Source organism: Denticeps clupeoides, chromosome 15 (assembly GCF_900700375.1).
Source record: "Denticeps clupeoides chromosome 15, fDenClu1.1, whole genome shotgun sequence".
NCBI classification, from domain to species: domain Eukaryota; kingdom Metazoa; phylum Chordata; class Actinopteri; order Clupeiformes; family Denticipitidae; genus Denticeps; species Denticeps clupeoides.
The window spans coordinates 2,047,641-2,303,614 of NC_041721.1; the positions used below are offsets into that span (position 1 = coordinate 2,047,641).

At 48.8% G+C, this 255,974-nt stretch overlaps 9 protein-coding genes, 2 long non-coding RNA genes and 3 gene segments (V, D, J or C); 7 read left to right on the top strand and 7 right to left on the bottom strand.

The window, feature by feature from the left end:
* Window positions 1-1,343: 1,343 nt before the first annotated feature.
* Window positions 1,344-7,205, bottom strand: wif1 (wnt inhibitory factor 1). The gene is made up of 10 exons (XM_028955248.1): window positions 6,954-7,205; window positions 6,645-6,784; window positions 5,339-5,447; window positions 5,121-5,261; window positions 4,519-4,614; window positions 4,072-4,167; window positions 3,896-3,991; window positions 2,414-2,509; window positions 2,142-2,237; window positions 1,344-1,850 (listed from the first exon to the last, which is right to left on the bottom strand). The coding sequence occupies exons 1-10, from the start codon at window positions 7,192-7,194 to the stop codon at window positions 1,723-1,725; spliced, it is 1,239 nt and encodes a 412-aa protein (XP_028811081.1). The 5' UTR covers window positions 7,195-7,205; the 3' UTR covers window positions 1,344-1,722.
* A 634-nt stretch (window positions 7,206-7,839) lies between these two features.
* Window positions 7,840-16,090, top strand: lemd3 (LEM domain containing 3). Its single transcript, XM_028955247.1, has 13 exons — window positions 7,840-8,898; window positions 10,311-10,351; window positions 10,458-10,527; window positions 10,603-10,679; window positions 10,778-10,857; window positions 11,771-11,916; window positions 12,093-12,194; window positions 12,327-12,429; window positions 13,374-13,552; window positions 13,655-13,736; window positions 13,846-13,951; window positions 15,072-15,150; window positions 15,229-16,090. Exons 1-13 carry the CDS (start codon window positions 7,863-7,865, stop codon window positions 15,558-15,560), a joined length of 2,433 nt encoding a protein of 810 aa, XP_028811080.1. The 5' UTR covers window positions 7,840-7,862; the 3' UTR covers window positions 15,561-16,090.
* Window positions 16,091-17,640: 1,550 nt separating this feature from the next.
* On the top strand, window positions 17,641-32,369 carry msrb3 (methionine sulfoxide reductase B3). 4 transcript variants are annotated; one of them, XM_028955354.1, is made up of 8 exons: window positions 17,645-18,131; window positions 19,875-19,993; window positions 20,511-20,650; window positions 21,950-22,058; window positions 23,997-24,074; window positions 26,939-26,967; window positions 31,073-31,170; window positions 31,781-32,369. In XM_028955354.1, exons 3-8 carry the CDS (start codon window positions 20,575-20,577, stop codon window positions 31,946-31,948), a joined length of 558 nt encoding a protein of 185 aa, XP_028811187.1. In that variant the 5' UTR covers window positions 17,645-18,131; window positions 19,875-19,993; window positions 20,511-20,574; the 3' UTR covers window positions 31,949-32,369. The 4 variants fall into 4 exon arrangements, with proteins under 4 accessions (XP_028811189.1, XP_028811188.1, XP_028811187.1 ...); XM_028955356.1 differs by lacking the exon at window positions 20,511-20,650 and having other exon boundaries at window positions 17,641-18,142; XM_028955355.1 differs by lacking the exon at window positions 20,511-20,650 and having other exon boundaries at window positions 17,641-18,131.
* A 13,169-nt stretch (window positions 32,370-45,538) lies between these two features.
* Window positions 45,539-65,687, top strand: hmga2 (high mobility group AT-hook 2). The gene is made up of 5 exons (XM_028954904.1): window positions 45,539-45,850; window positions 46,156-46,242; window positions 50,236-50,286; window positions 61,203-61,235; window positions 62,580-65,687. The coding sequence occupies exons 1-5, from the start codon at window positions 45,743-45,745 to the stop codon at window positions 62,619-62,621; spliced, it is 321 nt and encodes a 106-aa protein (XP_028810737.1). The 5' UTR covers window positions 45,539-45,742; the 3' UTR covers window positions 62,622-65,687.
* A 5,563-nt stretch (window positions 65,688-71,250) lies between these two features.
* On the top strand, window positions 71,251-77,837 carry dera (deoxyribose-phosphate aldolase (putative)). The gene is made up of 9 exons (XM_028954897.1): window positions 71,251-71,380; window positions 72,173-72,270; window positions 73,030-73,177; window positions 73,263-73,358; window positions 73,444-73,578; window positions 75,185-75,313; window positions 76,784-76,896; window positions 77,026-77,175; window positions 77,388-77,837. Exons 1-9 carry the CDS (start codon window positions 71,350-71,352, stop codon window positions 77,442-77,444), a joined length of 957 nt encoding a protein of 318 aa, XP_028810730.1. The 5' UTR covers window positions 71,251-71,349; the 3' UTR covers window positions 77,445-77,837.
* A 13,239-nt stretch (window positions 77,838-91,076) lies between these two features.
* mgst1.2 (microsomal glutathione S-transferase 1.2) lies at window positions 91,077-92,304 on the top strand. 2 transcript variants are annotated; one of them, XM_028954979.1, is made up of 4 exons: window positions 91,077-91,237; window positions 91,466-91,584; window positions 91,677-91,771; window positions 91,840-92,086. In XM_028954979.1, the coding sequence occupies exons 2-4, from the start codon at window positions 91,468-91,470 to the stop codon at window positions 92,084-92,086; spliced, it is 459 nt and encodes a 152-aa protein (XP_028810812.1). In that variant the 5' UTR covers window positions 91,077-91,237; window positions 91,466-91,467. The 2 variants fall into 2 exon arrangements, with proteins under 2 accessions (XP_028810812.1, XP_028810811.1); XM_028954978.1 differs by having other exon boundaries at window positions 91,080-91,237; window positions 91,463-91,584; window positions 91,840-92,304.
* Window positions 92,305-103,201: 10,897 nt separating this feature from the next.
* Window positions 103,202-125,810, bottom strand: lmo3 (LIM domain only 3). Of its 4 annotated transcripts, none has more exons than XM_028955315.1 (4): window positions 125,431-125,810; window positions 123,341-123,554; window positions 107,799-107,924; window positions 103,202-104,281 (listed from the first exon to the last, which is right to left on the bottom strand). In XM_028955315.1, the coding sequence occupies exons 2-4, from the start codon at window positions 123,544-123,546 to the stop codon at window positions 104,176-104,178; spliced, it is 438 nt and encodes a 145-aa protein (XP_028811148.1). In that variant the 5' UTR covers window positions 123,547-123,554; window positions 125,431-125,810; the 3' UTR covers window positions 103,202-104,175. The 4 variants fall into 4 exon arrangements, with proteins under 4 accessions (XP_028811148.1, XP_028811146.1, XP_028811147.1 ...); XM_028955313.1 differs by lacking the exon at window positions 125,431-125,810 and adding an exon at window positions 125,059-125,285; XM_028955314.1 differs by lacking the exon at window positions 125,431-125,810 and adding an exon at window positions 124,596-124,916.
* Window positions 111,280-200,872, top strand: arhgef39 (Rho guanine nucleotide exchange factor (GEF) 39). Of its 3 annotated transcripts, XM_028955312.1 has the most exons (13): window positions 111,280-111,332; window positions 152,002-152,090; window positions 180,218-180,379; window positions 181,780-181,874; window positions 185,627-185,747; window positions 187,120-187,238; window positions 191,996-192,066; window positions 194,020-194,151; window positions 196,685-196,914; window positions 198,859-198,947; window positions 199,791-199,929; window positions 200,006-200,115; window positions 200,330-200,872. In XM_028955312.1, exons 3-13 carry the CDS (start codon window positions 180,230-180,232, stop codon window positions 200,367-200,369), a joined length of 1,296 nt encoding a protein of 431 aa, XP_028811145.1. In that variant the 5' UTR covers window positions 111,280-111,332; window positions 152,002-152,090; window positions 180,218-180,229; the 3' UTR covers window positions 200,370-200,872. The 3 variants fall into 3 exon arrangements, with proteins under 3 accessions (XP_028811145.1, XP_028811143.1, XP_028811144.1); XM_028955310.1 differs by lacking the exons at window positions 111,280-111,332; window positions 152,002-152,090 and adding an exon at window positions 178,909-178,954 and having other exon boundaries at window positions 200,330-200,871; XM_028955311.1 differs by lacking the exons at window positions 111,280-111,332; window positions 152,002-152,090 and adding an exon at window positions 180,019-180,103 and having other exon boundaries at window positions 200,330-200,871.
* Window positions 200,873-202,781: 1,909 nt separating this feature from the next.
* LOC114765169 (Ig lambda chain C region-like) lies at window positions 202,782-204,849 on the bottom strand. The segment is given in 4 exon segments: window positions 202,782-203,181; window positions 203,605-203,698; window positions 204,605-204,669; window positions 204,801-204,849. Coding segments are annotated over 4 exon segments (519 nt in total).
* Window positions 204,850-207,765: 2,916 nt separating this feature from the next.
* LOC114765300 (immunoglobulin kappa light chain-like) lies at window positions 207,766-219,025 on the bottom strand. Of its 2 annotated transcripts, none has more exons than XM_028955447.1 (5): window positions 218,966-219,025; window positions 218,134-218,373; window positions 217,710-218,004; window positions 216,984-217,021; window positions 207,766-208,154 (listed from the first exon to the last, which is right to left on the bottom strand). In XM_028955447.1, the coding sequence occupies exons 2-5, from the start codon at window positions 218,255-218,257 to the stop codon at window positions 207,850-207,852; spliced, it is 762 nt and encodes a 253-aa protein (XP_028811280.1). In that variant the 5' UTR covers window positions 218,258-218,373; window positions 218,966-219,025; the 3' UTR covers window positions 207,766-207,849. The 2 variants fall into 2 exon arrangements, with proteins under 2 accessions (XP_028811280.1, XP_028811279.1); XM_028955446.1 differs by lacking the exon at window positions 207,766-208,154 and adding an exon at window positions 215,973-216,372.
* A 5,532-nt stretch (window positions 219,026-224,557) lies between these two features.
* Window positions 224,558-231,387, bottom strand: LOC114765301 (Ig kappa chain V region Mem5-like). The segment is given in 4 exon segments: window positions 224,558-224,952; window positions 225,573-225,608; window positions 230,875-231,171; window positions 231,302-231,387. Coding segments are annotated over 4 exon segments (693 nt in total).
* Window positions 225,817-226,515, bottom strand: LOC114765302 (immunoglobulin kappa variable 3-20-like). The segment is given in 2 exon segments: window positions 225,817-226,295; window positions 226,430-226,515. Coding segments are annotated over 2 exon segments (360 nt in total).
* A 5,535-nt stretch (window positions 231,388-236,922) lies between the features above and the next one.
* On the bottom strand, window positions 236,923-238,455 carry LOC114765303 (uncharacterized). Its single transcript, XR_003742594.1, has 3 exons — window positions 238,356-238,455; window positions 237,868-237,978; window positions 236,923-237,283 (listed from the first exon to the last, which is right to left on the bottom strand). It is a non-coding gene; the product is annotated as an uncharacterized LOC114765303 (long non-coding RNA).
* A 6,492-nt stretch (window positions 238,456-244,947) lies between these two features.
* LOC114765370 (uncharacterized) lies at window positions 244,948-251,439 on the top strand. Its single transcript, XR_003742606.1, has 2 exons — window positions 244,948-245,815; window positions 249,487-251,439. It is a non-coding gene; the product is annotated as an uncharacterized LOC114765370 (long non-coding RNA).
* Window positions 251,440-255,974: the final 4,535 nt, after the last annotated feature.

Sequence of the window (255,974 nt, forward strand, 5' to 3'; positions counted from 1 at the left end):
GACTTCTTTTACTACATGAGAAGTGTGATTAGTGTAAGGATGGCGCAGTAAATGGTTTGGTTTCCTTCCTGGTTCTGGTTTTTAACGACCGCAGTCGTCGGTGGACGCAGTGAAAGGTTCAACTGAACCTGATGAAGTCGGCTCGAACAGACCTGCTCTGCTGTGGGTGAAATTTGAAGCTTGACTCATTAGTAACAGGTTCTGCTGGCACTGATGCTGGTGTTTGCCGTATTTTTACACCCACAAAGACGTGTTGAATTATGTCCGTGTGTAACGTTGTTTAAATGTTACATGTAGCAGTAGGTTCCGGTGAAACGTTTTCCGTTTCAATATGTACCGTCTAACACGTATGTAGCTGAAAAAATGACAATGAAACTCAGCATGACTTGATCTCACTTGAGATTACTTGATTACAGAATACTAACTATTCTAAAAAGTTAGATGGCTCCTTGGGCCAGTGGTGGCCTATCGGTTGAGGAAGCGGCCCCGTAATCAGAAGGTTGCTGGTTCGAGGTGCCACTGAGCAAAGCACCGTCCCCACACACTGCTCCACAGGCGCCCGTCATGGCCGCCCACTGCTCACCAATGGTGATGGTTAAAAGCAGAGGACACGTTTCGTTGTGTGCACGTGTGCTGTGTTGCAGTGTATTACAATGACTATCACTTCAGTTAAAGTAAGAGTATACATAATAAACTAAACTGTAAGCCAGAAGGGAAGAAACCTCACTTCTAATTAATAAATGATTGATTTGAAGATTGCCACTTGAATACTTTCAAGAAATGAACTTTTGTTACTTTGTTACATTTGAAACTGGTTACTTACTCTAATTGTACAGTAATAAAAAGGCTTGGTGTATGGGTTGGTGTTTCTGCGGTTTTAGTCATTTTGTGACTCTTTTCCGACATTTGTGTGCCAAACCAGTGAGTGGACATCTGGTGATGTTGCCCTTCGTGGTTACATGTGGACAATTTGCTTTTCGCCCGATTTGGCTCCACCGGCGAGAGGACTGGGCCAACGTCACTTTTGGCATTGCCACTCCCCATGCATGGTGGGGTTTCACGGTCTAATGCAGACCCGAAGCCCCACTCTGAATACATAATAATGTTCTGTACACACATTTTACTGTTATTAAAGGATTCGTAATAAATGACACCATCTGAGCCGAAGAAATCTTATAACGCTCTAATTATGCTAGAGCCTCGCTGTATGATTAAAATGGGAAAAAGACTCCCAGACACACACACACACAAGCGCAGAATTTACATTTCATTTCCTGCTGTACGTTGCCACATTGATGTAAAACCACTGACATTATCAGGGAAATCACAGAGAGCCGGTTTCGTCACGTACAACCTTTTATTATTTCATAAGTTCCATCACTGAACTTGGACAATGGAGGTCGCTAATCTACTCAAGACTATGAAAGCCACTCAACTTTACATAAATGCTACGCTACGCGATAAATATTCGTAATGAGAAGCGGCGGAGGGACGGGTCCGTAAACGGTTAATCAGACTGCACCGTGTGTGAATGCCGTCTTTCGGCGACGCCCTGTTTTTAATAACGCACAATTATTCTGTCATTTCTAGTTCCATGTAATCGAGCAAAGTTGGAGGGAGGAGCAACGGCAACCCCTTTTACCGAGCGCGTCTCTACTGTAACATGCGGCGCGAAGCTGAGAGTGACGTCACTTCCTGCCGCGGACTGGAACGGTCACATGATCACGCCACATAATTGGTGTCATCCGGCTGCTGGTTGGTTTCGCCTGTGTCCTCGGACTCCTTCACCGGCGCCGCATGCGGCTTGTTCTTGGGGGCCGGCGGCCGACTCGCCACACCACCACGGTGCTCTGGAACAGAGGAAAAACGCTCGGACCCATTTACATTTTACAGCATTTACCAGACGCCCTTATCCAGAGCGACTTACAATCAGTATTTACAGGGACAGTCCCCCCCCTGGTGCAATTTAGGATTAAGTGTCTTGCTCAGGGACACGATGGTAGTAAGTGGGATTTGAACCCGGATCTTCTGGTTTATAGGCGAGTGTGTTACCCACTAGGCTACTACCACCCGAGTGGCATGCTGGGATACATCATAATACGTGTGGGGCACAAATTGACTGGGGACGGGCTGCCACTCACTCTTGTTGCAGTGGCGTCCGTGCCAGCCGTCCCGGCACTGGCACCTGTTGGGCTCCACGCAGGTCCCATGTGTTCCACAGCTGGGCTCGCAGGCGGCTGCTCACACGCGCGCAGACAAGACATACACAAAAGACACAGTGTTTAGTCTCAGGAAGTCACGTGCGGCTCGAAATCCACAGGTCACCAGGCGACCGCGCCGGGGCCTCGAGTCGGAGGGGCGACCGGCAAACTCCGACGCAGGAACACGGACGTGGTTGGAAACGCTGCCTTACCCTTGGAGCACAGGTCACCGTGGAAACCTTTGCTGCACTTGCACTTGTTTCGCCCCACACACCTGCCTCCGTTTCTGCAGGGCTGCCGGCATTTACCTGCACAGAGGACACGTGCGGTTCATCGTCCTTCCTCGTAACTGCGCGAAAAGTGTCATTTTCTCGTTGCTCCCCTTGGTGCAGAATTACGGCCACTTTGATCCGGTCCCTCAATGAGATTTCCCAGGACGCCGAGCTTCACCGTCTGTAGCTTTAAATGCTAATGAGGAGGAGAGCGGCCAATAGGCGCAGACAGGAAGTCGTGTCGGCATTTTTCAAGAAATAAAATTATTCCCCTTATGACGTCATAAGGGGACAAATTCCAGATCCTACCGTCTGAGCTGCCGCTCTCTGAACGTTGAAGCAGAACGACCAAAGCCGTCTTACATTTACATTTACAGCATTTATCAGACGCCCTTATCCAGAGCGACGTACAATCAGTAGTTACAGGGACGGTCCCCCCCTGGAGCAATTTAGGGTTAAGTGTCTTGTTCAGGGACACAATGGTAAGTGGGATTTGAACCCGGGTCTTCTGGTTCATAGGCGAGTGTGTTACCCACTAGGCTACTACCACCCTTAGTGTTAGCATCTTTACACCTATCTCCATTTCTAGACACAGCAGGACCATAGACAGGCTCGGGGAACTCGTATTAATGTTAAATCATCTGACAAAGTCCCATTTTCATGTCAGGGGACGTTTAAACCTTTCATCTAACGGCCAGTGTGAAGCGGGACGGGAGGAGGTGGGGGTTTGGGGCTTTTTTAAAAGCCCAAGGACTCCGTTACCCTGATGGACCGTGAGAAAGTGGAAGCCCCGCGGTGTTCTGTGGCTTGTCCCTGAAATCCATATCTGTGGAAAGGGACGGCGGGGGACGGCGCTGGGCTCTGGCAGGAACGGAACGCGATACCGGCGGGCTGTTACCGTTAGAGCTGCGGATTTTCCCCCATCCCTGACTTCAGAGACGTCCCGGGGGCTTTTTGAAGAGCAAAGTGGTGCGGGCGGGGAAATATTGACACCCACGCGTCAAAACCACTCACGCTGCGAGGAGACCAGATCCCTTCTCACACAACTGCAACGTTTGCCCTCATATCGCGGGCCTCACACGGCAGATGGTTTTTAATCAGGCCTTAGGTAGCGTCTGCACGCATTTTAATTTAAACGTCTGCGGCCGCCGCGGCCCGTAAAACCCTGACGTAGTGTGACATCACCACGGGCCAAGGCGTTTATTGTGTGGAGACTTTATACGGCATTTACATTTACATTCATGTCATTTACCAGACGCCCTTATCCAGAGCGCCTTACAGTCAGTAGTGACAGGGACAGTCCCCCCCTGGAGACGCTCAGGGACACGATGGCAGTAAGTGGGGTTTGAACCTGGGTCTTCTGGTTAATAGGCGAGTGTGTTACCCGCTAGGCTACCTCAGTATAGAAGCAGAGCAACTCACTGGTCTGACAGCGTTCCCCCTCGTGCCCCGCGGGACAAAGGCACTTCCCGGGGTGGAAGCAGGTGCCTCCGTTCAGACAGGTGGCGCTGCAGTTCACTACAGGACCAGAAGCAGAAAGAGCATTCAGACAGTGGGAGCATACCCTGCGGACGTTTCGAAATGGCAGTAAGGAGCACCTCGGTCACAGCTGACGCCGGAGTAGCCTGGGGGACAGATGCAGACGCCTGGACTGACGCAAAGCCCCCCGTTCAGACACCCCGGGGAGCACAGGGCTGTGAGGACGAGACGGAAGCCACGTTCACATTTCACAGAATTTCCCAGACGCCTTTACCCAGAGCAGTACAGTCAGTGAAATGAAAATGAAATAGTGATGGGGACAGTCCCCCTGGGGACACTCGGGGTTAAGCGTCCTGCTCAGGGGCACCGTGGTAGTAAGTCGGGTTTGAACCCGGGACTTTGTGCTCCTCTGGTTCGTAGGCGAGCGTCTCACCCACAAGGCCACCACCAGCCCTGTCCTCTTAATGCTTTTCGAGGGGACATTTTCACCTCAGAGCGGACACTTTTCTTTCAGCCTACATGTAAAAGGTAAAGAGCACGTCTTGCCGTAGCGGCGTAGCGGTCACCTTTCTCGCAGTGAGGCCCGTAGAACCCGTCCTGGCACTCGCACACCTGCCTCTCGTTGCAGAAGCCGCCGTTGCGGCAGCCGCCGGGACACTTCGCTGCGGACGGAGGAGGCGGAGAGTTCACTTTTTAAACAAAAAAAAGCTTCAGTCTCGCGCCGAAAACACGAGGCCTGGCAACAAAGAAGCATATTTACATTTACATTATTTACCAGACGTCCTTATCCAGAGCGACTTACAATCAGCAGTTACAGGGACAGTCCCCCCCTGGAGCAAGTGTCTTGCTCAGGGACACAATGGTAGTAAGCGGGATTTGAACCTGGGTCTCCTGGTTCATAGGCGAGTGTCTTACCCGCTAGGCTACTACCACCCTACCATATCTCTAAAATACTTCATGGTGGATGATTTACATTTTCATTTGCAGCATTCAGCAGACGCCCTTATCCAGAGCGACTTACAGTCAGTAGTGACAGGGACAGTCCCCCCCTGGAGACACTCAGGGTTAAGTGTCTTTCTCAGGGACACGATGGTAGTAAGTGGGACTTGAACCTGGGTCTTCTGGTTCTGGTACACCGCTGCCAGACTGAGCCCCACCCCTCACTCACCTCTCTGGCAGGTCTTGAAGAAGATGGCGTTGTGTGGGGTCCTCAGGATCACGTTGCCGCCGGCGTCCATCACCAGGACGGTCACCTCGAAGGCCGCCACCCCGTCCTGCTCCCCGCGGCACGGGAATCCGACCTGGACAACTGACCGCAGACCAGAGTCAATTCCCGCGCGGCCGTCGTTACCTACGGCCAAGTCACGCGCAGGACGTCCGGCAGACCTGAGGCCTTGAGCGGCACGGAGCCCAGCAGCGGCACGCTGACCGTGGGGTCGTCCATGATGTGCTTGTCCAGGGAGCGCAGGGTCTGGAACTCGTAGAAGTACTCCGCCTGGAACACAGCCCGCGGGGGGAGATGAAAGCGTGCGGCGGGTCCTCCTCACGCAGGCGGCGGCGAGAGACGCGCTAATCCCGCAGCTGAATGGTAATAACCAGCACGGGTAACTGCCGGCCGGCCTTTCATGCCCGGGCCCTTTGTTCGTACGCCCCGGCGCCGGGGTAATGGAGCGGGGCCCCCCCTCTCTCACATGTCGCCTGAGGATTACACATCACTCAATGTGTGTCACTGTCCCCCCGCAGGCCAGAAAAAGCACCGCCAGTGGACGTTCCGTACCAGCGACTTAATTGTCCGTGCCGCAGTGTTACATTTACATTTACGGCATTTGGCAGACGTCCTTATCCAGAGCGACTTAAAACGTGCTTCCATGTCACCATGGATGAAGTGACCAGTTCTGGTTCACCAGGACCCCCCAACTATGAATACAATCTTTTTATTCACTCTGTTCTAGTTTCTATACAGAAGTCAGACAAGAAGAAGGTCACAAGTTCATCTAAATATTCTCTAAAGAGGAAGGCTGTGGATGGTAGTAGCCTAGCAGGTAACACACTCGCCTATGAACCAGAAGACCCAGGTTCAAACCCCACTTACTACCATCGTGTCCCTGAACAAGACACTTAACCCTGAGTGTGGTCTGGTAAATGCTCTAAATGTAAAATGTAAGTGCCAGTGTTGCCAAACTACCTGCTAACCAGTCGCCCAGAAATCTGCACACAGAGCTGCCAAAAAGTACCCTACTTTCCCAACCTGGCAACCTTCATCCATGTTCTTACTGTAATTATTTCTATAGCCTATAAATATAAAAAGATATACATGCAACAAAAAATGAAGAATAAAAACGTGCAAAAACAACTTGCCAAAACTACCGTAAAAGTATTTAGCTTACGCAACTATTTTGCACCATAGGCATTCTGAGCAGTCAAAGTTCCGAATTTCCCAATCTGGCAACCCCTGTCCACGTTCCTCGCTGGGTGTACATGAAAATATATTAATCCCTCATTAATTCCTCTAATGAATGCGACAGGATCTGGGGATCATCCCACTCCGCAGATGTGCCAGATGTTTGGCACCGGCCCGCGGAGGCCGGACTTCTCGGCGGCTTCCCGCTTTGATCCTCGTGGCATCTCCAGCGGCCACGCCGGGACGTCAAATCGCGATGTTAAAAAACCGATCTGCCGCCGCCGCCGCTACCTGTTCGGTGGTCCGCCAGGTGAAGTTGACGCGCTGCACGCCGACCGGGATGGCGGGGATCCGCCGCTGCGCGCTCCTGAAGTCCTGCGTGAACGGGGCCATCTGCGCCTCGGACACGATGAAGATGTCCTCCTCGAACCCTGGACACGGTTGCCATTCTTAAAACGCGACTTGCAGGGAACAAGAGTTTATTCGCACCGCGCAGCCCACGCTCTCAGGCCGACTGCGATAAACGATAACGAAGGTAATTTGAGCGTAATTAATGGTAATAAAGGGTATATATATATATATATATATATTTTTTTTTACCTATGAGCACCCTGGCCTGGTTGGCATCGATCCACAGGTTGAGACCCCCGCGCGCGACGCAGCAGCCCAGCATCATCATCATCATCCTGATCGTCATCATCATCATCCTCCTCCTCTGCGCGCCGCCGGCCGGACTGAAGCCGCGCGCGCGGCGCGAGCCTGTATGTAGCGGGCGCGCGCTCGTCCGCGCGGTGGCGCTGCGGGTTCGAGGCGCGCGCGCTGGTGCCAAGATCCTCCCCATGAACCCCAGACCCAAACGCGACCACAACTCGGCAACAGCTTTTATTATTTATCCGGCTTGTGTGGGGTCTTCTGCGTGGGTCGCCCCCCCCCACCCCCCACCCCCACGGAGCCGTCCTCTTTAAGGTCTCGGATTAGAATTTATGTCGGTTTTACAAATCGCCGCTTTCAGGTCGGTATTTTTATCGGCGTCAAATGGCAAATGAAATGCGCAGAAAATGAGTAAATCAGCAAAAAAAAAAAATAAAACACAAAAAGGAATTCACTCAATATTTCTCATCTTTGTTTTAATCACGTATACTTTTCTAGAATTAACCAAAGCAGTATCAGTGCAAAAAGAAAAAATATAGTATAGTATAAGTATAAATGTGTGTGTGATTTTTTTTTTTCGTTTTCTCTTATGGCACTTATCCTGCCTATTAAATACAAATGAATACATATAAATAAAATATACCCTTTAATATACAGATTAGTATGGAATTTACTGGAAGTAGTGGAATATGAAACATTTGTTTTTTTTATTTGGTCGCGTGTTAGACAGACGGCGACCTCCTCCTCCTCCTCCTCGTCCTAAATCCACTCAACTTTTTCTTTTCTTTTTTTTTTTTTGGTCCGTCTGCTTCTTTACGTCACTTCCGCTCCAGCTTTCCGTGTGAGTCCGGAGCGAAGATGGCGTCCGCGCAGTTAACGGACGAGGAGCTGTTCTCGGAGCTGCGGCGCCTGGGCTTCTCGCCGGGCCCGGTGACGGAGAACACGCGGCCCGTCTACCTGAAGAAGCTGAAGAAGCTGCGCGACGAGCAGCAGCGGCGCGGCGCCGGCGGCGGCGGCGTCAACAACGGCGGCGGCGCGCCGCGGGTCCGCGCAGCCAGCGCTGACGTCACGCCGCTCGGCGCCAGCCGCGGCCCGGGCGGAGGAGGGAAGCTCCTGCTGGGCTTCAGCTCGGACGAGTCGGACGCCGAGGTCCCGTCGAAGAAGGGCGGCGGCGGCGGCGGGGCCAGGAGAGACCGAGGCTCCGGCGCCCGCAGGAGTCCGCCCGCCGCGCCCGGCAACAGCGGCTCGCCTCACGGCCGCCTGGACGGCTCTCCGTGGTGGGCCGGCCGGGAGAAGGAGCGGGACGAGGCCGACGAGCCGGAGAGGAGCGGCCGGGCCGTGAACGGGAGCCGGGTGCGCAGCAGGGACTACTCGGACTCTGAGGAGGAGGACAGCGGGCCCGCGGTGTCCAGGCGGAGCCTCCCCAGAGTCCCGTCCTCTCCCTACAGGAGCGCCAGGGGGGCGGACGCGGGCCAGGAAGCCCTGGCGGCGGCGGCGGCGGCGGAGGAGGAGGACGACGACGAGGAGGAGGAGGAGAGCGGCGACGAAGCGCGGGGCTCCGGCGTGACGGTCCGGCCCAACTGCAGGAGACCCGGGGCCGCCGCCGTCTTCACCAAGAACCACGTCGGCGTCCTCCACACCCCCTACCGGCCCAACCACTCCAACCACGCCGGCCCCAACCACGCCTACAGCCGCCCCCTCCTCCACAAGCCGCCGGGCCCCGAGGACGAGCTGCTCCAGCAGTTCCGGCGCGACGAGGCCTCCACGCCCGGCGGCTTCAGCGCCCACTACCTGTCCATGTTCCTGCTGGTGGCCGCCTGCCTCTTCTTCCTCCTGCTGGGGCTCGTGTACCTGCGGATGCGGGGCTCCGGCCACGGGCCGGTGGAGGGAGCCAGTAAGTCCCCCACCAGTGGGTTGTCGTCACCGACTTCAGTCGGAAACGGGGCGGCCTGTGAAGCCCGAGGGCTTTTCGGGGTCGCGTCTGTGGTCCTGACGGCGGGTGTCGGGGTTCCGTTCTATAAAACCCAGGAAGTGGAAGTGTCTGTCTTCCCCGACCCTCCAACGTACTGGACGCCGTTTTGTGAGTTTTTGTGCACCGGTGCTTTTGGAACGTTGATGGTCGAGGCCGTGCCCGACCTCGCTGTGGACGTTAACCTGGACCCCGCCGGTGGAGAGGACGTTATCGGGGTGTAGCGTTTTTTTGGCTCCGTGGGACCCCGTGGCGTGGCTGATTGGTGTTTGACGTGACGTGGGCGGGTGCGGGTTGCCAGGTCGGGCGGGGGCCCGGCGGAGGCGTTGCGTGGCAGACATCTAGGTCACAGACGAGCTAAAGCGGCCTAATTGTCCGGGTCACTGGGGACGCGAGCGGCTGCTCGGGCACACACACACACACACACACACACCCCGGCTGTTCCATGCAATGATGTAGTACACCATGTTATGTATGGTTTTAAACTTCCCCTTCTTCCCTGGTCGGTGGCGTCATGGCCGACTTACTCGGCGACCTGTAAATTCAGCAGACTCGTCCCTTTTGGGCGGAGTTTTTGGAAACGGTTCGCTACTCGCCGCGGCGAGTCTCGCCGCTGCCGGTGACCCGGAGTCTTCGCGTCGGCGCGCTAATCCTGGATGACCTCCACCTTCAGACGTGTGGTGATGTTCGGGCTTTGCCAGCGCAGGACGTCGCCCTGCGTGACGCTTTTCCTCGGGCGCCGAGCAGCCGCACCGCTACAGTCGTTCCTGGCGGCTTTAGTCCGGTTTAGTTTTTGGTCAAGTCTTTGCGTCCAGCTGTCTTTATTAGTCTTTATTAGTCCAGACTCGTTGTATTCTAGTCTAGAAGTCTGAGCATTTTAGTCGTATTTTAGTCAGAATTGTCCATGAATATTTTAGTCTAATTTTAGTCGATGAAAATTAGATTTTTTTTTTTATTTAACCCAGTCGATATAGTAAAACAGACAGAAACAACGTTTTATTTTAGTCAAACCTATTTCATAATTAAAAGAATGTTTTAATCTTATTATTATATTACTGTTACTTATTACGACATCATTTCCGGACACTTTATGAAATCACAGGAAACAGAAACCGCGTCATATTAACGTGATTAAACGCGAGGAAATAAGACGTCGCCTCGTCTTGTTTTTGTAAACAGGAACAGACATTTTATTGTAGTTTTTATTTCACAAACCAGATTTAGTCGACAATATTACATGATATGTTTTGCTATCGTCACATGACCAGCATTTATGAAAAGAACACTAAGCTCCAGCCAGTGTTTTTATTCTTTGTTTTTTTCTTTTTTCTATCTAGTCAGGAACCACCCGTTTGGAACCAACTTTGATTCGTCTTACGTAAGTGCGTCTTTTTCGGCGCGATTTCCTTTGCGCTCGTCGTTCATCGCTTGTCATTTTTTTTTTTCAATTTATTTTATCTTCTTCCCCGATTCGTGATATCCAGGACGACTCGGAAAAGGACGCCATCCTCAACCTGCTGCTGAGCCTGCACGACCACCTGGCCACCATCGCAGGTACGCCGCCGCTCCCACCTCGCGGTTGCCGTGCTAGAGGCGCGGTGCTGACCGGCCGGTGTTCCGTATTTGCAGGTGAACATGACTGCAGAGACCAGCCCGACCCGAGGAACCGAAGCCTCTCTCTGTCCGAAGCCTCCGAATATTTGAAGGTGTGACGCCAGATAATAGACGAGCACAAGATCTCCCTTTCAGTTCTGTTACTGGTTACTCACGCGGCCAAAAAAAACGGATCTCCCGCTCTTTTTAGGACCAGAACCGGTTGTATGGGGACTTTGTGGCCACTGCCCTGGAGTGGATCATCCGGACGGGACAAGATGTCGGAATACGGTAAGCTTTCCTCTACCGCACTCTAGTCTACGAGTTTCAACATAAAAAGCGGCCCCTTATTGGAATCCCATGCCGCCGGGGTGCCACTGAGCAAAGCGCCGTCCCCACACGCTGCTCCCCAGGCGCCTGTCATGGCCGCCCACTGCTCACCAAGGGCGATGGTCTACCTCTACTCTACCTCTACTAGCTGGTCTACCACTATGCACCATCCGACCTCTACAACTCATACAAAATGCAGCAGCACGACTGATCTTCAACCTTCCCAAGTTCTCCACACCACCCCTCTGCTACGTTCCCTCCACTGGCTCCCAGTAGCTGCACGCATCAGGTTCAAAATACTGATGCTGGCCTACAAAGCCAAACATGGAGTAGCACCATCCTACCTCACAGCCCTTATTACACCTCGCACTGCACCTCGTATACTCCGAGCCTCCAGTACTGCTCGCCTGGTCCCTCCATCTCTGAAGGTAAAAGGAAGACGCTCATCTAGACTCTTCTCCGTCTTGGCCCCTCGGTGGTGGAATGAACTTCCAGCTCAGTCACTGAGCACCTTCACACAGCAGCTCAAGACCTTCATTTAGATGAACTTGTGACCTTCTTCTTGTCTGACTTCTGTATAGAAACTAGAACAGAGTGAATAAAATCACTGTATTCATAGTTGGGGGTCCTGGTGAACCAGAACTGATCACTTCATAGATGTTGAAGTGATGGAAGCACGTTGTAAGTCGCTCTGGATGAGGACGTCTGCCAAATGGCGTAAATGTAAAAGCAGAGGACACGTTTCACCGCGTCACCGTGTGCTTTCGCTAATTTATCTCATCCTTCAGAGTGATTGGGTTTCTTGCGGAGAAGCGGCCGCATTTCTGTACGATATCAGAGTGAACAGGTTGTCCGCGCTGTAACCTGTGCCCAGGCTGATCGGCGAGGCGGGCGGCGCACCGGTGACCGACGTGTCCGAGATCCTGCGCCTGGAGTCCACCCACCCCAGGATGTCCTTCCTGTGCCGCTTCAGAAGGGCCTTCTTCACCGTGATTTACCGGGTGCTCCTCTTCGTCGCAGGTAATCTTCGTGAGAAGCGATAAAAACTCTCAGCTTGTTCGCTTTCTGCTTGTTCTGCGCACTCAGGGCGACGGGTTAAATGCAGCGGACAAATTTCACTGTGTGCGCCGTGTGCGGTGCCGCTGTGTGTCAGATGTGACAATCACTTCGCTTTTTTTCTGTGTTTGGGTTTTAAGGTCTGGGAGCGGTCTGGGGTCTCCTGTACTACATGAAATATCGCTGGAGGCGGGAGGAGGAGGAGACCAGGCTGATGTATGACATGGTGGAGAGAATCCTCGGTACCGCCACACTTTTCCTTTTTTTTTTTTTTTTTTTTTTTTTTTTCATCTGTGGGAGGGGCATGGTGCATTGTGGGTGGTCTCTGTTAATTTATTTTAATTTTTTTTGTGTGTGTGTGTGTGTGCGCGCAGACGTCCTGCGGAGCCACAGCGAGGCGTGTCAGGAGAACCGGGAGCTGCAGCCCTACCTGCCCATCCCACACGTCCGAGACTCCCTGGTCCTGCCGCAGGACAGGTGAGGCTTTAAACCCGAACTGAGCTGAAACACTCGCCTACGAACCGGGTTCCAACCCCACGTACTACCATCGTGTCCCTGAGCAGGAAGAGTCTGGCCGTTTTTTGGCTGGTATGGCCGTAAGCAAACTTTGCTTGAGAATGTTTAACTTAAAAAGAAATAAAAACGAATCAAAGAGAGAAAATACCTCCTAATTTACTTCAGAACAAAACTAACGTAGACGTAGAAAACTTCAACTTAATACGTTTTTCAGTAGTTAAAGCTTTACAGCACCTGGTATTCCCAGTTAGACTCCCAAGGCCCAACCCCCCCTTCGCTTCCGAGATCGGACGAGATCCGGCGTTCTTCGGCTGGTGTGGCCGCAAGCGAACTTTGCTTTTTCACTTTTTTTCACGAGAAAATGAATCAAAGAGTGAAAATATCTTCTAACAAATTAATGTAAAAAAAATAAAAAATTGTCTCCGGCGGGGGGGACTGTCCCTCTAACTACTTACTGTAGGATTCAATTCGATTATAATTATCGACGAGTCACGTTATTCTACTTCGCGTTACGTTTTCAACCAGGCGCTTTCCCGCCGTTCGTGGAGGCAGGTCTTCTGCTCGTTGGATCAAATCGGAGCATCCGGTGAGGCGGAACGGCAATCGAGCGCACCTATAAAGTGGAGCAAACATGCGTGTGCAGTTCAGAGGGCGTCCGTGCGGGCGAGGCCGGCCCGCCCGCCACAGTCGCCGCCGGCACTACTTTTTAATGAGGCGGTGTCGTTATTGCGTAATCGATCATGAGATTCGTTTCGTTTCGTAGTCGTCGGTCCGGAATGTTGTGAAGACGGTGGTCTGCTTGTCGGATTACGGTCGCGTGTAGCGGCACGGGAATGCGGGTCGGAGGTAACTGGGACGAACGTCCCGCCAGACGCGGTGACCTGGAGGCCGTTTCTCCGCCGCAGGAAGAAGATGGTGAAAGTGTGGGAGAGGGCGGTGACGTTCGTCGCGGCCAACGAGTCCCGCATCCGGACGGAGACGCAGCGGATCGGCGGCGCCGACTTCATGGTCTGGAGGTGGCTGCAGCCGTCGCTGTCCTGTGAGAAGGCCTCCAGCTTGCCGTCGAAGATGTGGCAGGGAAAAGGTGCTGGTTGCTACAACAACTCGGAATAACCGTATCCGGCACTTCTTCCAAATGCAGGGACGCACAGATCCCATAATGTTGCATTTGCTTTACTTTTCCCAGCGTTCCCTCTGGACAGGAGGAACTCTCCACCCAACAGCTTAACGCCGTGCCTGAAGATCCGCAACATGTTTGACCCCGTGATGTGAGGACCGCGTTCTTCATTCATTATTTTTATTATTATTATTTATTATTATTTATTATTATTATAATCGTTCTTCACGTTTGTTCTCGCTCCTCGCTGGTCTGTGCAGGGAGGTGGGGGAGAACTGGGACCTGGCCATTCACGAGGCCATCCTGGAGAAGTGCAGCGACAACGACGGAATCGTGCACATCACCGTCGACAAGAACTCGCGCGAGGTGCGTGTCTTATGTGCCCGATCGTATTCGGTCACCTCGACTCGTTCTGCCAGATTCTTTTACTCAGAGTCAGAGGGGCGGGGCGACGTTCCCAGCCACGCGCCCTTAAAGGAACAGCTGGGGATTCGAACTGGCCACCTTCCGATTGTGCCAGGCCACCACTGCCCCTTAATCTGTGTGTCACAATATTAATCAGATCACTGTTATTGTACAGCCGTCCATCTTCAGCTGAGATGTGGTAGTAGCCTAGCGGGTAACACTCGCCTGTGAACCAGAAGACCCAGGTTCAAACCCCACTTACTACCATCGTGTCCCTGAGCAAGACACTTAACCCTGAGCGTGTCCAGGGGGGGACTGTCCCTGTAACTACTGATTGTAAGTCGCTCTGGATAAGGGCGTCTGGTAAATACTGTAAATGTAAGATGTGACTATATCATTTTTCTTCCTGTTGAACAGAGCCATACAATAGGTCATACGAATTAATAATATAGGGTGGTAGTAGCCTAGTGGGTAACACACTCGCCTATGAACCAGAAGACCCAGGTTCAAATCCCACGTACTACCATTGTGTCCCTGAGCAAGACACTTAACCCTAAGTTGCTCCAGGGGGACTGTCCCTGTAACTACTGATTGTAAGTCGCTCTGGATAAGGGCGTCTGATAAATGCTGTAAATGTAAATGTTAATAGTAGTAAAAGAAAGTATTCCCTGTCACAATTAAACATTAAACAGATTATGATCATCTATTATGTTATGTTGACCCGGCCTTCTACAAGACTCCATGCAGGTAGTTTTACAGGTGAGTTGAAGTGTATGGACAGGGCGGTGGTGGCCTAGCGGTTAAGGAAGCGGCCCCGTAATCAGAAGGTTGCCGGTTCGAATCCCGATCTGCCAAGGTGCCACTGAGGTGCCACTGAGCAAAGCACCGTCCCCACACACTGCTCCCCGGGCACCTGTCATGGCTGCCCACTGCTCACTCAGGGTGATGGGTTAAATGCAGAGGACAAATTTCATTGTGTGCACCGTGTGCTGTGCTGCTGTGTATCACAAGTGACAATCACTTCTCTTTCTTCTTTCTTTCTTTCTTCATTTCAAATTGAATTAATAAACTGTGTTTACAGGGCTGCGTTTATGTGAAGTGTCTCTCAGCTGAGCATTCTGGGAAGGCCTTCAAAGCGCTGCACGGCTCATGGTTTGATGGTAAGCTGCCGTTTCTGTGGGTTTAGAAGTGATTTTTCTCATAGCCGCTTGAGGTGTTTGCTGCTCGTGCTCCTGCAGGTAAGCTGGTGACCGTGAAGTACCTGCGACTGGACCGGTACCACCAGCGCTTCCCGCAGGCCCCTGAACTGCAACGCGCCCCTGAAGGCCACCAGCCAGCAGCTGAGCACCACGGCCGGCCTCCGGCACCGCGGCTCCAGAGGCAGCTCGCTGGGCTTTTCCTGAGGGGCGTCGCCCCCGGCCAGGCCGCGCCCCCTCTCCTCTGTCGCCACCCCCTCCTTCCTTCCGCAGGGACCCTCGGCTCCGCCCGCTTTCGGCGGGAAGCGCGGACGCGCGGTGCGGCCCGTTGCCGGCGCCGCTCCGGCGTGGCCAGGAGTTCGGATGCAGACTAGAGACTTTTTTTTTTTTTACAAGAGGGGAGGAAGCGGCGCGCTTCAGCTCTCGCTCTGGTGCCGTGGCGCGATGTCTATCTTTCTTTTCTTTTTATTTTTTTTTTCGTAAAATGAACTCTCTTTGTGGATCTAAGGAGGAAAACGTGGCTTCCGGTCCTGATGCTCCTATTTAAAACAGAAAAAAATAAAAAGTGTGTTCGGGAGAGGACCCTCTTCTGAACTGCTCCTCCCCTCCTGGAGCCAACCAGGTGACACATAGCTGCATGTTCTGGTTAAAGTATGCCGATATTTAAGCTTTGAATTGTAAGATATAATGTGGATGTTTATTTTCTACAGACATTTTTTATTTTTTTTTGGTGTTGTAATCCGTTTCTTTCCGTTTCGTTTTATAGTTGGTCCGTGTGGAAGGCATGCACAGTTATTTTTCCCGTGGGGCGGCGCGGCGCACTGTAAATATACGAACTGATGTATGAACGGTGGAGGCTGCAATTGTACAGAATGCAAAAAAAAAAATTGTGGGGGGGGGGGGGGGGAGAGCTCCTGTCACACTGTCCGCGTCCATGCTCCAAGATTGGCTGCCAGCCAAACTATATTCCAGTGTATTCCATGGTTATTTCGAGTTTTGCATTATAATAATTTTTTTTTTTTTTTTAGCAGCCGTGTTAATCCCTTTATACTTATCGACCTCTGTTCGTCCGGGTGGGACTTTTTTTTTTTTTTTTTTTTTTCTTACTTTTCAGAAACAAGGACTCTTGCCCTCAAATTCTCCCCGGGACGCAACCTGCCCGCCTGGACGATTTGCAGCAGAGAACCATATTGTGCCTTATCTTCGTGCGTTTGAATTGGTTGGCGCTGCGTTTGTGGGGACGTGCGTTGGTAGATTACGGCCCGGTGCTGCCGTAGGGGTTTGGCTGGATCAGCTGGTTTTTATTTCAAAATTTTGGGGGCACAGATACCATTGAAATACATATTATATATATTTTTTAATATAAATGCCGTGTCTGTATCCAGCCAAACGCCTGCCGGAACACACAGATCTGGATCAGATGGTCCGATTATGCATAAGTATGTTTATCAAAGTCTTTAAAATGTTGGACCTTAGATTCGTTTTAAACTATTGTACTGGCTGCTCAGAGCTGATGTTATGTACAAAAGCATAAATAAAAAAAAGAAAAAAAAAGAATAGAAAACAGAATTTTATTGGTTTTATTTTTATTTTTTTTCCCCAGGGCGGCTGAGCTGCATTGATCATCCTTTTTTTTTTTATTTTTTTTTTTTATTATTTTATGTATATGTTGTGTGTGTGTGTATATATATTACAAGCCTGTAGTGTGTGTTTTATGCAGCATCAATTCACTGTTCTTTTTCCCCTTCTGTTGACCAACACCCTCGACCTGCTCTGCACTGGGCAGCTTGTATCCGTATGAGTTATAATCCATTATGGTTTCACACATTTTAATGTATTTTACTTGTCTTGTTGGTAATTCTCAAATTAAAGTGGTTTATTAGGGTTGGTTTATTATATGGAATTGATCCTGTCTTCCTTACGATGGGATTGGTTGGGTGGTGAAGAGCTACAGGCTCTAGAAACTCTGGAAATCAGCAAATTAAAAGCTTTCTAGAAATAAGTTATCTGAAGTTTTAACCTGATGGATTACATGAACGATTAGTCAGCATATTTAAAAAATGTTGCTAAATTATCAGATTTTTCTTTATTCATTTGTTTTTTTATTTTATTTTATGGAAGATTGACTGAATACTAAATTCCATAAATGAAGAAATGTACACGAAATGGAAAAACCATTGATTATTGGGCCACGACATGGATGGAAGCACGTGGGCATAGTTTGTTGGATGTCCCGCCCCCTCATACGTCATCTCCCGTCCTTCGCTCTCATTGGCTGTAAGTCGTCGGCGACGGACAAGTTACCGACTGCGAGTAAATGTGAAGTTTGTTCGTTATGGAGACCGCTCGGAACTGTGAGTGGAAAAGAAAACAAGTGAAATTCGGGTCGGTCGGGGTTTGTCTTGGGTACTGAGCAGGTGGGGGGCGGGGTTGGCAGGCCGGGGCCGCCCCTTTCCGTGACGTCACCGAGTCACGTTGACGTGCGAGGAGCAGTATTTCTGCCGGCACGTTTACTTTCAGTTCAGAAATAGAAGTTTGAAAATAGAATCGACCCAACACTGATACCAACATGGTATCGATAGTATCGATAATCCGGGTCGATCCGCGCTATTGTTAGATGATCGCTGGGCGACGCTATGCTCATATTTGGACATCGCCGGGACCGGCCGCAGGAATTTCCCACAATGCACCCGGGTGGTGTCGCGGTCTGCGTGGTCCTGCCCGCCGCCACGTATGTTGTCGGTGTCGCGGCTCGGACGTGGCACCTGTGGAGCGTCCGGTAATCCCGGCGGCCTGCTGAATATTTCAGCGGCGCGACGCTCCCGTCGCCACGGTCACCGTGACAAGTCACGTGACGCTCCGCCCATTTTAACCGGCGACTGCGGGGGACCGACGCGACAGCGGGGACGACTGGACGACAAGTAAACACGGGAACGGGAAGGCAGGTCGGTACAAGGTGAAAACAGCGTGAAAAGTTCCACTAATGAAAGCCGTTACGACCGGATCGGGCGCGGACCGAGACCCCAAAACACGCGGCTGGTTGTGAACAAAGTCGAGGGCACAAGTGTTTTCTGCGTCGCTGGTCCTCCACTAAATGGATGGAACTCTCCGGGCCTGTCGCCTCGCTTTGGTGGCCGGTGCAGGCTCGTTAGACGGCTGACCGGGCCTTATAAGGTCATGTCAGGATGTGGGTTCGAATGTAGGGGGTCCCGGGTACGAGTGTAGTGTTACCTGGACGACCTGTTGAAATCCATCCTTCAGGACACGGTCGTGGGTCGTGGGGCCACAGCCGGCGTCCCGATGGATGGATTTCAACAGAACTGCTGGGTAACACTACACTCGAACCCGGGACCCCCCTACATTATACTCGAACCTACTTTTATACTCGAACCCGGGACCCCCTAGATTATAAGGTCATGTCAGGATGTGGGTTCGAATGTAGGTGGTCCCGGGTTCGAGTGTAGTTTTACTCAGCCGTCCTGTAGAAATCCATCCATCGGGGTGCGGGCCATGGGTTGTCGGGTCACAGCCCAGTTCGTTAGACGGTTCACCGGCCCTTATAAGGTCATGTCAAGAAGTGGGTTCGAATGTAGTGTTACCCAAAACCTAGATATTGCATTATGTAATAATGTATAATGTTGTCCACTTACAATTTCTGTAGAAAATGTCATTTGTGTTTCTAATACATAAATAAACGTAATACATGAATAAAATGTAATTTTTAATGCAAATTTAAAACATAATTATTAACCGCGTAATTTAACAGTTTTTTAGGTTGATTTATACTTGTACAGTACAGGCCAAAGGTTCGGTTATCATTCAGTTATCATTCGACGGGTTTTCTTTATGTTCATCACCATTTACGTTGGTAGATTCTCACTGAAGGCATCTATGAAACTATGAATGAACACATGTGGAGTTATGTACTTAACAAAAAGTGGAGACCTGACCTCCACAGTCACCGGACCTGAACCCAATCCAGATGGTTTGGGGTGAGCTGGACCAACAAGTGCTAAACACCTCTGGGAACTCCTTCAAGACTGTTGGAGAAGCATTTCAGGTGACGACCTCTTGAAGCTCATTGAGAGAATGCCAAGAGTGTTCAAAGCAGTAATCAGAGCAAAGAAACTAGAATATAAAACATGTTTTCACTTATTTCACCTTTTTTTGTTAAGTACAGAACTCCACATGTGTTCATTCATAGTTTTGATGCCTTCAGTGAGAATCTACCAACGTAAATGCTCCTGAAAATAAAGAAAATGCATTGAATGAGAAGGCGTGTCCAGACTTTTGGCCTGTACTGTGTGTGAATATTATTATCTTTTTTTTTTTATGCTTTTGTCTTGAAATTGAATTCACTTTGAAACCGTCATCCATTACAACAGAGGCATATCCGCAGCTCTCAGTCTGCTCGAGTGTCGAGTTCTGGAGAGTTCTCACTGGTCCAAAACTCCAGTGTGGTTAGATGAACAGGTCGAGAATGGAGAGCTGCTGCTGTTTCCTGACATCTGCTGGAGATCCGGGGTTCTGCATGACATGGGCCATATTTTAAACCCAATTTAATCAACGTTAGACATGCAATAATTAAATGTTTTTTTTTTTTTTTTTGTGAAATATGGTACCTCTATAAACAGAAAAATCCTCCGCCGTGTGTAAAATAAACTCCATGTGTCCTGTCCTGCCACTAGGTGGTCGTCGTTGCGCCATAAACACGCCGGCTAGTGACCCCACCCAGGCCAGATGGCAGCCCTGCTCCTCAGACGCCTGGCCCCGCCGGCCCTGAGGCTCGGTCGGATCTCCGCGCTAGGTACGGCACGCCACGCCGCTAGAACGCCCGCCAGCCGAACTCCAGTAATGTTTGGTAACGTTCTATGTTAGATGCTTTTGGGTCTTCATTCCTTAATAACGTAGATATTAAGGAATGAAGAGTCATGGGGTTTGGCTGGGTCGGCCGTCCCAGGGAAACGGGTCCATGTCATCACTCGGGCTGCAGCTACCGATGGTCGTGATCGCCATTTTTAACAAAAACTCCCATCTCACAGGCCTCGTCATCAAAGCCGCTAAAATCCATTTGCGGCGCCAGCATTGGCCACTTAAACCAGTTCCAGCAATTATTATAAATGATCCTCTGTCTGTGTTAATGTTTGATCCCCCCCAGGTACCCTAGTAAATTACCAGGTCGCCTGTATGGAGCGGCGAGAGGCTCCGCCCCCTGCACGACTGCTCCTGTGGGCGGGGCCTCTCCGTTCCATTTACCGCTGTGTTGACCTGTTGTTGTTGTTTTCCCCTCCTTCCTCTGCCCGCCCTGTTTTCTGTGTTTTTAGCGTGAGAGGCGTAGCCCCTCCTTGTTGTGGGTGTGGCTCTAGGCCCCGCCCCTCTGCAGCCGCGATGTCGGGATTCAATCTCCTGCACCTGGTGACCAAGAGCCAGCCTGTTGCTCTGAAAGCCTGCGGGCTTCCCTCAGGTCCACTGCATGTGTGTGTGTGTGTGTGTGTGTGTTCTGCCTTGTTTCATAAAATTTGATAATTTAGCAACTTGCAGAAAAACACGTTGACCGCTTTGTTGCCAGGTTGGAGTGTTTTGGCTGCAGTGTGCATAAGATGCATAAATCCACCTTTCCCAGGCAATCTTTTACCGGCCATTTTGCCGAAACACGGCCGGATGGCGCGAGTCCCGGCGTGTTGGGTTTTTCTGCAGCTGTCCACGCATTCCTGCTTCGCTCAGACCTTTATTAACACCTTCTTATTTCAGCGTTTCTGCCCCCTGTGCATGCACTCTCCTTTTTTATTGTAACGGGCGCAGACGTGTCAGTGTAATGTGTTTGGCTGGTGTTTAAATGGAGATTTCTGTGCCCCCGCGCCATCGAGGTGGTACAAGTGTGTGAAAAAATTATTTACCTGTTTATGAAGCTGAGTGCTGAATTTTCTCAGCCCCCCGTGGGTTTTATCAGTGGGGGTTTTATAAATGTAAATTAACGGCTGTGTGACGCGAGAAACATCTGAGTACGTGGACTTGCACTCATCCAGAGAGGAGAGGGGTGCAGCTGGTGGCCTAGCGGTTAAGGAAGCGGCCCCCGTAATCGGAAGGTTGCCGGTTCGAGTCCCGATCCGCCAAGGTGCCACTGAGCAAAGCACCGTCCCCACACACATTTATATTACATTTACAGCATTTATCAGACGCCCTTATCCAGAGAGACTTACAATCAGTAGTTACAGGGACAGTCCCCCCCTGGAGACACTCAGGGTTAAGTGTCCTGCTCACAATGGTAGTAGGTGGGATTCGAACCCGGGTCTTTTGGTTCATAGGCGAGTGTGTTACCCGCTAGGCTACTACCACCTGCTCCCCGGGCGCCTGTCATGGCTGCCCACTGCTCACTCAGGGTGATGGGTTAAATGCAGAGGACCCATTTCACTGTGTGCACCGTGTGCTGTGCTGCTGTGTATCACAATGACAGTTTTCTTATCACTTTTTTTTTTTTTAATTAGATTGCAAAAATGGCCGCCGTCTTCTGCGCTTTGGCCATCAGAGGTCAGCGTTGTAACAGCAGAGCAGCGTGGGCCGCATTAACCCCCCCCCGCACAGCCGCATGGTCGGGTTTCCCCAGACAGGAGTCGGTATCGCCACATTCCTGGTTTATCCTGTCATGCAAGCATGCCTGTCGTGCAACGCGACTGCAGAACACGATACCGACCCGTGTCCGGGGGCCGTGCGGACGCCGCCGCCTTGACGCTCACGGCCTGTCCCGCCTCTCCCCCCTGTCCAGGGACGCGTCGGAAGAAGAAGACGTGGCCGCGGACGTTCCCGCCGGAGGAGCTGAGGACGCGGCTGACGCCCGCGCAGTACCACGTCACCCAGGAGAGAGGCACCGAGAGGTCCGGACGCCTCGCTCGCTATCAGATCGGCCGAGCCGTGAACGCCGCTCCCGTAATAGTAACGGAACGTCTGGACGGAAATGTGCCCCACAGGTCAAAAGTCTGGACACGCCTACTCTGCGGGGGCCGAATTTGAACCGATTTTATTTTACCACGGCTCTCCTTTACGATGTAGCCGCACGTTATTTCACGCTTTTTACGTTAGAACAATGAGCGGCCGTGAATGAGTAGGTGCGCAGGAGCCTTTGACTAGTTGTACTTTTGATGAACTCGCAAATACGGTGGCGTTTTCAGGGCCGTCAGCACGAAGTCGTCTTCACGTTGTGTTCTGCTCGCCGTACGAACACTGCGAGGGTGGGCGTGTCTGCCTCACCTAACCTGCAATCGACCCGGCTGATTGGCCAACACGTTCCGAGGGATTCCGAGCGTTTCGGCCGGCGCAGTCCGAGTGAACGAGCGCGAGGTCGCGGCCGGAGACTCGTACTCACGCTTAAAAAACCAACCAGTCCAAAAAATGAAGAATCAACTGCGGTTCGAGCACGAATCAAGTCCCAGAAAGCTGAACGATCCTGTGTGCGTGTGTACGTGTGTGCGTGTGTGTGCGCTCACTGCGTTACTTCTGATTCTCAGTGAACCTCTTTTTAAACCTGCCACACACACGCATGCATACACACACTCACACATTCACACATGCATACACACATTCACACACGCATACACACATTCACACACGCATACACACACTCACACACGCATACATACATACATACATGCACACACACGCATACACGCACACACACACACATGCACACACACACATACATACATACATGCACACACACGCATACTCACACGCATACACACTTACACACGCATACACACATACACACACTCACACACACATACACACACGCATACATACAGGCGCACACACTCATACGCATACGCACACACTCACACACGCATACACACACGCACACACGCATACACACACTCACACACGCATACATACATACATACATGCACACACACGCATACACGCACACACACACATGCACACACACACATACATACATACATGCACACACACGCATACTCACACGCATACACACTTACACACGCATACACACATACACACACTCACACACGCATACACACATACACACACGCATACATACAGGCGCACACACTCATACGCATACGCACACACTCACACACGCATACACACATGCACACACACGCATTCACACATACACACACTCACACACGCATACATACATGCACACACACGCATACATACATGCATACACACACACACACGCATACTCACACGCATACACACTTACACACGCATACACACATACACACACTCACACACGCATACACACATACACACACGCATACATACAGGCGCACACACTCATACGCATACGCACACACTCACACACGCATACACACACGCACACACACGCATTCACACATACACACACTCACACACGCATACATACATGCACACACACGCATACATACATGCATACACACACACACACACACGTGGGGAAGGCATTTGTCGGCTCATTGGCAGGAGGAATGTCAGAAATGGCTGGTGGGACGCCCGGGGCTTCGCCCAGGAGACCGGAGGAGAAACTTTTTCGCATGATTTGGCTCGCTTTTTTTATTTTTATTTTTTCAGGATTCTGCCTTCCATGGTGGTCACTCGGTGTCTGGATGCCCCCGTGACCCCAAATCCTGCCAGCTGTGGCCATGTTGTATCTATAATAACAAACTCAACAACGCGTAGACTTGCGTAACTAGAAAAATGCTGTTTTATTGTTCCTGATTATTATTAAAAGATTCCAGCCCATCGTGTTGTAATCCGGCCCTCACGCCGGACCAGTTTACGGGGTTGTAATTTTGCTCTCTCACGTCTGTTGCCAGTGCCTTCACGGGGGAGTACCATGACTGCCACGCCGACGGGACGTACACCTGCGTCGTGTGCTCCGCCCCGCTGTTCAGGTAGGCTGCATTCACCGCCGGAGGTCAGCAGGGGCACTCCAACCTGGCAACATTTACAGTGGCGGCCTAGCGGCAAAGCACCGTCCCCACTCGCTGCTCCCCGGGCGCCTGTCATGGCCGCCCACTGCTCACCGAGGGTGATGGTTAAATACAGAGGACACGTTTCACCGTGTGCTGTGCTGCAATGTTTCACGATGACAATCATGTCACTTTTTACATATTTAATTTACATATTTACATTTATGGCTTTTATCAGACGCCCTTATCCAGAGCGACTTACAATCAGTAGTTACAGGGACAGTCCCCCTGGAGACACTCAGGGTTAAGTGTCTTGCTCAGGGACACGATGGTAGTAGGTGGGGTTCGAACCTGGGACTTCTGGTTCGTAGGCGAGTGTGCTACCCGCTAGGCTACTACCACCCCAATTTCATTTACATTTACATTTATACCATTTATCAGACGCCCTTATCCAGAGCGACTTACAATCAGTAGTTACAGGGACAGTCCCCCCCTGGAGACTCAGGGTTAAGTGTCTCGCTCAGGGACACGATGGTATTAAGTGGGATTTGAACCTGGGTCTTCTGGTTCATAGGCGAGTGTGTTACCCACTAGGCTACTACCACTTCACTTATGAACCGTATATCACCCATCCCGCTGTCCTCCTACCAGCGCCCACGACCCCCTAATTGGTTCAAGAGAATGCGGCGGCGCGCGTGGGCGGGGGGGGTTCGGTCACTAACTCCACCTGACAGCCCGTCAGGCCCGTCTCACGTCTGATTACCGGGCAACGCCGTTCCCACAATTCACTGCAGCACTTCAAAGGGGGGCCTGGATTTAAAAGCGGCGGCCCCGGCGGAGCGCTCGCTGAAAACTGCCTGCTACGCGCCGAATTCTGTAGCGGCGAGTGTGGCTTCTGATCAATCACTTTTTCAAAAGTTGACGCGAATCCCTGGAAATTCGCCCAGGGCCAATATTTCAACATTTTAAATATTTATGTAGAGATAAAACCTGGAGCGTTGCAGGACCGTCCTCCGTGACATGACGTGTGTGTGTGTATGTGTGTGTGTGTGTGTGTGTGTGTGTGTGTATATATATATATATATATATATATATATATATATATATAGAGAGAGAGAGAGAGAGAGAGAGAGTATTTTACATTTAAAAAGCTGATTTTTTTTTTTTTTTTTTTGGTAAACGACTGGATGACTTGTTCATTTTGAAGATGAGCATATCGATTAGGTCTCACCAAAAGTGATTTTCATTTTTACACAATACATGCATTTATCAATAATAATATACAACCCCAAATCAGAAAAAGTTGGGACCGGGTGGGGAAATGTGAATAAAAAAAAAATAAAGCAGTAATTCACAAATTTCCCTTAACTTTTATTTCATTGCAGACAGTATGAACACAAGATAATTCATGTTTTTCTTTTCCAAAAAGGTTGGGATGGGGGCGATTCAGGGGTCGTAATGCGGTGTAATAACTGAATAATGATGTGGTTTGAAACTGGTGATGTTAACAGGTGATTGCAACCACGATTCGGTACGAAAGCAGCATCGTGGAACGGCCTACTCCTTTAGCAGCAAAGATGGGCAGAGGATCGCCAGTTTGTCTTTGAAGTCTTTGAAACGATGAGGAAAAATGTTTTTCAAAGAAAGGTGGGAAGGGATTTGGGCATTCCCCCCTCCACAGCGCATTACATAGTGAAATATATCTGGGAATCTGGCATAAATCTGAGAAATTGCCGAAGGCCAAGGGCGCAAACCTAAACTGAACGGCCGTGATCTCCGAGGCCTCGGACGGCGCTGCATTAAAAACCGCCGTTCACCAATAAGTGACATAACCGCGTGGGCTCAGGACGACTTCAGGAAGTCACTCTCCAGCACTGCAGTACGTCGTTACGTTAGGAAACGGCAGCAGAAACTGCACTGTGCCAAAAGGAAGTAGTGTCCAGAAGAAGCGCCGTTGACTTCTCTGGGCTCGGAGGCGTCTGGGACGGTCCATTGTGCTGTAGAAACGGCGGTTTTTCACGTCTTCGTCGGAAGAAGAGGAAAAGGACTATCCAGACTGTTACAAGTCCAACAGCCAGGGTCTGTCACGGTAGGGGGTGGTGTCAATGCCTTCGGCAAAGGTAACTTGCACTTCTGCGATGGCACCATCACCAGGTTCAAACCCCACTTACTACCATCGTGTCCCTGAGCAAGACACTTAACCCTGAGTGTCTCCAGGGGGGACTGTCCCTGTAACTACTGATTGTAAGTCGCTCTGGATAAGGGCGTCTGGTAAATGCTGTAAAGGTAAACCACATAAGGCGTGGCTGCGTAAGAAGTGGACGCTTGACAGGCCTGATTTGTCCCCTATAGAGAAACGGGTCACCGAAGACCCCGCACTGTTGCGCGCCTTAAACACTGTTCGCAGGAACAACGGGACAAACGGACACCTGCAAGTGTTATTAAAAGACAAGTGTTATTAAAAGTGTTATTAAAAGACAGGGGAACTGTACAAAGTGGTAGATGCTGTACTCTCCCGGCTTTTTTTTTGGAACGTGTCGCAAGCCCGGCGGTCAAGAATGGATGTTTATTTACAAATCAAATGTTGTTGACGAGAAAAAAAAACGTATCATTTGTGTTCATGCTGTCTGCAGTGAAATACAATTTGAGGAAAATGTATTACTTGCTTTTAAAAAAAAAAAAATATTCACATTTTCCGCCCTGTCCCAACTTTTTCTGATTTGGGGTTGTAGTTTTGTAATAATCGAGAGCTACATGTACCGACCTTGTTTTTAGCACAGTAAATCTTCATAAATATATAAACAGTGATATGAAGATACAAACGTGAGTCTCCGTTTCCTTTGCAGGTCAGATAAGAAATTCGACTCTGGATCAGGTCTGTAACTCCCTTCCCTTCTTCCTCACCACATTCTACTCTTATCATCAGTTTTTGCTCGGTACAAAAAACCGATGGGACTCACCTGTGCCTGATGCTAAATGATTATAATTGATGATTATTAATAATCTGAAGACATGATTTTGCACATTGCCGTTTTAACATCGGAAGACGATTGCATGACCATGTGGTTAAGACCCGTACAGACAGACAGACAGCTTGAGCCCGCCGACCTCTCCCTGTCTGCCTGTCTGCTACGACCCTGAGGGCGATTTAAGATGATCTTGTCGGTAACGAATCATGAATCATTATTTTAATGAGCGCTATCTGAATTTATTGTCCTCCCGAAATTCCTGCGCCTCTAATGGCTTCTTCCGTTTTTCAGGATCGGGATTTTCGTCTCGCTCGGCTATTAGGGAGTCGCTGTGCAGAGCCGTGTGGGTCGTGAATAAGGGGAGCGTGTGAGCGTCCAGCCTCGGGTCTGCAGGCCCCGCCGTAAACACCGGCTGCTTTTAGTGGGAGCCCCGGCCTGGCTGGTGTAAATAGAGGGATCAGGCGTTTTACGCCGGCGATATCCGCCTTAAGGGGCGCGGCCTTCGTTGTTTGGAAAATCGGCCTGGCTGGAGGCTCCGTTTTTGTCTGTGGTTGGGCACCCCGACGTGGTAGAGATGAAACGAAACGAGACGTAAAATTCCCTCTTCACGTGATCTCCGATCCCAATCGACTCGGTTCTCCTTTGTTGTCCCCGGCTGGTGGGACAACTTGTCCTGGTCCATTCGACTAGCCGAGACCACCACCACCTTTAAGAAGCATCTGAAAACCCACTTGTTCAAAAAAGTATTTCAGACGAGTCCAACATTTACACACACTCACAAAACAAAACAAAAAATCTCTACCACTTTTTTTTTTTTTTTCTACCAGCATTTACCAGACGCCCTTATCCAGAGCGACTTACAATCAGTAGTTACAGGGACAGTCCCCCCCTGGAGACACTGTCTTGCTCAGGGACACAATGGTAGTAAGTGGGGTTTGAACCCGGGTCTTCTGGTTCATAGGCGAGTGTGTAACACGCTAGACTACTACCACCCCCTTTACAATTCCCCATCATGTTCTATTCCTGACAAGTTCCTCCTTATCACGGCTCTTAGTTTTGTAACTTACAATCTATAGAAGCCAAATGAGAATTGCTCTTGTAAGTCGCTTTGGATAAAAGCGTCTGTAAAATAAAGTAGAGATGTCAGTAAAATCAGCAGAACGTAAAAATCTTCCAAACTGAGATCAGAGATGATGGATAATTTGCATTGTTGTCTCTCCATTTCACTCCACTGGATTTACGTGAGAATTGTGGAAGTAAAAGAAACCGAAGCAGAAGTCAGAATTCCCAAAATTCCCAGTCCGAGCTCCTTCCTAACAAAGTGCTGCTCCCCTGTAGACCTGAACTGAGGTGTGAACCTTCACCGCTCCTGCGATTTGATTCGGATTATTAATGCATCGATCGTGTCGATGCATCGTGATGCATCCCGTCAATTTCCTAAACTACTTCTCATGATGATTTTAAGGTCTCGCCCACCCGTGTGGACACTTTGATTTGCTACAAGGAGCAGAAAAGCTCCGGCATTCGGAAAAACCCCAGTCCCAGACGTCCTTGCCGTCAGTTTGCACCTCTTAAAAAGAACAGCGAGTTGAGCTCGACCAACCGCGCTCGGCGTGGGGCCCGGCACGACAAATCTGCGTGGTTTTCCGTGTAGACGACATTCATTTACATTTACAGCATTTACCAGACGCCCTTATCCAGAGCGACTTACAATCAGTAGTTACAGGGACAGTCCCCCCCTGGACACACTCAGGGTTAAGTGTCTTGCTCAGGGACATGATGGTAGTAAGTGGGATTCGAACCCGGGTCTTCTGGTTCATAGGCGAGTGTGTTACCCACTAGGCTACTACCACCCAAACATTCAGTGGGGGCAGTGGTGACCTAGCGGTTAAGGAAGCGGCCCCGTAATCAGAAGGGAGCCGGTTCGAATCCTGATCCTGCCACTGAGCAAAGCACCGTCCCCACACACTGCTCCCCGGGCGCCTGTCATGGCCGCCCACTGCTCACCAAGGGTGACGGGTTAAATGCAGAGGACACATTTCACTGTGTGCACCGTGTGCTGTGCTGCTGTGTATCACAAGTGACAATCGCTTCTCTTTATAAATGTATAATTTGGCAAGGTTATGAGACGATCGATTACGTTCTGCGTTGCATCGACGCCGAATGGTCCACGTCGGTTCTCAGATTAATCTCGAACCCCTAATCAGAAGCGGGGGGGACTCCCGCAGACCCAGACTGTGTTTGGACTTTTGCACGGCGTACGTTAAAAGTGTATTTGGAGCCGGGGGATCGGCCCACATGTTTCCGATGTCGAGAAGTCCATCATTGGACGGGGCCCGGCGCGGAGCGAGCACATACAGACTCAATTTCCTGTTTGGCCGCGAGCGCGGCTACACTGGCCCATTCACGGGGCCGCGCGTCCCGGCGCGGCAACTTCCACCGGGATTCTCCTGCACTGACGCGCAGGATTCTTCTGCTCCCGGGAGAGGTTCCTGCGCCGGAGTGGAATCTCGGGGCTTTGTAGTCGTGGCCAAAACTCCCCCTCCCGAAGCGGGGGAGCCGAGGGGGGCGCCGGGGGAACGACTGCACTCCTCTTTTTTCCTGAAAGGATGGTGGTTGGGAGGATAAAATGTGTGTGTGGGTGAAGGTGGGCCTCCGTTTTTTTTTTTTTTTTACCGCCCCGTCGGCCCGCGGTTTTGCTCTTGGCCACAGTTCTCCAACTCTCCACCCACGTTTGGGGGGGCAGCGGTGGTGGCCTAGCGGTTAAGGAAGCGGCCCCGTAATCAGAAGGTTGCCGGTTCCAATCCCGATCTGCCAAGGTGCCACTGATCAAAGCACCGTCCCCACACACTGCTCCCCGGCGCCTGTCATGGTGCCCGCTGCTCACCAAGGGTGATGGTTAAATGCAGAGGACACGTTTCACCATGTGCACCGTGTGCTATGTATCACAGTGACAATCACTTCACTTTATTATTATTATTATTATTATTATTATCCTTCGGCTTCTCCTGTTAGGGGTCGCCACAGCGGATTGGCCGGTCTGGTTTTCTGCTAAATCGACCATGTTAACGTTTTGGTTCGGCACGGTGAAAAGCTAGTTATGGTATTTTTTTTTTTTTTTTTTTTTTGACGAGGCAATAACTCGCTCGCACCTTTAGTCTTTCACCCATCTGCCATCTTCTGATGACGTGAGGAAATTATGGCTCCGGCTGCTTCTCTGTCTCGCTCCAGGTACAATCCTGGCCGCAACGGTGGAACCGGCGCTGTGTGTGTGCTTTATTACTATGGAGAATCTGTCTGTAATTCTGGCGGGCGGACGACAGGGGGCGCCGTCCCCGCCGCGCGTTGAATAAAGTCTTTGGTTGTGGGGGGGACGGGGGTCTCCGCCTGGGCTTGGAATGAGCCGCGAAAATAAACAAGTCGGCCGGGGGCCGGGCGGCGCCGATAAAGGGGAACCTCGGCGGCTGAACGAGTCCGAGGGAGAAGCCAAGAGGTCGGGGGGGGGGAAATCCCTTCCACTGTGTGTCCACATTCCACACTACCAGAGACACACACACACACTCTCACACACTCGCGCACCCATAAAACTGAGACTCTGGTCATTTTTGTCATTTAATTAAAAAAAAAAATGAAGATACTTTTCAGAACATTAAAGGCATTTCTGTGTTGTGAATCCGAACTCCTAACTTCTTATTATTAAGAAATAATTAACAGTAAATAACGGGAACCACACGGCCGCAAATGATCCGTCATTGTTTTCGCACAAAACTCACGAACTCTTTACCACTTTTACCTACAGAGCAGCAGCAGCTTTTTGCAAATGCAAATTTTGATATATATATAAAATGTGTAGATTTTGTCTCCAACGTGTAGTATTTGTTTTCCACATTTGCCTGCAAATGTCTACAAATGAAATCAAGGATTCTGATTCTAAAAAAATAATGATCCTTTGTAATGAGGCGTGTTTACAGCATTTTATAGTGGAGGATTTCTGCATTCTGGTTGCTGCAGGCTGGCCGTCCTTCTGCGATCTGATCAAAGACGAGTCCGTAGCGCTGAGTGATGACTTCTCATACGGGATGCACCGCGTAGAGACCAGCTGCAGCCAGGTAGGGGAAAAACTGCAGCCGATTGGCTGGGGGCGGAGCCCATCGTAGCTCATTAGCACACAGCTGCCCGGACCTCAGCTTGGACTCTCACCTCCCAGGATGCACTGCCAAGAGGCTCGTTCCCACGCGAACGACTTCCAGTTGCTGCCCACTGCTCACCAAGGGCGATGGTTAAATACAGAGGACACGCTTCACTGTGTGCACCGTGCGCTGCTGTCTATCACAATGACAATCACCATGTTTGGCAGTGCAGGTCCCCTGTGGTGAGGGTTCGAGCCAAGTGCTTGGTGGCTCTGAGGTGGCTGAAATAGCCTGTGCCTGAGTGAAGTTTTAATTTTCATTTCTGTAAATATTAAATTTTTTCATGGATTGCCTCTACTTCCTCATTCAATCAACCTTCTCTCCCATTTAACCACCCCGTAATGTATGTTCTAGTTATGTAGGTATATTTATGTGATCATTTTCTACTGTCGTGCCACCTCTCTGATAAGCAGATCATTTACAGATAATAATCGCTGCTCATTATTGAAAGAAGGAATTTTGGATGCGGTGGTTCTGACGGCTGAAATGTCTGTGATTTAAATTTCTTATTTTTTCTTTTTTCCTCTAGTGTGGCGCTCACCTGGGCCACCTCTTCGACGACGGGCCCAAGCCGACGGGGAAGCGCTACTGCATAAACTCCGCCTCCCTGGGGTTCCAGCCGAAAGAGCAGCCCCCCCGCGGTGACGGGGGCCAGGCCGCGGGGACGTCTCCTCCGGCCGCGGCGACCGAGCTGTGACGGCGGCCGCGGCTTGCCGTGGTTAGTTTGCTGTGACCTCCAGCGCCGGCTCTGCTGCCGACAGGGCTTTACTTGGGCCTTTAAAGACCGCGATTAGTGTAGAGATCTGCAGCGCTCCCGACGTCCGTTTTACCGGCGGTGTTGATGCAAGCTCTGCGTTGAAATGAATTATGTATGTGTGCCGTGTTATTTTTGAAAGTGATATTTGATACCGAGAGGTTGGCGGTTCGGTGCTCCTGTGAGCGGTAATGTAAGCATCGGGCGGGGAACAAAGCATTCTTTCAAATAAAACGGAACAGATGACGAATGTTTAGTCTGAACACAAGTGTGGACGGGCTTTTAACGGGGTCTCCTGGTGCCGCCGACCTGGAAATGTGTTCTGTCGTGTTGTGACATCATTAAACAGACGTTACTGAGTGCATCTTTAAGTGTGAATTACTTGGTGGTTCCTCGGCTGAGGTACATTTGAGTGTCCCCCGGGAGAAATTAGACATGCAAAGAAAAGTCACTTTTTTCACATTTGTAATACTAATTTGATTACTCTTTATTACATTTTCACCACACAGTTTTCTCACTGTTACACAGAAGTATATCAACACAATATTTGAATCTTGGCCACGCCAAGGTTTATGTTTGGAGTTTTTTTTTTTAAATGGCGCTCCTCAACCATGATAGCTATAATAACCATGACTATTACTAATCATATACGTGGATGTTGTAAAGAACCATCAGAATGTCCGGCCCAATTAGTGATGTTTTCTGATATCTCTGATCAATTCTTGTGTGAAAATGAGAAAAATCAATATATAAACAGCTGCAGGTGCAGCCATTTATTTAGTTTATTACTCAGAATATATATATATATGTGTGGTGTGTGTTTTTTCAGTTATTATTGTACGCATTCAAACCAAACTTTATCATTTGATTATCAGTGCTGTTTCATAAAGTAATGCAGTGCTTTGTGGGAATCGGAGTCTTTGCTGCAATCACTGGGTCCGGCAAAAACACATCAGTAGCAGAACACAACTTAAACGTTTTCATTATTTCTTAGCCTATCAGCTGGTGCCATGGTGTGACAAAGAAATTTTCTGACTCATATTTTTGAACGCCCTGATTTAGAAATTAGATATTCACCAGCATTCTTTATATTGAACATATACATATATATACAATTTTATATACATATATATGTTATATGTGTGAGTGGGTATATATACACACACACACACACACACACACACACACACACGACCTGGATCTTCATAATAGCAGCAAAATTGCAGCGGAGAAAGTCCAGATGATGCAGTGGTGATGATTTCCACCCGCTCATAAAAGTTAATGTGCACGTTTAAAGCGAAGTTCACACTGGGGTCAGCAGACAGGGTCATTCACGTGGGCGTGGCGTCACCTTGGATTGTCACGTCTGTCGATGCTGCTGTGTACTGGTCACCACACACATATCTGTCAAGATCAGCGGTTAATCAGTTACCAGAAGTTCACCCATTAACCAAACGCCCGCCGATGTCCTGTGTCTGAAGCCAATGAAGCTACACAACGTCTGCATTTTCTGACCAGAAGTCAACTTTTCTCCACAAATGTCCTTCCATAAAAAGAAATCCATTTTTTCCTGAAACTGGGATTTAGATTTTTGTAGAAAAACTGTTTAAATGCGTGCTGTGATGTGCCTGTTTGGAGGACGCAGAGTAGCTTTATGCCATATTGAACCTCTACAAACATTTAAGCACAATCCACAATCCATGTGTGTTTGTAGAGAATGAAAGTCCGGGGGTCGGCAACCCCGCGTTCTGGAGCCGCATGCGGCTCTTTCATCCTTACACTGCTGCTTCCTGTGGCTTTTGGAAAAGAAAAAAAGAATCATTTTTAAAATTATTCATTTTATTTTTTATACGCCGTCTTTTATTGTAGTTCAGATTTTGAGGATTATTGTGATCTTGTAGCTTCTTGTCGCTCAAATATGCAACACAAATGCCGACCCCTGGACTTTAAGCAATGTCCTTTGGGATTAATTCATTTTCTGGTTGGGATTCATTTGTTTACTTTGTTTGTTCAATTACAGTCGCGTCTCAAAATCTGACACATCTTGGGGTGCGTAAACAGTGGTTTGTGATATTTAATGATTTGCATACGGCCAGGCTTCTAGACCTGCCTGGGTGACTAAAGGCTTACATTTACAGCATTTACCACACCTCCTTATCCAGAGCGACTTACAATCAGTACTTACAGGGACAGTTCCCCCCTGGAGACACTCAGGGTTAAGTGTCTTGCTCAGGGACACGATGGTAGTAAGTGGGATTTGAACCTGGGTCTTCTGGTTCACAGGTGAGTGTGTCACCCGCCAGGCCACTTCCACCCTTAAACACTTGTCATGTCATTAGATTCTACACGCATATTCATGCCGGTAATAAAACGGCGTCCTGGCAGCGTTCACACCCCTGCAACCATTTAAATTTCACTTGCAACAAGCTAGCCTGGATCTTTTATACATGGCATAAACGTAAAAATGATATACTGTATGCGGCGTTATCTTCATTTTACATTTTGCCGCTCCCGGTGCTTTCTCTTCTGTGGAAACCGGGTCCGAACGGCTCCGACCCCTGATCAGCTCGTATCCGTGAGCGCTGGCCATCGGAAAGTCCTTTCAAACGAGCTGGAATTTACAAGCTGTAACCTCGGGCCTGCGTTACGCGTGTCTCCGCCGGGGAGGGACGGGGGGAGTCTCCGGGGAAACCGGCCCGGAAGGGCACATTGTCCGTCCGCCAGTTCATTTGGCTTGACGGGTCGCTGTCATGTAGCCCACGGAGCCAAAACGTGACCTGAGATGTTTGCGAGGGTGTGAACCGGCTTAATATAATGCAGCGCGGCGTCGGTGAGATTCGGTGGTTCGTGTTCTGGAGATGTTGGATGTGGGTCGGTGCACCAGATGTGGTCCGGCCCAACGCTGCGTTGGCCGATAGGTGCACGGCCGCGGGGAGGTGGGCACTCAGTGGGTGGCTGGAAGGAAGTGCTCTAAGCCCTGGAAGGGTGACGTCACCCCCAAACTGACACTCTCCACGAGGCCGATGTTTGGAGAAGTGGTGCCGGGCCCGGCTCTGGGAGTGTGGGAAAGTCCAGGCACGGGCGCGGCCCTGAAAGCGTTTATGTTATGGATGCAATAAAGAATATTTACAAGTCAGGTGTGTTTAGACTGTGGGATGATGGCGGGGAGCGCTGGAAAGGCACGGGGGCCTTTGAGACTGAAAGGGTCTCGGGGGGCAGCTGGAGTTTTTCAACCCCGTTTTCAGTCTCCTCGCTGCGGAAGTCACTTATATACACATACACAGGCATTTGTTGAACAAAGATGGGCAAAGAGGCACTTCAAACACACACACACACACACACCTACACAAAGTGCACCTCAATTTCACGGCCTTAAAGCACGAATACGCTCTTACAAAGACCCCTGGAACAGCTAACATCTGCTCTCATCTCCACGATGCGGGTGGCGTCCACTTTTTGCCATAATACAGTTGTGTGTGAGTCTGTTTGTGTTACATGGTTGCTGTTCCCTTTGTTTGCCACACAGAACTTCTTCACAGAGCGACCACCTTCTCCCCAAACGTGCCTAAATATTTAAATATTGATAAAGAGTCTGTTGGTCACATGACCTGTTGCTTATATAAAACTATTTGGTTACAATCTCAGCCTTAAAAATCAGAAAAATGTGTTCATTTTAAATCTGTTTTTCGTCATTTTCATATATATATATATATATATATATATATATATATATATATATACACACACACACACACACACACACACACACACATTATTAGAACTATTGGGTTATTAAAAATATTCCTGGCCAACAGACTGAATAGTAAAATTAGAAATCACATCGTAAACACTGGACTTCCTGGACTTACCACGCACTACAGACTTTGTTCTAAAAGAACAGATATTACAGATGTGATCTGTCTGATGTCCAGAAACCACTTCAGGTCAGAGCTTCATGGACTTTGCTGTCCTCAGAACCTGGAATCTCATCTATTTCAGATGTCAGGTCCAAACTAAAGGGTTCCACCACTAGTTTACAACTGTGGCCTTCTGTACCAGTGGCATAAGTCAGAGCAAGATACGGGACCAAGCTGGTGTTTCTAAACTGTGGAACCCCTCACAGCTTCACCGGGCCACCAGACCTGTTCTCAACACTATCCAGATGACAGCCGGACAAAGTGCACTCTTCAAACACTTCATCAGTCAAGGACTTCACGATCAAGAATCAGATTGCTGGCATCAAGGTGAACGTATACGCCACATGCCTTTCCAGGGTTGGGTCCAGTTCGTAAAAACGCTGTGAGAACATGTTGAACCTTGGACCTGCGTGAAGTTCCACACGTGCTAAAGGTCTAAGCTGGTCCACCGTGCAGACGATTCTGGAGAATCTGCTCTCGGGTGTTTGCAGCGAACGCTGTTATGATAAACCCCATGGCCGTGTCTGCGAACGGGGGCTGGGCCCGAAGGGGACCGGTTTGTCACAGCGGATCACGCGTGTCACACCTGTAGTATGGTGACAGTAACTGACCGGTTACAGAAGTCATCGGTCACCCTGTGCATTATTCATATCTGCACAACTGTCCCATTATGCATGTGCTGTGACCACAAAAGGGTGTTTCAGCCTAAAATGATCCAAAACATGACTAATCGGTCATTTGAATCAGACCTGACAAAGATATTTGTTGTGCTTGTGTATAAGGAGTTGATCCCAGGAATTTAAAATGATTTTTTATTCCTTTTCTGAAGCCACGCATGTTTCTTGCTGGTTAAACGTCTATAAATGTGGTAGCAGATCACAAAGTCCCAGGTTCAAACCCCACCTATTGCCATCGTGTCCCTGAGCAAGACACTTGAGTGAAAGTGAAGTGAGTGTAAGACACTGCAGCACAGCACACGGAGAAACAACGAAATGTGTCCTCTGCATTTAACCTATCACCCTTGGTGAGCAGTGGGCAGCCATGAAAGGGGCTCGGGGAGCAGTGTGTGGTGTTCATCAGGCACCCTTCTGAATACAGGGCCGCTTCCTAAAATGCTAGGCCACCACTGCCCCCCAAAACCCTGAGTCGGTCCAGGTGGACTGTCCCTGTAGGTTGGTAAACGGATACATACAAGCACTTTAATTTGAATAATATTCATTTTGCTGCATATGATATCCACTGTGCAGTGTACAGTGATGCTCAGCTCCGTGGTGGATCTCATCAGCAAGAATGATGAGTCAGTGTACAGAGAGGAGGTGCAACGACTGATGGACTGCTGTAAGGTCAACAATCTGTTTCTGAATGTGGACGAAACGAAAGAGATGATTCTGTTGACGGCGAACGGTGGGACCACCCTCCACTGTGTGGAGAGTTTCAAGAAGAGAACCTCTCCTGGACCCTCAACACCAGCTCAATGGCCAAGAAAGCCCAGCAGCGTTGGTACTTCCTGCAGAGGCTGAGGAAAGCCCGTCTCCCACCACCCATCCTCACCACCTTCTATTGATTAGATTAGATTAGATTAGATTCAACTTTATTGTTATTACACATGTACAAGTACAGGGCAACAAAATGTAGTAAAATAGTATAGTATAGTATAGTATAGTATAGTATAGTATAGTATAGTATAGATGGACCATTCAGGGCATTCTGACCCGCTGCATCACTGTCTGGTTTGGGAACCGTATCGGACTACAAGACCTTCAGCGATTTTATTGCACTGTTCCATTCTGCACAGCGGTCTTTGAACATTTTTTTACATTTTATTTTACTTTGCACATTTTTTATTAATTTCACCAGTTTAGCGTCGTTGTCTCATTGTTGTGTACATGTTTTTGACACATTTCGTTATGTCACCGTGTGCTGCGCTTCAGTGTTTCACAATCACTTCACTTTCGCTTAAATGTTACATGCAGCATCCGGTTCTGAAGGAACGTTGTTTCATTTCACTATATACTGTCTAACACGTATGTAGCTGAAAATGCAATAAAGCTCAACTCAAACTTGAACTTCAATCCCTAGTTGGTACCAGAGCAGAAGGTTCTGAGTGGAAACAGATTTTTTTTTCTTTTTTACATAAGGGAAAAGTGAGAAGCAATTTCTTCTAATGAAAAGGATGCATGGAGCACGTGACCCTGTCCTGCCCCTGCTGATTAATGAAGGAGTCTGGTGGGGGGCGTCTGGGAGCTGCACGGATTCTGGCACCAATTTTGGGGCCGGGTGTACGGGGGACGTGTTTCGGTGCCAGGCCGCTTGTTTATGTGCCGAGAATCGGCGATTGAATGACAATTAGTTTTTATAAGCGTGGTTTGGAGGCCGCTGGCGCCTTTGTAGTTGCAGCGCCGCACTGAAGCCACATCTGGAGGAAAGCGGTAGATCGGGGTTACGAGTCGAGCCTCCCTCGCCGCCGCCGGGAGGAAAGGCAATCTTGCCCGGTGCCCGGGTTAAATATAGCTCGGGTGCCGGAGCCAAGTCGCGGCATTTGCATACCTGTTCACATCCGGCCTGGAAAAATGGGGCTCTGTGTGGAGCCGGTTGGCCGTCTGGTCTCGCTGCTCCTTTGTTCTTCGAACTGAAATTCCTGCTTCCCTGAGACCCCGGCACTAGACTATTTCCCTGTTTTGCCGGGCCCCAAGGCAAACAGCCTGTCTTGGAGGGAATGTGTTGGGAATTACGGTTCGAGTCGGCCAGAAGCAGGTTCCAGGCGCAAGCAGGGCCAGGCGCAAACTCTCCTTCCACAAACCCCGTACAGACACCGATCAGACAGCATTCTTTGGTGGGAAACACCAACTCAGTGGTGCTGCTGTTGGGTGCAGCAGAAGACCCGGGACTGGATGGTGGGTGCTCGGGACTGGGGTGAGAGGTTTGCACGTTGTCACAACTGGACCGGCATTGCACGACAAAAGTCAGAGTGAACTATCTTGTCATCTCACCAAATACATGTAAGTACACAGAGAAATATTGATATTGTGAAGCTTCGGGGATTCACAGTGTGCAAAAAGACACAAAAACATGACAGATGACATACATGCACCGACCCACAAAATACTGCAAAAGTACCAGCAATATATATCGTAATATATCAGTGTATGGGTATATTTAGTATGTATAGTATAAAATATGATCATAATATTAGTAGTAATAGCAGTAAGACATGATAGAATGATAATGATAAATCGGTTATAATGATATAATGATAATAGTGATGAATAATGATAATGATAATATGGATAATACGCACACGGTGAGTAGCCTAGTGGGTAACACACTCGCCTATGAACCAGAAGACCCAGTTTCAAACCCCACTTACTACCATTGTGTCCCTGAGCAAGACACTTAACCCTGAGACTGTCCCTGTCACTACTGATTGTAAGTCGCTCTGGATAAGGACGTCTGATAAATGCCATAAATGTAAATGTAAATGATAACTTAGCAGCACAGTGTGAGGTGGTGAGAGATGTATCAAAGTGCAGTGTGCATTACAGGAAATATTGGATTCATCAGACAAAATCCGAGACTTTCGTTACCGTAATGATGCACACACACACACACACACACACACACACACACACATATTCCAGCTTCGATGCACTGTGCTTACATTTGAGTGAAATATAGAACAAAAGGCTAATTATGTTTGGCATCCTCTGCGGCTGACCCCAGATCAGCGTTTTATAAAACATGCCAGACCAAGAGTAAGCTGCAGCTGAAATATTGCACAACTCAGGCCATTAAAGACGTGCGTTGGGAGGCGGGATGTGGCCAGATCCTATAGTTGCTATGGAGTGGCGAGTAAACAGATATCAACTTTGGGGGAAAAAAAACACACTTTTTTGGGGCTTTTTTTGTCTTCTGCATGTGGCTATAGTGGTCTGTGTCTCCCTGGGTGGTAGGGAGCGCTGAATGGTTACCAGGATGTTCCTGCAGCTCCATTCGCCGGCAGACATTCCCCTGGCCTCCGTTCAAAGCCATCGTCGGGGCCCGCAGACGGAGAATTCCCGCTGCTTCCCCTCGCCGTGTATGGCCAGACACACGCCATGCACCGCCGTCCACTTACATCACCCACGGGGGAAACACCCAACCTGCGCGTCAGATGGGGCGCCGAGCAAGCCGACATCCAGCGGTCTGGGAACATGAAAAGTTACGACATCTGGAGGAAAAGGGGCAGACAGAAGGGAGGAAAAGGTGGAAGTGAAAGATTCATCGGATGCAGAGCAGATATGGACAAAAAAGCCACACAAAACATTTTCAAATCAATCAAAATCTATAAGTAACACAAGAAATGTCAAATCATTTGTAGGTTCGTGCAACAAAGCAACTCTCGTAACAGTTAAACCAGTCAAATACGTAATTTGTCATCATTCTGTCGCGGTTTTAATGCAGACACCAAACATACGAGGAGGACGATCAGAATCGAGCCAAGAAGCCGGTCACCTGGTCCGTTTCGGGCCCCCCCCAGAAGAACAGGAACGAGGATTATCAGCTTTCCAAACAAGCGAGGGCGCCGACTCCATTAGAGGCCCGACCTGCACAAACAGTCGAGCTGGGATCAAAAGGTTACTGATTTCTCGGGGTTCAGGCCCACGCCTGAGCGAGAGATTAACCTTCCTCGGCTGCTCGTATCTCCCAGAATTCTTTACTACTGTGCATCTCAGCCTTGAGTCTTCGATAACCGATATGAGGATCAAACGTTTCTATCGAATTCGTGCGCGCGTTTTTTATCGAAATGGTAAAAAATAGTTTGTGGTAGCCCCTCCCACAGTATTCCAGCTTCTTGTTTTGGTCCCTCCGACTACGTCCTACGCTTGGAGACCAGGACTATTTTTAAGTCTTTTGTCGGCACTTGTTTTGTAGTATTTTGAAAGTGGAAATGGAGAAAAGTCAGGAACACCACAACCCCACCGCGCTCGTCCGTGAAAAGCGTTGACCGAACGTTCCTGGTGGGGAACCGGCCGGCTTCCTGTGAGCTGCTCACACGCCGCATGTTTTGGGTGGTCAGGAATGTGCAGCAGTCTCCTCGCTTTTCTCCTCGAGACTTCCCGTCTGGGAGCTGGGGCTTCCATAAATTACCCAATGGGAGCAGGTCTGTTAATTGACGCCGGGCCGGGGCTCCGAAAAACGGTCCCTGGAAGGAAGATGTCTGCTTGACGGTGAGACAGTCTCGGGCCCGAGGCCGGCCGCTTTTGTCCTGTTGATAATCTTTACATGTGCCTCCTCTCCACAAGTAAAAACAGATGACGGGAGGAAGCGAGCAGCGAACCCACATCATTTCATTCCCAGTCCGCGTGTAAATGTGCCACTTCGTTCCATAAAAAAACGCGACATGCACGACGGGTAACAATAAGACAACAATGATATTAAAATGTTATATTGGACTGTAATACAGAATGAACGTAACAGTTAAACAAACGGATGTGAAATGTGAGCGGAGTTGTTAACAAGATGCCGGACGTGATGATAAATGTTCTTTTATATGCGATTTTTTGCTCGTTGTATTCGTTCTCAGTAAACACGGCACCGTTTTCTTTTTTTTTTAAAAGATTGATCTCCTCCGCGAAATGCTCATGTGGGGAAGTGGGCTTTTAAGGAAGAAACGTTTCTGAGCGATGGCCCTGACCCCGCCGCGCTCATCGCGGATAAGCGCAAGTTTAAACATCCGCCGGCGGAGCCGGACTCACGTGAGGGAGGGACACCTCGTCTGCGGCCTTTGAAGTCGCCCCTCCGAGTAAGTAAACCTCCCCGGCGCACACGCGGCGCTCCACACCAGGCCGAGAGAGGAGGAATGCGGAGGTGCTCCTTCCCAGCGTCCCTCAAGACGTCCCTCTGATGTCGACTTCCCACAGAACCAATTTTGGGGGAGAAATGGGAATTCCAGGTGCTTCTCATTTACTGGGTGATAAATTCTACAGCCAGGGGAAGCAGAAAAACAAGAAGACACGCACACACACACACACACACACACACACACACACACACAGAAACTACTGTTCTGGTGGAACCTCTGCTGAAGACCTGCTGGCCCACCTGCCTCTCCTCTGTGCCACCAGATGGAGCCTTTGTCCTGCCCGCTGGGGCTCCGTGGGTTGGCACCGTTGCCCTCCAGCCCCAGACATGGGCGGTGCGAGGTTCCACCATCTGCCCTCCGTCTAGATCACTTCCTGCCGTATGATCATCACTTCCTGCCAGATCCTGGATCCAGGTCCATAAGGGCAGAGCGATGGCAAGTGTGCCTCGTGAAACAGCCACTTCCACCACCTTCAGTGACCTTTGACCCAAAGGGGCGTGGCAGTCCAATTCTAGCCCTGGGCTTTCTGCAGAAATAGGTCAAATGTCAGCTTTTCAATGCACTGCTTGGTTCCTGAATTCCTCAGCCAGGGCAAGTAAACATGCTGCGATAAGACAGCGAGACCAAAGCCTCACGTCCCACATAAAAACCATGAAAAATGACAAATAAATGTGAGTATGAGGCAGACAGAGAGGTGATTATTTGGGATTATTTGGGTTTGGGCAGTGGTGGCCTAGTGGTTAAGGAAGCGGCCTCGTAATCAGAAGGTTGCCGGTTCGAATCCCGATCCGCCAAGGTGCCACTGAGGTGCCACTGAGCAAAGCACCGTCCCCACACACTGCTCCCCGGGCGCCTGTCATGGTGCCCACTGCTCACTCAGGGTGATGGGTTAAATGCAGAGGACAAATTTCACTGTGTGCACCGTGTGCTGTGCTGCTGTGTATCACATGTAACAATCACTTCACTTTGTTGTTGTTTGTTTGTTGTTGTTGATTATACAATTATTATTATACTTTACTATATATGATGTATTATTCTGTGGATTTTTTCCCCCTTAAGTCAGTGTTTTGTGTTTATATATTTCATACGTAAATACATACATAGAAAAGTAATTCACTGCATGAGACTGCATGAAAAAAGCAGCATTTGAACACGGGACGTCAGCTGGGTACAAACACCATTGTGTGTGTGTGTAAGATAAAGAAAGATTAATATAGTCACCTTCACCTGGTCAGATCACACATCATTTCAAGTGACGTGGAATGGCAGGGTTGGGAGAGGTGACCTTTGACCTCCCAGCTTGTGTCCCCTGAGTGACGGTGTCCGGGGTGGTCAGACAGTTTGTCGTGTGTGGCTGACAGAGGTGGGTCCACATCTGGATGCGTTTCCTCCACAGCGTCTCGATTTCATCCATTCATTCTGTTGCTCCCGATGAAGACGCGCAGCGGCGGGGTCGTGACGGGGTCATGACGGGGGCTGCGGTTGGTCGTGAGGGCTTCCACCATCCGCCCCCTCCACACACAGAGAAAAGACGGGAGAATCTGCTTTCAGCCAAAGAATGCCTTCAGAGGGGCTTACGATGGAGCCACTTTCCCTCCAAAACTCCCCAGCAAATGCACAAGAATGAAAAACTAGAACAACAACAGTTACAATAAAGTTTGTGTGTGTGCGTACATTTACATTTTACGTCATTTAGCAGACGCTGTAGTCCAGAGGGACGTACATCAGTGCTTTGTGTAGTTGGGGATACTTGCAGTTCTAATGTGTGTGTAATTGAGTGTAATTGTTTAGTAGTGCTCAGATGGTGAGGACACACTCACACAAGTGGTGAAAAACTCCCCAAATGTATGTTTACCACAGAGTGGAGGTCACATGCAGATGTACTATTATAATATTTTCAGTGTTGTGTGTGTATGAGTGGTTGTAAATGTGTGTGTGTGTGTTTGTGTCAGAATCAGAATCGCATTGATTGCTCAAGTATGTGAAAAATCATTTGTTACACATATAAGGAAGTTATAAAATGGTATAAAATGTATTTTAAAAAATAATTGGAAAAAATTCAAAAAGTTTCATTTGAAATGGATTCAGATGAATGACATGAGTCCTTGAGTTGTGTATATGTGTGTAGTTGAATGTATTGTGTTTGTATGTGTGTGTAATGAGTGTATTGTGTGTATATGTGTGTAGTTGAGTGTATTGTGTTTGTATATGTGTGTAAATGAGTGTATTGTATGTATATTTGTGTGTAGTTGAGTGTATTGTGTTTGAATATTTGTGTGTAGTTGAGTGTATTGTGTGTATATGTGTGCGTAGTTGAGTGTATTGTGTTTATATGTATGTAGTTGAGTGTATTGTGTTTGTATATGTGTGTAAATGAGTGTATATGTGTGTAGTTGAGTGTATTGTGTTTATATGTATGTAGTTGAGTGTATTGTGTGTATATGTGTGCGTAGTTGAGTGTATTGTGTTTATATGTATGTAGTTGAGTGTATTGTGTGTATATGTATGTAGTTGAGTGTATTATGTTGCGTATATGTGTGTAGTTGAGTGTATATGTGTGTAGTTGGGTGTATTGTGTTTATATGTGTGTATTGAGTTTGTGTGTATGTGTGTGTAATTGTTGTTCTGGTGTATTTTGTCTGTTTTTGTGCGTCCCGACGCCGCTCTGTCTGGGGGCGGGGCCTCCCGTGCGCGCCGCCGTGGCCCCGCCTCCTCCTCCTCTGGGGGTCTGGCTGCTGTTGTGTTTTTATGAATGAACCGAACACCAGCGACAAATCCGGTGGGAAGCGCGGACCCCGCGTCACGGGCCGAGTTTAGAAGCCGCGTGGACAGGCGCGGCTCTGGAGGGGCTGGGACGGGGGGTCGGGGGTCCCTGTCGTCAGATCGTGGGAAAGGGGTGTATGTTCTGTGTGAATGGGGTGTAGATTCTGTGTCGCCGTTGTTCTGCTGTAATTGATCTGAGCGCGCGCCCGTGGGCGGAAAACTTCAAAAGGGGCCGCGAGCACGCGCTTCACCCGTTAATTATTATTATTATTATTATTATTATTACGATGATAATTATTTAAAATATGTTACACTATGGACACACTGCATGTTGATCACTGATTGTCCAACCAGGATCAATATGTATTCAATTTATATCTCAAGTTTACTATATGAAACGTATTTGAAGTTGGGCAGAAAAAAGTAAAGTACGTCCTACTTTCTACTGATTTAATGTTTACGTATCAAACAGTAGAACAGTAATTCGACGGCCAATTATTATTGATAGTAGTAATATTGGTATTTAGTACCGTTCTTGCTTTGTAATATAAGACCAGTTTTATTTTTATTGCCATTTACAAATCCGTTTGCGTGAACGCGCAGCGCGCTCCTCCTTTCTTTCTTTTTTTGTTAGGTGCCCCCCCCCCCCCACACACACACACCAGCAGTCCCGAGTTACTCACCCACAGTACAGAGGGTTTCTCTCTCTCTCCCTCCCTTCCTCTCCCTCTCTCCCCTCCCTCCCTCCTCCTCTCCTTCTCTCTCTCTCTATCCCTCCCTCCTCCTCTAACTCTCCCTCTCTCTCTCCCCCTCCCTCCCTCCTCCCTCTCTCTCTCACTCTCCCTCTCTCTCTCCCCTCCCTCCCTCCTCCCTCTCTCTCTCCTCTCCCTCTCTCTATCCCTCCCTCTCTCTCTCTCTCTCCCCCTCCCTCCCTCCCTCTCTCTCCCTCCCTCCCTCTCTCCTGCTCTCTCTCCGGTCCGGCCGCCACAGTCGCGCTCGGTTTAAAATGCCGGGCGCCCGTCTTCCAGACCCCCCCGCTGGACGCTTGCGGCCGGGCGGCGCTTGGATCTGAGCGCCCGGTCCCCGGTGCTCGGCTGTCCGGATCCCTCTCCGGTCCTCCCGCCTCCAGGGGTGTCCCCCCCCCCCCCCCCACCTCCGGCTCTTATATTCTAACTCCGAGAATAAAGTGGGGTTTGTTGCGCCGCGGCGGCCGCCATGAGCGCCCGCGGAGAGGAGCCCGGCGAGGCGTCGGGGTCGCAGCCGCCGCCGCAGCCCGCCGAGCCGCCGAGGAGAGGACCGGGCAGACCGAGGAAGCAGCAGCAGGTTCGGTCCGGACGTTTATTAAACTTCGGGAACGTAAAATTACGCGCCGGTTCCACCGGGAATCACGTGGTCGCGCTTCTGGTATTTCCGACGTGGAGGACGGAGCTGGATTTATGTTGTTATATGTGCACAGTTGCAGTGCAGGTAGCGTCGTACCACACACACACACACACACACACACACACACACACCTTTGTGGATTCTGAGATCAGTGTGTGAAGTGGAGTGTGTGTGTGTGTGTGTGTGTGCGCCTAAACGCGGAAGTGGGGCCGGTGCTTCCTGCTCTCACCCCCTCTCTTCCTCAGGAACCCGCGGGCGAGCCGGTCCCCAAGCGGCCCAGGGGCCGTCCCAAAGGAAGCAAGAACAAGGGCCCCTCCAAAGCTGCTCAGAAGGTGAGGACACACACACACACTCACACAACACTTACAACCACACTCACACACACACAACACTTACAACCACACACACCACACACACACTCACACAACACTTACAACCACACTCACACACACACACTTACAACCACACACACACAACACTTACAACCACACACACACACACACACTCACACAACACTTACAACCACACTCACACACACACAACACTTACAACCACACACACACTCACACAACACTTACAACCACACTCACACACACACACACACAACACTTACAACCACACACACACTCACACAACACTTACAACCACACTCACACACACACACACTCACACAACACTTACAACCACACACACACTCACACAACACTTACAACCACACTCACACACAACACTCAAACAGCACTTACAACCACACACACACACACACACACACAACACTTACAACCACACTCACACACAACACTCAAACAGCACTTACAACCACACACACACACACACACTCACACAACACTTACAACCACACACACACACACACACACACAACACTTACAACCACACTCACACACACACACACACACACACACACACACACAACACTTACAACCACACACACTCACACAACACTTACAACCACACTCACACACACACTCACACAGCACTTACAACCACACACATCACTTACAACTAAACTCACACACACACACACACACACACACAGACACACACACACATACAACACTTACAACCACATTCATACACACTTACATACACACACACACATCACTTATAACCACACACACACACTTACAACCACACTCACGCAGCACTTATACCACACTCACACACACAAACATCACTTACAGCCACACTCACACTCACACAACCCCCCCCACACACACACAACACTTACAACCACACTCACACACATACACACATCACTTACAACCACACTCACACACACACACACACACTGACAACCACACGAACACAACACTTATAACCACACTCCCAAACACACACTTACAACCACATACACACACACACACACACACACACACACACACACACACCACTGAAAATATTATAACAGAACATGTGCGTGTGACGTCCGCTTGGTGGTAAATGTACGTGTTTTGGGGAGTTTTTTTTTCTGCGCTTGTGTGTGTAAGTGTGTGTGTGTGTGTGGTCTCTACTACAAGCCCTGCGCTCATTAATTAAGTCGCAAGTCGTCTTCTTCAAATTCCGGATCACCTCACCTCCCCAGGGACAGAAGTGACCGTCCCGAACCCCTCCGCGGCGGCGGCGGTCCCTGTTCTCCGAATGTGGTGACGTGTGTGGTCACGTAAGGCCACCAAAAGAGCGACACATCGAGGGAACGGCTGCTGACGAGCGACGACGAACAGGCTCGTTTTCCCCCCTCACTGCTTATCTAGCAGTAAAGCGGCACAGGTGTTATATCACTTCGTCCTACTCATCGAATCGTCCTACCAAAGGCAACTGCGCATGCGCACGCCCACGAACGCACGCTGCCATCGCTCGGTTTTCAAAGTTTAGTTGAAGTAGTTAAAGGAAAAGACGGTTCGTGCAGCACCAAATACTTGTGTTTCTGAGCCATCAGAACATACTACTCGTGGTTTATGGACAGTATAATGGTACAGGAACAGGGGCTATAAAAATATGCTGCGGTAGGAAATTCTGACAAGGCAGGACAATCCGACAGAACACCTGTTTAATCCTGTTTAATCCCGCTCAGCATTTTTTGTAAATAAAAAAAATGATAAATGATACTTCAAAAAGTAAAGTTTCTGAACGAAACTGGTTTAGTATAGGGCTGGGCGATTACACGGTGATCAGCCTGTTGATCAGCATCTTTTCCGTGTGTTTTTTCCCCCCCGAGTCTCCTGGAAGTCCCCAGTTTGAAATTTTGGCGCTTCCATTTTCGGTAAACTTCGGTGAAATTTTAGAGGTGAAATATTAAAAAAATATTTTCATTTTGGCATTGAAGCGGTGTTTGAAATTTAATGGCTGCTGTAATGTAATTTCTTAATGTGATGGAAAGAGAGGTTTGGGTAACGGTCCTATTTGGATGGGGGGGGGGGGGGGGGGGTCATATGTGTCTTCAGGATCAGAAATAAATGTGATACAGACCGAATTTGTATCGTTTAAGATGGAAAGTACACCATGGCCAGTTATTTTGCCATATCGCCCAGCCCTGCCTTTAGTGTATTAGAAATGTGTATTGAAATAACGGTATTCGATTTTGAGAGGATTTTTATACTGCAAACATAACGAAACGTCCAGGAGTGCGTATTGCGAATTAAAGTAGGTAAATCCACGTAAAATGTGGGGAGCAGTGTGTGGGGACGGTGCTTTGCTCAGTGGCACCTTGGTGGATCGGGATTCGAACCGGCAACCTTCTGACTATGGGGCCGCCACCACCCCAGTTTGAGAGTGGTGAATTTTCGCATGTGCTTAGTATGTGAAGAACATTGTTGGGTTTGTTGGTTTAGCGTCCAGACCCATTCTACAAATCTACAGGGTGGGCCATTTATATGGATACACCTTAATAAAATGGGAATGGTGTTGGTGACATTGAACACATTTTATAAGTGGTCAGGCACTTGTAAATAACTCATGAAAGAATAAAGTTACGTTAAAACCACCATTGTTTTTCTTGTGAAATTACCAATAAATTTGATGTGTCACATGACCCTCTTCCTATTGAAAAAACAAAAGTTGGATCCAAGATGGCCGACTTCAAAATGGCCACTATGGTCACCACCCATCTTGAAAATTTGCCCCCTCACAAAATCTAATGTGCCACAAACAGGACGTTAATGTCACCAACCATTCCCGTTTTATTAAGGTGGATCCATATAAATAGCCCACCCTGTAGTAAGGAATGCACAGATCGGGTACCGACCGTCTTTCACAGCTCCGCTGAAAAACCACCTTTAACGTTCCATGAAAATTGTAACTTAATTTCGTCTACAGCTGAGTTCATGTGACTCAGCGGAAGTGAAGTGACCGTCGTTGTGAAACGCTGCAGCACAGCACGTGGCGACACGGCGAGACGTGTCCTCTGCTCTTCACCATCACCCTCGGTGAGCGGTGTGTGGGGACGGTACCTTCATCAAGGGGACCTTAGTTGCACGGTCACGTTCACCTGCTGTCACAGTTGTTTTTGGTGCAGGACCGACAGGCCGAGTGCCGCTTTTAAACCCGCTGGCGGGATGGGCTCCGGCGGTGCCACAGGGCCCTGGTGAGCCGCGGCGGAGCGGCCATGATTAATTGACGAGGGTGTCGGCTTGCGGACCATTAATCCCCTGATTAAAAATGCAGCGTCGGACTTCAGAGCTACAGAGATTGGGGCTTCGCCCGGCGACCCACCCGCTCAGCCCTTTAATTTAAACTCTTAACCGGCGCCGGGCCACCCCGACAGGCCGGAGGTGCAAAGGCCGCCGAGACGTGATGCGACGCATGCCGCCTCGGCGAGGGCCGAACGCGAGGCCCGTGAATGAGGTGAAGGCCCCAACGCCGCCGAATGTATGAATGGCGTCCCCGCTCGCGAAACGGTGGCGGTGCCTTTCCGGCGTGATTTGCAAAATTCATCGGGCTCCGGCCCGGCCGGATCGGGTTCCGCCGGGTCCGCGCCTGACAAAAGGCCGGGGCCAGAGGAGCACTTTACATCCGATGAATTATTGAGGCCCGTCTTGTCTCGTTAATCGCCTTCGACTTGCGGAGGAGCGTCTCCGCCAGCTGTCGCGGCCTCCGTTTTCATTTCGGTGTCGGATGCATGCCGCGGCGAGGTGTAGAATATCATATCGCGCCAACGGGTGCAGCGAACCCACAGCTGCCACCGCGGGCCCTCATCAGGTCCGCCCATTTGCGCTCGAATGGCATGAAATTCCTGCGGTGAAACGTTACTCTCCACTCGGAGCAGAGCGCCGCGGCCTGATCAGTGTCGACTTGTCCTTCGTTCGCAGAAAGCCGAGGCTACCGGAGAGAAGAGGCCCAGAGGACGACCCAGGAAGTGGGTGAGTGAGCGTGTCGCACAACCAGTCAACTTACACAAGGTCCTTCATGTCCAGATCAAAACCCACAAACGTTCGTCTGGGAAATACGGTGATCTCGTTGACTCCGCTGTTAGGGTGGTGAACTAGAACCAACTACAACCAGGTTCAAATCCCACTTACTACCATTGTTAAAGTTAAAGTGAAGTGATTGTCACTTGTGATACACAACAGCACAGCACACTGCGACGCGGTGAAACGTGTCCTCTGTATTTAACCATGACAGCCTCCCGGGGAGCAGTGTGTGGGGACGGTGCTTTGCTCAGTGGTATCGGCAACCTTCTGATTACGGGGACTTCCCTGACGCGGGGGGGGGGGCGTGTCCCTGAGCAAGACGCGTAACCCTGAGTGTCTCCTGGGGGGGGACTGTCCCTGTCACTACTGATCGCTCTGGATAAGGGCGTCTGGTAAATGCCGTAAATCTTTTTTTGCAAGATGTGAAGGGGACCGTAGATGTCCACGCGTCCCACTCTCCTGAACAGGGTCGGTCCACGGGGGGGGCTCCGCCTCCGTACGTGGCAGCAGTTTCGAGACTGCAGTCCAAGCGTGGACGTGTCTGAGGGTCCCGCACACGCGTCATCTGAGGAGGAAACGCCCGCATGTTTCTCCGGGAGAAGGTGTTTTAGACTTTGAGGATGATGATGCACCACCCTTACCAAGCGATGTAGAAGATCCAGGAGACGTTTGGGGCTTGACTGACGAGTCTCTGTTGAGGCCTGGACGTCATCGTGGTTCCGTCGGCACGTTTGGCAGATGGAGCTTGCGCGGAACCCGATTCACTTCCTGTGGATGGTGAGTGAGACGGCGAGTCTGGAGGTCCTCCGCGGCATTCCCGAGCGACGAGCGATCGTGGCGCTGCGATCCGGATTTACCGTGCCGTAGGCCGGACCCACACGTGGCTGGTTTGCCCGCGGGCACGAGGCCAACATGGCCGCCGTCGGCGCGCCGCACCGACCCTGGTACCTTGCTACCCGGTGTCCGCCACGCGCCGCCGCACCGGGTGAAGAGCCTCGGTCGACCTTCGACTCTCGGGAACGACCCACAGCTTGCTCGACGTTGAGTTGACCCTGTTGATGGCGGCGGGAACTTTCCAAGGCGTCGCGCGCTTCAAGCTGAAATTCGGCGAATGGAATGAAGCCGAATTTTTCCAGCAAAAAAAAAAAAGAAAAAAAAAGAAATTGCCTCAGAAAATGGGAAACAGCAGCCAGATTAACATAATTCCTATAATTCTAATTAGTACAGTAAAGAACAGTAAAGTACTTAAAGGACTATTAGTACTATTAAAAGTACTATTAGTACCGTACGGTAACTAGTAAAGTATTTTTAATGCAATCATGGTGTGTCATGAAATATAACGTAATTAAATTTGTTGACATTTTTCAATTTGTCACAGCTGTTAGTAAAATGATTAGTTCGTCCAAATATGTCCACTATTTACCAAGAAGGCCCCTGTAGTTCTCTGCTGGAGAACCTCCCACAATGCACCGGGGTGATGACGCGCCCGGGAATCGCCCACCGGCTCGCTTCTTTATTTTTCCTTTTTTTTTTTTATGAATGGACTGCGGGGGCGCGTGTCTTTCCGGGCCCTTCCTCGTCTATGGGCCACTTTGTTGCGCCGCTGAAAGCCGGGCCTGCAGCCTGGCGAGCCCGGGCGGGCGCGCCGACACAGAGTGGACTTGTCGGGGACCTGGGCGTTCCGTCCCCGGATAAACAAGTCGGCTTTCTTCATTCAGCTACCGCCGGCCCTCCTGGAACTAATTATAGTCGATCCTTTTCGGCTACGAGGGGGCCGCTGGAATGTTTTCCTTGCCCCCCCCCCCCCCCCCCCAAATGGTTAATAGAAGAAGGTGGCTCTGGCCACCAGGAAGGAAAGAACGGCGCGTTTCAGCGCCTCTCGGTGCAGGCCGAGGTGTCGGGAGTTTTTTTTTTTTTTTTTTTTTACAAAACAGGCCTGTTGTCACGGCCACCCGATTGTCCTCCGATTCTGCAGGGACGTCGGGGACGGTGGCAGTTCAGTTATTAGATATAATAAAAAACGCCCCCGGCCCCGCTCCTCAGGCGGTTTGGTCCGACCCCGCGGTCCAGGGCTCCGTTTCTTTCTCTGGACCGGTACCAGGCCGCTTGCCTCGGTGCCAACCCTGGCCACCCTCCGGACCGCCCACTTGGCACCTGACCCTGCCCTCTTCAGAGCGGGTAAAAGGACGAGCGGGGTCGGTGCAGTTGGCAGGTGGCGCAGTGGGGGGCGGGCGTGAGGCAAGGGCCCTCGCACGCCAAACGTTGACCTTGGCAGCCCAGGGTCCAGCTGACGGGGTTCCTGTTGTGGCCCGAGAGGCAGGCGGCCGGACGAGACCGCGAGGCGACAAATTTCAAACAATCTTCAGTCCCGACCAAGTATTATCGGCACAGACCAAGAATTATTCCCAGAAATTTACAGAACTACGAAAAAACACATGACATTTTTCACCATATTCCAATTTTTTTATATTTTTTTACTGGTGCAACAGTATAGAATTATTGAATTGTGCGAAACGCCGCTTGACTATTTAATACGTCTTCTGGTGCTTTTTAAAGGGCGCAGGTAACCCAGTTCGTTTAAAAACAGCCCCGGCTTCGGAATCCCAGAATTCCTTTTTTTTTCCAAGGGAATAGAGGCGGCGTTGAGGTCCAGGTCGCCGCTTCCAGGGTTTATTTTGTGGCTCGGAGCTGTGAGGGTGGTGGGAGGAGGGGGGGTGGGTGGCTGGACAGGCCGCCTTCATTCTCTACATTCTCAGCCCCCCCCCTCGTCTCTCTCGCTCCATTTCTCCCCCCTCCGCTCCGCCCCCGTCCGCCGTTGGCCCGGGACTCGGAATTCCTGCCAACAGGGGCGTGTGTGCGCGGCCCGGGACTCCACACAAACCAGGAGTCGGGAGCCGGGACCACCTCAACGGATTTCCACTAGTGACCTCGGCCCCCCCCAACACCACCGTTCCCCACATACCGACCCCCACCCCCCACCCCCTTTCCTGCTGCAGCCTCTGGAAGCGCTTTAATCATTTAACTCCGAGCCGTGCAGCCGGGGAGAGGGTGAGAACGATGGGAAGAGAAGAACGGAGCGAAGGGGCGTGTGTGTGTGTGTGTGTGTGTGTGTGTGTGTGTGGGGGGTTCTTTTCCTTCTCGCCGCAAGCAGGAGAGCGGTGGACTCAGACGCTGGAGTGATGGGGCTCAAGTTATTCGACTGGCCCCTGTGATGAGAGAGAGAGAGAGAGAGAGAGCGGGATGGATGGATATGGGGAGGCGGGGTGTTTGTAGAAGCACTGAAAGGTATGTGACACGTGTTATTGATGGTCAGGGCCTCCATACAACCCAAGGTCTTCTCGGCGCGGCACTTCCTGCGGAGCAGAGACAGAAACACCACGTCGACGCCACATTACTTCAAACAGCGCAAAATGTTCACTGTTGCAAAAAAAATCTGGATTTTATTCATTTAAAATTTGTCAAGTGTGACATCATGATTTCTACTTTGGGCCAGAATGTGAAAATCATGATTTGTGCACGTTTCTCCACTGCAGTTAATGCTGATGGACAATTCAGTTCCGGGCTTGGATTCTGAGGCCCGGTTAATGGCGGGAACGAGTGCGCCGGCGGGCTCTAAATATCCGATGGGTCGCGGAGATAACAGGATCTTTATAAAAAAAGACGGGGGCAGCGGGCGCAGTGAGAAACGGAGGAAAAAGCGGAATTATTGCACCGCCTCTCCTCCTCCTCCTCCGAGCTCCTCTTTCTCCCGCTCTCGCCCCTTTGAGAAACTCTGGGAACTGATTTCACTTCAAACAGCAGAGCCTCCCGAACGGGGCAGATCCAATTTGTCTGCGCCTTTCTTTCCTTCCAGAACACCCCCCGAAAACCTCCGAACAAAAGGCCGCCTGTCCTGCCCGGAATGTTCCTCATTCCACTGTGTGGCGGACATTTTTCTCCGCTACAAAGGGCCCTTGGGCAAATTCCCCCTAATCGCAGGGTTTAGCCGGGCTCTGATAGGTGCCATTCATGGAACTGGGAGGGGGGGTGGTTGCGCTCGAAGACAGAAACGTATGTTAAGTGCACATAGGGCGCACGCTACCATGCACAGAACACATGTGAGCGTGCATAAAGAAAGATATGCACGTATGCTGCAGATGCATATGCAAATATGTTCAATATGGCTGCATTTTTAGAGGGTCTCGAATGCATGGAGTACAGTGCGCTCAAAGACAGAAACGTATGTTACGTGCTCGTAGGGCGCTCGCGACCATGCACAGTACACATGTGAGCGTGCATAGAGAAAGATATGCACGTATGCTGCAGATGCATATGCAAACGCGCTCAATATGGCTGCACTATTGGGGGGCCTAGAATGCATGGAGCACAGCGGGGCAGTGGATGAAGAAAGCGGACCACTAATCGGAAGGTCGCCAGTCGCCGCTGAGGTGCCACCGAGCAAAGCACCGTCCCCACACACGCTGCTCCGCCGAGGGTGACGGTTAAATGCAGAGGACACATTTCACCGCGTCTCACGATGACAATCACTTCACGGATTTACCAAATCAGTTCGATTCTTGATTATTTACACAATAATTTACTAATATGGCAATTTTTACATTCTAAGTTACAAATCAAAATGAACATTTTCAATTTTGTTTATTGCTCTTAAGGTCACAAAATATATATTAGAGTGAAATAAGTGGAAAATAATGTCAGACGTCACAAAGGCATGTGATTTTATTTAACAACTGATCTGATCAACCATTTTGCCAATATTTTTTTGCGATTATCTGGAAATACCACTCCGCCCACGTTAAAGCTTCCTCTTATAACCTATTACAGTATTGCAAATAACGTGTAAATTACAGTATAGTTTCTTTGCCGAAAGATCATGTTTCTTGCACTGTTGAGCACTGGCGGGCAACGCTATTGCCAAATGCAGTGACGGTGACGCGTAGCAGTATAGGCGGTACGCCAGCATGCACAGAGAGTATTTTAGCACCAATAAAGAGAATTCATAGACGTTAACTGTGTGTATCTAGAATATAGAATGCATGTGTGGGTGCATACAGGGTATATAAACATGCATTAATTGGCTGTGAACGTGTATAGAGAATGTCGGTCAGGATGTATTACAGAGTATGTGTGTGTATTTAATGTATATAGAGCACATCATATCATGCATATTGAATATGTTGGTGTTTATAATGCATGCAAGTGTGTATACAGTATGCTAGCATGGATAGAAAGTATTTGAGCAGTTTGTAGCTAAGTGAGAATGAGAAATATGAGAGTGTCGACAGAGAGTATGTGAGTGTGAATAATGACAACACAGTACAGGCCAAAAGTCTGGACACCTTCTCATTCAATGTGTTTTCTTTATTTTCATGACCATTTACGTTGGTAGATTCTCACTGAAGGCATCAAAACTATGAATGAACACATGTGGAGTTATGTACTTAACAAAAAGTGGAGACCTGACCTCCACAGTGACCGGACCTGAACCCAGTCCAGATGGTTTAGTATGAGCTGGACCAACAAGTGCTAAACACCTCTGGGAACTCCTTCAAGACTGTTGGAGAAGCACTTCAGGTGACGACCTCTTGAAGTTCATCGAGAGAATGCCAAGAGTGTGCAAAGCAGTAATCAGAGCAAAGAAACTAGAATATAAAACATGTTTTCACTTATTTCACCTTTTTTTGTTAAGTACAGAACTCCACATGTGTTCATTCATAGTTTTGATGCCTTCAGTGAGAATCTACCAACGTAAATGGTCCTGAAAATAAAGAACGTTGAATGTGAAGGTGTGTCCAGACTTTTGGCCTGTACTGTATATGTGTATATGTTTGAGTGTATAGAATGCATGTGAATGCGAGGGTGTAAAAGAGTATATGTGTGTGCATATAATGCACATCAGGGTGTGTATAGATGCATTTCCCTTGCATACGTGTGTGTTAGGTGCTACCAAGGGCCTGAACCCAGGAGGTCTGCTGCTGGGGGGGGGGCTGGGGGTTCCTGGGTGGTGAACTGTGGGGAGTCCTTGGGTGGGTTTTGTCAGAATCAGTGAGGCTGTTTTTCATTTTCCCTCCCTGTTTTTTTTTTTTACATTTTTCCTCAACAGCAGTGAGAAAGAATGCGCTGGAGAAAAAAAAAAAACTGAAAATGCAGACCATGTGTTGGAGTTTACGGTGGAAGTCTGTGTTTTGTATTTTGGGATCTTTTCTGTGAACTGGTTCTGTGATTAATTTTCCCAAAAGTAAGTGAAAAGGGAGAGAAATGCGTGTCATGTTCGGACATGCAGGGAGCCACGGTCACACAGCGGCAAAAAAAAAAAAAAAAAAACACCCCGCGATGCAATTCCCAACGCGGCATTCCGGGGAACGGCGGCGGCTCCGGAGGTGTCGTCTCATTCCAGATCATGTTCAATCATCCCCTCATCCGCTCGCGACGGGAAGCCGCCTGCGGGGTCAAGTTCGGGGATGTCTGGGGTCACGGGCGAGGTCACGCCCCGCCAGAACCGGCCTGCGGCCCTCGGGCTGATTTATTTCCCTCTCGCTTCCACAAAATTGGGCCTCGCGAGAAACATTTTTAAAAAAAAAAGACTCGGAACGAGAGCAGGAACTTTTTACACTTCCCCCTGCGGGCCTGAGTGGGAGGTTTGCAGTGAAGGTATGGAATTAAGGAGGATGTGTGTGTGTGTGTGTGTGTGTGAATCGAAAGCCCCACTTAATTTCCATTAAAATCCCGACCGTACTTGTACGAATGTACGAAGAAGATGTCATTTTATGTCATTTTAAAGTGGCTCCCGGACTTGAAACGAGCCAGATCTGGCTGCCTGACTGTGCCTCGGCACGTCCCCGGCGGCCGTGTCCGCGACTTGTAGCTGCCTGTGGGCCACGCCGGTGCCCGGGCGGCCCGTGCCGAGTCCTGCCCGTGGAAAGATCCACAAGAGACACAACCTGCAGACGTCACCACGGCACGTGGGCTACCGAGAGAGTTCAAAATGTCTTCTTTTGCTGGACACCTAAAAAAGACCTAAAACGAATACAAATTCATATTCTGGGTCCATAAGAGCTACGCAGGAAACGCGCCGTAGTCTTTGTCCTGAATTATTGAGAAGTGCAGGAAAAGTGTACATTATTGAAACCGCCCCTGACCAGTTTAACCCCCGTCCACCTCGCTTTGTTGTTGTTGTTTTTTTTTTTTTACATCCGATCGGTTGCGGCGTAACACGAACCCCGAGGCTGCAATAAGACTCCCGCCGGGGATGGTCCTGCAGGCCGGGCTGACCGGAGGGCCTACAAGTCCCGAGGCCCTTCCTGGACCTTCTAAAGCCCAGGGTGTCTTCACCGGCTCGAGGGACGCGGCCTCCTGTACCGTACGCGCGCTCCTCGTCGCTGTTAATCGGTGGAGGAAAGATGCCCTTTCCTGGCTGATGCGGCCCATTTTTTACCGTGGGGTGAACGTCTCTCTCCCGCCAGTCGGAGGTGAGCGTTGCGGTCGGCGTTCTATTTCTGAGAAGGCGCCCCGGTTCGGCGCTGTTGACCTCACGCGAATGAAACGCCCGCCTGCCGAAGGCCCTCGATCGGGCAGAGTTGTTAAAGTTTAATGGTGTAAATGCTACGGCAGAGACGTCGTTGTAATCAGAAACATGCGTGACGCGCGCCGTAGCGGGGCCCACCGCCCTCCACAAATTATACAGCTCAAGGAGGGAACAAAAAAGCAGATTCGATGGGTGAGAGGCCGACTTTCAGCCAAAATTGTGACGTAAGTATCCAACGAAAGCTCTTGATCAGTGTTTCGTACTGGTAAAGGGATATGGACAAATTCTTATTGATTTTACAGTAATCAATCAAAAGCCAACTGACTACAGTGGCTGTTTTTTTCATTTAAACGTTGTTCACTACGTATACCGTCATCCATGTATTTTTTTTTTAATATGACGTTTTAATACGGTAAATGCTTGAAAGGAGGTAAATGTGCAGGGTCCATGGGTGAAAGGTCATTGCAGTAATTATCTTTTTTTTTTTTTTTTTTTTTTAACCGTTAACTAACCGAGTAAACAGACGGTAATTGGCACTCGTCTCATGCTCGCCGTACTCGCTCTGATCACAGAGCGCGACTTCCTCCGTTAAAACTTAAACCCCATTAACAGGGCGCGGGGAGGCGGGGTGTGCCGTTAAATTCTGCACTTTGGGATTTCCGCTTCTGGGTGAGGAGCCTTGGTGTGAACCAAAAGCAGCAGAGGAATGTGATTCGGGCTCATCTCTCTGTAGGACCTGCACGTCCCATGGAGTCCTAAATATATAAAGTCCATTCCCAGGGCTGTAGGATTTACTGTTATGATTTGTGAAATGGGATTTATTTCTTCATGAGAGGAGAGTTAAGTGTTAAAACATCCATATTTTTAGACGTGGAATCAGTAGGGCTGTGAAATGTGTTAATGATTAAGTTTAAATATGTAACGTGAACATATAGAAACGTTCACGTGTCATGGCTTGAGTGTGGGCGTGTCTGCTGTGCAGGGAGCACAGGATTGGCAACCAATCGCTGTTTTCCCCGCACAACAACATAGCCACTTAACCTCTGTAAACCTGTCCAAGGCCCCGTCTAACACGAGAAGCCGGGATCTCGGCTCCTAAAAAACCTGCGTCCACGCGTTTTTTTTCGAGAAAACGTTCACGTGTGGAAGGGGCATAATTTACCGATGCGATCACCCTTATTCAGAGCGACTTACAATCAGTAGTTACAGAGACAGTCCCCCCCTGGAGACACTCAGGGTTCAGTGTCTTGCTCAGGGACACGATGGTAGTAAGTGGGGTTTGAACCTGGGTCTTCTGGTTCACAGGCGAGTGTGTTACCCGCTAGGCTACCACCACCCCTTTTGCATTTGCATTCATTATTATCGTACGAATGGTTTTGATCGGCCGCCACTCACTCTGTGCCGTTAAAGGTGGCCGATCCACAATTCAGTTCCGCCTGATTCCTAGTGGAAGGGAAGCTCTTCCATCGACGAGCCTCCTTCTGAAGAATTCATTGTCATGGACTGATCTGATCAGGTGGCATCTGGGTCATTAGTGGGCGTGGACGCCTTCCAGGCGACGCCCTGATGACTCAGACATCGGAACTCGGACTGCACATGAATGTTAATCCCAGGCCGGATCCGATCCGGCTTTCGTGCCCGAAAAGGTTGATCTTGATTTATTAATTGGGCGGTTAGAGGTGTTCCGGGCGAGCGAGTTTAAATCGCAGTGGCGTGCATCGTGCACGGCTCGCCACAAACGGCGGATCGTGTTGTTTGCACGGTGCTTTGTGCGCAGCGTTATGCCGCCTACGCAAAGTCGAGACGGTCGTGCTCTGAGCATGTTCCCCGAAGAGAAAAGGTGGATTAGCGTACGCCATTAACGGCTGCCTGGAACCGCAGAACCTGCGGAACCTGGCCGCTGAATGGAAGCGTTCAGCAGGACGCCATCTTCCCAACTTCCCTCCGACGCCGCCTGCATTCCTCCTGCCGGATCCTCGCGCCGTCGAAAGTGCCAGCTGTTCCCGGCAATCCGGGTGGGCGGCGGGGGTGCGAACTGCTCAGCTGTCAAGCATCACCACTTCCTGTGGGCCGCGGCGGCACCGCTCGGCATTCGTGATGCCACGGCGGGCGGGGGCACAATGCGCGCCTTGTCTCTCCAGGCCTCCCGCCCGCGCTTCCTGGGCCAAGGCAGCGCCGCTCGGAGCTTAGAAGGCACTTCGGTGTCACCGGCCCGGAATACGGTCACCTCCAGAGCGACCGTCAACGATAGTCAAACTGCAAACGGTAGAACTATTTAATCCGATTAATTGCAGTGTTGCGGTGGATTAATCGAGATCATTCGATTAAATCGTATTTGTTTTAATCGAATTTGATTCTGCATGAGCAAACAGACTCAAGAAAAAGGGAATATTTATAAAACTATGTGGTATTTTCTGCGATGAACAGATTATTATTGCCGGAATTAAATTAATCCCGCTCCCCAGCCTGCTCCTGGCCAGGCTATATGTCATATTTTTACAGATTATGCAAGAATGCCTGCCGGATAATGTAGTCGTGTTAACCGGGACTCAAGTTCATGCACAGCATCTGATTTCCAGAGCTGCAAAATCATTCTCGTAGCAATTATCATCCCTTGCATGATAGGGTGCTGCACCGAGAGGCTTTGGGGGTTATCTCCCAATCGTAAACATCCAGAGACCAGACCTGCACCGACCACGCAATGGGGAAATGGACAGAAAAACTGCCTTCGACTGATGCCAAGCATTAATGGAAGAGGAACTAACTGTGATAACGCTCTCCTCCCAGATGGCACCTTCAACCTGAACCCCTAACTCCTCCCCCATGCGTTCTGCAAAGAGCGTGTGGATCCCTAACTCATCTAGACGATGAGAGTATTCCTGCAGAATGTGCGTTAATGTGCGTTTTAAAGATTCAGATTTTTCTTAATTTAAGGTTCCAGTGGGGACAGTCCCCCCCTGGAGACACTCAGGGTTAAGTGTCTTGCTCAGGGACACGATGGTAGTAAGTGGGGTTTGAACCTGGGTCTTCTGGTTCATAGGCGAGTGTGTTACCCGCTAGGCTACTACCACCCTACTCCCACTACTACCACACAGATTGAGGTGCAAAGGCAAAGACTTCATCAATGTATTGATTCTGGGGTGGTAGTAGCCTAGTAGTAGTAGCCTTGTTGAAAGACCCAGATTCAAACCACGCCTACTACCATCGTGACACCATCCCTGAACAGGGGTACTAGAATCATAAACCGTCTGTTGGGAAATGCACGTGGCTCGGGGCTTTCGTATAATCGGCCTTCAGGAACTGAGTTTGCAGTAACACGTCTGTCTTTCTCTCCTTTCAGCCACAGCAAGTGGTCCAGAAAAAGCCTGCTCAGGTGAGAACCTCCCGCTTCCTACGTCCTGCCTCGAACCGCTTGTCAGTCAGCGTGCGTCAGATCGCGGAGGCGAGTGGCTCCTCGGGAGCTCCCGAATGCCTCCCGACCCAAAAATGAAGGCCTGCCGGGAGTCCTGGGAGTTGGTGTGTGAAGGTCTGCTGCGGCGTGGAGGGGAATTGTGGGTTAAGGGCGGCCCGGAGCGGCCCTCGAGGTCCCACCTGACCCGGCCTGGGGAGGACAGGGGTCCAGGACAATGTAAATCTCCCCGCGCTATGCCGGGAATCCGGGACGGCCGCTCGGATGGACGCGCGATTTGGCAGAAAGGATTGGATTTGAAGGGCGGGATTCCTTTGTGGAGGCGAACAATGGACGGGGAGCGGCGTCTCTGGAGCGCCGCTTTCATCTCCGGCTTTGGCCGTTCGTTACGTGTCACCCTCACTGTGTTCAGCAAGTCAGAAGAAATGGGTTCTGCACGCCTGGAGACGGAAAACGTGGCCGCAACGCCAACACTTACGTTCCCACGCGCACACGCTGGTCTCCTTCTGATGGTCCTTTAGTCAGGATTAGAGCCGTAATCGGGCTTGTAGAACACGTTTACCGCCAGTCATGCGGTGAGGATAGGTACTACAGGCCGGTGAGCGATCAGGTACCAGATCTGGCGATTAAAGCCAGTTGATGTGAAAATGAATCGGCGCTCTGGATTTAATGGCGTACGTGTACATCGTAAGTCGAGGCCTTCGGAAGGAAAGCCACTTGTTGCATGATTTTTTCGTGTTGGTGTAGTGGGACAGACACACACACACACACACACACACGCCAGGGATCTGCATATCGCTGCGTGCTCGCTGGTGTGAACTGCTCTTCAGTGTGAATGCATAACCGATGCCGATTGGCTGCAGTGTGAGAACAGAAAACACACACACACACACGCTTGTGTTGTAAAGCTGCTCTGGACCGTATGGAAGGTCATAGTGGGCGGGTCTCCGCTCAGACCCCGCCTCAGACTCAGGTAGACGCCGTCGCGCTGCTTCACAGCCGAGGAGTCCGCCTGGGAAAGGAACGCCGGCGATCCTCCATGTGGAAAATCCGCCGCCGGTCACCCGCCTGGACGGAAATACACCCGTCCTGCTCTCGTGGGCGTCCGTGGCGTTAAAAACGGGAGAACAAACCTATTGACAGACATCGCCACAGCGAAGGAAACGAACTATTGTTATTATTATTATTATATTGAATTCTGATTGTGGGTCAGATAATAGTGACAATGTGACTAATCTATTTTATAGATGTTGGAGTGTGTGTGTGTGTGTGTGTGTGTTGACCCGGACGCTTCTCTCTGTGTTCCAGGAAGAGGAGGAGGAGGAGGCGGAGTCTGCAGAGGAAGACTAAACAACCACAGGATTTTACCTCTACCTCAATCAGCTGTCAGGTCTTTGGAAGGGAAAAGACGGCCTTGACCACTTATTGTTGACTTTCCACTCATATTTTCACTTTTTGGGTTTCTTTTTGCCGTGTTGGGGGTTTGTTTTCCTCGTTGTCGTTGTATTTGTAGTTTCTGTCCGAGACGAACACACGCCACACCTCACCACACCAACCGCAAAGAAATAATGCAGAGGTGGGCGGGGCCTCTACCGTTCCACCTCCCCATACAAACTGCTGTAAGCATGAAGGTGCAGGGGTCTCACACATTCACACACACACACACACACCTGACTGTTTCTCCAGGCCTCGTTGGCTGTAAGAAACCCAGTCTGTTTTTGTCCTTCAGAAATGATCAGAAACACACACACACACACACACACACACTCTCTCACTCAGGAGACCGGAGCAGCACCTCGCCCCCTCTGGTCACTGCAGGACGCCTCTCTGTGTTTAAATGAGCCGGAGAAGGATTTCTCATTCAGGTGACACACACACACACACACACACAACCTCTAGTGTCAGACCACCAAAAGACAGGAGGAAGATTTATTCTCATGTCCAGTCCAGGCGTTGTTATGTGTGGATCAGGTGACCTCAGGTGATCTGAACTGACCTCTGAATTTAGACGAGAAGAGTAAACTCCAATTTTTTTCGTATGAGATAGCTAAGAAATATATTTTTTAGCCCTAAAATATCTTATGTAACCAATCGATTTTATTGAATGCGCTCATCTAATGCGCTACTTTGCCTTATTACCAAAATGAAGCTAGAATTGTCGGTTTAATTATGCTTGTATGAATAACATATGAATAGTGTATGATTACTAGATTCAACTTTCTAAAATTATTTTGGTTGGGGGGGGGGGGGCTTTATACACTACAGCTGAAAACTTGGATAAAAAAACTGACTGCTCTTACATTATATCATATTAGAAAAAACACTGTAAGTGTTGAAGTGGAATTGAAAGGATGTGGTAAAAATCACCTGCCTTTATTGCCACACATTTTTGGAAAAAAACTGCTTTTATCCAGAAGTCAGCAGCCAATAGTTTCAGCCTTTGTATTTCTAGAGACTTGTATTTCCAAACCCGTCACTTCCCGTTTGTTTTATACAATTCCAATGATTGATTTTGATGAAATGTGGTGAAGCGGCGCATCATATATTTTAAAATCCTGAGGCTGGGCCCAGATTGTCCTCCCTGTCTTTGGTGGTCCGCCATCGTAGACGAGCTCGAGTTGGAACATTGTAGTCGGAACGGGCCGCTCTCGCCGCTTTTCCGAGGTTTCTTCGCGTATGACAGCTTTAAGCCGCTTGGTTGAAAAGGGAAACGCAGCAGCGCAAGAACGAGAGATGGAAATAAATCAGAAACCAGAAGAACAAAGCACACGTTACCTCACGTCCTGGCGCGTTCCCCAGGGGCCTGCACTGATGGCCGCTGATGCAGTACCTCCTCGACCGGGAATAAAACACACACACACACACACACACACACACACAGGAAACTACCTCCGATTTCCGCAGCCACCAACACACACACACACGAGACAGCAACGCGTGCCGACACACTTACACACTTGCTCACGTCTGAGGTCTTGGGGGGGTTTTCTATGTAGAAATCATAAGCAGCTACGGGGGAAAAAATAAAAGTACTGTTTGTTTTTTTTGTAATTTTCCATTTTTCCCCCTTCATTTAGCCTTTATCTAACATTTGTAACGAGACACTTCTCTTCTCTCTGCGTTTGGGAGCTCTCTTATCCATACTGTTAACTTGAATATATATTTTGTACTGGTTTTACTCAATGGTTTCTAATGGAATTGAGAGTTGGGATGACACTAAATGATGTTATTACGAATGTTTTTTTTGTTTTTTTTCTCAGAACTATGTACTATTCAAATATGTACCTCAAGCAAACTGATAAAAAAAATGGACTAATAATCAATTGACAAACGCCTACCTCCAGTCTTGAAAAGGAATGATTTTTTTTTTGCCTGGTTTGATAATGTATAATAAATCTGTTAGGACTGCAAAAGTTCCCATTTTTAAGTATTTTATAACCATTAACCTCTGAACCTAGAGCAGAACTTTCATTTCGCCGGGGAGGAAAGAGCCTTCAGAAAACTTGAAGTTTTTGCAGGTTTGGGTAAAAATTATGTTTTTTTTTTTTTTTTTTTGTATATTCATGTTTTGGGAAATTGGTAGATTTTGTGTTATACTTCATTAGTGATTTTTGTGTACTTTACACAATGTGATTTATTTTCTCTTTTTTCTGTCCTCTTCTTCTTTTAAACGGATGTATTTCTCAATCTCGTCACCATGGCGACCTTTGGCATTCTGACCTTGGCCCGAGGGAGAGCTGCAGAGTGCTAGTGAACGCGTCGGTTGCGCCGGTTCACGGCTGGAATCTAGAGCCACGCCCCTTCGCACCCGCCCCAAAAACCAGCTTTTCAAACAATAATGAGCCGTTACTGGTGATTCGTCCAGATTGTGAAATTTTGTGTCGTTTGGACACCTGGCCAGCAGGGGGCAGTGAACCGGCGTGACCTGGCACGCTGGGATTCCGAATCGACGCCTGCCGTATGGGAAAGGTCACCAAAAGTCATGCAGACTCCATATACAGAACGCATCCTCATGGGCCATCATCTCAGAACCTTGAGCAGATGCTCCTCACGTGAAGTTTGGAACTGCATGGTTTTTACGGGCCGTTTCCACCACTTCAACACTCCCGGAGGTGAAGGCCGGCACGTCTGCCTCTGGCTCTTCTATTTTACCTCCAGCATGTATCTGCAGAAGGCGACGTTCATGTGCCTTGAGCTCTGGGAGTCTTAACGAAGTTGAATATCATGTACAATCGAATACACAGTGCTACCTCCAGAAGGCCTGCTGTTACCTCACTGTTCGACCTCATATCCCTGGTGGCGGAGAGCCTCCCAGGTCCGTACGTTATCTTCATTATGCAACTTCCGTGGGTCCAGAAGCTTCTCGCCTCGGCCGTTCTTCACCCAGCGTCGCTTGCCTTCTCTGTGTAGATCCTCACCGCCTTGTTCAGCACAATAAAAGTTATGGTGCTCGTGACCTGTGGCGTCTGTTGTGGTTTTTATGGGAATCTGAGCATCATGATGTTTAATTAACCGCTGATTGTGAAATCATCATATTTCTACGTTGAAATTATAGTATTTCTCAATCAGTTTAATTGGTAGATGAGAAGAAGATGACGTGACGACACATTTTATGCACGACGTGTGTATTATTTTAGTTCTGAGCAGGTCAGTGGTGGCCTAGCGAGTAAGGACACGGTCTCGTAATCAGAAGGTTGCGGGTTCGAATCCCGAACCGCCAAGGTGCCACCGAGGTCCCCTTGATGAAGGTACGGTCCCCATACACTGGTCCACTGCTTGAAGCTCCTGTTCAGAAAGTTCCGGGTGGTGACCAGGTGGCGAGGAAGAGGCTGGAGACTCCTCACATTTTCCTGTCCTCCTGCTCCGTCTTCCACATCGCCACATCCACGACGTTCACGCCCCGACGCTTCCGGGCGGCGAATGTCTTCTCCTCCCACCTACGCTGGTTAACAACACACACTGATGGAGCAACATCCCAGCCGCACTGGAGATGGAGTGATTGGGTAAGAAGTTAAAGTGGGCGGAGCTTCAACACCAAACATGATAATTGTAGCTTTTATGTTCAGTCATCTTCATATTAAAACTAATGATATTCAGAGATCATTCATCAGTTAATGGATGAAGTAAAGTAGCTTGTCCTGAAGAATACATGAATGATGCACCACGTAGAGGTCTCAATCCCACCAAAGCTGAACTAATATTCATTCCTGCAGATTCTTCAATGCACCATCCGACCTCTACAACTCATACAAAATGCAGCAGCACGACTGATCTTCAACCTTCCCAAGTTCTCTACAACGCCCCTCTACTACGTTCCCTCCACTGGCTCCCAGTAGCTGCACGCATCAGGTTCAAAATACTGATGCTGGCCTACAAAGCCAAACATGGAGTAGCACCATCCTACCTCACAGCCCTTATTACACCTCGCACTGCACCTCGTATACTCCGAGCCTCCAGTACTGCTCGCCTGGTCCCTCCATCTCTGAAGGTAAAAGGAAGACGCTCATCTAGACTCTTCACCGTCTTGGCCCCTCGGTGGTGGAATGAACTTCCAGCTCAGTCACTGAGCACCTTCACACGGCAGCTCAAGACCTTCCTCTTTAGAGAAGATTTAGATGAACTTCTGTATAGAAACTAGAACAGAGTGAATAAAAAGATTGTATTCATAGTTGGGGGGTCCTAGTGAACCAGAACTGACCACTTCATCCATGGTAACATGGACGCACGTTGTAAGTGGCTCTGGATACGAGCGTCTGGTAAACGGTGTAAATGTAGACGGTTGATTATCTGTAGTGAAGTCGTGTAAAAACGCAGGTTTCCGTAAAACCCGGGCCTGCAGGCGGAGGAGCCGCGGATTTCCGGGAAAATCCCCGTCTGGCACCCGGCGGCCCCTCTTCTGCAGGAGCCTCGCCCACGTTCTGCGCGGCCCCCGGTGACGAGGTGACAAGTCGGTGGGTCAGAACGGCTCCTTAGAACCGGATCCGGGGTTCTGTTTACTGGGCTGTGAGACGGGCGACATGAAAGCGGCCGCCACGCCGGCACGTGGGCGGCGGGAAGCGGCTCCCGTTTCCTGCCGTGGTGTCGGATGGCCGCAGCGCCGTCTGAGGGGAAGGAGTGTGAATGTGTTGCTGTGTGTGTATGTGTGTGTGTGTGAGTAAATGAAGACGCACTGAGGGGGTGTTTGAGTCAGGATGTGTGTGTTTGTGTGTGTTTGCATGTCTGAGAGGTGTGTGGGCGTGTAAACTTGATCCTGAACCTGTGAATGCTGTGATCTGTGTGTGTGTGTGTGTGTGTGTGTGTGATTCACTGGTGACTGAGTGCTCACAACGTCCTGGACTGTGTGCATGAATGAAGATATGAGTCACTGTAATAATGAATTAGTGTGTGTGTGTGTGTGTGTGTGTGTTATGAATGACACACTGTAATGAGTGTGTGTGTTTGTAACCGTGGAACAGTTGAGGAGTGTGTGTGTGTGTGTGATTCACTGTAATGAGTGTGTGTGTGTGTGATTCATTTCTAGAATATGTTATGAATGGAGAGAAGCAAGCCTTGTGAATGAGTGTGTCTGGGTGGGTGTGGCCAGTGGCTCCGCCCCCGTCTGTTTACTGTGTGGCTGCGGCGGCGGTGACTCACCACACTGTAACCACGGCGACATCCCGGCCGCACGACACTCATCCAGGAGTCACTTACCTCCGTCCCTGGGTCCCTCCATCTCACTGTCCCTCCGTCCCTCTGTCCCTCCATCTCTCTGTCCCTCCGTCCCTCCATCCCTCTGTCTCTCTGTCCTTCCGTCCCTCCATTACTCTGTCCCTCCATCCCTCTGTCTCTCCGTCCCTCCATCACTCTGTCCCTCCGTCCCTCTGTCCCTGCGTCAGTCTGTCCCTCTGTCCCTCCGTCCCTCCTTCTCTGTCCCTCCGTCAGTCTGTCCCTCTGTCCCTCCGTCCCTCCTTCTTTGTCCCTCCGTCTCTCTGTCCCTCCATCCCTCTATCCCTCTGTCTGTCTGACCCTCCGTCACTCTGTCACTCTGTCCCTCCGTCCCTCTGTCAGTCTGTCCCTCTGTCCCTCTGTCCCTCCTTCTCTGTCCCTCCGTCTCTCTGTCCCTCCATCCCTCCGTCTCTCTGTCCCTCCGTCCCTCCATCACTCTGTCCCTCTGTCCCTGCGTCAGTCTGTCCCTCTGTCCCTCCTTCTTTGTCCCTCCGTCTCTCTGTCCCTCCATCCCTCTGTCCCTCCGTCTGTCTGACCCTCCGTCACTCTGTCTCTCTGTGACTCTGTCCCTCCGTCACTCTGTCTCTCTGTCCCTCTGTCTCTCTCTGTCCGTGTCCTTCTGTCTGAATCATTTTCTATGACTTCTCCTCCGTCCTTGAGCCCCGTCCCTCTCTCTGTATGAGCTCATTTATAATGAGCTGCAGACGTTGGTCAGATGAAGCCGAGCTGCTCAGACGGGACCATTTTTTTTCTTCTTCAACGCTGTTTACAGCCAGAAGAAACGAGAGTCAAACTTCACACTTTTCATTATGAAAGTGATCATTTTTGTCATTGTGATGCACAGCACACGGTGAAACGTGTCCTCTGTATTTAACCATCATCTAGCGTGTTTCTGGCCTGCCAGCTCCAGTAATGTCGCCCAATGGTGATGCAGAATAATAGTCGTAATGAAAGCCATGACAATTAATCTGAACTCGTCCCAGTAAGACACCAGCAGACCCAACGACAGTGAGGTGACCTCCGACCTGCTGGTACGGAATGGAAATGGGTGACTTAACATCAGCTGCACAAAGTTAACAGCAGTTTACCCCCCGAAAACACTTTTTACAGATACAAAAAAAACCCCAACCCCAACCCCAAAACGTTCCTTTCCAGTAGAACCCTGAACCATCTTCTAAATTAATTAATCATCCGAGCAGCACAAACTACGATTCACACACACACACACACACACACACACACACACACACACACACAGAGACCAGCTGCTGTGGTCCTGGTGACAGAAGCGAAGAGCGAAATTCCATCTTCAGAATCTTCAGAGCCGGCAGGACATTTTCAAATGTCAGATCCATCAGTTTGACTTAAACTCCTGAAATTCACTTTGGTTAAATGCAAACTTTTCCAAGAGAGAAACATCGTTGTCTGGGACGAGAGCGCCACCGTGTGGATTTAAGCCGGTAAAGCTTGTGCCGTTCAACAATATGCAGAAAACTAAAAAAGAAAACACTTTAAATACTGAAAAGTTCTTGTTTCTCAATCAGTAATATGATATAAAAGTTCAGCGGGACGTTAAAATGCGTTATTACAACATGGTTGTCAGACTTTTTGGTAGTAAAAAGTTAAAAAGGCCACATTCCATGCACACAGATCTGCCCGTCCGCCACATTTTGACCATTATCTTCATGTCCTTGTAGTGTTGAATGGTGAAATGAGATGAGGAGGCCTGAGGGCCTGAAGGCATCAAAACTATGAATGAACACATGTGGAGTTCTGTACTTAACAAAAAAAGGTGAAATAAGTGAAAACATGTTTTATATTCTAGTTTCTTTGCTCTGATTACTGCTTTGCACACTCTTGGCATTCTCTCGATGAGCTTCAAGAGGTCGTCACCTGAAATGCTTCTCCAACAGTCTTGAAGGAGTTCCCAGAGGTGTTTAGCACTTGTTGGTCCAGCTCACCCCAAACCATCTCGACTGGGTTCAGGTCCGGTGACTGTGGAGGTCAGGTCTCCACTTTTTGTTAAGTACAGAACTCCACGTGTGTTCATTCATAGTTTTGATGCCTTCAGTGAGAATCTACCAACGTAAATGGTCATGAAAATAATGAGATGAGTGTGAATGAGAAGGTGTGTCCAAACATTACACATGAATTTACCAAAAATACCCATAAAACAACAAAACATAAATACCCATAAAACAACTAAAAAAAACCTTTTGTGCACGAAACAATGAGAAAATCATATAAGATGCTTGTAAGTAGCTGCGCTCTAGTACAGCGGACTGGTTTAAGGATCTGGGATCTTTCAGTCAAGACGGGACACACGCGTGCAAAATGTAAATTTTGCGAAAAGAGCAGGTTTATAACGAAATGCCAGGAGGCCGGAGGTTCGGCGGTGAGCTGAGAGTTTCTGGCAGTTACTGTTCTGATGCTGCCAGGCCGAAGCAGGGAGAACAGGGCATGTGGGGGCTGGTGAGGGTCCTTCACGGCAGATAAGATGTTTTTCGTAGAGCTGAGAGATGGGTGCAAGTGGAGCCCCGACGAAATAAAAGAAATAGAATGAAATTATGGAAGAAAATAAGTCTGAAATGAAAAACTGCTTTGATGAGCAGATTTTCTGAATACAAATATCTGCATTTAAAGTTTTATCTAATCCCTCAAATCCAAAACTGCACATACTGGTGTAATAATGAATTTTTGGTTGGACGACTCAGTTGATGGTGGACTGGAACTAAATCTTTTCCTTTCAAGGAATTTTTACTGCAGTTCAAAATGAAATTTCGGGCGTATTGGCTCCACTGCGTCATGCAAACTGCTTATCAGAATCAGAATCGCGTTAATTCAGAATCAGAGTTTATTCAGAATTGTGAGTGAAAATGTAATGGATCCAAAAACTGTGCACATGAAGCGAGCAGCAAATTCTGGACTCAAGCCGAGAAATGTGTGCACATTTTGACACTTAACACTTAATATAAAATAAATTCTGATTTGGGCAGGTTGTGTTGGCGTCAAAGGAAAACTCATTGCGAACCTGTGCTTAATCAAAATTACTATTGAATTTGCACAAAATTTTAATCTACAACAACAACAAAAATACAATTATCCGTTCCTGTTATTTCAGAACCGTGATGGAAATAATTTGCCTTTAGTGTGATCGTTTGAAGTCCAAGCCCTGTGAAATTGCGTGCGCGTCAGTTCCTCTTCAGGCCACAGGGCGGCGCTCCGCGGCGGCTGTTCTCCAGGCCACAGGGGGGCGCTGCTGCCCCGAGGGCCGAGCGGAGACCCGTCTGGCCACAAGAAGCAGGAACTCGTGACTTTGAGGTGCGACGGATCGGGATTTATCAGCGTTTTAAATTTTATATTTTATATTATCATGTCTGCGAGAAATCCAGGGACTGAACTCGGTAAGATCAGACGGTAAAAATCGTTTCTGCGCTACTTCAACACTCTGGTGTTTTCGTACCAGCCGCGGTCGTTTAATCTCCGCCATCCGACTGCATACCGCCTCGTTATTATAATTATTATAAAATGGTCACAAAGCGGCCAGTGAAAAGTGCTGATTATTATTATTATTATAATCCTGAGGATTTAACACGTGACCACGCAGCCAGTCCAGGTCCAGGGCGGACGCCTCGATCCAGGACGGGTTTTCACGAAATACATTTACATTTACGGTATTTACCAGAGGCCCCTATCCAGAGCGACTTACAATCAGTAGTTACAGGGACAGTCCCCCCTGGAGACACTCAGGGTTAAGTGTCCTTCTCAGGGACACGATGGTAGTAAGTGGGGTTTGAACCTGGATCTTCTGGTTCATAGGCGGGTGTGTTACCCAACTAGGCCACCACCACCCTGTCAAAGTTAACGGTGCTGTCACCTCAACTCACACAAGTACACAGAGAAACAGACAAATAACACACAACAAAGGACATCATGCACCGACTCGTCCCTGAAAGGTTGTAGGTTCGTATCCCGAGCAGCCACGGTGCCACCAAGGTACCGTCCCCACCCACCGCTCCCCAGGCGCGTGTCACCGTGTGCTGTGCTGTAGTATTCCCACCATGACAATCTCTCACTTCACTAGTCCCGCACTGAGGTTCTTTAAGGTTCTAGCGGTTAAGAGTTCCAGGAGAGTGGTATGTAAAACCCGACACAGAGCTGGAGCGTGTTTTTTGTTTTTTTTTCTCTCCCCGCAGACCTCGAGTGGGTGTCCAGAGTCCGGGTGAACACCCAGGCGGTGCTGAAACGAGCCCAGCAGGTCCAGGGGAGGAAGGTGGTGAAAAAGCAGTGGCAGGTGGGCGGGTCGTTGTGACAACTAGCTCCGCCCCCACAACTCCTTTTTAAGTCACTGCACTCTTGCGGCCACAGTATAACGTTGGGGGTTAGAGGTCAGGGATCAAAACTAACCACAATAGTTGTAACAATTTTAATTTTTAGTCTTAGTCACGTCCAGACTCGTTTTATTCTAGTTCAGATTCAGTCGATTGAAAGTCTAAGCATTGTATTCAGAATTATCCATGACAATTTTTGTCTAGTTTTAGTCAACAAAAGCTGTATTTTATTTTTTTTTTTTATTTTTTTTTTTTTAGTAATATAGTTCTTTTTTACAAAGTCAACATAGTACAAGTACAGAGTAGAACAGACAAAAACAACATTTTATTTTAGTCAAACTAATTTCATAATTAAAACAAGGTTATCCTATTATTATGTTACTGTTACCATATAGACTCAAGAATACTCGACATCCACTCCAGAAACAGAAGACACTGTAAAAGAAAGTGTCCAATAGTCACTTCGTCTTTTTCTCTCTCATAACCCGCCACCATATATCTATATAACCCACCACCATATATCTATATATCCCCTCAACCATATAGCTATAAATCCCACAACCATATAGCTATAACTCACCACCATATATCTATATATAGATATATATCAGGCTCCTGGACTCTACATTCTGTCTCCATTCCAAGTGGAAGTGTCAGGTAGCGAGGTTCCAGGCTGGAGGCCGGGTCTCGGCTGTTGGTCAGACAGATTCTCTGTCTTCCAGGCTGCCTGGCTGCTCAGGGCGGTCACATGCATCGACCTGACGACCCTCGCTGGGGACGACACGCCGTCCAACGTCCACCGACTGTGCATGAAAGCCCTTCAGCCCGTCCGCCATGACCTGCTGAAGAGCATGGACATGCACGAGAAAGGTTCTCCACATGCCAGTTTGCCCTCATTTTGAAACACTGGCATCACATATATTTTTAAAACGTGGAAAGTGTGTGTGTTTTCCAGGCATCACCACCGCTGCTGTGTGTGTGTACCCGTCTCGTGTGGCCGATGCTGTGAAGTCTATGAAGGTGGCCAACTCCAGCCTTCCAGTTGCCTCAGGTTACAGTCCCACAGTGTCCAGCCTGCAGATGTCCCCAGACTGGTGCTGTGGGTGGGTGACGGGTTGTGCTCTGTCCCCCTCCAGTGGCCACTGGCTTCCCTGCGGGTCAGACGCATCTGAAGACGCGTCTGGAGGAAGTACGTCTTGCCGTAGCCGACGGTGCCACCGAGATCGACATCGTGATCAACCGAACTCTGGCCCTTACTGGACAGTGGCAAGGTGATCAGTACAGAAATTAACAATGCCGTACTTTAATTCCAGTAAACGTGACCACGCCCACTATTAGTGCAGGTTATCAGGCACTTTAATTCCACTGAACGTGACCACGCCCACTACCAACACCAACATGCAGGTTATCAGGCGCTTTAATTCCAGTGAACGTGACCACGCCCACTACCAACACCAACATGCAGGTTATCAGGTTCTTTAATTCCAGTGAACGTGACCACGCCCACTACCAACACCAACATGCAGGTTATCAGGCGCTTTAATTCCAGTCAACGTGACCACGCCCACTACCAACACCAACATGCAGGTTATCAGGTTCTTTAATTCCAGTGAACGTGACCACGCCCACTACCAACACCAACATGCAGGTTATCAGGTTCTTTAATTCCAGTCGACGTGACCACGCCCACTACCAACACCAACATGCAGGTTATCAGGTGCATTAATTCCAGTGAACGCAACCACGCCCACTACCAACACCAACATCAACATGCAGGTTATCAGGGGCTTTAATTCTAGTCAACGTGACCACACCCACTACCAACACCTACATGCAGGTTATCAGGTTCTTTAATTCCAGTGAACGTGACCACGCCCACTACCAACACCAACATGCAGGTTATCAGGTTCTTTAATTCCAGTGAACGTGACCACGCCCACTACCAACACCAACATGCAGGTTATCAGGCGCTTTAATTCCAGTCGACGTGACCACGCCCACTACCAACACCAACATGCAGGTTATCAGGTGCATTAATTCCAGTGAACGCGACCACGCCCACAACCTACACCAACATGCAGGTCATCAGGCGCTTTAATTCCAGTCGACGTGATCACACCCACAACCTACACCAACATGCAGGTTATCAGGCGCTTTAATTCCAGTGAACGCGACCCCGCCCACTACCAACACCAACATGCAGGTTATCAGGGGCTTTAATTCTAGTCAACGTGACCACACCCACTACCGACACCAACATGCAGGTTATCAGGCGCTTTAATTCCAGTCGATGTGACCACGCCCACTACCGACACCAACATGCAGGTCATCAGGCGCTTTAATTCCAGTGAACGCGACCACGCCCACTACCAACACCAACATGCAGGTCATCAGGCGCTTTAATTCCAGTCGACGTGACCACACCCACAACCTACACCAACATGCAGGTTATCAGGCGCTTTAATTCCAGTGAACGCGACCCCGCCCACTACCAACACCAACATGCAGGTTATCAGGGGCTTTAATTCTAGTCAACGTGACCACACCCACTACCGACACCAACATGCAGGTTATCAGGCGCTTTAATTCCAGTCGATGTGACCACGCCCACTACCGACACCAACATGCAGGTCATCAGGCGCTTCATGTTATTCATGTTATTAAATGACAATATTAAAACAAGTCACATTGAACTGAGAATAAAAGGAAAGTTTCACCACCTGATTTAATATAAAATGATGAGTTATGCTGTAGTTCCTGTATTTCGGGCTATTATAGGTTAAATATCTATCAGACATGCAGATGTGTTGATTGAAATAATGTGGCTATTTAGATGATCAGAAACATTTTGTCTGTCTGTCGTCTGTCTATGTCCAGCTCTGTACGACGAGATCCGGCAGTTTCGAGAGGCCTGTGGCGACGCCCACATGAAGACCATCCTGGCTGTGGGGGAGCTGGCCTCCTTCACCAACGTCTACAAGGCCAGCCTGGTGTCCATGATGGCCGGTGGGTGGAGCAGGCAGGCCACCATGTGGCGCTGTTGGCCGGGAGTCTTGCAGCAGATTACTGAAGGGAGCTGTCGTTAATAAAACGCAGCGCTTTTCGCTCTTTAATCTCCTCTTGTTCCTATGAATTGCGCATGAGATTTCTGAAATTGAATGATAATTTCGCCCATAAATCTCTGACTTGGGGGGCTATTTTACTCCAACTCCCCCCACACACACACACAGACACACACACACACACGGCCAAGCAAATGAATAGAGCTTCATTACCGCCGCCCTTATCCATTATGGCGTAATTAAGACTCCCCATAACGAATGTGTGGGATCATGGCGTCCGGAGCGGGACAGGAAAACACGCGGGGCTCTAATGACCTGGAAAGCGTTCATCTTGCTCTGCGGCCTAATGAACAGTCATTACACACCGGGACGGACGGCAGGGAGCGTGGCGGTGGCGGCGGCGGGGCTTTTTTTAAACCGGAGCGCGGTTCGCGGCTCATCCATTTGCGGCGTCGCTCTGTCTTCTATTTTTACATGAGCGCCGATTGGTTCTGAACGGGGCGGCGAGGAGAAGTCGGCGCCTTTATTGATGCGCCGCGGCATCTGGGAGGGGCGGGGCTTTTTGGGCCAAAGTTCCTGTTCCGCCGATGACTCTCTTTCTAATTTTGCTTTTAATATCGCTCATTAACATCACACTGTCTGCTGTCTGCATTACAAGCACTATAAACACTTTTTTTTATTAATGTACATACATTTTTTTATAATTTTTTACATAAATTTTATAAATGTTTTACATTATACTTTACATTTACAGCTTTTACCAGACGTCCTTATCCAGAGTGCCTTAGAATCAGTAGACAGGGACAGTCCCCGACTGGGCACACTCAGGGCTACTAACACACTTTATTATATGTTTATTGTATTTTCATAATTAACATGTCTCATAAATTTTTGAAATATTTATTATAACACCGTTTTTTGATAACTTTGTGTGACAGAACTGTCACAAACTCCCAACAGACCTATGAACTGTGAAATTATTTAAAAACCTTAAATATCATTATAGACATAATAAGCTGCCTCTGATGAAACTTCTTTAAAAAAACATATTGTTTTTTCCCCCATTCAGCTTTATCACATAACCTCAGGTAATACACTTCTAAAGACTTGTTAATTGCCTATAGAATGCGTTGCATTTAGTCCCTGAGTTTGTCCAATATAACAGCATCACTATTCTGTGAAATAAAACAGATGATTATTAAAATAAGTGAAATCTATTCTATACAAATTTCTTTGCTGGTTCTGACTTTTGAATGAATACACGCCTGAAACACGCCTCGTTCTTCTAGTGTTCAGCATGTTTCATGTGCTCAATTTAGATCGACTTCATTCATTTTAAAAGGTAAACGAACTTGAACTTGACCACCATGTTTCCATCACGTTTCGCTTTTTATGCAACATGTTCAACCGACAGGGTCGGACTTCATCAAAACATCAACCGGCAAAGAGTCGGTTAATGCCACCTATCCGGTCGCCATAGTGATGGTGAGGGCCATACGTGACTACTACCTACAGACTGGACACAAGGTACAGAGCTCATCAGATTGCACTTTTCACGAATCTCCATGTCATTTACTTTACTTTTCTTTACTTCTGCACGGTTTAAACTGCACGGTTCCATGCTGATCTGCCGTTTGACTCATGTGACCCGGGCAGGTGGGGTTCAAGCCTGCTGGTGGAATCCGGACGGCGCAGGAGTCGCTGGTGTGGCTGGCCCTGATGAAGCAGGAGCTGGGAGACGAGTGGCTGAGGCCTCAGCTCTTCCGCCTGGGCGCCAGCAGCCTGCTGGCCGACATCGAGAGGCAGGTGGGTGTGGATCGGACACTTCCTTCTCCTGGAGCTCCGCTTGTTGAACAAAATGTCCAGTAGATGTCTGCAGCTCCTCCACCTTTTTAATTCTTGCCATGTGTTCCTTCTCTCGGCTTTCAATTCTCGGACCCTGCGTCTGCTGCCCCCTACTGACCGGAGTGAACGACTGTCTTACAATATTTTATTCTTCTTCTGTTCTCCTGCCACAGATCTATCACTACGTGACTGGACGTTACGCAGCTTATCATGAGTTGCCTATGGCCTGAAACCACAGGCTCAGTGTCTCAGCGCCACTTCCCTATGCCAATCAAAATGAAGGTGTCTGGATATCAAGAACAAAACGCGGTCATCACTGGATCTGCGTGCCTCGTTCAGCAGACCTCCGTAGCCTGGTGTTAAAAGTATTCATAATTTTAAGAAGTAATTGCTTTGTCCAAAATATCACATTTTTGGGAATGATGAAAATAGTTTTGGGAATGAAGAAAAAGTATTATAGAAACTAATCAAAAATGCAGATTTTTTTTTGTAATTTCTATAACTGGGCCAAAGTTGTACTAAAAAAGTATTCATGTTAATATTAAGTGAGAATGTATTATCAGTGTGTTTAGATCATTTGTTCATGATGCAAAAGCATTTGAATTGTGACCACAATTCTGATTTTTTTTTTTTTTTTTTAAAGTCGATGATTTCTTTTTCACAGTGATTATTAAATTACAAAAAATGTATAACCTTACATGCTGCAAGTCTGCTCAGTTCTTTTTTCTTCATATCCATTTCTTTTGACCACAGGCTTGCATCACTCTCGACAATCTCAGATGCTCTGAAAATTTTACCTAGATGTAGGTCGCCAGCGCCTGCAGATGCACTAATTTTATTAACTAGGAGCATCAGGAGGATTGTGGGATTAATTAACGGGGGTTAAGTGAGTTTAAATGATCTGATTGAGCTGCTCTCCAAATCTGGCTTTGAAGACGGAGGAACTTTCTCCCTTCTCCCCTTTTCTTTCTTTAATTAAGATATCGGGGGCCGTGCCCTTGACTGGAACAGAGGATAAATGAGAGAATTAATTGTAGAATTGTAAATGAGCTTAGAGAGGCTGTAGTGAGAAGGAGCAAAGTTGGGGAAATGAATTCTCGGAGCAAAACTAAGTTTGGAAAAAAGGGCTTGAGAGAGGAACAATGAATACTCCCGCGGGATTTATTTTACCCGTCACAGCTACCTTCATAACGCTGCACTGACAGGATTCAGGTGCCCTGTACAAATATGGGCATGCTCGACCTGTGGGTGTGTCATTTGAGGTGCATCTGTAGCCATATGGTAGACATGTAGCCATGTTTAATAAAAGCGAGATTGAATCTGGTGGAGATATAGATGCGTTTGGTAGTGATGGTGTATTTGGTAAGAGAGGGTGAGTGTGGTAAAGATGTAGCTGTATTTGGTATGCGAGAGGGTGAGTTTGGTAGAGATGTAGCTGTATTTGGTATAAGGGGGGTGAATTTGGTAAAGATATAGCTGTATTTGGTATAAGGGGGGTGAGTTTGGTAAAGATGTAGCTGTATTTGGTTTGCGAGAGGGTGAGTTTGGTAGAGATGTAGCTGTATTTGGTATAAGAGGGGGTGAGTTTGGTAGAGATGTAGCTGTATTTGGTATGCGAGAGGGTGAGTTTGGTAGAGATGTAGCTGTATTTGGTATAAGGGGGTGAATTTGGTAAAGATATAGCTGTATTTGGTATAAGGGGGGTGAGTTTGGTAAAGATGTAGCTGTATTTAGTATAAGAGGGGGTGAGTTCGGTAGAGATGTAGCTGTATTTGTTATGAGAAGGGGTAAGTTTGGTAGAGATGTAGCTGTATTTGGTATAAGAGGGGGTAAGTTTGGTAGAGATGTAGCTGTATTTGGTATAAGAGGGGGTGAGTTTGGTAGAGATGTAGCTGTATTTGGTATAAGAGGGGGTGAGTTTGGTAGAGATGTAGCTGTATTTGGTATGAGAAGGGGTAAGTTTGGTAGAGATGTAGCTGTATTTGGTATAAGAGGGGGTGAGTTTGGTAGAGATGTAGCTGTATTTGGTATGAGAAGGGGTAAGTTTGGTAGAGATGTAGCTGTATTTGGTATAAGAGGGGGTGAGTTTGGTAGAGATGTAGCTGTATTTGGTATGAGAAGGGGTAAGTTTGGTAGAGATGTAGCTGTATTTGGTATGAGAAGGGGTAAGTTTGGTAGAGATGTAGCTGTATTTGGTATAAGAGGGGGTGAGTTTGGTAGAGATGTAGCTGTATTTGGTATGAGAAGGGGTAAGTTTGGTAGAGATGTAGCTGTATTTGTTATGAGAAGGGGTAAGTTTGGTAGAGATGTAGCTGTATTTGGTATGAGAAGGAGTAAGTTTGGTAGAGATGTAGCTGTATTTGGTATAAGAGGGGGTGAGTTTGGTAGAGATGTAGCTGTATTTGGTATTAGAAGGGGTAAGTTTGGTAGAGATTTAGCTGTATTTGGTATGAGAAGGGGTGAGTTTGGTAGAGATGTAGCTGTATTTGGTATAAGAGGGGGTGAGTTTGGTAAAGATGTAGCTGTATTTGGTATGAGAAGGGGTGAGTTTGGTAGAGATGTAGCTGTATTTGGTATGAGAAGGGGTGAGTTTGGTAGAGATGTAGCTGTATTTGGTATAAGAGGGGGTGAGTTTGGTAGAGATGTAGCTGTATGGGTGAATGTTTCTCAGACCTGGTTGTATTTAACAGCGGTGCTCAGAATAAGAACGATGACTGGACCTGTAGTGGCAGAGCTCCAGACCTCACGCAGCACATGACTGATTAGCTCCACTTACATAAAGGCATGTAGATCATCAGAAATGTGGACAGCAGCCAGCCAGATAACACTGAGAAATCGACTCGGCCGGAGATTGATTTTCCTTCCTTGCTTTCTGTTCCTGTTGCGCACACAGAAACACAGCTTCATCTGTTTTCCCAGGCCTGCAATAAGTAAGGATAGAACTCCAATGGCTCAACTCAAACAAAATAAATACAAATATTAGTTATTTAGAACACTACAATGTACAATACATGAGCAAAGCACCGTCCCCACACATCGCTCCCCAGGCGCCTGTCGTGGTGCCCACTGCTCACCAAGGGTGATGGTTAAATACAGAGGACACATTTCACCGTGACACTGTGCAGAGCTTGCTGTGTATCACAATGACATTCACAAGTGGCATCTTAACTAACAAATCTATTTAAAATCATTTACATTTAAACTGATGATAAATGATAAAACCATATTATTATTACTGGCCAATGGACTTGAGTGAGGGGATTTGTAAGGATCAGGTCAAACATTGCACTGTGAATAAGAACACTGATACCATCAGCATGGATGTGAATAAGTAAGGATAGAACTCCAATGTTAATATTAGCAAGACTTTACCTCGCCGTCCTAATTAGAAGAAAAGTCCCCAGCCCACCTGGACGTACCAGCGGTGTAAAACAAAGTTCAAAGCACTGCAGTTCACGCCGGCTAGAACAATTACTCAAACCGTGCCCTGTGTGGCGCCGGCGCGGCCCCAATTCAAGGTTAGGACAGGTGAAACCGGCGGAGGGAGTAATTGGCTCCTCCAGCCGGAGGCGTATTAATGATGCAATTAGAGCGGCCTTTGGGTTTCCGTGGCGGGAACGTGTGGTGACGGGTGCTGCCCGGGGGACCCGGCCGGTGTCAGGGCTCTCCCTCTGATTCCGTTCCCGAGCCTTCCCATGATGCTCTCTGTCTCTCCAGCGCCGACCTTGGCGACAGGGAGACGAGATGGAATTCATGTGCGGCAGATCAAAAGGCGGCCGGCGCCTCACCTGCCTCTGAAGTGAGCCGAGTGGGGGCGTGTGGACAAACTGCGCCGATGAAATTACCCATTTAAGATAATGGACTCTGATTCGTCCATCGGCCACTATGAAAATGTTACACGAGACCAGTTAAAAGTGTGGCCACTCCTACTGTGAAGGAAAAAAAACATATTCATCAAGCTTTCTCCTCATACAACAAACATGAAAAACGTTATTTCTATTAGATTCTGCAAACGCCTCCATCTTAGTCTTCATGGCCACCTGGGAGTTGGGGCGTCCAGACTTCTAACTGGACCTGTATGTGAAAAAATTACTAGATGGCGTTCCGTTGGCAGTACGGGATTACTGGACTTCTTGTCTCTCACTCGCTCACCTTCTCGTCCCTCTAAATATTTCAGAATTGTCCCGTTTTTTTTTTGGGGGGGGGGGGGGGGGGCAGAGCAATTAATTCCCTGTTTTAAACGAACTGGGAACGTAAGACGCGGGAATGTAAATCGTTCCCCAACATGGCGGCTGTAAATCTACAAAGGCTCTTGGGGCAGCGGTGGCCTAGCGGTTAAGGAAGCGGCCCCGTAATCAGGAGGTTGCCGGTTCGATCCGCCAGGGCACCACTGAGCAAAGCACCGTCCCCGCACGCTGCTTCCCGGGCGCCTGTCATGGCCGCCCACTGCTCACCAAGGGTGATGGTTAAATGCAGAGGACAAATTTCACTGTGTGCACCGTGCGCTGTGCATCACCGTGCGCTGTGCATCACAAGTGACAATCACTTCACTTTCACTTTACTTTACAAAAGTAAAAAGCTGTGAAATGGGAGTGAAAGAACGGGTGACATTAATCTTCATTTCCATCTTTTTTTTTACGGATTTCAGTGTGCCGAAAAACAACGTTCCGCCCTTCTCGTTTGCAGGAGAAGTTCGGTGGAAGTTATCCGACTCCCACCTGCAACGTGCAGCCACTTTAAATCCCCACGCGTGTGTGTGAGGGTTGTGTTTGTACACCCCACATGTGAGGGCCCCTCCTCTGAGGCCGAGTCCATACGGCGGTGAGGAGCACCTTCATCCATATTGGATGATGGAGCTCGGGCAGCGGCCCCTCGCGTGAAGAGGAGGGAGGAACGCCGGGGCGAGTGTCCGCCAGACGCCGCGGTGATGCCGCCTCCGTTGCAACTGATTCTGGACCAGATCTTCGGGGGGAGGGGGAGAAGGTCCCGTGGTGGAGCAGGCCCAGGCTCTGGAGGCGGAGCCTTCCATTCCAGCTAATGGCCTCTGAAGGATCCACCGGCGCGCCGGGGTGGAAGAGCTGTTTGGAAAGGGGAGTCTCGGCGGAGCGCCGCGCTTGTTCGCGGCCGTTTGATGTGTTTTCTGACTTCGGGAGGATCTCGGGGGGGGCGGAGGAAGGGATGAAAAGTGAAGCAAGTTCACTTCAGAACTTCTAAGCGGCGTGTTTATTTTGAACCCGGGGAAATGAGCGGACGTGGTGGTCTGGTTTCACCTGGATCGTGCCTCAGCTTCCTGTATCCAAAGTGCATGCGTGATGTTTCGTCAGAACTTGGACCTCCTAATGTCTCCCTAATCAGCCAGGGGTTCTTCTGAAACAGGTTTTTACTGTGTCCTGGATTATGTGTGAATGAAAACAGCACACGGTGCACACAGTGAAATGTGTCCTCTGCATTTAACCATCACCCTTGGTGATCCGTGGGCAGCAGCGTGTGGGGACGGGGCCTCGGCGGATCGGGATTCGAACCGGCAACCTTCTGGGCCACCACCGCCCTCCTGTGAGCGTGTGTAGACTGTGCGCACCGCGTTAGAAGGTGTATGAAGTGAAAAACCGGGCCGAAGTCAGAGAAGAGAACGGGGAGTTGAACAAAAAAATAAAACAAACAGCAGAAAGTTGCGTGCAGAACTTTCCTCGGGTTCCTTCATGTCGACCTCTGGAACGCGGTGGAAGGAGGACGACCCACAAGACAAGCCGGATGAGAGCGGCAGGGAAAAATAACACTCGTTTCTCTCGTCCTGACACACATCAGGAGAGCAGAAACGGGAAGCGATTAAACGGAATCCGGGCCCTGCGGGGACCGCGTCGGTTTCATTGTCAGAATTGTCACAGGCCCGTTTGAAGTCAGCCGGCGGAGGCGACGAGGGACCCGACGACGGGTAAATAAAACATGGCACTCATGTCCCCGCCCGCTGATCAAAGGAGCATTCGGGGCCGACTGATTCATCGGTGTCCCCATCGATGGCTGCGGTGGAGGTCAGGCGCCTGTCATCTCAAAACCCGAAACATTCCTTCACAGGTTATAGATTTTAAACGTCAGAATGATGGCGCCGAGAAAAAGGATTTTCTGGGCAATGCCGGGAGAATTGATTGTGTTTTGCATTTTAGAGCTCACTGCCGATGTAAAAAAAAGCCGCTACGGTCTTTGCAGGCCGCTACGAAACCCTGATTTTCATTCAAATAGGCGTGGCATGCAGCCATGGGCGTGTACAGTGGAGAAAGACCAACGGAAATGGCTTCAAGTGAACGTGTAGTGTAGCTCTGAACTGAAAAATGTGGGGTCTGGGGACTCATCCAAGATCTTGTCCTTACGTCAGAATTGTCACCCACTACGCTGAATCACATTCACGTCACCTTACTGGCAGTGGGGCGTTACGGGGATATCACAGGGACATTACGGGGAGGTCACGGGGACGTCAGAACTGTCACCCCCCACGCTGCACCACATTCATGTCACCTTACTGGCAGTGGGGCGTTACGGGGACATCACAGGGACATTACGGGGACGTTACAGGGAGGTCACGGGGACGTCAGAACTGTCACCCACCACGCTGAATCACATTCACATCACCTTACTGGCAGTGGGGTGTTACGGGGACGTTACAGGGACGTTACAGGGAGGTCACGGGGACGTCAGAACTGTCACCCCCCACGCTGCACCACATTCATGTCACCTTACTGGCAGTGGGACGTTATGGGGACGTCACTGGGACGTTACGGGGAAGTTACAGGGATGTCACGGGGGCGTGCACCACATTCACGTCACCCTACTGGCAGTGGGACGTTATGGGGACGTTACGGGGAAGTTACAGGGAGGTCACGGGGGCGTGCACCACATTCACGTCACCTTACTGGCAGTGGGACGTTATATGGACGTCACGGGGAAGTTACAGGGATGTCACGGGGGCATGCACCACATTCACGTCACCTTACTGGCAGTGGGACGTTATGGGGACGTTACGGGGGAAGTTACAGGGAGGTCACGGGGGCGTGCACCACATTCACGTCACCTTACTGGCAGTGGGACGTTATATGGACGTCACGGGGACGTCACGGGGAAGTTACAGGGATGTCACGGGGGCATGCACCACATTCACGTCACCTTACTGGCAGTGGGACGTTATGGGGACGTTACGGGGAAGTTACAGGGAGGTCACGGGGGCGTGCACCACATTCACGTCACCTTACTGGCAGTGGGACGTTATGGGGACGTTACGGGGAAGTTACAGGGAGGTCACGGGGGCGTGCACCACATTCACGTCACCTTACTGGCAGTGGGACGTTATGGGGACGTCACGGGGACGTTACGGGGACGTCACGGGGAACTGTCAGAACTGTCACCCCCCACTTACAGCGTGTATAAATCTAGGCGACTTTTTCAGGTTTAAGATTTGGGGTCAGGTGACCCCAGCCTGTGACCTCCAGTGGGCAGGCCGGCTTTGGCGCCTTTTTCGCATGCAGATCGGGCTGCTTGGAGACGGGAGCGGAAGTAAAGTTTGTCTCGGAAGTTGTTCGCGGTGCGGAGAGACCCGAGGACGCATCTGCTCTAATTCTGTCACCGTGTGACATCACAAGCGATCGTTTGCGCGCCTTTGTTGAATGACACGGCGCCACGCGAGGTCCCAGTTCCTCCTGGTTCGGTTTAAAATATAATAATAATCGTAATAAAAGAAAGACGGGAACGAAGCGCGGAGACATCGCTTCCTTAAAGGGGTGGAAGGGCTGCTTTTTCTGTGCTGCTTATGCTAAATATTGTAACGATCCTGTCGCAGCGACACTTTCATCTCCCCGAACCCACAGGAGGGCGACACCTCCGCCGCGACACCTCCCAAATAATTCAAGTAGCCTCTCTGAAACGCCGCGGCGGCGGCACATCAAAGGCCGCATGTTGACGCGTCGCTTTGCGCGCTGTGATCAAGCGCCGCGTTTCTGTTAAAAGCCTGTCCTGCGTCTCCCTGTACACACAGCGGTGTGTTATTAGGGCCCTGTCTATAAGGTGTGTGTGTGTTATTAGGGGCCTGTTTTCTATAAGGTGTGTGTGTGTTATTAGGGGACTTATTTCTGTAAGGTGTTTGTGCGTTATTAGGGCCCTGTTTTCTGTAAGGTGTTTGTGTGTTATTAGGGCCCTGTTTTCTGTAAGGTGTTTGTGTGTTATTAGGGCCCTGTTTTCTGTAAGGTGTGTGTCAGAGTTCAGCCAGGTCAGCCAGAGTTCTAACCAGAACCAGGAAATTTGACCACATCACCCCAGTCTTACAATCACTGCACTGGTTACCCATCAAATTTAGGATTGACTACAAAATCCTACTTTTGACCCATAAAGCTCTAAATGGTCTCGCCCCACAGTACCTGAGTGAACTTTTGGTTCTTTATGAACCGCCACGCCCCCTTCGATCAATGGGTGCGGGGTCACTACTGGTACCAAAGGTGCAGAAGGTCACAGCTGGGAGCAGATCCTTCTCCTATAGAGCTCCGCAGTTGTGGAACAGCTTGCCTGTCAGTGTCCGGGACTCAGACACAGTCTCAGTGTTTAAATCCAATCTCAAAACCTATCTGTTTTCTCTGGCTTTTTGCTAAAGTCGTAGACCCTCATTTCAATTATAAAGTCCAGTTTATCACAGAGTCCCCCTGTTAGACACAGACAAAGTTAAATTCACCCTAGTTAGGCTGTCCTAGTTAGGGTACCGGGCCACTGTAGCACCAATATACCACTATTACCACATATTTCAGTATCGGTCGTACAGTGCAACCGTCTGCCGCTGCTTCTGTTTGTTTTTCTCCGAGACACGGAATCAAGCGTCCAGACTACTGGCAGACCCCAGTGATCAGACCAGCAAATAAATCCTGGTTCCTGACAACTGCTTAACAAGGACATACCATGAAACAAACCAGAGGGTCACCACAGCCACCACCACCGTTACAACTACAGCTATAGGGATCTTCAAGTGGACCAGTAACATCATTATGGACATGTAATCTAGACCATGACACTGACTACATCCTGGACTTCTCCAACCCTACAACTGTAGGACTTATTATTATATCATCCCCAACCCTGCACTGACACCATTTGCAGGCTCACTCTACCCTGGAAGGGGGTCCCTCTCTCTATCACTCCTTCCCAAGGTTTCTTCCATTCTTTTTTTCTCTCTCCTAGAGTTTTTTTGTGTGGAGTTTTTCCTTGTGTGCAGAAGGGTCAAGTGTGGGGGGTGTCAACTGTAGGGCCTGTCAAAGCCCATTGAGACATACTGTATGTGATTTTGGGCTATATAAGAAATAAATGTTGTTGTTGTTGTATGTGTGTGTGTGTTATTAGGGCCCTGTTCTCTGTAAGGTGTGTGTGTGTGTGTTATTAGGGCCCTGTTTTCTGTAAGGTGTGTGTGTGTGTTATTAGGGCCCTGTTTTCTGTAAGGTGTTTGTGTGTTATTAGGGCCCTGTTTTCTGTAAGGTGTGTGTGTGTTATTAGGGCCCTGTTTTCTGTAAGGTGTGTGTGTGTTATTAGGGCCCTGTTTTCTGTAAGGTGTGTGTGTGTGTGTGTGTGTGTTATTAGGGCCCTGTTTTCTGTAAGGTGTGTGTGTGTTATTAGGGCCCTGTTTTCTGTAAGGTGTGTGTGTGTTATTAGGGCCATGTTTTCTGTAAGGTGTGTGTGTGTGTGTGTGTTATTAGGGCCCTGTTTTCTGTAAGGTGTGTGTGTGTTATTAGGGCCATGTTTTCTGTAAGGTGTGTGTGTGTTATTAGGGCCCTGTTTTCTGTAAGGTGTGTGTGTGTGTGTTATTAGGGCCCTGTTTTCTGTAAGGTGTTTGTGTGTTATTAGGGCCCTGTTTTCTGTAAGATGTGTGTGTGTGTGTGTGTGTGTTATTAGGGCCCTGTTTTCTGTAAGATGTGTGTGTGTGTGTTATTAGGGCCCTGTTTTCTGTAAGATGTGTGTGTGTGTGTGTGTGTGTTATTAGGGCCCTGTTTTCTGTAAGGTGTGTGTGTGTGTTATTAGGGCCCTGTTTTCTGTAAGATGTGTGTGTGTGTGTGTGTGTGTGTGTGTGTGTTATTAGGGCCCTGTTTTCTGTAAGGTGTTTGTGTGTTATTAGGGCCCTGTTTTCTGTAAGATGTGTGTGTGTGTGTGTGTGTGTGTGTGTGTGTGTGTGTGTTATTAGGGCCCTGTTTTCTGTAAGGTGTTTGTGTGTTATTAGGGCCCTGTTTTCTGTAAGGTGTGTGTGTGTTATTAGGGCCCTGTTTTCTGAGAAACTACTCTGTTTGCTTTACTTTGCCCTAAGCTACAGGCAAACATGAGTCACCCAGCACCAAGACCATCCTTCACAACGATAAACCTGCCACACATTCACACACATCTTACAAAAACAGGGCCTAATAACACACACATCTTACAGAAAACAGGGCCCTAATAACACACACACACACACACACACACACACACACACACACACACACACACATCTTACAGAAAACAGGGCCCTAATAACACACACACACACACACACACACACACACACACACACACACACACACATCTTACAGAAAACAGGGCCCTAATAACACACACACACCTTACAGATTTAGTTTTTATATGTGTCTTGAAAGGAGTGTCAATGCTGAATCTTTTCTCCCAGGTTACATGTGACCCCCCTGTTAACATGAACATGCATGGGGTCATGACCTTCAGTTTGAAAACCTCCACTCTGTATGTTTATGTGACAAAAAGTTGAATTATTGTGCTATTCTGATTAAAACTGGACTGAAATCATGCTAATACGACATGTAACACCGTCCCATGTGGGGTCACGACCCCCCGCCCAACACATACACACACACACACACACACACACCAAAACTTACACTTATCAATAGGTCAGGCCACAGGAAACTTTTTAAACTCTAAGTTTATTTCTTCTCTCCTTCCTTTCATCTTGCTCCCCTGCTAAATCCCACCAACATCAACTTCTCTCTAATTTCATCAGCCCTCCTGACTGACAAGCATCGTTACGGTTAAAATTATCCCGCTAATTACCCTGCCGAGAGGAGATTTATCTCTCTTTGTGCGGCGTGCGCGTGAGTCCGGGGCCAGGTTCAGCGTGAGGTGCTCCTCCTCGGAGGTGCTCATCCTTACAATATTCCCCCTAATGAGGTGTGGCCCCCCGCCGCGCAGAGCGAGGCGCCGCGCGCTGAGGCCTGCCGCCAGGACGCCGCCTTGTTCCGCGCCGCTTTAATACCGGCGTGGATATGCGTGTAGAAGTCCAAGTCAAATCATGCCGGCCATGTTCAGAGAAAAGTGAAGTGATTGTCACTTGTGATACTCGGCAGCACAGCACACGGTGCACACAGTGAAATGTGTCCTCTGCATTTAACCATCACCCTTGGTGAGCAGTGGGCGGCCATGACAGGCGCCTGGGGAGCAGGGTGTGGGGACGGTGGTACCTCGGTGGTACCTCAGTGGCACCTTGGCGCATCGGGATTTGAACCGGCAACCTCATGATTACGGGGTCGCTTCCTTATCTGCTATCACCACTCAGCGATCCTTAGATTACTCACCCCAAGAAACGTGACTCTTAATTGAACCGACTAATTGACAGCTCTGGTGGGGGTGGCCACGCCCCCGCTCCATACTCTGTCTGGCCATCGCTCCACGTCCCCACTCAGGCGGCCACTGAGCCCGTGTTCCAAATTCGATGACGGGGGACACATTTCTGCTACAGATCTGAGACTGATGAGCAGGTGGGTCTCCGGCGTGACAGACGTCCTCTTGTGGCCTGGTCACCAATCTGGGTTTTTCATCAGAGTGCCGGGCCCCTGTCACCGGCCCTTGGCTGAGGTGGGACCTACTCATTGTGGAGACGTGATGACTTCATTATCACTGATAACGGCTGAGGACGGGGGATGAGGAGGCGTGAGGTCGGATCACGACCTGCAGCTTAATAAGTCGAGAGCCGGAGATCTTCTCCTCCCAGCAGTTCTTATCACGGCGTGTCCCTCAACGAACGCTTCAATTACCGCCCGACAGACGCCGCCACCGTCCCCTCGCCGTGTTTGTCCACCCATCGTGTCTTCCAGGCAGTCAGCGTCTCCTGCGGTTCATTATCAAATGGACAGCAGGCTTATCGCCCCAAAACCGTCACCGCCGCGAGGACCGGCCGACATCAGGGCACTTACATAAATTAATGTTTGGCTGTATCTGCTGTGTACTTTACGGATTTACGGCACATTTGAATAATGCTGCGCGTCGTTTCCACGTTTTGCCATGTTTAACTCATTAATCCAACATGATGGTTGAAGAACTTCAGAAATCAGCTTCACTGATTATTAGAACATTGTTAAAAAAAGAAAAAAGTCCAGAATGGTCCAGTCATGATTTTTATTTGATGCACCATCTGTTTGCATCTCAATGGAGGAGCAATGCCGAGCCCCCATTCCACATTCTCATGCCTCATAAAGATCTACAACGTCTGGTGTCCGGTCAGGTCTCTGGCCAGGACATGTCTCAGACCCCAGTTGGTGGTGGATTATGGGCTGATGGTGGATGAAGGTCTAACGACCATCTGTTTTGACCTCATTATGTCCGATCCTTAATGAGCATCGCCATTCATGGGCTGTGGAGAAGGTCCTCTGGGCAATAATCAGTAAAGCGCTGTCGGCCTCCGTTCCGCGGCAGGATCTGGGTCCTTCGGCTGCTTCTGGTCACCGGGCGATCACAGCTGAACTGCCGCTGGGTTTTCTCCACCTTTGTGGCTGTGGTTCTCTTGAAGACAATCGGAGAAGAACAGGGCAGCAGATCCCACCGCTGAGACCCATTCGGTCCTGCGGGCAGGACACCTCCGTTCAGAAGGACCGCTCCACTTTTAATAAATATTTTAAGGCCAAGTGGAAGTTTTGCCCCCCTCCCAAAAAAAAATAACAATAAAGGATGAGAAGGGTGGCCACACAAAACAATTTACATTTATGGCATTTACCAGACGCCCTTATCCAGAGCGACTTACAATCAGTAGTTACAGGGACATTCCCCCCCTGGAGACACTCAGGGTTAAGTGTCCTGCTCAGGGACACGATGGTAGTAAGTGGGATTTGAACCCGGGTCTTACAAATCCGATCAGCCATAACATTATAACATTCAGAAGGTCGAGGCCTTCAGCAGCAGAGCCTCTGTGGACGGGGTTCATGGAGGACCTTCCTGGACACTCGCGGTGGGGACTGTGGTGGCGGTGGCACATCCCGCAGCATCGATGAGAAGTGATAAAGCGGAGGGGGTGGTGATGAAGGGGAAGGATGAGGGGAGTAAGGTGCAAAATAAAGAAAAAGAAGAAAATTACGAATGTGGAGCAAATGCATGAATATTTACAGCTGTCAATCTTCAAAATAAAACCTTGGAAATGTGGGAGATGCAGTTATATTAATATTAAAGATGAAGCGCGCATAAACAACCCTGAACGTCTGGGCGAGTGACTCAGCAAAACTCAGAGAGAGGAAGCAAAGTTCACCCTCCCGCCTTTACTCAGGATCGTCCAACGTCCCGTGACGAAAGGAAACTACAACCGCGTCCTCGGTGCTAAAGACTCTACGAGGACATATTTTTGTTAACGGAAGCGTGTTCTGGGGAGTTTGTGATCGTTTTGTTAGATAAATCAGGACAGATGACGTCGTGACATTTCTCGGCCAGAAAGGGGGCGGGGCCGGGGCACATAAAAAAAATATTAAAAGCGTGCAGGAATGTTTTTTTCCTGCTGACTACTCCACCAAAAAAAAAAAAAAAAGTGCACGACTAAATGAAATCAACACGCAAGGAGACGGCGAGCTGTCCCTTTAAGTCCCTCTGGTCTTAAAAAGAGGGGCTGAGAAGTAAATCTACTGCAACGCCGCCAGGTTACATAATGACCCTGGGGGCGCGTTGCGCAACTTCCCGTCCCTCCTGTTCCTATTTATCTGTGGATCTCTGCAAGAAGTCGTGCGCCACAAGACAACATCTGCACGAGGTAAGGAGATCTCCTCCACCGCCGCCACCGCCTCTAACCGTGTTCTGCTGAGCTTGGTGAGGGCCCTCTACAGCTCCAGCTGTGAGGAGAACCCGGATGGTGTCGCCTGTCCTAGCTTCTACACGGGTTAATCATTCCGGAGGACCGTCTGCCGCGGAACCGCGAACAACAGCGGATTTGTACGAAACCCCATAAATGTAGATATTTCTTTCATCCCTGGCACAGCAGACATGGGAGACCTGGCTGACAGTGAGGTGTTTTCTGCCTTCGCCACTTACGCCACCATCGTCATCTTGAAGGTGATGTTCATGGCACCTTTGACCGCGTATTTCCGCATGACCAGGAAGGTGCAGAACAGTTTTTTTTTTTAAATCCTCACAGTGCAGCCGAGTTCTCAGCTCCGTCTTGACTTGACAAAATTTTTTATGTTTTGTGAAAGGCCTTCTCCAACATCGAGGACACGTGGCACGGGAAGACCCCGGAGGAGAAGAAGCGGATGCTCCAAGTGAATCCCGACGTGGAGCGAGTGCGCAGGTAGGCGGAGCAGAACCGGCTGACGGGGGAGCGGACGAATGTGGGATAACCGTGTCTCGCTCCTGCAGGTGTCACCTGAACGACCTGGAGAACGTCATCCCCTTCGTGCTGGTCGGGCTGCTCTACGCCCTGACCGGACCCGACCTCCCCGCGGCCCTGCTGCACTTCCGGGTCTTCGTGGCGTCCCGGTTCTGCCACACGGTGGCGTACATAGCGGCGCTGCCACAGCCCAGCAGGGCCCTGTCCTTCTTCGTGGGCCTGGGCGCCACCCTCTCCATGGCCTACAGGGTCCTCAGCACCTCGCTGGTCCTCTAACTGCTCACACGTTACTGCAGGCGTGGCTCCGTTCCTCGCACGGGTCCAGATAACGTAAAGCTGCAGAACCAGTTGCTGTGACTCAGCATTTATGTGACAATACATTTACATTCAAGGCCCTTATCCACAGCGACTTATGTTATGTTATGTGCTTTCATGTTACCATCAATAAAGCATTATTAAGAACATGTATTATTAAAACGCAACGAGGAGCGCTATTCTGGCGGCGGTCTGCTCTTTTATTTCCAAGACGAGCGCAGGAGCTTTTATACTTAAAAAAAGCCACGAGACACGCCCACTTTACCGAATGACACGCCCACCCCAATGCATGACACGCCCCTTGAGGTAAATTCCTGGATTAGAATGATAATTTGCAGGCGCTAATGATCACTTTGTGTGTCATTAATATAACATACAAGTAAAAGTAGAATTTTTCAAGATGCATTATTGGTGCCATATATTTTCAAAGGTTGAAAGGTTTTGTGTTGCCATGGAACCGTGATGTGTAGTGGCCGTGGCCCGCTGTACCATGGCGTCCTGTGTCACATGCTCCTGTCTTACGTTACCTTGCGGGAGGTAGGGAGTCACAAACCGATTAATAACAGGAACGGAAGCGCATGCATAAAAATGTGCTGCGTGTGGTTTGCACGCGGTGACAGAATTGATAAATGCAGTCACTCCGGGTGTCGTCTTAACGAACCCGCCCCGCCTCACCTCAGCAGAGGAACAGCATGGCGGAGGTGGTGCGCATGATAAACAGCGAGGCCTTCCAGGCCTGCTCCACCTACGCCACCACCGTTGCGGAAGGAGGACAGGAAGATGGTGCGAGTCGACCCCGGTACACAGGCGAGGAGATGATAACGTTTTCGATCCTGCTCCTCTGATGCTTCGGTTCTGGAGCAGTTAGAAGTGAAGTGGAGAATGTGGTACCTACTGTTGAAACCTGACCCCAGGGATTGTGCGGTAATGTTCTAAAAAGTTCTGGAGGTTTGCTCGGCTTTAACATGCCTCCACGAACAGAATTGTCTGTGATAACTTGGAGAACTTCAGAGATGGAAAGGAACGTGATAAGCTGGGCTGTGATTGAGCAAAATAAACTGAAATAATCACCATCAGAACGACCTGGAGAAGGTCATTCCCTTCGTGCCGGTCGGGCTGCTCTGCGCCCTGACCCGACCCGACCTCTCCACAGCCGTGTCCCACTTTCTGGTCCTTGCAGCGTCCCGGTTCTGCCACTCGGTGGTGTATTTGATGCCGATACCATCGGCCGCCAGGGCTCTGTCCTTCATCAAATACAGCTACATTATATTTGTCCAGTTGGAGAGTGAGGACAGGCTCTCTCATCTTCAGTGCCTGATACGGTCATCATTCCACTGGGGACCTGCCTTGATTTGGCACAATGCTAACCAACGAGTAGGGATGTGCGGATCAACCCTAAATATCAATATTATCGATACCACAGTGGTATCAGTATTGGATCGATATTTGGTTCTATTTCTGTACCACGTTCCAACTGAAAGTAAAGGGGCAGGCCCAGCCTGTTTGGTGCCCAGAAATCTGAGAGTCAGCATGGAATCATGCTGCAGAAAACATGATGAATTGAACTTAATCCACTCATTGGGTGTGGATTTCCATGAAGAGTTGCAAATGTGAAGAAAACTTCATTTTCTGCAACTGTTCAGCCGTGTGCCAGCCTGTTCGTCGCATCCCACACTCTCCCGTTTCTCCAGTAGAGGGAGGCATTTTAAAACATCAGCGTCCGGAGATAAAATTCTCTGGAGAAATTCATCTCAACCATGCCCCAGTACATTTATTAATGCACAAGATGCATCGGCGGGCCTTTATTGTGTAAATCAGACTAACGTTCATTATGTAGGTCAAACAAACCTCAAAAATGTCCAACTCATGTCTAGCGGGTGTGATGAGCACCTCTTCAGCTCCTTATATCAGCATGCGCACACGATGAAGGTTTTTGGGTTGATTTATTGTGGAAGTTCCATGATATCTTCTATGTAAAGTTCTAATCTCGCCCAATAATATTTGTTTTGCACGACAACGTGAACTCATTTTTTAAAGATGAGGATTTGTGGATGGATGGATGACTGCAGCATTGTGCAAGGCCGCACTTCTTTTGTCTCGGCGCCGTTCTTGATATCATACATCCTCAGATCCGGCCGCCGCCACCGCCGCCTTATTGCAGCGCTCGTTAACTATACAGGGGCTTAATTAGGCAGAACTTCAAAGTCCCACTCGCAGCCGGGCCGAGGTGCGGCGGAGATTTATACCGCACAATGGCACCCGGCTCCCTGAAAAATTAATGAGCGCTTAGCCGAGATCCGACTCCCGGCGCCCGGCGCGGCAGACGATAAATCAGCTGCAGTTGGAGTCGGCGTGCGCGCGGCAGGACGTTTCAGGGCGGTGCGTTGCCAGGACCCACGATGCCTGTTGGGCCGCCAGGCCCGAGCTCGTGCAACCGGCACCAACGTCGATGCCTTTCGGCAGAATAATCCACTTTTCAAAGTGCCATCGGGGTGAGGAACGGTCACCTGACACGTCTCTGGCTGATCCTGTAAATCCAGGTGCCATTTTGCACCAGCCTGTCTTTCGTCCGGGACTCAGAGACCTCATAGACGCCACCTGCACCGTAGCCCGGTCATTTTACCAGGGCTGACATTTCTGTTGGTGTCAGGATTTTGGCTCAGTGGCTCTTCAGCTCACTCTTTGGTCGGGGGGCGGGGGGGCTCGGGACACTCGGCTGGGGTCAGCAGATTGTTTATGCTGATCCCGGTGATTGCAGCGCCATGATTACCATAAGCAATTTAAATGCTATTGATTTAACCTCCTGGGTGCTGTAACCGAGCACCCGGCACCTCGCAAGCGCCACCGTCGCTCTCATTTCCCCCCTTCCTCCGCCCCCCTTCCCTGAGCGGGGGTCGTGTTTTTCCACCCAAAGAGTGCGGACGGCCAGGCCAGGGGAGGCCAAGGCGGCCCGATCGATAGGCAGTTTGTCACGGTAACAATGGAACTGTTCAATTAACAGGCAGCTCCGGTTAATTTAGCCGCTCACCGCTGTGGCCTTTCCACAATATACCCCCTCGTCGCAGGCGTAGCCGTGGGACAGCCGCCCCCAGCTGGGATATAAAGTCAATGCAGCTCATCTCCGTCCAGAATAATAGAAGGAAAGATAACGGCTGCCATGCGACAACACTTAAAGCCAATCAGCTCCTTTTAAGCGAAATGGTTGATTTTACCGCATAATTATAAACCGAGGTAACCGAGCAGCTTTATTTGGCAACGGGACAAAGCGCGCTCATACATTCCGTGCATATCCGTCTCGTCACGTCTTTCTCGTTTGCACAATTACTCTGGAGCACGTTCGTCGCTCGGGTCGATTAATAACAGGGTGGCTCCACCTTGGGAGGCACGCTCAGGCCTTCTCCATTTTTCACCGACCTCCGCCTTCTCCTCCTCCGAGTGCGCAATTTCTTATTTTAATATTTTAGCGCCCTAACTTAAGCTCCCGTGTTCTCGCCAGGTAGCGCACTAGATCATCCTGACATTTCAAAGTAGTGAAACCTTTGGAATAAAGTGTTTTTTATTCCCGTCTATTAGCATAATTCATGCTTGTCAGTGCCGCCACCTTTATTGCAGATGGGTGGGTGGGGGGGGGGGGGGGGGGGGGGGGGGGCAGCCATATTTCATCCTGCCGGTCACGTGACCCCGGTTTCAGTTATTTGGTCACCGCCACATCGCAGTCGGAGGCAGAGCGGCTTTTTTTTGGCGCTGCGGCTTTCGTCGCTCAGCGTAGGTTGGCGGTTAGCGTTAGCACCCTCGCTGTTTACAGACCGCGGCCTGATAAGAGCGGAGGTGCGAGGGTCTCGTTGCTCGAGTCAATAACGGGTGAGATAGCAGGTCAGCCGCTCCCGATACCACCTTTAACGATGCGAGCGGTGAAGCGGATTAAAATTAAAAACGCCACGCCGTTCCCGGGGAGCCGGTCGAAGTGCACGCATCCTCCGCGGCGAAGGCCTCCTCGCCCCGTCGGCACCTCCCCCTCTCCAGAGCAATTAAACCAGACGCTGCCCTGAATTAATGTTACTGCAACGCTGCGCTCGATAACCCAGCCGACAAAACAACATGACCCGCGTGTTCGGCAAAGCTAATAGCCCGAAATGAGGGCCGTTACCTTGGCAATGTCAGTGTAAGGTTAGGAAAGATGAAAGAGGGCCTGGCACCTCGAGGGCCCCGTGATTTAGTTGGCAATCTCGGCATATTGATTGGACGGGGGTCTTTTTTCAACACCTGTTCTGTTGCCGCAAAAACCCAAACGACCGAGCGGGCCGGCGGCATTTTTCTGCCCCAGCTGGGTGCGTATGCATGGTTGAACGCCACGTCCTCTCATTTTTTTTTAACTTCTACTGAGGAAGTAGGGCGCGTGACGACTGTCAGCCTACAGGTTCCTTCACGTCCTCTCCAACGTCCAGACAACTAGCAAGCAGTCACTTCCTGTTTCTAACCATTTACATTTACAGCATTTGTCAGATGCCCTTATCCTTACAATCAGTAGTTACAGGGACAGTCCCCCCCTGGAGACACTCAGGGTTAAGTGTCCTGCTCAGGGACACGATGGTAGTAAGTGGGATTTGAACCTGGGTCATAGGCAAGTGTGTTACCTGCTAGGCTACTACCACCCTACCAACCATACATTTCTGTAAATTAAAAAGACGTAAACAACTGACGCTAACAACAGTCACCAAAGAGTCGGAGGCGCTAATGGCGGTTGTCTCGGTGTCTATCCTCGCACCCAAAATTCCCAATCCCAGGCCAACTCCTCCATTTTCTTCTTAACGAGGCAATTTTCCCTTCTAGCAAACAGGCGCGATGCTAACGGTGCTCAGACGGCCGGGCGCGCGGTTCCCGTGTCTGCTGAAGGAAAATCGATAACCTGGAGGCAAGCTAATTAACTGCAAATCATTTAACCCCGTCTCAGCAATACGTGCGGGAAAAAAAAAAAACCCGCCCGTATGAGCGGCGGAGTTAATAATGGATAAATCTGCCCGCTTTTATTAGCGAAATAAAAGCTGGCATCGCTGCGAGGTTGCGGCCTCTTCGCCGAGCGGGTAAAGCACGTTTTAGGTTTGGAAAAAACAGATTATTATTAATTCAGGTTTGTTCGCGTCTAATGATCCCCGGGTCTGGAGCGCTTTTTCCACTGGTCGGAGCTCGTGTGTTCGTTTCAGACGGGGGGGTGAAGGCCGAGACGCTGGTTCTCGGACGGGCCTGTTTGTTTTGGGGCCTTTAATCCACAAGGGGTCCGATGTGCCCAGACCGCAGAGGTTACGGAACAAGCCGAGCGGCCCAAACAGAGATTTATTTGGTCTCCGCCTCGTCCGCTTTCCCTCACCCTGTTGGCGCTCCCCAATCAATAATTGACCAGACCAAGGATAATAGCCTCCACACACCCTGCACGGCGCCGCGCCGCTCAGGAGCAACACAAAACTCATTTGGAGGCGAAACGAATCGGCACTCGGATCCCAGAGGCTGACAACCACTCAGGCCTGGACGGATCAGAGTGAACCGGCGTACGCAACAGCTTATGTGTACGCCGTTTAAGCCTGTTCCCCTGCCGAAACGCACGCCTCAAAACACGGATCTTCGTAAGTGACCCCAGGAACCGTGGCGCAGCAGAGGTCTGCGTTGGAGGAAAGCGGCTGGTGGTGTGATGTAAATGAGACGTGTGTGTCGTTTCTGCCGATTTGAATAACATCGCCCTCCGCACACCTTCTTGCGACCGGGAGCTCTCTCTGCACTCGTGCGGTGAAGTTTAGGCAGTGGTGGCCTAATCAGAAGGTTGCCGGTTCGAATCCCGATCCGCCAAGGTGCGGAGCAAAAGCACCGTCCCCACACACTGCTCCCCGGGCGCCTGTCATGGCTGCCCACTGCTCACTCAGGGTGATGGGTTAAATGCAGAGGACAAATTTCACTGTGTGCACCGTGTGCTGTGCTGCTGTGTATCACAATGACAATCACGTCACTTTAAATCACTTACAAATCGAAACGAGACCATTAACATGCCAGCTAATAAAGGCTCAAGCGTCCAGCTGGTTTGGAAACTAGTGACACCGTTGTAGGGTTCTGGACGCTCATTCACACAAACTGTTCTTTTAACTCGAATCTAAGCGTGCTTTCGCACCCACAGCCTTCGGTGCGCTTGAATTAAACTCAACTTAGTTTCCCCTCTCGGTCCGGTCCGGTTCGTTTCAGCCGGTGTGCTGTAATCGAACTCAAGCGTGGATAAAGAAAAAAAAAATTAAAATCAAACCGCAAACTCTACTGGTAAAACGAAAAAAGGTCAAATTTACTTCAATCGCATCCCTCCAATTTCTCGCAACGTGGTCTAAAGTGGCGTATCTGCTTCACGTTATTTACTTTCGTCGTTGCGATTCATCTGACCGGGAGAGAAGGTTCTCGCGTTATTTGAAGCAATGCCTGTGTGAAAGGGAACCGAACCAAGAGGAAAATGGCGCAATGTTCAAAACTCATCGACTGATTCTGACCAACGCAGACAAACTAAGGTGTGAAAGCGCCTTAAGAAACACCAAATATTTGCTAAACTATAAACTATAATACTTAATTACTATGTTCGTTTGGTGTTTACATTTTGACCAAGATATACTTGCATATAAATCAATTGATGATGATCCAATGAACGCCAACTGCAGCCATTCTCTGTTCTCTGAAAGATCTCACCTCTATAAAAATCTCCGGTTGTACAGTGAAAGTGAAGCGATTGTCGTTGTGAAACACTGCCGCACACGGTGCACACAGCGAAATGTGTCCTCTGCATTTAACCGTCACACTTGGTGAGCAGTGGGCGGCCATGACAGGCGCCCGGGGCACTGCGAGTCCCCTTCCTCAACCCCTACTGCCCCAAAAGTCCAGGAATCCTGCAGGATTTAGGCGTAGCTGTGGGCTTTAGACTCTTTGAGGAGGGTCTTCCTCCTGCATGACCTTAAAAACCATAGATTTTGGTCCAGATCATCGTCTCGTCCCACGTGTGACGGGATGAACCTTAAATCCCGTTTTAGCGAATGAAGGATTGGCCCAAATGCGTCTTAATTTGCAGCTTATCCTGCGCTTGGCTTTTAAGCGTCGTTAAATCACACCTTTCAGCCGGTTAAGTTTCACCCCCGCCTCGACTCCCCGTGTGTACGCCGGCGCTTTGCATTTCCGCCCGCCCTCGCAATAAAGAGAGAGACGCCCACGGGGTGATGAGAGGCGCCTCGCGCTCCCCCGCCGCCCCTCTTTCATGGTTTAAGGTGGTCCTATGAAATGCTGATGTGGACCCCCCCCCCCCAACCCCCGCCGCTCCCATCCCTCAGGTTCGTCTTCGTCTTCTCTTCCCCGTGGCAATAGATCAGGGCCCCTCCGGGGAAATCATTACTCGGCATCATTACCATTTCCAACACTTCTACCCGGCGCTCCCGTTTCCTCCCCTCGCTGCCTGATTAAGTTTTGGGGAGGAGGAGGAGGAGGAGGAGGAGGAGGAGGAGAGGAAACTTAACTGATGACCCTAATGAATAGTTGTTGAAGGGGGCGGCGTGCGACTGGACGTTTTTGGGGTACAGGTGGAACGGCGCCGGCGCGCAGATGGCCTCGTTCCCTCGTCCTTATTGTCCGAGGTACTGAACGCCGGCAGCCGCTGACTGTGCAGAACTCATTCATCCCCGCTAGTACCGAGGACAGAGAGTCGGGGGTTTTACGGCGCTGCAGGGGGGTTCAGCAGCCCCTCGTCTGGAAGAACGGGGGCCAATTAGTGAAGGGAGGCGGCGAATTAACCGCCCCAAAACGGTACTCGCCCTCCTGCGGAAAGAAGCCGCTGTCCCCGCACTTGGCGAGGGACAAACGCTTGTTTCCGGCTGAGGCGGAGACCCGGACATCTCAATGCACACAAGGGGGCGGGCGTATTTAGCAGCATCGTCAGGCGCCGTGGACGTCGCGGCAGGGCCTGTTCGGCCATTAGGACCCCGACTCCGCACTGGTGGGGTTACGTTGAGGTCAGCACCGTGGGTAAATATTTAGCCGCCAGGTCCTCCGTGACCCAGTCACGAACGCGTGTTCATGCACTGTCGCAATTCAGGGGGTAACGGAGGCCTTGGATCTGGGGGATGTTCAGCAGCGACGCCCCCGAATCCCCGTCTCGTCGGTTCGATTACCTCCATGCTGCTCCCAGAGGAGGCGCGGAGCGGCAGGCCTCCTTCTCGGCCCCAGAATGATACGTCTGGCGAGGAAAAACGGGAGGAAATTGCCTCAAATAATCGAGTGTTCCCCCTCCACAAGCACACACACACAAAAAAAAAAAGATTTTGTGAAGGTGATTGCTGGGAATAATGTGGTTCCTGCACCCCCTGCAGATGACAATAATCTTTCCAATTTTCCAGGGATTAGGTCACCGTGGCAGTAAACACCGCAGGAAGCAAATGAGGGCTCTTTAAACCAGTCAACGGACATGCAATCAATGTATAAAATGATCGCAACAGTTGCACGGGATGCACGCGCCGTAGGAGCTCCGGTGCATGTGGTAGAGGTTAGTCGCCACATCAAACGGCGGACTTCAGAGGCCGCGTGACCGCAGTGCCTCCGCCCGATCCCATCTCCTCGACTCATTGGCCTCGTGCTATGCCGTCCACAGCAGATTACCGACAATGGCCGACGGCGATAATGCGCAGCGCGCCGCATTCCTCAAACAACCGACCTCCCCCTCCTCAGCGGCGCTTGTGTTATTTACGTGACGTGAAAGGAGATATGACTATGGATACCTGAGGCCTTGCCACGGTTGCACCATTACGATCATCGGTATTTATGGACGATACCAGCCGACGATCTCCAGGTTGCGAGACCGCGGACGTCCCTCTGGGGCGTTATCCCACTGGGCAGAGCACGCTCGAACAGAACCGAAAATACGAAAAGTCCATTATCAACCGCAATAAAGAGCAAATGACCCGACAACAGAAATGTATTTGCCAGGGCGCCCATCTTCTGGAAAGGGCTGAAGGATAAGGAGTCATTAAAGCGGCGTTATCTGGTCCAGATAGCATTGGCATGTCTGCGAAGATCATTATTTTAGCCCCTGGAGCCGTTTGCCAGGCCCGAGCGCCGGGCGGCAGCGGCGGGAACCCCGCGCTAACTCCGGGGCCGCTAACGATACGCGGCCTGGCAGCTAATGCCTTTTCTAAATGCTCCTAATGGCTGTTTTGTGTGCGAACTCGGGTGATTTTTTCCCCCTTTTTTTGTGCTTCGTCAGCTCGCTGTTGCTGTGGGGGATGCGGATGAGACGCTTTCTCCTTGTTTTCTTCCCCCCAACCTCTATTTTTTTTTTCTCTTAAATTCTTTATTTTCGCTATGCAGCGATCCTTGACAAACGCTCCTGTGAGCAATGAGCGCCGGTGGTGTGTTGAAAAAAATCCGAGTGTTAAATAAAAGCCTGAAACGGCCTCCCTCCGGAGCCTCTTTAGCAGAGAGTCGGCAGAAGATCTGGTTCGCCGAGGGACCCGGATATTAACAATCATGGATGTATATATCAACACACTCTTACACCTTAAACTGCCTCTTCATCCTCCATAAACGAAGCCCAAAATGACCAAATGCCAACAAAAAGAAATATATGAGCTCAGTTGTACCATCAGGATGTCATTAATTCAATTTCCTGATGTATACATATATATTTTCGTGCAGTATCAGGAATATACTTGTAATTATGATGTGTAATCAGTAGCTTTTGTAAACCAGAAGAGCACAAAGTCCCATGTTCGAGCCCCACTGAGTCCAGGGGGACTGTCCCTGTCACTACTGATTGTAAGGCGCTCTGGATAAGGGCCGTAAATGTTACGGGTGACCTGGTGGCGGCTCGGCTGCTGTGGTTTAGTGCAGGTGAGTTGTCCACTGCAGGAGGCTGAAATGATGAACGGTGCGCCGCAGGGTGCGGTAATAATTCGTGTGTACGGGGCGGCGTGGGAGAACTGAACCCTGCGCCTCTACGCGACCAATCAAACTCGTTCCCCCTCCGTGTTCCAGGCTAAAGGAATTCAATTAATGAATTGTTCTGCTTATTGCAGCCTGTAACGTAATGTAATGTAATGCGTCTGCTGGAGATGTTAAACCGCGGCGCTAATTAGCAGCAGAACTTTCATCCGGCGCGGATCTATTCTGGGATCTGTGGCCTCAGCGGATCTAAAGGAACTTTAGTAGACACGTGGCTTTTATTTTCGCTCGTTCAACCCGCACAGAAAAACTCAAAGCATATTACTTCACGTCATAGTATAAAAAGTAAAAAAAAAAATATTTTTTTTTTTCTTCATTTGGGTCAAATGATGGAGCCGGTTAGCATGTTAGCATCGTGTAAGACAGGGCAGCTACAAACTATTTTTTAGTATTAAAATGATTGGTTTGGTGAAAAGTAACACGATTACTTTTACAATAAATGTTTTTTTTGTTCATTTAAAAGGAAGGACACTCTCATCTTCTCTCCACCACCTTAAGTTGGACAACCGGGGACGATTTCCAACGGTCCTGAGGCAGCCACGAAGGTAAAAAAAAGAAAAGGAAATAACAGATTTAACACAACATACTTCACTTTCTCCTCATACAGCAGATACTAAATATAATTCTTCTATTGGGTTCTTTAAAATGGCTCCATCTTGGAGTAGGGGCGTCCAGACTTTTGCCTGGTAGCGGAATCCAGGAATATCGACATCAGGAATTCAATCAAAACATCATGCATTAATTACTGTGGCCAAAAGGGTTCATTCTTTGCACCTTTTTTGCTTGTAACGGCGTCTCGGACACCTGCATCCAGAAAAAAAAAGAAAGAAGAGGAATTCATGATAAATCATATTGCAGGAGTGCAGCAGCGGTCTAGTGGTCGGGTGTAATGGACTGGTGAGCGGCGGCGGGCCCGCTTCCTCGCCGCCGCTTTTGCACGTACTTCAGCGCCCTTGAGGGAAGCGCTTGAGCCGAACGGCATCAGTAAACACCGAGCCTCAAAATGGCCGCCGCCATGTTGGACATTTCCGTGCCGACGCGTGGCGGAATAAAGGCAGAAACAGGCAACGCACGTGGGAATAACACAATAAAACTGTATTACATTTTTGTGCTTAAAATGAGTACAATACAGTATGTACAAGCGCTGTCCTAAAAATAAACATCTCATGCTGAGTGACACTTAAGAAATCATTTTACAATAGCAGGCAAAAGCAATAATGTCGTTTTTTTTATTTTTTTTTATTTTATTTTGTTTTTCTTCTATTTACAACCACGACTTACAAATCAATTCGTTCTGATAAGATTTCCACTTTGAGTGCTTTCTGCTTTTTAGGCTTCAGCTGTTGTCCGGCATCCCGCAAGAAAGGCGACGCCCTCGGCCAAGAGATTCCATGTGACGTTCGAGCCCCGGTGAACGTGTGACATCCGGCTGCGCCGAAAAGCGGGATTCAACTTAAAAAACTGCCGTGACGAAATGAAGGGAGTCGGGAGGGACGACGCTGAAGGGGTTCAAGTAGAAGCACGAGACGGTGGGACAACAAGGCGTGACCGAAAGCATTTAAAATAAATACAGCGTACAAGGACGAGTGGCCGAGACCCGCCCCCCTCCCCAGCCGAGAGTTCCCACGGAGGAATGGAACGTGGACGAGACCCGTCCAACCTGAGATCTTCCTGTCTGACCCATGGATGCCTTGGTGGCTGAGGGAGATAAAATGGTGATGGCGTTGTGATGCTGGGGACAGGGGACGGGGGACAGGGGGTGGGTTCGCTGTCTCCGTAAGGCCTGTGTTGGTATTTGGGGCTGGAGGCAACGTCTGTAGAAAAGGGGACCGTGGCGCAGCTCGCTCTTACGGGTGCGACGTGCCCCTTCAGTCTCTACGGCGAATCTGTACAGTGGAGCCCCCTGCTGGACACCAGTGGTTATGTACACGAAGACGGGCGAGGGCTTTTAATGTCCGACTGCAGGTTGTCAGCTAGTTTTTTTGTTTTCGTTTTTTCGTACGGACAGATAAAAGTCCCTCCATGGCCTCCTCCGGCGTGGGCGGGCGTCAGCGGACCTGGGGAGCGTAGCCCTCCTTCATCAGACCTTCCTCGTAGTCCGTCTGACACAGGATCATGTTGTTCTTCAGGAAGAACTTGTCCCCCACGCAAAACCTGGAGCGGGAAAAGCGAGAAGGTAAGAACGGCGCAAAAGAGGGAACCGCGAGCCGACCCTCTCCACCCATAACTGTGGGACCACAGAGTCCCGCCCCGCCTATTAGCTGGACTCAACCTAAAGGTACGCCCAGGTCCACCACAAATAAATCTCCGGAATCTTTCCCGCGCTGAGCAGGCCAACGTCGCATTTGACCTTTTGGTGTAGAGATAATGTTGGAGGGAGGACGTACTGGAGTCCCGAGGGACGCTTATCTCCCCGCAGCGAGCGCCGGACAAGGTCGGTGTTTACTCGCTGTCCGCCTGAGACTCCCATGTGACATTAAAATGCCGGGGGCGTCCGCGATGAGGCAACAGAACGTACCCCCATGCAGAAACCGCTTAACGTAATGGCGTCGTGCCGCTGGAACGACGCGCTGGCCTGCCACCGTGACCAGCCCCGACCCTCCGGCCCCTGCCCACAGCCAACAGGGACCGCGCCCGCTGCATTTATGCATTTGCCCCCCCCCCAGTCCAGCCCCCACGTTGTTTTTGCGGCACCAAATTGTTTCTGCTCAGTGAAATGTCAGCATCACGGGCGACATCTGCGCACCAATTATGACGAGGACGTTATGCCCGGGCCGTCGGAGGTAACGGGAACCGATGATGCCCTTGTCTCGCCCTCAGCCTGCGTCGCTTATGCTAATGATGCAATGCACCCCCCCCCCCCCCCCCACTCATTCATAACTAATAACACAGATTACATATTTTGCACACATCTGTCACTAGATCACATGGATCTAGTCTGCATCTCATGTTTCTGCGACACGCTTCCATGTGTATACACAACCTAGCGGTTAAGGAAGCGGCCCCGCAAATCAGAAGGTCGCCGGTTCGAATCCCGCTCCGCCAAGGTGCCACTGAGCAAACCACCGTCCCCACACACTGCTCCCCGGGCGCCTGTCATGGCCGCCCACTGCTCACCAGGGGTGGTGGGTTGAATGCAGAGGAAACACATCACTGTGTGCACCGTGTGCTGTGCTGCTGTGTATCACGTGTGACAATCAGTTCACTTTATTTATTTATTTTATTAGTGCATGTGGAGAACAATTACTGCACATTTGTTATAACTTTACTTTACTTGGCAGACTTACAAGACGACGCCAGCAATTCTCATTCGGTTTCTATAGATTTTGAGTTACAAAAGTAAGAGCCGCGATAAGGCCCAACTTGTCAGGAATAGAAGATGATGGGGAATTGTTAAGTGCTAGACAAGTTTTTTTTTGGTTTTGTGAGTGTGTCTGTGTGTGTTAGTGTTGGACTCGTCTGAAATATTTTTTAAACAAGTGGCTTTCCAGCTGCTTCTTAATGGTGGTGGTAGTCTGGTAATATAATATAACGTAAATGGTTTTAGTCAGGAAGCCCCACGACTGAGCCTGCGGACTGTCTGTCCCCTCATCGGGACTGACCCTCCTCGCCCCGTCACCCAGCCAGCACCCGGCTGCCCCCGGGCATCTCCAGGGCGGCGGCCGCCCGGCTCATCGGGAGGAACTGGGCTGGACGAGGCTGGATGATGAGGCCCCATCGATTAGCTGTCCCCGCGGGGCTGATCTGTGGCCGGCTGGGACCCCCCCCCCCCCCCCGCAAACTCCAGACGATCAAAGGGATTTACAACCGTCCACATCCCGGGCGCAGATGCATAAATAAAACACCGAGCGTATTCAAATGGACGCTTTCCGGCCTCATAGCGGAAACGATTCATCTGAAGCACGCATGCGGCCTGCGGCGCGACGTCACACTGCAACAGCTGCGGTAACAGCGGCGTTTACAGCCAGCGCCACCGCCGCCGAACTTATTTATGGACCCATCAGACGTAATCAGGAGAACCTGACGCCGGATCAGATTCTGAGTGCTGGGAGTGTGTGGATGGAATCGGGGTGACCAGTAAGGTGATTGCCGTTGTGATACACAGCAGCACAGCACACGGTGCACGCGGTGAAACGTGTCCTCTGCATTTAACCCATCACCCTGAGTGAGCAGCGGGCAGCCCTTATCCAGAGCGACTTATAATCAGTAGTTACAGGGACAGTCCCCCCCTGGAGACACTTAGGGTTAAGTGTCTTGTTCAGGGACACGATGGTAGTAAGTGGGATTTGAACCTGGGTCTCCTGGTTCATAGGCGAGTGTGTTACCCGCTAGGCTACTACCACCCTGAGTTGCGCCCCTTTGTAGCTACGCGCAGCAGCGCGGGTCGGTAAGTCGCGCTTTGAGCCGGCCGCCTGGGCGCTGTCGCCAGATCCTGGTGAGCGTAAGAACGTTCTGGAGCTCTCGCTGCTTTATCCGGTGCAGGTTCCAAGCAGCGTCTCCAGACGGCTCCGGCAGCCTTCACCGGCGCTCCGAAGAGGAAAGTCGGAGAGCCGACAGGCGCAACACTGACAGACCAGGCGCAGCGCGCAGCCTTTATTCTCGGAGCGGGACGCCTGTTAGGATCTACGCAAAACAGCCGTCAGAACAACAAAACGGGCCCGACAAGCGGGGTGGCGGCGCGTCTGCAGAGATAAAGTCCCGTCACTTTGGTGACGAATGAATTCCCCCTCGGACAGACGGGGGGAAGCGGCGGATTTGCATATCGCGCGGTCGACGCCGAGCGCTTCTGTTGTTCTGACGGCGGAGCCCACCGCGGGGCTGGCAGACATCATAAATCCTCCCCGCTGGGGCTCCGCCGCGCCCCGGTTCTAAAGATCATTTCGGGCCCTTCTATCGCTCAAGATATAACGGGTTTACTGTTCTGTACGTTTAATTCAGCTTTATTAGAGAATTAGAATAAGAATGACTTATTCGTGATCTTTTTACATTTACATTTAAAGCATTTATCAGACGCCCTTATCCAGAGTGACTTACAATCAGTAGTTACAGGGACAGTCCCCCCCTGGAGCAATTTAGGGTTAAGTGTCTTGCTCAGGGACACAATGGTAGTAAGTGGGATTCGAACCCGGGTCTTCTGGTTCATAGGCGAGTGTGTTACCCACTAGGCTACTACCACCCCTTGTGTGTAAGACCTGGGGGTCTCCTGAGGACACACAGGAGCGAAGAACGGTGCCGGCCGGGTGAGGGACACGTCAAGGCGGCGATCTCGGTTTTATTAAACACCTCGCCGCTGGCGCTAATGTAAAAAGGAAGATTTGTGGCCGGCGCGCTAAATGGCTTTTAAATGCGGACGAGTTGGGCTGGAGCGCCCGGGAGGAATAGATGAAGGTTCGCGTCTCGGAGCTCAGACGCCGTCCACGTGCTAATGAAGTGACAGCACACGGTGCACACAGTGAAATTTGTCCTCTGCTTTTAACCCATCACCCTTGGTGAGCAGTGGGCGGTCATGACAGGCGCCCGGGGAGCAGCGTGTGGGGACGGTGCTTTGATCAGTGGCTCCCTGGTTCGGATCGGGATTCGAACCGGCGACCTTCTGATTACGGGGCCGCTTCCTTAACCGCTAGGCCGGCTGAAGAAAGGGGCGCGTAACTCGCGGCCCAACCGAACTCACCTCTGGTTACAGAGCTGGCAGGCGAAGCAGTCCAGGTGGTAGACGTTCTCCTTGGCCCTCATCACCATCTCGAAGGCCGGGATGAGCTTGCTGCAGGCGGCACAGTTGCCCGTGACCCCGAATAACCTGCAACCAAAATAAATAAATAAATAAATAAATGTAACCACGGGGGGACACGATTGGCTGGAGGGACACTTGTGTGTGATGGCCACCACTGTCACCGTGGCCTACTGTTCCGTCAGCACTGGCAGGAGTGTTACTGTACTGCGGTCCAGGCCGAGGATAATGGACGAAAAAATATATATCCGATAAGAAAATCATACAACAAAATAACCCGTTAGTCCGTCTTCTTCGGGCACTTTTGCCCGCTGTTGTTAAAATGATAAAACTGCGTGCCACTCTCCGAGTCGGCGAGAGGACGGCATCTGATGGACGATCACCGCGTCCCCGGGTACGCCGCCTTGTTTATTAACCTTCAGAAAGTCTCGTTTCCCGCGGACGCGCGGCGACCCTCCAGAATCCCCCCGGGACCAAGGGGCCGCTGCCAGCGCACCTTGAGACAATAAAGGACGTCCCGCGCAGCGCTGCAGGTACGAGGGGAGGACGTGTGCCGATTTAATTAAAGGAATTATGCCTTCCACTTTGAAGAGTCTAAATATAGAGACGTCGCTGTTGTCTCCCGTCCTCGCCGTCTCACAATGCACGCAGCCTCCGGGCTTCCACGTGGGGCGGCAGGAATAATAAGAATTCCTTTCGTGGCTTCCGATTGATCAAAGACATAAAGAAAAGATGTCTGTGTTTTCCCAGAGATATATGAGCCATGTTGAGTCGAGTCACAGAATCTACAGGAAATAAACTGATGAAAACAGGAAGTCTCTGTGTGTTGTAGAAACCAAAGACCTCTTCGTTCCTGACGTCCAGAAGAGGACCTTACGCTCAAAAAGAGGGGAGGAGCCTGTGTGCGTGAATGACAGCTGTCACACCCCCTACTTCCCGATTCTGGACACGCCCAGGCGTGGCGCGGCTCCTGCCGTCCTCCTCCGTTCTCTACACTGACCTATACTAACGTGGCCACGCCCACTACCAAGAACGGCAAGAAGCGGCTCCGCACTGTAAAAGCTGAGATGAAACGTTTAAAGGAGAAAGCGACGCGTTTACAGCGGACGTATTACGTATTTATGACCTCCGCGTTCCAGAAGCAGTAATTCTCACGCGTCTTCAGCAGGTTTACCACCCAGATGGAGAGGCCCCGGAGTTCCAGCAGCACAAACTCCCAACCCTCCTCCACTCGCCATCCGGCGCTCTGCATTAAAACGTAAAACGCCGGCGCCGTGTCCCTCAAACCCAACGTCCGAACGCGTCGGGGCAGTTCGGGAGATTCCTCGTTCCTGGACGACCCTGCGGCGGGCGGGGCTGAGACGGAGATGGATGGAGCCCTACCTGCCACCCGCCTCTGCCCGCTCCGCTGGTCCGATGCCGCAGATGCTGATGGTGCTCGAGGGAGGTGGCAAATTAAGCGCGGTCGGCCTTGCAACGCATTCAAAGGCAGACCTCAGACACGCCATCAAGCAGCGGAGGGTCCTGGCCACGCCCTGGAGCAGCCACGGGTAAAATGGCCATTGAAACGTATGGCCTGGCGGCTAAGGAAGCGGCCCCGTAATCGGAAGTTTGCCGGTTCGAATCCCGATCCGCCACTGAGGTGCCACTGAGCAAAGCGCCGTCCCCACACACTGCTCCCCGGGCACCTGTCATGGCTGCCCACTGCTCACCAAGGGTGACGGTTAAATACAGAGGACACTTTTCACTGTGTGCACCGTGTGCTGTGCTGCTGTGTATCACAAGTGACAATCAAGTGACTTTTCAAGCAGAAAGCCCGGCTCAGCTAAAGCAAATTCCAACACTGCCGACTAAAAAAAAAAAAAAAAAAAAAGCAACACACATTTAAAGAGTCACAGGGTGCAGCGTGGAATTCGAATTCACATCTGACAGAACGTGGAATCGGCCGGGTTTTATTGGAGACAATACCGCCGGAAGGAGTGAGCAGTACGTGGCCTGATGTGCTAAGATCAGACGGCAATTAAATTATTCCAAATGGCTGAAGTTCAACAACAAAAAAAATTCTCTCTCTCTCTCTCTCTCTCTCTATATATATATATATATATATATATATATAAAATTATATTTTTAATGGCTTCAGAACAAACTGTCACCTGTTATTACATTTCTTTTAGTAAAAAAAAAGGCCGATATAATGGTATAAGGAAGTAATCGCTACTTCGGGTGCAGATGAAGGGGGTAAAAAAAAAGAAAAAGAAAGAAAAGGAAGAATGATAACGCTCCCAACCTCTGGAGCCATTTGGAATTCTGACAGCGGCTCCCATGCCTTCAATTGCCTCGGCCCCGGCGCGCATTCATCAGCTGCCGAATTAGAATTTGTTTCCTCACAAACCATTGATCATCGGCCTATTACCAGGCAAATGACAGTTAATTACCCACTACATTAACCACCGGGACCCGGGGACCGGCCCGCCGCGCCATCAGTCAACATGATGAATGTGGCAAGTTCGGTAATGCGCGGCCGTTGCCGCGCCCGTCTGCCGCGCTCACGGCAACCCCTGGATCTCACTTGGGGGAAAAATCCATGGCAATCTGCATAATTACAGGCTCGGGGTTAATAACAGACAAATGATTTGTTGCATCTCAAACAGGGGCCGGTGCCGCCGGTGCCGCCGGAACCCGGGTTCCGTGTCGTTCCGAGCGGAGGTGTTGTTGGGGGGGGGAGGGCAGGCTTGGCAGGTGTAATCGGACGGTTCGCGGCGATTTCTCCGAGATTAAGCAACTCTCAGGGCCGAAATTATTTCAATTACGGCGGGCGCGACCCGGGAATTTGTCGGCGGGATAAGATTTTCCTCCTTGAGCGCCCCGACTTGCCTGGCCGCCGCCGCCATCAGTTCTAATCTGCGCCCGGACGCTGATGTCCTAATGATGAATTATGGCCCCGCTCGGCGAGGGCCGCTCGGCGGACGGAGGGACGTTCCGGAGAGAAGTGTCGGATATCTGGGCTAATTAAATCAGTCCCCCCGTTTCTCTCCCCACTCCCGTGCTTTACCGATGGGCAGACACTTCCTGTCCAAATCCGTAAATCCCGAAGACACGCGATCCATGTGCTGCGTCCGACTTCCAGGAATAGTTCAAGCTTGTAAACTACATACATTTACATTTACAGCATTTACCAGACGGCCTTATCCAGAGCGACTTACAATCAGTAGTTACAGGGACAGTCCCCCCCTGGAGACACTCAGGGTTAAGTGTCTTGCTCAGGGACACGATGGTAGTAAGTGGGATTTGAACCTGGGTCTTCTGGTTCATAGGCGAGTGTGTTACCCGCTAGGCTACTACCAGCACCCTAAACTAACTTGAGATCCCTGAAGACGGAAAGAGCTGCGCTCGGAAGTGAAGCCCCGATGTCTCCTGTCGGTCTGAGGACAGACGGACGCCTTCACAAGCTCCTCAATTCCAGTCCTGATCGGACTTGTGAGTTTTTTTTCCGATCTCATGTTGTGTGCGTGTGTTGATTCCTCGAGGAAACGATTTAAACGCGTTAATGCGGCCGGGATGAGGGATTAATAACGCGTTCCGGTAGCGCGACGCCGTTTCTGTAAATGCAAACGCCCCCTCGCTTATCACCGACGGGCGCAGATCCTCGAGAGTCAACGAACACAGGCGGAGCGACAAAGGCTATAGTGAAGTGATTAACATTGTGATAGACTGCAGCACAGCACATGGTGCACACAGTGAAATGTGTCCTCTGTATTTAACCCATCACCCTTGGTGAGCAGTGGGCGGCCATGACAGGCGCCCGGTGAGCAGTGTGTGGGGACCTCGGTGGCACCTTGGCGGATCGGGATTCGAACCGGCAACCTTCTGATTACGGGGCCGCTTCCGTAACCGCTAGGCCACCACTGGCCCAAGGCGCGGCTGAAAGGCGGCGAAATGGAAATAATTTGGCCCCCCCGACAGAAGGGGCTTTCGGGGTGGGGGGGTGGGGTTGCCAGGCACGCGGAGGGGTTCGGAGGGCGTTTTTTTTTGGGAGAGGGCGTGACGAACGTCTCCGACCCCCCCGCAGGGGCCAGATGTGCGCTCCGATAGGCACTCCGCCGCGCCAACCCACCTGCAGCCCCCGAGCCGGGCGCCAGGGCATGCCGCGGCGGCGCCGCAATTATCTGCGGCGAGCGCGCCGCCAGCCAGCGCTCTTCACAGCTAATTAAGCCGATCTCCACTGGAGGGGACCGTCCAAAAACATCATGTGTCCGGGCGACCGAGCTCGAAGCCATTTAGCGCTCCGCACATGGAGCCATAATGGCGGCGGGGGTGGGGGGCTTGCGGCGAGCATCGTCCACGGGACGCCGCAGCTGCAGCCCCGGTTCCGTCGGAACACGGAGAACGCCGCACCTGGTGACATTTCTAGGGATTCCATTTACAAGCCATTTGGCAGACGCCCTTATCCAGAGTTACTTTCAACGTGCTTCCATGTCACCATGGATGAAGTGATCAGTTCTGGTTCACTAGGACCCCAACTATGAATACAATCTTTTTATTCACTCTGTTCTAGTTTCTATACAGAAGTCAGACAAGAAGAAGGTTACAAGTTCATCTAAATCTTCTCTAAAGAGGAAGGTCTTGAGCTGCCGTGTGAAGGAGGGGCCAAGACGGAGAAGAGTCTATACGAGCGTCTTCCTTGTACCTTCAGAGATGGAGGGACCAGGCGAGCAGTACTGGAGGCTCGGAGTATACGAGGTGCAGTGCGAGGTGTAATAAGGGCTGTGAGGTAGGATGGTGCTACTCCATGTTTGTCTTTGTAGGCCAGCGTCAGTATTTAGAACCTGATGCGTGCAGCTACTGGGAGCCAGTGGAGGGAACGTAGCAGAGGGGCGGTGTGGAGAACTTGGGAAGGTTGAAGATCAGTCGTGCTGCTGCATTTTGTATGAGTTGTAGAGGTCGGATGGTGCATAGTGGTAGACCAGCTAGAAGATAGTTGCAGTAATCCAGTCGTGAGATTAGTAAGGACTGGACCAGGATCTGGGTGGCCTGTGTTGACAGATAAGGACGGATTCGTCTGATATTGTAGAGAAGGAATCCATTCAGGAAACTGAAATCAGTGACAGGAACGAACGTTCTAATTCTGAGGGGGGGGGGGTGATATTCCGCCATCGTGCGTCCCTCGCCCTTGACGCCACTGCGGGAACCGTGACCCTTCCATCGGCGGAGGAATGAAGTGTTTACGGCCCTACTCCGGATCCAACCGCCGCCGGTTACAGGTGGCCACGTTGACCCCCCGGCGCGCTCGCAGGTTACGTGTGAAAAGCCCAATTTAATTACAGGAAGTCAAGAACGCGCGCATTTTGCGAAGACCGGGCATTATTGGCAAGGTAATTGCTCGGCGCGCGAAGTGAATTACGGTGCGGGGAGGTTAATGGTGGCCAAGCTTCTTTTTTTCCCCCTCCAAGCACAACATGGCAATTACGGCGTGCCTTCGGAGCTTTTAACATCCCCGCGCCATGTCATTACGCCGGGGGGAAAAAAACACAGCGGCGGCGAGGGGACTTCGCCTTTCTTTGTTTTGAGGAGTTATTTGAGGCTCACGTTTCGGTCAAAAAGACCGGAGAGGCTTTTACCGGCCGTTTCTGATGCACTTTTAACGACTTCCTGTCCAGCGTCCCTCACGTGGACTTCCACACGTGCTCGTCTCAGCAGGTGCTGATGCGGTTGATGTCATCGTCGTTGTCACACGTCTATCGAGACCACATCGCGGGGTGAGAGCCATGTGGATGGAAAAGTGCGAGTGCACAGCACACGGTGAAATGTGTCCTCTCCATTTAACCATCACCCTGAGTGAGCAGTGGGCACCTTGGCGGATCGGGATTGGAACCGGCAACCTTCTGATTACGGGGCCGCTTCCTTAACCCGCTAGGACACCACTGCCCCAATGTCACCTGGAGATGACATTGTGGCCGAAATTGGGACGCTTTACCCGTTTACTCGTGTGTTGTTAAGCAGAAAAGTGACTAAACACTGGACACACACAAGCAGTTGATGTCAAGATTTTAAAATTACTTTTTTTCTCCAACACGTGTTTAAAAGAAGTCTTTTTTAAATAATAGCACACTTACGCCCACCTCTCTCACCTATTGATACCATATTTAAAATTCCATAATATTTCTACAGATCTTTTTATTTAACACTTACAGACTGTGGCAGCGGGTGGTAGTAGCCTAGTGGGTAACACACTCGCCTATGAACCAGAAGACCCGGGTTCGAATCCCACTTACTACCATCATGTCCCTGAGCAAGACACTTAACCCTAAATTGCTCCAGGGGGGGACTGTCCCTGTAATACTGATTGTAAGTCGCTCTGGATAAGGGCGTCTGATAAATGATGTAAAAAATGCTCCTTGTCTTTAAAACATCTCATGTGCAACATGTCCAGGTGTCTTATCAACATAACCCAACAGGTCCCCTGACATGAAAATGTGACTTTGTGAGATGATTTAACATTAATACGAGTTCCCCCGGCCTGTCTATGATCCTGCTGTGGCTAGAAATGGCGATGGGTGTAAAGAGTGTTTTGGTCGTTCTGCTTTTTTTTTTTTAGTTCCGTCACGCGAGACTCACACACGACTTCCTGTCTGCGCCAAACATTGTTGTTGGTGAATTTGGTGTTGATGACGTCATTTTGGCGAATGCCCGCACAACTTCTATTGGCCGCTCTCCTCCTCGCCCCGCCTCTCTCCTCCTCATTAGCATTTAAAGCTACAGACGGTGAAAGTCGGCGTCATTGTGGGACTGGATCAAAGTGGCTGTAATTCTGCACCACGGCTGAATTTTGGAACGAGACTTCAGATACAGAATTAGGGGACCAACAAGACCGATATAAAATCAAAAACAAAAAAAAAAATGTTCCATAATAGGGGACCTTTAAATTAAATTGAAATAATAAAGTGACAAAAGCACACATCCCATCTGTAAAAGGGCCTTCAGAAGCCGACTCCATTAATTCCTGCCCAGTAAGAGAATTAAGAACCGTTAATGTGGGACTTTAATTAGGCGCCATTGGTAACGGGAGCCCCATTCAGCCACAGGGCTGTTTTTGGGGCCATAATGATTGAAATGTTTTATTCGCTGATAGAATACAGGCGGAGGTTTCTCAAAAACGAGAGAGAATTCCCTCCGGCGCCGCCGCGAAAATCCGCCTTGATAATATTCAGAGCAAAAGTAATTAGCAGGACGAAGATAAAGCCAAATGAACTCTTGATCAATATGTCCGCCCCCCCCCCCCTTTTGAAAATCAGATTAATTATACGCACACGTTCCCTATCAGAGGCCTTCGCCGCTCTGTGTGCGGTGCATGTGGGCACCAGAGGAATGCATCGTGGGTAGGAACACGTACACGTCCTGGGCCTTAATGAGCCTTTATGGTTCAGGAGGGTGGTCAGCAGAAGGATCTCACTATCCGAGGCCGACAATGCGGGCGTCTCTAATGAACCGGCCGCGAGCAGCCAATTATTTTAACGAGGTCCCAGACCCCCCAAAAAAATCTCATCTCGAGGCCTGAATCTTACCAAATCTCACCCTGGATATTTACTTCGCGAAGCACAGAAAGAGAACAAAACAGGAGCAAGTTTTATTAATTTAATCACTCCAAAATGTTTTTTTTGCATTCTACGTTTCCCCAAGAATAAATAAAAAAACATATTTTAAGTTTATGAACCGAGTAGATACATAAATTGCTTATAAGCTATGCGTAATAAAAGATTTACTGATGAATTAAACTAGTCGATGAATGAAATAATCACTTTTCGTATCACATATTCATTTGTTGAGGGTTCAGGATCCACTTTGACAATAATAATAATAATAATTATGACAGTAACGAATCGGCCAACCTAGTGAGGACCCACGCCGTGGCGGTGGTGGCGACGGGGTCGGGTCGCGCGATCGATGGCCTCCTTCAACGCGGAGGAGGCGGCGGCGTGAGAACCGCGTCCAGATGGCAGAAGCCGGCCGATGTCTCTGATTGCCTCTTTAGCATTTCAGAGATTAGAAAGGGTTCGGAAAAAGAGTGGAGATTCGGCGCAATCAATGCGCGCGCACACACACACACACACACAGAGGCCCGTTTGCTGCTGTTGATGTATGTATGTAATGAAGGGGCCAGGCGTGACTTTGGCTGCATTGATTACTGCGGACCCCCGTCTCTCCTTTCACTCACTCTGAATTATAGATTGATGGCAGCTGAAAAATGGGCCTTTCACCGGATCCGCCGCCTGCGCCGTGTGTGTGTGTGTGTGTGTGTGTGTGCGAGGCGCACCGACGTCCCGCTTCCACAGCAGCGGCGGAATCAATAACGCGCGGAGAGAAATAGTTTTAACTGGTATTTATACATTCGCGGGTCGCCGGTTTTTAATAAACTTGTTAATTTCTCCGGCGCATTCTGACCGGGCCAAGGGCGAACCCGGAGCGCCTCGTTAGCATTCTCCCGTTTCCCCGGGCCTCCTCATGAATAAACCAGGGCGTCGGAAAAGCGGCCGCATTTACATCTCATTTTACACCGACGCCGCAGAAGGGCCTCCGTTACGCAACGCCTCGCGGAGGGAACCGGAAAGGGACGACCCTGCTCAGAGTCGGAGGGGTTCCGGCGAGGGCGGGCGTCTGGCGGTTCCGCCGGGCTGCACACTAATTGAGGAGTCGCTCAGGGACCGTGAGCCGCACCCTGTCGCCGATCCAAACCGGGCGCCCCTGAGCGAGGCCGACATCGACCAATCGGCGTCCTCCCTCGACCCCATTCATCTCCTCCAGGCCTCGCGCGACTGCACCGCAGGCTAAACTGGCGAGCGGCGGCCACGCCCCCCCAAACGGCAAAACGCGAATGTTACCGTGGCGACCGATGCTGACGCGGGAGGAAAAAAGTGTCAAAAATGTTAACATGTCCAGCACGCAAATTAGTGTTAGCGGCTAAAACTACAACGTCAGAAAATCTCGTTGTCTTCGTATGCGTTACGAACGACGAACGTTAAAATATACCTTAGTTGCGTTACTTTTTAATAGTTTTGATCATCTTTACATCCTAATTCTTAATACCCACAGTAGAAACTAAGATATTAAAACATATTTATTTTGAACAATGATAACTGATACAGAAAATGGTATTGCGTATCAGACATTTTCTTGAATTTCAAAGTCCTTGCTCAGTTGCTGTATATCACAAAGCACGTCTACATCCAGAACATTCCTTCACTCGCTCGACTCGTCCTCCTCTGTGGACTCCACCGATCCTGTTCCCACGTTTTGACCCGCATTCAGAATAAAAAAGCTGGTAACGGGGGGACTTTTCCCTATAAAGTGGCCGACCGTTTACTCTCTGTCTCCGGGCCGCGCCCTGAATCGTGTACGGCCACATCTGATCCGGACACGATGCATCAGTTTTCCCTTCTTCCATTATGAAGCGGCGGGGCGAGAACGCTCAGTTTGCTGGAACAGGTGCAGGGGAGGGGGGATCTGTTGGAAGGCTGCACTGGGTTTTGGACGGGGGGGGGGGCGGTTATGTGCTGGGAGGTTTCTGGAAGGCTAGCCTGCGGTTTCCGATTGCATTCGTCCGCTTCCAACTCCGCTGCTCCAGAAAACAAAACGGGCTGCTGTGTGCCAGCACTGGAGGGTGGCGGCATATCGCCTGGTGTCAAGCAGCAGGCTGGTTATCGCACTCGTGCATGCCTGCAGACGCCACACAGCTGCCAAGAATACAGGAGAACCTCCACCTCCACCACATCGAATACACTCCGACATTCTCAAACATTCAATTAGCACAAAAACACCAAAGTACAATAGCAGATTATTTATATTGATAACCTGCATGTTGATAATGGGCGTGGTCACGTCGACTGGAATTAAAGCGCCTGATAACCTGCATGTTGGTGTCGGTAGTGGGTGTGGTCACGTTCACTAGGAATTAAAGCGCCTGATAACCTGCATGTTGGTGTTGGTAGTGGGCGTGGTCACGTTCAATAGGAATTAAAGCGCCTGATAACCTGCATGTTGGTGTTGGTAGTGGGCGTGGTCACGTTCACTGGAATTAAAGCGCCTGATAACCTGCATGTTGGTGTTGGTAGTGGGCGTGGTCACGTTCACTGGAATTAAAGCGCCTGATAAACTGCATGTTGGTGTTAGTAGTGGGCGTGGTCACGTTGACTGGAATTAAAGCGCCTGATAACCTGCATGTTGGTGTTGGTAGTGGGTGTGGTCACGTTCACTGGAATTAAAGCGCCTGATAACCTGCATGTTGGTGTTGGTAGTGGGTGTGGTCACGTTCACTGGTATTAAAGCGTCTGATACCCTGCATGTTGGTAGTGGGTGTGGGTGTGGTCACGTTCACTAGGTATTAAAGCGCCTTATAACCTGCATGTTGGTGTTGGTAGTGGGCGTGGTCACGTTCACTGGTATTAAAGCTCCTGATAACCTGCATGTTGGTGTTGGTAGTGGGCGTGGTCACGTTATCTGGAATTAAAGCGCCTGATAACCTGCATGTCGGTGTTGGTAGTGGGCGTGGTCACGTTCACTAGGAATTAAAGCGCCTGATAACCTGCATGTTGGTGTTGGTAGTGGGTGTGGTCACGTTCACTGGAATGAAAGCGCCTGATAACCTGCATGTTGGTGTCGGTAGTGGGCGTGGTCACGTTCACTGGAATTAAAGCGCCTGATAACCTGCATGTTGGTGTTGGTAGTGGGTGTGGTCACGTTCACTGGAATTAAAGCGCCTGATAACCTGCATGTTGTTGTCGGTAGTGGGCGTGGTCACGTTCACTGGAATTAAAGCGCCTGATAACCTAAATGTTGGTGTTGGTAGTGGGCGTGGTCACGTTCGCTGGAATTAAAGCTCCTGATAACCTGCATGTTGGTGTCACTTCCTGTTTAACAGTCTGTAAATTCCCGTAAAACCTGAGCATGAAAACGTGACCCACGCACTACACCTACTGTTAAATAATAATACATTTTCTTGCTGTACCATAAAAATGGTAATACAATGTGCACGATACTGGGTGTAAATGAATTATTTCCATATTAATCAGAAGAAGAAACACCGGTGTACGGTTTTACTGAATATTGTGACGGCGGCGACGGCCAGTCCTATCTGAACGTATAAAAAACCGCGGGTGGCCCGGCGGCACAGGCAGCGGGAAGGTGGAGAGGCGGAACGGCGTAATGTATGCATGGAAATGACCCGCGCCTCTCCCCACAAAGGGCCGGATGGGAAAGGTCAGTGCTCCTCCTGAACGGCCTCCTCCGCTTTAATTAAAAAGACTAAGAGACGTGCGATTTCCATACGGCCGCGCCCGATTAGCGCTCCTGCGGTCGGGGAGCCGGCCCGGACTCTCGGCAGGGCCCCGGGACCCGTTCCCAGAAGGCCTTGCGCCACCTCGCCCATTCCTTTGATGTCGATATATAGACCGTTTATTAAAGGGCATGAAGGTTAATCTCCGCGGTGAAGAGGGAAATTCGGTCCGAAGGAGCGCAGGTGCCGCATTTAATTCCGCCATTGCGTCCGCTACAGTTTTCGGGGGCGGGAAATGAAGTGAAAATTGTGCGCCGGGGACCCCGGGGGCCTTAAAAACGCGTTAAGGAGCCTGGAGGGAATGACATAACTCTGCAGATTAACACGCCTGTCGAGTGATGGCGGCGATCCGGGGGTCCGTACGTACACCTGAAAGGCCCAAATCCACGTACGGAAATAAGACGAGCATTGTGGCTTTTAATCGGACCTCCAGACGAAGGCGGTGTCCGGCGGGCGCGGCAGGTCGCGGCTGGGAAAGGTACGGGGGGGATTAGGGGCCTCTCATTTTCGGATTAGACAGAAATCGCTGCGCCGGGCGACTCGCCGACCTCTGACCCCACCATAACGTGGAGGGAATTAAAGCGGCTTTTCTGAAGGCCGTGGCGGAACGTGAACATCGGTAATAACGTTTATTTAACTGTTGGGAATAATGGGGTCCTTATGGGGTCCCATCTCCCCCCTGATGGACGCGCACGTGCAATCGGGTTCTACTTACGCGGAACCTTCCCTTCGCTTCACTTTAGGCCCCATCGTGCGGCGTTTTTTTTTCCGCCCAGGGCTTCTCTCCCTTCCCACAATTCCCTGCTCTGATTGTGTCACTTGTGTGAGGGTCGGGGCGCCGGACGTGGACGCGGAGCGGGGCCCGGCGGTGACATCTCCATTTTTCACGGCCACGGGCCGCCCATGCATTACTCCTGCCCGGCGCGCCCGTCCTCCGGGGGGTTCCACTTTCACGGGGCGTCCAGCTGCGGCCTACTTGCCTCGCCCCGGGTTTCTTTTCGGGGAGCTGCGCCGGGTGACCCCGCCCCCAATCCGGCTGACAGTTATTAATAACAGCGCCGCGCGGCGGGAAAGGTGGTTCACCTTGCGGCGGCGCGGGTCCCCGGGGACGCAATCGCGCCGCGGGGACGAGAGGACGCGTTCTTCTGGAGGCTCCTTCGGAGAACTACCAACTTAACATCCTAATCTGACCCCCCCTCTTCCAGGAGGAGCGTGTCCCTGGGGCGACACCCCTCCGCTTGTAAACAAGGACGAATCTGAAGGCCGCAGGCGACCTGCGACCTCGGGGAGGCGCCACAGATGGAGAGACTCCTCCCGCCCCGACAGGGCTAGTCGGGTTTTAACGTGATTCCAACGTGCCGGAGCCAAAACCCTGTTATCCGCAGAAATAAAAATGAATAAATCCGCCGCGCTCGCGGGGGACAAGGACAGAGTCACCTTCGTAGCCACAGCACGTCACCTCACCCTGGACATTAATACGGGGGGTTCGCACAAGTTCACGTGAGAAAATATAATAAAAGTTTGCGATTAGTCATTTTATTCTTTTAATGAGTGTCTATGAGAAGGAGCTGTGGGGGGTGGGGCTGCCCGCTATGGCATTAAATTCATATTGCGATATGAATGGAACCACAGACGGTATATATATATTGCCATATATAATTTGATCTGTAAATGTAAACTGGTTTCCGTAGGAGAGGCTCTGCAGCCGGAAGCTGTTTAATATCAACTTTTTACACGTTTTGAATATTTATTGTGCAAATCTGTGCAAATATGGAGAAATAAGGTGGGTGGCGGCCTAGTGTGTAACACACTCTCCTGTGAACCAGAAGACCCAGGTTCAAATCCTACTTTCTACCATCGTGTCCCTGAGCAAGACACTTAACCCTAATCCAGGGGGGGGACTGTTCCTGTAACTACTGACTGTAAGTCGCTCTGGATAAGGGCGTCTGGTAAATGCCGTAAATGTAAATGTAAACCTCTCAGCAAAGTTAGGGATTTTCTCTATCTCATTAAACAAAAATGTCCACTTTCGCGACGGCAGGTACGTCCGTGAACTTGCACGCGCGCCGTTTCGGTTCTTTCTACTGCTGCAGCCGATAAATCGCGGAAACACCAACGGTCAAAGTAACAGTCCCGGACCCAACCCTGAACTGACCCTGTTATCTACGGCTCTCACAAGTGAACGCGCCACGTGTGCCCCGAGGCGCCATATTAACGTACGTTAAATCACTCCCCGTCATTCCATTTCCTGGGCGGTGGTAGCCTAGTGGGTAACACACTCGCCTACCATCCAGAAGACCCGGGTTCGAACCCCACTTACTACCATCGTGTCCCTGAGCAAAACACTTAACCCTGAGTGTCTCCAGGGGGGGACTGTCCCTGTAACTACTGACTGTAAGTCACTCTGGATAAGGCTGTCTGGGAAATAACGTAAATGTACCGTCAACGCCATATTAAAAAATGTGGACATTTGTAGGTAACGCAGAGGTCTAGTCGGCTTCGAATAGCTCATTCACCGAGATCCTGTTGATGGAAAAAACACCACACACACACACACACACACACACACACACACACCACGGAGGTTCCCTCACGTGACCCCACACGCCAGAGTCGGAAGAGAAAACTCGGCCTTTCGACGGGAACCAAGGTTTGGTTCCAGAAACAGGGTCCTGGGGCGCAGGAGAGAGAGTCAAACCCCAACTTCCTACATTCTGACGAATAGAACGTAACCAGGATTTGTTTTTTTATCTCCTCCTATTTACCCCCCAAGCCCCGCCCCTCCCACCTGGGGACGCCGGCGCCTTAAAACGTCAATTTCCCGTCTGATTCGTGCCGCAATCGGTGACACAGACGTTAAATAAAAGCCACAGCCAATAATCTCCGTCCCCCCAGAGTTCCCGCGATAGGGCGACTTCACAGCGACGGATGCAAATGCGGAGAGAAAGAGAGTGTGTGTGTGTGTGTGTGTGTGTGTGTGGAAATGAAAGATACATTTTTCACGGTTCATTTCCACGAGTTTGCACGGCCCACAAACGGCACGTCTGCGCGGGGGGGGGGGGGGGTGGGGGGGGGGGGTTTGTGCAAAAAAAAAAAAAAAAAAAGAAGAGAGGAAGTTATTACCACCGAACCTCGCTTTACATGTTGGTTATCTCTCGCTGATAGGCAGCCCTCCGCCGCGGCAATAAATTCCGCCCGCGTCCACAATCTGAGTAAAACCAGCGTAGAGGAAAATTGAAGTCGGATTAAAAAAAAAAAAAAAAAAAAACTGAATAGATAAATAAATAAAAAAAATAAATAAGCGCCGTCTTTAAAAAAAAAAAAAAAGAAAAAAAAAAAACTGAATAGATAAAAAAAAAAAAAAAAGGCGTCTTTTAAAAATAAAAAAAATAAAAAACATTTAAGGTTTTTTTCCATTAACCGACGCCCGGCAGCCCTCGCCGGCTGGCCGCGACGCGTCGCCCTCCTTTTGGCCACGCCCGCCGCGCCGGTTATTAGCCTATCGGGTGGGATCGCGCCCGGCGCGAGATAAAAAGCGCGTATATCGATAATTACTTTCTCAGATAAAAAGAATACAAATTGCCCGGTTGCCCCCCCCCCCCCCCCCCCCATCATCCATCACCATAAACCCCCCCCTGCCTCCGTCGCTCCCGTCTTCTGTACTTAATTTGGCGCAGCGCGTGCCACGCCGGGGGTTATTATTCGGGGCCGCGCTTCCGGGCCGCCGGGAGAATCCTATTAACCCCGGTTTTCGTCGGGCCTAATAACGTGCCGCGGTGCTAAGCATGCTGGGATGGACTCGGCGGAGCCATAGACTCGGTTCAGCTCTGAAGACGGTTCACACACACACACCCACACACCTGAGGCCAAGACGTCTGGCCTTGTTCATGGTTCTCTGGCCCCCAAAAGGTTGGAGAACGGAGAACCTCGGGGTCCCCGCCGCTGCAACGAGCGCCGGGAGAACTTCTGGTCTACAACGACTTATTACAACGACCGACTTAATGTCCTAAAGAGCCAAGTTTTATCGTTTGGTAAAACGTGTGAAGCAGTGAAGATTCGGTAAGAATCGCCGGCCCCGCCCCTAGTCCGAGGGCCAAGGGGGGCCCGGTCGTGTCACATTTACGGCATTGGAGGACGGGCTGGAACCCGCGGCACTCACCGCAGGTAGTCCCGCCGGCACAGGATGAGGTTGGCCTTGGTGTAGAGGGTGGAGCCCACCTCGCCCAGCCGGCAGTCGCAGCAGGCGCACTTCAGGCAGTCCTCGTGCCAGTACTTGTCCAGGGCCTTCAGCAGGTAGCGGTCCTTTATCTTCCGGCTGCAGCCGGCACAGCCCTTTGGCTTGGTGTCCGGCTGGACGGAGAGCATTTGTATACCTGCGGGGGACAGAGCAGAGCGCGCGGTGAGGATCCCCCCTCGGACGGGCCCCCCGCTCCCGGGGCGGCGGCCATTGTGCGGACCCGACGCCGGCCGTGAAAGGGTTTTGTTAGGCAACAAGGGGAACAATGGCGGCTCATGCAGCAGGCGGTAATTAGTATTCTACCCCCGTACAAAACCCGAGGGAACCCCCCCCGCCCGGCCACGCTTTTGTCCTCGCAGAAAGTTCCCGGCGCTGGGGGTCTTCACAACTTCTCTTGAACGCACCACGCGACGCGCCTGGAAACAGGAACGCCGGACGCGACCTCACGTGACCCCGACAATTTGGCCGTCAGACGTCAGACGAGCTTCTTCTCCACCTCCCTCCATCCCTCCATACTTCTCCACCATCCATCCCTCCATCCTTCTCCACCTCCCTCCGTTCCTTCTTCACCTCCCTTCGTCCCTCCATACCTCCATCCTTCTCCACCTCCCTCCATCCCTCCATACTTCTCCACCATCCATCCCTCCATCCTTCTCCACCTCCCTCCGTTCCTTCTTCACCTCCCTTCGTCCCTCCATACCTCTATCCTTCTTCACTTCCCTCCATCCTTCTCCTCCCTCCTCCACCTCACCTCTCATCAGGTTAATTACTGTTGCCATGGCAGCGGACAGGCCAATGACATGCGCATTCACACACACACACACACACACACACACACACACACACACACACACACACACACACACCCACACTTACACGCATACACACACACACACACACACACACACACGTAAGGGAGAAAGCAGGAGATTTCCAGCAGAATTCCGGCGGCCAGCGAGCGCTCCGAGCGCCGCGGAGCCGGAACCGCGTACCGGCACGGCGAGGGGAGGCAGCGGCGTGTTGCTCCAGTGGAGCTCATCAGGCTCTACTTACAGATGTTCTCTGACGGAGGCGCGTAGCCGCGTCGCGTCGCCGCTTCACCCCCCGGAACCGCGCCACCTCCCCCTCCCCGTCACCACCCCCCGGGACCGGAACCCCCGCGCCGCGCCGCGCTTACCGAAACTTTTCTCCCGTTTCTGCATTTGTTGGTCCAGGAGCGGCGGCGGCGGCTGGAGGACGACGTGGAAGATGATGATGAGGAGGAGGAGGAGGAGGAGGAAGATGAGGAGGAGGAGCGGGGATCCGGCGCGCGCGCCCGCCCGCCCGCTCGCGCGCTTTTGTTAAAAGTAACAATCCGGCGCGCGACCCGCAGGACGCGGCGACCAACCAGCGCGAGGCGCGTAAATTAATAATCACGACGACGCGCGACGAACCACCGACGCGACACGAGTGTCGCGCTGTCGAGCGGCGGGCGACAAAAGGCAGACGCGCCGCAGAACCCCCACACCAGCCCTTATATACCCCCCCCCCCTAATCCCATAATCCCCCGCCGCGCCGCCTGCGCCGCCTGCGCACACCACAGCCCCGGTCCCGGGACCAAACTTCCGGCCCGGACCGAGCCACAGGTGTCCCGGACCCACCTGGAGCGGAACCGGGCCGCTCCGCGTCCATCGCGCCGATCCTCAGGTGGACGCGCGTCTCTCCGCGCGAACTTCGGGCGTCCGCTCCGCGTTAAACGTGGCGTAAAGTCATAAAGGCTGAATTACTCCGCGACGCGCCAGCGACGCCACGCGTGGTCGGGACTCGGAGGGGACAAACAAACAAGCGAACGAATAAATAAATCCACGAGCCCTCCGTCCCCGATTTGGACTTTTTTTTTCTTTTCGCCGCTCCTCCATCCCCGCTTCTGCGCCTGCGCGTCCAAAAAAAAAAAAAAAAAAAAAAAAGGGAAGGGAAGGATGGATGGATGGGCGGATGGAAGAAGATGTGAAAATGTGCCCGAGTTACTGTACCGAGGTGGAGCTGCCGCAGTTTTCACCCTCCGTGGTCCTCCTCCGCGCAGCGTCTCTCCTGCTCTCCTCTCTGGCGGGGACGCATGCAGCCCTGCGCTATTTAAGCCCCTGCAGCAGCATCAGCATCATCAGCATCAGCAGCAGCAGCAGCAGCAGCAGCAGCAGGTCCCTGGTTAGAGCCGGCGCTCCGGCTCCTGACAGCACCGCGAGGGGAGGCAGCGGCGTGTTGCTCTAATGGAGCTCATTAAGCTCTACTTACAGATGTTCTCTTAACATAATTGATCTGCAGCGGGTTGAGAGGACGGCAACCTATTCCCCAGCCCCCAATTATGGCCCCGGTAATTAGATCCCCAACCTCCAGTCCTCCACACTCGCCCTTCTAACATTCCGAAATATCAAAGTATCTCTTTCTCTCAAAGCCGCCGCCCCCCCCCCCTCCCTCCACCTAACCTCCGCCCACCCCCCCTCCCGGAGACGCCGCTCCTCTGACAGTATTGACAGTCAGATCTGCTAACCTTTGTAGTGCAGCCAGACTCAGCAGTGCCCTCACTCCGACTGACAGAGCTCAGTCCTTCCCTCCCTCCATCCCTCCATCCATCCCCTCCGACGGCCTGGGAAAGGAGGGCCGGCCGCGGCAATGTCTGTTCTGGGGGGGGGGGGGGGGTCCGGTTACGCGGCGTCTAGCAGGTCTCAGGGCCCGGTATTAACACAACAGACAGACTTTTTACTTTACTTTTACAGCGTTTACCAGACGCCCTTATCCAGAGCGGCTTACAACCAGTAGTTACAGGGACGGTCCCCCCCTGGAGACACTCAGGGTTAAGTGTCCTGCTCAGGGACACGATGGTAGAAAGTTGGGTTTGAACCCGGGTCTTCTGGTTCGTAGGCGAGTGTGTTACCCGCTAGGCTACTACCACCCACACGGTCGTGTGCTTTCTGCTTTCATTCCCTGACTTCTACAATTAAATTTGAGAACTTTGACCGACAAATTCATATTTACCAAACCAGGGGCAGTGGTGTCCTAACGGTTAAGGAAGCGGCCCCGTAATCAGGCGACCAAATTCATATTTATTTATTTATTAATTCATATTTACCAAACCAGGGGCAGTGGTGTCCTAACGGTTAAGGAAGCGGCCCCGGTTCGAATCCCGATCCGCCAAGGTGCCACTGAGCAAAGCACCGTCCCCACAGCCTGCTGCTCACTCAGGGTGATGGTTAAATGCAGAGGACAAATTTCACGTGTGCTGTGCTGCTGTGTATCACATGTGACAATCACTTCACTTTATCACAGGTGTGGGGGCCACGTGTTGGACCGGCCTGTCCGTCGGACCACGTGTCACACACCCCTGGGGACGGAGGGACGCATGTGGCCGCGCTAACGACCACAGAGGCCCTCTTAAAGGCGCTCCGTCCAGGCGACCCCCCCCAGCGAGGTCAAGGGCCGCGCGGCTCTAACGACGTCCTCCCTCCGCCCCGGCGTCTCCGTCTCTGCCCCGCGGGGCGATTTTAGCGCTTGGCAGAGGGATGAGTGTCTGGGACGAGTGTCGTCGCTCCACCAAGAGCAGGTCGTCTGATCCAATTCAACAATTACCGGGTCGAAGTTGTTTCGGTTTTAAAAATGTTAATGTGCCACCAAGTGCTGCGACGAGCCTCTGACTGCAAAAATGCAGCCGAAACAAACGTCCCATTCACCGAACTTCCGCGGCTGGCGCTTCGCGTCAGAAGGCATCTGGGCCAAATTCCAGAGACGTTCTCGGCACGCACACCTCAGAGTGTCTACGGTATAAATCATTTCCTTTGCTGCTGAAAAAAATGAAAATTTTAGGATCCATCGACCCGAATCAGGCCCTACAAACAAACCGGGCTTTTCTCCCCCGATGGACTGTCATAAAAAAAGAGGAAATAGTAACGTGGTGTTAGTAGCCTGGAGGGAGGTGAAGAACCCCACTTGGGGTTCCCTGAGCAAGACACTTAACCCTGAGTGTCTCCAGGGGGGGACTGTCCCTGTAACTACTGATTGTAAGTCGCTCTGGATAAGGGCGTCTGATAAATGCTGTAAATGTAAAAAAAAAAAAAAATATATATATATATATATATGAATGATAATGTGAAGTGATTGTCATTGTGATGCACAGCACACGGTGCACACAGTGAAATTTGTCCTCTGTATTTAACCGTCACCCTTGGTGAGCAGTGGGCGGCCATGACAGGCGCCCGGGGAGCAGTGTGTGGAGACGGCGCTTTGCCCAGTGGCACCTTGGCGGATCGAGATTCGAACCGGCAACCTTCTGATTACGGGGCCGCTTCCTTAACCGCTAGGCCACCGCTGCCCCATGTTGCCCCATGAATGCTTCGCTGGCCCATCATCGGATCTTCTTCCTCCGCTCGGTGGCCAACGACACAACACACACAACCGAAGCGTTCGTTCCAAAGCGCTGGGCGAACGTTTGAATAACATTCCTCCGGGCCTTCAACGATAACCTTGAGCGACGCAATACTCGCAGCGGCTACATAATATCCATCGATTCCGCCCGCCGCCTGCTCGAGTGCCGCGGCAGAAATGACCCGCGTGTCGGGACTCAAGGCGTCTCAAACAGCGCCGCCGCGATCAATCAGCCTTAATCCAAAACCAATTTGCTCCGGCCGAAGAGGAAAATATCTTTTAATCTCCCCCGGACGATCCCTGACGGCCGCGCCCAGTAAAATGGCGCCGCTCGGTACGGCGGCCCGAACCGAAGGCCCGGCGACGATGTGTTCGGGCGGACTGGCGCTTGAAGGGGGGGGGGGCTCAAAAACCCTCGATATGAAAAAGAGATCCCTTAAAAACTCGCCCCCCCCCCCCCCCCTTCCACCGAGCCATCTGCTCGGCACAAAGGGCCTTTTGTGCGAGAGCCGCGCGTCCGCGGCGGGGCCCGCGATATCGCCGCGGATCAGACGCTCTCGTGCCGCGCAGCCTTACAGTCGATTATCCGGCGTCGCGAGGAGGCGCGTGCCGGGCCCGGCATTCCCTCCGACCGCTCCCGTTTCGCTCGGAGCGGCTTGACAGACGATCAATGAAGCTGCAGACCAGAAACGGGGGGGTTCTGGTGATAATCCACATCGGACGCGGGCCGGGCGGCGTTTCGTGGCGAAAACAAGGAAATAAAAAAAACACTTTTTTGGTTCTAAACTCCGGCCGTTTGGAATTAGCAGCGATGGTCATTTCATTTTGAGGCCAAACCTTCACAATTGGCTTTGAACTCGTTTCCTCCGGATACCCTACAAACACTGGGGAAACTGGGGTCTGAAGTGACACCACTTGCAGGCTCACTCTACCCAGGAAGGGGGTCCCTCTCTGTATCAGAAGTGAAGTGATCGTCACTTGTGATACACAGCAGCACAGCACACGGTGCACACAGTGAAATTTGTGCTCTGTATTTAACCCATCATCCCTCAGTGGCACCTCCGTGGCACCTTGGCGGATCGGGATTCGAACCGGCAACCTTCGGATTACGGAACCGCTAGGCCACTTGAACTTTTCTTACCGACGTTCCACTTCCGAAACCTGTATGTCTTACCTGACCACCGGCACCCAACGAATCGGCCCATCGGTACGATGTGCATCACACCTGCATGACCTGCTGTTACGGGAACTGGTCCTTCCTTACTGTAAATACTGCGCCGTGCCGTATTTATATGGTCCGTATGCTGGACTCAGCAGGCATGTTGTGCTCATGGTCCTGTTTGGAACATTTCCCACGACGCCGACCGCGATGGCGTCCTACCGCTCCCCTCCAACGCCATCATTCCGGGGTCGGCACTGTTCACGTCACTCAAATTGATTCATGCGCCCCACAATGGCCCCATTACTGCCTGGTACGGGACAATCGCCCCAGAACGTGTTAAAGGACAGGCCTCATCGGAGAGGAGGGGAAAATAGATTCTTAAGTCATGGCACTGGACCGCTCACCGGTTTAACGGCTGCACAGCGCATCGGTACAATGGACATATTCAACATACGGGATCTCTGGGTGGCATCCAGGCAACGATCGACCTCCCGGGAACAACGTCCCATCATGCAGAGAAGGCCGGCGCGGTGAACGACAGCTAATTAAGATGGCTAATCGGCGCATTTCACCCAGGCCTGAGCAACCGTCACTCTCGTCCTGATGCCGTCATTCAGCGGTGACGAGCCGGATGGGTCGGCGTCGTGGTTACGAAGGATGAAGATGGGGAGTACGCGGCACCCTAAAGTGCTAATGACGGAACGTCCCTGGCTTCTTCAGGGCCTCGTCCGACAGCAACAAAAGTTTTTTCAAGAGCTTGTCAAAGATCCCGCTTACCACCTCCAACCCCTGGAAACGTTCCGGCATAAACCAGGAAGTGGTTTTTGGATGAAAAAATAACGCTAGGGAATCTGTAACATGTAACGTGAGTTTACACTGCTGCTGTACGTTTGTGAATTGAAAACTCTACTCGTGCTTCGCTACGTGCTACGACTTTTGAACTTTTTAAACCGTTTACATGCAACATTTTTGCCAGACAGACGCCACCAGACCGTGACTGCGTTGCGCCATTCAGACGCAGCAACTCTAATCACTCTAATGATGCTGTTTCGCCAATCGGATGTAGCCATGCAGTCACATGACCACACAAACCCCACACATGGCGGTACAAACTTTTCACACAGCTCAGACACGGAATGAAAAATGAAAGCTGTGGCTAAAAGCTGCGGCTTTGTTAAAACCAAAGCTTACAGAAAGAATAAAGAGTCCATCTTTCATATTGACCATTTTAGCGTCTATAATCATTTTACTAAATGGTGCCATATGCCAAGTAGACCACTAAACATTTTCTGTCGAGGAAGGAAGTAGCGTTATCTGTTTTATTCATTATATCAATGCAAAGACATATAATTAGCATATAAAGATAGTTAGTACACTCAGATTTAGTCCATTAATTGCTAAAAATAATATTTTATCCAGTTATTCATATAATTAATAGGAAATACCAGAATGAGCCTGATTAGGAACGAGCAGTTATGAGAGAGTCTGTATTTTAAAGCACCCTCCTGCCTCAGATCTCTCAGGCCACTCCTGGATCTCTCTCAAGATGCTAGGAAAGCCTTCATCTAGACTCTCCTTTCTCTTGGAATGTGGAATGAACTCCACTAGATGTTTGACCAGCTGAGCCATAAAGATCTTCAAATACAAGATAAAAACCATCCTTTTTACAAAAGGGCCTCTTATTTAAAAAAAAAAATTGGATTCTGAGTTATTAAATGAATGTAATTTACAAATTCAGTCCTGGTGAACCAAATGATGGATATTTAAAAGAATGTACAGTACAGGTCAAAAGTTTGGACACCTTCTCATTCAACGTGTTTTCTTTATTTTCATGACCATTTACGTTGGTAGATTCTCACTGAAGTCATCAAAATTATGAATGAACACATATGGAGTTATGTACTTCACAAAAAGTGGAGACCTGACCTCCACAGTCACCGGACCTGAACCCAATCCAGATGGTTTGGGGTGAGCTGGACCAACAAGTGCTAAACACCTCTGGGAACTCCTTCAAGACTGTTGGAGAACCATTTCAGGTGACGACCTCTTGAAGCTCATCGAAAGAATGTCAAGAGTGTGCAAAGCAGTAATCAGAGCAAAGAAACTAGAATATAAACATGTTTTCACTTATTTCACCTTTTTTTGTTAAGTACGTAACACATGTGTTCATTCATAGTTTTGATGCCTTCAGTGAGAATCTACCAACGTAAATGGTCATGAAAATAAAGAAAATGCATTGAATGAGAAGGTGTGTCCAGACTTTTGGCCTGTACTGTATATAAGTCGCTCTGGATAAGAGTGTAAATGTAAATGTTCTACTGACTTGGCAGGAATCTAAAAGTTCTCGTGTCCCACTAGTCATCTGACGTAAACCCGTAACCCACCATTGCAACAGTAGCCTCCTCCACAAAGAGCTCATCTACGAGACGTGTGTCCTTATTGACTCAGAATACAAGTTGGGCATCGCTCAGCGGTATGGTGGCATGGCCGGGCGGGACAGTCTCCTCCGAGGGTCCCGCCAACAGACTCCTGTAGGCCCACAATGCCGCTGTCACTCCATAACATCTCGTGTCACAACCCGTGCAGGCTTGACGCGAATCCGTTCTGGCGTAAAACTGCAAATTAGACGCGCACTTCCTGCAGTTTTGGGGTTCAAAGGCAGCCAGAACGGAGGCTGTTTCACGGCCTCAGATGGAGCGCGGCGCGGGAAAGGGGCTTGATGTACAGTACAAGCAGGCGAAGATCTTTACATCTGGCTGCCTCCGCCGAGCGCGAGGGCCCGTCTTCATGCTTTAATTGGCTGCTCTCTTAGTGAGTCGGGGGGGACCCGGTGGAACGGTGAGCTAATCCCCCTGTGATCACGACAGATCGCGTTCTCCGAGGGACGGGGCGCGCGGAGCGAGCGTCTCTCAGATCAGCCGCCACTGTAGTCGTGACGGTTTCCTCGCAAGCAGACCTCACAACCGCCGCTGTGTCTCTCAATCGCTCCCAGGGACGTGGCGGTGATGCCGGAACGTCAGTTAGGTGCTTCGTTTAGTCTGCCGGTCATATTTTGTTGATCCCAGAGTGCACCGGGGCCGAGGTGTTATGCAGACACCACAAAGGTCGCAAGGTGCATCGTTGTCCTCCGCAACCCTACGTGACACACGAGAAATTAAGCAGAGGCGAGGCAGACAGGGCGGGGCCTGCACCCCGCTAAACAGCTGCCAGTGCCTATCCCCGGATTCACCCGGGTCAGGGTGCCAGCCGCACCATCCATTACACCCACACACACACACACACACACACTCACATCTACAGAGTTGCATGTCTAGTACGCCCACGCCTTTGTATGATGGGAAGAGCCCGGAGGAACAGCACATAGACTCCGCCCAGAAAAGGTCAGAGTCGGGATTCAAACTCATGACCTTTCATTCTGTAATGGAAAGGCCCTCAAAGCTGAAGTCTGGGCACCCAACGTGGGGTTTTTTTGGTTCTTGATTAGGGGCTTTTTGCCCATTCACCCTCAAAAAGCTTCTAAATCTACGAGACCCTTGCACGCACTGTTCTTTGGAGATCTGATTAGACCAGGAGACAGGCAACACCCGTCAGCTAGGTATCTCTTTGGCTCCCAAAATGTCCATATTATGTTTGGTTCAAATCATGAAATGCTCCCTGTTCCAGTGGCTGCAACATGGATCCGTGTGATCCGGGCTACTCCGGGTCCGGAGTTCGGACCGGAGTTTCATGTTCGTTATGTGTTATTATGTTTCCTGATTGTTATCAACTGTATATGAGTGTATAAAGCTGCCCTGTTCGTGTCTGTTCGCCGTCGGGTCGTTGTTTGTCCTGTCTCCCACGTATTAAAGCCCTGTCTCGTGGCGTCGTGCGTATAGCATCCTTCTTCCTCGCCATGTCCAGCCAGCATGACAACTTCCCAATCTACACCCATGCTCAATAGCTGGAACGGTACATTTTTTAGCAAAAACATCTAAACACATTTGGCCAAAGCATTCTTTTTTTTGCCTTCAGTTACCAAAACGCATCAGATTCGGTCTGCATCATCTTCGTTTTCTAATCTTTTTCCTAATCGAGAACCCTGGCAGTATATAAGTTCCTTTGCTTTTTTTCACGCTACATTTGAAAAACACAAACAGTCACGCAATGCTGAAAAGGAACGTCTTTAACTGAATGCCCATTTTCAGCAAAGGTGCACAAACTTTTGCGTCCCACACACACACACACACACACACATATATATAGAATTTGAAAAATTTTTTGGTAAGCAATTTGCCAATCTACTGTGCAGGGATAAACGGAGTGCAGCTAAAGCCACGGCAAGTGCTTATGAAAGGAAAGTGTTTGGGAATGATTTCCCATCTGGATTCGGCTGGGATAAGCAGTTTTAAATTGCAGCAGGACTTACGCCATTGACTGTGTTAGCGGGGCCCGTCAGGCCGCGATATTATATCACTCTTTCACGGTCTGATCTGGGAGCGGCGCCGCGGCGGAGGTTAAAAAATAAATAAAGCCGCGGCGTGTTCGTCTTAAACCCCGCAAAGTAGGCTACGCCGGCACCGTTACACAAACCCGGCTCCAGATTAGCGGGAGTCGCTCCGCGGCCGGCGGATTCATTTGGGAAGTAATGGAGAGGGGATGAAAGGCCCAAATCTGGCGTTGTCTATATTTGAGGGATTGACACTCGGTGAACGGAGGGAACGGAGGGAGCGGAGAGAGCATGAAAGACGAGACGGAGAGGATTGGGGCTCCTTTGCGCAACGGGCCTGTCATCCGCAGCAGCCATTTTGATACATCCCTTCTTCTCTCTCCCCGTCTGAGCTTTATTTTTTTCCTCTTTCAGCCCAGTTGAGCGCCCGTCTCAAACGCAGCCCAATCTACTACGCCGAGATGAAAAGCGAGTCGGGAGCGGCGAGGGATGTGAGCCGCGCGCACTTTCTTACTTCTGGAGAACTTTTTGTTGAGAGTTGCCGGAGACAAGCGCGTCTGTGTGCAAAACCCACCTATGTGTACAGTCCTAACACTCCCAATTTATCAATCTATGTAAAAATTTATATTTTCTTTTTTAAGAAAAGAAACATTCACTATTTTATTATTTATCTGCTTATTTGTGCGTTGAACATTTATATTATACAGTCGACATAGTGTCTGTGTTTACAATGTCAATTGTGGGACTAATAAAGCATCAATATTATTGCATCTGAAACGTTGCAGGTGCAGAACTGTGAGAAATTCTGACATTTATGATGAAGGTCGGTGTTTCATGACATGGACCAGCCACTGCATTAAGACCGGGCGAAAGCTGGTACCGGTGATTATCTGGCGTGGGCGGGGCTTATCATATGAGGCAGCAGGTGAACAGATTGTCATTTGAAGCATAAGAGGTTGCGACTGTCTCATGCAGGGTGTTTATGAAGCATCTAAAGCATTGCATTTACCGGACGCCCTTATCCAAGGCGACTTACAATCAGCAGCGGCAGGGGACACTCTGTGTCTCGCTCAGGGACACGATGGTAGTAAGTGGGGATCGAACCTGCGTCTCCCGGTTCATTACCCGCTAGGCTACTATCACGCTATGGCCCAAGGAAGGAAAGTAGCATCAGAACTGGACTACGGGTCAGTAAGAGTAGGTGAAGGTCTGAATCGACTCCTCATTTATTTTAGCCATTTTACGAGAGATCCCACTGACGTCAGTTCACGTTTTGTTTCCCTCTCAGTAAAACGGACTCCGTTTTCCGAACCACATCCGAATCCCTGGTACATGAAAGAGCCGTTTAATGGTCCATCTGGGAGCTTTTGTAAGGATATCGTGGCGGGTCTACCTCGGACAAATCCTATCTCAGTCGTCCATTCATCCGCTTCACTTGACCACTGCTCCTCACCGTTTTAATGCGCAGAGAAAACCTTTATGATGTCCTTATCTTTAATATGCAGCACAGAATCTGCACCACTCGTGTTTGAAGTGTGCTAAATGCATTTGATGTGCCGCTCGTTGCTGCAGAACTAAAGCGCTCCTCGGCGGTGACAGCGGGTGAAGGTTGAAAACAGACAGGAAAAGGCAGAATTTCACAGAATAACCGGAGACAATCGTGACCGTGTAAGCATAGGAGGGTTTTTAAAAAATATGTTGTTACTCCTCAGGGTCTCCGTCCAATCAAAGTGTCCCCCCGGCCCCAGGTGTGTGAGTTATGGCCTTTGGGCGTGTCCCTCCGCCACCACAACACATAACCAATCAGCATCCGGAGCAGATCTAAATATCCTGGGGCCTAAATTGCTTCCCGAGGGCAGGGCAGGGCAGGCTCTTCATCTTCTTCATCACCACCGGCTCCCCGGCGGCTGAGAGCAGATTAATCAGGACCCAAAATATTTCATCAGGCGCCGGCCCGACGTGGCCCAGTGGAATGGGGCCGCGTGTGGCGGTCCAAATTAAAAAAAAAAAATTATTTCATAATCGAACGAGAAGAAGAACCATAAGGTGGGTGTGTGTGTGTGTGTGTGTGTAAATGTACATGCGCGTGTGCGGTAACGATTTTGCGAATTTCCCAGGGTGTTGTTAGAGGAGCAGCAGGAGGCGGTGCAGGCAGAGTCCTCAGTTTCGATTATGTATACTCTTTTATTCAATCATCACATCGCGCCGGGCCTGACATTTGGTCAATAGTGCAATCTTCTGGCGCTCGGAAAGGGGGAAGAAAAAACCGGCGGCCCGGCCCGCCCCGCCGCGGTGAATTCCATTAGATTTCGCTCTCACAGGATGCGCCTGCACAAGACGCCCTGGCCCAGAGTGCCACTCCGTCTGAACTGGGCCGCAGCCGCGGCGTCGCCATCATAGCCATCAGCCATCGGTGCTAATCCCCTGTCCCAGAATTCAACACGCCACCCAGGATAAACGAGGCCTCGTTGCCAGATCGTGACCGGGAGCTGGTCGTAAAAGACGGTCTGATTTTAGCTCCGCGGTCTCGTTTTAGCGCCGGCGCCTGAATCATCGGGCCGAAAACGGCCTGCCAAGGCGGCCTTCATTAGCCCCCCCCACCCCGCTCCAAATATAGAGCTGGCCCGTGAGCGTTTTTCTTTCCCAAGCGGCGCGACATCAAATGATTCTTCGGCCCGGAAAAGGTCAAGGATTTATAAACGCGTGTTTGGTTCCTTCTGGAAACGCCACGGTTATCCCAGTCACCTGGCAACAGCTGAGGGAATAATCGTCGCTGTTAAACGCCGAAAAGGCGCAGCGTTTTATGTGAAAAGAGAGCGGAGGAGGGCGGAAGGCGTTCGGGCGACTCAAAGTCGGTCGCCATTCGTCCGTCGGCCTGTAACCTTGGGATTCGAATGAAGAACGGGGCAACGTGAGGGCGGGAAAAACAGGGGGATGTTAGCGAAGGTCAGCGGGGTTTTTATCACTTCCTGGCCCTCGACCTGTGACCTTTCCTATCCCACTCCGGTTGGATTTGAGCGCTAATGAAACTGTTTTTTTTTCGCGTTTTGAGCGATTACGTCCCCTGCTGTGTGAATATTTAAAGGAAACCGGCGTACAATATTCAACTCTTCGTTCTTTATTTCCTTTCACTTTAAATTAGAAACATTTAATCTGTTATAAAAAAAAAAAAAAAAACGCTGACTCCGGTCCTGGTTTTCTTTTTTCCTCTTTATGAAAACATCACAAACACTCAAGTCGCAGATATCGAGTGGGCCGCTTGTTATACCGCTGTTATTAAACCCGCAGCCGCTCCCGTAATAAACCGCCAACCTGCCCGCAGCCGTCAGCGTTTCCCCGATAAGGAAGTTTACACTTTTGTTGCCGCCATCCGACGTTTAAACCGGGCTTTAGTGCCGACGCCTGTAAACCTCTCGCCCGGCCCTGTCTGCCGGAGATGATGAATTGCAGGCGCGCCGGTGGCCGGACCGCCCAGCAGCCCGGCGTGGCGGGGAAGGCCGCATTGGTGGCATCACAAAGGCCGGCGCGCTTGTCCGGAATAATTCTGTAACAGATGAGTGAACATGGGTCCCCGCAAGGTCCCATTGTGTGTGGAGTCCCAGAGAAAAAGTGCTGATTCAGACCAGCGTCTCTGCACCTCCAGGGGTCAAAGCTGCTTAAAGCCTCTTTTTTTTAATGGGATTTGCCTCATGTTGATATTTGTCATCAAACGGGGAAAATATATCTACATACATTAAACCCCTTACGATTCGCGGCGGCACGCAAAAGTTGCTTAAAGTTCCTGGATAAACGGTGGCTTGCTAATCTGCCGCATGTCCACATGGCATCCCGAGCACATGTGGAGTTCTGTACTTAACAAAAAAAGGTGAAATAAGTGAAAACATGTTTTATATTCTAGTTTCTTTGCTCTGATTACTGCTTTGCACACTCTTGGCATTCTCTCGATGAGCTTCAAGAGGTCGTCACCTGAAATGCTTCTCCAACAGTCTTGAAGGAGTTCCCAGAGGTGTTTAGCACTTGTTGGTCCAGCTCACCCCAAACCATCTGGACTGGGTTCAGGTCCGGTGACTATGGAGACGAGGTCTCCACTTTTTGTTAAGTACAGAACTCCACATACATAAGTACATAACCCTTCAGTGAGAATCTACCAACGTAAATGGTCATGAAGATAAAGAAAACACGTCAAATGAGAAGGTGTCCAAACTTTTGGCCTGTACTGTGTGTACCTATATTGACAACAAAGTAGATCAAATATTAAACACGAATGGTAATACTTTATTAAGGGTTTAAGTTTTACTGCATGAAATGATGCGGCAACCCAGTTGTGACACAAGAAAATCCGGTCGAAGCTGGACACCAAGACAACACACCGAAGCAGGCCCCGCATTATCATTCATATTAAACAGCAACCCAGAGGCATTTATTTTCCCGGAGCGACGTTATTGGTCAATCAATAATGCATCCGGCCTTCGCGCTGAAATTGCCACTCTTCGCGCAGTTAATATCGCGCTGCGGGCCGAACTCCACGCAGGAATTACCTAAAGAAATAATCAGGGGCCGCTCAGCAGGCCGCCCGCTACTCCGCCGATACACATCTGAGCCCAGATGGCTTAATATCGGCCGGGACGTTAATAGAAGACGAAAGGTAAGCAAACACTTGCTGAGATAGGACGACCGCTATCAGGACACTAAACGATTTTTGAACAGCGCATGTCAATAACTGCGGGCCTGCAAAAGTTCTGCTTTATTGTCGATTTACATAGAAATTGCCTTATTTTAGACTTTTTTTTTTCTCATGCACGCATCTGTCTCGCTATCTAATGGCTGTAGGGGGGGATCCGGTTTCAGATCTAAAGCGCTCTGGGATGATCTCAAGGTGGACGGACACACCAGCGCAGAATCTTCCTTAATATTTAGTCCCGGTAATTACCGTATGACGGACACCTACGCAAGACGCAGGAACGTTCATGATGGATTCTGCTCTGTCCACGTGCTCAAGTGTTTGCGCCGCAATGATAACTATTATTTCAGGGGAACAAAATATCACCCCTTGGGCCGCAATTATTTTCATGCATTGGCTCCTGCCGGCTTTGTTGTTTCCCGTCCTTTTCCTCATCCTCATTCCGTCAGTCGGATCTCGTGGAATGATGTCACCTTCAGAGCCTGGTCAGCATTCGCAGGTCGTAACATTTGATGGAGCAGAAGTTCAGTCGTTTTAATATGTAATGCAAGCCCGATCTCGCACTGCACCTACGTGGGGTTAGAAACCAGCCAGTTTATGGCCCATTTTACTCACTTTACTACTTTTCTACTGTTAACTACACATTTAAGTGTAATAATTAAATCTCTTTTCCTAACCTGCCACTGTTGCTGTTGTAAATGACTGACACGTGTGATGTGTGACGTATTGATAGGACTGATTTGTAAGTAGGTTGTGTGAGAGCTGTCAATCATGCGTATAGGCTCCTCCCCCTTTTAAGCTTTGTTCATAAAAACATCAAGAAATGTCATCTTCTTCATGTCAGAAATAATTACACACCAACAAAAAGGGGCTGGGCTGGTTGTTAGCTCCTCCCCTACAAGCAGACACGTCCTGTTTCTTCACGAGCACAAATCTGTAAAGAAACTCAATGCAAAACAAGGATTCATAATAGAAGCCCCTTTAAAAAAGGCAATCATGGTTCTGTATGATCTTCAGACTGTAGGGTCTTAAGGTTAGGGTTAAGCTATTGGGTCAAAATTCCGAGGCCAAAAGCACCAGCTAATTGGCAGCAGCAGAAAAAGGGCAATTGCGAAATGACAACGACTAGCACACACACCCCCCCACTCCCCAAAATTTGTGGGAATGTTTTCTTTCATAAAGAGGGAAACAAAGCGCTGACTTGTTAATGATGGAAGCGCTCTCCCGGTCCCCTGTTGATTGACGATCACTGAGATGTATGACACCTCTCAACTTGTCATCCAGGAGTTATTTGTACTCGGCTGCAATCCGTTCTGTGAGGAGAGACCAGATGTCCCGTCTTAATTAGGCCTGCAGTGATGTTTTTAATGACTTCTAGCCCCATTACGGGCGGAGAGGAGAGAAAAATCTTTCTGGCTGTCACTCCTGGGCTTCTGCCGCACTCCTGCGCCTTCGCTCTGATTTCCAACGTGCCTCATGTCCCAGCAGCCCGAGGAACAGGGAAGAACAGTGTTTTTTCCCCCCTTTTCCCTGCAAATGTTGTCATTTTCCATGGTCAAGACTGGGTCTTCACTTTTACGTAAATCCCACTCAGCAGAAATACGTCTCCAAGACACCAGGAGACGTCTTATTTTGTTATATACATTTAGTTTTATGGCATTTACCAGATGCCCTTATGCAGAGCGACTTACAATCAGTAGTGACAGGGACAGTCCCCCCCTGGAGACACTCAGGGTTAAGTGTCCTGCTCAGGGACGCGATGGTAGTAAGTGGGGTTTGAACCCGGGACTTTGTGGTCTTCTGGTTCAGAAGCGAGTGTCTAACCCACCAGGCTACATGGCTACATCTCAGTCCATTTGGCACCGTCGCACACAAAGGCGGAGCTGATATTCGACCTCTCGACCCTGGATGTGGAGGAGATATATCTAGATAAAATTGGCATGTTCAGAATATCTTCTCGCAGATGTTTATCATGCATTCAAACGTACATTTTCTGGGTTGGGTGGAACCCAACTTGTTTTAAATTAAAGACCGACGTCAGTGGCTGAAAATTGGCGAGATCTGCTTCGTAATGCGCAGATCAGACACGAATATGGTGTTTTTTTTCCGTATTAAATCCTGCTCTCTAATGTTCCGTGTGTCGAGGCGAGCTGCAGGTGAGCCGCCGCCTCGGCCGCCTCGGGTCCAATGCAGGTGCAGAGCGAATCACCTCGAGGTGCGGATCGAAGCGAGCCGCTGAACAAATGCTATTGCCTGCCATAATGAGGGTATAAAATGTTATTAATATTTCAGAACAAGCCCTATTTTTCATTTCTGAAACCCACCGTGGGGCTCCTTTTCAAAGGGCTCCAGTCAAAACCCAATGGGAGTCTCAATTGACTTTAATCTCGCATTCGTTTGAAAATTTGAGCCCATTAGTTAACTTTGCCTTTTTCTGCACAGTTTTCATTGCATTTCAATGAAGCCGCTTTCCTGTGGTGATAAAACACTAATAGTTGCTTCAAATAGTAAATGAGGAAGCGATAAAGGAAGAGGGGGCAGCTGGGAAGGATGACCTGAAATATTTATATGAAACATCTGCGTTTTCGTATATAAAGGAGTCCTGTGCGCAGACGAACGGGAGCACGGTGTTTATGCGCTGGAGCGGGATATTCGGTATTCCGCGCCGCCTCGGCCGCCCTGACAAACTTATCAATGGCGTCCGGGCGCCCGGGCTAACTGGCGCAGCGCATTGTGTCTACGGGCGGGCGGAGGTCAGGGGTGGGGGGACGTGAATAATTCTCTCTGAAGTCCCGGACTCGCCCATGCTCGGACCCGGGGAGCGGGCACCCACATCTCCCCGCCGCTTTTCACCGAGGCTTTTCATTTGGGTCACGGAGAAACGAGGCTTTTTGGGCCTATTTTGTGTCTTTGCGCTGTGCTTAACCAGAGGAAAGGAAACGATGCAGGTTTTATATCATTTTTATCAGGCTCACGACACTTGCGAGACTTGTCCATATTGATTACGTTATTGCACAAAAGCACGGCGTATACACGCATATCGTTTTTTTTCCAGTGCCGTCCGCTTAATAAAACGCAGAGCAGCTGATCGATGGAGTGCTGCCGGCGGGGGAAACCACTGCTGGGCGTGGCGGCAGACCGGCCGTCCTCACTCACGACGTCATTACGTTTTCCCATCAACCCATAAACATCTCCCTTTTTCCACGCTCAAAAATCCCCGCTAATGAGAAGTAGGTCAAGAGCGCCGCTCCGTCATCCGGCGAAGAGGAAAAGGGAGGAAAACGATTCCAGGGCGGCCGTTCATCGCCGCAACACTGCGGCTGAACGCACGCTCACATCAAACGATGCAGTCAAAACTGGTTACTTAGACACGGCCTGGGCACCGGCGGAAAAATCCGGCCCTGGAAGTAGATCCTGATTACGCCTCGCGCCCATTTTTTTTTTTACAGCGTCGGCCCCGGTGTTTGCGCACAAATAAAAGGAAATATGAATTGAATTAGTTCATGTTTAAATAGCGTATTTTTCTCCCCTGGTGAATTGGCACCGCGACGCGTTCAGAGTGGTGTGTGCTCGCACCGCAGTCCCTTTGGAATGAAGCCCCATCTGCAGATCCGAACAGCCAAATGAGCGGGACGAAGGCGGATTAGCGGGGATAAGGACAGTGACGGGCCAGGAACGAGACGCCCGTCCAAAACGGGAAGACCCTGAAACATGTCATGTGACCAGGCCGGGGGTAAGACACAGTAAAGCAGAAAATCTTGGTCCCAGTAAGTCATTTTGGTGGAGTGGGTTTGTAAAAGGTTTTTTTTTTTTTTTGCGTGCTGTAATCTAGTTTTATTAAATGGTAATTAAAAAAAAAACGAAATGTTAATTTGATTTGCAAATCAAGTGTGGCGTTTTAATTATCGATGCGAGACGGAGATGCAAGAATGGATGCTGAGGAGGTGAAACGGAGGCTTGCGTTTTAAATCCGCTCATTTCCCGCATATTTCCTTTCCCTCCTAGTCTAGCGCTCGTGGCTTTAAAAAGGATCAGAAACAGTAACAAGTACAACGAAATTAGTCCCTGAGCCAGAGAGGCATCTTAAATACTGTGTGTGGAACGTAGTACCACATATACTAATACAAAAGATAATACAAAATATGATACAAAATACACAATTTAAATTAAAGGGTGAGGTAGAAACCTTATTGCACATGAAAAAGGAATTAAGTCGGAGGTGGAAAGATGGATGAAATGTCATTTAGTGCCCTGATGGGCTGTTGTAGAAGCTGTTGTTTAGTCTGTTTGTCCTGGTTTTAATGCTCCTGTATCTCTTGCCCGATGGCAGCAGTTGGAACAGGTCATGATCGGGATGTGAGGGGCTCTTCATGATATTATGTGCTGGACTTGTTGGGTCAGATATTTTGTGCTGGACTTGCTGCACCACCTCAAAATGTGCTGGAAGCAGAAAATAATGGACAAGGACCAATGTATGATGGCTGGGCCATAGCATCTCCAAATCTCCAAAAAGCGGTATTCCCCGGTGCACCCTGCCGCACCTCCAAGAATTGATCCAGAATGGTCTGAGGAACATGACAATGAGTTTGAGGTGTTAACATGGCCGCCAAATTCTTCAGATCTTCAATCCTATCGAGCATCTGTGGGATGGGATGGGAAAACAAGTCCGATCCAAGGAGGCGCCACCTGCTGACAGCGTGGTACCAGATACCACAGCAGATACCTTCAGAAGCCTAGTGGGCGAGAGTCAATACCTCAGTGGGTCAGGGCTGTTTATGCAGCACAGGCGAAACGTACTAAATATTATGGCTGATGGGAATATGGACGTTCCTTGTAATAGAGTCCACTGACCACTGACACTGGGGTTTCTCCAGCTGTCCATCAAAGCGGAGCTCACCGTCTGAATGATATTGTACTGCAGTGTGTGTGTGTGTGTGTGTGTGTGTGTGTGTTCGTATTTTCATGCTTACGGCCTACACAGCCTCACACAGTCTCAATCTGCGGTCCCGGAGGGGAGGAAAATGAGGGAGCATAAGGGAAAAGTTGCCGCGTGGGGTCCGTATCGAACCCCAGCCATCTACCCGCTATCCCCGCCTGCATCCAATTTCAGCGTGAACACTTCCTGTTAAACCCCCATCAAACAGACACGGCGCGGCACAAAGCGAAACCTCATCTCCACGGGAAACTAATCCTCCGGTGCGCGCTGTAAGGCTGTCAGGTTTTTTTTTTTTTTTTTATTGAAAGAAGTCATCACTCATTTCGCCAAAGATTAAAAGTGTGTTTAAATTGAGAAAATCCGCTTAGGAATTCTGAATTTAAATTCGGAGGGACGGCGAGGGGAGATGCCGAGGCTCGCAGCGAAGCACAGTCAGGTATGGGAGGCCAGATAAAATTAAAAATATACATATTTGTTTCTGCCATTTGATTATTTTTTCGGACACAGCGGCCCGCCCCGGTTCTGCGTCTGGCAACGCAGATGAATAGCAGGCCCTAAAAAAAAAAAAAAGAAAAATGTTGACTCTGTCGGGGTCGCAGCGATTGGAGGCTCGTCCGCCCATTTAATCGCAACGCCACCGGCAACCGGGTGTTTCGGTGCGAGGACTGACGACCGCTTACCAGCAGCGACATGGCGGCTGGGTCAATACGTTGCTTTGTGACGATGAAGGAGCCATTTTTTTCCGGCACATGAATAAATAAATAAGGCCCTAATGCGACCTCTGACCTCTACTTATCGCTTGTGTAACGCAGAGCTGTTCAAAATTATGCGTACGGCATGAAAACGTCCCTCACCATTGTTGCCACGCTTCTTAGCTGCTAATTAAGTCGACCGGAGTCTAAATGATTTATTATTTATTTCGTCTGACGGCAGCCTGAGAGACGGCTGCCCCTGGAGTGGTCATTAATCTGCTATCTGGCCGGGCCGGGCCGGGCGTGGCTCCTATGATCCCGGCCCAATCTCAGATCCTAATCCAAGGAGGAAGGGGCCTGCAGGCCAGGATTTGGGACGCCTGGCTATCTCTCTCTCTATAATTGATGGGTTTTTAGGCGATTATACGCCTCGCGTGATTAAGATCTATAACGACGTATCGATTCGACTGTACCGGGTGAGAGTCCCGGGCCCCGCCCCCATCGCCTCTTCCAGCCGCTTGACATTTTGATGTCTGACATTAGACGAAAGCGTGTTTATTTCAACCATTAGAGAAAAAGTTGAGATGAAAGGGCCGCGTGTTGTTCAGGTTTGTAGGAACACAGACGCGCCGGCTGCTCACCCACACATACAGTAGGAGGCTGCGAGCCGAGCGGAAGCGCGTTTCCGAGGTGAGACTGATGGCGTGGACGTGTGATCGGTAATTATTTCAGACAGATTTCCACGTCTGAGCCCGGCGGAGATGTCGGCAAAATCGGTTGTTTTGCTCGTTGCAATCAGGGAAAAAAGCACCCCCCCCCCCCAACTGAAGGAATATCGGGTTCTCCCCACTTTGGACGGAAAGCAGACGGTGAAAAATGTTGACAGAGCAGCCATATGGTGGCTGAGCAAATGTGTAATTTTATTTTCATGAAAATTATCGCGTTATCCATGTAAACCTCGCAGAGATTTCCGTCCAGTCCTTCAACACTTGATTTATAGCAGCAAAGCTAAATTATAATGTTCTGTATCCTGTAAATTCCTCATTACTTGGATGGATTCAACTTTTTTCCTGGATTCATTCCAGGATACCAATGTGACGTGACATTATAATGTTAAATCATATAATGCACCTTCCTTGCCTCTAGCACAACAATTCCACAAATAAACGATCAGAAATCATGTGTTACTGTGGAGCATCAAATTTGCTTGTTACTGTTTCTGATCCTTTTTAAAGCCACGAGCGCTAGACTAGGAGGGAAAGGAAATACGCGGGAAATGAGCGGATTTAAAACGCAGTCGGCAGAGGCAAGTCTCCGTTTCACCTCCTCAGCATCCATTCTTCCATCTCTGTCTCGCATCGATAATTAAACTGCCACACCTGATTTGCAAATCAAATTAACGTTTAAATTACCATTTAATAAAACTAATTTACAGCACGCAAAAAAAAAAAACCTTTTACAAACCACCGACAGAATTTTACAAACAAGTGTTTGTAAAATGTTTGTATTGTTTACTTTTGATCTATTTTTAATGTAAGGCTGGGCATGTATTATAGTTACTGATGATCGGTGAGATCTATATGAAACTGAATTATACTGCACATATTTATAATAGGCCTTTCCACTGTACAATGTACTAAACATTGTTATCCATGTGTTTAAAGAAATGTGCTTTAAAGTGCAAAACTCGAAGTTTTTGCTCACCCGTAAAGTCTGCGGGGTCAAGGTCCCCGATATGGTCTGTTGGGGAGGTGCAGATGTTCCTCTGGTCGGCTGGAGAGGGTCAAAGTGAAGTGATTGTCACATATGATACACAGCAGCACAGCACATGGTGCACACAGTGAAATTTGTCCTCTGCTTTTAACCCGTCATCCTGAGTGAGCAGTGGGCGCCATGACAGGCGCCCGGGGAGCAGTGTGTGGGGACGGTGCTTTGCTCAGTGGCACCTCAGTGGCACCTTGGCGGATCGGGATTCGAACCGGCAACCTTCGGATTAAAGGGCCGCTTCCTTAACCTCTGCTCTTGGGTGAGGTTGGTGAGGTTACAGGTCAACAGTCCAAACCCAGAGGAGCCGATCAGAGCAGCGTGTTACAGACCAAGCGACCGCAGGACCGTCACGGCAGTACCGGAGAAAGAACGAGGGAATTGAAGAGCAGCAGACGGAGGCACTTCAAGCTCATTCCTGCATTATTACGGGCGCGTTCCCATTTTTTCACCTTAATCTCCGGCGAATGGCTGTCATCGCCCTGCGGCAGTAATTAGGTACGGACTCTGGACAACAACAGACGAGCCGGCCGAGCTCGTCTCCAGCAGCAAATTACCTTTAGCTTATGGTAAGCAATATTCCGTGCCAGGCAACTTTTACTGCTGATTAGCAATTAGCCCAAACTACCAGCAGCCAAAGCATCTAATGTTTCATTTGCTCCTCTAATGATATACGGCGTTCTGGCGCGTGCAGACCAGGACGTATGGATTTCTCCTTAATTCCCCCGCGTTTACAGCCTGACCGGCCCTCAGGCAGATCAGTGATGGCCGCTCCTCAGATTCTGGTCCCCGACGCTTCATCGCGTCAGGCGTTAAAGCGCGCCAAGGTGTCGCACAAATATGAATACGGTTGAGTTTTGCCGTTTGTTTCTTATACGGGCCAAAATCACGTACGTACCCAAAACCAGTGGGCTTTTACGGCGAAGACATTTCCTAGCCGCAGACGTATTTACTGAAATTATCACGCTGACTAGTTAGCAGCAGCCTGGGTGAAGTGAAGTGATTGTCACATGTGATACACAGCAGCACAGCACACGGTGTCCTCTGCTTTTAACCGTCGCCCTTGGTGAGCAGTGGGCGGCCATGACAGGCGCCCGGGGAGCAGCGTGTGGGGACGGCGCTTTAGTCAGTGGCACCATGGCAGATCGGGATCCGAACCGGCAACCGTCTGATTACGGGGCCGCTTCCTTAACCGCTAGGCCACCACCGCACCGTACCCGTCAAGGTGTACGGGGCGCGTTGTCTGAAACTACGGTCGTCTTCAGTAATTGTGAATTTGTGAATGGGCTTTGTAGTACCTGCTGTGTACCGTGAGGCGATATTGAGTCATTTCTTCAATTATTGTGCATTTTCACACATTGCACCTTTAAATGATTTAGTACAGCTAGTACGTCACCTAACCAGTCTATTTAAAAGTTACCGGTTTTAAGATAGATGTATCGGATTTTGTGGTTTGTGTTTAAGACGTGAGCATGCTGTGTTTAATTCGTTGACCACACACCTAATGTGTCTTGTTCAATAGCCAACAAATAAACCAATCACTGGCTGCTGCATATACTTAATTAATGTATTATCATTTCTGAATATATGGCAACCTGTAAAATAGGATTTTTTTTTTGTCTACGTGGGATTTTTGCAGTTCGTCCCTGTGATCTTGCACGCATTTAGCCGGAATTGGTTACCATAAAAAATACATTCGCGATTACTGAAGACGACCGTAGCTTCAGACGACGCACCATCGATGGCTGCCGATGCCCCTCAGTAAAGACACTCGGCCTTGTTTGCAAACAGACTTGTGGCCACTCCCCACCGGCCGGCTAATCTGAGGCGGGGGGGGGGGGCCTGTTTTCGGCTGATGGGCCTCGCCGGCGCTCTCCTGGGGCTTCGTGCGGATCTCGGCCTTGTTAAGGAAGCGCAATGGGCGCCGCGGGAGCAGGCCGCCTCCCCCCGGGGGGGACGGGGAGCCCTCGGCGCTAATGAAGGTGGAGGACCGGCCTCGTTACGCCTCCTCGCCGGCAGACGCCTCGAGGAGCGCGGCGCGTTTACGAGAGCCCCTCGACGGGCAGGTAAAATAACGCCGCTCTAATCCACTAATAAGGAGCCAGGGAATCGGCGCTAAGCAGGATTTGTAAATCCTGTCCGCACCGTCCGGCACGGTATACAGGTGTGTGTGTGTGTGTGTGTGTGTGTGTGATGTTTTCTCACCCAGGCTTCTCCAGACCACGTGGAGACATAGGCAAGGTGTGCTTTCGCTGTTTGGAAAGTTCAAAAGCGCGGGATGTTTTCCCTTTTCCTTTTCAAAGTCCACAAACCCAACTTTTTCAAACGGGCGCTGCTGGTTTGCCCAGACTCTGGGGAGCAGCAGCGGCTCAGAGAGCGCAGGAACATGGAGCTCGCGCTCTCACTCATCTCCACACACAAAAACACAAAAGACTGACAGGCTCCCGGTTCAAAGCCGCCTCTCCTCACTGCCGTCCTCTGGTGTGGAATTTCAATGCTCTGTTTCATTTTTTATGGGTGGGGTGGCTGGGTGTGTGTGTGTGTGTGTGTGGTGGGGTTATCCTCTCAATGGTTCTCCGTCAGTCCCTTAGCGGCCTCCCCTTTTGCACCAATGAATTTCAGGTATCAGGGCAGGACATTTCCATGAATAAACAAGAAGTTGGCGATAATGAACTCAATTAGAATTGAACGATATGCCTTAAAACTACACCGTGACGTCCACCACAGCAGTAATTCTGCAGTAAACAGGTGGACGAGTTTAATCACAGTCCACTTTACACCTTGAGCGAGTAAAACTGGACACACCCTTAATGTCTGGAGTAGTAATGTCTAAGCAGGTTGTTATATGCATAGGTAGGCGTGAGAAATTTTGTGGTGTTGTGTGGGGACATTTACCCAGGACCCTAACAGATTTGAATGAATGAGTTTTATTACAAGCAAACAAAGGGAGAAGGAGGCGGAAGGCAGGAGGGAGGACTCTGTGTTGCCAGATTGGGCTGTTTTAAATTAGCAATTTTGGGGCAAAAAATGACTACTGAGGATTACTTGGTTTTAAGCATGTTCGGTAGGTGCAGGAGGTAAGTGCTTAGTTTCGGTGCACCATTAGACAATTGAAATAATGTACATAACAGGATCCTTTAGTGTTGCATTGTCACTGTAAAAACGATGAAAGTTCTAGAGAGTGTGAGACGCTGACACCTGACCTTATCAGCATGGAAGGCGTTTGAAGTGATGTTCCAGAGCTGAGAGTCCCATGAAATTCCCAGAGGCCTCCTGCGGCGCGTCGTGGAGGTGAGCGGCGAACGAGAGGAGGTCAGACCTCCGGGGCCCGGCTGCTATCTCCCCCCCTCCCGAGGAGACGTGTCGCGGCGTTCCCCGCCCTCTACAGCGGCGAGATAAGGAAAGGTCAAAGCGCTGCGGTGGCTCGCCGGCCTCGGGTCTCAGATCGCCAGGCCATTCTTCCAGGGTGTCTTTGACTTTCCTCGTCTGTCTTCTTCAGGAGGACTTCCCACTTTCCCAATTACTGAATCCAACCACACACACACACACACACACACACCCACAGACATTTTCAGCCTACCCCCACCCCACTCTGTTATTCCTGATTAGCAGTAAACGGGCAAATATTTTCCCAGTCCTCGCCAGGTTAGATCCCCGTTTAATTAAACTGGCTCATTATGTCGCTTTCTGATTAGTGGAAGGGAATCAATTATTCAATCCGCAAACACGGGCCACGGGAGCTGGAGGTGCACGCCGCCGCGCCCCCCATTCCGAGGACACTAATTAGCTCCTCTCTCCCGGTCGCAGGTACCGGGACGGTGGGAAAGGACGGGCCCGGGTCAATACGCCGCCAGTTATCGGGGCCGGGGGCCGGCCGGGCAGCCGGGAGAGCGCCCCGGGGACTTCCGGTCTCCGGCCCCACTACTTTTGTTTTTCCGCCGAATCAAACGGCGCGGCAATTATCCGAATTATTGACAGCAGATTTCTCGTTTCAGCTGCAAATTAAGGCTATCAATAAAGCTTTCTGATGCAAAAGTGACTAATTAACCGAGAGAGCGGAGCGGCGAAGCCTTGATACGAGAAAAAAAAAAAAACCTCCAGTCGGCGGCACATCGTGGAAACACAGGGGAACTAATTAGTTTAATTATCAAAACAGCTAATTAAAATTACACAGTTGCCTAATTAGTGCGCTTCTCTCCGTCTCCTTCCCCTCCTCTATTTTTCCTTCCTTGCCCTCTCGCTCTTTAATTGACAGGTTGAAGTTAAATATTAAAAAAAAAAAAGTGGGGGGGGGGGGGGGGGGGGGGGGTTGTCTGGAATTCTGAATGCGGCATAAATGAATCCGCCCTCGGCGTGGCCAGCTGGTGAGGTTCGTGGCGGGACGGTGACAAACGAGGGGGCCCTCGCGGCCCTTCAACCGTTTACTTTCGGATCAAATAAATAATAAAAAAAAAAAGAGGCGCGGCGGTGATGAATGCACACGAAAACGGGCCACGAGAGGAAACGCTACAGGACAACATGGCGGACTTTTTTTTTTTAAGCAAATGTTGAAAGTGCCGCACTGCGCTTAAGCCTCCTATTGATACAGCGATGAATTTAATATCAAAACTCCTCCAGAAGTTATAATGAAAACTGGAATCCTCTTTTGTTTAAATGTCAAGACCCTTGTGATCGCTGCAGACCGCTAACAAATGGCGATTATCGCTTCGGCTTAACAATAAAGTCTCCGGCTCCGTCTGGGACGTATCGGACCCTACTTCACAACCAGCGAACAAGTTAGAAAAGGAGGCGTGCATGCTCTCGCCCGCCATGTGTTCACTGCTGATTTCGATGAATTTCCATAATTCCGTGCAGCAGGTCATGCAGAAGAATAAATTGCGTCTGCTTTGTAGCTGTACGTTTGTTGCTCTTGGTAAACTGAGCGCCAAGTCTCGCTTTGTGAGCCTACAACGCACAGTAAGCCGGTCGGGGGCCCATGTGACTGCAGCCGCACAAACACTCGTCTCGCTTTTGAAACCATCTAATAATCTCACGCCGAAACCATTAATTAACGCCGCGGCGCAGATCTCAGGCGTCCCCACGTCCCCGCCATGGTCCTCATTTCAGGCAACCTCGGAACCTTGTTAGCAGATCAGGCTGGTCGTGATGCATGGGGCGTCTGGGTGTAAAAGCAGGTTAGAAAATGTATAGCGTGTGCATGTATACAGACCATATGTTGTGACAAAATATGCTTTCTTCTCCAGGTCAAATTTAGAAGCGAAGAAAATAAATTTATATGACTAGTTAAAATAACATTTTCAGTTGTTTAAATTTTTTTTGAATAGGACATGTTTTGTCCCAATTCTGTTAGCTGTCAACTCCATCATCAAGAAGCCACCACTATCATAGATTATTACATAGATTATTACTACCACTATACATAGATAGATTACTTTTTGTTAAACTTATTCTGTCATTATGTGTGTTCATAATGGCTTATAAATGGATTTATTCCATAAAGTGTACACATAATGGGTGTCCTTTTCATGATCCATTATTGTCACGATGGCTGGACATGGCGAGGAAGGAGGACGCATACGCACGACGTCACGGGACGGGTTTAATGCATAACTGACAAGACAAGGGAACATCACCAGACAATGACCTGACGGCGAACAGACACGAACAAGGTAGTTTTATACAATGATACACAGGTGATAACAATCAGGGAACATTACACAGGACGAATTACTCATTACTCCGGTCCGAACTCTGCCAAAACCCCTGCCGAACTGGATCATGACAATTATATTATGGCTGGACATGGCGAGGAAGAAGGACGCATATGCACAACGTCACGAAACGGGGGTTTAATACCCGGTAGACAGGACAAGGGGAACATCACCAAACAACGACCCGACGGCAAACAGACACAAACAGGGCAGCTTTATACACTCATACACAGGTGAACACGATCAGGAAGCAAAATAACACAAGACTAACATGAATCTTCGGTCCGAACTCTGGACCCGGAATGGACCCTGCCGGACCGGATCATGACAATTACAATAAGTAAAGTCATTTTTTAAAATTTTTATCATCTTCAATCTAATACAACAGAATAAATCAAACACTTCCTCCAAATTCTTCAGGTCTCAGTCCAATCGAGCATCTGGCAAAAAGGAAGTGTGACTCATAATCGGAAGGTTATGGGTTCAAACCATGAACCGCCAAGGTCCCGCTGAGGTCCCCTTGATCAACGTATCGTCCCCACACTCTGCTCCCCAAGTGCCTTTTCAACTGATCAACTGGGGACATTTCGTTGTGTCACCGTGTGCTGCAGTGTTTCACAATGACAATCGCTTCACTTTCACTATTACTTAATCCGTGGATATGATGTGTGCGTAGATGTACATATGAATATGCAATGTGTAATGTGTCAGGGTGAGGAGACCAAGGTCCACTGATAAGACCCTGGTGAGCAGCACCTGGGCCTGCAGATGGACCACGGCCACGCTGGGCCAATCACGGAACTTATTATTTCACAGGTTCACAGCAAATGTGAAGCTCCCTGCTGACACGACTTAAAGATTCATGAGGCCAAGGCGACCAGGGAGCCCGTCTGATTGTGCTGGAGGTGAGAGGTTACCGATATATCTACAGCAGAGCTGCTTACTGTCGTCCATTTTAAAATGAGATTGTTTCCTGGACGTTGCCACTGACCCAGCGTAACGCAGATGGTCCACTGGTGAAGGTGATGATCGGCCCATACTGGTTCTTAATCTTCATTTGCCATCTAAGTTTAGCAAACTGGACGCAGTCGGGCCGAAAATGAGATTACATCGATTATTCCATGAGACATTTATATTGTTGTCTCACAGTTTTAAACGGGGCACTTGTAACCTACGCGAGGTGGCTAGGCGGGGACTCCCGCACAGGACGCTTTGTATATAAAATGCAATCTGGGCCCCGCTGCCGGGCAGAGGGACGCATGTAGATTGCGGGGCGAATTGCCTGCAAAGCGGCGTCCCATTTGAATTGTCAATGCGGCCGCTTCCATTTGACTCACACCGGGGCCACTTTGGCTCAGACAGAGCGAAGACAGATTCCATCAGGTCCTTATCTGTTACAACCTGCATCGCTCGCAATTGGATTCAATAGCTTCCAATAATGGTGTTATTTTTTAAACATTAGGCCAGCCGGCTTTCTGCACCGGTCAGCAGCGGGGCGTACGTCTGTGGGCCGCAGTCGTTCCTGCCGTCCGACGCCATGAATAGTGTATTATTCCGATCATTTTTCTGACTTCCTCGGGGTGGGCTGGGGGGAGTAATTTTATCTTGTAAAAGGTGTTTTTTTTTTCCCGGAGTGAGGTGCATTGTGGCTGTATTGATACGGCGCCGGGGGGCCAAATGCAATCGTCGTCCGAGAAAAGTCCCCAGGGAGCAGTTCACAGGCAGAAACAGAACAGCGGCAGGAAAACCGTGTGGGCGAAAAAAGAACTATTAATAATAATAGTAATAATAAACAGCATGAGATTATCGAAGAACGATCACCATCCACGATGGCCACGCCAGCCTGAATATTTCCGTCCCGTCTCTGTAATCAATAATGCGAGTTGCAGGCGCCTGAGTGATCATCACATTATTCCAGCGGTGGCACATCTGTGCTCCAAGAACGTCATTCATTTTCCTGGCGCGAATACTCCTGCTCAGTGGGAAGGCTTCAACTTTCTTGTGCTTTCTGTGCTGCCTATTTTATTCCAAATGTAATATTTCATTTTATACCTCATTTCATTTCTAATTTTCTGTTTTTCTCATTTGTGAATAAACTTCTAAAGTTAATAAATTACCTTTTGGACCGCGCTGTAGATCAGAGCAGCCAGGCACGGTTTAGAATTTTGTCTTTTTTTAATGGCCTGGGTGCCTGGACTGCGTCAGGCCGGATTCCCTGCTCTGATGGGCCAGGGAAAGAGATCCTTTCCCTCATCCTTCCCTCATGTCTGTTCCAGAGAGGGCCCCGTCTCCCTGACCGGGAGCCGAGCACCGATAATGAGGCGCGGTTCCGGAGCCGGTGCGGCAATTACGCGCGATGCGCGTCGTTTGATATCTCAGGGAGCTTTGGGGAGGTAATGGCGGGAGTTTAGGAGACGCGCGTGTGCGCATGCGCAGGCCCCGCCCCCGCTTAATGAAGTCTTCCGGGGTTCCGAGTGGCGCGTCTCGCACCCCTGTTTCCTGTAGGGTTTTACAGAGACCCCCGCACCCCCTGCTCACAATTACCGCCAGTTAATCTTATCTGGGCGGGGGAAAAAAAATCAATTACTTTTTATCAAGGCTATTGCGGCCCTGCGCGCACCTCATTCCCGCCGCCATTGTGCGGCCCGCCACTGTTTTTCGCCGAAATAATGGGGCCCGGCGACAACGCAGCGCCCGGCGACTCTGTGACCGCGACACCGCCCGCCAAATTCCTGCCACCGGCACCACGAAGGCTATTTAAATGGCCGCAAAGTAGTGAGATTAAAATCGAATGTGTGCAGGCACCCCCCCCACCCCAACACTCCACCCCGCGCCAATTACCCCTGGATGGATTTTTTTTGGGCGCGAAGCGGCATAATTGTGTAATTATCTGGGCGAAATGGGAAGTCTAATGTGTTAAAGTGGGATTTTCCTTTTTTTTTTTTTTTTTAAGCCTCGGCGAGAAACCCGGAGCTTTTTTAAATAAACACGTTCATGCATATATGTGTATCGTGTGTGTGTGTGTCTGTGTGTGTGTGTGTGTTTAAACAGGCCTAGAATAAAACGATTAAAATAAAGTTTTATTTTTTTTTTTTTGTGATTTTAGCCAGGTCTGTATTAGTTCATCAAACTGTTCCTGTAATTAAAAGAATTAAATGTGCAATAAATAAATGCATGACTGTAGGTTCTGGGTCCCAGTTTGTAAACCTGTAATAAGACTGAAGCAGGACGTCATTCTGGGATGAAAAACTCTTATTTTCGTGGACGCGGGAGGGTAAAAGGAGCCGAGAAATGACCAAAATCTATTACCTTGAAAATAATACATGATTACATTGACCCTAATGTGAATCCACTCGGCAGCCAGGCAATTCCTCAATGCCAGTCTTCAGAAAAAGGGCCCGGCTGAGAGCAGGTGGTAAATAGTGAGAAATATAAAATGAAAATTCCGGGGGAAGGAGAACATGAGATATGTTGTCTGCTTTCACTGGCTGTTAGAAAATAAATTGCTTTTGAAAGTAGAAATGTTTACCTCGGTTGAGGAGCGTTTTATGCCCTTGACAGGAAATTATTTCGTAGCCTCTCTTGCGGATGCTCTTTCCAATAGTTGTGTTTTCTTAACCTCACAAAATAACTTGGCCTCCACATTCAGCCGGAGCATAAACACCTATTCTGCGCTCGGAGGCCGGCCTCAGCGCCACCTCCGCTAATTCCTTTTTTTTTTCACCACCACCACCACGGAAGAGCTGCAGACAGAACGGAGGCTGAAAAAAAAAATAAGCTGTTATTCCGTCAACTTCCAATATTTGGCCTTTTGTGGGCAGCGCGGGGCGAGGGAGGGCAAATAAATCATATGTAGAGCGCTTGTGATAATGGAAAATAATCAGGGGCGGAGAGTGGCGGCGGCGGTGGAGGTCGGAACCGGCGAACATGTACAGTTTCGCATGCAGATGGTCCATCGATCTCTCGTCTGAAATTGCACAGCTGCTGCAGCCACTGCGTGTTGTGTTGTTGTGTGAGTTTCCGTCTACGTGTGTGTGAGTTTTATCATAAAGATGAATCGGAGAATAAGATTAACATGATCTTGGGTTAAAATTAGGATTATATGAGGTATTTATATTAAACATTTATTACCTCTGGTTCTCATAAGTAGTGTGTGTGTGTGTACTAGTATGTACAAAGATGTTCTTTAGGTTCCTGATGTTGAAATGAGATTATTGCGCACAGGTACTTATATTTTTTAATGCACATGAACACGGCTGGTTGGACGCTTGTCACCAATCTCCCAGCAGCCCCTGGGTGTCCGGCCGGACCGATGACCGCAGCCTGAGGTCCCGAGGGGATGTCAGGGGAAAGTTTACCTGCACGCAGCGTGTCCCCACTGTCCGTTGGGCAGCGAGGACGGCCAATCACACGCCGCCGTTCTAATGCAGCTCAGACACGACTTGTGGGACAACGCTGCTCATGCGAAGCTGGACAGGAAGAAGTACTCTAACCACAGCATCACACATTTCAACCAATCAGGTCAGAGTGAAGAAAACATGAAGCACGTGAGGCACTCGACGCTGAAAGCCTCGGCCGTCCGCACCTTTGGAGAAGATGAGCCCCGTCGAGCACCTCTCAATCAAACACACACGCGTAAACAAAAACACGGCGAGCGGCGACCCCAACCAGGCGCCCAAATGAAAGCACAACTGCCAATTAGCCTGGATGGTGCTCAGCCAACGGCCGTCGCAGCAGCCGAGCTGCCATTTGCATAAAAGCTGCTGCCTGGCGTGGAGGCCTGGAGTGGCGGGTGGGCAGCGTCCCTGCATTCCAAACCACTTCCCTTTCCAGCTGTCTTTTTAAGCAGCACCGCCATCGCTGTCGTTCGGTCTGGATACGTAACCAGACCCCGTTTTATTTTTTTTTTACGCTCATGCTGAAGGTACGAAATCTGAATTCAGGGTGGCAGTAGAACCAGAAGACCCGGGTTCAAATCCCACTTACTACCATCGTGTCCCTGGGCAGGACACTTAACCCTGAGTGTCTCCAGGGGGTGGCTGTCTGGTAAAAATGCCGTAAATGTAAAAGTAAATGAGTTTGTTGGTTAAAACACGTCAAGCGCCAGCCAGTCAGATCCAGGGCCGGGCTATATAGGCAAATGCAAAGGGTGCCATCCATCCAGGGGGCGCCACAAACACAGTTCCACTTTTCTTAAAATTAGTTGGTATTACATGGTCTTATATGAAAAGATCAAATCCACATGAATTTACCTGCTTATGAAAGCCTGAGTACATCCAAATCTGTCAGGGCCGGCCAGTCAGATCAGTTTATTTTCTTGCGAATCTGTTGGCCAATCAGCCACATTTATGCAAATTGCCAATTTATGCCAAATAGCCAATCAGTCGGGTTTATCATGGGTTAAGGTTATACGGACACACCCAAACTCACGAATACGTCTAAATTTGTACTATCACAAGCAACCTTAAGAGGTGACACTGAGACTGAATACGTGTTCGAACCTGCCGAACATTCCGATCAGATCCAGACACAGCAGAGCCTACTTTACAAAGGGCAATATGTCAAGCGATAACTAAAAGTGATTCTAATTCTTTTGAATTATTCCCTGTCATGGAAACATTGATTATGTGCAATACATATGAAAAATAAAAAAATGTTTTAATTTCACTCAACGACGGCGGCGGTGCCTGTAATTTCGACTGCGCGTGATCACTGTCACAAAAGACACGCTTGTCTGATCAAGTTGCTTAGTTCAAACTAATGACAACAACGCCAAAAAGGAACCGACGATTGCTAATTAGTAAAAGCCATAATGTTCCCCTCCCATTCTGAGTCTCCCTCGAGGCTGTTTGGAATCGTTATGCAAATGATGTTGTCAAATGTCAATTAACATGCGGAGAAAGTCCCATGATTTATTTTGAAGAGTACTTCCTTCTGCAGGAGGAAAACTTTCCTCCCCTGTGGTAATCAGAAGTGTGTGTGTGTGTGTGTGCGTGTCCTTCCCATACGTTGAGCAGTGCAAAAGCTTCAAGTGATGAAATGTGATCAATTATTAAAAGAGATGAAAGTCCCGTTTTAGATTAAATACACCGGTACGACCGAAATGCTACTAGCGCTGATATTTCACTACAGTTTCTGACAACGCCGCGGTTTTGATAGCGCAACAAAAGCACCGTGAGGAAAAAATACACAGTTCTCCCTCAGATCTTGTGGCGAAATCCTCATTTTTTTTAACATGACAAGAACGAAGCACCGATCTCCGCCTCTTCTTTTAAGTGGCAGCACAATTACCCAATAAATCAGCCAATAAAGGACAACGGCGCTTGTCAATTAGGCCGGGTAATTGAATAATTACTGGCCGGGGCGAAGTGATTGTGGGTGCAGTTTTCGGAATGTCAAAAAAGCAATCGAAATGAATTATACAGCTCCGAAATAACTCCTGCGGTTACGCGGCAATAAAGCGACGCCGTGCTCGGCGTGCCTAGTGAGCGGCTCCTGTCTGGTTTCTACCCACCCTCCCCTTCATCACCTCAACGCCCAGAGCTCCTCCGGGGGCTACAAAGGGAATGGGCCACACACCCTCACCTGGACACGACTGGACCGAGGGAATTTAGCTGCAAAGACCATCTACTCTTTGTGGTAGAGCTGTAACCGGAGATGAAAACCCGACCCGACAAGTACGGCTTTTTAAAAACCCATCCTTCTTCGCACGCTACGAGCGCGAGGCTAAGAGGGAAAGGAAACAAGGCCGGGTGGTAGCATAGTGGGTAACACACTCGCCTATGAACCAGAAGACCCGGGTTCGAACTCCACTTGCTACCATCGTGTCCCTGAGCAAGACACTTAACCCTGATAAGTCACTTTGGATAAATTATGTAAATGTACAAAAAAAAAATGGAAATGGAAACGTGCGGCTTTAAATCATTTGCCAGAGGCGAGCCTCCGTTTCAGCTCCTCAGCATCCATTTTCACATCTCTCTCGCGATAATTAAAGCGCGTCACCTGACGACGGTGGCCGAGAAATGCGAATCAAATGAACATTTCATTTAAAAAAACCAACAACATGCAAAGCACTTTTACCAACCAGCTTAATCGTTTACAAGCAGCGGATCATGAACGGATAGGTACTACAGGCCAGAAGTCCGGGTTTGCTGACTGATTATTTACCGCACAAGCTCAACCAAAAAGAATAGAAATGGAGCCCGAACTCGACCCGGGACCATGATTGGCTTGGATCACCACTTACAGTTCTGTTGCCTGGATTGAATAGACAGCTGGTTCTGACCCGTGACCCACTACAATGGGCACAGTGTAAGTGGGAGAGGAAGTGTTGGTCTGATGGTTTTCTGTTGGTTTTCTTTTACATCGTGCTACTCTCTTACATGGACAAGACACGACACAAGGATGTGATGCTTCAGGAAGTTAGAGGTCTCAGGAAGTCGGAGGTGGGGTGAGCTGGACTGAGTGCCGCCTCACAACTCTCACAGCATTATTCAGGGTTTTTTTTTTTACGTCGGTGGCTCATCGGGGTAGTTTTTCAGCAGAAAGTGGAATGACTGTGCTGGAATCGGCCTCGCCATAACCCAATTAAGGATCACATCCGAGTTCTGAGGTGAATGGTTTATTCATCATCCAGAGGTACAATTATCGGGCCAAACTCATTAAGAGGCTCATTACCAAACTTGGCAAACAGATCAGTGCTGTCCTGCCGTTTTTGATCTTGCAGAGGAGAAGGGAAAAAAAAGCAACAGTGCGCCAGATCTGGGTCGCGATTAAACATTTGGGGACGGTCTTTTAAAGAGCAGCCCAGGGTCCACCAGCCACGTCTACCAATCAGTGCGCTCGGATCGGTGTTTCTGAAGCCAGGAGCCCCTCTACAGCCTGAAAAAGGCTCTGGATGCGAGGACTTTGATTGGCAGCCGCACTCGTAGGCGCCGTATCGAGGTCATTGTTAATAAGATCTTGTTGATTAATGTTTGTCATGGATCCACTGGGTCCGCTGCGATGGCGTCCCAAGGTGCAGCCTGCTCCCGTTTTTTCCGGCAACGTACGAGAGGGGCCATGAATAAAACAATGAGTGTTAGTCGGAGAACAATCTTCATGCGTAATTTAGATATTTTCTTTCTTTTTCATTTCCCTAATATGCATATGATATGCATAACAAATGTCACTTTGATACGATGGCCCTTGTGAAGGGAAACTTGCGGAAAGTCTTATTAAAAAGTTATTAAAAAAGTGGGTTATGATTGTAATAATCACTTCACTTTTTTTTTTTCGCTGAGCCGCATGCAGGATAAAAGGAGACCATGAGAGTAAAAACGGTTTACGATCCTGCGAAATGTTCACGGCCAAGTTGCATTCACGCCCTCATTTACGCCTTATTCTTTCGGGAGGATTTTGATCGTTTATCTGCTCCTGGGTAAAACACTATGAATATGGGAGATGGCCGGTCTACAGAATTGGTTTGTCGCTTATTGTGTGGTTTCCTTGATTTGGCTGGAAACGCGCTTCAAGTAAAGAAACATGGAGTGGGAAAAGATCCCAGCGATCCCGTGGTCTTTCATCCCCTCCTTTGGAGAAATTGCGCTCAATCGTTTCTCCCCTAAGCACACAAAATTAGCTGCTTAGCCGCTGATCTCGGTACATGATCCGCGCAAAATCCTCTCGGCGTGTCCGAGTCTCGGCCCACTCGGCCTAATTAAAGCGCTCTCGGAGACAACGGGGACGAGGCCTGCTCCTCTCGCCGTGTCCCTGGACGCCGGACGCTAAGCCGCAGCTTTTTACCTTGCTGGGCTCGAGAAATGGAGCCGTCATTAATCTGTTTCAGTCCCGCGCAAGTTGGCGATGTGCAAAATGAAATAAACCAAAAAAAGGAGGGGATCACGGTTGTGCCGCGAACGTTGTGCTAACGTTTGGTAAATTCCGGAGAAGCTCCGTGCACAATATACACAACGCAACAGACCGCTTGCGCTCGGCCGCGGCGTCGGGCCGCGCCCTGCCTGCTAATGCGGCTGTGTGTGAGCCGGAGAGCGGCGGCTGCTCTCGTTAGCCGCGCTGGCGTGCTATCGATTGCGGCGGGCCACCGGGGGCTCCCTACCTGCAGTTGACTTTGTACTTCTGCTGGAGTTGTAAGGCTTGCGCCGAACAACAGGGACCACGCACATCTCAAACAAGGTCTATGAAAAGCCTATCAATTAGGCTTTGAAGGTCAAGCAAACTCTCCCCCTCTCTCTCGCCTTCCCGGGCTCTCCGAGACTCCCACTTCTCGAGCCGGCGGTATCTTCTACCCCCCCCCCCCCCTCGTTTTCGCTCGGCTCTCCAAAATACATCTGAAGACTCCATTCAATTAAATATCTCTCGGCTGCAGATGCTCCCTAAGTGAAAGGTCAACTAAGTCCAGGAGGCTAAAAGAGAAAGGCTCAGCTCCTCCAGAGTAGCCTCCCCCCTCCAAACACCACCGCCCCCGCCTGCCCCCTCACCCAACAAAGCCTCCCCCAAGCCTGTGTGCTCTCCTAATGATAGCCACTGGTCAATCCCTAACTAGCGGTGACAGTTCCCCCAAGACGCACCACGGCGGACGAGAGCCAATCGATCAGGTGGAGCGAGGGAGGGAGGGAGGGAGGGAGGGGGGAAAAAAAACACGTATAATGATAACCCGCAGACATAATGTCAAGCCCCGGCACTGTCCCGATTGGTTGGCATTCAGGTGGGCAGAGGGGAGAGCGAGCGGGCCGCACATCAAACGCGAGGTGCGGCGCGGCGCTCCCCCCGACCCCACGGAGGTCGCCGACCCGTCTCGCGCGGACTCTAATTATCCGCACCGTGGCCCTGGAGGTGGGGGTGCGGGACTTCGAGTGACCCGCCCCCCCACTCCATAGCTATCAACGCAAACATGTTATAATTGAGGCCCGTTACCGCGTTACTTGCCGGATGAAAAGGGCCCGGCGAACAAGGCGCGAAAACGGTGCGCCGCAAACGTCTTCCCTTTCACCCTTGAACCGAACGTCGGGCCCTTTCACACTCGAACGTGGGAGACAAACGACTCCGCGGGGAGCCGGGGCGCGCGCGGGCTCGTCTTACTCCTCGCTGCTTTGCCGATCTATTTCTCCCTTTAATTGCGAGCAGACAAGTGGAACCATACATCTGCACCGCAGCGCTCGGGCCCGATACGTGAGCGCCATCGATCAGGCCGCCTTAAAGACCGGTGCCACTTTCCAATCCCTCACCGAGGGGGGCAGGACAGATATGATACCCTGGGCTCGGGCTTCGCCGCCACCGCCCCCCGGCCCAGATTAAATTCAGGGCGTCTCATTCTGGGGGAGAAGGCGGACAGACGGCCTGACTCCAGCGTTAGATGAGAAAGTGCTGGGCTGGGCGTTCCCCTCCATCCCTGTCTCATCAATAGCGCCGGGAGGAGCTGCCAAAAGGCTGCGGCGCGGGATGCAGGAGCCGGTGGCCCTAAAACGCAGCCGGCGTCCCCTTCTCCTCCCAGCGGCAGAGGAGACTTCAGGCCGATTGGATTTCTCCACTTATCAATAAAATCTCCTCTCTGGCCTCTGCCGGTTTGACTGGTCCATGGGTCTGTACCCTTGTGGTGGCTCGGTGTTGACTCAATCGGTGTCCCCGATCACAACGCCACACACTCATTTTATTCTGTCTCTGTTGCTTTAATTCTGTACATTTAAATGGAATGTGTTTCACTTCTGGATCAAAATAAACCAGAAATGGCTGCTTGCTGGTTTTCTGTATGTGGGAGAGGAAACAGCTTTTAAAAAGGGGAGGAGCCTGTGTGCATGATTGACAGCTGCCACACACCCTACTTCCTCTTTCTGGACGATTTAAACTCTGTCCTGTTAATATGTCACATGCACAGGCGTAGTGCGGCGTCCATCTCCTCCCTTTCTCCTCCGTTTCCCTCTATTCTCTACACTCCTAATACCCCACCCACTACCATGACCACGCCCACTACCAAATCCAACATGCAAGTAATCATGAATCATGTAACCGGAAGGTTGCCAGTTCGAAGTACCGTCCCAAGAAACCTTTCATGGCTGCCCACTGCTCACCAAGGTGGCCAGGATTGCCTTTCGCTTCATCGGCGCTTTTCTAGCAACCTTAATGAACAGGCCCCACATGCTCTCACTGATACAGCACCGGGAAAATCAGTCTGAGTGCTTGTGGCACAGGGAGACACCGCTGGAACCAATGCCGATGGGTATTTAAGTTGTGGTTAAGTGAGTACTTGACACAGTGTTGGTGAATTATAGATTTTTTTTTTTTTCAGCTTAGAGATGGACGCAAGGCTGTCCTATCGTGATGCATCTGGTGAGGTAGTATAAGCCCCTAAATTATAAAAATGCAAAACATGTAGTTCAATTTCAGTCTTGTTCGATATATGGAAACATTAAGCTAAAAATAGCTCGGACGACTGGAAAAAACAACGTATAAAGTTATTTCACTCGTTTGTAGTTCCCAGCGTCAGATCAAACATTATAAAAGTTCCCGCATCCAATAGAAAATGATGCGCATGGATTTATCTTTGAGGTCATTTCCTGCTGTACCCTCGCTCCGTCTCTTGCTGTTCCTCTGCTGTATGATTTCTCACAACGTCTCTGTCTCCAGCAGTCCCGAGACACGCCCACTGATCAATACGCCCTGCTCCCTATGAATGGTCTCAGTGATGATTAGGAATCGACCCCCCGCTTCTTATGGGAATGTTTTATGTGACAGAGGGGCCAGTCACATTTTCCAGTATCATGCCGGCATATCATTTCAGTAAACAGCAAATCCATAACTGGACTTGGGTTTCCCGCGCGAGGGGGGCAAAACCGTGGATGATGGTCGGCGAGAGTATCTGTAGCCGCCGTTCCCGCTCGCAAACGGCCTGGACTCGCGCAGAGCGTCGATCCCAAAGTTCCGCGGCGGCGTCCCACTTTCTGGAAATGTAAACTGACGCATGTGCTGGTGTCCACTTCACTAACGTGGCCTCATTCGTCTCACGACACGGGACCATCAGGTTCTTGTTCCGATTCCGAACGCTCTTCAAGAAGTTAGTAAGTATACGTAAACACCTTCGGTGTCCGAAATGTTTGCGTGAACAACTGCAATTACCACCATGACACTTTAAAATCACTGCAATGAAGGGTCAAAACACCACCAGCTACCACCATGAAGGCAGACAATTGTCACCTAACAAATTACCTAGGAAATCCACCAAATCTTTATGATTTTAATCAGCGACTGACACAAGCAGAAAGAGCGCTGTGTGTGTAAGTGAAAATCAATTTTCATATTTGACTTAGGGAATTACATCTTTACATGGCTTACACACTGCATTACACGGGTCTCTAAATTACATTTCCGGCATTTACCAGAGCGCCTTATGAGCAGTAGTTGAAGTGAAGTGATCGTCATTGTGAAGCCATGTGTCCCCTGTATTTGGCCATCGCCCTTGGTGAGCAGTGGGCAGCCATGACAGGTGCCCGGGGAGCAGTGTGTGGGGACGGTGCTTTGCTCAGTGACACCTTGGTGGACCGGGATTCGAACCGGCAACCTTCTGATTACGGGGCCACTTCCTTAACCGCTAGACCACCACTGTCCCAGTTCAAGGGACAGTCCCCCTGAAGACACTCAGGGTCAAGTGTCTTGCTCAGGGTAGATGGTAGAAAGTGGGGTCTTCTGGTTCATTAGCGGGTGTGTTACCCGCTAGGCTACTATCAGCCCGGTTCCACTAGTTTTACTTACTGGCCAGTCTGTGGGGCAGCGGTGGCCTAGTGGTTAAGGAAGCGGCCCAGAAGGTTGCCGGTTTGAATCCCGGTCCGCCAAGGTGCCACTGAGGTGCCACTGAGCAAAGCACCGTCCCCACACACTGCTCCCCGGGCGCCTGTCATGGCCGCCCACTGCTCACTCAGGGTGATGGGTTAAATACAGAGGACACTTTTCACCGTGTCGCCGCGTGCTGTGCTGCAGTGTTTCTCAATGACAATCACTTCACTTTACCGACGTGTATACACTTGCACAAGTAAAAAGACAATAAGGAAATATTGTTTAAAAGAGTGTGAACCATTGCCGAAGATGTTCAGCTGTGGACCCGGCTATTTTAAAAATGTCAAGAAATTTAAGTTGTGATAACGACTTTTGTTTTGTCGCAATCGCACGAAAATTAAGTCGTGAGCTCGAGATAACAAGACAAAAAAAGGTGAAATCGCAGGTTCTCTGTGGACTTCCGTACTTAATAAATAATCACATTAATGGAGACATTTCTTGTGCACATTCAGTTTGCATTAAGGATACCACGACACTTGGATATAGACAGTGGAACAAAGGCGAAATAAAGCGACGGTAACGTTTGTACAAGGTGGTAGTGTCCTAGTGGGTAACACACTCGCCTATGAACCAGAAGACCCAGGTTCAAACCCCACTTACTACCATTGTGTCCCTGAGCAAGACACTTAACCCTGAGCGTGTCCAGGGGGGGACTGTCCCTGTAACTACTGATTGTAAGTCGCTCTGTATAAGGGCGTCTGGTAAACGCTGTAAATGTAAATGTACCAGTTTTCTGGGTTCGTGCTGAAAAGTTGGATTTTGCCGTGCTCTGCGCGGCGCCGCTGATGGGCATTGGGCGCTGCCTGCCGCTGTAATTATGAGGGATATTTGGTGTGCGTAATTAACTGTGCACTTCCCCGCCGCTCCTGCCGGATTCGGAGCCACCCACTGTGACCGAGCTCCTCTCGCCGGAATCTCCCTCTACCTGGCTTGGTTTTTTTCCCGTCCCGCCGTCGCCGCCTTTCATGTCCTCGGGCCCCTCGCTCGCCTGATTGTGCGAGAGTCCCACTTGCTCTCTGTGATTGAACTCAATGGGATTACAACGGAGTTAATCGCTTCTGGGTTTGTCCACTTATTACCATGTGAACTCCCCTCAGCACCCTATTGTTTTTCCGCCCTTCCGCAAAGATTACCTGCTCGCGCCGGCACAATCGGCCCCATTGTCTCGGGCCGAGCGTGGGCGCCTAATGAAAGCCGAGTGGCGGGCGGCACAATGGAAGCGGCTGCGGCGGCGCGTTCATTAACGAAAGTGCAGGGACCCGCCTTTTAAAAATAGAAGCGCCGGTGCCTGGGATTGAGCCATTAGGCCGAGCGATTGTGTGTGAAGTTCCCCTCCCGGGTCCCTGGCGGCGGGTAACGGAGAAAATTGTGCACGGGGCACAACTGCAAAGGTGCGTGGTGCACTGTGTGTGTGCGTAAGTGTGTGTGTGTGTGTGTGTGTGTGTGAGCAACTGGAAAGGAGCACTTTAGATATCTGAGCAAAACAACATGCACAGTTTGACGCATAATGAGGTTAGAATTCGGCACTTCATGCTGAGAAGCCGTTGGTGGCACCGGGAAGAGAGCGGTGGAATGACGGCGAAGTCTGTGGCAGCAAATGTCACACTGACACATAGAACTGGACCAACGGGGTCTCCAGGCAATTCTCTTCATTTACATGGTCAAATGTAAATGTATATTTGGCATAAATATTGGGCACGTTTCGATTGGGGCAGATGGCTGATGGCTGAATTCTGGCCACTAATAAGGTAGATAATGTAGATAAACGATGAGGCAGGTGATCGGAGATGATTACGAGATGACGAGGAAGAAGGACGCATTCGCACGACGTCACAAGACAGGGATTTAATCGGTAATGAACAGGACAGGGGAGACATCCGGCAACTGATGATCATGTGACACTTAACAGAGACCCGACGATGAACAGACACAAACAGGGCAGCTTTATACAATTAAACACAGGTCAACACGATTAGGGAACATTACACAGGACAAACGTGAAACTCTGGTCCGGATCCCGGACCGGAGCAACCCCTTCCGGACAATATATCAGTTTTTTTATAACTGCTGTAACACAGTCAGGATAATCACTGTTAATATTAATCACTGAATATTACAAATTAAAACCGTCAAATTTCATAAACAAATTCTCACTCTTTCAGCTTCAGTAGTGTGTCCTGTGTCTTAGGAGTAACTATGGGCTTCTGGTGCCTTTTGGTTTTATCGGTGAGCTCCTCTCTAAAGGTCTAGCCAACTCCGACATACCAGGCGTTTGGAGAGGGTGAAGACATCAGACGTTCCGCATCACGTTAATGAGCTGATGGCTATCATGCGCTAAACAAACAGCACAAGGCCCCGGTGAAGGTCACGCACTTGTTTTTGGTAATTATCCCCGGCGCGTCCTTCAAAAAAAGAGCTGACAAATAAGGCCTCCGCTTTAATTCGGCCTGGGAGCGGGGCGCACCGCCGGCCGAGTCGTTTTTCGGCCCGCCCCTGCCCCTCAGCCGTCACCGTAAGCGCCGCCGGAGAAGGTCAGGTGTCCTCCCCACTAAAGCCTTTAGCGGACTTTTTGCCTCGCCGCCGCCAGGGTCGTTCGCTGAGGGACTGTCAAAGACGGAGAGGAGGAGCAGGAGGCAACCTTTGGCCGCCCGGCTTTGAGGAGATCTGCCCGTGCCGCGTTAACGCTGCTTTAAAGGCCACGCGTGCTGCTTACGGTTCCGGTTACCCTTTTGGTCGTCTCTCCGGGGTCCTGCGGGCTTCTCTGACCTGCATATCTATGACCGGCGCGCCGCTGACCCTCCTTTGGAGTGATAAATAAGAGACGAGCGCAGTTGTGTTCGACTCCGGCTGGCTGGCCTGTATGCACTTTTCATAAGCGAATGAAAAATTAAAAGCCAAACATGATGGCAAATTCATTTAGAGCCCTTGGAAATTGACGAACCGCCATGTGCACATGCCCGCTGGCCACTTTATTAAGGACGCGTGGCCTGTGCGCGGCCAACCGACATTCACCACCATGTCCCAGCACGAACCCCATAAAAGCAACGATACAGGCCCGGGTGTCTCTAATAAAGTGGCCGCTCTCCACCACGAACCAGAGAGAACAGGAATGTGGGCGGTAGTAATGGAGGTGAAGCCTGCGGTGAGTTTCACGGATCGGAGGCCATCCATCACCTTCGCCCAGCCGGGCCGGTGGGTCACTGGACCAATCAGCTCCGCGCGTCGTTCCCTGTCGGGCCGGTATCGACGTTAGTAACGGGCCTGCCATCAGCTCGGCCATTTGCAGTCGAAAGGAAACTGGCGGTGACGGCGCTGCAGGGGACCTTCTAATTAGAAGTGTTTTGCACGGTTTAGTCGCACGTTGGAAAAGTAAAATATCCACGAGGTATTAATTAATCAACGGCTTTCTCTCGCGCTGCCGTGCCCGGCACTCCGTCAAAGCGATGCCCCCCCCCCCCCCCCCCCTCGCCATGAAACATGGATGAGCGGCCTGGGTGGCGGCCGCTTCTAACAATGCCCCGAGCCGGTGCCGTGGGCGAAACGCTGCTCCGGCCCGCTCCCGTACAACATCCCTGCAGCCAGGATCGCGTTTCGGGTGCGCTACACAAAGCGGAAATGTCGAACGCGGCGAGGAAGCGGCCTGCGCGCGACGAGCGCCGAGAATCAAAGAACCGCCGGCGCCAGGAGAGCGCCGCACACGCACCTTAATCAAGACAAGCAAGCATATTTTATGAAGCCGTTATTTATTATTGAGCATATATTAGCCATGAATTATTAAGCAAGTGTTGCCTGCTTCTTTCTTCATCCCAAGGTTGGTCTCGGAGTGGAATGTTATTTTTCACCACTATATCGTAATTTCCACAAGACTAGATGATTCGTGTTGTCACCCATGCCTCTGAGCACTAATATAGGTATAAAATGTGAATAATATAGAAACAGCATCTGTCGGGCGTGCATGTTATTAGCGGTGACAGAGCGTTTTAACCCCACTTAGATGCCCCCGGAGATGCAGATAAGTTGCAGGGTGGTCGGGTCTAAGCGCTTGGCATTCTGAGAACCGGGTCCATTCACATTCGTCTGCAATTCGGCTGTTTGAGAGACGTTTTAATTAAAACTGTGACATTGTTTCATTAAAAAAAAAAAAAAAGAAATCCAATCGTGATGGAATAAGTATAATGTAATTATCAGCCAGGTTATAAATAGCTTTAATTTCATGCTTTGCAGAAAATGAAATGGGAACAGCGCTGGGGTGTTTACCAAGCCTGCCACCACACTCAGCCTGTGCCAGGAGACCCAAGCCAAATCCAATTTCCACTCTCCGATCACACGTCTTTCCATTCATCCTTCCGTCAAGACTCTTCTCTATCTGCCCTTGTGATTGCTGTCATAACTGCACTTCATCTAAGGTGCCTCAGAGGTAATCCGCAATGATAAAATAGGCACTTAGTAGTCCGGACACCACCGGAGAGGAGAAAACACACACACTTACTCTTCCCGTCGTGCAGAGGAGCAGATGGCGGAATTCTCACGTCTACCCAGCCAATAATAGGGTGAGAATGTAGATAAACGATGAGGAAGCATACATCCAATCAGACCAAATCACAATACATCAGTTTTCTGTGACTGCTGTAACACACCGTCAGGATGATCACTGTTGCCCGAGGAACACAGAGATCAGGAATCAGGGATGATGGCCCTTTGCTCAGTAAATTGAAATCAGGGTGTGCTGTTAACCTCTGTCGCATTTTTGACTTTGTGAAGTTACCCAGCACTAGTGTGTTCAGATCTAATTAGCCCAAAAGGTCTGAAATCTGAAAGTGAAGTGATTGTAACATGTGATACACAGCAGCACAGCACACGGTGCACACAGTGAAATTTGTCCTCTGCATTTAACTCATCGCCCTGAGTGAGCAGTGGGCAGCCATGACAGGCGCCCGCGGAGCAATGTGTGGGGACCTCACTGGCACCTTGGCGGATTGGGATTCGAACCGGCAACCTTCTGATTATGGGGGCCGCTTCCTTAACCGCTAGGACCACTATCTACTACTATCTTGTGCTGATAAACCACTCTCTTGTGCTGACATTGCGATATCTGTCTAGATGTTTGTCATCAGCCCTTTTTCATTTGCATCAGATTCTTTCTCTATATTGTGACGTGTTACAGTTTTTATTCTGTAGTTGTGAAGAAGCTGTCAATATGCAGAAATGTCAGGGTGGGAATGATGAGGAATCCATTATGAGGAGCAGGCATAAGCATTCGGTAGGAGGCCATGAACAGATCCCTGGGGAACGCCAAGGAGGAAAAAAAGGCGTTGAGATGAGGTCACATAGTGACACTACCAATGTACAGCAATATCAATACGAGAAATAATTTCTCCGAAGTACTCCAAGAACTAGTTTGGCTTCATGGCCAATGCCTTCTTTTTTTTTATAGAAAAACTCAGGCCTAATCAACATCTTTTCTGGACAATTTGCTGTTCTACAATTTCATTTTGCTTTTACATGAGGTAATGAAGGGGAAGGAAATTTAAGTGTGGACCTTAAGCACCATTGTCAGTGTTTAATGCAATTGACTGCCATTAACGAGAGGAACGGGCAGAGTGATTAGAGATGATAATATTGGGTTCCTTCACCTTTGGAGGCTTAATGAGGCCAAATGGAAGGCAAGTTTTAATTATGTCTACAAGAGAGCACAAACCTGAAGAACCCTGGGAATGAGCTCAGTGTATTGATGTGCACATTTGCGTGATGGAAGCAGAAGGGCTTTGCGCAGGGAAATTCGAACCCGGAGGTCCTCGGACCATTAAATCGAGCAATTTTATTACAAATTAGTCTCTGGTGCAATAAAGCCACAGATGACTGTGTTGCTTCTAAAAATGTTAATTTCCACTTTATGTTTATTGCGGCGTGAGCCCTTAAGTCTTATTTACTTTTTATTTTGCATTTCTGCTGCCATTTGCTTTGCTTTGCTTTGCATTGTGCCGTCGCATTAATTTCCCCCGCAGTGACATTCTGATAGGAGCAGAACAGATGGAAATACAGGATTGTCCCGGCAAAATTCGTCATGAAAAATGCATCCGACACCTGTGTAATTTGCCTAATCATCTTTTCCTAATAAGCTCCCGCCATTAATTATGCACGACTTCCACAATGCAATCAAGATAAAAGTAAATCTGATGACTTAATACCCTTCAAAATAATTGGTTCGCCCCCTCCACCACCTCCGCACAGTCCCTGGGACAGCCTCCCTCCTTTTGATGCCTCCTCCCGGACTTGAACCGGGATTAGAGAATATAAAATGCATGGTATGGCGCGCCGAGTGGGCCTGATTAGTGCTGGGCCCACTTGGCGGCGGCGGCGGCGGATAGGATGTGTCCCCGCTGGTTTTCTGCTTGGGCTAAAAAAGCAAGGCCGTAAGCCGCCTTAAAGAGGGCCTCCTCCTCCTCTCCCGCTGACTCTCTCGGTGGTTAGCAGATGCAGGTGCAGATGAGCGAGCGGCAGCTGTAAGTGCCTGTCGGAGGGGCTTTCGCCGGGCCTAATGAGAGTCAACCTTTCGCGGCTTCGCTGTCTTGCCGCGCGTCCCACCTGTCACATTGTTACAGGCTGTGTGTGCCTTGAATTAACTCGGCTAAATGAGCGGCTGCGCGGTGGAGGGGGGGGGCGGGGGCTTCACGCTGTCTCCTCCTTAAGCCAGACGTTGCCACGGCACAAAAAAAAAAAAAAAAAACGGGTGCCAGGTTCCAGTTTTGGTCGTGGTTCCTACAGAACCTTCCGGTTTCCTTAAATAGCCTCCAGTTCCCTCTTTGTAAATGATGTCACATATTGTAGGATGTAACCAATCAGGAGCCACAATGGACAATAAATGCGACCTTGAAGGCAATAACACAGGTCTCTGCTGGAAGTTCTCGAAACACAGGATTGCCCCGTGTCCCTTAAAGGTCCCCTGACACTTTCTTTTATATCGGCCTTAGTGTCCCCCTACTGTATCTGAAGTCCCTTCCCGAAATTCAGGCGTGGTGCAGAATTAAATCCACTGTGATCCAGTCCCACAATGAGGTGTCCCGGGACGCGCCGTTTCGGTGTCTGTAGCTTTAAATGCTAATGAGGAGGAGAGAGGCGGGACGAGGAGGAGAGCGGCCAATAGAAGTTGAGGGGACATTTCACGGAAATTACGTCATCAACATCATCCACCAACCGAAGTTTTTTTTTGTGCTCATTCTTACACCCAATCACCGAAACCTGGAATGCGTTGCACGTTTGGAAGCCATGATGGTCGGTGGAGATAATGTTTTAGGGGAGGAGTGGGAAATTCGTCATAAGGGGACAAATTCCAGATCCGACCATCTGAACTCGTATTAATGTTAAATAATCTCACAACGTGAACTAATAGCCAGCTCTCCGGGCCCATGAAGCCCTTACAACGGCCTTCAAAGGTTCGCCGTTATCGGGATGCCTTCCGTTGTGAATCACATTACAACGCACACGTATAAAAAAGGTAAGTGTCGCCAGGCCTTTCTTCGGATCGTGTTCGGCCCCCGGTCAGCCTTTGAAATCACAGATTAACCTCGCAGCGGTGGACAGGTTTACAATAGTCTGACATGGGAAACACTGAAGGTCCTGATTAAGGGCAGTAATTAAACGGAGCCACAGATCTCCTGCACGCTCTGATGAGCCAGATTCGCTCTGGAGGGAAGAAGGTGGGTGGGTAGTCAAATTAAAGGTTCGCTTTTTGATGTTGGCGTCGGAAATGTCAGGGGGTTCGACGCCTCTCCCCCGCCTGCAGTCCCCCATTTTCGGGCCTGTTTACGGGGCTTTTACTTTGTTAATCTACCGGCGGCTGAAGTTTGCACTGATGCTGTTGCCGAGGCAACGGAACAAACAGCGAGCGGCGAGTCCTCTGTTAATCGCGCTTTATTGTTTCGGACAAGGGTTCAGTTTTTCCGCGCCACCTTTCTATAAAATGCCGGCTCTTCAGCATTTTCACATATCGCATTCACTTTAATTTAAAAAGCACAATTGTGCCCGGGACAATGGCGTCCTGCCATCATTTTTCCTCGGGGCACAGGGCAATTCTTTTGTGCCCTTATTTTCTCGCCCTGGAAAGAAGAAAAAAAAGCAGCATTCACTTCCCAGGAGCACGAAAAATGCTAACAAGCTTTTTAAAAAGTAGAAGTTCGAAAAAAAAAAAAAAAATCAATAGAAAGTTTTAATGGGTTTTATGTGGGTAATGATAGAGCGGGTTAAGGGGCGAGGCCACGGGTTAATGGCACTATCAGGACATAGAGCAAGTTAAGTGCAAAGGAAAGGTCTACCACCAGAGGTTAATTAACCTTTTTAAACCCCAAGGTGTCGGAACACACATACATATTGAATGGAAGCTGCCAGAGGAAGCCTGTAGGTCACGACTAATACATTCTGTGAGTTACAATTAAAACATCATCAGAGCACTCAAGATCCCGATTTAAGAGCCATTTATGAGCTGGAAATTCAGAAGGCAATTTATTACAGTCAAAAGCTATCTGGGCAGGGGCCACTCGGGTTACGAGATCTATAATTTGAGTCAGCGGCATAGCAAATAAAGGGACGGCAAAGGCCGGTAATGCAAACACAAAAGAAGTCGTGCTTTTATATTCCATCCAAAACCACTTCCGCGGACCGGGGTGGCAGGAACCCTGTTTGTAAAGACATCCCTAACTATTTTATTTTTCTGATTTACCTATATATGACCTAATCCTCACACGACATTATTACAAATACACCCCAATGACTCTGGGCTGAAGGTGAAGAGCAACATTTTTTCACTTGCGCTTCTTTATTCATGCCTGCTTTATAATCTCACGGTCATGTAAATGGAAGAGCCTTTGTGCGAGCCTTGAGCCTTTTCACATTTTACGACCACTTTGCTCAATTCAGAACGCTGCACTCTGACCCGCGTGTGATTTCCGTCGGCTCTGAACTGTGTGCATTCATGTCATTCATTGGAATTAACGTGAAACGGCGTTAAAAAGGACGGAATGGGCGCTTGCACATTGACTGGGGGGGGTCAGGGGATTCACACCGGGGACACAACACATTTACAGTAACCAGGTCTCTAACATCCTTTTATTGCAGGAGTTGCAGGACGGCAGCTAAAAGTCATATTTCTCATGAATGGCTGGGCATACAGTGTTTAATGCAGCATCTTGGCCTTTGATGAATTCCCCATAAACTCTTGCAGAGTCTCGTCAAGGGCATTAGAAAACAATTGAATCATTGTCCAATAAGGTTTTCACTCTTTATAAAGTCATATCTCAAAATCCTGCTGAAATCGTGCGACTAAAATGAACATTTTAAATATTCATGGAAATATCTTTACTGAACTACTGACCCACCAGTTATCAAAAGTTTTCGTTAGATCCTAAACAGCACCGCCTGTCTTTCCCCAAGTGACCGGTCTCCCCACCATCGTCCCAAAGGCTGAGTAATTCTGGAGGGACCGCCACTAGAAGCTTCTGCGCTTCGATGGGTGCCGGGGGAGGAAGAGAATTTATAAAAATGTCCCACGGTGAAGATCCCAGCTTCCTTATCCACTCGCCAACAGCACGGTTCCCCGCCTCGCCCATCGCTTTCCTGGGGGCCTGTCAGTGTACACCCCGAATAAATACAACGAAGCGATCCCACCCCCTTCCCCTCAGGAACACTCCTCTCCACGGCCGAGACGGTGAAGATGATGGAGCCTGGAAGACGCCCCTCCATCTCCATCTTTCCAACTTGCCCAGTTTTTCTGAAAGCACGAAACACGGCAACTTTCATTTGCAGGTAGATTGATGAGTACAAAAGGCTTGCGGTGTTTTTTTTTGGAATAGTGAGTGAAATAGTGAGAGATTCCAAAAGTGTGGCAGTGGTCCTGATCATCCAGAAACTGGTGATATGATACAAGGAATGCAGTCATGATTTCAGATCCAGCACCATCTGTCAAAAGCCAGTAGGTTCAAATTCAAATTCATTCAAATTCAAATTTTATTTGTCACATACACAGTCATACACGGTATGATATGCAGTGAAATGCTTTAGCAACTGCTACAGACCACAGTATTGCAAATATTGCAAGTATACAATGAACCAATATGCAAATGTTGCAAACACATTACACGTCCTTCCCACACTTACCATATAAATCATGCCAAATGCAAAGAATCTGGTTGGACAAGCTCAATTAACCAAACAAGTAAATGGTACATGCGTCTTAAAAATGTTATTAAAAGAAAAAAGGCTTCAGTATTCTAGGGCCGGTAGTAACGCGTTGTTTAGCCGCAAAGGCTGAAACTATGGGTTCTTGAACAAGACACATCGGGTGTGTGCTTAGCACATTCACTTTGCTGCTGAAAAGATGCCGGGAGGGTTTTTGGGAACACGTTTGCTGGATTGCATGCAGCAAGTCTGTAAATCTGCAGTGATGAAGGCAAGGGGGTGATTTTGGTGAAACTTTACTCTCCAGTCAATTGCCCTTACAGCGTATGTGCTTGTGATAACATTTTGAAGGGGCAGCGTATGGTATATGTTTTTTTTAAATCCAAAGGTTGGCCGAACGTCTAACTTGTAGAGATTAAGTAGATTTATTCGTTTTCAGTTTCCAATGAATAAATACCGACATATTCTTTATACATGAAAACAGATAGACTGGACTTTTTTTCGAGTCGGAAACCCACAGAAACTCAAGAAGAGAATAAAAACTGTAAAAGTGAAGTGATTGTCACACGTGATACACAGCAGCACAGCACACGGTGCACACAGTGAAATTTGTCCTCTGCATTTAACCCATCACCCTGACCTGACCTGTAGAAACATCAGTATAAAAAAAGTCATTTAAAGTCCTTTCTTTTTTATTTATTTTATCAACTGTTCAAATGACAATGCATCGCTTATGATACGTCTGCAGCACAACCAAGGTCTAGTTCAGTTTCTTTACACTGACTTTATTAAAAGTTTCAATCTCAGATTTCTGGAAATTGAATTATCCACTGAGCAATTCAATTTGAGGCATGGCGAATGATTAATGATAATCAGAATGATTAGGAATGGCATCGGCAGGGATCCAATAACACTTCGTACTGCGTTCACCAGCCTCCTTACCGTCACTTTGAAATAAAAGACACAGCCTCTCAGGAGGATAAACCAATTACAATGAGATGAAGGGAGGTAAAAATGTGGAGACTGGCTGCCCCGAGACACACACTCCGACCTGCTGTCCCAGGTGAAGCTCTCTGGACGTCTGAAGTGTGTGTCGGGGCCCACAGACCCTCTGCTCTCATCTCCATGCATAACAGGGATGCGTGGGCCGGGCGGAATGTGAACGAGGACATCATTCAAGTCGCAGCCTCGCGCTCAGCGGGGACGTTTGAGTGACAGCTTTCGAGTGCGTTAGTGTCCCTCATCGGCAATTGGCATCGAACCTCATTGACACGCTTAAAAACCTGGCCGTCCTGCGCCCGCCGGTAATTGTGGCAGTTTGTCGTTATCCGACAGAACCGCCGGTTTTCAGCGGCACCCCTCGACTGGAGTGACACTCGGCCGTCTCCTGTGCTTGTTTGTTGTGGTGCGATGATTAATTCCGAGGTCATTTCTCTTTAACAAAGTTCACCGTTCTCAAGCCCGCGTGGCAGCCACTGCGTGAGCGTGGAGGGTTTTTCGGGGTGCGGGGGCGAGGCCGACACTAAGCTCGATTATCGGCAAAAAAACACCCCTCACACTTACCTTCCAAAACCGTTGTTGCCTTCAACTTCCTTTCAATTCTAGCAATTAAAGGTCTTAAAAACTACTACGGTCCACTGTTATAGACGCCGCCCCAGAGACCCAGGAAACATATTCTAATTCCACTAATTAAGACATACTGGTGCAATTATGCACTTAAAGGGCTACCGTACCTCCCCCCACACCCACCATAGGCCGTGTGAAGAATGAAAGCCTTCCCCTAATTCAGTCTGATTGATATTTTTAATTGCAGTTCCACGTTGTCATCCACATTAAGCCTGCGCCCGTTGAGCGGCTCGCCACAGCGCGTCAGCGGAGCATTTTTCCCACGTAAGCAGAGTCCGCGTTCGCGGCTAAGGGATTTACCCGCGTTCCCGGCTCCGGGCGCTCTTCCTCGCGACATCTCCGAGCCAACAGCGTCCTTTCACACGCTGAATTATTCATGACCTGGACTCAATACTATTGGACTGGAGTGAAGGTGCTCAAAAGTTGAATTACAAAACATTGCGCCTCGTCTCCCCGTTTTTTTCCCCATCAGTGGAGGTTTTCTCGCAAGGAGCAGGGGTCAATTAAGAGTCCTCTGGCAACGGTTAGAATGAATAATGCACCGTGGGGCAGAAAAAAAAACCTTGGGATTTGTTGCTTCACCAGGGTAGATTATTGACGCTCATGCATTCATCCCCCCTCCCTCCCTCTCTCTTTCCTCAGGTAAAAAAGGACCCTTTGTATGTGGTGTCTCTTACCGTTCATGCCTCCAGAGCCTGGAGGCAAAATGGGCCTAATTTGCACAGGTCTGTTTGGGGGCCAATTATTACAATACCAAATGCTCTGGAAGCACAATAAATTGAAAACAATAAAGAGTGGATCAGCCAATATTGTCATACATTTTAATGAACGCCTCATTAAAGATGCATTCTGTCCGTGCGGCGGCTTTGCAACGCTTCGCTTTTCAGTCGTTAAAAGCTCCAACGCTGTAACCGGCATCATGTGGCGTTAGGGCGGGCCCCGGCGCCGCGCGCGGAGTCCTGCGCCGTGAAGCGTTTGCCATGCACTTTGAATTAATTAGATGAGCATTTTTTTTGCGTTTGACCTTGCAACTCGGCCGCGGAGCCCTTTACATAACTCGCCCAGGCATTTCATTCGTCTGTACCGCGAGGGGGCCGAGTGAATTCGCGGCAGAGACCCATCTGGTGGTTGGCCCCCAGTGCGCCGTGCCCTGACGCCACTAACAACATATGTGGAGTAAACCTGCAGGGCATTTCACGTGTGAACGGTAGATTACATGAATGTTTTATATGTTTTATGGGAATTCAGAGCACCACGCTTTTTGGGTCGAAAATATGTTGTATTGACTAAATTCCTCCGAATTTTTCAAGCGATGTAAGTTCAAGTTCAAGTTACATACGTGGTCGATGCCACATAGTGAAATGAAACGCCGTTTCTCCGTAAACTGGTGCTACATGTTTAAACAACGTTACGTACTGACATAAAGGGACCGTGTGTGACATCAACCAGCCGGCTACATAAAGAAATGATTGTCATTGTCATTGTGATACACAGCAGCACAGCACACAGTGCACACAGTGAAATTTGTCCTCTGCATTTAACCCATCACCCTGAGTGAGCAGTGGGCAGCCATGACAGGCACCCGGGGAGCAGTGTGTGGGGACAGCGCTTTGCTCAGGGGCACCTTGGCGGACCGGGATTCGTACCGGCAACCTTGAGGTTACGGGGCCGCTTCCTTAACGGCTAGGCCACCACTTCCCAAAGTACAAACAGGAAGCATAGGCAGTGCAAGAATAACGTTTAACATAGTGGTGGTAGTAGCCTAGTGGGTAACACACTCTCCTATGAACCAGAAGACCCAGGTTCAAATCCCACTTACTACCACTGTGTCCCTGAGCAAGACACTTAACCCTAAGTTGCTCCAGGGGGACTGTCCCTGTGTGTGCAAGTCCCTGAGGGTTCAGGTGTCTGATGGCCTGTGGGATGAAGCTGTTGCAGAGTCTGGCAGTGAGGGCCCGAATGCTCCGGTACCATCTTCCGGACGGTAGGAGGGTGAAGAGTGCATGTGAAGGATGTGTGGAGTCCTTCACAATGCTGGTGGCTTTCCTGATGTAGCGTGTGTGTTAAATGTCCGTTACGAAGGGAAGAGACACTCCGGTGATCATCTCAGATGTCCTCACTATCCGCTGCAGGGTCTTGTGGGCTGATACTGTGCTTTACCCAAAGCAGACAGTGATGCAGCTGGTGAGAATGCTCTCAGCAGTCCATCTAAGTGCAGCAGCTGTTTTAAAGCGATTGTGACAGCATGGTGGCCTGGATTTGGAATGTTAGTTCGCAAGAAACACTAGATGTCAGTGTTCTCGCTCCTGTACTCAGCAAGATAGTGGAGAAGTTGCGTGATGGGGATGTGAGCAGAGAGGGTGGGAAAAAAAGACCTAGTGTATATTTATAGTGCAGGGTCCATGCGGATTTGTGTCTTTAAGGAGTTGAGTTTTTTTACTGTACCAACCCTAATCGGGGGCATTACTTTCATCTTGCCAAATACGTACTTATAATTAGCTGAAATCTGCTGATGTGCGTGTTTTTCTTTTTCTTTTCTTAATTTCCTTCAATGTATCGTCTGGAGTGTAAATTCCCCATGTAGTCGATCTCAGAGAAAAATTTCCCTCCGTTATTGGTAAACAAGTTTGCAGAAAAAAAAATTGCTAAAGTTTGATGAAAGTGTCATAGCGTCTCTAACATTTATTGTAAAGGGCCAAAGTTAAACAAAGTTAAAATAAAAAGGTCATTGGGAGAAATGGCGGTTTGAAAAAAAAGGCTGACTATGAAAAAATGACATTTTGGAATAAAATCTTCTGGATATAATCTGTGTTGTTGGGTAAAAATAATGACCATGATATAATATTTCACAATAATAAGTACATTTATATAGCAGAACATAATATATTTCACAATAATGAGCTGTATATCAAAATGTATTTCATTATTTCACAATTTTCTGTTGCTATTATATATCATTCCCTAATTTTGTTCATATGGTAATTTATTTCGCCATTTATTTATTTAGTTTTGAACACTTTGGGGCTCTGTTCTACACGGAGGGGCGGGGCTTTGGACAGTGACGCAACACTGGACGTCGCGTCGTATGACGCAACCCGGAAGCTGGAGTCGAGCGCGCGGGCAATTCAACTTAAAAATCGTAACACAGGTGGGTCGGTTCGGTTTTTTTTTTTTTGGCGGAACCGACGAGACAAGTTGACATTCAAAAGGCAGAAACCGACGTAAGACGTAGTAACGACCAAAACGCGTTGTTAGTTTCGCGCGTTCATGCAGTTTCTGTTACTTTGGTCCTCGGCGGTCCAGCTGGGCCTGTTTCAGTATCACGGATTAAGAACTCTTTTCGTCGGTTAATCTGGTTAAGGTCGGTTGGCTGGTCTTTTTATTGGATTTGTGTAATTTCCTACATTGTGCAGATTGAATAGTCGTAACCGGAAGTTAATTGGCACAAGTGATAAAATTAAATTAAAAGAGAGTACAGCAGTGGGTGCAAAACTTCGTTCTAGTTAACAGTAACTTGTCTAATGTACTGATAACCAGCAAAGTAGCCAGGGTTCCCAATCAGGCAGTCCGTGGTGCATGTTTAAAGGAAAAAGTAATACATATTTAATATGTAAAGAAAAAGTACAGCCACAAAATGGCAGTGTGATGGCAGATTTGCTGATTTTTTTTTTAAATCCAGAACAGTTTATAGTGTTTCCTCTTCTATTTCTCTGTCATTTGAGGACAGGACAGGGGTGGTAGTAGCCTAGTGGGTAACACACTCGCCTATGAACCAGAAGACCCGTGTTCGAACCCCACTTGCTACCATCATGTAGTGGTAGTAAGGGGACTGTCCCTGTAACTACTGACTGTAAGTCGCTCTGGATAAGGGCGTCTGGTAAATGTAAGATGTCCAGTGACAGGAGCCTGGATTAAGAAATCACATTTATATGATTTATACAGGCCGACGTGCTTCTTTTAAGGTCAGAGTTAAAGGAACCTTGTTTACTCGGCTTTTCTGTAAGTACGCTCCTAATTGTCTTTGCCTGGCCAAGAGTGCATGGTCCGTTGTAAATTATGACGTGCTGTTGCTGCTGTTTGTACCGCAGCTTCACGGCCCCAGCGCTGGCCTACTGGCGCGTGTGACCCAGCGCAGGGGGAGGGGCCTCGCCTCCCGACCCCTCCCTCCCTGCCCGGTGGCGTCGGCCTTGTTTACAGCGTGTTTTTACGAGCTCTCGATTCCAGGCTCCCTGGGGGCCAGCGGGGGTTAATTGCTGGCGAAGCGGTGGTCCCCGCCCGCCGTCCGGCCCAACGCTCCGTGAGAGATGACACTAATGGGGCAGAGCCGGGAGGAGGCCCCGGAGCCCGGCGACACGCAACATGGGGCGACAGCGGGGGGTCTAATTCGAGGTTTCTTTTTGCCTTGTTGCAGTCTGGATTCAGCATGAGCTACGCCCCGAGTCCGACCAGCACCCCTGGAAATCGGAGCGTCCAGGAGCAGAGGGAGCGGTGGGACCGCAAACGGATCCGTGCGGCCCGCGAGCTGGTCCAGACCGAGCGGAGCTACTGCGACCAGCTGGACCTGGTCACTACGGTCAGTGCCCAGGAGCTCTGAAGCGCCATATGCCTGTCACCTTCACGCACCCACTGGAGCGGAAACCTTTGATACAAATTTTATTTTATCATTTTTCTTCTGTGGTTCTGTTAATTTAGTCAGTCAGACTTTAAGGTGCTTCATTGAACAGAAAAAAAAAAATTCCTTGCAAAATCAGCCATAACATTAAAACCACTGACGATTCGGTGAATTACACAGATTATCTCATTCGTTATAAAGTGAAAATTTTAATGAAGCCTGTGAACAGTACTGCACCATGGAGCAATGGAAGAAGACCAAGAAGGGATTGTTCTGCTGGGGAACCTTGGGTCCAGTCGTCATGTCGATGGCCCTGATGGTAGTGACCTGATGGTCTCCAGATCTCAGTCTTGGTACCAAGATACTAGGGGCGTGTCTTGACAAGGATCTCACAATACGATACGCATCACGATACATGGGTCGTGACGTGATTATATCACAATATATGCGATTTCACTCAGTAATTCAAAGTACCCAGCGGTACAGCGCCATCTGCAGGAGTGGAGGTTGTAGTCGCACGCCGATCTCTGCTGACCTCACTAAAGAAGATGCTCGACAGCACCACCCGCTGGACTAAAGTTAGCGATACAAATAGTGATATTTGAAATCCCTGTATCGAAATAATGTCCATGTGAAATATTGCGATATATTGCTGTATCGACATCGTCTAACACCTCTACAAGACACTATGTTAGGCAGCGTTGTTTTAATTTTGTGTGTATTCTCTGAACCCCCGTATCCGTATCCCATCGTCCTTTTCATCGGCAGCATGCATCCTCCCGCCCACACGGCCGTTTTAGCGGCATCGTGTCTTTTATGACCCGTTCAGGGCCTAATGTGCATTCAATTCGCACATCTCATTTTCTTTTCAAACGACTTGAGAGCAACACAGCTGTCTCCTTATTACCACCCGCTCGGCGCAGCTCGGAGATCTGCGCGGCACCACTCCTCACGCTGTAAGGAAATGTTGCTGCCATTAGCATTTGAACCAACACCGCCTTAATCCCTGATTTTAATTATTTTTATTTAATTTTTTTTGCTGTTTAATTGGGTTCTTGACTCTCCAAACTTGCACGTTCCATGAGAATCTCATTTGCCACACCCCCCGTCGCCGCCGGTGACGCTACATTAGCAATGCGCCGCACATTAAGTTGTTGAAAGTAATTGAGATGTCAGCAATGCAGACGACTCTCCTCTCGTAAGATCCGTCTCTTTTTGTCTCAAGGGTATCTCTGTGGAAGGGGACAGGCTCGGCTAGATGAAGAGTCCACAAGTGGCAGCAAGACAAGAAGGGGGGGGGGAGACAAAAGAAAGCAGAAGATTCAATTTTCCTCTCCTTCTGTTCCTCTTCTCTCTTTTAGTACTTTGTGGAGATTCTGAAGGCCAAAGGAACCCTGAGGCAGGACATTAGAGAAAGCATCTTCAGTTCAATTAAATCCATTCATTTAGTAAACCAGTAAGTATCCTTTAAATAATTAACTGGGTATCTGCACTAAGGAGAGGGGCAGAGGGGGGAAAAAACCTTTAATTAGTGTCTGGCGTTAAAATGAAGTTTGAGATGAACCGGGAGATTTCCAGACGGGCGGTAATGGTGTTCTACCTGCTGGAAAGCTGTTTCTGGTTCAGTGTTCACATCGTTCTTTTAAATAAAGCCATATTCATTTATTTGCTGTATTTAATTGAGCACCGTAGAGTACAGTAGACAGCCAGTAGCAGTTCTTAACACTTGGTGACTATATTAGAAATATAGTGAAAAATGGCAGTAGCGCACACTCAGACGTATTATCTTTTAATTACAACCCATATTTAACCCATATTATTAACCGTTTATTGTGACTGCTGCTATCTCACCATGCGAGGAGCTTCTGTAGCCTAGCAACAGAACAGACACCCTTCATAATGCTTTTAGTCCTTATTATGAGAAGTTCTTGTTGTAGAAACAACCTACACTGGAATTACATTGAGTGAATGCGAAAGTTGAATCAAAATTACCATGACTTGCCTTTTCTTCACAGATTCACAGTTTTTTGTAAATTTCAAGCTGCAAAGTCAACGTCAGTGTTCTAAACACACACATGATGTGTCTTGTTTCAGAACCAATAGTTTAAGGGAACCAAGGGGCAAAAAAAGTAGCATATTGTTCATTCATGCATAAAAATGATATTGTTTTGAACAGGTGAATTGCGATTTTTTTTTTTTTTTTTTTTTTTTTTTTTTTTTTTTTTTTCTCTCTTCACCTTATACCATCCCGTTATATTTAATTTCTTTGCACCAGTCCTACTCTGTTTTAAGCATCATGCTTGAAGCAGAAAGTGTCTGGCGTGGGTAAACAGCATATAACAGCGCATGTTATTACCTCCGCAGCCTTCCTCCTTTCTGCCCGCGCTTTGACAGTCTTCAGAAATCGATGTTGCTGGCAGAGGCCGTGCGCGTTTTTAATGGCGCAGCCTCAGTACTAATTTATGAAGGCGAGTCGTGACTCGGCCGGCGCGGACCTGTAGAATTCCAGCTCGGGGGGAGTTCGGCTTGCTCGAGGGGAGGGGGGGGGGACTGTACACCGCAGACGAAATAACCAAAGTGGCCTGCAGCCCGGCCTCGCCATCGATCCGCGGGCCTGGGTGGAGACAACAAAGCAGCGTCCGCGAGTCGGCGCCAAGCGGACCGCTTCGGACTTCTGAACCGATCACAGCTGCTGAAGAACCTCGATCGGTTTTATTATGATGCTCTGGACGTGGACTAAGTGCGCCCGACTGGTTTTTTACCTGCCTGTCGTGTTTTGATAATTAAGTCGAGAGGCTCGAGCGCGAGCATCTATCCAACTTTCCCAGCCAGAAGCCTTCGTCACGCCGCCTGATCGGAAATGATATTTACAGTGGCAATAAAGAATGGCTGCCATTGGCCGACTCGGGTCTGCGGCTCGATGAAGACGGATGGAGGGAATCGAGCTCTGATCTATCGGCTGAATTGGTAGTCACTTACGATGCATCATCATTAACGTTCGGTTATTGGATCGGGGTGGCGGGGGGGGGCTAGCCCTCAATCCAGATCCACCCGAGGAACAGCGGTGGTTGATGAAAACGAATGGAGTGGCGCTTGGCCTTTCGCCGCTCGCCAGCCCGCCGCCATCCGGCTGGGTTTTCATCGCGCGAAGCGTTTGTCGTCCGAACTGTCCAGACTAGAGGTGGGAGTCGCGGAGAACCAGGTCGAGAAGATGCCCATGACAACAATGACCTCGCAATACAAAACTTCACAAATCCTGGAATTTTTACAGCAGAACCACAATAGTGAAAGCCGTGCTGCTCTGGCTGTTCCTCCTCCCAACATACATGCGAACAAAGTACGACTCCAGCTCAGGACAATCCTAATCCCGTTCCAGTTAACGACAGTACGACTGCTTCTGGAAGTATTCAGGCCCAGTAACAATTCAGATCTTTGGCAGTTTGATTCTTGGCAATTGATTTCTGATTTTTGTTTTTCTTTCCTTTTATTAAGATGATCAAGTTGCACCTTGAACTATATTAGCATGATATTAAAAATATTCAGTATGCCATTTTTGGAGGAGTTGTTGAACATTAGGTCCAAATTCCAAACACTACCAATGTTAAATGGAGCCGGTGATCTCAGAGGAGGTTAATCCCAACCCTGCTCTGACACCCTCACTCCACCCTGGAAGGTGGTCGGCCTCTCACTTCACAACGTTTCTCACTCTTTTCCTTTCAGAAAGGGTCAGTCCCACGACCTTCTAGTTATTGGTCCGCTAGGCCACCGCTGCCCGTTTTCAGTTCCCATAATGAAAAAATACGGAACTGTTCATTTAAAATGGAGGGCTGTTCCTTTAAGGCCGCGCCCTGCGCTGCGATTGGTTGTTTGTTGTCTCTTATCGTCCACCTCTGCAGTGTTCAGACCGGTATAGGACGCCGTGGCCTGGAACAGTGGTGAAAGTGACAGATCACTGTCGCACGTGTCGAGGAGAAGGCCTGAAGGTGCAGACACCACCGGGGGGGGGGGGGCTGTATTCAGCCAACGCTTCCTGTTTGTGTTTGTGTACCCCGGGGTGCTAAGAGCCGGAATAAATTCCGATTTCATTAGGCAGCGCTTTAGGTATGTATTGCCGCGGCGACGCCATTCATCACGGTTATGGCTGTTTATGAAGTGTTGGGATCAGGCTCAGTAAGTGCAACCCAATTATCCCTGACTGCTCCATAACAAACCAGGATAACAAACTTGAAAGTGCTGTCACTTCATCCAGCGAGCGGCGCCGAATCAAAACCGCGTTTGAAAGATAAATATTCCAAAAAGCGTCGTGGGGTTTCCTTAATGAGAGTAAATGTGGTGTGAAAATAGATCAAATAATAACCCCACGTGACGGAACTCGGTTCTTGTCGGCGTCAGAGAGGGGAAGAGCAGCAGCAGCACGTACCCCAGCGCCGCTCCCTGCTCTGTTTTTTTTTTTTTTTTTTTTTTTTTTTTTAAATGACTACGTGCGACAATAATTAGCATTCTTATTTCCCGGCCTTGCCCAAATGAAGCCACATATGCCGCCATTGTTTGGCGGAGGCCGCGGTTGCCGAGAATTAATGTGGATTAACGTGACGCTGACAGAATGCTAATGTTATCTCCCTCGTCTTCCTGATGGCCGGAGAATTTAATTGCCCTGGGGAAGTATAAAAAATGTAATTCGGAATTTCGTATTTATCATAACAGCCCCTGGCTGTGCGGGAATGGGGGGGGGTCGGAAGCGCTGTTGTTCCCGCCCTTTGCCCTCGTTAGAACTCTCCGCGGTTCCTGCGCCGGCATCTCCTGATCGGCGGCGGAGGCTACCTTGACTCGCAACGTCATTAAAATCTATTTAGATCAACTTCAGCGGCAAAGTGCTCCTTTTCTTTGAGCGTGCGAGGATGTTAAGTCTCTGGGAACATCATTATAGGGAGGTGTGTGTGAGTGTGAACACACACACACACACACACACACACACACGCGCGCTCTACCTTCACCAGGCTTGTATAATAAGCTCCTTCACGAGTGTCAACACCCTCGCCGATTACAGTCCGTGTTACTCTTAATGCGTCCCTGACAGCCGTGCCAGAATAAATGTCACCCCACCTCACTGTTCTTTTGATTGACAAGGTGACAACCTGAAGGAGCCTCCGTACACTTCCACGTCGGTTTTTACGTTATATATATATATTTTTTTTTTGTTGTTGCCAGGTCGCTGCTGACTAGCCTGGAGCAGGGCAGGCTGGGCGTCGGCTTTGAGCAGTTCTGCCCGCACCTTCAGCACTACGCCACCTACGCGGACAACTTTCACACGGCCAACAAGGTCCTGCTGGTAAGATGCCACAGGTCGTTTCAGATATGTTGGAGCCCATCAGGCGCCAGCCCTGCTTCTCCCTGTAATCTCAGGTGAGGAAGGTGAGATGCATTGTGGGACGGGCTGTTTTAAAATCGTACACATGCTCTGTGCAGTTGGTCCTCCTGCAATTTGCTGATAAACAATAGAGAACCGTTAACCAGACGCTTTTTAATTGAGGTTAATTTTGTTTTGATAGATCTTCCAAAGATCCTTTGAAGTTCGAGGACGCCCGACCGGCCTCCTCCTTGACTGCTGTCGATATTTATTCATGAATATGTATTCATTATGGATCTGTGCTAATAGCTTGGCTGTAACGATCCTTGTCCCGCGTCCCCGCTCCTCGCTTCCTCTGTCTTGTTACGTCAGTGACTTGGAAGGCCTGCGTTCTCCTGGATCAGAGCGGCAGATGGAGACCCCCTTCCCTATCACTCCTCCCCCTAACAGATCTTTTCTGATCCAAAGCCCAGTGGTGCCATTAGGTCTACCACTCCCTTCTCATTAGGGCCGAGTTAAGTGGGCAGCTCCTCTCTCTGCTAATGAGCTTCCTTTCCTCGTGAACATGGACGAGTGCTCGCCTGATTCCTTCTTCCCGGTCCGTGTGGATGAAGAGGAAGCGTCTGCCTCTTGCCGTATTTAAGGATGCCAGCAATATTAATGTCTTCGTCCACAAATTGACCGATCCTATTGATTGGGGGCTGAGAGGTGCTGCCATCGATTCGCTCGCCCACGACTAGGCAGTAATTGCTGGCACGCTGGTCTCTATGGTGGGGCATGATGGGAGAACAGGTGATCTAACTGCAGGTTAACGGCTGAGACAGAAACCCATAGACACGCTGTCAACTATTACAATAGGGGCGGGGCTACAAGATCGCCGTCGCAAGATAAACGCATTTACTTAAATAAGGCTGTACGATAACGTCAGCATTACGTATACCCTTATTTCATTTCAAAGACACTTTAGGACGAGCTTTGAAATGTTCTACCTTTCACTGTTAGCCGTCACTAGACACTAGAACCGACCCTGGGTTAAATGCAGAGGACAAATTTCACTGTGTGCACCGTGTGCTGTGCTGCCGTGTATCACAAGTGACGGTCACTTCACTTTATCAAAGCAGCTACATGCCTGCACAGCGGCGGACTGATGTTTGCAGACCACAGTCCGATGAGTGACCTGCAGGCTCTCGGACAAGACGTCCTGAAACTATACATGAGCTAGAGGGGTTCTGGGCCTGAATAGCACCCCTCAGCAGTGGCGCTGATGTTGTGATGAATTCCAGGAGTCGATTAGGACGGCTGGTAACTGGAGACGTGGTGTACTGATGGATGGCTGTCTGGTGGTGGTTTTTAGGTCCAGATGAAGAAGAACAAAGCCTTCAGGCGCTTCAAGAAGCTCCAGGAGTCGAGGGCCGAGTTCCGCCACCTGAAACTGGAGGACCTGCTGCCCCTGCCTCTGCGGCGCGTTCAGCAGTGAGTTCCCGCATCGTACCGCCTCGCGTTCGTCTCTTCCGACCGCCTTCCTGGCTTTTCACCTTTTTTGGAAGCATTTGGCCGATGCTTAAATTATAAATTAAATAAAATTAAATAATGCACAAAAAAAAAAAAAAAAAAAAACACAACTTCTAATTCCGTCTGCTGAGCGTGGAAATGAATCTCGGACGACTGTTGTCATTTACCTGGATCTGATCTGTTTTTTTTTTTTTTTTTTTTTAACTCATCATTTCCTGTCACCATATGCTGCTTTTGTACTAGTTGTGTGTGTGTGTGTTTGCCGTCTCCGGTTCTTTTTCGTCCCCTTTGAAATGACGCGCGGGTACAGTTTCGACAGAGTCTATAAGGCGGCAACATGGATTCCGTCGCTCTCCCGGTTCTGCTTCAGCGTGCGCTGACACCGGCGAGGCTGCCGCCTGTGATGTGACAAAAATCTTCTGGTTTGCTGTCACATCATCGCCCCCCCCTATCCTCCACCCCCCCCCCCCCCCAACCCCCCCCCCCCCCGCGCCTTCGCTCTCGCCGAACGGCCGCGTGTTTCCCATGATAGAAAAAAACTTTCGGCGTCGTCGATATCGGGCGTGGCGCCGAGGAAAAGCTGTCACCGCCGGGTCGTGGTTTTCATGCTTGAGCTCTCCTTTTCGCCCGGCGTGCTGTTCCGTACGAGCCGCCCTCCACATCTCGGGAATGAAGAGTTTTGGACGACGGACGCAATTATTGCTCGACGTGGGACGCGCGCCAACCCCGAGACTGTCCAGGACCTGTCAAAGCAGACGATTCTGTTGGCTGTGACTTCATGCGGTCCTGGTCCCTGCCGTTAATTAGCGCAGCCGGGTGACAAACAGGCCGCAACGTGCCCGAGGACGAGCAAAGTCACGCGCCAGTCCATCTTAATTAGGCCCTGGCGCCACTTTCACTCAGCAACTTGTGTTGGGAACGTGAACGTAGTGGAGATCATTACGTCTTTATAGCCATACGCCGTTGAACTGGTGCTCCAGTTGACAAGCACCTGCACCTGGATGGCCAGCACTCTGCGTTGGTGTGCAGTTGTTTACGGCCTTTTAATGACGTTTTTATCAAGTTTTTTTTTTAAAAAGGGGGAGGAGCCTGTTGTCATGACTGCTCCCCCTGCTTTCTCGTTCTATTTAAATTCGTCAGAACGTCACACTCTACCCTTCTAATAGCCCTTGTACGCAGGGCGGTGGCTGTCACCGATGTGACCACGCCCGCCACCAGCACCGACATGCAGACTATCAGCGTTTCATTCGAGGTATTTCAATCACGGTGAAATTTTACACTCTCTTTGTTCGTATTACTTTCCAACAGCTGAAACGTATGTGAAGAAAAGCATAATGTGCATGAATTTGACGACTGAACGTTCAGCAAAACCCTCGTACTCCTCCTTGGCCTCCCGGCACGAGGGACACGCTATTGTGTGACGATCTTAAGTGGCAAGACACAAGTGCTCAATTTCCCGAGAATCCCGAGATAATCAGCAGCCTCACCTCCTCCCGGGAAACGGCGTAAATTGTTGTCACTTATCACCTCGCAGGACGACGTGAGGCGTCAGCGCCGGAGTCTCGAGGACGGGGGGGCTTAAGAGTGAGGTGGGATGTTGAAATAAAACCGTCTCCTTTTATTAAGAGCCATTTAGTCCCCTAGTGGCTTCCCCTCCTCGCTCACCAGCCACTGGTTTATTTATTAATTCCGGCGTACCTCGCATTTGCCAACGCGCAGGAAGTCAGCCATTCATCCCGCGCGCAGCAGGGAGATGAAGCGATGCAAGATTCACGTGGTTAAACGTTATTACCACACAAAGTTTAACATGCACAACCGCATCAGCAGTCGAGTCGTGTTAAAATAGTTGTACTTGGGTCACGGCGCAGAGTGAAGAGTTAAAGAGCGGTAGTAGCCTAGCGGGTAAACCAGAGGACCACAGAGTTCCAGGTTCAAACCCCACTTCGTGTCCCTGAGCAAGACAATCACTTAACCCTGAGTGTCCCCCCCGACTGTCCCTGTCACTTATGATTGTATAAGGTCTGGATAAGGGTGTGTCGTAAAATGTTTAATGAACCTGAACTTCCGGTCTAAAGTACCTGTCCGTTCCATATGATCCGCTTCATGTAAGTTTGTTTTGGTGTAAAAGTGCTTCACATGTTGTGAAATAGCTTTATTACATACATCAACAAAATCAACATCACTACGATATAATCAATAATGTTCTGCACTTTACCGATGCAACACTGTCCACCTTTTAATTAGAGGTGTGAACCTTCACTGGTCTCACGATTCGATTCGATTACGATTAGCAGTGCCTCGATATCGATGCATCGCGATGCATCCCAGCCATTTTCTACATGGTCACATGATGTTTCCAGATACCAGAGTTAAGGTCTCGTACGCCTGTGTGGGACGCTCTGATTTGCTCCAGAGCAGAAAAACTTGTTACGTCCGCACTCACCTTGTAACAGTTGTATATACTGGTGGTTCTCCTTTAAATGCACACGGCGCTATGTTGTGGGCGGAGTTAATCTTCTGCCCCGGTCCTGATGCAGATAGTCATCTCCACCAAGCAGAGGAACCGAGGTCCTTGTATTATTTCATTTTGTATTACATAAAAGCAGTAATATTTGGTACGTGTGATGTCCAAATTGGTCACGTGAAAATACGTGCAGTGTAAAACTCCTACCCGGAGTGGCGCTGTTCCCAGATCAGGCTGAAATGGAATTCCACGTCATCATGATATTGTTGATTATGTTCTGCACTGCATCGATGCAGAATCGTCCATGTCTGCATCTCGATGCATCGATTATACGATTCATTTTAACACCCCTACCTTTAATCCACGATTAATTTCAGCACCCCTACGAACATTCAAGTCCCCCTGGAGAGTAATTGGGATTCGAACCGGGCACTTTTTACAGCAGTCTTCACAGACCACGCCCTGTAACGGATCTGGCACGCACATGCTCGGAGGGCGAAAGCATTTAAGTGCACTGTGTGCACACGGTGCACACAGTGAAATGTGTTCTCTGCATTAAACCCATCACCCTGAGTGAGCAGTGGGCGGCCATGACAGGCGCCCGGGGAGCAGTGTGTGGGGACGGCTCTTTGCTCAGTGGCACCTTGGCGGACCGGGATTCGAACCGGCAACCTTCTGATTACGGGGTCGCTTCCTTAACCGCTAGGACACCACCGCCCACGTGGCGGCCTGACTGCGAGCGCCCGTTGTCTGTTAATTAGGAACTTGTGCCCTTAATGTGCATACTTACAGTCGAGTAACGAGGCGCTGCTTTAATGGCGCGCCTAACAAACGACCCAACACGCCTCATTTATTTATTATGGGCGGGGCCTGTAATATAAAGGCGCGAGCGTGGCGGTATCTAGGCCGCCGCCGCCGCGCCCGCTCTTCATTAGAATATCTGAACTGTTATAAATACCCCTCAGATTAGCGCATTGTCTCGTTATCTCCTCTTTGCTTTGCCGCTAATGAGCGGGACAGGGCGGCTAAACGAGCGACCGGCGTTTACATTATTCGGAACGCGGCGTAATAATGCTCATTAGGGGCCCCCTTTTTTGTTGCGCCGAGCCGCTAATTAGATTTCCTCTGCACCCCTCTCCGCCGCTAATAAGGCCGCCCGTGCCTGATAACGCCTGTAATGTATTTGTTGCTACAAGATGAGACAAGAAGGGGAAGCGGCGGAGCGGCTTCTCTCTTTTTTTTTTTTTTTTTTTTTTTTTAAGCGTCCCGTAATTGAAGTCGGCTTAATTGGCGCCGTATTTGGGATTCCTCTCATTTCAAAAGGCTAACGCGGCGCCCGTCCCCCTAGCCCCGCCCGCCCGCGAAGGCGTCGCAGGGCCGCGGTGGCACCGGAGTGTCTGTGGACGCCTCCCAGGCTCGCGGTGGCAGAGACGGTCGCAGCGGAAATCAATGTCGCCTGTCGATGGGCGCCAAGGTCACCGCCGAGTGCCTCTGAGCACCTCGCAGGTGACGGGGTTCATAAAGTCGGCTCCTGTTCGGTCTTCCCGCTCCGCTGGTGGGGACTGTTTTATCCGGAACGTCACACGCGGGGTTCTTTTAATCGTTCTTCATGAATTAGTACGTAAATGAATGGATGGGCACAGTCTGGATTTGGCAGATATCCGGAATGAACGCACGGCTCGTGCTCATACACACTCAGAATTCCCTCCGAGGTGATGTTTAAAGCGCCACAACTCGCCGTGTGGTTTTAGCAGGTCTGTAGGCGAGGCCACAGAAATCTCGTCTTCGCGGGCCTGTTGCGGGAGCCCTTTTACGTCCCGCTGCTCCTTGAGGGGCTGTGAGTGGGCGAAATCATCAGCATCACCTTCTGATGGGGGTCATTTCCTTAATGGAGCCTTTTATTCCGCACGTCGTTAATAACCTTTATCTTCAGATGGGCCCGCGATAGCGCAATAATCAATATTTAATTTTTCCTTCCGAGCCATCTATCGGGGTGAGGCCGTGGATCTTGACCCTGTCGGATACGTTTAGCTGTTTGTAGGTGGAATTGTCACTTCGTCTCTCCAGCTGAAGGCTTTGTTCGTCGTCATGGGAAGCCATTTTTCAACAATTTAAAGCGCTTTTTGAAAATGAAAATCTCCGCACCTTCATCCTCTCCTCCTCTGCTTCAGCACCTAAATGGTTTTATTTGTTAAACAGCCACACTAGTTCTAACTAATCTGCAGGCTTCTTTTTTTTTTTTTTTTTTTCTCAGGTACAAACACTTCCTGCGAGACCTGACTGAGAACACCCACCCGGACCACCCCGAGTTCCAGCAGCTTTCAAGTACGACTTCATCTCCACCTTACATGACGATGGTCCCTCGTTCATCAGATCAGATATAACATGATGCATTTTTATTTTAGTAATTTCATATGATTATAGCATCTTTTGCTGCCGTTTTTATCCAGTCGTATGAGGGACTTCGCGAGGATGAATTTCTATAGGTCAAAGTGACGGATCAGTCAGGCCCTTCCTCTGCTGAGCTCTTCCTTCTCCTTCTTCTGGATTCTTCCCTCCGTTTTAGAAACGTCCAGAATGGCACTCGCAGCCGTCGTCATGGCGCTGTGGAGAGACCCTGTTCGCCGCTCATCCACGTTGTTGTCAGTAACTTCACACACGAGACGTTTTTTTTTTTTTTAAGGTGCGAAGCGCGTGAAGCCTCAGCCGGGGTGACTGGCAGCCTTCACCGTCCGATTATCGCTCATTAGTCATTACCGTCACAGTGGAATCTGTCAGGATTAAAAACGCGCCGTGAGTGGGAATCCTCGCCGCGGATTCCGACATAATTAATTGGGACCAGATCAGAGGATATCAAGCGCGCCGCATATGAATATATAAAGACGCTCCGCGCTAATTTCTATCGCCGAACGAGCGGCGAATCTGACTTGAGCACAGGGCACACAAGGAATTATTTATGTGTATCAATTATTATCATCATGCGCCGCGTTCGCGTGCGAATTAAAAGGGCCCCAGCTTCCGAGATGAAGGTAGGCCTCCTCATCCTCTCCTCCACCGTTCCAGAACCTGCCTGGTGTTTGTTGTGGAGGGAATTACGCCTCGGCGCGCCGCAGGAGAGCCCCCGTTCGCTCCCCCGCTCCCTCCACTTTCCGTCCTTTTGTTTCGCGCGGAACCGAGTCGGTTTTAATTGCAGCAATCGGCCCTCTTCAGAGCGCCTGTCAATCACGCGTCGGAAGCGCCACCGCCGCACTCGAACCGGTGGCCCCCGGGTTAATTAAAAAAACTTAACACCGCAACGCGGCCGTTTAAACACACTCGACACACGTGGAGCGGTACGTGATTTCGCCGTGTGATGCCCAGACTATTAAAAAAAAGTAAATCAAATAAGTAAACCGTTTCCCTTCACACCGAATAAAAATAAAAAATGACCCAGTAAGGCCGAGATTAATCAGCGGAGTAAAAATCCAACTTTTCCAACTAAATCCTGACCCCCCCCTCTTAATAACAACGGAGGCGGAGAAATCGCCGCGGCCGCGTCCTGTTCGCTTCTCTAGTCTGGAACAAGCGCGGCTGTTAACAAAGACGTCTTCAAAACGGATTTATTGTTTTATAAAAGTTTATTCATGAGCATTTTTAAACGTTCTTTTAGTTAAGGTGAAATGAGTTATTTAATCATTTAAAATTACCACAAATAAAAGCATCGTTGCGACTGCAGAAGCCCGGCCTGCTTCACCAATCACAGCTGTGTGTTTAAGCCAGTATGGATGGTGCTGTGTGTGTGTGTGTGTGTGTGTGTGTGTGTGTGTGTGTGTGGCCTCTAATTAGAGGCTGTGTAGCTCCAGCCACAGGCACTTCTCCCTCTCCACACACACACACACACACACACACACACAGCCCAGGGCTGCAGATGCATCTCAATCGCGATGTTAAGGATGCGCAGATTCTCACGCCGCAGGTCGTCCACCTACAGATGATGAAAGAGACTCGGCCCCCGCCGACCTGGAGCATTAGCATGTTGCACAACCGCGCAGCAAACCGCGCCGCTTAAACACCGCAACGTTGTCTAGCCGGATGAGGTTTAAATGACGTCTGAGTTGTGGAAAGTGTTAAGTTGAACGTAATCATTCTTTTTTTAAACGATTCGTCGTTCGATTGCATCGAACTGCGTGTTTTTATGTCTATGCACTGGTGTGTGTGTGTGTGTGTGTGTGTGTGTGTGTGTGTGTGTGTGTGTGTGTGTGTTCGGTTATTCACTCCCCTTCTCTGGCCTCGCTGCAGGGGCCGTGCGGGCGGTCTCCGAGGTGGCTCAGCGCGTCCAGGACAACGCCCGCAGCCACGACAACCACCTGCAGCTGCGGCGGGTGCAGAAACTGCTGAAGGGGCGAAAGACCAAGGTGCTGCCGGCTCCAGGTTGGTGCTTGTGATCAGCGATTCCTTTCATCTCTCTCTCTCCCTCCCTCCCTCTCAGGCGTCTGGAGGGAGGGAGGGACGGGCGGAGCGGGGCGGTGCGGTGAAAGTGAGCGGAAGGGAAGTTATTTGGAGGGGGGGGTGGGTGGAAAGGAGAGATGCCCGGCAGCGTCTAGATGAGCGAGCGCTCGATTTCGCGACGCAAACAACGAAATTAGCAGCGTCCTGACTGATCCGGGCTCCCAACCGGGGAACCTTCCCCGTCCCCGTCACTACCTGTGGAGCGTGGCCCTTTGTTCCCGGTCGCGCGTCCCTGGAGGAAACCCCACGTGCACAACAACAGACTAGATGGAGGAACGGGGGGAATGGAAAAGAGAAGCCGGGAAGGAGTCTTGCGATGCCTCGGCCTGCCAATCTCCCCCAGGACCAATTAGCGCCTCTCCTCATCTTGTGGGCCGGCAGGCTGGGTGTGTGTGTGTGTGTGTGTGTGTGTGTGTGTGAGGAGTCTGGCGGTGAATAACCAACGAGCAGCGGGCTCATTTCACTCTGATGGGGATGTGAGCGGCTTTAAGGAGCTCGCTCTCGTCCCGTTTCCAGCCCAGAACACGCCCCCTCCGTCCAACCGCGGCCCCTTTCAGCGCCGGGAGTCCCGCCACTCCGCCTGGCACCGACTGCCACCCGCCGAATCCTGAGATGTGGGTAAACTGGGATCAGGAGAAGCCGGGATCGATGGGATGTCGATACGCCAGACAGTCTGTCTGTTTCCTCCGAGTGTGTGGTGGCCCCTGGTCGGGAGCGGGTCGTATTGATCATGTGACCAGCACTTTCCTACCCATAATAATTGATCACTGACACTGTTGTCTTCAGTGTTGCCAGATTGGGAATTTTTTAATCTAATATTTAAAATTTGTGCTTTTCTGACTGCCATGTTTAGATTCAGCTACATTTTTTGTGTATATACAGTACAGGCCAAAAGTTTGGACACCTTCTCATTCAACGCGTTTTCTTTATTTTCATGACCATTTACGTTGGTAGATTCTTACTGAAGGCATCAAAACTATGAATGAACACATGTGGAGTTATGTACTTAACAAAAAGTGGAGACCTGACCTCCACAGTCACCGGACCTGAACCCAATCCAGATGGTTTGGGGTGAGCTGGACCAACAAGTGCTAAACACCTCTGGGAACTCCTTCAAGACTGTTGGAGAACCATTTCAGGTGACGACCTCTTGAAGCTCAACGAGAGAATGCCAAGAGTGTGCAAAGCAGTAATCAGAGCAAAGAAACTATAATATAAAACCTGTTTTCAGGTTTTTTTTTTTTTTATGCCTTCAGTGAGAATCTACCAATTCTTCATGAAAATAAAGAAAACACGTCGAATGAGAAGGTGTCCAAACTTTTGGCCTGTACTGTGTATACACACACACACACACACACACACACACATAAATATATATAAATATATATATATATATTTTTACACTGACATTCTAAAAAGTCTGAATCTCCACGTTTGAGTTCTGACGTTTAAAAGTGAGCTCCCACTGCTCACAGCTTCCATGGAAGAGCCATCAAAACAGCGTCCTATCAAACAAAGTCCACTCCACATTAACAGCCATGGTGCTGGCGGTCACCCCTTCTCCCCCACGCCGTGTCCTTTTATGCCGTTCTTGATGTCTAGACGGGCCACGCGAGGAGGTCCGGCCGTCTTTGTAGCGCAACCTTTAGCACCTCTCCAACCGCCAGGCCTTTGTAGCGGAGCGAAAGGTGTTCTTTGACAAGGGAGGTTGAAAGCGTTCGGACGCGGAGACGGGAGTCCGACTTCCTGCTCTTTAAACTGTACTGGATCACACCCAGACTCAAAAAAAAAAAAAGCATTAGGTCTTATTTGTTACTAGGCTTAAATCTGAGATGTTCTGGACCATTTGACCAGTGCGACGATGTATTACCCCAACAAAAGCACATGACCACTACTTTCCTCTGCATGAGAAGTGATGATCCTCCCTGACATATATAAAATAGTATAAAACTATATATTTTTATAAGTCATGTTTTCCACACGTACAAGCCCCGCCCTTTACGTAAATATAGCAGTGATGTCACGCATTGAACACACCTCACAAATATGCAGGGGATTCACTTATAAAGAGTTCGCTTAACAAGTCCAAGTAATGTAACGAACCCATTAAAAGCGTAAAAATCCAATTTGCACACGCTGAACGCGAGTATCTCTAAATGCCTTCGCTCCTCCGACATATTAAACCCGTGACATTTTAAAAGCAATACGACCTTAACTTGACCCCGCCGCTAATCACAGAAAGGTTGTCTATTACTAAGGACGTCCAATTGGAGCCCTCAGCTACGGCGGTCTCCAGAGCTGCAATCTCGCCGTCCGGGCAATTAAGGAGCCTTCGGCAGGGTTGGAATTTCATCTTATCTATCCAAATGTCAGCTTTTAATTTAATACCTGTCATATGAGTGTCAATCACAGGGAGAGGAGTTCTGACCGCTTCACGGCGTCTCTGTCTCCCCAGGACGCTGGTACATCCGGGAGGGCTGGTTGAAGCTGGTGCCGCTGAAGGGCGCCGATGCCAAGCCCAAGATGTTCTTCCTGTTCTCGGACATCCTGCTGCAGACGAAGCCCTGCAGCCCCATGCACCCCACCAGCGGGGACAAGTTCTCCTGCCAGCACGTCTACCCGCTCCGGGACTGCACCGTGGACAAAGTCTTCGGCCACACCAAGAGCCGGGGCGGCCTGATCAGCGTAGGTGTCCGCGGCCCTCTTCCGCGTGACGAATCACGTCTGAATCGGAGGCTTCATGAAAGATTCAGTCGTCGGGCTCAGAACGGAGCCGTTTATGCCAAGAGTGGCTTCTCCTTATCAATATTCATTTGGTTTACTTGTTCCACACATGTTCTAGCTTGCCCGCAAGGTCTGTTCACCTGAGAAAATATTCATTTTCAACTTTTTCCTCATTTAACGTTTGGGCACAAACTCCGATGTAAATGTTATTAGAAATATATATTGTAAATACAGGAAAGTGGTAGTGGCCTAGTGTGTAACGCACTCGCCTATAAACCAGACGACCACAGAGTCCCAGGTTCGAACCCCACTTACTACCATTGTGTCCGTGAGCAAGACACTTAACCCAGAGTGTCTCCAGGGGGGGGACTCTGTCCCTGTAACTGCTGACTCTAAGATAAGGTATAAATTACCTAAATGTAAATTAAGTGGATCTGAAAGCTGATCTACGAGTTCCTTCGTCACAGCAGATTCACGGGTTCACTGCATCTGTTCCAGCACCTTTTCAAGCAGTTACTACAGACCAACAAGTATTAAAAAAACGGCTAAATACTCTGTTTCAAGCAGCATCTTGTTGTAAAAGGGTCTGATTGTGGGCACGGTGAAATAGTTCATCACTGTCAGAAGGCGGTAGGGTTTAATTTTTTTTAGCCAATCAGAATAGCATTTTAAATCTAGCCTCTCTCCCCCTTCCCCACATCACGACCTGTTCATAGGTCACAGTGACGATGTGGGACGTTGTTTTTTTTTTTATCTAAACTGTTATGAATTATACAGTCAGCTTCTCTGAACAGTTTTTAAAATCAATTTATTTATAAGATTTTATTAATAACAGATGGCTGCCACCACGCAGCCCTGGTTACCGTGACGACCGGCAACAGCAGCATAACGACAGATGAGCTCGCTCAACGTTGACGGACGGCAGTCCGATGTTGGAAACCTCTTTCTTCCTCGCTGCCGTCTCTTCCTGTTCCGCCGTGAATACATCTTCCCGAGGCCTCGCCGCCACCGTCATCATCGCCGGCATCGTTATCTAATGGCCAGAAATGGCATTTCATTAGCCCGTTATCCAGGACTCAATAGCATTAGGCCTAATTTCTCATAAGGACACATTATTGATCTCGGACCTGGATGAAGGGGAGAGGCTGTCAGCTCTCCAGACCTCTCCTCATCTGTGCCATGAAGAATTAAAGGCAAATTAAATTTGACAGCTGGAAATGCCACGGCAATCTATATGCAAAGTTTGAGGATGGGTGGGGCGTTGTGAAAATCTCCAGCGCTGTGGGCGGCGGCGGAGGAGGAAGATGAAGAAATGTCTCTGTTTCCTCCCCTTTCACCGCACTGTTGGAATTTTACCCCAACATCTGTGACCGATTCCCTTTGATGTAGAAATAGTCAAGTGCTCCGCCGTTTCCGACTATACAAAGTCATTTCTACCTAAAAGGGTCAGATAATTACCGCGTGGGAGAGGAAGCTCGCCCCCCGAACGCAGTGGTCTGGCCCAGAATTAAATAAAACTTATGAGGATGAGACATTTAAATCTTAATCCAGTTAATATGTGAAATCCAGATGTTTTTACCAGGTATCTTGCCTTTACCTTGTCATACCTGACTCTCCAGCATTAATAAAGATGTAAAGACAGTCATTGAGACCGTCGATCGAACCTCCCGGATCTCCCAGGTCCGGGTGAAAGGTCATTTTAATTTTTCCGGACCCTGATTATGACCGCTTTTACTGGATCCTGTTTTAATGACTGCGAGATGAAGCTTGTTTGGACCCTTCTTGGTGGCGGTGGCCGGTTTTCGGTCCTGAAACTGGTCTTCTGGCGCCCTCTAGTGGTCAGAGTTGCTCCACAATTTTTATCTGACTTTTGGTCCGTCTGTCCGTCCGTCTCTTCTTCTTTAGTTGACGTTCCCCAAAGCCAAGCTGCTGCTGATGTCCAGTGACCAGGAGGACATCAGCGACTGGTTCCAGAGCCTCTCGCTGGCCGTTGGGTACGTTGTGTTTAAGTTTCTTCTGTGACCCCAGCTCGTCCCCCACCTGTCCCTGCTGGAAGGCATGTTTGGCTTAGCGTTAGCACTCCTACTAGCCCTTCGCTGGGGACGGCCAGTGCTCTTGTGGCTAATTAGTTCATCACCCTGTCACAGTGACAGCGGGGGGTCAGAGCCAGAGAGACCCCATCACCTCCCCCATTGTCACACCAGGGAGGTGGCTGGAGCAGAAGTTGCTCCTCACTCTCGGGCCTCGGGGACGACAATTAGCGGAGACACCAGCGGGTGAGCAGGAGTCCCGAGACAGGAAGTGATGGTGCCAGTTCCTCTGATGACTGTTAACTTCACCCAAACAGCAGCAGACTTTTCCAGGTGTCATTTTACAACGTCCATAATGTTTAGAGCAGCGGTCCCTTCAAATGAAAGAAACCAGCGTCTCAAGTGAAGCCGTTATGGTTTTATTTCTAAAACAGGGTCATTTTTTTTATAATTAGTGGTGAAAATGTACAGTTTCATCACGTCTTTAACTTCATCTTATAGTGTGAATTATTAACGGAAGAACGCAGTAGTACTGTAGATTAAGTCTGTGTCCGCTTTATTATGTACGGCAGCTAATTAACACAAATAGGCGAAGCAGAGAAGTACATGACTGCAGGCTGGTACAAAAACGTAACGGCAACGCCGGATCCCACGACGCAGTTTCACATGAAATGTCACCCGACCTAAAACGTGCCCATGGATCACCGAAGAGCAGGAGTTATACAGAATTAGAACAGTCTGTGGCATTTTTTGGCATTTTAAATAAATTTGGTATTATTTACTCGTGATCTTCTCCCGTCGTTTCAGTCGCCTGACGTCCAAAAGCACGGTGGTGAACCGGAGGGATGAGCTGTGCAGGAGACCACTGAGGTCAGCAGCCGAGAGCCCGAGCGCCGGTCCCAGCCCCGCCCCAGAAAATCACCAACCCGGGAGGAAGAGGCTGATGGTCAGTTTTTTAGAACGAAAATGCGGTCTCTGGTTATTGGTTTTAGTGGTGCGTCAGTGTCCTGTGTCCCCCGTAGACAACCACAGAGGCCGGCGCTGGCGGTCAGGCGACGGCAACAGGACCTCCGGAGACCGAAGAGACCGAGGGCAGCACCTCCAAAAGAATGAAGCTCGCCGTCGCGCCCGGGTACGACATCCGAGCGAAGCGTGGGTCCATCTGGGACCTGAGATTCAGTTCATTTTCATTAAGGTCCAGTCATTGTCCTGTACTGGTTACATTTTTATATAATTTTTGTAATAAAACTGCTAGATCAGTTCTCTGAGCTTTTCTTGTATATTTGCCGCTTTATGTCGATCCTCGTATGCCGCATGTTCGTTATAGCCCATCTGTCTGGTTGCAGGTCCCAGCAGTCGTCTGGCTTGAGCTGCACCATCCTGTGATGGGGGCCGGAGGTCACCCAGAGGTCACCAGTAAACCACCGAACCAAGGGCGTCTCCGGGGATCTGCTTTATAATTGTGCATTTGCTTTTATAATTTCTATTTCACTTTTAAAGCTGCAATACCAAACAGAGCTGGATGGATGGAGGCTGATCTAGATCGATGATGTTACAGGAATTTCTATCAGTTTTTTTTATTGTGTGTGTGTGTGTGTGTGATATCTTTGCTGCAGATTTAATATTGGTCATTTCTAGTTCCTGCTCGTGCTTTTGGGAAGGGAGGGAATGTGCAATCGGGGGAATGTTATTCCAGGAGTTCACTACTGAAGCGTCCTCACCTGGAATCGGCAGGGCCGAGAGAGATTTCTCCTGTTTATACGTCCGGCTTCATTAACCCAGCATTTACTGATGCTTTTTTTTATGTCTTTATTCTATATATTCATTCAGAAATGTGTGTTTTTCCCCTGAGATCTACACTGGCCTGGTGTTGCTACTGGAAACTACATTCCAAAAATGAAAAATAAATTCCGTTTCACCATGAAGCAGAAAAAATTTGCACAAATATGCAGTTGTGTACGTTTCTTTGGCTCTGCTGCCCTCATGTGGTGCAGTTTTATTTATTTATTTATTTATTTTTAGCGATTGCATGAAGTTGCATGAAAAAAAATCAGAGCAAAATCTCTATAAATATATTATTATTTTTTTATTATACTTATAAAAGTTTTTTTTTTTTTTAATCTGTAACTGGTTCATCAGCTGCTGTTTCAGATTCTCTGGATCCACATGCTGTCGTGTTTCAGTAACCGCTGTGGAACCTAAATAGTCATAATTAGATCTTAGATGCATACTGCATGTCACACACACCACAGGTTTGCATTTATAAATTTTTCCCCTGTGACTAACCTGAAAGTGAAGTGATTGTCATTGTGAAACGTGTCTTCTGCTTTTAACCATCACCCATGGTGAACAGTGGGCAACCATGACAGGGGTGATCTAGGGGACGGGACCTTCATCAAGGGCAACCTTCTGATTATGGGTCCATTTCCTTACCCGCTAGGCGACCTCTGCCCCAACCTGCATGCATCTTCAGTCGTGTGCGAGCGTAAAGAGCATATGAACGTTGCTGCCGATTCTCGCTTCCTCTGCTGAAGTGAAACGCAAGTTGGACCCGGACCGTTGTAGGTTGATCTTATTTGCATGGCCGGGGTCAGCAGAGCAGATCTTTGCCCAGCTGTTCTACAGGTTCTGCGGGCGATCCTGTACAACTGGCCGAAAGGTCCAGAAACCGTCTGATCTTATTCTCCAGCGTGCGAAGGGTGATCAGCTGCCTGAAGAATCCAGGAATTACGATTATCGTCAAGTTTTATTTCTTGAACAAATTTAAACACCGACAGCCAAAAACGTAAAAACCAGACAGTTTTGCAAATGGAACAATCACTTAGCCAGAATGAAATGCTTTAATGCTTTAAACAAGATTTAAAAGTTTCCAATGCAGGAGAATAACAGAGACAACTGAAAAGGCCTCATCACGTCCCAGCCACTGATCATAGGAGTTTCCCAGAGGACCTTGGTCCATTACAGGGATGAGTAAGTTCACAGCAGGCTTTAAAATCAACCCTCAATCCTGTGGAAGGAGGCCACAAGCAGCAAAATATGCTCCATTTTCCAGTTAGAAACCTGGACGCTGCAGAGTCAGGTAGAATATTTACATTTATTGCCCTTAACCAGAGCGACTTACAATCAGTAGTTACAGGGACAGTCCCCCCCTGGAGACACTCAGGTTTAATTGTCTTGCTCAGGGACACAATGGTAGTAAGTGGGATTTGAACCTGGGTCTTCTGGTTCACAGGCGAGTGTTAACCACTAGGCTACTACCAACCACAGTAGAAGGTAGAAGTTGTTCAACATGCTTTTCAGTAAAGATTTATCCTGTTATTGGTGTTCAAATCTTTATGAGATGAAAAGACAAGTGAAACTGCAGCCATGTGACCCTGAAAGTTGTAGATTTGGACTTGATGATATTTGCATGGCTGCGCTCCACTTCTTCTCCAACTCTGAGAATAGAGCAGCTCTCCGACCAGATGTTCATCACACACAACAGATATACAAAAAGGGAGAAATGTTCATAGTTATTACTGACTGTGCTGACCACTATTTATAACATTAATATTAGTAATCACTTTAGTTTTATTATTATTATTAGATACCTGTATAAGCTGCATCTCTAATATAATATACTAATAATAATCATACATGACTAGAATATTATTCTGATGGATTTCTTTTGAAAGCCACTGTGAGAAGATTGTCCCACATTAGAGATTTACTGATGAATATGTATGGATGAGAATATTTTCTATATTCTGATTTACAGATCAGTGTTATTGTTGTAATAAAGCGACAGTCCAGACATGCTGAAATGGACTAAAATTATATTTTATTGTGTCAGTAAGAACATGGATCATGATAAAGATAAATGTGCAGGGTCTGGGGCGGAGTGGACGCTACTCAGGACAGTCGGCCGTCCCCAGTGCTGCAGTGACCGGTAACACTGAGCTGTGGGACGCCTGACAGGAGACCTCTTTGGCGCTGGACCACTCCTCAGCGGTCAGAGTCAGGGAGCTGCTCCAACTGTACAGACCGTCCTTCTCCATCACGCCCGGACTGAACGCCCCAGTCCTGCTGCTCCCGTCCACCGTCCAGCTCAGGGTCCAGTCTGACGGGAAGCCCCTATTGGCCAGACAGAGCAGCGAATGCTGAGTGGACAGCTCATCTCTGGTGGGGGACAGGATGGTCACCGTGGGACGTGTTCTTGCTGAAAGAGGAGTCAGAGTCAGACAGGAGTAGCGGTGGAGGGACGATCCAACTGGGACCAGTTCAACTGTACTGCTGCTGTACTGGTCATTCTCCAGCGACCAGACATCATCATCATCATCACATGCAATTTATCTTCATCATTATACTTCTATTCAGCTGGGAGATCCGTTTAAATCCAAAGTTTCTTTCTGTTTCTACACCATCTTCATTAGTAGTAGAATTTCAACAGCAACATGAGGATCTGCTGCTGATTTCAGATCATAAAATACTTGGATGATGGTCAGAAGTTTAATTTAATTATAATAAAAAAAATTGTTATAGAAAATATTGAACATTTTCTATACAGCATATTTAGACTAAAGTTGAAAATGATATTTTATCAGAACACACAGACAAACTCACACAGAAGTGAAAAACTTACTTCCAACATTGAGGCTGGTGCCGCCACCAAAAGTGTACCACAGTGGTACAGTTCCTACTTCTGGTCGTACAAAAACCTGCCCTGCAGCCTGCAGCTTTTATAAAGACGCATCTACAGTAGAAACACAGAATTATATTTATACACCAGATACTAGAGCATCTCAGAATATTATCTATTAAAATATGATTAAAAAGCTCATTTGTTTCTGTAATGTAGCTCAAAACATAAACCTTCGACCCTTCAGTCCCAACTAATAACTGAGGTTATTTTCATTAGTAATGAAATATTCTAATAAAGTTTTTGTACTAGTACTAGTTTACTAGTAGACTAGACTAGAGACTAAAATACTCACCTGTTCACTTAAACACACTAACAAGAGTCTAATTCTATCTGGACCAGACACATTTACATTTACAGAAATAAGATCAAATATGAAACTAATCACACTGGCAGGGAAAGGTCACTAAAAGACAAGATCTGATCAAAACTGGTCACATTTTCAGATTTTTTAAATTCAGGGTAAAATCTGTGACCTTGAGTCTGAACTTCACGACTGAAAGTGAAGGATCCTTCAGCATCACTGGTCCAGTTTTAGTCTTATTTCACTTTTCAGGAGTTTAAATAAAGTTAATTTGCTATAAATAATGAAATAATGGGTGTTTTGTGCAGATATTTGTGTATTTGATCCACCCCCTGAGTTCTACTTCTCAGTGGTTCCTGCTGGTTCCTCATCATGAGGTTTTTGTACAGAGCTCTACAACTGTGTGAACGGGACGTTGTTCCTCTGCTGACAGTAATAAACTCCAGCATCTTCACCCCAGACTCCACTTATGGTCAAAGTGAAATCTTCACCATATCCAGCACCACTGAATCGTTCTGGTATCCCATCATGACGAGTTGTTGCATATGTAATCAGGATTTTAGGAGCTTCTCCAGGTTTCTGGAGGTACCAGTGTAGGTACTCATCGGTAGCCCTATCTGCTTTACAGTTGATCTTAACTTTATCTCCAGGCTGAGCCACATGGACAGCAGGACTCTGAGTCAGGATGGTGTCTCCTGTACATCCTGACATGAAGAGAACATTTTCATCAGGAACACAGTTGAACTCTGAGCTGTAAAAACTTCTTCAATTCAATAAATTCATCAGAGAAAAATCCATCACTGTGTCCCCATCACTGTGCAGACTGAGAACCTACCGTAGATGTAGAAGAACAGCGTCCAGATGAAGATGTTGACCAGAGTCATGGTTCCTCAGTCATAAAGTGTGAAAGGTCTCCAGATCTGCTCCATAAGTACCTGCAGCCCCCTGAGTCCTGCCATGTAAAGCGCTGCTCTATGTAAATCCTCTTCCTGAGTGACACCATCTGTCACACCAGCACTTCCTCCACCTCCCTCTGCTCCACTGGGGTGTGGTTCTGCTGTTCCACCACTTCATCCTGGTTTCAGACAGAAGTTAGAAGAAAAGAGCTCAGACCTGCGCCTCTTTTTATTTGAGGGTCTTGGAGTGAAACCTCTGGTCTGGAGATCTTCTAAACCAGTGGAGTTTGGGCCTCAACTCTACACTCATCATCTGCTCAGCAGATCAAGATGAATTGATCTTCTCTTTCTGTCAAGTTCACACACCAACTGCTGTCCTTCTTTATTCTGCTGTGCATTTATTCAATTGAAAACTGCAAGTAAGATGAAGATGATATAAAAGTATGAATTTATTGTCGTACGTGGGCGCCTGCAGCTGCCATGAACACGGCTGATTAACAGGTCTAATCGTGCTCAGATGAAGCTTGTTGAGTGGGAACCATTAGGCCCTGTTATATACAGAAGAGAAGCCACTGAAAAACGTGGCTACTGTAAGATGGGACATTCTGCTGGGCCACAATGTTTCTGCAGCTTTTGTATTGTGGAGAGGCCCATAACCTCTTGCTTCTCCATATCTTTGTCAAACGGCATTACAGCATTTAGCAGCCGTCCCCCGAACAAAAGGTGTGAAGCGCCAGCCATGTGTTTTAAGATCCCCCACTCTCTTTGTCGGGAGACAGGACAGAAACAACTAATTCTGAGTGGTCTGTGGCAACTTCCTGGGAGTCAAATGTATAAAAGGAATTTCTCTCGTGGTCTCTGGACTTCCATTTTCTTTTCCTTTGGGAGCTGAAGGGAATCTTCCCATCAGTGCCTGATTCTTTTCTATTAACCTATTTTTCTCCTTTTCTCCTCTCTCTTTCCCTAGCTTTTCTCCTTCCTTTTCATTTTGGTTTTCTCTGTAACATTGGTACCTTTTTACTTACAATATTCACATGTAACTGCAATAATCATTTACTGGTGTTAATAAATTAGAAACTGTTCATGTTTAACCTCTATTGTGCCATGCCTCTTTCTGCCAGGTAACATCAAGTTGGAGTGGTTTTAATACAGTGCTTTTGTGTGTAGAGAGGGGTTTTTATACTATTCTCCACACTTTTTACACCCTGTCACTCCAAGCTTGTAAAGTGACCGAGGAACAGACACTAGTGTCTGGTCTGAAGACCTGAGAGAACAGGGTGAGGTGTAGGAATGGAGAAGGTCCGTTCAGTGACTTAAAAACGAACAAAATAATTTTAAAAACACCATCACCACCATCAGCTGCATGTCTGATGGAGATGCATTTGCCTACAGAGCCGAGGTGAGGGCCCTGGAATCAGGAGCCTGCAGGGAGGAGGACACACCTCCACCACATCGAGGGAACAGAGAAGGAGAGAGTCAGCTACTTCAGGTTCTTGTAGCTCAACATCAGCGAGGATCTGAGCTGAACTTATAACATCAGTGCGATCACAAAACCAGGAATACAGCAGCTCAGGAGATAAGGAGGATCAGCATGGACTCCAGAATACCAGCTTCTACAGACACACCATCCAGAATGTTCCATCTAACAGAAACACACCCTGGAATGGCAGCTGGACCACAAAGTTCTGCAGAGAGTGGTCAGATCGGCACAGAGCATCACCAGGATGGAACTGCCAGCCATCTCGGTCCTGTAGAGCAGGGGTCACCAGCTCTGGTCCTGAAGGGCACCAGTCCTGCACAGTGTAGATCTTTCCACGTTCCACTGCATCTCATTCAGCTCAAGAACTGAGTGATAACGAGTACAGAGGTTGAATCAGGTGAATGAATGAAGGTAACACAAAAATGTGCAGGACAAGTGCCCTCCAGGACGAGGTCTGGTGACCCCTGCTGAAGAGAAGGTGCTGCAGGAGGAAGACACAGCAGATCCTCACTGATCCTCCAGACCTTCACCAGCAGATCCAGGGACACTATCTCTCAGGTCACTCCAGACCGGATTTTGTGTCTGTCTTGTGTCTGTCTTGTGTTTCCTGATTGTCCTGATCTGTTCTTCATATTATAAATGTGTCCTAGTCGTGTCCTGTCCTCGTTCGGTCATTTGTCTTTTATAATGTGTGGTGTATGTGTGATGGTCCCTGTGCCCTGTTTACTGTAGTATTAAATACTTGTGTTTGTGAGATTTTTACAAGTTTTACTGTGTTTACTTTTCTTGTTCCTGAAGAATTCCTTTATGGGTGAAGAGGTTGTATTGTTGTCTGTATTTGACAGTAAAGTTGAACTGAAGACTGATTCAGTCTGTTGTGATGATTTCCAGGAAGCAGAACAGACTCGACGTGTGTAGGTGATACTGTTCTCACATTTTAAAGAAGTTCGGTGTCGGAGTCTCCTGTACAGAAGTGAAACTGCAGCCATGTGACCCTGAAAGTTGTAGATTTGGACTTGATGATATTTGCATGGCTGCGCTCCACTTCTTCTCCAACTCTGAGAATAGAGCAGCTCTCTGACCAGATGTTCATCACACACAACAGATATACAAAAAGGGAGAAATGTTCATATTTATTACTGACTGTGCTGACCGCTATTTATAACATTAATATTATTAATCACTTTAGTTTTATTATTATTATTAGATACCTGTATAAGCTCCATCTCTAATATAATATACTAATAATAATCATACAGGACTAGAATATTATTCTGATGGTTTTCTTTTGAAAGCCACTGTGAGAAGATTGTCCCACATTAGAGATTTACTGATGAATATGTATGGATGAGAATATTTTCTATATTCTGATTTACAGATCAGTGTTATTGTTGTAATAAAGCTACAGTCCAGACACGCAGAAATGGACTAAAATGATATTTTATTGTGTCAGTAAGAGCATGGATCATGATAAAGATAAATGTGCAGGGTCTGGGGCGGAGTGGACGCTACTCAGGACAGTCGGCCGTCCCTAGTGCTGCAGTGACCGGTGACTCTGAGCTATGGGACGCCTGACAGGTGACCTCTTTGGCGCTGGACCACTCCTCAGAGGAAAGGGAGCTGCTCCAGCTGTACAGACCGTCCTTGTCCATCACGCCCGGACTGGACGCCCCAGTCCTGCTGCTCCCGTCCACCGTCCAGCTCAGGGTCCAGTCTGACGGGAAGCCCCTATTGGCCAGACAGAGCAGCGAGCGCTGAGTGGACAGCTCGTCTCTGGCGGAGGACAGGATGGTCACCGTGGGACGTGTTCTTGCTGAAAGAGGAGTCAGAGTCAGACAGGAGTAGCGATGGAGGGACGATCCCACTGGGACCAGTTCAACTGTACTGCTGCTTTACTGGTCATTCTCCAGCGTCATCATCATCATCACATGCAATTTATCTTCATCTTTATACTTCTATTCAGCTGGGAGATCCATTTAAATCAAAAGTGTCTTTCTGTTTCTACACCATCTTCATTATTAGTAGAATTTCAACAGCAACATGAGGATCTGATGCTGATTAGAAGATCAGATCCAGCAAACAAGGAAAGATGTGAGAAGCTCAGCCGTGGACCGAACCCTCCTGTTTCACCCTGTTTTCTTATTATATGATTTTATACTCCATACAAGCTCATTTACTTACTGATGCAGCATTATTCTAATATGGTTTTATGGTTCTATCTATTCCCAATTTCAGAAAATAAAATACTTGGATGATGGTCAGAAGATTCATTTAATTGCAATCAATAGTTTGTTATAAAAAAGATTGAACATTTTCTATCCAGCATAAATAAAGTTGAACACACAGACAAACATACACAGAAGTGAAAAACTTACTTCCAAATTCCACGCTGGTGCCGCCACCAAAAGTGAACCACAGTGGTACAGTTCCTACTTCTGGTCGTACAAAAACCTGCCCTGCAGCCTGCAGCTTTTATAAAGACGCATCTACAGTAGAAACACAGAATTATATTTATACACCAGATACTAGAGCATCTCAGAATATGACCTATTAAAATAGAATAAAAAGCTCATTTGTTTCTGTAATGTAGCTCAAAACATATTTTTATTAGTAATTAAATATTCTAATTAAGTTTTTGTACTAGTACTAGTTTACTAGTAGACTAGACTAGAGACTAAAATACTAACCTGTTCACATAAACACACTAACAAGAGTCTAATTATATCTGGACCAGATATAATTATCAATATAATTACAGAAATAAGATCAAATATGAAAATAATCACACTGCCTTTAAATAAAATTAATTTGCTATAAATAATAAAATGATTGGTGTTTTTTGCAGATATTTGTGTATTTGATCCACCCCCTGTATCTTCTGAGCTCTTCTTCTCAGTGGTTCCTGCAGGTTCCTCATGATGAGGTTTTTGTACAGATCTCAATCAGTGTGTGAGCGGCAAGCTGTTACCCTGCTGACAGTAATAAACTCCAGCATCTTCACCCTGGACTCCACTTATGGTCAAAGTGAAATCTGAATCAGATCCAGCACCACTGAATCGATCTGGTATCCCATCATGACGAGTTGTTGCATATCTAATCAGGAGTTTAGGAGCTTCTCCAGGTTTCTGCAGGTACCAGTGTAGGTAATTGCTGACACTCGTGCTGGTTTTACAGTTGATTTTGACTGTATCTCCAGGCTGAACCACATGGACAGCAGGAGTCTGAGTCAGGATGATGTCTCCTGTACATCCTGACATGAAGAGAACATTTTCATCAGGAACACAGTTGAACTCTGAGCTGTAAAAACGTGTTCACCTCAATAAAGTCACCAGAAAGTGTCCCCATCACTGTGCAGACTGAGAACCTACCGTGGATGTAGAAGAACAGCGTCCAGATGAAGATGTTGACCAGAGTCATGGTTCCTCAGTCATAAAGTGTGAAATGTCTCCAGATCTGCTCCATAAGTACCTGCAGCCCCCTGAGTCCTGCCATGTAAAGCGCTGCTCTATGTAAATCCTCTTCCTGAGTGACACCATCTGTCACACCAGCACTTCCTCTACCTCCCTCTGCTCCACTGGGGTGTGGTTCTGCTGTTCCACCACTTCATCCTGGTTTCAGAAGGAAGTTAGAAGAAAAAAGCTCAGATCGGTTTTATTTGAGGATCTTTGTGTGAGAAATGCATTAAAATTATCCCAACTTGATTTAACGAATAACGTGCGCTAGTTTCTCTTGTCATAGAGGGAGAATGTGGGCGGAGTTTAGCAATATTTCTGAGGTGGAAATAGGAGGTGCGGCAAATGTTCTTGATGTGGCCCTGACAGTAGAAGAATAATTAATACATCATCTCCATTTTATATATTAGTTCTAGTTCTGTTTAGAACTTTTCTCTGATAAAGAGGGTCCAGGCCTGAACTTAATGTATTTGGGGGCCATGTTTGATAATTTAGGGAGCACATGTTCTCCAGGCTGAGAAGAGTGATGAGCTGTCTTAAGATCCCAGGGAAGACAGATGACTTGTTTAAAGTATATTTCATGTCACCTTTGATCGGATGATGATTCTGTCTGTTCTCTCATTTTATCATGTCAGGATCTGGTCCAGAAGGAGCTACTCCAGATTCGGTGTTGGGACCGGAGTTTGGTGTTGGTCTGGTGTTATTATGTTTCCTGCTTGTTTTGGTGTGTCTGCCTGTATAAAGCTGCCCCGTCCGTGTCTGTTCACCATCGGCTCGTATTTTGGTGATGTTTCCCTGTCGTGTGCTCCTGTCACACGAACCGGGACCAGAATGAGAGAGGCGTGTAGGAGGAGACGAGAAACCTCGGTGCGGCGGGACGCAGGGAGGCAGGTAAGTTCCTCCGCGTTTATCTGCGAACGTGGACGCCGCCAGCCGCAACACCACACTGATGTCATTCGAGTTTTAAGACACAAGATGGCAGAACAGGGCGACAGGAAGGAGTTCGGGAATCAGGAGAACAGAGTGGACAGGTACGGTCTTACTTGGGTTGAGGATTTCGGGGCCGAGTCAAATGACGTGCATCCTTCAATGACTGAGCAGTTGGCAGCTGCTCTCTAGCCTAATTTATAGGAGTCACGTTAACTCGTTTCCGTGTTACTCCCGGTCACATGATGGAATCATGTGACAGTACACCCCCCTCCAGGGCCCCGGAGCGGCGGCGGTATGCTGCCGGTACTCAGTCACCAGAGAAGGGTCCAGGATGAAACTACTCGGGATCCAAGACCGTTCTTCTGGTCCATAGCCGGTCCAATGCACCAGGTACTGGACCCCCCGACCTCTGCGTCGAGAGGCAATAATGCGCTCCACCGTGTATGCGGGTCCCCCGTCAACAATGCGTGGTGGTGGCGGATCCGGAGCCGGAGGATGAAGAGAGGATCTGACAAAGGGTTTTAGTTTGCAGACATGAAAAACCAGATGGACACGAATGGCAGGAGGGAGTTGGAGATGGTAGGTGAGGGGGTTGATCCGGCTGAGGATCCGGAATGGCCCGATGTATCGAGGGGACAGTTTGTGTGACTCAGTCCTGAGACGCAGGTCTTGGGTGGATAGCCACACTCTGTCCCACTCGGAAGCGCAGTCGCCGGAGGTGTACCTGGTGAGTGAAGATGGGGGGCTGATATCCATGGCAGATCTCAAAGGGGCTATGGCCGGTGGCGGAGGAGACTTGCAGGTTGTGTGCCAGCTCCGCCCAAAGGAGAAACCCGGGCCACGTGCATTGGCGTTCCGATGCAAAGCACCGCAGGTATCGTCCCAGCTGTAGGTTGGCCCTCTCCACCTGACTGTTGGTCTGGGGATGGTAGCCAGAGGAGAGGCTGCAGGTTGATCCAATGAGGCGACAGAACCCCTTCCACACAGCTGAGACGAATTGGGGTCCCCGATCAGAGACGATGTCCTGGGGGAACCCATGAAGGCGGACCACGTGTTGACGCACGAGGTCAGCGGTTGTGGCAGAGGACGGTAGGCCGGAAAGGGCGACCAAGTGGACCACTTTGGAGAAGCGATCCACTATGGTCAGGATGGTGGTCATACCATTAGCTTCAGGGAGACCGGTGATGAAGTCCAAGGCGAGGTGGGTCCAGGGGCAATGAGGAATGGGAAGAGGACGCAGGGGCCCAGCAGCCGGTGTGTTGGGAGTCTTGGCCCGGGCACAGACGTCGCAGGCATCAACATAGGCCTGTACGTCCCGCCGTACCGAAGGCCACCAGAACGCCCGGCGAATGAAGGAGAGGGTCCGTTGGCGTCCTGAATGGAGGAATGGCCCAAATGCAGTACATCGGGCCGGCAGGTATTTGGGACGTACAGGCACCCTGGTGGGGTGTTAGCTAGGCCAGGGTCGGACACCTGGGCAGCCCGGACCTTCATCTCAAGGGACCAGTGGAGGATGCGATGAGGAGGAAGAATGGGTTCGGGGTCGGAGGATGGTGAGTCTGGGGTGTGTTGATGTGAAAGAGCATCGGCTTTTTGATTTTTGGACCCGGGACGGTAGGAGAGTTGAAAGTTGAATTGCTCGAAAAATAATGCCCACCTCGCCTGACGGGGATTGAGTTGTTTGGTGGCTTTGATTGATATGAGATTTTGGTGATCGGTCCAGACCAGAAAGGGGGTGTCACTGCCTTGTATCCAGTGCCGCCACTCCTCGAGGGCCCACCTGACTGCCAGCAGCTCACGGTCCCCCACCCCGTATCGTCGCTGTGCAGGGGTGAACTTCCGCAAGAAGAAGCAACACGGGTGCAATTTCCGGTCTGGACCGCGTTGAGAGAGGACTGCGCCAGCACCCACCTCTGACGTGTACACTTCTACAACAAACGGAAGGGAAGGATGTGGGTGTTGAAGAATGGGGGCAGTGGTGAAATGACGACACAAGGATTTAAAAGCTTGAATGGCCTCAGGGGTTAGGCGGAACAAACGTGGTGAAGGTTTGGTGAGAGCAGTGAGGGGTGCTGCGACTGTACTGTAGCCACGGATGAAGCGACGATAGAAATTCGCAAACCCAAGAAACCGTTGCAGTTGTTTCAGCATCGTGGATAGGGGCCACGATGCCACTGCTTCCAGCTTCTTGGGCTCCATGGCCACACCCTGGGACGAGATGGTAAAACCCAGGAACGTGGTGGAGCGCTGGTGGAAGGCGCATTTCTCCAGCTTACAATACAGTCGATGGGCGAGCAATCTCTTCAGTACTGCTCTCACGTGTTGGATATGAGATTCCAGGGTGGGTGAGTAGATAAGCACATCGTGCAGGTAGGCATACACCCACCGTCCCAGCATGTCCTGGAGAGCATCGTTGATGAACTGCTGGAAGACGGCGGGTGCATTGCACAGACCAAAGGGGATGACAAGAGATTCAAAGTGACCAGTGGGGGTGATGAAGGCTGTCTTCCACTCGTCGCCCTCTCTGATGCGAATCAGGTTGTAGGCCGAAAGGAGATCCAGCTATGTGAAGTACTTCGCTCCCGAGAGGGTGTCGAGGGTGGTGTTGGTGAGGGGTAATGCCGTTCGATTTTTGATAGTGATTTTGTTGAGTCCACGATAATCCACACACGGTCGCAGACCACCATCCTTCTTGGTCACGAAGAAGAACCCTGCCGCGGCCGGGGAAGTCGAGGGGCGGATGGTACCATTCTGGAGCGCCTCCGCCACAAACCGCTCCATGGCCAGTTGCTCTGCTTTCAAGAGGGAGTAGAGATGTCCTTTCGGGGGAGTGGTTCCCGGTAGCAGGTCAATGGCCATGTCGCCTGGTCGATGGGGAGGCAGCTGGGCAGCTTTGGCTGGGCTGAAGACGGCGGCTAGGTCGTGATAGCAGGAGGGGACATGGTCTAATACAGGACGGGTCGGTTCTAGGTTCGAGGAGGCAGACGGGGAGGGCTGTGGCAGAAGGCAATGGCGATGGCATTGTGCTCCCCACTCCAACAACATGCCCGATGAAAAGGAAAGGTGGGGTTCATGGAGCGACAGCCAGGGGAACCAGAGGAGGAGTGGTGAGGTGATAATATTGGTCACTAAAAACTGAATTGGGACCGTGCGGTGAATGATGGGTCCTGAGGAGACCGGATGACCATCCACGGAGGTGATTGTGAGAGGACTTGTGAGGAGCTCCAGGGGAATGTGATGTTGTTGGACGAAGGAGCTATGAAATTTCCAGCTGCCCCGGAATCCACAAAGGCTGTGGTGGAGATGACTCGCTGATTCCATTCCAGGACGGCCGGGAGAGTGAGTCGGGAGGTCGGTGTAATCAGATGTGGAGGAAGGGACCCAGCTGACCGCGCGGTGTGAGGGGGAAGCGCAGTATGCACACAAACCCTCTCGAAAACGCCGCTGCTTTTCTTTGGGCGTGAGGGTTATCCGTCCCAGCTGCATGGGTTCCCCCCTATGGTCTGGAGGAGTGACGGTGGGCTGAGGTGGTGAGAAAGGCGGTCGGGGAGTCTGGTGCAGGGTTGGAGTGGGGGCCGCAGTTTTCGGGAGTGCCAGCAGGTGGTGATCAATCCTGAGCGCAAGTTGTATGAGGGCCTCATACGTTGCTGGCATCTCCCGGCTGACCATCTCCCCACAAATTCATGGGGCCAGTCCCTCATAGTACATCATCCGGAGGGCGTGGTCGCCCAGCGGAGCCTTTGCAGCCAGGGTCCGGAATCTTGCGGTGAACTGGCTGACAGGTGAGGAACCCTGGCGCAGATGGTAGACCTGCGACGCGACGTCTTCCACACCGTCCGGATGGCAGAACGTGATTTTCAATTCCTCCACGAATTCGGAATATGAGAGGGACGCAGAACGGGGTGAGCTGATTCGCACGTTCGCCCACTCCGCCGCGGGACCAACGAGCAAGGTGAATAATAAGGCGATTCGGGATCGGGAGCTGGGGTAGCGGCTAGGCTGCAGCTCAAAAAAAAAGGCCTCGCCGCTCCCCTCAGTCCCGTTCCAGCGCTCCGGAAGCGGCAAACTGGGTTCGGGAACCGCGGGGGGGCGAGGGCTCTGCGCAGCGTTCGCCGCTTCATGCTCTCGGTGCGCGACAGTCATCTCATGTAAACGCTGCCGCAGGAAGCGAACCTCCTGCGACAGACATCCAAAAAGATTCTCCTGCCGCGCTACTCGATCACATAAAGCAGCGAGTTGTGAAGCGCAGACTTCCGCTCAGTCATTCTGTCACACGAACCGGGATCAGAACGAGAGAGGCGTGTAGGAGGAGACGAGAAACCTCGGTGCGGCGGGACGCAGGGAGGCAGGTAAGTTCCTCCGCGTTTATCTGCGAACGTGGACGCCGCCAGCCGCAACACCACACTGATGTTGTCGTTCGCGTTTTAAGACACAAGATGGCAGAACAGGGCGACAGGAAGGAGTTCGGGAATCAGGAGAACAGAGTGGACAGGTACGGTCTTACTTGGGTTGAGGATTTCGGGGCCGAGTCAAATGACGTGCATCCTTCAATGACTGAGCAGTTGGCAGCTGCTCTCTAGCCTAATTTATAGGAGTCACGTTAACTCGTTTCCGTGTTACTCCCGGTCACATGATGGAATCATGTGACAGCTCCATGTATTAAACCCCATGTCTCGTCCTCCTACACGCCTCTCTCGTTCTGATCCCGGTTCGTGTGACAGGAGCACACGACAGGGAAACATCACCAAAATACGAGCCGACGGTGAACAGACACGGACGGGGCAGCTTTATACAGGCAGACACACCAAAACCCAGCCATGTGACCCTGAAAGTTGTAGATTTGGACTTGATGATATTTGCATGGCTGCGCTCCACTTCTTCTCCAACTCTGAGAATAGAGCAGCTCTCCGACCAGATGTTCATCACACACAACAGATATACAAAAAGGGAGAAATGTTCATATTTATTACTGACTGTGCTGACCGCTATTTATAACATTAATATTATTAATCACTTTAGTTTTATTATTAATATTAGATACCTGTATAAGCTGCATCTCTAATATAATATACTAATAATAATCATACATGACTAGAATATTATTCTGATGGTTTTCTTTTGAAAGCCACTGTGAGAAGATTGTCCCACATTAGAGATTTACTGATGAATATGTATGGATGAGAATATTTTCTTTATTCTGATTTACAGATCAGTGTTATTGTTGTAATAAAGCGACAGTCCAGACATGCTGAAATGGACTAAAATGATATTTTATTGTGTCAGTAAGAACATGGATCATGATAAAGATAAATGTGCAGGGTCTGGGGCAGAGTGGACGCTACTCAGGACAGTCGGCCGTCCCCAGTGCTGCAGTGACCGGTGACTCTGAGCTGTGGGACGCCTGACAGGTGACCTCTTTGGTGCTGGACCACTCCTCAGCGGTCAGAGTCAGGGAGCTGCTCCAGCTGTACAGACCGTCCTTCTCCAACACGCCCGGACTGGATGCCCCAGTCCTGCTGCTCCCGTCCATCATCCAGCTCAGGGTCCAGTCTGACGGGAAGCCCCTATTGGCCAGACAGAGCAGCGAGGGCTGAGTGGTCAGCTCGTCTCTGGTGGGGGACAGGATGGTTACCGTGGGACGTGTTCTTGCTGAAAGAGGAGTCAGAGTCAGACAGGAGTAGCGGTGGAGGGACGATCCCACTGGGACCAGTTCAACTGTACTGCTGCTGTACTGGTCATTCTCCAGCGTCCAGACATCATCATCATCATCATCACATGCAATTTATCTTCATCTTTATACTTCTATTCAGCTGGGAGATCTGATTAAATCAAAAGTGTCTTTCTGTTTCTACACCATCTTCATTATTAGTAGAATTTCAACAGCAACATGAGGATCTGCAGCTGGTTAGAATATCAGATCCAGCAAACCTCACCAAACAAGGAAAGATGTGAGAAGCTCAGCCGTGGACCGAACCCTCCTGTTTCACCGTTTTCTACTCTTATTATTATATGATTTTATACTCCATACAAACTCATTTACTTACTGATGCAGCATTATTTTAACATGGTTTCATGTTTCTACTTATTCCCAATTTCAGAAAAAAAAAATTTTGGATGACGGTCAGCAATTTAATTTATAGTTTGTTGTAGAAAATATTGAACATTTTCTATACAGCATATTTATACTAAAATTGAAAATCTTGAAATTAAATATTTTATCAGAACACACAGACAAACATACAAAGAAGTGAAAAACTTACTTCCAAATTCAACGCTGGTGCCGCCACCAAAAGTGAACCACAGTGGTACAGTTCCTACTTCTGGTCGTACAAAAACCTGCCCTGCAGCCTGCAGCTTTTATAAAGACGCATCTACAGTAGAAACACAGAATTATATTTATACACCAGATACTAGAGCAACTCAGAATATCATCTATTAAAAAAAGATCATTTGTTTATGTAATGTAGCTCAAAACTTAAACCTTTGACCCTTCAGTCCCAGTTTTTTTTATTGGTAATGAAATATTCTAATTAAGTTTTTGTACTAGTACTAGTTTACTAGTAGACTAGACTAGAGACAAAAATACTAACCTGTTCACTTAAACACACTAACAAGAGTCTAATTATATCTGGACCAGACACATTTACATTTACAGAAATAAGATCAAATATGAAACTAATCACACTGGCATGGAAAGGTCACTAAAAGACAAGATCTGATCAAAATTGGTCACATTTTCTGGTTTCTAAATTCAGGGTAAGTGACTGAAAAGTGAAGGATCCTTCAGCATCACTCGTCCAGTTTTAGTCTTATTTGACTTTCCTGTTATTAAAGTGAATTTGCTATAAATAATGAAATAATGGGTGTTTTGTGCAGATATTTGTGATTTTGATCCACACCCTGTATCTTCTGAGTTTTTCTTCTAAGTGGTTCCTGTAGGTTCCTCATCATGAGGTTTTTGTAGAGAGCTCAATCACTGTGTGAGTGGTAACTCATCACCTTGTTGACAGTAATAAACTCCAGCATCTTCACCCTGGACTCCGTTTATGGTCAAAGTGAAATCTTGACCATATCCAGCACCACTGAATCGATCTGGTATCCCAGCGTAACGGTTTGTGGAATCATATATCAGGAGTTTAGGAGCTTCTCCAGGTTTCTGGAGGTACCAATGTACCTCCTCATCGACAGCCTTGTCTGTTTTACAGTTGATGTTGACTGTATCTCCAGGCTGAGCCACGTGGACAGCAGGAATCTGAGTCAGGATGATGTCTCCTTTACATCCTGAGATGAACAGAACATTTTCATCAGGAACACAGTTGAACTTTAAGGTGTAAAACCTTCACTTCAATAAAGTTATCAGAGAAAAATCCATCACCGGTGTCGCCATCACTGTGCAGACTGAGAACCTACCGTGGATGTAGAATACCAGCGTCCAGATGAAGATGTTGACCAGAGTCATGGTTCCTCTGTCATAAAGTGTGAAATGTCTCCAGATCTGCTCCATAAGTACCTGCAGCCCCCTGAGTCCTGCCATGTAAATCGCTGCTCTATGTAAATCTTCTTCCTGAGTGACACCATCTGTCACACCAGCACTTCCTCCACCTCCCTCTGCTCCACTGGGGTGTGGTTCTGCTGTTCCACCACTTCATCCTGGTTTCAAACAGAAGTTTGAAGAAAAGAGCTCAGATCTGTGCCTGTTATCATTTGAGGGTCTTGGAGTGAAACCTCTAGTCAGGAGATCTTCTAAACCAGTGGGGTTTGGGCCTCAACTTCACACTCATCATCTGCTCAGCAGATCAAGATGAACTGGTCTTCTCTTTCTGTCATGTTCACACACCAACTGCTGTCATTTTTTATTGTGCTGTACATTTATTCAATTGAAAACTGCAAATAAGATGAAGATGATATAAAAGTATGAATTTATTGTCGTACGTGAGCGCCTGCAGGTGCCATGAACATGGCTGATTAACAGGTCTAATCGTCCTCAGATGAAGCTTGTTGAGTGGGAACCATTACATTTACATTTTACATTTACAGCATTTACCAGACGCCCTTATCCAGAGCGACTTACAGTCAGTAGTTACAGGGACAGTCCCCCCCTGGGTTAAGTGTCTTGCTCAGGGACACAATGGTAGTGGGTTACCTCTAGGCTACTACCACCCAAGGCCCATTAGGCCCTGTTATATATAGAAGAGAAGACGCTGGACAACATGGCTACGTGGACATGGACTCTGATCTTTACCTTTACGTGTAGTTTCAGTTTCCTGGAAATCGCCACACACTTGCGGGTTTGTTTTCGTTCTTTCATTTGTCTCCCCTGTTTTTTGGCCCTCATGTAGTTTTGTGTTTAAATAAATCCCTTTTTGTGTCAATGTTCTTCTCCTGCGCTTCCTTCCTCCTTCAGCCCGTGGACGTGACACATGAGAACTACTGTTAGATCCTTGATATTCTTTTACATGACTTTTTAACTTCAGCCTGACATGATACTTGATTTTATATTTTTGAGTTAATGTAATTGTCAGGGACCTGAAGCACCCCACAAATTCAGGTTCATGACAGTTTTTAAATTCCCTGCAGGGTCCGAATGTCCACAACGAACTCCGGTGGGGTCGTAGATGCCTGCATCATAGTTCCCTGGTCTTTGTGTGGCAGGACATCGGTGCTCAGGACAGTCCACCTTGGAGTTGAAGAGACCTGCCGCCGTGTCCTTGTGTTCCCGGTGATGGCCAAGGTTAGGACATGTGTTTGGTTCTTCGGGGCTGTCAGGACACTGAGAGGAGTTGGCGAGCAGGTACTGGCCGAGGACAGATCTTCAGTGACGATGGTGCCAGTGCTGGACTGGACTCGGATAGACTTGTCGACGTGTCCAACTCTCACCAATGGCGGAAAAGAGAAAAGAGACATAAAAAAGAGCAGTAAAGTAAAAAGCACAGAGTGATTTTGTGCAAAAGAGTCCGGAGTGATTGGAGGTGAAAGTGAAAGTGCTGGAGTTCTATGTAGTGTTGTTGTTGAGAGCTCGGACAGCCTGCGGGAAGAAGCTCCTCCTCATTCTCTCTGTGTTGGACTTCAGGGTGCGAAAGCTCTTCCCTGATTGCAACAGGGAGAAGAGTCCATTGTTGGGGTGGGTGAGGTCCTTCACTGTCTTCGTGGCCCTGGTACAGCACCGTTTGCTGTAGATAGATTGAATGTCAGGGAGCTTGGTACGGATGATTCGTTCGGCTGATCGAACCACCCTCTGTAGGGTTCGCATGTCCTGCACGGTGCTGTTCCCGAACCAGGTTGAGATATTTTTGTTCAGGATGCTCTCTATGGTGCAGGAGTAGAAGTTCCTGAGCACCTTGGAGGGCAGTCTAAAGTCTCTCAGGCGTCTGAGGTGGTAGAGACGCTGCCGAGCCTTTTTCACCACGGTGTTGATGTGACAGGACCATGACAGGTCCTGCGTGATGTTAACACCGAGGTAACGGAAGATGTCCACTCTCTCCACTGGGCTCCTGTTTTGTACAGAAGTCCACTATTAACTCCTTTGTCGTTCAGGTGGAGATTGTTCCTCTGGCACCAGTTCGCCAGATTTCCAACCTCCTTCAGGTAGGCCGTCTCGTCGTTGTCAGAGATCAGGCCCACCACGACAGTGTCGTCAGCAAACTTGATGATGGTGGTGGAGTTAGTAGTGGCTGTACAGTCATGGGTGTACAGGGAGTACAGCAGGGGCTCAAAACACAGCCCTGGGGGGCTCCAGTGCTGAGAGTGATGGAGTCTGGTCCTGCTGCTTTCCTGGTGTTCACTCTCTTGAAGGCTCTCCTCACATCATGCTCAAATCAAATATGAAACTAATCACACTGGCAGGGAAAGGTCACTAAAAGACAAGATCTGATAAAAACTGGTCAAATTTTCTAATTTCTAATATCAGGGTAAAATCTGTGACCTTGAGTCTGAACTTCATGACTGAAAGTGAAAGATCCTTCAGCATCACTGGTCCAGTTTTAGTCTTATTTCACTTTTAAATAAAGTTAATTTGCTATAAATAATGAAATAATGGGTGTTTTGTGCAGATATTTCTGTATTTGATCCACACCCTGTATCTTCTGAGTTATACTTCTCAGTCGTTTCTGCAGGTTCCTCATCATGAGGTTTTTGTACAGAGCTCTATCACTGTGTGTATGGGACCTCTTCATCATGTTGACAGTAATAAACTCCAGCATCTTCACCCTGGACTCCACTTATGGTCAAAGTGAAATCATAATCATATCCAGCACCACTGAATCGATCTGGAATTCCATCATGTCGAGTTGTTGCATATCTAATCAGGAGTTTAGGAGCTTCTCCAGGTTTCTGAAGGTACCAGTGTAGGTCATCATCGACAGCCTTGTCTGCTTTGCAGTTCATCTTGACTGTATCTCCAGGCTGAGCCACATGGACAGCAGGAGTCTGAGTCAGGATGATGTCTCCGGTACATCCTGACATGAATAGAACATTTTCCATCAGGAACACAGTTGAACTCTGAGCTGTAAAAACTTCTTCAGTTCAATAAAGTTACCAGGGAAAAATCCATCACCGGTGTCCCCATCACTGTGCAGACTGAGAACCTACCATGGATGTAGAAGACCAGCGTCCAGATGAAGATGTTGACCAGAGTCATGGTTCTTCAGTCATGAAGTGTGAAACATCTCCAGATCTGCTCCATAAGTACCTGCAGCCCCCTGAGTCCTGCCATGTAAAGCGCTGCTCTATGTAAATCCTCTTCCTGAGTGACACCATCTGTCACACCAGCACTTCCTCCACCTCCCTCTGCTCCACTGGGGTGTGGTTCTGAAGTTAGAAGAAAAAAGCTCAGATCTTTTTTATTTGAGAATCTTGGTGTGAAACCTCTGAATTTTATTTGAATTAATGAATTTTATTTATAATACACTTTACATTTTACCAAAAATGTAAAAGTGCATAGAGACAATAAAAAAGACATTATGGTTAAGATCCAGCAGTAAATAATGTTCCTCAGTGCTGGAAAAGACCGTATCTCCAGTGATGTGGGAGCATGTTCTAGGAGGGTGGAGAAGGTGGGTGTTGGTAGGATGGAGACTGCATGAGTGACATTGGCGGGTCAAGATTTCTAGGAAGTATGATGGCACGTTACCATGCAGACATTGGAATGTACGCATGGAGACCTTGTAAGTGATCCTGGCAGATTACGGGATCCAGTGTAGTGAATGCAGCAATGGGGTGATGTTCTCGTGTTTCCTCACGCTCATCAGAATCCTGGCCGTGCTGTTCTGAACATCTTCCTCGTCCTCCTCCGCTGATCGGAATCGCGGGGGCAGCATCCCAAGTAGGGAACCCCAGACAGCCCCTCTCACCATCCACCTCCACCAGCTCCTCTGGCAGGACCCCAAGGCGTTCCTAGACCAGACTGGAGATATAATTTCTCCAGCGTGTCCTGGGTGCGACCCGGGGGCCTCCTGCTCAAAACATCTCCCCAGGGAGGCGTCCAGGAGGCATCCTGACCAGAGTCCCAAACCACCTCAACTGGCTCCTCTCGATGTGGAGGAGCAGCGGTTCTACTCTGAGTCCCTCAAGAATGTCCAAGCTCCTCACCATATCTCTAAGGGTGGCCACCCTACAGAAGAAACTCATTTCGGCCGCTTGTATCCTCGATCTCGTTCTTTCGGTCATCACCCAAAGCTCATGACCATAGGTGAGGATTGGGACGTAGATGGAGCAGTAAATCTAGATCCTTGCTTTCTGGCTCAGCTCCCTCTTCACCACGACAGATCAGTTCAGCGTCCGAATCACTGTAGACGCCACCCCAATCCGCCTGTCCATCTCCTGCTCCCGTCTTCCCTCACTCGTGAACATCTTCAGAACCTTTTTCTGAACATATTGAAGTTTTTGTACGTTCTTGTCAGGAATCCCAATGAGAAGCGCTTTACAATTATCCCGTCTTGATTGAACGAAGACATGCGATAGTTTCTCTGCGTCATAGAGGGAGAATGTGGCCGGAGTTTAGCAATATTTCTGAGGTGGAAATAGGAGGTGCGGCAAATGTTCTTGATGTGGCTTTCAAAGGTGAGTTGAGGATCAAAAATAACACCAAGGCAGGTGACTGTTTTAGACGGGGAGATGTGCTGAGCAGAGAAAGAGATGCTGAGGATTTTTTTGGTGTAGAAAGTGATGGGGAGTGCCAATTTGAATGACTATTGAACTATTGAGATGTTGGAAACTTCACTCCATCCATGCCTTTACCTGCTCTAGACAAATTTCCAGAGAATGAAGAGAGGAGGGTTGAAGATGAAGCCTACAGACTGTGTGTAACACCAGACAGACCTCCATGCAGCTTCAGATAAAGTTGATTATCATGCACGTAGGAGTGGATTGATACCTCGTACCCCTTATCCAGACAGAACCCCTGATACAGGAATACAGTGGCCATCCACCCCCACCTGGTGAATTTTGAGGTGGAGGCCACAGCTTGGAGATAAACTGGTGGTCTTCATTAACACATGAAAAGTCATGGACCTGGAATCTCCCATCTTACATCCTCCTCACCCATCTTCTTCTCACGAGGTACTGATCTACTGTTGCTGACTGCCTGGTCACCTGAGTGTTCACCTGGCTTACAGAAGTCCTACCTTCTTCTCATCCTCCTGTGCATTATGCTGAAATGGATCCCTAATAAATCTTCTTCTGCTGAGCTCATTCCAATCTGCACTTGACCCTGACAGGAGAAGAATAATTAATACATCAGCTCCATTTTATATATTAGTTCTAGTTCTGTTTATAACTTTTCTCTGATAAAGAGGGTCCAGGCCTGAACTTAATGTATTTGTGGGCCATGTTTGATCATTTGGGGAGCACATGTTCTCCAGGCTGAGAAGAGTGACAAGTCCCAGGGATGACAGATGACTTGTTCAAAGTATATTTCATGTCACCTTTAATCAGATGATGAAGCTGATTCTGTCTGTTCCCTCATTTTATCATGTCAGGATCTGGTCCAGAAGGAGCTACTCCGGATTCGGTGTTGGGACCGGAGTTTGGTGTTGGTCCGGTGTTATTATGTTTCCTGCTTGTTTTGGTGTGTCTGCCTGTATAAAGCTGCCCCGTCCGTGTCTGTTCGCTGTCGGCTCGTAGTTTGGTGATGTTTCCCTGTCGTGTGCTCCATGTATTAAACCTCCTGTCTCGTAACCTTGTGCGTCTGCGTCCTCCTTCCTCATCATGTCCAGCCACTGGGACAGATCAGTTTATCAAGCATCATCTTCTGCTGATCAGATCAAGACCCTGAACCAACAGGTTTAAAATAAAAATATTTAAATGAACTGAATCAGCAGCATTTCAATATAAATGTTTAATTGTAAAAATGATGAAGATGCTGCCGTCTCCTGTACAGAAGTGAAACTGCAGCCATGTGACCCTGAAAGTTGTAGATTTGGACTTGATGATATTTGCATGGCTGCGCTCCACTTCTTCTCCATCTCTGAGAATAGAGCAGCTCTCCGACCAGATGTTCATCACACACAACAGATATACAAAAAGGGAGAAATGTTCATATTTATTACTGACTGTGCTGACTACTATTTATAACATTAATATTATTAATCATTTTAGTTTTATTATTATTATTATTATTAGATACCTGTATAAGCTGCATCTCTAATATAATATACTAATAATAATCATACAGGACTAGAATATTATTCTGATGGTTTTCTTTTGAAAGCCACTGTGAGAAGATTGTCCCACATTAGAGATTTACTGATGAATATGTATGGATGAGAATATTTTCTATATTCTGATTTACAGATCAGTGTTATTGTTGTAATAAAGCAACAGTCCAGACACGCTGAAATGGACTAAAATGATATTTTATTGTGACAGTAAGAGCATGGATCATGATAAAGATAAATGTGCAGGGTCTGGGGCGGAGTGGACGCTACTCAGGACAGTTGGCCGTCCCCAGCGCTGCAGTGACCGGTAACACTGAGCTGTGGGACGCCTGACAGGTGACCTCTTTGGCGCTGGACCACTCCTCAGCAGTCAGAGTCAGGGAGCTGCTCCAGCTGTACAGACCGTCCTTCTCCATCACGCCCGGACTGGACGCCCCAGTCCTGCTGCTCCCGTCCACCGTCCAGCTCAGGGTCCAGTCTGACGGGAAGCCCCTATTGGCCAGACAGAGCAGCGAATGCTGAGTGGACAGCTCGTCTTTGGCGGGGGACAGGATGGTCACCGTGGGACGTGTTCTTGCTGAAAGAGGAGTCAGAGTCAGACAGTAGTAGCGGTGGAAGGACGATCCCACTGGGACCAGTTCAACTGTACTGCTGCTGTGCTGGTCATTCTCCAGCGTCCAGACATCATCATCATCATCACATGCAATTTATCTTCATCTTTATACTTCTATTCAGCTGGGAGATCCGTTTAAATCAAAAGTGTCTTTCTGTTTCTACACCATCTTCATTATTAGTAGAATTTCAACAGCAACATGAGGATCTTCTGCTGATTAGAAGATCAGATCCAGCAAACCTCACCAAACAAGGAAAGATGTGAGAAGCTCAGCCGTGGACCAAACCCTCCTGTTTCACCCTGTTTTCTATTCTTATTATTATATGATTTTATACTCCATACAAACTCATTTACTTACTGATGCAGCATTATTTTAACACACTTTCATGTTTCTATCTATTCCCAATTTCAGATCATAAAATACTTGGATGATGGTCATTTATTTCATTTAATTATAATAAAAAAATTTGTTATAGAAAATATTGAACATTTTCTATCCAGCATATTTAGACTAAAGTTGAAAATGTTACTGGAAATTAATTTTTTTATCAGAACACACAGATACACAGAAGTGAAAAACTTACTTCCAACATTGAGGCTGGTGCCGCCACCAAAAGTGAACCACAGTGGTACAGTTCCTACTTCTGGTCGTACAAAAACCTGCCCTGCAGACTGCAGCTTTTATAAAGACGCATCTACAGTAGAAACACAGAATTATATTTATACACCAGATACTAGAGCATCTCAAAATATGATTATTAAAATATGATAAAAAAGCTCATTTGTTTCTGTAATGTAGCTCAAAACTGGACCAGCATCACTGGTCCAGTTTTAGTCTTATTTCACTTTTTAGGAGTTTAAATAAAGTTATTTTTTTATAAAATAATTGGTGTTTTGTGCAGATATTTGTGTATTTGATCCACACCCTGTATCTTCTGAGTTCTTCTCAGTGGTTCCTGCAGGTTCCTCATCATGAGGTTTTTGTACAGATCTCAATCACTGTGTGAGCGGGAAGCTGCTACCCTGCTGACAGTAATAAACTCCAGCATCTTCACCCTGGACTCCACTTATGGTCAAAGTGTAGTCTGAATCAGATCCAGCACCACTGAATCGATCTGGTATCCCATCATGACGAGTTGTTGCATATCTAATCAGGAGTTTAGGAGCTTCTCCAGGTTTCTGGAGGTACCAGTGCAGGTAAGTACTGCTTATACTTGTGCTGGTTTTACAGTTGATCTTGACTGTATCTCCAGGCTGAACCACATGGACAGCTGGAGTCTGAGTCAGGATGATGTCTCCTGTACATCCTGACATCAAAAGAGAACATTTTCATCAGGAACACAGTTGAACTCTAAGCCGTAAAAACTTCTTTACTTCAATAAAGTCACCAGAGAAAGTTCTAGCACCAGTATCCCCATCACTTTGCAGACTAAGAACCTACCGTGGATGTAGAAGACCAGCGTCCAGATGAGCATGTTGACCAGAGTCATGGTTCCTCAGTCATAAAGTGTGAAAGGTCTCCAGATCTGCCCCATAAGTACCTGCAGCCCCCTGAGTCCTGCCATGTAAAGCGCTGCTCTATGTAAATCCTCTTCCTGAGTGACACCATCTGTCACACCAGCACTTCCTCCACCTCCCTCTTCTCCACTGGGGTGTGGTTCTGCTGTTCCACCACTTCATCCTGGTTTCAGAAGGTAGTTAGAAGAAAAGATCTCAGATCTGCACCGGTTTTTATTTGAGGATCTTGGTGTGAAACCTCTGGTTGGGAGACCTTCTGAGCTGATGTCCCAGCTGCAATTCTTCCTTCTCAGATGTTGAAGGTACAAGTTGTAGGATTACTACATATTGAATAATTAAGAGAAAATGTAGTAAAATTGCATAATATTTTACATACTTCATAAATGAAAAGTTTTAAGATCAAGAATTAATATCCTCTTATGTAACAAAGCAACCAGTAAGCAGCACGATGAACGTAAAGGTGAAGCAGAGTTCTGGAAACATCCATACCGTACAATACCATGTTTATATATAAAGTACTTAAACACAAGGGAGGTGACCAAAAATAATAATAATTATATTACCAGGAACAGGACAGACATGGACAAAAATTTCATTAAGAATAAAGAATAAAAGAAAACAGAATAAAATAAGAGAGAAAAATGCAGCAATTTGAGTAAAACAGGAGTCAAATAAAACAGAAAGTATTTAGGACAACATAGTAAAAGAGTTCAAATAGAACTGCTTAAGAAACCACATAAAACACTGCATAAGAAGAGCGTATAAGAACCACCTCACGCTGGGTTAAAAGCCAGGGGGTAAAAATTCATTTTTTAAACACAGTGATTGACAGCGCCTGTCTGACACTGATTGGTCGGTCATTTCATAGACGTGGGGCGACCACTGCAGATGCCCTGTCACCTCTGAGCTTGTAAAGTGACTGAGGAACAGACAATAGTCTCTGGTCTGAAGACCTGAGAGAACGGGGTGGAGTGTAGGAATGGAGAAGGTCCATTCAGTGACTTAAAAACTAACAAAAGAATAAAAAAACACCATCAACACCATCATCAGCTGCATGTCTGATGGAGATGCGTCTGCCTACAGAGCCGAGTTGAGGGACCTGGACTAATGGACGTCAGGAGCCTGCAGGGAGGAGGACACACCTCCACCACATGGAGGGAACAGAGGTGGAGAGAGTCAGCTGCTTCAGGTTCTTGTAGCTCAACATCAGCGAGGATCTGAGCTGAACTTATCACATCAGTGTGATCACAAAACCAGGAATACAGCAGCTCAGGAGCTGAGGAGGATCAGCATGGCCTCCAGAATGAAGCAGTGGTGGCCTAGCGGTTAAGGAAACGGCCCTGTAATCAGAAGGTTGCCGGTTCGAATCCCGATCAGCCAAGGTGCCACTGAGGTTCCACTGAGCGAAGCACCGTCCCCACACACTGCTCCCCGGGCGCCTGTCATGGCTGCCACTGCTCACTCAGAGTGATGGGTTAAATGCAGAGGGAAAATTTCACTGTGTGCATTGTGTGCTGTGCTGCTGTGTATCACATGTGACAATCACTTCACTTTTAAATACCAGCTTCTACAGACGCACCATCCAGAATGTTCCATCTGGCAGAAACACAGCCTGGAATGGACAATAACATTCTGAAGAGAGTGGACAGATCAACACAGAGCATCACCAGGATGAAACTGATCCTCCAGACCTTCACCAGCAGATCCAGGGACACTTTCTCTCAGGTTACTCCAGACTGGATTTTGTGTCTGTCATGTGTCTCCTGATTCATATTATAAATGTGTCCTAGTCGTGTCCTGTCCTCGTTTGGTCATTTGTCTTTTATAATGTGTGGTGTATGTGTGATGGTCCCTGTGCCCCGTTTACTGTAGTATTAAATACTTGTGTTTGTGAGACTTTTACAAGTTTTACTGTGTTTACTTTTCTTGTTCCTGAAGAATTCCTTTATGGGTGAAGAGGTTGTATTGTTGTCTGTATTTGACAGTAAAGTTGAACTGAAGACGGATTCAGTCTGTTGTGATGATTTCCAGGAAGCAGAACAGACTTGAAGTCTGTAGGTGACGCTGTTCTCACATTTTAAAGAACGTTTTTAATAAAGTTCGGTGTTGGAGTCTCCTGTACAGAAGTGAAACTGCAGCCATGTGACCCTGAAAGTTGTAGATTTGGACTTGATGATATTTGCATGGCTGCGCTCCACTTCTTTCTCCAACTCTGAGAATAGAGCAGCTCTCCGACCAGATGTTCATCACACACAACAGATATACAAAAAGGGAGAAATGTTCATATTTATTACTGACTGTGCTGACCGCTATTTATAACATTAATATTACTAATCACTTTAGTTTTATTAGTTTTATTAGATACCTGTATAAGCTGCATATCTAATATAATATACTAATAATAATCATACATGACTAGAATATTATTCTGATGGATTTCTTTTGAAAGCCACTGTGAGAAGATTGTCCCACATTAGAGATTTACTGATGAATATGTATGGATGAGAATATTTTCTATATTCTGATTTACAGATCAGTGTTATTGTTGTAATAAAGCGACAGTCCAGACATGCTGAAATTGACTAAAATTATATTTTATTGTGTCAGTAAGAACATGGATCATGATAAAGATAAATGTGCAGGGTCTGGGGCGGAGTGGACGCTACTAAGGACAGTTGGCCGTCCCCAGCGCTGCAGTGACTGGTGACTCTGAGCTGTGGGACGCCTGACAGGTGACCTTTTTGGCGCTGGACCACTCCTCAGAGGACAGAGTCAGGGAGCCGCTCCAACTGTACAGACCGTCCTTGTCCATCACGCCCGAACTGGACGCCCCAGTCCTGCTGCTCCCGTCCACTGTCCAGCTCAGGGTCCAGTCTGACGGGAAGCCCCTATTGGCCAGACAGAGCAGCGAATGCTGAGTAGACAGCTCGTCTCTGGCGGGGGACAGGATGGTCACCGTGGGACGTGTTCTTGCTGAAAGAGGAGTCAGAGTCAGACAGGAGTAGCTGTGGAGGGACAATCCCACTGGGACCAGTTCAACTGTACTGCTGCTGTACTGGTCATTCTCCAGCGTCCAGACATCATCATCATCATCACATGCAATTTATCTTCATCATTATACTTCTATTCAGCTGGGAGATCCGTTTAAATCAAAAGTGTCTTTCTGTTTCTACACCATCTTCATTATTAGTAGAATTTCAACAGCAACATGAGGATCTGCAGCTGATTAGAAGATCAGATCCAGCAAACCTCACCAAACAAGGAAAGATGTGAGAAGCTCAGCCGTGGACCGAACCCTCCTGTTTCACCCTGTTTTATACTCTTATTATTATATGATTTTATACTCCATACAAACTCATTTACTTACTGATGCAGCATTATTCTAACACGCTTTCATGTTTCTATCTAATCCCAATTTCAGAAACTAAAATACTTGGATGATGGTCAGAAGATTCATTTAATTATAATCAATAGTTTGTTATAAAAAAGATTGAACATTATCTATTCAGCATATTTAGACTAAAGTTGAAAATGTTACTGGAAATTTAATATTTTATCAGATCACACAGACAAACACACAGAAGTGAAAAACTTACTTCCAACACTGAGGCTGGTGCCGCCACCAAAAGTGAACCACAGTGGTACAGTTCCTACTTCTGGTCGTACAAAAACCTGCCCTGCAGCCTGCAGCTTTTATAAAGACGCATCTACAGTAGAAACATAGAATTATATTTATACACCAGATACTAGAGCATGTCAGAATATCATCTATTAAAATATGATAAAAAAAGCTCATTTGTTTCTGTAATGTAGCTCAAAACTTAAACCATCGAACCTTCAGTCCCAACTAATTATAGAGGTTATTTTTATTATTAATGAAATATTCTAATTAAGTTTTTGTACTAGTACTAGTTTACTAGTAGACTAGACTAGAGACTATAATACTAACCTGTTCACTTAAACACACTAACAAGAGTCTAATTATATCTGGACCAGACACATTTACATTTACAGAAATAAGATCAAATATGAAACTAATCACACTGGCAGGGAAAGGTCACTAAAAGACAAGATCTGATAAAAACTGGTCACATTTTCTGGTTTCTAAATTCAGGGTAAAATCTGTGACCTTGAGTCTGAACTTCACGACTGAAAGTGAAGGATCCTTCAGCATCACTGGTCCAGTTTTAGTCTTATTTCACTTTTCAGGAGTTTAAATAAAGTTAATTTGCTATAAATAATGAATTAATGGGTGTTTTGTGCAGATATTTGTGTATTCACACCCTGTATCTTCTGAGTTCTTCTTCTCAGTGGTTCCTGCAGGTTCCTCATCATGAGGTTTTTGTACAGAGCTCTATCACTGTGTGAGTGGCCAGCTGCTACTCTGCTGACAGTAATAAACTCCAGCATCTTCACCCTGGACTCCACTTATGGTCAAAATGAAATCTGAACCAGATCCAGTGCCGCTGAATCGACCTGGTGTCCGACTTTGACGAGCAGTGGCACCATATATCAGGAGTTTAGGAGCTTCTCCAGGTTTCTGAAGGTACCAGTGCAGGCTTCTGCTGACACTCGTGCTGGTTTTACAGTTGATCTTGACTGTATCTCCAGGCTGAGCCACATGTACAGCAGGAGTCTGAGTCAGGATGATGTCTCCTGCACATCCTGACATGAAGAGAACATTTTCATCAGGAACACAGTTGAACTCTAAGCTGTAAAAATGTCTTCACTTCAATAGTCACCAGAGAAAAATCCATCACCGTTGTCCCCATCACTGTGCAGACTGAGAACCTACCGTGGATGTAGAAGACCAGCGTCCAGATGAAGATGTTGACCAGACTCATGTTTCCTCAGTCATAAAGTGGGAAAGGTCTCCAGATCTGCTCCATAAGTACCTGCAGCCCCCTGAGTCCTGCCATGTAAAGCGCTGCTCTATGTAAATCCTCTTCCTGAGTGACACCATCTGTCACACAAGCACTTCCTCCACCTCCCTCTGCTCCACTGCGGTGTGGTTCTGCTGTTCCACCACTTCATCTTGGTTTCAAACAGAAGTTAGAAGAAAAAAGCTCAGATCTGTTTTATTTGAGAATCTTGTTGTGAAACCTCTGGTCAGGAGATCTACTAAACCAGTGGAGTTTGGGCCTCAAGTCTACACTCATCATCTGCTCAGCAGATTGAGATGAATTTTGAGATTCGCTAAGGACAGAAACGATCTGGTCTTTCTGTCATGATCACACACCAACTGCTGTACATTTATTTTTATTCTTCTGTACATTTTTCACAGATCTCACACACCTGAGGAGAATTCCTGGAGCTCTGAATTCAGGCCACGCCCCCTTCAGTCATAGCACATGTTGTATAATAAATTAGAAAGATAACTTTAAAATATTTTTCACACAACACCAAACCAGCATGTGACTCTGAGCACAAAAATAAAAAATTAAAAAGGATGAAAAGAGACGAGATAATAATAATAATCTATTTAAAAGTCACATGTACGATAATGATAATACAAATGAATTTTATTCATAATGCAATTTACATTTTACTAAAAATCCATTTTACTAAAAATCAGTAAATAACGCTCATCAGAATCCTGGCCGTGCTGTTCTGAACATCGCCCTCGTCTTCCTCCGCTTATCCGGGTCCGGGTCGCGGGGGCAGCATCCCAAGTAGGGAACCCCAGACAGCCCCTCTCCCCAGCCACCTACACCAGCTCCTCCGGCAAAACCCCAAGGCGTTCCCAGACCAGACTGGCCTCCTGCCTGAAACATCTCCCCAGGGAGGCGTCCAGGAGGCCAGATGCCCGAACCACCTCAACTGGCTCCTCTCGATGTGGAGGAGCAGCGGTTCTACTCTGAGTCCCTCCAGAATGTCCGAGCTCCTCATCCTATCTCTAAGGGTGGCCACCCTACGGAGGAAACTCATTTCGAATTTGTAGCATTGAACAAGTCTAGTCCTCCTGGATACAGCTATGTACACCAACCTCACTTAACTGGAAGAGGAGGTGGCGTCGCAGTCATTTTTAATGATAACCTCGGTATTACTCATAAACCCGGACATGGATTTAACTCTTTTGAGATTCTACATACCAATATAACTCATGTAGTCTCACAAAATAAAAATAAGTTTATTCCATTGATTATCATTTATAGACCCCCTGGACCTTATTCTGAGTTTCTTAGTGAATTTACAGATTTTGTCTCCAACTTAGTTGTATCTGTGGATAAAGCCCTAATTGTCGGCGACTTTAACATCCACTGTGATCTTGTACTGACCTTCGGTTTAAATATAGAAGATATAGTTACTCTTCCGCAATCTGAAATTATCTCAGATCATATCCTCATCGCTTTTAAAATATGTCTCAGAACAATAAACTCAACCCCCCTCATTATAGAGACAAACGGACAATTACATCAAGTATGGCACAGAGGTTTATTAATACCTTACCAGATTTATCGACGCTGATAAACTCACCGTCAGACCCTGCTGAACTCGACCAAATGTCTAGAATTAACAGTGCGTAGTACGTTAGATAAAGTCTCTCCCCTCAAAAGGAAGATAGTAAGAGATAAAAACTTAATTCCTTGGTATAATGATCACACACGCTCGCTTAAGAAGACCGCCCGGAAATAAGAATGTAAATGTAAATTATTCAGAATAGCGTGGAAGTAGAGAAGGCTCGATCAACGTATCTGTGCTCGTTAATAGACAAGAACAAAAATAATCCCGGATTCCTGTTTAACACTACAGCCAAACTAACCAGGAATAAGACAGAAACGGATACTTCCACTTAATATCATCATAGTAGTGACGATTTTATGAATTTGAATACTATAATAGTCACGAACAGAGATAAGATTAAAAGCACAACAAATAGCTCCGCCAATATTTCCATGGAAAATAATCTTCTAATAGACGACCACTGATTAGAACTAGTCAACCTTATTAAAGAGCATGAATTAATTAAATTAATCTCGTCGTCAAATCAATGTACTTGCGCTTTGAATCCGATTCCAACAAGGTTCCTTAAGCAAATAGCACCCAATATTATAAATTCTACCCTCAAAATTGTTAACTCGTTGCTTAGCACCGGCCACGTACCAAGTTCGTTCAAGGTAGCAGTCATTAGACCCCTGATTAAAAATCCTGATCTTGATTGCAGTCAGCTTTCAAATTATAGACCGATATCCAACCTTCCGTTTATATTAAAAATCTTGGAAAAAGTCGTAACCCAGCAGCTGAGCGCATACCTAGACTGTAACAATATCCATGAAGTATATCAATCGGGATTTAGACCTCATCATAGCACTGAGACAGCGCTGGTTAAAGTGGTTAATGACCTTCTGTTGGCCTCTGATCAGGGACGCATCTCGCTGCTTGTCCTGCTTGATCTGAGTGCAGAGTTTGGTGCAGGTGACGTCATGCGCATACATGGTATTAGCTTTCATTGCTACGCTGACAACACACAGCTGTATCTGTCAGCAATGCCAGATCAGAGGCAGCAGCTGAACAAAATAGAGAATTGTCTGAAGGACATTAGACAGTGGATGCTCACCAACTTTCTCCTGTTAAACCCTGACAAGACAGAAGCGCTTGTACTTGGGCCTCAAGTAACCAGGCATAAGCTGGCTGACTACACAATAACCCTGGAGAGCCTTTCTATCTCACCGAGTATTGAAGTGAAGGATCTAGGTGTCATCATTGATGCAGGTCTCTCATTCAGTTCGCACGTAGATAATGTCACTAGGATAGCATTCTTTCACCTTAGAAATATTGCGAAAATAAGAAATATCATTTCAATGCATGATGCAGAAAAGTTGGTCCATGCATTTATTACATCAAGATTAGATTACTGCAATGCATTACTGTCTGGATGCTCTAGTAGGTGCATGAGTAAACTCCAGCTAGTACAGAATGCTGCAGCCAGAGTTCTAACTAGAACTAGGAAATTTGACAACATCACCCCAGTCTTACAATCACTGCAGTGGCAATGGTCTCGCCCCGCAATACCTGAGTGAACTTTTGGTTCTTTACGAACCGCCACGCCCCCTTCGATCAATGGGTGCGGGGTCACTACTGGTACCAATTGTGCACAAGGTCACAGCTGGGAGCAGATCCTTATCCCATAGAGTTCCGCAGTTGTGGAACGGCTTGCCTGTCAGTGTCCGGGACTCAGACACAGTCTCAATGTTTAAATCCAATCTCAAAACCTTTATTGTTAAAATCCTAGACCCTCATTTCACTTCACTTTGATGCAGTGTCAATTATAAAGTCCATTTTATCACAGAGTCCCCCTGTTAGACACATACAAAGTTAAATTCACTTTAGTTAGGCTGTCCTAGTTAGGGTACCGGGCCACTGTAGCACCAATACACCACCATAACCACATATTTCAGTATCGGTCGTACAGTGCAACCGTCTGCCGCTGCTTCTGTTTGTTTTCTCCGAGACACGGAATCAAGCGCCCAGACTACTGGCAGACCCCAGTGAAGAGACCAGCAAATAAATCCTGGTTCCTGACAACTGCTTAACAAGGACAAAACATGACACAAACCAGAGGGTCACCACAGCCACCACCACCGTTACAACTACAGCTTCAGGGATCTTCAAGTGGACCAGTAACATCATTGTGGACACGTAATCTAGACCATGACACTGAATACATCCTGGACTTCTCCAACCCTACAACTGTAGGACTTATTATTATATCATCCCCAACCCTGCACGGACACCATTTGCAGGCTCACTCTACCCTGGAAGGGGGTCCCTCTCTGTATCACTCCTTCCCAAGGTTTCTTCTTTTTTTTCTCTCTCCTAGAGGTTTTCCTTGTGTGCAAAAGGGTCAAGTGTGGGGGGTGTCAACTGTAGGGCCTGTCACAGCCCATTGAGACATACTGTATGTGATTTTGGGCTATATAAGAAATAAATGTTGTTGTTGTTGTTGTAAACACAGGAGCAAACTCAAAACTCCGGTCTGGAACACGGACCTGGAGCACCCCACAAATTCAGGTTCATGACAGTTTTTAAATTCCCTGCAGGGTCCCGATGTCCATGACGAACTCCAGTGGGGTCATAGATACCTTTGTGTGGCAGGACCTCGGGGCTCAGGACAGTCCACCTTGGGGTTGAGGAGAACTGTCGCAGTGTCCTTGTGTTCCCGGTGATGCTCGAGGTGAGGACATGTGTTTGGTTCTTCGGCGCTGTCAGGACACTGAGAGGAGTTGGCGAGCAGGTACTGGTCGAGGACAGATCTCCAGTGACGATGATGCCGGTGCTGGACTGGACTCAGACTCATTTGATGTCCAACTCTCACCAATGGCGGGCCTGCTATCTTGTGACATGGCGGGAGTCACGCCTTCTAGGGAGGGTCCTATCAAGAATCTGGCCTGAACTTAATGCATTTTGGGGGATATTTGTAAATTTGTGGAGCACATTTTCTCCAGAGAGGGAAGAGTGATGAGCTGCCTGAAGATCCCAGGGAAGTCAGATCACTTGTTTAAAGTATATTTCATGTCACCTTTGGTCAGATGATGAGGCTGATTCTGTCGGTTCTCTCATTATATCAGTTTTAAAAAAGGCAACATCTTCTGCTGATCAGACCAGATTGGGCCATGGTGGCTGGTGGTTAAGGAAATGCCCCGTAATCAGAAGGTTTCCGGTTCGAATCCCAATAGTGTCCCCACACACTTCTCCATGGGCGTCTGTCATGGCTGCCCACTGTTCACCAAGGGTGATGGTTAAAAGCAGAGGACACATTTCACCGTATCACCGTGTGCTGTGCTGCAGTGTTTCACAATGACAATCAGGATCAAGACCCTGATCGAACATATTTAAAATAAAATATATACATTTTAATGAACCGAATCAGAAGCATTTCAATATAAAAGTTTAATTGTAAAAATGATGAAGATGCTGCCGTCTCCTGTACAGAAGTGAAACTGCAGCCATGTGACCCTGAAAGTTGTAGATTTGGACTTGATGATATTTGCATGGCTGCGCTCCACTTCTTCTCCAACTCTGAGAATAGAGCAGCTCTCCGACCAGATGTTCATCACACACAACAGATATAGAAAAAGGGAGAAATGTTCATATTTATTACTGACTGTGCTGACCGCTATTTATAACATTAATATTATTAATCACTTTAGTTTTATTATTAATATTAGATACCTGTATAAGCTGCATCTCTAATATAATATACTAATAATAATCATACATGACTAGAATATTATTCTGATGGTTTTCTTTTGAAAGCCACTGTGAGAAGATTTTACCACATTAGAGATTTACTGATGAATATGTATGGATGAGAATATTTTCTATATTCTGATTTACAGATCAGTGTTATTGTTGTAATAAAGCGACAGTCCAGACACGCTGAAATGGACTAAAATTATATTTTATTGTGTCAGTAAGAACATCATGATAAAGATAAATTTGCAGGGTCTGGGGCAGAGTGGACGCTACTCAGGACAGTCGGCCGTCCCCAGTGCTGCAGTGACCGGTGACTCTGAGCTGTGGGACGCCTGACAGGTGACCTCTTTGGCGCTGGACCACTCCTTAGCGGTCAGAGTCAGGGAGCTGCTCCAGCTGTACAGACCGTCCTTCTCCATCACGCCCGGACTGGACGCCCCAGTCCTGCTGCTCCCGTCCACCGTCCAGCTCAGGGTCCAGTCTGACGGGAAGCCCCTATTGGCCAGACAGAGCAGCGAGTGCTGAGTGGACAGCTCGTCTCTGGTGGGGGACAGGATGGTCACTGTGGGACGTGTTCTTACTGAAACAGGAGTCAGAGTTAGAGAGGAGTAGCGGTGGAGGGACGATTCCACTGGGACCAGTTCAACTGTACTGCTGCTGTACTGGTCATTCTCCAGCGTCCAGACATCATCATCATCATCACATGCAATTTATCTTCATCTTTACACTTCTATTCAGCTGGGAGATCCGTTTAAATCAAAAGTGTCTTTCTGTTTCTACACCATCTTCATTATTAGTAGAATTTCAACAGCAACATGAGGATCTGCAAACCTCACCAAACAAGGAAAGATGTGAGAAGCTCAGCCGTGGACCGAACCCTCCTGTTTCACCCTGTTTTCTACTCTTATTATTATATGATTTTATACTCCATACAAACTCATTTACTTACTGATGCAGCATTATTCTAACACGCTTTCATGTTTCTATCTAATCAATAATTTCAGATACTTGGATGATGGTCAGAAGTTTCATTTAATTATAATCAATAGTTTGTTGTAGAAAATAATGAACATTTTCTATACAGCATAAAGTTGAAAATGTTACTGGAAATTAAATTTTTTATCTGAACAGATAGACAAACACACACAGAAGTGAAAAACTTACTTCCAAATTCAACGCTGGTGCCGCCACCAAAAGTGTACCACAGTGGTACAGTTCCTACTTCTGGTCGTACAAAAACCTGCCCTGCAGCCTGCAGCTTTTATAAAGACGCATCTGCAGTAGAAACACAGAATTATATTTATACACCAGATACTAGAGCATCTCAGAATATGACCTATTAAAATATGATTAAAAAGCTAATTTGTTTCTGTAATGTAGCTCAAAACTTATTTTTATTAGTAATTAAATATTCTAATTAAGTTTTTGTACTAGTACTAGTTTACTAGTAGACTAGACTAGAGACTAAAATACTAACCTGTTCACATAAACACACTAACAAGAGTCTAATTATATCTGGACCAGACACATTTACATTTACAGAAATAAGATCAAATATGAAACTAATCATACTGCCTCTAAATAAAATTAATTAGCTATAAATAATAAAATGATTGGTGTTTTGTGCAGATATTTGTGTATTTGATCCACACCCTGTATCTTCTGAGCTCTTCTTCTCAGTGGTTCCTGCAGGTTCTTTATGATGAGGTTTTTGTACAGAGCCCTATCACTGTGTGAGCGGCCAGCTGCTACTCTGCTGACAGTAATAAACTCCAGCATCTTCACCCTGGACTCCACTTATGGTCAACGTGAAATCTGAACCAGATCCAGCACCACTGAATCGATCTGGTATCCCATCATGACGAGTTGTTGCATATCTAATCAGGAGTTTAGGAGCTTCTCCAGGTTTCTGCAGGTACCAGTGAAGGCTAGTGCTGACACTCGTGCTGGTTTTACAGTTGATCTTGACTGTATCTCCAGGCTGAACCACATGGACAGCAGAAGTCTGAGTCAGGATGATGTCTCCTGTACATCCTGACATAAAGAGAACATTTTCATCAGGAACACAGTTGAACTCTGAGCTGTAAAAACTTCTTCACTTCAATAAAGTCACCAGAGAAAAATCCATCACCGGTGTCCGCATCACTGTGCAGACTGAGAACCTATCGTGGATGTAGAAGACCAGCGTCCAGATGAAGATGTTGACCAGAGTCATGGTTCCTCGGTCATAAAGTGTGAAAGGTCTCCAGATCTGCTCCATAAGTACCTGCAGCCCCCTGAGTCCTGCCATGTAAAGCGCTGCTCTATGTAAATCCTCTTCCTGAGTGACACCATCTGTCACACCAGCACTTCCTCCACCTCCCTCTGCTCCACTGGGGTGTGGTTCTGCTGTTCCACCACTTCATCCTGGTTTCACACAGAAGTTAGAAGAAAAGAGCTCAGATCTGCGCCTGTTTTTATTTGAGGGTGTTGGAGTGAAACGTCTGGTCAGGAGATCATCTAAACCAGTGGAGTTTGGGCCTCTACTGTACACTCATCATCTTCTCAGCAGATCAAGATGAACCGATCTTCTCTTTCTGTCATGTTCACACACCAACTGCTGTCCTTCTTTATTCTGCTGTACATTTATTCAATTGAAAACTGCAAGTAAGATGAAGATGATATAAAAGTATGAATTTATTGTCGTACGGGGGCATGTTAGAAGAATTTGACTCTTCTCTTTAGAAGGTGTTATTTTAGTCTTTAGTCTCCCTTTAGTCTCCAACCATGTATGGAGTTGTTTTATTTCTGTTCTGCCTGCATTCCTATGTTTTTTCCGTGACTCACCTGTTCGGGGTCACAATTCTGTGTATAAATAAAGACTACTAGCTTGGCTTAGGCAGAAATCGGTTAGCACTTCGGTGGACCCTTTCTCCTCAGCTGAGCAAAGAATGGCACATGGTTCTCCTGTCTACTTCTTGCTCTGGCGCTGCACGGTGACTGCTTTCACCCAACATTTAATGGTCCTTCGAGCCGGATTCTGAAACTGGTCTTCATCGCCATGGGAAGCCAACGCTGAAATCTGCCGGCAGTCTCAACCTTAGGTGAGATTCAAAAGACCTGGACCGCGACGTTCGGGGTCAGGCCAGCGGTTAAAACCGGTCCACGGCGGTGAGGACCAGTTGACGGATCAACGAATCAAAGAAGGGCAGAGCGTGGATTGGAGGACCAGGGTGCCAGGTAGATTTCGCATAGACGTGTGTGAAAGTCAGAACGATCTGAGTGGGACAACAAGACAATATTTATACGGCCCTAGAGGACCGGTCTGTTGTCCGCGTTTTTTGTTTTACCCAAGGTGGCATACGGACCAGTGTGACTCGATGCTGGGTTTCATCCCTTAAATAACAACACTGTAACATCACCGATATTGTGCATGTTTGTTGGCTTCTGATTATCACAAATACTGGAGACTGTCACTAAGGGCGAATAACAGGAAGCATGGGGATGACTCAGAGTAAACTCGATCTCACGGGAGATGCCAGAGTTATGGACCAATATAGTCCAGGTTCCACGGTGTATGTAAACAGGTGGAAGAATAAATACAGTTTCTCGAGGAAACTGATTACTACAGATGTAGTAGAATTGTTGTTGTATTAAGTTTGGAAAAGTTGAAGCAGAAAAAGCAAAAGAAAAAGGAGAAAATATGAAGACAAGAACTAGAGGCTGAGAAATGGCTGGAGCAGTGTAAAGCGACAGATGAAGGTGAAAAGAGAAGGGAAAAAAAGAAAGGTTTTGGCAAATATTGTTGGTTTTGATGAAGAGACACAGGGAGGAATTAGAGTGCAGAGAGAAGGTCAGAGAGGTCAGGCGCAGGCCCTCAGACAAGAAGTACAGAGACGGGGAAGAGAACCAGAGAGAGGGGGAGGAAGGAGAGAAGGTCAGGGGGATTCCAGTGTGCGTCCCAAAATACCCATAAGAGGGGATAGGTCACCCCCATGTAAAAGTGATCGATTGAAAGAGAAGAAAAAACGTGAAATATACCCACAAGATCAGCTAAAAGACATTGAACATAGCTTTCATTCCAAACATGATGTGGTATACAAAGAGTCAGATAGTCAAAGTGATGACAAACTTCCAATAAGCTATATATATTTCCTATGGTAGAAGTGGCCAACCCGCGGGCGGGAAATGGACAACCTGCTACCATTAAAGTTTTTAGAAATGCATCGAGTGGTTGCTTTGATGCTTAAATCTCAATATTATAGAGTAAGGGAAGTGTCACTGGCCAAGTTCTGGGACGCATTCGCAGGTATGCTTGGAGTGGATGGAGTAGTCGTCGTACTGGGAGAGGAGGACCGGAGGCGCTTGGCCGGTGATAAGGTGGCCGGAGGTGAGCTGGAACAGGAGTGTGGCCGTGGAAGCGCTGCACCGCGGCGGGGAGGGATCTCTGGCTCCGTGGGGGGTAATTGGGAAGATCGTATTAGCAAAAGGGGGCAGGCAAACTCAAGGTCAATGGCGGGTGAAGGTCGTGGTCACACTGGATATCAATCAGTCGGGCGTGGGAAAATAAGGCTGGCATCTATGGGAATAAATTAGTCAAAGAGCGGGCAGTGTCTCCTCAGTGTCATCTAGCTTTTATACTTGGTGCTGCCCGCTCTCACTTCCGTTTCCGGGTTGCCGTCTCCCCGGCTTGTCTGGCACTCTCTGGTGGGCTGGAGGTGTATTGGCTGTGACAGAGCCCCACCTTCTAGGCCCGGCACCTGACGGGCCCGGCCTATCAGGGTGTCGGTCGTGGAAGTCTAGGAGCAGGGCAGGATCCAGGATATCCCGCCGGGGAACCCAAGACCGGTCCGCCGACCCATATCCTTCCCAGTCCACCAGGTATTCCAGGCCGCGGCCCCGCCGACGTACATCCAGAAGGCGACGGACCGCGTAGGCCAGAGAGCCGTCAACCTGACGTGGAGATGGTGGTAGAGACGGGGGGGGGTTGCAGAGGCGACAAGTGAGCTTTACGGAGGTGGGAAACGTGGAACACCGGGCTGACGCGCAGAGTGCGTGGGATGGCCAACTGGTATGCCACTGGGTTGACACGTCGGGTCACCCGGAACGGACCAATGAAGCGGGGTCCTAGCTTTCTGGGGCTGGATGACATGGGCAGGCCTCGAGTGGAGACCCAAACCCTGTCACCGCGGTGGTACACGAGGCCTGGTCGCCGATGTTGGTCTGCCTGTCGTTTCATACGCTCAGCAGTTCGGTTGAGGACCCGGTGAACTTGGGACCAGATTTTATGGAGTTGACTGTTGGAGTCGGCTGTTGACTGCCAACACCGGTCCCTCGACCATGGGTGTGGGGAACCACGTGGGTCTGAGGCCAGTGACCACCTCGAAGGGGGAACGTTCTGTGGCCGAGGAGCAGTGTTGGTTCTGCACGAGCTCCGCCAAGAGGAGGTGTTGGGACCAGGAGGTGGGTCGGGCTGAGCAGTAACAGTGGAGGTATATCTCCATCTCCTGGTTGACCCTCTCAGTCTGGCCATTGGATTGGGGGTGGTACCCCGACGACAGACTGACCGACACCCCCAGTTGTCCCCAGAAGTGACGCCAGAACCTGGCGATGAACTGGGGGCCCCGGTCCGAGAGGAGGTCCATCGGTGGTCCGAACTGCCGCACCACTTCCTGGATGACTACGTCGGCGGTTTGGGCAGCTGTAGGGAGTCCCGGCAGGGCGATGAACCGGGCCATCTTGGAAAACCGGTCGACCAGCACCATAATGGTGGTCATACCCCTGGATCTTGGCAGTCCCGTGACAAAATCCAGTGAGACATGGGACCATGGGCGATGGGGGCGAGGCAGGGGAAGTAAGAGGCCTTGTGGTCTCTGCATGTCCGCTTTGTGAGATGCGCAGGTAGGGCAGGCTGCGACATATGCCTGTACATCCGTGACTAGGCCCGGCCACCAAAACGTCCGGCAAATATTGACGAGGGTGCGCTGACGTCCCGGGTGCCCGGCCAGTGGGGTATCATGCGTGGACGGAGAGGGGGGTGAGACGTACGTGAGGTTGGGAGGCAGGGTTCGAGGTGGGGGGTGGTGTGCATGATCGGCAATTACGTCTTGCATGAGGGTCCAGTGCACAGGGGCAAGTAGAAAGGGCTGTGAGAGGATGGGAGAGGATGGATTGTCCTCCGTCTCCGGGACGTATCGGCGGGACAGGGCATCCGCCTTCGCATTTTTTGTGCCAGGGATATAGGACACAGTGAACTCGAACCGCGTGAAAAACAGAGCCCATCGTGCTGGGAGCCGTGGTGAAGAGATGTTTTAACTTGGTGAATGCCTGCTGAGCCAGGGGGTTCCACCGGAGTGTGGTGGGTTTGTCCTTGAGGAGGGAAGTCATGGGTTGGGCTACTTTGCTGAAATTGCGGATGAATCGGCGGTAGAAGTTGGCGAATCCCAGGAATTGTTGGAGGTGTCGGATGGTGGTGGGCACTGGCCAATCAGCGACTGCTGTGGTCTTGACCGGGTCCATGGCGATTCCTTGGGGACTGATGTGGAAGCCCAGGAAGGAAATTTCGGTGGCATGGAAAGTGCTCTTTTCCAACTTGATGAACAGACGGTTCTGTAGGAGACGCTGGAGGACTTTTCTGACATGGGAGACGTGGGTCGAGAGGTTGGGTGAGTAAATGAGGATGTCGTCTAGATAGACAAACACAAACCGGTCTAACATGTCCCTGAGGACGTCATTGACAAGCGCCTGGAATGCGGCTGGGCTGTTGGATAGGCCAAAGGGCATGACCAGATATTCATAGTGTCCTGATGGTGTGATGAAGCCAGTCTTCCACTCGTCCCCCTCCCGTATCCGAACGAGGTGGAATGCATTCCGGAGGTCCAGTTTGGTGAAGATGGTGGCTTCTGACAGTAGTTCGAATGCGGTATTCAGGAGTGGGAGTGGGTACTGGTTTTTCTTGGTTACCGCGTTCAGTTTCCTATAATCGATGCATGGTCGCAGTCCCCCGTCCTTCTTCCCCACAAAAAAGAATGGGGCGGCGGCTGGAGAGGTGGAAGGACGGATTATGCCACTAGCCAGGGATGCTGTAATGTACTCGTCCATCGCCTTTCGCTCCGGAAGCGAGAGCGAGTACAGCCGGCCTCGTGGTGGTAAGGCGCCGGGGAGCAGATCGATCGGCAGGTCATAAGGCCTATGGGGGGGCAGCTCCGCCGCCTTGTCCTTATCAAAGACTGTGGCAAGGTCATGGTAACAGTCGGGGACCCCCAGAGATGCGGAGGTGGCGTCATGTGGAGATCGGGACGTGGCCTCTGCCGGCTTCTCGGTCAACTCGTCTTCAATGGGCGTGGTTTCGGTCGGTGGGCGTGGTTTGGTCATGGTTGCACCTGGAAGCGGGGTTAACATGGGGTTGGGTTGAATAGGGGCAGATTGCGGTCTGTGGGCATAGTGGTTGCCGTTGTGGACTGGGGTTTTGGGCCTAGGCAGTGAGCATGGCATGGGTTGAGGGGCGTGGCCAAGTCTCACCGTTGCTATGTGTGTGGACCTAGAGCAGTTTGGAGGCGTGGCCTGACTGAGTTGGTGGTGGGTGCATTGCCGTCCCCACTGTTTGATGGTGCCCCTGGGCCAGTCAATATGGGGCTCATGGGTGGTCAGCCACGGGTAACCTAACACTATGGGGTCATGGGTTGTTGTGGTTAGGTAGAATATAATTCTTTCCACATGGTTGGGCTCAAGGCAGACGAGAAGGGGTTTGGTTTGGTAAAGTACTTGCCCTGAGTCCACCGGGCTGCCATCCAGTCCCATAACCGCGCGTGGTGGATCACACCGGGAGACTGGGAGCTTGAGTCGGGTGGCCAGGTCAATGTCGATTAAGTTCATGGCCGAGCCGGAGTCCACCAGTGCTTGCCCCTGATGTTGGCCGGGTCTGGGTTTCTTCCAGCAGATGATGATAGGAAGTGAGCAGCGGTTGGTGGCTCTGGGAAGTGCCTTGGTGCTCCCCCGGGGGCTCTGAACCTGGGGCAAGTGGAGGGGGTTTCCCGATGGCCGTGGTTTGATTCGGCGGTTTGGACAGGCAGCACTGAGGTGGTTTGGGCCTCCGCAGTAGTAGCAGAGTTTCTGCTCCTCTCTTCGTTTTCGTTCCTGGGGAGGGAGCGGGGGTCAGGCTCGGCTCATTTGCATGGGTTCTTCAGATGCGTGGTGGGGCGGAGCCCTAGGGGCGTCATGCTGGCGTGCGGCGGGGGTACAGTGGAAAGGGGCGTGGCTACGTCGTTCTTGGCTGCGCTTGGCGAGACGTCGGTCGATGGACATGGCCAGCGCGATAATGCTGTCCAGCGTGGTTCCCCAATCGCGATTCACCATCTCGTCTTTCACCGCCTCCCGGAGGCCGTGGTAGAACGCGGCGGGGAGCGCGGCGTCAGTCCACTCACTGTCGTTCGCCAGGATTCGAAATTCAATTGCGTAATCGCTCACGCTCCGATTTCCCTGACATAACGACATGAGCTGCAGAGACGCCGCGCGTCGCCCGGTCTCACCCTGAAACACGATCTGGAGGCGGTCCAGGAAGGCGGGGACAGACAGACAGATCGGGTCGCGCTGCTCCACCAGCGGTGTTACCCACTCCAGCGCGCGTCCGGTCAGCCGCGTAATTATATACGCGACCGCCGTTTCTTCGTCAGGGAGGTGGGCGGCTTGGAGGCGGAGAAGCAGCGGCACTGCGTGATAAATCCGCGACAGCTTCTGGAATCCCCGTCATAAAGCGGTGGCAGGGCCAATCCAGCCAGGGTGGACATACGCGAATCCAAAGTGGGAACTGCAGGACCGGGACAGCTGGACTGGGACTGCAACGAGTGGACGTGGGCCGAAAGATCAGCGAGAGAGGAGCTGATCTGGATTAGTGCGCGCTGCTGCTGGAGCTGCGTGTCTTGGTGATCCTGGATTGAAACGTGCTGCTGCTGCAGGAACACGGTCACCTGAGCCAGCGTGGTTGCCATGTCTGCTGCGTCAGGAGATGGCCCGCTCTTACTGTCACTGGCCGAGTTCGGGGACGCATTCGCAGGCATGCTTGGAGTGGATGGAGTAGTCGTCGTACTGGGAGAGGAGGACCGGAGGCACTTGGCTGGTGATAAGGCGGCCGGAGGTGAGCTGGAACGGGAGTGTGGCCGTGGAAGCGCCGCAGCGCGGCGGGGAGGGCTCCGTGGGGGGTAATTGGGAAGATCGTATTAGCAAAAGGGGGCAGGCAAACTCAAGGTCAATGGCGGGCGAAGGTCGTGGTCACACTGGATATCAATCAGTCGGGCGTGGGAAAATAAGGCTGGCGTCTATGGGAATAAATTCGTCAAAGAGCGGGCAGTGTCTCCTCAGTGTCATCTAGCTTTTATACTTGGTGCCGCTCTCACTTCCGTTTCCGGGTTGCCGTCTCCCCGGCTTGTCTGGCACTCTCTGGTGGGCTGGAGGTGTATTGGCCGTGACAGGGAGATTATACAGGGGCAAGAGCCAATGGGGACCCTATCCCATTTGATCATGCTGATTTGGAGGCTCAGTTGAACCAACTATAATACAAGCCCTCTAATAAAAGGCTGTTCATCAAATCAGCCACAGGACATGTGTCTTGCCAATTTGAATCTGACCCATTAGATATAGTGGACATGCAGACGGGAAAAAGCACCTCTGGGTCAATAATAGTTGACTTAAGCTGTCCAATAAATTTACTTGGACGAGACGTTATGCGTAATTTGAATATCTGCATACTACCTACAGAGGAGGGAATGAGAGTTGAAATTTTAACAGAAGTAGAACAAAATGTCTCATTCTCTCCCACCTCACTGTATTACTACTGGGTATTAGAAATGAGTTCTGGTTCTGTGGGTGGGGAAGTCCTAAAGATAATAAAACAGAAACTTCCTCATCCTGAAGAAACAATGAGCCCAGATGATTTACATTGTGCCATGTGGTACAAGCCCACTCGGGGCCCAGACTCTGATTATGACAAAAAATTTTAACAACCAATTGTCTAAACAACAGACTATCACCTTACAGCATCTATACATCACACCGTGCGGAAATGCTGTAGTTTCAGTTAGTCTAACAGGTGCACAGGAAAGGTTGTTCATAGGGGACACCCCCCACATGTCGGTATGCAGGAAAGACATGCCATGGAAGCTATTTGGATCGCTGACTCGACAAGTTATATCCCAAAGATATAAAACACACACACCTCAAGGCTGGGAGAGAGCCCCGGAGGGGACTTTCCGATACCACCTGGGGTGGACAGTACGAGTCGTGCCAAAAACAAAATTAGATATGTGATTAAACACAGTAGCGCTTACTACAGTACCAGAAGATCTAGTAGATAATCCATCACAATTATGGTTCACGGGATCTACAGACGTAGGCCTGATAAAATCTGCTCTGCCAGTCAAGTGCAAGGTCAAGTCTAAAACTTGACCTCAAATTCGACAGTAACCTTTGAAAAAGGAGGCCCAAATAGGAATAGCCCCAGTAATACGGAACATGTTACAAGCAGGTATAATTAAAAGAGTAAATTATACATGATTAACACCTATTTTTCCTGTACAGAAAGCAGCTACAGGAAAGTGGCGAACGGTGCAAGATTTAAGAGCAATTAATGACATAATAGAACCAGAACCAGTTGAAGTGGCCGATCGCTACACAATTTTGAATAGACTAACAAACAAAAACATCTGGTTCATAGTAATAGATCTCAGTAATGCCTTCTTTTTTGTACCATTACACAAAGATTCACAATATTTATTTGGGTTCAAATTTGACGGGGTAAATTACACATATTCTAGATTACCACAAGGGTTCAAAAACAGGACTACTATTTACTCAAGAATGTTGAAACATTCATTGTTGTCCCTACCAAGTCCCGAACAAGGTCAAATTATTTGTTATGTAGATGACATAATGATAACAGCACCTACAAAACTCCTCTGTATACAAAATACAAGAAAAGTACTGGAACACCTTCATAAGGAAGGTCATAAGGTTTCACTAGACAAATTACAATATGTGCAACAGACAGTAATATATTTGGGACATGAAATTAGTCAGCATGGCCGTAGGTTAACCCCTCGGAGACTACAAGCTTGCGCTGATGCACCAAAACCAGTAACCAAACAACAAATGATGACTTTTCTAGGATTATGTAACTACTGCTCTCTGTTTGTCGCTGATTTCGCCTACTTAACAAAAGATTTATTAGCATTAATATATGGAAAGGATATGGCTTTAGGAGACGTAATCGAATGGACAACTGAAGCAACCCAAGCATTTGAAAAAATGAAAAAGTCAATGCAAACAATGGAAGTATTAGCATATCCAAATAATTAAAAGACATTCCATTTGTACGTAGCTCTTAAGGAACATTTTATGACAACTGTATTAACTCAAAAAATAGGAGGATGAGATCAAATTTTAGCATATTATTCCAAAAAATTAGATGCAGTAGCACAAGGGTTACCAACATGCGTCCAGATCTGTGAAGCAGCAAAGTTAGCATTAGAAGACGCATCCACTATTATCCTAGCTCATCCAACAAAGATACACACATCACATGACATCCCGTACATTTTGCTACAAACACATTTACCATTCATGACACAAGCATGGCTCATTATGTTAGTACAGGAGTTGGACCAATATAGGTCACATCCTCACACATCTCATTCGAGAAACACACTACTACAAATCCCGCACAACCCCTCCCAACACCAACGCAAGGTACTCCACATAGTTGTAAAATACAAATACAATGGTAAACAAAAGCTGTAACGAATCTAACAGATACATCTGACATCACAACAGGAAATAACTTTTGCTGACAAGGCAGCTAAAGCAGCTGCAATGCAATGCATTCTACAATGCGATACTGAAATTGCACCCACACATCACACCATAGACACAGACATTCTCAAAATGAATCAACTAGCTGCACCGCACAAAAAAATACAACAATGGATTAAAAAAAAAAAAAGGGAGCTACACAAATTGATAATATATATTACATGAATGACAAACCCATCCTACCTAAATCATTGCACAAAACAGCAGCCCATGTCTCAACAGGATGGATGGTTACATTAATAAACAAACACTATTACACTATAAATTTCGAAATTTCAGCAAAACTTTTTGTATACAGTTGCATGATATGTATGAAGCACAATGCACAAGGCGCATATAGACAACCACGAGGAAGCTTTCCAAAAGCCACACACCCATTTCATACAATACACATGGATTTTATCGATATTCCAACAACGAGCAGAGCTAAATACGCTTTAGTAATAATTGATTTATTTTCCAAATGACCAGAAATATACCCATGTAAAAGAAATGATGCAGAAACAGTTGCCAAATGTTTATTACAACATTACTTCCCTACATATGGCATACCTAAGCTAATTAGATCAGATAATGGATCACATTTTGTAAACAAAATAATACAGTTATGCAGTCAAGTGTTAGGATTTGAATTAAAAACACATTGCGCATACCATCCACAAAGTACCGGTTTAGTGGAAAGAACTAATGGAACTATTAAGGAACGACTACTAAAAACACGAACGGATACTAACTTACCCATAGAAGATTGTATAAGTTTAGTGAAATTTTGGATGAGAATTACAAAAACCACAGAAGGATTAACACCACGAGCGTTTTTCATGCCTAATTTGAATGATGTGCTCAAGCGCAGTGAACGTGAGCACACCTTATTACATTGGATGTCCAGGACACTACAAAATAAGGAAGTTCAAGAGAGCAATAATCTGCCAGATTCTGTAGTTCCTCCACACAGGTTGAAGCCAGGAGATTGGGTGCTGGTGAAGGGGATACAGAGGAAGGCGTGGGATCAACCACGCTGGGACGGACCATACCAGATCCTGCTGACCACGCCAACTGCTGTGAAGGTAGCGGAAAGAGCCACCTGGATCCACATCAGTCACTGCAAGCCCGTAGAGCTCCCAGTGCCTGAGTAGGGGTGGAAGTCGGCCGGTATCAAAACCGTTGGCTGCAGAAGAAATCGACAGATCCCCTCTCCCAGCTATAGGGTATACGGTATATACACAGTCTCGTGGGAATGGCAAGTGTGGTGTGGTGGTGTTTTCTCGCTCTCTTCCTAGCTCAAGCTCAGCAAGAAACGGATGGGGCTCTGGCAGTTCGATACAATCCCCACGCCAGAGACCCCTGTAATGGAGGATCGGCAGACGATCAGAGTACTTCAGCCCAAGAGACAAGGTTGGGGGAAAGGTACTCTGTTTCTGTTACAACGGAACAGTGGATGCACTCCTGATGATCCCAAGGAGTTCCTTGGTCGACAATCGGGGAATGTGGCCCGGAGCATCAACCAACTGGAATGGATACACCTGGTACTTAGAAGCTCGCACCTATAACGGCGGGGGCGATTATTGGTCATGGACAATCACAGGAACTGACAGGTCATTCACAGACAAACCTGATTCCAATGGTTGGGACACTGACGGAGCGTGGGCTGTGTTCTACAATTTTTCTGTCACTGATACTTTAGTCACTTTTCGCAGGGACACTACCAAAGTGTCCCTTAAGCCTAATTGGGGTCAAAATTGTACAATAATACTGATATGTGCTTGGGCAAAAGGGGCAGACCCTTGTTGGACAATAGCCATGTGCAAGACCAGAAACCAGACTACCTTAACCTTGGTACCTGGTGACAGTGGAGCCCAAGCCAAGTGGCTGATCCCTAGTCCGGTGGATCGCCAAGCAAAAACCGTTAAAATAATAACCGGAAAACCAACAACAGATGATTGGTTCTTGGTGTCAACAGGGGTTTCTGGGCACATAAATAATAATTGGTTATTGATGGTCGAGCAAGCAGGACAGGCTCTGAGAACTGACTGCATGATCTGTTTGGGACCAAGACCAATATTACAGATTGTCCCAGCACCAATGGAGTCTGGGTGTGTCATAGATTTAATGAATGAAACGGTACCTACTGAAAACTGCTCGATGTTAGATGACATTTATTACAAATACCGCGCCAGGTGGTAGTTTATCACTGGCCATAGATGGACTACGATCATTAAATAATAAAATGAAAGAACACTCTGGAGTTGATACGTCCATGTGGGACTCGTGGATGAGTGTGTTTGGACGATATAAAAATTTGGTAGCAACAACACTCTCCCACATGGTGTTTACATCCATTTTGATATTGTGTGGATGTTGCTGTATTCCATGTATCAGGGCGTTGATTGTTCGATTAATTAACCAAGCTGTCAGTCCGTTGGAAGAACAATTATTGATAACCCAGATGCAAACTTTATTGGACAATGAATCTGATCATGAAGACAATGTTTAACTGGACATGACACTTGCACATTGATACTTAACATTTATGAAGAGGTTACTGAAACTGATGACAGGTGGTAATTCTCTGATGCAAACTGTTTATGTACTCAAATGTGCATTTTTTGTATATTTTGTATATATGTAACGAAGTTACAACAGGAGGGAAATGTTAGAAGAATTTGACTCTTCTCTGTAGAAGGTGTTATTTTAGTCTTTAGTCTCCCTTTAGTCTCCAACCATGTATGGAGTTGTTTTATTTCTGTTCTGCCTGCATTCCTATGTTTTTTCCGTGACTCACCTGTTCGGGGTCACAATTCTGTGTATAAATAAAGACTGCTAGCTTGGCTTAGGCAGAAATCGGTCAGCACTTCGGTGAGGCCTTATTTCTCATCGGCCGAGTAAAGAATGGCACATGGTTCCCCTGTCTACTTTTTGCTCTGGCGCTGCACGGTGACTGCTTTCACCCAACATTATTACAGATCAGGGGTTTGATGTACTGTGCCTGACCGAAACTTGGTTAAAACAAAACGAATTTGTAGCATTAAACGAGTCGAGTCCTCCTGGATACAGCTGTGTACACCAACCTCGCTTAACTGGAAGAGGAGGTGGCGTCGCAGTAATTTATAAGGATAACCTCGGTATTACTCATAAACCCGGACATGGATTTAACTCTTTTCAGATTCTACATACCAATAGTCTCACAAAATAAAAATCCCAAGTTAATTGCATTGATTATTATTTATAGACCCCCTGGACCTTATTCTGAGTTTCTTAGTGAATTTACAGATTTTGTCTCCAACTTAGTTGTATCTGTGGATAATTGTCGGCAACTTTAACATCCACTGTGATAAATTAGAAGACTCACAAAGAACAGCATTCCTGTCTTTATTAGACTCATATAACCTATAACAGGACCTAGTCATGAAGGTGGTCACCACGCTCGATCTTGTATTGACCTTCGGTTTAAATATAGAAGATATAGTTACTCTTCCGCAATCTGAAATGATCTCAGATCATTTCCTCATCGCTTTTAAAATACGTCTCAGACACAACAAACTCAATCCCCCTTGTTATAGAGACAAACGGACAATTACATCAAGTACTGCACAGAGGTTTATTACCAGATTTATCAACGCTGATAAACTCACCGTCAGACCCCGCTGAACTCGACCAAGCGACCAAATGTCTAGAATTAACACTGCGCAGTATGTTAGATAAAGACGCTCCCCTCAAAAGGAAGATAGTAAGAGATAAAAACTTAATTCCTTGGTATAATAATCACAGGCACTTGTTTAAGAAGACCGCTGTCACGATCCGGTCCGAAAAGGGGTTACTCTGGTCCGGGATCCGTTTCATTGTTGTCCTGTGTAATGTTCCCTAATCGTTTTCACCTGTGTTGATTGTATAAAGCTGCCCTGTTCGTTTCTGTCCACTGTCAGGTCTTTAACGTTATGTTCCATGTTCACCAGTGTCTACGTCTTGGATGTCTCCCCTGTCTTGTGATTCACAATTAAACCCCAGTTTCGTGATGTCAGGTGAAAGCGTCCTTCATTCTTCGTTCCTCGTCCTGCTCTCCGTTCACCCGCCACGTCATGCCCGCATGGACGTGACAACCGCCCGGAAATTAGAACGCAAATGGCGTCAAAGTAAATTAAACATATTCCGAATAGCTTGGAAGGAGAGCCTACTTAACTATAAGAAGGCTCTTAGCGCGGCTAGATCAACGTATCTGTCCTCGTTAATAGACAAAAACAAAAATAATCCCGGATTCCTGTTTAAAACTATAGCCAAACTAACCAGGAATACGACAGAAACGGATACGACCACTCAATATCATCATAGTAGCGATGATTTTATGAATTCCTTTAATACTAAAATTGTCGCGAATAGAGAGAAGATTAAAAGCACAACAAATAGCTCCGCCGATATTTCCATGGAAAATAATCTTCTAATAGATGACCACCGATTAGAACTATTCAACCTTATTAAAAAGAGCCCTGATTAAAAAGCCTGATCTTGATCGCAGTCAGCTTTCAAATTATAGATCGATATCCAACCATCCGTTTATATCAAAAATCTTAGAAAAAGTCGTAGCCCAGCAGCTGAGCGCATACCTAGACTGTAACAGTATCCATGAAGTATATCAATCGGGATTTAGACCTCATCATAGCACTGAGACAGCGCTGGTTAAAGTGTTTAATGACCTGCTGTTGGCCTCTGATCAGGGACGCATCTCTCAGCTTGTCCTGCTTGATCTTAGTGCAGCATTTGACACTATCGATCACGCTATTCTCCTTGCCAGGTTAGAGAATGTTATCGGGATTAACGGAACAGCCCCTTGTATGGTTCAGATCATATCTGACCAACCGATATCAGTTTGTGGACATCAATGGTGTTTCGTCTTCACATAGTAAAGTAGAGTTTGGTGTTCCACAAGGTTCTGTCCTAGGTCCGTTACATTTTCCCTATACATGTTACCTTTAGGTGATGTCAACTGCAAACACGGCATTAGCTTTCATTGCTACGCTGATGACACACAGCTGTATCTGTCAGCAATGCCAGATCAGAGGCAGCAGCTGAACAGAATAGAGAATTGTCTGAAGGACATTAGACAGTGGATGCTCACCAACTTTCTCCTATTAAACCCTGACAAGACAGAAGCTCTTGTACTTGGGCCTCAAGCAGCCATCATTGATGCAGGTCTCTCATTCAATTCGCACGTAGATAATGTCACTAGAATAGCATTCTTTCACCTTAGAAATATTGCGAAAATAAGAAATATAATTTCAATGCATGATGCAGAAATGTTGCTCCATGCATTTATTACATCAAGGTTAGGTTACTGCAATGCATTACTGTCTGGATGCTCTAGTAGGTGCATGAGTAAACTCCAGCTAGTACAGAATGCTGCAGGCAGAGTTCTAACCAGAACCAGGAAACTACAAAATCCTACTTTTGACCTATAAAGCTCTAAATGGTCTCGCCCCACAATACCTGAGTGAACTTTTAGTTCTTTATGACCCGCCAAGCCCCCTTCGATCAATGGGTGCAGGGTCACTACTGGTACCAAAAGTACAGGAGGTCACAGCTGGGAGCAGATTCTTCTCCTGTAGAGCTCTGCAGTTGTGGAACAAGCCGTCTCAGTGTTTAAATCCAATCTCAAAACCTATCTGTTCTCTCTGGCATTTTGTTAAAGTCCTAGACACTCATTTCACTTCACTTTGACACAGTGTCAATTATAGAGTCCCCCTGTTAGACACAGACAGTGTTAAATTCACCCTAGTTAGGCTGTCCTAGTTAGGGTACTGGGCCACTGTAGCACCAATATACCACTATCACCACATATTTCAGTATTGTCGTACAGTGCAACTGTCTGCCGCTGCTTCTGTTTGTTTTCTCCGAGACACGGAATCAAGCGCCCAGACTACTGGCAGACCCCAGTGAAGAGACCAGCAGATAAATCCTGGTTCCTGACAACTGCTAAACGAGGACATAGCATGAAACGAACCAGAGGGTCACCACAGCCACCACCACCGTAACAACTACAGCTTCAGGGATCTTCAAATGGACCAGTAGCGTCATAACGGACATGTAATGTAGACACTGGACTACATCCTGGACTTCTCCAACCCTACAACTGTAGGACTTATTATTATGTTTTCGTTCTTTCTTCCGTAATGTACAAATCATCACCAGCCCTGCACTGACACCATTTGCAGGCTCCCTCTCTGTATCACTCCTTCCCAACTTTTCTTCATTTCTTTTTTTCTCTCTCCTAGAGGTTTTCCTTGTGTGCGGAAGGGTCAAATGTAAGGGTGTCAAAGCCCATTGAGACATACTGTATGTGATTTTGGGCTATATAAGAAATTAATGTTGATGTTGTAATTTTTTACATTTTTCTTCATTAACACATGTAAAGTAACAGACCTGGAATCTCCCATCTCACAGCTTCCTCACCCATTCTACTGGTCTTCATCTCACACGGTACTGATCTCCTGTTGCTGACTGCCTGGTCACCTGAGTGTTCTCCTGGATTACAGAAGTCCTACCTTCTTCTCATCCTCCTGTGCATCATGCTGAAATTGATCCCTAATAAATCTTCTTCTGCTGAACTCATTCCAATCTGCACTTGGCCCTGACAGGAGAAGAATAATTAAGACATCAGCTCCATTTTATATATTAGTTCTAGTTCTGTTTAGAACTTTTCTCTGATAAAGAGGGTCCAGGCCTGAACTTAATGTATTTGGGGGCCATGTTTGATAATTTGGGGAGCACATGTTCTCCAGGCTGAGAAGAGTGATGAGCTGCCTGAAGATCCCAGGGAAGACAGATGACTTGTTCAAAGTATATTTCATGTCACCTTTGATCAGATGATGATTTTGTCTGTTCTCTCATTTTATCATGTCAGGATCTGGTCCAGAAGGAGCTACTCCGGATTCGGTGTTGGGACCGGAGTTTGGTGTTGGTCTGGTGTTTTTATGTTTCCTGCTTGTTTTGGTGTGTCTGCCTGTATAAAGCTGCCCCGTCCGTGTCTGTTCACCGTCGGCTCGTAGTTTGGTGATGTTTCCCTGTCGTGTGCTCCATGTATTAAACCCCCTGTCTCGTAACCTCATGCTTATGCGTCCTCCTTCCTCACCATGTCCAGCCACTGGGACAGATCAGTTTATCAAGCATCATCTTCTGCTGATCAGATCAAGACCCTGAACCAACATATTTAAAATTAAAATCTATAAATTTTAATTAACCGAATCAGCAGAATTTCAATATAAAAGTTTAATTGTAAAAATGATGACGATGCTGCCATCTCCTGTACAGAAGTGAAACTGCAGCCATGTGACCCTGAAAGTTGTAGATTTGGACTTGATGATATTTGCATGGCTGCGCTCCACTTCTTCTCCAACTCTGAGAATAGAGCAGCTCTCCGACCAGATGTTCATCACACACAA

Excerpts from the sequence above, each read along its gene's own strand:
- wif1 (XM_028955248.1), bottom strand. The coding sequence starts at position 7,194 with ATGGGGAGGATCTTGGCACCAGCGCGCGCGCCTCGAACCCGCAGCGCC. Across the intron at positions 3,992-4,071 it reads CGGCGTCAGCTGTGACCGAG|TGAACTGCAGCGCCACCTGT; the intron begins GTGCTCCTTACT and ends CTGGTCCTGTAG. Across the intron at positions 1,851-2,141 it reads CGGACGCCACTGCAACAAGA|AGCACCGTGGTGGTGTGGCG; the intron begins GTGAGTGGCAGC and ends CCTCTGTTCCAG.
- lemd3 (XM_028955247.1), top strand. The coding sequence starts at position 7,863 with ATGGCGTCCGCGCAGTTAACGGACGAGGAGCTGTTCTCGGAGCTGCGG. Across the intron at positions 12,430-13,373 it reads CTGGTCCTGCCGCAGGACAG|GAAGAAGATGGTGAAAGTGT; the intron begins GTGAGGCTTTAA and ends TCTCCGCCGCAG. Across the intron at positions 15,151-15,228 it reads GCACGGCTCATGGTTTGATG|GTAAGCTGGTGACCGTGAAG; the intron begins GTAAGCTGCCGT and ends GTGCTCCTGCAG.
- msrb3 (XM_028955354.1), top strand. The coding sequence starts at position 20,575 with ATGTCGGGATTCAATCTCCTGCACCTGGTGACCAAGAGCCAGCCTGTT. Across the intron at positions 26,968-31,072 it reads GAAATTCGACTCTGGATCAG|GCTGGCCGTCCTTCTGCGAT; the intron begins GTCTGTAACTCC and ends TGGTTGCTGCAG. Across the intron at positions 31,171-31,780 it reads TAGAGACCAGCTGCAGCCAG|TGTGGCGCTCACCTGGGCCA; the intron begins GTAGGGGAAAAA and ends TTTTTCCTCTAG.
- hmga2 (XM_028954904.1), top strand. The coding sequence starts at position 45,743 with ATGAGCGCCCGCGGAGAGGAGCCCGGCGAGGCGTCGGGGTCGCAGCCG. Across the intron at positions 45,851-46,155 it reads GACCGAGGAAGCAGCAGCAG|GAACCCGCGGGCGAGCCGGT; the intron begins GTTCGGTCCGGA and ends TCTCTTCCTCAG. Across the intron at positions 46,243-50,235 it reads CCTCCAAAGCTGCTCAGAAG|AAAGCCGAGGCTACCGGAGA; the intron begins GTGAGGACACAC and ends CTTCGTTCGCAG.
- dera (XM_028954897.1), top strand. The coding sequence starts at position 71,350 with ATGTCTGCGAGAAATCCAGGGACTGAACTCG. Across the intron at positions 71,381-72,172 it reads AAATCCAGGGACTGAACTCG|ACCTCGAGTGGGTGTCCAGA; the intron begins GTAAGATCAGAC and ends CTCTCCCCGCAG. Across the intron at positions 73,579-75,184 it reads CCTTACTGGACAGTGGCAAG|CTCTGTACGACGAGATCCGG; the intron begins GTGATCAGTACA and ends GTCTATGTCCAG.
- mgst1.2 (XM_028954979.1), top strand. The coding sequence starts at position 91,468 with ATGGGAGACCTGGCTGACAGTGAGGTGTTTTCTGCCTTCGCCACTTAC. Across the intron at positions 91,585-91,676 it reads ATTTCCGCATGACCAGGAAG|GCCTTCTCCAACATCGAGGA; the intron begins GTGCAGAACAGT and ends GTTTTGTGAAAG. Across the intron at positions 91,772-91,839 it reads GACGTGGAGCGAGTGCGCAG|GTGTCACCTGAACGACCTGG; the intron begins GTAGGCGGAGCA and ends TCGCTCCTGCAG.
- lmo3 (XM_028955313.1), bottom strand. The coding sequence starts at position 125,089 with ATGGACGCGGAGCGGCCCGGTTCCGCTCCAG. Across the intron at positions 107,925-123,340 it reads TGCCGGCGGGACTACCTGCG|GTTATTCGGGGTCACGGGCA; the intron begins GTGAGTGCCGCG and ends TTTTGGTTGCAG. Across the intron at positions 104,282-107,798 it reads TGCCAGCTCTGTAACCAGAG|GTTTTGCGTGGGGGACAAGT; the intron begins GTGAGTTCGGTT and ends TTCCCGCTCCAG.
- arhgef39 (XM_028955312.1), top strand. The coding sequence starts at position 180,230 with ATGAGCTACGCCCCGAGTCCGACCAGCACCCCTGGAAATCGGAGCGTC. Across the intron at positions 187,239-191,995 it reads CCTCTGCGGCGCGTTCAGCA|GTACAAACACTTCCTGCGAG; the intron begins GTGAGTTCCCGC and ends TTTTTTTCTCAG. Across the intron at positions 192,067-194,019 it reads CGAGTTCCAGCAGCTTTCAA|GGGCCGTGCGGGCGGTCTCC; the intron begins GTACGACTTCAT and ends GCCTCGCTGCAG.
- LOC114765300 (XM_028955446.1), bottom strand. The coding sequence starts at position 218,257 with ATGGCAGGACTCAGGGGGCTGCAGGTACTTATGGAGCAGATCTGGAGA. Across the intron at positions 217,022-217,709 it reads CAACAAGGTGATGAGTTACC|GTTCACTTTTGGTGGCGGCA; the intron begins ACTCACACAGTG and ends TGTACCACTGTG. Across the intron at positions 216,373-216,983 it reads CACCAGCGTTGAATTTGGAA|CAAGAACACGTCCCACGGTA; the intron begins GTAAGTTTTTCA and ends CTCCTCTTTCAG.